Below are 288,358 nucleotides of genomic sequence, written 5' to 3'. Positions count from 1 at the left end.
GGATTCCAGAGTTCAGCTCAGTGTTCAGCTATGGGAGTCTGCCTCTGCTCCCATCTGCTACTGCATGAAGGCTCTAGGGTGGCATAAAAGGTGACAATCCCAGTTCCCTCTCCCTCCTGTCCTCCCTTACCACCCCCTCAACTAAAACCCTACCTATCACATATCCTTTTTGCTCCCCCTGGAAGGTGAGGCCTTCCATAGGATGTTATCAGAGTCTATTATATCCTTTGGGATAGGGCCTAAGCCCACCCCAGTGTGTCTTGGCTCAGGGAGTATTCCTCTATGTGGAATGGGCTCCCAAAGTCCACACCTATGCTAGGGATAAGTACTGAACTATTATAGGAGGTCCTGTAGATTTCTGAGGTTTCCTCACTGAAACCCATGTTCCTGGGGTCTGGATCAGTCCCATGCTATCAGTATTCCAGCTATCAGTCTGGGGAGCAAGAGTTCCCCGATGATCAGGTCAGCTGTTTCTGTGGGTTTCACCAGCCTTGTCTGTACCCCTTTGCTCTTCACTCGTCCTTCTCTGCAACTGGATTCCAGTTCAGTTGAGTGAGTAGTTGTGGGTGTCTGCTTCTACTTCCACCAGCTGGTGGATGAGGGCTATCGGTTGGCATATAAGTCAGTCATCAATCTCATTATTAGGGGAGGGCATTTAAGGTAGCCTTTCCTCTGTTGCTTAGATTGTTAGCTGGTGTCATCTTTGTAGATCTCCAGACATTTCCCTAGTGCCTGATTTCTCTGTAAACCTAAAATGTCTCCCTCTGTTATGGTATCTCCATTCTTGTTATCTTCTATTCTTCCCTTGACTGAACCTTTCTGCTCCCTCAAGTTCTCTGCATCCCTCCTGTTCTCCCCTTCTCATTCTCCTAGCTCCCTCCCCCTCTTCCCATGCGGTTGGGAGGCTTTTGATCATTGCTTCTATTTAGTTAGGGGTTAAAGGTCAATTTAATTTGCTCATCTGTTCTTGATTTAATTTTGGTAAGTGATATCTATCCAGAAAATTGTCCGTTTCCTTTAGATATTCGAATTTTGTGGAATACACATTTTCATAGTATGACCTGATGATTCTCTGGATTTCCTCAATGTCCCTTGTTATATCCCACTTTTCATTTCTGATTTTGTTAATTTGCATGTTCACTCTGTGCCTTTTGGTTTGTTTGGATAAAGGTTTGTCTGTCTTGTTGATTTTTTCTAAGAACCAACTCTTTGTTAGATTGATTCTTTGAATTGTTTTCCTAGTTTCTATTTTATTGATTTCAGTCCTCTGTTTTATTATTTCCTGGTGTCTACTCTTCTGGGGTGAGTTTGTTTCTTTTTGTTCTAGAGCTGTTAATTCTCTAGTGTGACTATTCTCCAGTTTCTTCATTTGAGGACTTAGTGCTATGAACTTTCCTCTTAGCACTGCTTTCAAAGTGTCCCATAAGTTTGGGTATGTTGTGTCTGCATTGTCATTGAATACTAGGAAGTCTTTCATTTCTTTTTTTTATGTCTTTGTTGACCCAGGAATGCTGCAATTGGGCATTGTTTAATTTCCATGAGTTTGTAGTTTTTTTAAAATTTGTGTTGTTGTTGAATTCTAACTTTAAAGCATGGTGGTCTGATAAAATACAGGTGGTTATTCCAAATTTTTGTACCGATTAAGGTTTGCTATTTGCTGAATATGTGGTTGATTTAAGAGAAGGTTCTATGTGGCTCTGAGAAGAAGTATATTCTTTTGTGTTTGGGTGGAATATTCTATAGATGTCTGTTAAACCTAGTTGGTCATAACTTTTGCTAGTTCCTTTGTTTCTTTGTTAAGTTTCTGTCTGGTGGTCCTGTCTACTGGTGAGAATGGGGTGTTGAAGTCTCCCACTATAAGTGCGTGAGGTTTTATATGTGAGTTGAATTTTAGTAATGTTTCTTTTACAAAGATAGGTACCTTTTTATTTGGCCCTAGATGTTCAGAATTGAGACTTCTTCCTGATGGATTTCTCCTGTGATGGGTAGGAAGTGACCTCCTTCATCTCTTTTGATTGATTTTAGTTCAAAATCTAATTTGTTTGATATTAGGATTGCTACCCCCACTTGTTTCTTGGCTTCATTTGATTGAAAAATCTTTCCCAACCCTTAACTCTGAGGTACAGTCTGTCTTTGAAGTTGAGGTATGTTTCTTGTATGAAGCAGAAGCATGATTTCTGTCTTTGTTTACATTCTGGTAGCCTGTGTCTTTTTTATAGGCTAGTTAAGACCACTAATATTGAGGGATATTACTGACAATTGATTGTTCATTCTTGTTTGTTTTAGATTTGTTGTTGTTGTAATTATGTGTGGATTTCTACCCATTTTTTCTTTTGGCTATTGGTAAATTGGTATTATCTATTGCCTCTGTTTTTTGTTGGTGTATTTAAATTCCTTGGGTTGGAGTTTTCCTTCCAGTAATTTCTGTAGGGCTGGATTAGTGGATGTGTATTGTTTAAAGCTGGTTTTGTAGTGGAATATCTTCTTTTCTCCATCTATATTGATTGAAAGCTTTGCTAAGTATAGTAGTTTGGGCTGGCACCCATGGTCTCTTAGTGTTGTTAGAATATCTATCCAGAACCTTCTGGATTTCAGCATTTCCATGGAGAATTTAGATGTAAAAATGATAGGTTTACCTTTATATGTTACTTGGCCTTTTTCCTTTGCTGCTCTTAATATTCTTTCTGTATTCTGTATGTTTGGTGGTGCACGCCTTTAATTCCAGCACTTGGGAGGCAGAGGCAGGTGGATCTCTATGAGTTTGAGACCAGCCTGGTCTACAAGAGCTAGTTCCAGGACAGCCTCCAAAGCCACAGAGAAACCTTGTCTCGAAAAACCAAAAAAAAAAAAGTGTTTTTATCTTGTCGTCTTCCAATCCTTTCTTCTAGTGGGTGTAGTTGGGCTCTCTTCCTTTCCTGATGGTACAGGTCCAAAGTTCTCTCCCGGTGGGTACAAGCAGGTCCAATATTCTGATGACTCTCCTCTTCCAGTGTGTGGAGGTGGGACTAGCACCTTGAAGTTGGCAGATTCTGGATGGGATGGTCCACCAGGATGGGTTCCCCAGTGTTCAGTCTCCTGGTCTCAGGAGGCTCTGACCATGGGACTGGAAGGCAGGCTATGGGTTTATTTTCTAATTATTCCCCTTCTCTTCAGCTAACCTAAGTTAATTTGTAGAACACAAAATGTGTTTGTCTCAAAAATAAAATATAGTTTGATGCTCTGAGATCAAGTTTAGCTTAATCTTAAGAAAAAAGGCAGGACAAATGAAAATGTCCAGACACTACAGTTGACCCTGGGGACAGGCAAGGAATTTCCTTCCTACTGTCCCATAAACTCCTTCAAAACCTAATCTACCTCTATGATGAAGGTTATGAGACAAAAGACCTATCTCATTGTCCTAAATCTGTGACTTGAATAAATCTGTTTCCTTCTCATTACCCCATTCCTGTTTTCAGTAGAGGGAAAAATCAATAGAAAACTTGCAGGTGCCAGTATCAATAGAGTAGGATTTACAAATATCCTAAGTTCCAGCCCTACTGGGGAACTTTTGTGGAACTTGTGTTCTTCAAATCGGTGCATGTCAGTCACAGTGAAACTTCTGTTTCTGAAAACAAGGAGTCAAGCAGTGGGGATCTGCATCAAAGTCTTTCCTGTCAAGTGATCTTTGATTAAGAATAATTCCTGAATACCTTTTTGATATTTAAAGAGTGAAGAAGTATGAGTGTAAGAAAAATATGATCATTATATATTGTATGAAATTAATTTAATTAAAAAACAGATAGAGCAAAAATAAAAACAGAGTTCTCAGTGGGGAGAATCCAGTTCCAAGTGAGTATTTTTCCTCTCTTGATAGTTATGACCGAGACTAAAGTCCTTTGCTATGTCAATCAACGAATTTTCCACAACTTTCTTACTTTCCTGGCTCCTGCATCTAAATCTCATGCCTGGGCATAGCATCCTATGAATTCTCTGCAGGGATTCCAGGGAGCTGCTGGGCAGTCTACTGTTCTGCTAACTTCTAACCAGCGGGTTGTATTTGCTTAATTCATTTCTAATTTGTTTTCCAGTTTTAATGTGGAGTAGTACAACATGGTTATTAAAAATGTTAGTTCTAAAAGAAATCATACTTTGCATTCCAAAGTCTTAAGTAACTTTAGAGATAACACAGTTTAAGAAATAAAAGAAGGTATTACTCAGTGTTGTAACAATGCCCATATATTCACAGAATGCTGATAGAGTGTCAGAGAAAGGAAATCATTAGAGACCATTTTCATACAACCTCTTCATTCCCATCTGTTGTTCTTTATAGAGAGTGTATCTGAGGCCTACCGAGAGATGATACGCTAGCACATTTCTAACTTGATGGACCTGTCTTCTGACTCCTTGCTCACAAAAGCATGTGTTTTGAGGAGAAATAAACAGCATATTTGAATAGGTGAGGTTCTTTTATTTTTTTGTAGTAGTAGATACACTGATTATAATAAAATGGTAATGGTCAGATCATAGGACAAAAGGGGCCACCTAATAGATACTCATCCATATCCAGTTAAATGGGACTGAGATGTCATAATATTAGAAAAAATGTAAATTTCAAAAGTTTAAATATATAAAACAGTCCATTACCATTTGTTAACTCACTCATTTATTCAAAGTATCTTCTGAGCACATTTTATATGTGAAATACTATGTTAGGCCACTGAACTATGGAACTAATTATCTATTTTCATTATGAAGAGTTCTTAAATTTTATAATATCCCAAAGAAAGAAACATTTCCATGTAGGATGAAGAAGGAGATGGTATGTTATGGCGGAGTAATGCAGATTACTTTTAGTATTTTTGCCTATTTAGGCAAAATCAGTGCTTAGTGCATGACAGATTATCAATAAATGTGTATTCAATTGATTAAATGCTTCTTTCTCTATTTCTATAATCTAAAAGTGAGAATATCAGAATATGGCATGCTGAGAAAATTAAATGAGAGGATGCATGTAAAAACACTTCTTTCAACCACTGAGAGATGGAATATCATTCAGGAACCAGCTGGGGATCCTGTTTCTAAAACTGTATTTGTTATTTGTTTGATGGATGTCTGTTTAGCTGTTTTCACATGCCAGCATTTTGCTAACAGATGAATATGAAAGTCAGCCTCAATTTATGAGAAATAATTGCCTTCATTAAAAAGAGATCCAGTAGTATGCTGGTCAGGAATAAGTAACAAGAAAGGAGGGGACTATCTTGATGGTCTTTAAGGTCTACCTATAAAAGATCAAGTTTGTGATAATTAGTGTTATTATTTATGGGTTTAATGCAAGCTAGTCCATAGTATGGTATAGATACAGGGCAAATGTGAAAGAATACAAAACAGAGCTTCTGTCAGGTAAGCTTCTAGAGGTAACTGGGTTTCCCCACAGAAGATGAGAAAGAGTCATGTGCTTGTAAGAAAAACCACTTTAGGATTAGGAGGACAGTTTTTACATTTATTATTTGTTGGGGGTGTTATGTGTACCTCAACATTTGTGGACATCAGAGTACAACTTGTGGGAGATGATTCTCTCTTTTCATCATGTGGATCCCTGGGTTGAACTCAGGTAGTCAGGCTTCCAACAGTCACCTTCACCCACTGATTCATCTTCACTGGCTCTGAGATTCAAGGTCATTGTTGCTTACATGACATTTATTTGTTGTGTATCTGTAACCAGAAAGAAATCTCTCACCTCCTTTGTGCCCATTCCCTCATAAGTAGTTATGTAATTCTTTATCAGCGAAGAATTAATTATGATTACTGAAGGTATTTTCAGGTTTTATTACTCCAAGTAGACATTTGGATTGTTACATAGTTTTTAAACTACTAAGGTTGTATCACTGTGGTTCTGAGAAAAAACAAAGAATATTTTCACGTGATAAATGCGTTGTTTTTACTTTAAAATATATGCACATTCTGGAAAATGATTCAGTGGGCACGTGAATTATTAACTATTAACTGTGAGTACTTTTATTCTATTAGTAAATATTTTTCTATCATAGAGACAAATGTCTTTGTCCATGCCTTCACATCTTTAAGTCATTATAAAAATGGAAAATATCAAATGACTGAGAATCTATTTTCCTGAAGTCATGAGGCTTGACACAAAGGATGACATATAGAGATGACTGATAATAAAGATGCTATATTTTTCCTGCTTTCCAGGATTTCACCTTCATAATAAGATTCTTACCATTGTACCTGAAAGCTGCCTCTTGATATTTGTAGGTCTCATTATGGGAGGAGTAACTTGCATTCTAAATGACAAATACAAATCAGAAATGGAAGGGATATATTTTCCTATACTTACTTCACCAGGAGTCCTTGAGCCAGGATAGTTTATGGCCAATTGGACCTTTTTTCAGAACACAGGCAGCATTCTGTGATATGTTATAGTTGGAATAATGTGGAATGCATTTGGAATAGGCCATTCTTTCTGTGGCTCATAGGCAAAATACTTCAAATTTCAAGGTATGTCATTGCTCTATAACCTTTGCTTGGCAGTTTGATTGCTGCTGTAAATTCTGTGGCTGTGATAGCTGTTTTTGAAGAAATACATATGAATGAAAAGTTTCCTCATTTCGTATTTGGAGACTCTCTTCTTAATACTTTCAGGCAATAAATTAAGTTCCTTTAAGTTCACCCTAGAAATTTAGATAAGAAGGGAATCCTGGTTTAGGCCATTATTGACAACATTTGTCTCAGAATTAAGTTGATAGAGTATGGTTTAACCCATCATTAAAAGTTATAGTGCATTTTTTGCTACTGTAATCATACATTAATTCGTTAGTTGAAAACTGAGATAAATCTTCTGGAGGTAGTTGTCTTTTCACTCATGGCAGATAAGTGTATCTCAGCCCACCAGTAACTTCTCACCTAAAGTCACAAATAGTTTGGCAATGCTTTGCAGAATTACCACTTGTTATGCAAGAAGTCGCTTAGGGTCTTACATTGGTGAGGAATGGGAAGATACAGATCTTGAGAGTTGAGGACTCCTGAAATTGGCTGGTAGATAGACCATAATTGGATATTTTTCAGATTGCTACAGTGGCTCTAGCTTTCTCAGGCAGGTGCTCTACAAGGAGTGCAAGTCTTTCAATGAACTGTCATGGATCAAACTGGCAGATATTTTGGAGTGATAGGAAATTTCTTTTAGTTAAAATAGAAAGACTTTTAACTGGTCTCTCATTTGTCATGTCTGCTGACTTTATCACTAGCTTCACCAAGACCATCAAGATCACTGAACCACTCTTCATAGTTTTATATAGTTATCCTTCCTGTCTGACCCCTGAAACATACCATTTCTCAGGGATTATAGCATAAGCATCTGAACAAGTCTCTTATACAAATAATTTCTTACAGTGATTCAGTCTCATTTCCCACTGTCACTCTTCTGGGTATGGGAGAATGATCCTGTCATTATGCCTTTGTTTTCCTCAGCAATCCTGTAATAGAATCTCACATTTCTACAAGTGTAATTTATAATCAAGATTATGGGCTCCACGTAGAGCTTGAATTGCTACATCCTGACTACCTTGCCTATACTGGGGAGAATAAATATGGATCCCCACACTGCATAAGGAAAACTGTGAATTTGGCATGGGGCTCCCAGGCCAACCTCTTCTTACAGATTAGTGCATTGGAGAACAATAGAGCTCCCATGGTAAGTAGTTTGATGACATCTCTGTAATTTTTACCATCAAATAGTCTTATATAGATGAAATTTCTGCCATAACACTAACAAGATTTTGTTACCTATTTTGTAAGCCACACAGGGGAGGCTGTTTTCCTAAAATTTCACTGATATTTAAGCAGTGGTGATGTTCACTCATTTTAACAGTAAGAAATTAAAGCTGAATGGCCATGGAGTAAGCTAAAGAGTATTAACATCCAAATATCATGTTAGGGTTTAGAAAGAACATCTTATTTTGTGTATTAGTAAATAAAATGTTTTTTTTTCAAATTTTGTATGCTTTCCAGAAATCTAGAAAGGCAAATAACAATTAATTTAAATTCCAAAGAGCTAATGCCTTTAGGTTAATGTAAATTTGAACAAAATTTTATGTGAATAGTATCAGCTTATATTGATAGGAATTAGTCTGCTTAAGATTGAAAAGTACTAGGCTGAAAGTCAGGAGTCTATTTGGTGTCTGGACAATTATATCTCAACTTGTTAATAAATATAGTTTGGTCTTTAAATGGACTGGTTAGTACTGTTTGCAGTACCATTTCTGAAGGATTTTAAAGGTCAGAATATGTATAGAATTGAATGCAACAATTTAAATTTAGTTCTTCTACTCCAAGGGATTGTCCAAAGAGTGTTAAAAGTGGTGTTATCTATTAAATGGTTTACACCTGACACTGTAGAGATTATTGGTAGATCTGTTTTAAGTTCTGAAAAAATTAACTAATGGAAAAAACTGCTGTCAAATCTATTTTCTTCCTGTGAAAAGGAAATCTCCTGAAGCTGATCTTTCTTCAAAGTGTAGCATCTTTTCTATTGCTTTAGTTTTACAAGTTCTTTTGAGGCTATGACCTGCTAATCTATACAAAAGCTAATGAAAAGGTTAACTTCCTTTGTTTTCTATGGAGAAATTTAGGTTTTATTTGAACTATTTTAGCTTGATGTTTCAGGTGCATTTTCATTTTTTCAAAAGTAGTTATTAGAAACCATTCTGAGCAAGGTAACCCAGTCACAAAAAGACAAACATGGTATGTACTCACACATATGTGGATTTTAGACATGGAGTAAAGGATTACCAGCCTACAATACACACTGCCAGAGAAGCTAGTAAACAAGGAGGACCCTAAGAGAGACATAAATGGTTCCCTGGAGAAGCAGAAAGGGGCAAGATCTCCTGAGCAAACTTGGGAGCACGGGGGTGGGGAGGGAACTAGGAGAATGGGAAGGGGAGAAGAAGAGGGGTGAGGAAGACATGATGGGGCAGGGAGGTTGAGTTGGGGGAAGAACAGAAGAGAGCAAGATAAGATATAATATAATAGAGGGAGACATTATAGGTTTAAAGAGAAATCAGGCACCAGGGAAATGTCTGGAGAGCTACAAAGATGACACCAACTAACAATCTAAGCAACAGAGGAGAGGCTACCTTAAATGCCATCTCCTGATAATGAGATGACTAATTTATATGCAATAGTACAGCCTTCATCCAACAGCTGGTGGAAGTAGAAGCAGACACCCATAGCTAAACCTTGAACTGAACTGGAATCCAGTTGCAGAGAAGGAGGATTGATGAGCAAAGGGGTCCACACCAGGCTGGTAAAACCCACAGAAACAGCTGATTTGAACAAGGGAGAGCTCTTGGTCCCCAGACTGATAGCTGGGAAACCAGCATGGGACTTATCCAGACCCCCTGAATGTGTGTGTCAGTGAGGAGACCTTGGAAATCTATGGGTCCTCTTGTAGTGGATCAGTACTTATTCCTAGCATAGGAATGGACTTTGGTAACCCATCCCGCATGGAGGGATACTCCCTGAGTCTAGACACAAGGGGATTGGCCTAGGCCGTATCCCAAAGAATATGACAGACTTTGAAGACCCCCTACGGGAGTCCTCACCCTCCCTTGGCAACAGAAATGGTATGGGATAGGTAGGGTGTTAGTTGGGGGGGGGGTGAGGCAGGGGAGGAGGGGAAGGAAAGGGACCTGGGACTGACATGTAAAATAATTTTCTTTCTAATTAAAATAAATTTAAAAAGTAATATTAATAGCTTTGTGAAAATGTGACAAATTATGTATTACCCACCATGAAATTATTTTGAAGGATGTACAAAAAGAGTACAAGCACTATTTAAAAATGTTTAGGGCCATTGCATTGATTAGAAAATTGATGTGACAGAAACTACTGGATTAACATTTTGAGCAACTGGATTAGCTAGATGACTTAGTAGATTAAAGTGTTTCCTGCACAAGTTTAGAAACCTGAGTCAGATGGCTAGAACCCACATAATGGTTGAAGGAGAGAACCAGTCCCATGAAATTGTTCTTTTACCTCCACACATGTGGTTGGCATGCACACCCACCCACACATGTGGCAATTATAAATGAAAAATTTAAAAATCAAATGCTGACATTTGGGCCACCTTAAAACCCAAATCTATATAGATTATGAAATTAGTTGAATACATAATTACTGAAGATGAAATAATTAAAAAACAATCTAATCTATATTGTTAAAATTAAATTAAATTTAGCTGGGCAGTGGTGGCACACACCTTTAATCCCAGCACTCAGGAGGCAGAGGCAGGTAAATCTCTGTGACTTCCAGGTCAGCCTTGTCTACAGAGTGAGTTCGAGGACAGCCAGGCTGTTACATACAGAAATACTGTCTCAACAAACCAAAAAAATTAAATTTGAAATAAAACTTTCATCATTTGTTCATTTCAGAGTAGTTTTTATTAAAAAATGTTTTCACACAAGTGTATATTTCATGTTGATCATCCATACCCCTACTTTCCTTTTTTTTTTGTTTTACCCTTTTTAGTCTCCGGTGTCCTTCTAGACAGACAAGTTTACTTCTGCTATTATGCCATATATACATGTATTGTATTTTCCCAGTGGAAACACAATGCCTGTCCCCAAACGGAGCTTCAGTTCCTTTACCTTTTAAAAGTCTATAAAAATAAATATTTTCAGTAAATGTGTAGATAATAAAAGAAAATATTGTAATACTGAATGGTATTATACGTGGAAACTAATTTTCAGTCATTGTGTAGCTATCTGTTCAATCATTGCTTTAATAGTTTTGGGCCTATTGTTTTTAGTTTGCTTGTTTTGATGTTTGTTTATTGTTTTGCTTTTGGCTCTTTTTAAAGATAGAGATAGAGATGGGTAAAGATAGAGATAATGAAGGTGGATTGTTAAGAAGGGGGATATTTGGGAAGAGTTGGAGGGAGGGTAAAACATGATCAAAATATCTTATATGAAAACTTAAGTAAATAAAATCCTAAAGAAGCATTAATACACCTGAAATATGTCGTTAAAATGTTTCTCTGTCTTTTATTTTATTTTATCATTCAATAATTTGAAGAAATGAGTCATGAAACACCTACACTTGTTTAAGCATTGATCACCTTTTCAGAAATGAGTTGTGCATGAATTAGTTTCTACCTGAAGAATTATTAGTTCTCAGACTGGTCAATACCATGATTGATTTGTATTTTCGGTGTGTGCTGGAGGATAGGGATGAAGCTGCATTGCTGCATGACAACTAATTAAAACTCTATTTAGGAGAGCTGTGAGATTGAACCCTATTTTCAGCCTAAGACTGCAAAGTGTCCAGACTTGATGAGAGCTATCTTTAGCAGTCTTATATTGCTTCCATTTTATAAATAATTTTGTTCATTTTCATTGATTGTTTCTGAAAACAGTAAGTTAAAATTTACTTATTTTTCAGTGCTAGACTATTAAATAACCTCCTACTTTGGACATTCTTTTATGATTTTTATGAATTTACCCACTAACACCATTAATTGCTATGCAACTTATCTTTGAAATATTGTTTGTTATACTGAAAATCACACTATATATATTCAAATAATTACCAACTGTAAGTATGCTTTTTAGTTAATAGCTAAGGTTAGATTTCTATTTAGAAACTTGAAAATAGCTTTCATCACCTTGAAATTTTGTTATTTGTTTTAAGATTTTGCAAAGCATGAAATTTTTTCCTTTGGGTTTCAAATTGTTCTGTATTTTAGACTGAGAACTTTGCCATTTTACTGTTGTTGCCAGCTAGAACAGGGTGGAGAACATTAGCTAATTACCTGAGGTTGGGTCAGACAGCTGTGACTGCCTAATGCTGTTCTTGGGATTCTCAGAAAGTCGAGTAGACTTTGTTATTAAATGGCAGCTTGACACTACTTCTTGGCAGAGGAGACAGAGGAGCAACTACACTTGTGTGATATTATTTCTGCATACAGTTAGCAAAGTACACTATTCACTGGCTTTCTAGGTAACATATGCAAATAACAGCACAGAAAGCCACATACCACATACCAAATTCTTTTATTTATATATTCTGTCTTTAAATCATAAAAAGATCCTTGCATCAAAGATCATGCTTTTTACAGAAAATTATCTTATAATAAGCTTGTTTCTGATTTCAATTCAGGATTTTGAAAAACATCACATGCACTTCAATGAAAAATGATTTTTCAATCATAGTTATACTCAAACAGTATTTTTATATGCAAATTTTCCACACCAAAGAAAAGAAAACAGCTAACATCATATCAAAGTAACTGTGCAGAAACTAGCGGGTCAATTCACTTTTCATGTTTCGCCCTCATATTGTAAATCTTTGTAGCAAATGATAGGCTTGTTTGTGATTCTTAATCATGATTTTAAATAAACATCTTTTTACACTTCAATGAAAATGTTTTAAATTTATAATTAAAATGCTCAAAATGCATTTTTGTATATCCATTCCTCATACCAAAATAGTGATTCCTACAAAACATTAGGATTCAGAAAGATGTCTTTTATGACAAACACTATTTTTGTAATATCAGAAATGCAGCATAAGGATATTTTGTGAATTTAGTGTGAACTATTAATGTAAAAGCAATGCAATGGAATTTTTAAAATACTTTATGGTAGATCTAGAGGTCCATGATGAGTTTGAATGGAACTGTTTGGTAAATTTCGTAATGAGCCTTACAGTATAAGGCTTTATCAAAGAGAGTGTTAGAACAAGCACTAAGATGCATTGTAACGTTGTTTCCATGCTGAATTATAACATTGTTTAGCTTTCAAAACTTGCAAAAAAAAACCTTGCAGCCTCTTGGACATTCCCCTTTTCAAAAAGGTAGAACACTATATGCCTGTGGAACTTTCCACTATTGTAAGGAGTTTTCCTTGTATGTCACAGACATGGCTAATGTTACTTGCCAACAGTGGTCTCTTATTATTTACAGCTGCCATGTAAATAAGTTGCATTTACTTTCTAGCCCAATTATAGACTTTAAAAACTAAAGGCAAAATTAAGCTGAAATCGCAATGCAAAATAAAGCCTGAAATTATAGATATAGCATATATTTCATTTTAATGATAGATATTCCTAGGTAAAGAGGATGCTTCAAGCTACCAAATATAATCAGTATATCACAAAATATATTCTCATGCTTTTGACATTAGTAAAACGTCGATCTTTGGAGTATCTGAAGGAATGTTTTTATGTTTATAGAAAAAGCTATTAAATAGGAATGCTGGCTAGCTTTATATCAACTTGACACGAGTTGGAGAAGGAAACCTAGGTTAAGAAAAGGCCTCCAAAGGGTACGTATTGCTAGTGATATACAAGTAACTAGATACATGTACTTCCCAGGGTTACTCATTGGCTATACCAGCAGACTGTGTTCTGCCAGTGGCTGGTAATTTTGGGATCTTGTTGCATTAGTATCTTCTCAACTATGCCAAACAATGCCAGCAATTGATGAAGCCATAGTCAGTATTATAATAGCTAATTCACTTTAAGTCATCCCTAAAATCCTCTACAAGCATAAGAAGGGAAAGGACAACTTTCCACACACATATGTGATATCTCCATGCACTGCAAACCATGGTAAGTTGTCAGTCAGGCTAGGGAGCCGGTAGCTGCTTAGTACCAGTTACTAACTTCAGTTCTTCAGGGTTTGACGAAAATAGTAACCATTGACTTAATAATCAATATTAACAGACAACCTCAGAAAATTGGTGATCAAGATTCAAAAGATGAATTTTAACCCTAAGTTTTTTTAGTTACTCAAATTTTGAATCAGGGCTCAGGGAGAAGGCAAAGACAAGGACCTGTGGTCAATGCCCAGAGCCCACTAGGTGGAAGGAGAGGATGGAGTCAGGGAAGATTGTTCTGTATCCTACATACACATTCACAGATGCAAACACTAAATGTTAGGGAAAAGATTTATTCAACTCAATTTAAAAATGACAACAGGCTTCTGGCTGACTTTACACCAATCCAGTCTTCACCTGAAGCACATTAAGTCCATCAGACCATTCAGACACAAATAACAAAACCTGATTAAATGTCTCTTTCCTAGGTTATACCTCTGTCACAGGTCTGTGTTAGTCTGTGTCTATGTGAGCAGGTCCCTGTATTTCCCTTTTCTGCAGTTCTTCCAACTTCATTTCCTTGAGCTTTCTGTATTTCATAGTCATGCAATCTCCTGGCTTGAAAGAGGTCTTCAGATGCCATCTTCTGTTGTTTATAAACATGAGCATAAAATTTTGTTTTATTTAAAATAATTTTTCTGTAGGCAAAACTTGTAAAGCATTAAATAAACATCATTTTTTTCTCTGTAAAAAAAAAAAGAAAAAGAAAATGTCCCCACTACGTTGGCCTATGAGCAAATAAACCTGTGGTGCGTTTTCATAACCGTGTTCGAAAACACAGTTCACTGTGATCAGTGCCACCTGGGTTCTCTAAGAAGGCAGACTGAATAGGCCGTGATGAACCAGCCAGTAAGCAGCACTCCTCCATGGCCTCTGCATCAACTCCTACTTTGTGGATCCTGCCCTGTTTAAATTCCTGTCCTGACTTCCCTGGATGATGAATCACAAGCTGCAAGATGAAATAAACCCTTCCCTCCCAAATATATTTTGGTCATGGTGTTTATCACAGCAATAGATATAACTAAGACAACAGGACAACAGGTAATCACAAAGCTGCTCTTGCTCACCAATCTCCCCTTCCAATCCAAACTTTTTTGGGGGGCAGGAGGCTTGCTACTAACTCTTTCAGTAGAGGTGGACTTACAATGCCAACATGTTCTTAGAAAGGAGACACTGCTTTTTCCTGAGCACAATGTAAAGAACAAGATTTGGAGCAAGACTTTCACAGAGTAGATAATTTTGAACTTCCTTTTTTTACATTTAGGTGTGTGTGTGTGTGTGTGTGTGTGTGTGTGTGTGTGTGTGTGTGTGTGTGTGTGTGTGTGTACAGAGATACCCAGGACAACTTGCAGAAGGAGGTTCTCTCTTTTCACCATGTAGGCCTCAGGGACTGAACTCAGGTCATCAGGCTTAGCAGAAAGTACCTTTAGCTGTTAAGCCTTCTCAGACCCATACAGCGGCTCTTAATTGTCACTTTTTAATGAATGTAAAAGTAAGTGCCTGGATGACTAGGGGAGTTCTAAATAGGATATCATGAGGGCACTTCTGTGAAAGAAATTACTAATATTACTCATGATTCTATGACTCATGTATCCTGCAATATAGAAAAATAAATCTAAGAACATACTAGATGGTATTATTATGTTCCTATACTTAAGGAGGAAGGGAAAGTGAATTTCCTAAGGATCTGCAATAAATCAATGGCAGATATAACCTTTTATTTCATAATTTAATTACTAACAAACCCCTTTACTCATATGGCAAGTCAATACTTATACCTTTAATTAAAATTCAGTGTAGCCTTAATGAGTCTGAGATCAGCAAAAAAAAACATGAAAAATTAAGACAGCACATAAAAATCAAGGTTAATTCTATTAGAGAAAGATGTTTAAAATTTTTATTTTAAAATCATATTTGGGATAGGAGGTTGTAAGGGGGTGAATGTGAGGAGTGGGGAGATAAGTGGGATCAGAAGGCATGATGTGAAATCCACAAAGGGTCAATAAAAGTTAAAGAAAATCATAATTTGGATGCTAGAATTTTCCCCCAGGAATGATCTACAAAAGTCATATATTGCTGTGACTCTGCAAAAAGTGACTGTAATAGCCTAATAAATTGTGTTTTGACAGTGTGAAATATTTTATTGCTATCTAAGTCAATGATGTTTAAAGAACTGGTTTGGTTCACAAACGGTTGGTTACTATAGAAACTGAAAATTTTTATAGTGTTCAATATTCTGCCTAGTATGAAAATAAATTGGAATTTGTATTTTATATGTCTCACTTAACCATGTTTTATCCAATAATTCATTCTAATAAAAAATGGTCTTTCAGCTAGTTTGAGCAAAGCCAAAATGCATTTTGGGAATAGTTACTCAACACCTTTATTAGGTATTACAATGTACAGTGAACTGGTCATGTAGAGATGAATGAGGCTGATTCCTCATTGAAGTGAAGGTGAGATGGGTGGTAGGTGGTTGATTGTATTTTTTTTTGTTGTTGTTATTTTGAGGTAAGACCTTCGTTGATAGCTCAGTAAGGTCTGAAAGTTACTAGTAGCCAAGGTTGGCCTTAACCTTCCAAGGATTGTGATTATAGTTGTGTGCTTCCACACATAGACTATAGGCACTTTTAAGACACTGAATCCTGTAGGTACAATAATATGATTGTGAAACTCTTCTTTGATTATTGTTAGGGGCAAGTTATTTAATTGCTATGATATGTAAAATGGGCATAATAAGCAGTTCCTTGCAGTTGCTCTGAAAATAAGCCAATGTTTGGAAAGTGATAAGAATAGTGCCTGCTATACAAGATGTATATGATCACTATTACTTAGCATTTAGGGATGATGATCACCTACCTGCATGAGTAACTATTATACAGGGCCTATGTGACAAGACTCTTATGTCTCATAGGGGATGTTGTATGAGTAAAGTATTTGGAGGGCTTGCAGGATATTATCATTTTATAGCTTAATATAGTAGCTGTAGCCCAGGTTACAGTACTAGGTGCTAAATATAAAAGTGGAACTATATAATAATATTTTATTAATAGGAAAACATATAAACACTTTATATGGTAATCAGAAAGTAAATAAAATTTCTAGATTTATGTCATAGTAAATAGTCTAAAGAGAAAATGAAATTAATTTCAGTCTTTTTAAAATTTCCATGACATTTAAACAATTATTTTTTTAGAATTTGACTATTTGTGGTTTTATTTTAAAAAATAACATTCAATCATTTCTCTTGTTTCTTAAGAAACTAACAGAAATAACATTTTTGGAATTTTGTAGTGCAAAGAGAAATAAATAGAAGGGAAAGGGGCAACTGAAGCCCAGAATATGATTGGAAACATCCTTCCATATATGGCAAAAGCCCCAGTTTTTCTAGGCCTGTGGATCAGAATGTAGCTGTCATCTAGTGCTGAGCACCTTGCATGCCACCATGCTCCCTGCCATGATGACAATGGAATAAAGCTCTGAAGCTGTAAGCCAGTCCCAATTAGATACTGCCTTTCAGAAGAACTGTCTTGGTCATAGTTTCTCTTCACAGCAATAGAATAGTGACTAAGAGAATGTGGGCTTTTGAAACACACCGCCTCCCCCAAGGCCAAGGTTTCCAGGCTTTACCAAACATTCCACCAACTGGGATCTAAGAATTCAAATATATAAGCCCATGGTGGTCATTCTCACTCAAACCACTACATGGTGATAACAAAATATTAAGTACAGTGTTTAATTACTTACCTCCTTTAAAATGATCAGGGCTTTATAAAAAAAGCTAGCCATGGAAGCCTGCCATATTGGCTCTATCTGAGAACCCACACATAAATCCAGATATAGTAGGCCAGCTCAAACAATGACAAGTTGACCCAAGAGACAGGTTATTGGTATCACCTTATGGTGGGCATCAAAGAACAGTTGTACAGGAACTATTGGAAAGAAGTAATTTTCCTGATTTTTTTCTCAGCATCTTATTGGTTTATAAGAAAGGTACTTAGTTTTTCATGTCTATTTTATATATTGCTACTTTGCTAAGAGTGTTTATTAGTTCTAAGGATTTTCTGGTGAAATCTTTGGGGTCTCTTATTATAGAATCTTATCTGTAAACACAGATTCTTTGACTTCTTTTCCTATTCCTTTTATTTCCTATCCCTTTTATTACCTTTTCTTGTCTTATTGCTTTGGCTGGCTAAGATTTCAAGTACTATGTAGAAAAAGAGTGGAGAGAGGTTGGAGGGATGGTTTAGCAGTTAATCATACTTGCTGCATTTCTGCAGGACCCAAATTTGGCTTACAGAACCCGTATTAGCCAGCTCACAACCACCTGTAACTCCAACTTGAGGGGATCCTGAAGGGACTCTGGCCAGCTCGAGCACAGAAAGCATGTCTCAGGCAGGCCACTTTTAACTTTTCTTCCCTGCTTAATAAAGGATATCTCTGTGAAAACAGGTGTTTGGGTGTGGTTTGTGCCTAATCTGGGCTCTGGGATGGAGCCTCCACTGTGTGGGGAATCTCTTTCAGATCCAACATCCACTTCTCACCTGTTTGGGTACCTTCATGCACATGAAATACATCCATATAGGCACTCACATATGTATAAATAAAAATATAAAAATAATGAAGAAAGTTCACACCATTGTCTTGTTCGTGTTTTTAATGGAAACACAATGAGTATTCTCTGTTTAGTTTTGATTTTCTTTCAGGTATTTTATCATGTAACTCAAAGGCATTTTCTGCATCTTTTGAGATGTCCATGATGCTTCTTTCCTTGAATCTGTTAATATGATGTACTAGATTTACTGTTTTGCATATGTTCAACTTTCCCTGGAATAAAAACACTTGGTCATGGTGAATAATCCATTTTATGTGTGGTTAAATATGATTTGCAAGCATGTTATTGAGTGTTTTTGCATCTGCCTTCATCAGACTGGCCTGTAATTTTATTTTTTATTGTTGTGTTCTTGTCTGGTTTTGGTACCAGAGGACTGTTAACTTCATAAAATCAATTAGTGCTATTCTTCTGTTTTCTAGAATAATATTGAAGAACATTGGTGGTCTTTCTTTTATGGTCTGGTAGAATTCAGAAGAATACATCTGGCTGGAGTTTTCTGGTAATTTTTATTACTATCATTGCTTGTATCTATTAAACTTGTCCAGTCTAATTCAAATTTATCCATTTCTTCCAGATTTTACAATTTACTGGAATGTTTTCAAAGTATGTCTCAATGACCCTGTGAATGTCATTGGTTTCTGTTGTAATGTTTCTCTTGTCCTTTTTGTTCTGATTAGTTTTCTTGTCAACTTGACACATCTGGGAAGAGGGACCTGCAACTGAATAATTATCTCAATTGGATTGGCCTGTGGATATGTCTGTGGGACATTTTGTTGCTTGTTAATTGACATATTAGGACACAGCATATTGTGGGCTGAACCATCCTTAGGCAGGTAATCCTGGGTTAGCTACAAGAAAGATATCTAAGTAGAATCCAGAAAGAAAGGCAACAAGCAACATTTCTCTATGGTGTCTGCTTCAGGTCTTGCCTCTAAATTCTTTCTGTGACTTCTGGTGATTGACTGTTGTCTAGAAGAGTAAGCTGAAATAAACCCTTTCCTCTTCAGGTTACTGTTGGTCATCATGTTTATCGAAGAAACAACAAAGCAAACCTGGAACACTTTCTAATTTTACAAGTTTGGGTCTTTTTCACCTGTGTTTCATTGGGCTAAGTGTTTATCACTCTTTATGTCTTTGAACAATGAACTCTGTGTTTCAAAGATTCTTTGTGCTATTCATTCCTCTTGTTTTTATTGTTCCTTTCGAAGTATTGTTTTTGGGTCTACATCTTTTTCTAAGACCTTAAATTTCATTTTTTAAGTTATTGATTTGAGATTTCTCTTAGTAGAGGGTTTATAGCTAGAAACTTCCCCAAGAGTCACTTTCATTGTCTCCTTCGGGTTAGGATTTGTTACATTTTCATTTTTTAATGCTTTTACAATTTATTAGTTATTTCTTTAGACATTCGCACCATTATTACAGACCAAGTCACTACCTAATATGTACTCCTTTCTACTGAGATTGTTATTGTTATGGTTAGCACACCAGAGATTGTTATGGTTAGTCCACTCAGACAGTTTACAGCCAATTGAAAGTCTTCATTCTAGCTGTCTGGGACTACATCCAGGCTTTCAGGGACCTAGGTGAGGCACTGAGTGTCTATAGCACAGGGTTTTTGAGGGGAAAAATCATGTCCTGTTGTCTAGTTTTCAGCAGCTGCAGGGGTATTCGAAGAAACAAGCAGTTTAACAGAAGCTAAAATAGGGTGTTAGCTGGAGTAACTTCCATACAAACAGGCAGTTTAACAGTCACTAAGATAAGCAGTTACCTGGAGGGGGTTCTGCACAGGCAGGCAGTTTAACAGAAGCTAGGTTAGGTAGGACATCCTTGACCTCAGGTTTCAGACTAGGACTGCGAAATTTTCAATGGGATACTCCATCAAGAATCAAGTTCTTGTTAAAGCTGAATGGGTAGTGGTGCAGCACTTGGCAGAGACAGGCAGATCTCTGTGAGTTCCAGGCTAGCCTGTTCTGCAAAGAAAGTTCCAGGACAGCCAAGGCTACACAAAGAAACCCTGTCTTGAAAAACAAAACCAAAAACCTAAAACCAACCAAACAAACAAAAGAATTCAAGATAAAATAACCTCCTCACTGTCTTGCCCTGTCACACTATTGAATCTCCAGTTCATTGCTAAGCAATTTATTCTCTTTTTTCCCCGTCACTAATGTTGGCCCTTGTAATCCCCTGACTACATTTATTCTGCATTTGTATTTTCATTGCTATTTTTCTGAGGTATTTTACTTTTCGTACAGGCCATGTCTTGCAAGTCTGTGTTTGGGCTATACTTTTTTTTTTATTGTTTTGTAATTCGAAGAATCTTAAGTCATACAGAAGCCAGTTGTTTCGCCACCACCAAAATGAGTTCTGAATCCACCCACAAAGATGGCATCTGGTGTAGCATTGTACATTCTAGTTAGTTTCTCCCAAATTTATGCCATGGTATTGTTGCCTTTTCCAGAGTGAAGGTTGCGAATGACTATTCTGAAGTAGCTGGTTAGTCATGAACTTCTTGGTCTGGATAGTCACTGTGTCATTCATGATGGTGGTGATTATTATTATTATTATTATTATTATTATTATTATTTTGGTTTTTTGAGACAGGGTTTCTCTGTGGCTTTGGAGGCTGTCCTGGAACTAGCTCTTGTAGACCAGGCCAGTCTCGAACTCACAGAGACCCACTTGCCTCTGCCTCTTGAGTGATGGGATTAAAGGCATGCGGATGGTGGCGATTCTTAAGCAGCCCAATATGTTGCATTTTCATTTCATTCTGGTAATTTTAAATTTCCCTCCTGATTTCTCCGATCACTCCTTTATCATTCAACAGTGTGTTGTTCAATTTACATGAGTTTATATTTGCCTTGCTTGATTGATTCCCTCTATATGAGATAGTGTATTCATGATTCCCTTAATCATTATGAAGTAACCTTATTTATCTCTCCCAATTAATTTTGTTTTGAAGTTTATGTTGTCAATATTAGAACAGCGATATTTATTTGCTTTCTGCCTCTATTTGAAGTATCTTTTTTTCTATCCTTACACCCTAATACGGAGTCTATAATTGACAGCGAGGTACATTTTGTGGAGGCAATAAATAGATTAGATCTCTTTTTCAATCCAATCTGATAGCCTGTGTGTTTTGTTTGGAAAATTAAGACCATTAACAATCACAGTTGTTACTGAAATATATGTCATAATTTTGTTCATTATCTGTCTAGTACCATTTATTCATTTCTATAGCCTTATAGGTATGTTTATTTTTCTTTCAGTGTGTAGCCTTCATTTACTGATTTTCTGTAGTGACAGCATAGTGGTCATGAACCCTATAAGTTTTTGTTTATCATGGAATTTCTTTTCTTTCTTTGTCAATTGTGGCTAGCTATGCTGAATACAGTCATCTTAGTTCACAGCTATTGTCTTTGAGAGCTTGAAATACATTGTTCCATGTCTTACTGATTTTAAAAGCTTTTGTTGAGAAATTTACTGTAACTCTGATGGATTTGCCTTTATGCATGACTTGGTGCTTCCTTTGTGCTGTTTTTCATATTCTTTGTTGTAATTAAAGTTTAACTATACTATGATACAGAGACTTTTTTTTCCTGATCTTGGTCATCATTCTGAGTTCCTTTCTTTTGATGGTCATCTTGTTCCCTAAATTTAGGAAATCTGCTGATTTTATTGAATGTATTTTCTAGTATTTAGCTTGAAATTCTTATCCCTTTTTATGCAAAACATTCACAGTTTTGATATATATATATATATATATATATATTATATATATATATTTACAAAGGATCAACAAAATATCTTGAGTCAGGTTGCTTCTAACTGAATTTCCTGAGTAAAGTATATGTCCTCATAGACTGAAGCAATCTAACCCTGAAGGCATGCAATATTGTTAAAGAAAACTGTCAGTAAAATCAATGTTGATTCTTTGGAAGCTGAGAGGATTCCCCAAAGTTTCCAAGCTTGGGGATTGATAGAAATACTTAAAATCTACAGAAAATCATTTTTATAGGGATGCTTTGTGAGCTTGGGTTTAAGTAAAGCTAAATTTAAACCTATGGGCTCAGCAGTTAAGAGGGATATCTGTTCTTCCAAAGGATTCAGGTTCAATTTATGGCACACACATGAGAGCTCACAGCTACCTGTAGCTCCAGTTCCAGGGGATCAAATGTCTTTTTCCAGCATTCGCTGGCACCAGACATATAGTACTCACATTTATGCAGGCAAAACACCCATACATATAAAACATAAAAGTCTTTTAAAATAATAAAGTAAGCAAATTTAAATCTAGTACTTTATTGATAAATGTTTCATCATATACTACAGTGAGTTTACATGTGGTTATCCTCTGGTTTGTTCCAGGGCAGAATAAACTAACCTAAGTGCTGGCAGCCTATCTCTTTATGCCATAGAACAGATTTGGAGTGGGTTATGTATCCTTGAAATGTCCTGAGCAAAATCCATGCCAACCTACACCTTTAATCGGTGCTTCAGTTTCTCAGTTATTTTCTGGGAATTTTGTATTTTAAAACTGTCATAATATGGTGGAATCCACCCTTTTAAACCATAGCTTATGAAGTGAATATAGCCATGTCAATGAATAGCACTCATTCCTCACATCTTCAGTAAACAATGGTCTAAAACTCAGTTAATATGGGCTGCTGACAGGTTGTTGTTCATTGCTCATACAATGTTCTTTCTGTGCCTGCCTGGTGTTATATAAATAGCTGACTCCTTAATGAATAAAGATAGGAAAACAAATCTTACAACCTAGCAGGTTAGTAGCCATTTTGTGCGATAGATATGCATGTTACAACCTCTCGAGGAAAACTTTAAAGAACTCACAGAGTGGACAAAAAGTGTGATTTTGAAAGCATAGTTGATAGAATAAGAGTTCAAAAATTTACCTGAACATTGAGAATTGTCCTTATTAATAATTCTATGGTGCTTTAGAGGCTATAGTCTCATGCTTATCGCCTACACTTAGCGATTTGTTGCCAACTAAGATTAGAATCTGTCAGTGCGATTCTATTCAGAAGGAAAGATTAGAGAGTGCAAAAGATGATAAAGCAGGCAGGCAGTTCTCAGTACACCAGAGGACAGAAAAGCTGTCATTTATTATGAAAACGAAGTGTTTGAGAGTTTGGAAATGTTATTGTATAAATTTCAAGAAAATGACATGTTGCACATTCTGGAACAGCCCAAGGTGTCTTAAGTGGTAGAAATCCTGATTTAGTCTTCAAAAATATTCGTATAATTATTTACCTTTAAAGATGTATGCAGATACTATCATCAGTATTCACAACTTATTTTGAACTATTTTCTATAATATAAGCATGAATGAAATGCTATGTTGAAACTAATAGTTTTCAGAAGTCCTATACTTCTATCACGTGCTTTATGAAAATGTGGAGTGTTAGTGACATTTCATATTCCTTGGTTGGTGTTCCATATTTCTACTGTTAGAAATAATTGAGGGTACAATTGGCTTTTTAATGTCATTTTTTGCCCTATCTAGAGAATATTATGTTGTTGCTGATATAAAATTGTAAAATATAACTCATGCTTGTATTAGAAGCAAGAAATTAACAATTATAGGAACCGATTTGCTACACAAGCATGAGGACCTAAATTCTAATCCCAATACACACTTAAAAAGAAACTTCAGTGTGTCCACATGTGCCTGCAGTCTCTATGCTGTGGTGGTCTGAGGCAGGATAACTGGAGTTTGATGACCACCAGTCTAGCTGTAGTTTCAGTGACAGATCCCACATTAAGGCATTAAGATGAGGAATTATCGAGAAGGACATGATAGAGAAGAGTGATAGAGACTGGCCTCCTCATGAATGCAGAGGGACATGCACTTACACACATACACACACACACACACACACACACACACACACACACACATAAACACACACACAGATGCATACACTATAAGCCATGAACACGTACACCAAGTTCTTATAACTATATACATCTATATGCACAAGAAATTTAAAATTTTATTGTTATTTTCTGTACTTCTCAAAGACCATCATATAGTATGTCTGTTTTATGTGAAATATTTAATAAGAGGATTAACAAATTGGTTCTGGTGGGTGGTGGTGGAGTACACCTTTAATCCCAGCACTTGGGAGGCAGGTGGATTTCTGTGAATTCAAGGCCAGACTGGTCTACAGAGCAATTGCCAGGACAGAAACCCTGTCTTGAAAAACTGAAAAACAAAACAAAACAAAACAAAAAACCACCCCCCAAAAAAACCCCAAAAGCCAAACCAAAACAAAAAAAACCCCAAAACCAAAACAAAAAAGAACCATCAAAAAACCAAACCAAACCAAACAAAAACAAAAAGCAGCAACAATAAGAAAACAAATTGGTTCTGAAAACTGGGTACTTGAATCCAAATTCTAGCTTCATTACTTAGTCTTGTAGCTTTGATATAGTTATGTGATCACGGTATATGTTTCCGAACTGTAAGTGGTAGGGGTGTTGACACTATCAAGTTCTCCCAACAATTGTTTAAATCACATTAGGTAATTTGCTGAAGACCTTAGAGCAGAGTTGAGTAAATGACTCAGCAGGTGAAAGTGCTGTGAGAGCTGAATTTCATTCCTGGATTCCATGGTGGAGGGAGAGCACTGACTTCCTAAAGTTGTTCTCTGATTTCCTTATGAGTGGTGTGGCATGCTTACACCTACACCTATACCTACACCTACACCTACACCCACACCCACCCACCCACACACACACACACACACACACACACACACACACACACACTTTTAAAAATAACTTATAAGGGAGCCTAATACATCACAAGAGTCAATAAATACTACTGCTAGTGTTATTGAGTTGTGTGCCACTGCTACTGCTGTTATTGCTATAGATACAATGGCAAATGATCTTTGTACTGCTACAAATTTGTACCCAAGATTATTGTTCTTAGGATGAGAATGCAGCAGATTTTCAAGTTCATTTTTTTCTGAGTATTCACCTTTCCTCATCCCAACTTATTGAGAAGGAATACAAGTCATTGCTGACTTTATAGTACTAATTTCTCAACCAACACAAACATCTGCACATCAGTAATTTCTGCATCAGTGCTTCTAAAGTGTTGACTATCTTATGAAATTTTGATTTCATCTGGAATATACATACCATTTTTTGTATTTTCTCATCTAAACATTTTTAAAATAAAGTGAACAGAAAAACCACTTAGTGCCCATATACTATGGACAAAAACTGACACCTAAGGAGTGAAATAGATAAAAATAATCGAGGATGTTTTTCTGTGAAATGTTACTAGTTAGCAAGAGCAAGCACTACATCTGGAGACCACGATTTCTATAGATTGATATATGATATATACATACATACATACCTATACACACATATATATATGGCTTACTATTACAATTCACAAGATAGAATGGATTCTATTTCTAATACTGTCCTATTTCTAGACTAGTATGAAGAGACAAAAGAAGAAACTCCTACTGTAATTCAGTCAAGGGAATGTATCTACTTCTTAGCCCTGGCAACACAACCTTGATTTTAATGTTGTGCCTCTAAGTGAAGGGAAGAATTGAGCCATTAGAGGTGATAGTACTTTTCTCCTTTGGATGTTAGCCATTTTAAATGTCATTTTTGTAGATCATCACATCAAGTTTTAATAGCTGCTATTTTACAATATATTCAGTCTACTTGGTTTGGATTAGTAAAAAGCAAAACTGAAAAGTCACAGTTATGTCAGTATTTAATTAACTGAAGCAAGCTGACTGGATTTTAAGCAAACTGGCTGAAATTATGCTGGATGACTTGTCCATTTTGGGAAAAAAATGTATTTGCACCTAAAATGAATGCAGTGTCATTAGCTTTGAGTTCTGGTAATTTCAATACAACATAAAGACGATTTTGAATATTGTTATATATATATTCATCTATTTGTTCTGCTTTGCAGAGTAGTTTGAAACAAAACAATATTATTAGATAATCACTGCACATAGTGATTTGAGTTTTTTAAGGTATTAAACAATTTTCTCTGGAGAGTGAGATTGTGGATATTATGTCCTTCTTTTTTCTATCAATATTTGTCTCTAAGGATTTCTGCTTTTCTAGCAACACAAAATAATTCAAAGTGCTAAGGAGAATGAAAACAGTCTTAAAAATACAAGATAAAACTTAAACTTTTGAAACAATTGAGGTTTTTTTTTTTTTTTTTTTTTTTTTTTTTTTTTTTTTTTTTTTTACTTTTCGAGAGAGGGTTTCTCTGTGTAGCTTTGTAGACCTGACTGGCCTCAAACTCACAGAGACCCACCTGCCTCTGCCTCCCAAGTGCTGGGATTAAAGGCATGTGCCACCACTGCCTGGATGGTTATAATAATTTAAGTTTTCATTTTTGCCACATAAAATGTATTTTATTTAAACTGTTTAAAAAAACAGGAAAAATAACATTGTCTGTCTACAACCTCACCCTTTCTGTCCTGTCAAGGTGCAGCTTCCCTAAAGTCATCCAGGATCACCTTGTAGAAATGAAAAGGGCTTTCAGACAAGCCACCCAGACTTTACCATAGTCTTTCTCCAGTCCCCTGTAAATTCTCAGAGGAGCCACCCACAAACTTCCCTCAGAGGAGAGCTGAGGGAGGCTCTAAACATGGCTGACGACCCTAACACCGCCCCCCCCCCCACACACAGGGAGACTTCCCTTGTTTGTTTTAGCCTTCCTCTGCTTTTCTTGGAAAAAGCCTTCAGCAACCTTCAGTATCAGCCCCGTGTTTGAGATTTCCTCAACTGTGCTTATAATTGGAGATTACCTTTGACCCTCTTAATTGCCTCCAATGATTCTCCTAGGAGACTGCCCTCCTGAGGGCCTAGTAGGAGACTAGTCAGAGCTTTTCTGCCTTGGTAAGAAACCACCCTCATCTTTTTTTGTTTTGTTTTTGTTTTTTGAGACAGGGTTTCTCTGTGTAGCATTGGCTGCCCTGGAACCCACTTTGTAGACCAGGCTGGTCTCAATCTCAGAAATCTACCTGCCTCTGCCTTCCAAGTGCTGGGATTAAATGTGTGTGCCACCACTGCCCAGCTCACCCTCAGCTGTTTAAATAGACCCCCATGACACAACTTGGAGGCTCCCATTGACCTCATCTCAGGCTTTTTTCAGCCCTGGTAAGAACCTCCTTCTATAATTGCTGACTGACTCACTCGGCATGGTTGAAGCCTCCCTCAACCCTTTTGGAGGGCTGGAGACTACCATTAGCATCTGTTAAAAGCTTCCCTAGACCTGCCCCAAAGACTACCCTCAGCCTTGTAGAGAACTCCTCCTGTCCTGGTATAAGTCTTCTTAAACTATTGTTGGAGACCCTTATTTGTCTCATCAAAGAAAATCCTCTTTGTTCTGGTCAGAACACTTTGGAAACACTTGAAGCCTCCACAAGCCCTATTCCAAGATCTGTAGGCCTTGTAGAGATTTCTTTTGGCCCAGGTGGAGCTAAAAGCCAAAGATGAAGCTCTCATCAGCAGTCGTCTGAGAATTCTTACATCCTTATGTATGCCTTTCCATGGCATCATCAGATATGCCCTCCTAAGTTCCAAGTGGACATATCCCTTGGCACTGGTCAGGTTCCTGGGCCTTGGTCACACACTTTCTGGGTCCTTGATAGCATATTTTGTCTGTTAAGATAAGGAAATTCCTTGGTTGCTATTCTCAGACATTCTCAGATATTTAATAACCTAAAACTGCTCTAGGTTCAACAACTAACAATTACTTGTTCACCCTTGGAGTTACCTTCAGTCCCGTGTCATCCTCTGATAGCCCCAACCATCCAGCCAAAAACTGCCCTGGGACCTATTGAAAGTCCCCATCCTCATCACTCTGGTATAAAACCCTCTCTAGGGTCTGGTTGGATTCTCCTCATAACCTTGTATGAGACTGCTTCCTACTTCCTTGCAGCCCTCCAGTGTCAATGCCTGAGATAAGCCCCCTACCCATCAGAAGCCATTCTTCTTCCTGAATGAATTATGCCTTTGATAGTCTTAATAGACTCCAAGGACTATGGATAGAAAACTGCCTTAGTCCTGGACAGAGATTTTTGCAGCCCTGATTGAGGCCTTACTTTGTTCAGACTACCTTGTCACTTTATCCCAGGTTCCCTCTGCCCTGGTGGGAGACTGCACTGCAACTATGTCAGAACCTACCTTAGACTTTTGTCATAAATTTCCATGGCCTTTGTCAGAGATTCCATTGGTCACTTCTCACACCCTCAGTTCTAGCCAAGTTAGAGACTAGCCTGTCTCAAATGATCCTCTCTGAGCCCCCTTGAAACCTCATATCAGTCCTTGTGGGAGACTGCACTAGTCCCACTTAAGAGCCTCTATTGACCCTATTCAGTGTTTGTCTGCCCTGCACCTGGCTTCTCTTGTTCCTGGTCAGAAACAGACTACCACCCTTGTGGTAGCTGCGCTAATCATCAGTCACAGATTGTTTTTCATGGACAACCATCTTAGCCCTATTCACAGCCTCCCCAAACAGAATTCAGAGACAGACCTTCCTTAAGCATGGAGACCTACAGCACATGGCCTAAAGCCTCCAAAACCCCTAGTAAGGCATTGTCCTGGTTCCTGGCTCCAATATCTTTCTGTCTTTATCTGTAAGGTCCATAGCACTGATCATAGTTTCCTATTGGATCAGAGAATGCCCTAGGCCCTGATCAGAGTGTCTCTTATAGAAGACTTCCTTGGCCCTGGTAGAATATCACTTTTTTTTTTTTAGAAAAAATATCAGCACACAGTCATCATACTCTCAGACCTTAATTATACCCCCAAAGATGCTTCAGATACTGTATTTGGACCCAACATAATTCAATTAGAGCCTCCATTTTTGCCCATGAAACCTCCCTCAAGCCATAGTCAAAGGTCTCTAGCTCCTCATAAGACCTTCCTCTGACTTTGTTTCATTTTGCTCATTCCTTGCTTGTAGATATCCCTAGACTGTAGTCATACCTCACCCTGTACTCATCAAGGCTTATTTCTTCAACTGTAGCAGACCTCCTGTAGCACCACTGGGAACCTTCTCTAGGCCATAGAAGAAGCTAAAGATGAAGCTTCCACAAACACGAGTGTGAGAGCACTTTCTACCTGCATCCATGCCCTCCTATGCCTTCATCAGAGAGGCCCTCCTAGGTTCCAAGTAGATACTTCCCTTGGCCTTGGTCAAAGCTTCCTAGACCATGGTCAACCCCATCCTGCGTCCCTGGGAGCAGCTACTGTCACACAGCCAGAGATTACTCTCAGTCATCTTGAGAGTGCTTCTCCCTCCGCCTTGAATAAAGATACTCTCTGTCCTCGTCTAAAAATCTCTAGGCCCAATTTGTTGTGTCCTTGATACCTTGTCTGAAGTGGATTTATTCTTCATTGTAGCCCTTCAGTGCTCAATCTAGAGACTGGCCTCTATGCAGTCAGAGATTTCCCTTGGCCCTGTTGATATCCTGTCTTCAACTGTCCTAATAAACTTAAAGGACTGTGTCAGAGAACCCTCTGGTCCCTGGGAGGAGCTTCCTCGACCCTGATTAAGACCTACCTCTGGCCTGTTCAGAGAGTGCCTTGTTCTCTTGTTCCAGGCTCCCACCTCCCTGGTAAAAACTGCCCCTTGCCCCTGTTTGAGACCACCCTATTCCTTACCAAAGATTTTATAGCCACAGTCAGAAAATGGGCTGGTCCCTTCTCACATGGTCTCTCTACCTTAGTCAGAGAGTGGGCCCTGTCCCACTGGAACCCTTCTTAGTCCCTTTGAAACCCCCTCTCTTAGTCCTGGTGAGAAATTGCCCTATACCCTCTTAAGATCCACTCTTGTCCCCCTTCAGTCTTCCCTGTGGCCTGCTTGTAACTTCTCTGCTCTGGTCAGAGACATTTTACTTTGGTGACAGTCATTGCTGACCAGTTGTCTCTGGTCCTAGACCTTTCTCTAGTCTGTTGTTGATTTCTTGGGTCCCTATGTAGTTCCTCCCTTTCCCTTGTTGCAAGCTGATTTCTGCCCTTTTCGGGGCCCTTGCCAGAGACACTTGAGTTCCTTGGACCTTGTTCCTCTGCTGTTATCTGAGACCCATGGGTCTTATAACAGCTTTTCAGGTTTTAGTCAGAGAATGTTTTCAGTCCCTATCAGAGTCCTCCCATTGTCCCAGCAGAAGCTTCCCTAAGCCCCATACAAACATTCCTTGGTGGTTCCTCACAGACTCATTCTTCCCTCCTCAGTTGCTACCTTTGGTCCTATCCCCAACCCCTTCTGAGCCTCCTTTTACGTCATCAGAGCCTCCCACAATCATGGTTAGAGGGCATTAGGTGAAAGAATCTACCTTTACCCTGGTCAGAATCTACCCTCTGGCCTGCTTGGAGTCTCCCTGTGGCCTGCAAAGAGATAGCCTTGTACCCTCATGGGATAATGTCTTTGGATCTTTTTTCCCTCCATTTTTATTTGAATTAGAAACAAGATTGTTTTACATGTCAATCCCAGTTCTATCTGCTTCCCCTCCTCCCCTGTTCCCCCACCAACTAGCACCCTACCTTTCCCATACTCCTTCTGCTCCCCAGGGAGGGTGAGACCTTCCATAGGGGAGTCATCTGAGTCTGTCATATCCTTTGGGATAGGGCCTAGGCCTCCCCCCTCCCAGTGTGCCTAGGCTCAGGGAGTATCTCTCTATGTGGGATGGGCTCCCAAAGTCCATTCCTAAGCTAGGAATAAGTACTGATCTACTACAAGAGGCCCCATAGATTTCTAAGGTCTCCTCACTGACACCCACATTCAGGGGGTCTGGATCAGTTCCATGCCGGTTTCCCAGCTATCAGTCTGGGAACCAAGAGCTCCCCCTTGTTCAGGTCAGCAGTTTCTGTGGGTTTCACCAGCCTGGTGTGGACCCCTTTGCTCATCACTCCTCCTTCTCTGCAACTAGATTTCAGTTCAGTTCAGTGTTTAGCTGTGGTGTCTGCTTCCACTTCCACCAGCTGCTGGATGAAGGCTATAGGATGGCATATAAGTTAGTCATCAATCTCATTATCTGGGAAGGTCATTTACGGTAGCCTCTCCTCTGTTGCATATATGGTTAGTTGGTGTCATCTTTGTAGATCTCTGACATTTCCCTAGTGCCTGATTTCTCTTTAAACCTATAATGGCTCCCTGTATTATGATATCTCTTATCTTGCTCTCCTCTATTCTTCCCCCAACTCAACCTTCCTACTCCCTCATGTCCTCCTCACCCCTCCTCTTCTTCCCTTTTCATTCTCCTAGCTCCCTCTCCCCCCTGTCTTTGGATCTTGTCGACACTTCTGGGGTCCTGGTGATTGCTTCCTGAGCCATGGTCACAGACCTCCTGTGTCCCTCACAGCAGCTTCTGCCTTTCTAGTTGGAGACCTCCCTTAAGTTGTCTCAATTATGCCATGGTTGAATAATTTCCCTAGGGCCACCATCATAGATTTCCCTCAACCTATTGTATCCTTTCTCAGCTCCACTCTCAGAGGGACCTCAACACTCTTAAGATAATTCCTTGACCTTTATGGAAGTTTTCCTTCTGCTCTTTTCGGAGCTTCTGTGGGCCCTGTTTATAGATCAACTGTTTCCATCATTTCAGTCTCCCCCTGCCCTTCTGGCAGACATCCCTTTACCCTAATTGCAGCTTTCCTCAGGCTTGTTTAGTGAGACTGTTCTCAGCCCACTTGTTGAAGCCTCCATCATATCTGTTCAGAGACTGCCTTGTTCCCTGATTTCAGATTTCTTCTGACTTCCTTTGAGACTGTCCTAGGACCCCATTTCTGAGGCTTTGGTGGAAGAGCACCCACAACTAGAACACAGTCTCTCTTTGTTCCGGGTAGAAGCCTGCCTTGCCTTTTGTCAGAGAACAACTTGGTTCTTCCTTATAGTGTTCTTTTGCCCTTGTTGGCGATCACCCAAGGACCTTTGGCAGTTAGAATCTCTCTCCCTCACCTCCTTGAATCCTTTCCTCAGGCCTTGCCAGAGAAAGCCTTGGGCCTTCTTAAAATCTGTCCTTAAACCTGTTCTGAGACCAACTTCTGTTGAGTAGGGAGTTTCCTTATGAAGGTACTGTTTTAAGCCTCCCTGGGTCCTGGTCAGAAATTGCCTTGAGTAGTACCAAAACTTCCCTATGCCCTCATCAGACATTGCCCTCCTAAGGCCCATGGGAGACCTCCTTTGGTCCTAGTTGAAGCGTCCCTCTGCCATGACCAGGACTGCCTTGGAACCTCATAGAAGCTTTCCTTTGCCCTGGTTGGAGACCTCTGTAGGTCAGATTCTGATGTAAGATTGCCCTTGATCCACAGTTAGAAGCCTCTAGTAGCTCCCTTGCATCCTTTATTCTGCACTATCCAGAGACTTTCCTCTGACTTCTCTGGGTAAGTTGGCCCTGTTCCTGGCTTCCCTCTCTCCTGCTGATGACAGTCCCTGGGCCCTGCTTGGAAGAAACTATCAACAGGCTCTGGTCAGAGAATCCAATGACCCTGGGTAGGGAAAGCATTTGGCCTTTGTCCAAGCCTCCCTCATGTCTGGTAGAAGATTGTGTTTGTGAAATGTCAGAAACCACCCAGGTCCCTGGTCAATGTTTTCCCCATCCTTAGTCATAAAATGTCTTATTCCCTTCACACACTCCCATTATGGGCAGATAGAAACTATCTTTGGCTCCACTGACACCTCTCTCAAACCCTTTGGAGACTCCTTCAGGACTGGTAGGAGACAGCGCTAGGCCTTCTTACGAGCCTCCTCTGACCCTCATCAGTCTGTCTTCTGCCCTGGTTGGAGCTTCTTCACTCATCCCTGGTTAGAGAATTGTCTTTGGCTCTCATTCTAGCCTTCCTTCTACACTTGTTTGATACTCTTTTGATTCCATTGGAGACCCACATTAACCCTAATTGTGGTCACTTTTGATCCTTTTTGGAAACTGGCCCTGGATCTTGCTTGGGAACCTCCTGTGTCCTATCAAAAAGCTTCAGGTTATGGTTGAGGCCTTCTCTGCCTCTTGTTAGTTACTGCCTTTATTCCTGGTCCCAGTCTCCGCCTTTCAACTCAGACACCCTCATCCTGATCATAGTTTTCTAGGGTTTGGATCAGAGAATTCCCTTGGCCTCATCAGAGTTCTTTTTTGCCTTGGTAAAAGCCACCCTTGGCCTTGGTTAGAGGATGCCTGAGTCACAACTCCTTGCCTCCATCTGCCATGGTCACAGACTGCATTTGGTATCAGCCCTGGCTCCATGAGAGACTCCCTAAACTCCATCAAAGCCTCTGAAGCCCTCATCAGGGAGCACATTAAGTACTTGTAAAAACTTCACTGGACCCTGGTCAGAATCTGCCTTCTGGACTGCTTAGTGCTTCACTGGGCCCTGGTTAAACACTGCCTTCAGGCACCATCAGAGCCTTCCTTTTCCCTCATTGAGCACACTCTCCTATGTGCCTTTGGGAACACCCCCTCAGCCCTGACAAGACACCTCTTTGGTGTTTCATAGCAGCCTCCCTCTGTTCTAGTTGGACATCAACATATGTCAGGTCCTGGTGGGAGACTGCCTTTAGCCCACATCAAAGGCCTCCTCAGGCTACTTGGAGCCTCCTTCTGTCCTATTGGAGCCTTCCTATGTGTCAGTCAGAAGCCTGTCCTTGTCCATTTTAGGAGCATCCCTTTACCATGGTTGGAGACACCATGTATGGTATGTACATATATTGGTCCTCATTGTAGTCTCTTAGTACAATGGTGGCAGAATGCTTTTGCATTATTTGCAGCCTTTATGTGACCTATGGAGACCACTCTAAGGTCCAGTTGTGCCCTTGGCCCACTTACGAGATTTCCTGAAAACTTGAGAGGAAAACACTTTGGCCTTGGAAGCAAATTCCATTAACCCTTGCTGAAACATCCCTCTGCCTTAGTGAGATCCCTTAGCTCCAGTAAGAAAAAGCATTGTCCTTTGTTCCAGCTTCCCTCAGGCCTGGTGGAAGACTGACTTTTGTTCCAGTTCCAGTTTTGTTCCTGTAAAGTTCCTGGTCAAAGCTTCCTGCAACACTAGTCTGAGAATACTTTTGTCCCTCCTCATACTCTCACACTGAGACAGACACCACCCTCAGCCCCACTAGCACCTTTCTCAGCCCCTTTGAATCCACCTGCAGGCCTGGTCTGATATAACTGTAGGCCTTTTTAAGAGCCTATCTGACTCTGGTCACACTCTGCCTTATGCATTGATTGGGGCTTTCCTTGGCCACCATTGGATCTTCCCTGGTCCCTGGTCAGAGACATTTCTCTGACTCCTTTAGAGACCCCCCCCCTTATCCATAATCATGGGCATACTCTGCACTCTTCAGAGAAAGGCCTTCAGACACCTCCAAGAGATGTATACTCTGTACCCAGGCTTTAGTAGTAGCCTTCCCTGGTTCTGGTCAGAGCCCAGCTTTGATCTTGGCCACAGTCTCCCTCTGCCTTCATCATAGACCACCCAAAGCCCTGATCACTGCTTCCTGGGGATTTGGCTGGAGAACACTCTTGGACTCATCAGAGTCCTCCTTTCCCCTGGTGGAAGCAATCCTTCATCCTGCTCAGAGGATACTTTGGTCACTTCTCACAGCTCCTCCCTTTTCTGGTCAGAGAACACTCTTGGACCTAGTCCTAACCCCATTAGAGCCTTCCACAGTCTCTTTGAAGCCTTCTCCAGCTCTGGTCAGTTAATTCGGAGATTTCCATAGGCTCTCTTAAAGACTTTCTGTGAACCTAGTCAGAGTCTGTCTTTGGGCCTGCTTAAAGCCTCCTGGACTCCGGTCAGAGATTGCCTTCAGCTGGTACCGTTCTGCCAGGGCTCTCTGCTTTAAGGCTACCTGGAACCTTATTTGAGAAATTACATGCACCTAATAGTGCCTTTCCTCATCTCTGCTTAGAGAAAGCATTAGTACCGAGTCCTAACTTCTGTTGGTTCTGGTAGGAGACTGCCCTTGGCCCCAGTCAGAAAGTACTCTAAGCCCTAGTCAAAGCCCTGTTCAGAAAATGGCATGGTCGTCTCACTCTGGCCTAGTCAAAGACTGCCCTCAACCCCAATGAAGCCTGTCTCTGTCTCTTTGAAGTATCCTTGGGTCTGATGAGAGACTCCCGTAGGCCCACTTGAGAATCTCCCTTGACCCTTGGTAGAGTGGACCCCCAATTGGAGCTGCCCATGGCTCTGGTCAAGAGACTGTCTTTGGCCTTCATCGTAGTCTCATTCTTAGTGGCCAGGGGCATTATATGGCTAGCCTTGCTCTGCCTTGTTTGAATCCAGAATGCACCCACTAGGCTCTGGTTAAAGACTCCTTGGTCCGTGGCCACAGCCTCCATCTGCATTCATTTAAAATCACCCTGAGCTTTATGGGTCTTTGATTGGAGAATATCCTCCACTCCCATCAGAGTCATCATTTGGCTCTGATGGAAGTCTCCCTTCTCCCTGCTCAGTGGACACCTTGGTCACTTATTGAAGCCTCCCTATGCCCTTCATCATAGACTGCTCTTGGCCCCAGCTCTGATCCTCTGAGTCTCTATCAGTCCCTTTGATATCTCCCTCAGCCCTGATCCGAGACTGACTGTTTTAGGCCTTCTTAAGAATATGCCCTGACACTGATCAGAGTCTGCCAGTTGTCCCACTCGGAGCCTCACAGGACCCTAGAAAAAGAATGCCTTTTGCCCTATGGAAGCTACCCTCTTCCCCTATTGGAAGCCTCCTTTGTTCCTGGTTGAAGATCACCTGTCTTCCTCCCAGAACTTTGTCTTTTATAGTCAGAGATCTCCCTCAATATGTTTTCAGGCTCCCTTGGTGGTGATGTACTCCCATAGAGGCATCATTAGAAACATTCACCTGATCCATTAGAGTCTCCTTCAGATTCATTGGATCCTCCCTCAGCTCTAGTTTCAATGAGGCCTCAGGCCTCTTAAAATGTCTTGTGAGAAATCACCCTTTTCCCTGTTAGTAACTTCCCTGTGTTTTGGTCACAGATTGCCTGTGGCGCTGGTCACAGTCTTGAAAAGACCTGATTGAAGCCTTCCTCAGCTTCTTCAGAGTGCATTACTTCCCTATTCCAATCTCTCCCTGTGTTCTTTGGAGCTCACTCTAGGCCATGGTCCAAGTTTCCCAGAGCTTTGGTTTGTGACTTTCCTAGCTTACAGTAGCATTCTATTTTGGACCTTGTTAGAGGACAATTTGGTTCTTCCTCACAGTGCCAGTTTGCCCTTGTCAAAGACAATCCACAGCCCCTTGCCTGTTGAATCCTTCCTCTCATTAGTGGGGACCCAGCTAAGCACTCTTAGAAGCCATCATTGACCCTGGACTGCTGCCATTCTCTGCCTGGGTAGGAGCTTCCATAGACACTGGTCTGACTCCCCCTGTACCCTGGTCACAGATGGCTTTTTGTCAGTATCAAAGCCTCCTACTTTACTCCTTGGAGACAGACCATATAGGCCCCAGTGGGAGACTTCCTTGACCTTCTTACAAACCTCTAGAGATCACAGAGATTTCCTTGGTCCCTCATAGTAGCCTCAGTTTGCCTTGGCTGGAGACATCTGTAGACCAGGTGCTGGTGAGAGACTTCCCTTGGGGCACAGAGACCTTGCTTGGCTCTCTTGGAGCTTGCCATTGCCCTTTAAGAGCCCACAATATTTGCAGTCATAGATTTCCCTAGGTCCTGTTAAGAGCTGTTGACTCTGGTGAGACAGTGAGTTTATAGCCTGTTCTGGTCTGAGAACCTCTCAGCCCTGCTTGAACAGAAACTGCTTGCCCCTATTTGCAGCTTCTATATGTCTTCATTGGATGTCACTTTTGTGCTCCTTTAGAGACATCCCTTGAGCCTGGTAAAAGTGTCTTCAGCTCTTCTAAGAGGCTCCCTGGACTCTAGTCAGAGATCTCCATTGGCCCTAGTCAGAAGTTCCCTCAACCTTCCTCTGTCTTTGTCAGAGAAATTCCTCAGTTCTAGTTAGACTGTTTTGATCCCTTGTCCCATATTCTTTCATGCCTGGTAGGCAACTGCTCTTGATTTCTGTCAGAGAACTTTCTAGACCCTGTCCAAGGCCTCCATTTGCCCTGGTCTGAGAAATCCGTGGTCTTTTCCCACACTCTGGTATAATGAGCGACTATTCCCAGTCATATTGGAACCCTACCTTGGCCCTCATTAGAAACTTCTTTAAACTTTGGTCAAAGCCTCCCTTGATTCTGGTTAGAAACTACCTTTGTGTCCTTGTCTAAACCTTCTCTCTTTCTTGCTGACTACCCTAGGCTATAATTAGAGCTTCTTGTGACTTTGTTCAGAGACTACCCTAGGCACCCATTAAAACCTTCCTTTGGACCTGATTGGAGTTCACATGCTGCCTCTGTCAAGCTTCATTTGGCTCTGGTAAAACCTCCCTGGGCCCTGCTTAGAGACTTCCTTCAGACTTCATTACAGCTTCCCTGGTATCTGTTTGGTGGCTTCTCTTGGCTATGGTACCGACCACCTCTTTCTGCCTTTGTTGAGAACCACTTTTGGCTTATGTAGGAGACCACTTGAAACCTCCCTTATACTGGGTGGAAGACACCCTGGGTCTACATTGGAGACCTACCTTGTCCTTGATGGGAAACTGCTCTTATCCCTATTAAAAGCTTCCCTTGTTGAAGGTCTTTATCCACCACCCCCCTTTGGAAATGACCCACTGTCCTTATCAGACCCTCTCTTTGCATCACTTATTTATATTTGGAGACTATTCTCATCCATTTTGAGATTAAGTACAAAGAGCCCCTGTGTCTCTCAAATTGACAACTTCTTAGGCCCAGCCCTTCTTGAAGCCTCTCTCTGTCCTCATTAAAGAATACCCTTGGCTTCTATCACAGACTTCTCTCAACTCTGGTTGGAGCTTCTCTCATTCTCAGTTAGGACACTACCCCCAGTCCCATTCAGAGATCTATCTTGACCCTGGTCTGAGACTACATTTGGCTCTCGATTGACACAATCGGTCTGTTCTTACCAGAAGCTACCTTAGGCCTAGATCCACATACCTGTGCCTCCATAATTATAGGACTACATATGTGACACTTTATATAGCTTGGGACTACTTGCCCAGGGGAGGCACTGCCCACAGTGGGCTGGGTCCTCCTACATCAATCATTCATCAAGAAATGTCCCAGAGACATTTCCCACAGGCAATCTGATGGATGTATCTTTTCAGTTATGTTCCCTTTCATCCAGATGCCTCTAGCTTGTTCTATGTTGACAAAACTACCTAGGAAGTCAGATTATTACATATTTACACCCATGTTTATTCATGCACTATTCATATACCCATTCATAATATTTATATTACTCATATTCCCTATTCAAGGTAGTCAAGATATGGAACCACACTAGATATTTTTCAATTGATAAATGAATAAAGAAAATTTCACATACATACGCATTTTCTATTTTGCCATAAAGACTGATGAAATTATTTCATTTACAGGAAAATGGGTAGACTCAAGTGTTCATGTCAAGCAAAATAGGTTAGAGTGAGAAAAACAAATATTACATTGAATGTACATATATCTTTATATATTTGTATATATGAAAGTAGAAGGGGAACAGTTGAGGGAAAAGGGCATGAAGACAGATGGGAAGAAGAGGAGGTCATGGGAAGGGGGACAAAGACAAAATGCTTATGTTTTCTTTTCATATGAAAATGTTTATTGATATGTTTCTAAGTAGTTGCAGTTCCTTTAATCTTCTCTATTATAACAAAATTTGATCACACAGTACTTTATGCTTTTGTGTAAGTTTGCATATAGGATTTTTATTATTACTTTTTGCTCCAATTTTCTTTTACAAATTGTGTTTCCATGACTGGTTTTGTATATGACTCCTTTTAAAGTCTATATTCATATGATATCCATCATTCTTATTGGTTTCCTCCTACTTAAAGTTACTATCACTTCTTTCCTACCTGACTTAACACTTTCATGTTCCTTTCTTCTTTCAATCTCTACAGGGTAAAAGCAGCAGTTTTTGTTTCTTCCTATCAAAAAATATTTCCATTATTTATGAAATAGCTTTTAATAAATTCCAATCATAGTATAGCAATGAATTGAAAGCAAATGGCTCGTGTCTGCTTTTGAAACCTCAGTTTTAGGGTTGTGCTTGTCCACTGTACTATCCCATCCTTCTATCACTGTCCCAAACATGATTAACATTGTCCTATTTTGAGATTTTCAAAAATTTCATTCCTCTCCTTAAAATATCTTCTCAGAGCTGAATAGGACTTTTGCTTGCTTCCCTCTTCATGGAAAATTGCAGAAGAGGGGGCAGAAAGATTTTAAGAGCTTGAAGATCAGGGTGTTTGCTGTGAGATTGTGCATCTTAGTAATGTCAGAAGCTACACCCATTAAATCTCACCAACATGACAGCCTCATCATGAGCTGAACAAGTACAACAACAATAGACATGTCAAAATGGACTGGGAAAACCCACAAACCTCATCCATATACAAAGAACTACAGCCAACTAAGGAATACTGAGAGTGGGAAAAATAGCCTTCCCCAGGGAAGAACACACTGATTGGTTATTTAATACCAAATGGTGAGTTCTGAAAACATACACACAAGGAACACTATTCAGGCTGAGCAGGTTTCATTTAGGAATATAAATGTATATATGTGTATACATATAGTAATGTCACAACAATTTTTAAAAAGCCACAAATTTGAAAGAGAGCATGAAAGGGTATATGGGATGGTTTGGAGGGAGTAAAGTGGAAAGAAGTGATATAATGTCAAAAATAAAGGAAAAATGAGAAAGAAAAAAATCATAATATCTCCCTTATGCTACTTCCTCTGAGCTTCAATTCTCTGTTACACAAAACCTCCTTATTCTTTAATTAAAAGCTAATGACCTCTATAGAGGAGCTTTTCTAATAATTCTATGTAAGAGAAGCCTTACTTCCTTATGTTTCTATATTATTTCAAGTCCCTTCTCCCTCTCCCTCCTCTCACCCCCAACCCTCCTCCCCCACCCCATCCACCCACCACTCCTCAGGCAGGGTAGGGCCCTCAACAGGGGCTCTGCAAAGTCCACCAAGTCTTCCTATGCTGGTCCTGGGCCCTTCCCCATGTGTCCAGGGCCAGAGTGTAACCCTTCACGTGGGATGGGCTCTCAAAGTCCCTTCTTGCACCAGGGAAAAATACTAATCCACCACCAGAGGCTCCCTGGAGTGCAGAGGCCTCCTTATTGACATCCATGTTCAGGGGTCTGGATCAGTCTTGTACTGGCCTCCCTGACAGCATCTGGGGTTGATGTGCTCTCCCTTGTTCAGGTCAACTGTTCCTGTGGGTTTCTCCAACCTGGTACAGACCACTTCGTTCTTCATTCCTCCCTCTCTTCAACTAAATTCCCGGTTTCGGCTCAGTGTATATCTGTGGATGTCTGTCTCTGCTTCCATCAGCCACTGGGTGAGGGCTCTAGGATGGCATAAAGAGAAGTCATCAATCTCATTTTAGGGGAAGGGCTTTTGGTTATCCTCTCCACCATTGCCTGGATTGTCAGATCATGTCATCCTTGTAGGTCTCTGGAGATCTCCCTGGTTCCAGATCTCTTCTCAGACCTATAGTGGCTCCCTCTGATATGGTATCGCTCATCCTGTTCTATTTCCTCTATTCTTCCCCCAACTCAATGTTTCTGCCCCTCCATTTCCTCTCCTCTTCTCCTTGGGTTGATTTTTTTTGGAACATGCATCACTTTTTCTATCTCCATATCATCTATTTCTCAATCATCTATTAGAGATTTTGTTTCCCACATATGTAATGCCTGTCTCCTATACTAGGCAGTACATTTCTTTAATACTTGGATCAAATAAAATATGCAATGAGCATCTGAGAAATAAGTCAGTGTTAAAAGTTTTATATTGAAAATATAGAGAGACACTGTGCTCAATGATGGATAGAATCTATCAGTACATTTCATATTGGAGCTATGGAATTTACATATTCATATAGTGGTTTTGATTTCATAAATGCCATTTTAATAGTTTATTACAGATATCAACCACAGGGACTAATTTTTGTTTCAGAGTTGCCTCTTACATCTTCAAGTAGAGAATTTAATATTAGTAAGTACATACTGTTAGTTATGTGAGTAAATGTCACCGAGTCTTATTGGTTTGACATCTTAATGTTTAGGAGGCAGTCACTGTGTTCTTTTCTAGGCAGACCAAGTGGAATGAATTAAGGCAAGTAAAGAGTATAGTGTGTATAGGTTTAAAAACACAAATAACAAGTTGGGCTTTTAAAAAGACCAGGTCATTATGCAGGTGTCCTTAAACTTCAAAGCTGTTTTTCCTGTGATGAACAAGATTAAAATGATGCATTTCCCATGAAAACATTGGATGATAATTTTTTCAAATGTCAGAATGCATTTAGTTCAACCTTACAACTTAAATGTCACCTAAAATGCAATAGCACAAATTGCTTCAAGAAACAATGTGAATAGAATAATCCCTTGACTTTGAGCAATTCAAATGCACTTTAAAAAATTACACATTTCCAAACTAGAAAGGATGCTTTTTGGGTGACTTGTAATTTTTCTATGTTAAAGAAACTTGAGGTACAAGAAAGCATTTCTTTCACATTGAAGGAACTTAAAAACTGTTAAACGCCTAAGATACCTCATCTTTCTTTTAAGTTTCTATTAACATAATACTATTAATAGAAATTTTTCCTTGTTCCTTTCCTCATTTTTAAAATGAGATAAAAATAGCACATCCTGCAGTGGTGGAGGCTCTGGAGGCTGCAGTGTGGTTCAGGTATCATCCATGCTGCAACATGGTGACACTCCCAGAGCTGCAGGTGCTTCCTGCTGGCCAGGCTTCTGGCCAAGGCCTGAGGCTACTTTGTCACAATCTAACTGCATGCTGAGGAGTGAGTGCTTCATTGAGTTGGTCTCCTCAGACACCGATATGGGCCTCATTTGCAAGTTAGTGGAGGGTAGCTTTCTGCACATTGACATGGAGATCACAGGATCAGATAAAAAAGGAATCTATAAAGGAGATGGAGAGGAAAGTGAGTGACCCTCTGCTCTTGCCCAACTCCTGTCCAAAGCCCCATTCACCCCGATATCTCCTGGCCTGCGCCTGCTCGGAGTAGACCCGCCCGGCCAGGGAGGAGCTCCCTGAGTCTGGAAACACCTAACTCTTCCTTCCCACTCCACAGACCTCCCATACCGAGGTCACAAGAGGAGATAGAGGGACCCCACCTGCACCCCACTGGAAGAAGATATGGGAAGAAGACAGAATAAGAACTCACTCAATAACAGAAGGACCAATACGACACCACCAGAATCTAGGGACTCCATACCAGCAAGAACTAAAAAGCTTGACACAAAAGATGAAGAAGAGATGGACCTCAAAATTTATCGCGGGAAGGTGATAGAGACCTTTAAAGAGGAAACAAGAAAATACCTTAAAGAAATAGAAGAAAAAGCAAGCAAAAATTACATGAAATGGAGGAAAAGACAAACCAAAAAATTCAAGAAATAAACAAATCTCTTAAAGAATCTAAAGAAAGACAAGAAAAAACAACCAAAGAAGTGAAGGAAGCACTCAAAACAGTTCAAGGCATGAAAGCTGAAATAGAAACAATAAAGAAAACACAGAATGAGGTGATGCTGGAAATGGAAAGGCTGGATAAATGATCAGGAACTAAAGATGTGAGTATAACTAATAGAATTCAAGAGGTGGAAGAGAGAATCTCAGTTATTGAAGAATTGCTAGAGGATATATATTCATCGACCAAAGAAAATCTAAAGTCCAACAAATCCCTAACACAAAATATCCAGGAAATAAGGGACACTGTGAAAAGACCAAACCTAACAATAATAGGAATAGAAGAAGGTAAAGAAACGCTGCTCAAAAGTACAGAAAGCATATTCAACAACATCATAGAAGAAAACTTCCCCAACCTACAGAAGAATATGCCTATGAAAGTACAAGAAGCTTACAGAACACCAAATAGACTGGACCACAAAAGGAGTCCCCCTGACACATAATAATCAAAACACCAAATCTACAGAATAAAGAGAAAATATTAAGAGCAGCAAAGGAAAAAGGCCAACTAACATATAAAGGCAAACTAATCAGAATCACACCAGACTTCTCTCTCAATGGAAACTCTGAAAGCCAGAAGATTTTGGAGAGACATCCTACAAACACTAAGGGAACATGGATGTCAACCCAGACTACTGTACCCATCAAAACTTTCAATCAATATAGATGGAGAAAACAAGATAGTCCATGATAAAAAACAGATTTAAACAAAACATATCCACAAATCCAGCACTACAGAAGGTTCTGGAAGGAAAACTCCAATCCAACGAAGATAACTACACTCACAAAAACACTGGCAATAGATAATCTAATTTTACCAAACACAAAAAGAAACAGGAGGGCGAAATCCACACATAATGACACCACAAACAATAAATCCAAAGCAAACAAGAACCAACAATCAATGGTCATTAATATCCCTAAATGTCAATGGTCTTAACTTACCCATAAAAAGATATAGGCTAACAGAATGGATATGAAGACAGAATCCATCCTTCTCTTGTTCACAAGAAACACACCTCAACTTCAAAGACAGGCATTACCTCAGAGTAAAAGGTTGGGAAAAGATTTTCCAATCAAATGGGCCCAAGAAACAAGCTGGTGTAGCAATCCTAATATCTAACAAATTAGACGTCAAACTAAAATCAATCAAAAGAGATGAAGAAGGGCATTTCATATTCATCACAGGAAAAGTCCATCAAGATAAAGTCGCAATCCTGAACATCTATGCCCCAAATACTAAGGCAGCCATGTTTGTAAAAGAAACATTGCTAAAACACAAACCACACATAAAACCACACACACTTATAGTAGGAGACTTCAACACCCCCTTCCACCACTAGACAGGACCATCAGACAGAAACTTAACAAAGAAACAAAAGATCTGACAGAAGTTATGATCCAACTGGGTTTAACAGATATCTATAGAACATTCCATCCAAACACAAAAGAATATACCGTCTTCTCAGCACCACATGGAACCTTCTCTAAAATTGACCACATAGTTGGCAACAAAGCAAACCTCCACAGATACTAAAGAATTAAAATAACACCCTGTATCTTATCAGATCACCATGCTTTAAAGCTAGAATTCAACAGCAGTACAAATTGCAGAAAACCTACAAACTTGTGGAAATTGAATAACACACAGTTGCACCATTTCTGGGTTGAGGAAGAAATAAAAAAAGAAATTAAAGACTTTTAGAATTTAATGAGAATGTAGACACAACATACCGAAACTTATGGGACACTCTGAAAGCAGTGCTAAGAGGAAAGTTCATAGCACTAAGTGCCCACATGAAGAAACTGGAGAAAAGTCACACTAGAGAATTGACAGAACAACTGAAATCTTTAGAGCAAAAAGAAGGAGGAGTAGATGCCAGGAAATAATCAAACTGAGGGCTGAAATCAATAAAGTAGAAACTAGGAAAACATTACAAAGAATCAATGAAACAAAGAGTTGGTTCTTTGAGAAGATCAATAAGATAGACAAACCTCTATCCAAACTAACCAAAAGGTAGACAGAGAGAGCATTCTGATTAACAAAATCAGAAACAGAAAGGGGGATATAACAATGGACACTGAAGAAATCCAGAGAATCTTTAGGTCATACTTTGAAAACATGTTCTCCACAAAATTGGAAAATCTAAAGGAAATGGACAGTTTTTTGATAGATATCACTTACCAAAATTAAATCAAGAACAGATAAGCAGTTTAAATTGACCTATAACCCCTAAGGAAATAGAAGCAGTCATCAAAGCCTCCCAACCAAAAAAAAGCCCAGGACCAGATGGCTTCACTGCAGAATTCTACCAGAAATTCAAACAGCAGCTAATACCAGTACTCCTGAAACTGTCCCGCACAATAGAAGCAGAAGGGACATTGCCAAAGTCTTTTTACAAGGCTACAATCACTTTGATACCAAAGCCACACAAAGATACAACTAAGAAAGAGAACTATAGACCAATATCCCTCATGAACATCAATGCAAAAATACTCAATAAAATATTGGCGAATCGATTCCAAGAACATATCAGAAAAATCATCCACCATGATCAAGTAGGCTTCATCCCAGGGATGCAAGGATGGTTCAACATATGACAATCCATCAATGTAATCCACCATATAAACAAACTGAAAAAGAAAAACCACATGATCATCTTACTAGATGCTGAAAAGGCCTTTGGCAAAATCCAACATCCCTACATGATAAAGATCTTCGAAAGAACAGGAATAAAAGGAACATATCTAAACATGATAAACACAATATACACCAAACCAAAAGCCAACATCAAACTAAATGGAGAGAAACTCAAAGAGTTTCCTCTAAAATCAGGAACAAGACACTCTGTCCATAGCTCTTCAATATTGTACTTGAAGTTCTAGCTAGAGCAATAAGACAAGAAAAGGGGATCAAAGGGATACAAATTGTAAAGGAAGAAGTCAAACTTTCACTATTTGCAGATGATATGATAGTCTACATTAGTGACCCGAAAAACTCTGCCATGGAACTTCTACAGCTGATAAACACCTTCAGCAAGGTAGCAGGATACAAAATTAACTAAAAAAAATCAGTAGCCCTACTATATACAGATGATAAATCCAATGAGAAAGAAATCAGGGAAAGATCACCCTTCACAATATCCATAAGCAACATAAAATATCTTGGGGTAATTCTAACCAGAAAAGTGAAAGACCTGTACAATAAGAACTTTGAGACTTTAAAGAAAGAATTTAAAGAAGATACCAGAAAATGGAAAGATCACCCATGCTCTTGGATAAGTGGAATCAACATAGTAAAAATGGAAATCTTGCCAAAAGTAATCTACAGAGGCAACGCAATCCCCGTCAAAATCCCAACACAGTTCTTCACAGACCTTGAAAGAACAATACCCAAGTTTATATGGAAAAATAAAAAAAACCAGGATAGCCAAAACAACTCTGTACAATAAAGGATCTTCTGGAGGCATCACCATCCCTGACTTCAAGCTCTATTATAGAGCCATAGTTCTGAAAACAGCTTGGTATTGGCACAAAAATAGACAAATAGACCAATGGATTTGAATTGAAAACCCTGATATTACCCCACATACCTATGAACACCTTATTTTTGACAAAGATGCTAAATCTATACAGTGAAAAAAAGATAGCATTTTCAACAAATGGTGCTGGTACAACTGGACTCGGACATGCAGAAGATTGCAGATAGATCCATATCTGTCACCATGCAGAAAACTTAAGAGCAAATGGATCAAAGATCTCAACATAAATCCAGCCACACCAAATCTTCTAGAAGAGAAAGTGGGAGATACCCTTGAATGAATTGGCACAGGAGACCGCTTCCTGAACATTACACCAATAGCACAGGCATTGAGATCTGCAATTAATAAATGGGACCTCCTGAAACTGAGAAGCGTCTGTAAGTTCAAGGATTCTGTCAGCAAGACAAAACGACAGCCCACAGAATGGAAAAAGATCTTCACCAACCCCACATCTGACAGAGGGCTGATATCCAAAATGTGCAATGTACTCAAGAAGCTAACCACCAAAACACCAAACAATTAAATTAAAAAGTGGGGTGCAGAACTAAATAGAAAATTCTCAACAGAGGAATCTGAAATGGCTGAAAGCCACTTAAGAAAGTGCTCAAAATCCTTGGCCATCAGAGAAATGCAACTCAAAACAACAATGAGATACCATCTTACACCAGACAGAATGGCTAAAATAATAAAAAAAAATACCAATGACAATCATTGCTGGATAGGATGTGGAGAAAAAGGAACACTCCTCCATTGCTGGTGGGAGTGCAAACTTGCACAACCACTTTGGAAATCAGTATGGCGGGTGCTCAGAAAAATGGGAATCAGTCTACCTCAAGATCCAGCAATTCCTCTCTTGAGCATATGCCCAAATAATGCACGTTCATACAACAAGGACATATGTTCAACCATGTTCATAGTAGCATTGCTTGTAATAGCCAGAACCTTGAAGCAACCTAGATGCCTCTCAACTGATGAATGGATAGAGAAAATATGGTACATTTACACAATGGAGTACTACTCAGCAGAGAAAAGCAATGGAATCTTGAAATTTGTAGGCAAATGGATGGAACTAGAAGAAACCACTCTTGAGTGAGATAACCCAGTCACATAGATAAGCATGGTATGTACTCACTCATATATGAATTTTAGACAATAGAGCAATGGATTACCAGCCTACAATCCTCTTCACCTAAGAAACTTGGAAACAAGGACACTAAGGAAAAAATGCATAGACCCCTGAGAATGGGAAAGGGTAGGATCTCCTGAGCTAATTGGGAGCATGAGTGTAGGAGAGAGGGAGCTGCCAGAATGAAAGGAGGAGAAGAGGGGAGAGGAGGAAATAGAGGACAAGAAATGTTGAGTTGGGGAAAGAATAGAGGTGAGCAGAATGAGAGATATATCAGAGGGAGCCATTATAGTTCTGAGGAGAGATCTGGCACTAGGGAGATTTCCAGAGATCTACAAGGATGACACCAAGTGACAATCTAGGCAATGGTGAAGAGGATAGCCTAAATACCCTTCCACTATGATGAGATAAATGACTCATTTATATGCCATCCTGGAGCTCTCATCCAGTCGCTGATGGAAGCAGAGGCAGACACCCACAGATATACTCTGAACTGAACTCTGGAACCTAGTTGCAGAGAGGGAGGAATGAAGATCAAAGGGGTGGGTACCAGGCTGGTGAAACTCACAGAAACAGCTGGCCTGAACAAGGGGGAGCACATGGACCCCAGACTGCTTTCTGGGAAGCCAGCACCGGACAGACCCCTGAACATGGATGTCAATGGGGAGACCTCTGCACTCTAAGGGGCCCCTGGTAGTGGATTAGTATTTTTCCCTGGTGTAAGAAGGGACTTTGAGAGCCCATCCCCTATTTCGGCCTGGACACATGGGAGAGGGCCTAGGCCCGGCTCAGGATGATGTGGTGGACTTTGGGGAGCCCCTGTCAAAGGCCCTACCCAGCCTGGGGAATGGAGGGTCGATGGGGTAAGGGGGCAGGCAGGAGGTTGGGGCATGTTTGGGGGGAGGGGAGGGATAGGGAGGAGGGATTGGCATGTGAAGCAAGCTTGTTCCTAATTTGAACTAATAAAAAATTGCAAAAAATTAAATATATCAGACCTTCACTCAAGTCTATTTGTCTCCTCTTACATATCTTTATGTTTTACAATTTTTGTCATGCCTTTAAAAATTAAATGTTTAACCTTAGAATTCAAACCCTTTGTTAATAACTTTCTTTAGTTATATGGAGTAACTTCATTTTTTTTATGTATATCTCTAGTTTCTCAGAGCCAGCATTTTCACATAACCTTTCACTAACTGTACATTTTCTATTTCTTTCTCAGATTGGTTTTGCTTATTGCATTCATGCACATATTCATGCAAAGTTTGAAATTCATCTCCATCTACTTCTTTATGTCAAGCTTCTCAATTCTCCAAGTGATTGAGACATGTTTGTCTCATCTGCAGTGTCAAGCCCAGATGATTAGAAGATGGCTGAATACTTCATAGGACAGTAATTAATAGATATGAACTTTTTGAACATCAAGTTGACCATTTAAAATGTTTTTATTAGACAAGCAATCCATCCAGATGAAATAAATAATTTCAATGATGCCTTCGAGGGATGATTTTAAAATTAATTTTTAAAATTTAGCATACAAAGTAATAGTTTTCCTTGTGGTACTTTTATGTCTGTGTTATACTTTATTCTAATTTATCTCCCAATTTATTTCCCCCATTATTCTTTTGTTTGACAGTAATTGAAGTTCTTTACATATGGCAAATATTTAGATACATATCTTGCCCTGTTTTATTTATGTTCTTCTTGGACATAGTGATTTTTTTCATTCACATGCCATAAAATCAGTGGCTAGTGAAAACAAAAGCAGAGATCAAAACTTTCTATTTTACATGCCATGCAAAGCACGACTGATACCAGATTCAAATTTGCACACTAAACAATGTGCCTTAAATTCTCAGGACAACCCTTTCTTTTGAGTAAACTACGTACAGGTTTAGTGAAAGAGACTTTACATTAGGTTATATTATTATCATAATCAAACCTTTTAATGCAAAGTTCTGTATCACTGAGGAACTGCTAAAATGTTCTTGTTGCTTTCAGAGCATCCTTTGCCCTTTCCTGTACTGCAGAGATATTATTCTTCTGTTAAGTCAGCCCATTAAATGCAGTATATTTTTTTACCTTTATATCCTCTATTCCTATTTTCCCTCTACCAGATAATTCTATGCCTAGTACTTTCTATTTATCTTAGCTTAAATGTCATATCTTCAGAGATCTCTTAGTGTTTAATAATTCTTTATTGTGTCAATGTACTGTAACTACAAATAACAATTAAGCAGTTTATTGTTTGATGTTGTTTATTGATTAATTAATGGAAGGATTGCAACACTAGGGATTGAAACCATAGCTTCATGAATGCTAGGCAATCATTTTAGTATAGTATGGGCTAATCAGATTACTATTTGAATAGATTTTATGTTGTTTCATGCAGTGAACCTTGTTTCTGAGGAGCTTATAATGGTTTTGAAAACTTCATGGAAGAGCAGAGTTTTATTATCTCCTTTCCATTTCACTACACTCCTGTGTTTTTATCCTTTATATAATATAGTCACTTCTTATAAGACAACATCTCCTGGGGAGCAGAAAGGGGATGGGATAGGGAGTTGGTGAGGGGTAGAGGAGGGGAGGGAGAGGGAACTGGGATTGACATGTAAAACAAGCTTGTTTCTAATTTTAAAAAAAGAAAAAAAAAGAAAACACCTCTTCAAATCCAGTAAATTTTTATGTTCATTTATTTTTAAATGCAAATTGCTACTGCAACAATTTAGACTGACTTTGTTTTTGAGCCCAATACTGCCACCTACTGTCTGTTCAAATTCATTTCAGGCTGAGAGCTTGAGTCTGCAAGATAATTTTGAGACCCTCAGGACATCAGCATATGCTGTTTAACCTGCAAAACATTTATAGATGTGGATCTCTATAAAATCTTTCAGAATATGTTACAATTTTTATAGTGTTGCTTAGTAACCACAATATATACTTAAGAAACATTTTCACCTAGGGACTGTGAAGCTGAAAATTACCATGACTTTTCTTTCATTTTGTATTTATTTTGTAAGCTTAAGTTCAGGTTCATGAAGCACACTGTTCACAAAAGTGCCGCATTTTACCTCCTTTCTTCGAACATAAATCGTATCTAGTTTACTTTTCTTTTATATGTTTCTCTATAATGTAGATCCTATTTGGCTAGTGTTTCTGTCGTTGATAAATAAGGTTTTTTTTTTTTTTTTTTCTTCATGGTCTGATTTGCTTTGTCCTGGTTGACTCTGTTGAGTTCAACATAAAGCAAGAATTTCTTCATTAACACTTACTGAAAATCAAGTTAGACTTTATGAGTTTTTAATCTAATTTATCACATACCAAATTTCCATTTAATTGAAATAAAGTTTAAATAAGCATCAGGTGAATCAGGCCTGGAACCTTAGACTGAAATGTAGGTCCCCCACCTACCAATAAAATTAAATTCTTATAATTTCTGTCTTTTGCCTCTTGCATAGATCAAAATATTTCTTTTTAAAAACATTTTTATTAGATTTTCATGGTAGCACACACATTTAATCCAACCACTCAGGAAGTAGAGAGGCACATGTCTCTAATTCCAGCACTTGGTGAGTTTGAGGTCTACATAGTGAGGTCCAGGACAGTCAGGGCTATGTAGAGAGAGCTGTTAAATATTTTTGTTTATTATTTTACATGTATAGATGTTTTGCCTGTATGCATGTATGTGTAACTTGTGTAAAAAAATAATTGGGTGTTTCCTGGATGTATATCTATCAGAAGAAAGAGACCTCTAAAGAGGAAAATATACTGAAGGAAAAGTATTAAATGAGGAAAAGTATTATATTCACGTTCACTATATATTATATTTTTGTAAGAATGGGATGTTTGAGTAGGAATGTGTTTTTCTGGATTATCACATAATCTTGGAGGAACTATCTTGATTAAATTTGTAGAATATTTAATACCTTAGTTTAACTGGTATGAATTCCTTGCAGTTGCATATTTAGCTCAAGATGAACTTATTGTCTAGTTCTGCATTGTATTCATTTTTCTAAACTGATCCATAGTTGATTTGACAATCCCATTTCTCTAATTACAGAAATTAATTTCTGAAAATCTAACAACTGCCAAACAGCAATTATCTATAATATTATAACAATCCATAAATGGTGCACATATATGGAATAAATATTGACATGGAAATTCATGTTGACCACACTGTTGAGTGAAATGAGATTTTTTTCAAAGTAGAAAGCTGTAACATGATCATTTTGTAGAAATCAAAATTTTATTTTTCTGAGATAGAGTCCCATAGAAAATGAATTTTTATATCTGTGTCTATTTGTGTGTATAAAATTCTTGAAGCACACTATGTTTTAATTACAGTTTCAATAGTTTTTTCTCATAGTGAAAAAATTATTTGATATTGTTGAACACACACAACTAATTTTGTCATGAGTAAAGCCATAAAAGCATTTAGAAAGGAAATTTTTATGAATTCAAATAAGTAAAACTTTAAGATTGAGAACCTTACTGGATTTCTAAACAATCATCTGAAGTTAAGGGTGGTCATTTCACTAAAAAGCAAAGTGAAATGCTACAACAGGATATTAAAATACTTCTCATTAAGATCAAATAGACTTTTTGATGGGTTATTATTCACCCTTTAAATGTGGACTTCACCAGATGAACAGTACAGGCCACTTCTGTTACAAATTGTCTCAGCAGGATCTTTGACACAGGGAGCTGCTAGGTGTAAGCGAAGAAAAGATAAGTGGGTATTGATCGCATGCTGTCTGCTGTAAAATAAGACTAGATTAGACTTTGGATGTATTTAGGATAAGCAATCATCATTAATAATTTTTTGTATTATGCCAGGCCTATGCAATTAAGACATATGCTGTAAAAAAAAAAAACAACTAGATTAGACGTTGGATGTGTTTAGGATGAGCAATCATCATTAATGATTTTTTGTATCATGCCAGGCCTATACAATTAAGACATAATAGAAGGCTTAAGATAGCTTTGATGTATTTGAGAAATATATGCAGCAAATTTACATTTAACAACCTAAATATGAATTGTATTTTATCTAAATTATACAGATTTTCTCTCCCCGTTGCCTCAAGTGACCATGGAATTTATTGTCTTTGATTTAATAATATAAATTTGGCATTAACATTAGGATAAGAAATAAGTTTTGTGATGGCTGTTTATTTATTTTTATTTAAATTAGAAGCAAGCCTGCTTCACATGTCAATCCCAGCTCCTTCTCCTGCCCCTCCCCCTGCCCCTCACCAACCCCGCCTCCACTAACCCAGGGAGGGTGAGGCCCTCCATGGGAGATAGCCAAAGTCTGTCATATCATCCAGGGCAGGGCCTAGGCCTTCCCCAATGTGTCCAGGCTGAGAGAATATTCCTCCACGTGGACTGGGCTCTAAAAGTCCATGGATACGCCAGGGATAAATATTGGTCTACTACCAGAGGTCCCATATATTGCCGAGGCCTCGTCACTGACACCCACGTTCAGGGGGTTCTGGATCAGTCCCATGCTGGCCTCCCAGCCATTTGTCGGGAGTCCATGAGTTTCCCCTTGTTCAGGTCAGTTATTTCTGTGGGTTTCACCAGCCCGGTCTTGACCCCTTTGCTCTTCACTCCTCTCTCTTTACAATTGGATTCCAGGAGTTCAGTTCTGTGTTTAGCTGTGGGTGTCTGCCTGTGCTTACTTACATCAGCCACTGGATGAAGGCTCTAGGGTGGCATGTAAAGCAGTCATCAATCTCATTATCAGGGAGGGGTGTTTAAGGAAGCCTCTCCACTATTGCTTAAATTGCCCAGCTGGTGTCATCCTTGTAGAACTCTGGAATTCTCCCTAGTGCCAGGTCTGTCCTCAAATCTATAAAGGCTCCCTCTATTATGATATCTCTCATCCTGCTCTCCTCTATTCTTCCCCCAGCTCAACCTTCCTGTTCCCCCATTTCCTCCTCCTCTCTCCTCCTCTTCCCCCTCTCATTCTCCCAGATCCCTCTCCCCTCCACCCATTTCCCCAATAGGCTCAGGAGATCCTGTCCCATTCCCCTTCTCTGGGGTACTATGCATGGCTCTCTTAGGTTACTCCCTGTTTCCCAGCCTCTCTGGTGGTGTGGCTTGTAGTCTGGCAATCTCCTGATCCATAACAAAATTCCCTATGAGTGAGTACATACCATGTTTGTCTTTTTGTGATTGGGTTACCTCACTCAGGATGGTTTCTTCTAGTGCCATCCATTTGCCTGCAAATTTCAAGATTCCATTGTTTTTTCTGCTGAGTAGTACTCCATTGTGTAAATGTACCACATTTTCTCTATCCATTCTTCAGTTGAGGGCATCTAGGTTGCTTCCAGTTTCTGGCTATTACAAATAATGTTGCTATGAACATAGTTGAACAAATGTCCTTGTGGTATGAATGTGCATCTTTTGTGTATATGCCTAAGAGTGGAATTGCTGGATCTTATAGCAGACTGATTCCCATTTTCCTGAGGAATCACCATACAGATTTCCAAAGTTGCTGTACAAGTTGGCACTCCCACCAGCAATGGAGGAGTGTTCCCCTTTCTCCACATCCTCTACAGCATAAACTGCCATTGTTGTTTTTGATTTTAGCCATTCTGACAGGAATAAGATGGTATCTCAGAGTTGTTTTGATTTGCATTTCCCTGATGGCTAAGGATGTTGAACACTTTCTTATGTGGCTTTCAGCCATTTTAAACTCCTCTATTGAGAATTGTCTATTAGTTCTGTACCCCACTTTTTAATTGGATTATTTGGATTTTTTGGAGACTAGCTTCTTGAGTTCTTTGTAAATTTTGGAGATCAGCCCTTTGTCTGATGTGGTGTTGAATATCTTCCCTTTCTGTGGGCTGCCTTTTTTTCTCATTAACTGTGTTCGTTGCCTTACAGAAGCTTCTCAGTTTCAGGAGGTTCTATTTATTAATTGTTGATCTCAGTGTATGTGCTATGTTCAGGAAGTGTTGTCCTGTTGGGGTAACACTAACCAAACAAGTGAAAGAACTGTATACCAAGAACTCTGAGTCTTTAAAGAAAGAAATTAAAGAAGATACCAGAAAATGGAAAGATTTCCCATGCTCTTGGATAGGTAGGATCAACATAGTAAAAATGGCAATCTTGCCAAAAGCAATCTACTGATTCAGTGCAATTCCCATGCAAATCCCAACACAATTCTTCACAGACCTTGAAAGAACAGTACTCAACTTCATATGGAAAACCAAAAACCCAGGATAGCCAAACAACCCTGCACAATAAAGGAATTTCCAGAGGCATCACTGTCCCTGACTTCAAGCTCTATTATAGAGATTTAGTCCTGAAAACAGCTTGGTACTGGCACAAAATCAGACAGGTAGACCAATGGAATTGAGTTGAAAACCCTGATATTAATCCACACACCTACGAGCACCTGATTTTTGACAAATAAGCTAAAATGAAACAATGGAAAAAAGAAAGCATCTTCAACAAATGGTGCTGGCATAACTGGATTCTGGCATGGAGAAGACTGCAGATAGATCCATTATCTATCACCCTGCAAAAAACTTAAGTCCAAATGGATCAAAGACCTCAACATAAATCCAGCCACACTGAACCTCCTAGAAGAGCAAGTGTGATGTACCCTTGAAGTAACTGGTGATTGCTGTTTCTGGTTGTCAACTTGACTACATCTTGAATCAGCTACAATCCAGAAATGGACGGCACACTTGTGAGAGACTTTTTTGTTTGGTTTGAAGTGGGTGACACTACTTCCAGTCTGGACATTTGAGGCAGGAAGGCACACCTTTTATCTGATAATTGAGGCAGGGAGACACACCTTTAATTTGGGCCATACATTCTGCTGGAAATCTATATAAGGACACAGAAGTAGGAAGCTTTTGACCTTTGCCTGCTTGCACACCTGTTTCTTTACTGTCATTTAGCCTACTTTTTCAGGATTCTAGCATATAGTAAAGACTAGCAGAGACATCCAGCTTTCTGGACTGAGCAACTACTGGATTCTTGGAATTTCTATTTATGGCCAGTTGGACTAACTGAACTGCAGCCTGTAAGTCATTCCAATAATTTCCCCTTCTATATCTGCATCTATTATCTATATCATCTATCCATCCATCCATCCATCCATCCATCTATCCAGAAAGATTCATTGTATAAGTTCCATTGCTTTAAAGAAGCTTGACTGATACAAGTTTATTTTTACAGTTTGATATTTTTTTATTAATAATACCATCTTAACATTTAAAAGGAATATAAAGTGTTGGTTACATTATTGTCATAACAATATTGTTACGAAGTAGAATAAGAGTAAACGTCAATTTGGTTATCATTGCATAGTGACAGACTTAAAAATAAATGACAGTTCCTTGAAATAGTTGTATAAAGCAGCATATTTTTTCCTGGTCTGAAGTGATGATACTTATCTTATTTCTCATGCTTCTTGCTATATGAGTAAGTGCTTGAAATTAAATATCAACAGGTGTTCCATCTGCATCTGCTATAGATACTGTCCTATGAGCCAAGTAACTGCTATCTTGGGGCATTCAGCTGTGCTTCCTTGCTAAAGTTCATCTCAGCTTGGCTTGTTGACAGTTTATACATCTTTTCAGTATCCAACTACTCCTTATCAACTGGCCATTCTGCATGTGGCCTGTGGGAAAGACTAGAGTACATATCTTTTTTTGGGGGAGTAGAGCGGGTGGCTCCATCTATGCCATTATGGAGAAATTTTCATCCCTTCTGGGTAAGGCTTTCAAGGTCAGGCCGGTTGGGAGGAGGAAGAATGCCCAAATCCTTGTAAGTAATCACTCATCCATGCTCTGTAAGGAAGCCTTCATAAATTGATCAGTTGCTGAGAGTGAACTTTATGGAATCATGTCTTGGTTTATTGTTGGGACCTTAAGAGAAGGTGTAAATGTTGCCTGTGGCACACCCTAGAAGGGAAGTTTTGCAACACTTGACATAGTCAGCAGGATATTACAAAACCAGGGATAAAGTTAGAAAGAGCAATGACATTCATGAAATGGGAAATGAGACAAGCACGAAGTGATATTACATGAGGGAGGGCAGTTGTTTGCAGAGAAAAATTTGACATGTTGGTTTGTCCCTATGGGCTTTGTGGGAATAGTGACTAGGATATGGATAGTGCAGAGAGCATGTAACTAAGGAGTGGCCACCAGGGCAAAAGCTGTCAATGGGGAAAATCCCAGGATGACCAACTATCTTCCACCAGGTGGTGTGGAATGGCATGCTTGATAGATGGGTGGAGTATGTCTGATTAATGGGTGGGATATGGGGATGTTTCAAAAACTGCTGAAGGTCTAGAGCAGACATTACAAGCTCGGGAAGTGATACATCAGAGGTAGAGGTGACAGTGAGCAGCAGCCTAAGTATTGCTGCTATGATTAATAAGAGATTTATCCTGGGCCCATGAGGCAGTTCAGAAGGTGAATGTGGATATTTGGTGGGAATTGCAGCATTAAATGGGTAAAAGGTTGGTGGCTTCAGCACTGGCCTCCAAATTAGTGAATAAATTGAATAAATGATGTGGACAAATGGAAGTTTGGCTTGGCATTTTTAATTGGTAGAGTGCCAAAAGGAGAAAAGGGCCCAACTCAGATTAGTAATACAGATCCATTCCCAGAACCCTCAAACCTGGAAACCTTAGGAGGGATTGTATTGGGATGAGGAAAGAGTGACTTATAATGTTGTGGAATATCAGTTTAAGATGTTACATGTGCTTATGCTGTGGAATATTTAATGATGCAAATATTGTTGCATTCTTTTACATTGCATTTGTTTAACTCTGTGAAGCTGTGCCACTTTGCCAGCCTAAAAAATACTGCTTCGTCTAACAAAAAGCTGAGAGACCAATAGAAAGGCAAGAGAGGGATAGGCAGAGCTGCCAGGCTGGGAGAATAAATAGGAGGAGAGATCTTGGAAGAAAAAATCAAGAAATGAGAAAAAGAAGAGAAGAGGATGCAAGGGGCCAGCTACCTAGCTGCACAGCAGCCATGAAGTAAGAAGGAAAGGAAGAGATAAAGAATAGAGAAAGACAAAATCCCAGAGGCAAAAGGTAGATGGGATTATTTAAGAAGAGCTGGCTAGAAACAAGCTAAGCTAAGTCTGGGAACTCATAAGTAAGATTAAGCCTCTGGGTATTTATTTGGGAGTTGGGAGGTGTCCCCCCAAAAGAGTAAAAAAAAAAAAAACTACACTATAAACAACAAAAGTCTGACATTTGATATAGAGAAAAGAAAAATTCATGATCCTGCATGTAGATGCATACAATGAGAGATCATCAAAGAATAGTCAATGCTAGAATTAGGGAAAAGTTTTAAATGACCAATGAAAGACTCTCATAGTCTAGGTTTCCAGGTTGTGGGATATGTGGGCAGATGGGATTAGTCTGAATGCTGCAGTAGCATAGAAATTGAGCAATGTGACTACACACTTGTTGTTGAGACACAAGCTTTGTAGCCTGAGGCAGCACAAGGGTATCAGTCCCTAATGAACTTGCTCATATGAGCCATTAGTCATTATCAGTGGAGGTCCTCATGGATGTCATGGGCTGGAGGACAATAGAGGAGGCCAAGGCACTACTAGGAAGGAGAAAAGCAGTATAGTATGCCCAGCTTATAGGGCCTGAAAGGGTAGTGGTCACCAGAGACCTAAAGAGGAACTGGATTCAGCAAGGGCTGTAAGATATGGAGCTTTAGCAGCCTTGCTGAGTCCTGTAGTGGGGCAAGAGCTTTATGAAGTAGGAAATAGGGAGGAAGATCTAAGTGACTTAGACGAGCATGTAAAGGGTGTCATAACACGAGAGAAGCCTAGAGATAAGAGAAAGGCAATCCAAGAAAGAGGTCTGTCTGCGTTACTCAAAGGCAAACACGGCAAAGTTTCTGTCACACCCAAATTTCCAAGGAAAAAAATGACAGTCAAATTGTCCACGACCAAACTTTTGAAAGATTTTCAAGTCTTAGGATCAATCCACAAAAGGCCTCTATGCCAAAGCAATACAGGTCCAGACCATCAAGCCTGTCCAAGGGGTGGGCAGTTATTCTTTCAGACTGAGTACAATATTTTTCTCTCCCGCAAAAAAAAAAAAAGAGTTTGTAAAGAGTAGAGATGGTTTGTCCAGCCAGGGCCTCCTCTGGAAGCCAACTGTGGTGGGTAGAGTGCCAGCAGCTGTAGTTACAGGCACAGTGCCAGTTCTGAGCCTCTGTGACCCGAGGAACCAGTCTAAGCAGCAGGTGGCAAGCAAGAATTCATCCTCCTTTAGTACTGAGCAGGGCTGTGTCCCCAAACTCATCGGGGTAGATAAATGCTGAGAGGCTTCAGAAAGAGCAGCAGGGTATGGAAATAAAATGGCTCCCTGAGAACGAAAAGCTAAGTTAGTTTCCTATTTATGCTACTGTATCCAACATGAACCTGTGGAGGAAACAGTTTTGTACTAATGGATACAATCTTATGCTGTGCTAGACCTTGGTTTTGTTTGACTTTACTATCTTGGCTATGATTTTCTGTGACCACGTGACAGTTGCTTGAAACAGGTGATGGTCAACTTTCAAGGTGCTTCACCAGTGTTATCTCTACCTGCTCCATATTCATTATGAGATGATGGTTTGGGATTTTGCATCATTGTTCTGTCCATCCTCTGTATAAAGGTTTTGCCACATAGAGCTTGCATAATGCTAACTCTTGAGTGTTTTGCAGGTTTGGAGAGTCATTTAAGACACATTTGAGTGCCCCGAAAGAGGCAAGTATGGGGGATTAGTTCACAAACAGTACAAAAGCCAGGTGTTGCTGTAGAATTCTTGGGAGCTTTCTGCTTGGGTAAGAAAAATGGTAACTGCTAAGATGATTTGGGATAGTTTACAAAGATTGGGGAATGTTAGCCTGGGCCTGTGAATGTTAGAGTATCCCCAACATAAAGCAAATGTTCCTGGAAGTCATAAGGTAGCTAATTGGGAATCCCAGTGCTAAGAGTGGATTACTTCCCTATGAGTTGTTGATCACTGAGGCCATAGCAGCCCCTAAAACAACAAAAACTGTGGCCACAATTGTTGGTTGAATTCTAGAACTGAGTAAGTCTTTACTGCTGAAAAGGCTGTATCCTTTGGCTGCAGGACTTGAATAAATAAAGCTAAGATCAGGCCTGAAGTGTTCCCTCTCTGTAAGCTAGCTCCTACAGTGTCAAAAGTCTCCACTAAGGACACTGGGGAGAATCAAGCCCAAAAGCCTTACTTAGCTCTGGATGCAGTACACATAATAAAAATGCCAGTTAAAATGTGCCAGCTACTGCAGTAATGGCTCTAGTGATTTTTGATAAACCAACTTTCTGATTGGACTTAAGGCCTACTTCACAAGGGGAATTCACATCTAAAACTGGGAACTTAAACAAAAAATCCGTGACCAGGGAAATCATGGGCTCCATTGTACTGAGTAGTTAAATGATACAGCCATCAACTAAAATGTTTCCCCACACTTGGGTTTACAATCACAATTGCTTTAGTCTGTGTCTTCGATATTTTTTCCATTTCCTGTTTTTTTGTCATTGTATCTTTTATTTTCCTTATTTATGTTTTGTGGTAGGAGAAATAGCCACTAGACTCAGCAGCTACCACTCACTGAAAATGGAGGAGACAGCCCCTCACAAAGCAGAAGAAATATAATCACACGTTGTGATGGTTATTCTTGCCTGTCAACCTGACTACACCTGGGATTAACTAAAACCCAAGTGTCTGGGTACACATGTGAGGGATTCTTCCTTAATTAAATCAGCTGAAGTGGGAAGACCGAGTTCTGTTGCTCTAAAGAACCCTTACTAATTATCAGTAGAGGGCATTTCAGGTAGCCTCTCCTCTGTTGCTTAGATTGTTAGTTGGTGTCATTTTGTAGCTCTATAGATTTCCCTAGTGCCTGATTTCTCTTTAAACCTATAACAACTCCCTCTATTATGTTATCTCTTATCTTGCTCTCTTCCGTTCTTCACCCAACTCAACCTCTCTGCCCCATCATGTCTTCTCACCCCTCTTTTTCTCCCCTTCTCATTCTCCTAGTTCCCTCTCCCCTCTCCCCACATGCTCCCAATTTGCTCAGGAGATTTTGTCCCTTTCCACTTCTCCAGGGCACCATGTATGTCTCTCTTAGGGTCCTCCTTGTTTGCCAGCCTCTCTGGCAGCGTGGACTACAGGCTGGTAATACTTTACTCTTCCTTAAATGCCCTCTCCTGATAATGAGATTGATGACTAATACATATGCCATAGTATAGCCTTTATCCAGCAGCTGGTGGAAATAGAAGTAGACACGCACAGCTGAACCTTGAACTGAACTGGAATCCAGTTGCAGAGAACGAGGAATGATGAGCAAAGGGGTCCATACCAGGCATGCGAAACCCACAGAAATAGCTGACCTGCACAAGGGAGAGCTCTTTTTCCCCAGACTGATAGCTGGGAAACCAGCATGGGACTGATCCAGACCCCCTGAATGTAGGTGTCAGTAAGGAGACCTTGGAAATCTATGGGGCCTTTTGTAGTGGATCAGTACTTATCCATAGCATAGGAATAAACTTTGGGAGCCCATCCCACATGGAGGGATACTCCCTGAGCCTAGACACAAGGGGGTTGGCCTAGACCCTATCCCAAAGAATATGATAGACTTTGAAGACCCCCTATGGAAGGCCTTACCCTTCCTGGGGAGCAGAAAGGATATGGGATAGGTAGGGCATTAGTTGAGGGGGGCAGGGGAGGAGGGGAGGGAGAGGGACCTGGGATTGACATGTAAAATAATTTTCTTTCTAGTAAAAAGAAATATAAATAAATAAATAAAAAGATAAAGAAAAGAAACAAAAACTAAAACAACCACAGCAAAAAAAAAAAAAAAAGAACCCTTGCTAATACATGCATCAATGTCTTTCCCTCTGCAGATAAGGAATCATTGTGGAACAGGGGGAAGAAAGAATGTAAGAGCTGGAGGAAGGGCTGGAGTGCATTGTGTGTGACTGTCCTGAGCCAAAGCAACTGCCACCATAGGGCATTCGGCTATGCCACCTTTGGAAAAGTTCATCCAAACTTTGGGCTTGTTGACAGTTTCGCATACTCCCACCCCTCCCCACCTCCAGTATCCAACTTCTCCCTACCAACCAGCAACTCTACACATGGCTTGGGGAGGAGCTAGAGTATATATAAATAGGCTTGTGAAGGCAAGAATGGAGGACTCCATTTGTTCCATGATAGAGAAGCCCTCTTTCTTCCTGGATAAGGCATTCTAGGCACAGCAAGTTGTGGGGAGTGTCGACACTCCTGTAAGGAAGTCTAAAAAACTGATATGTTACCCAGAGTGAACTTTGGCGGAATCATGTCTTAGTTTGTTGTTGGGAGGTTAGGAGAAGAGGTAGACATTGCTTACATCTCCCTCCTCAGAGGGAATTTTAGCAACAACATCTGATTAAAATTGCTTTGGGCAAGGCATTATCAGCATTGTGTATACTTCTTTCAATTATGTATCAGTTGAAATTACAAAATTTTTAGCATTCATAAAAAGAACTGCTCTCTGAAATACCTCTGTTTATATATATGTTTAATATTCTATCAGTATCTGAATCCATTATACTTAGTGTTTCTATGTTTTGTTGAGAAAGAATTTTGCTTTGTAGTTCAAGATGGCCTTGAATTCAACTCTCCTGTCAGATTTCAGACATGTATCACCCTGCTCTCCACATTTCTGCTTTTCAATGTGCTTTTTCTGTACTCTTCACTCTTAATTTAATGCCCAATTAGCCTTTTAAATCTCCCTTGGATGGTATCTATTTGTTGGTTATTTAGCTTTTTTGAATATGTTTATTGAATTTGTATGTTTGTGTGTTAGATGAATATACATAGCATAGATATTTTTTCCAGCCATAGTCATGAACAGTAGTCAATTCTATCCCCTATCCCTCAGAATCAAGAACTTATAACTAATAGCCAAGAAAATACTGACCATGTACTTTATAAAATCAAGAAAATAATAAGATATGTGGAGAGAAAAGGAAGGATATGGTGAGACAAATGGAGATAAATTATACAAATGAAATAAAATTTCTTATAAATTATAAATATAAGTTTTAATATATCCATACATTATATTATATGATATATAACCATATACACAATATAGATGATTATATGTGATAATATATACTATTATATAATATATAATGTACTATACAATTATATAATGTATAAATATAAGTTATAAACTTACAAATATAAGTTCTTATATTTGTTTTCTTTGTGTCTGCATCAATAGAAAATTCTGTCTGATGAGTTAGGTGTCAAAGTATTTAAAGATGCCAGATGATTTCTTCAGATCAGATTCTGACTTGGAATTTTATGATGCTCAAATAGTAATTTATACATTCTTCTCTTCTTTTAAGATGGTACCTTAAAATGAAGATTAACAAAGACAATTAACTTTTATTGGAACATTATTATGCACCAAGCACTGTCCTATCATTTTACAAAGATTATTTTCTATATTTCATTATACCTCCATTCAGATATTACCATCATTATTTCCTCTAAAGCACTGAGGAGTAGGTGTAGGAAAGTTATATAACTTTGTCAAGATTGTATAGTTACTAATTCAGAATTTATATAGTCTTAATCCAGAGGCATCATATCATACCTTAAAAATTATCAACCAAGCTGTTTTCCACAGTCAAGTACTTTGTTAGGTGTCTTAAGTTCTTGGCAAGGAGGCTTTCTATTCTCCAAAGGCATATGGACCCAATGGTTCGTTTAAATTTTATAGTTTTAATTTTTAATACATAAAAATATAAGATGCAATGAATCATTATCTATGTTTAACCCAGGTTTTCCAACTCTTTGCAACTTTGTTTTTTTTTTCCAAGACAGGGTTACTTTGTGGCTTTGGAGGCTGCCCTGGAACTAGTTCTTGTAGACCAGGCTGGTCTTGTACTCACAGAGATCCACCTGCCTCTGCCTCATGAGTGCTGGGATTAAAGGCATGTGCCACCACCACCTTGTTCTCTTTGCAGCTATTCTTCTCTATTTCCTATTCATGCTTTTACTTCTGGAATACCTTCAAAACAAACTTCAGACACATTGATTCACAAATGCGTTAGTAGGTTAACAGTATCATTATACCTATTGCATCTTAAAATTCACAATGTGGACTTATTTTCATCCACCAAGCTTTAATATTTTTTCCTTGCATTGTCTCAAAAACATCTCTTTACATTTGATTTGAAACAAATCTCATCAAGTTTACACAAGATTTAGAGTACAGTGACATTCATGGGTCACAAGATGAACACTGTTTTATGTATTTTAATAAAACTATAAAAAGTTTTACTCAATGGATCTAGGAAATTATAGTCATACACATGAAACAAACCCTAAAAACTTACATGTATTTTACAATTAGCAAAATATATTTCAGTAATGATATCTAAACCTTTGTTTTAAAATTTGAACAACTTTCAAGGTTGGAGAGATGGCTTCATGGATAAGACCACTGAGTGCTCTTCCAGAGAACCTAAGTTTGATTCCCAGAACCCACATGGTGGTTTACACGTGTTTATAAGGCCAGTTTTGGGGAATTCAACACCTCTTGCTAGCCTTTACAGGCACAGTTCACATCCATCCATCCAGGCAAAATACCTATACATATAAAATAAAAAGAAACAGTTTTATTTTAAATTAAAATGGATTTATAATTATACAACATATTTGATATTTTAAAGTTATAGATACTGTTTATTATTTGGCAGTGTTACACATGGAAATATTGTGCTTTGATCATATACAATCATTATCCTTTTGTGTTCCTCTCCTACTTCAGCTAAACCCCTTCTTCCCAACAAGTTGCTTCCCTCCTTTCATATCTTCATTTTGAGAAGACTGTGGCATAGTTGTAGATTCATCTGATGAGTAGGAAAGCTATAAAATGCCGTCTCATGGGCATGTCATTGCCATCATGAAATCACAGCAACCATGCTTACCTTCATGAGACCTGCATGATCATGAGCTTGTCAATAATCATGCAACCTGAATTGAACTCAGTGGGCTACAAAATAAAGATCATTATTTTAATTCTTATAGTACATGGCTAGACACTGTAGCAGTAAGTACGAAGTGTTTTTATATGATCCAGCAGCTTAGCACCTCTGGTCATTATAACTGGAGGAATCTAAGTCATCATATAACGTAATTACCTGCCTTTCTACATTTGTTGGAATGTAGCATGGCCACACAACAATAAAATGTATAATGTATGAAAACAGACATTATGCAAACTGAAAGGTACAGATATAAACTCAATTACTTGTGAATTAAGAAACATGTATTGATCAAAATTCTAGGTTTCCTTGTGACATTTCCACACATGGATAGCTTGCGCTTTGATCATATTACACTATCACTTTCTTTTATGCCCCACCACCCCATGATGTCTCATTCCTCTTCCTTGCAAATCCTTCCATTTTATGTTTTATTTTCTTTTTACATTTAGATTCCAAATGTGAGAGAAGACATTCTACCACTAAGCTATATTTGAAATCCCAGTGATTGATTTTAAATGATCTTATATTCCACTGTATATCTTGTGGACTACATCAGGATGTAGCCTCCTTCCCAAGGACAAAAATAAACATCTCCTCTTGCAGTGAATGCAGAGGCCTAAGGTGTAATGGAAAATGTAGCATGAATTCTAATTGGTCTTAATAATAAAAACCAGAGTCAGATATTTGCAGGAAGGGAGAATCTGAAAGATCAGAGAAGCAAAGCATTCAGCCACTAGTTCTTATCTCTACCTCAGACCAAAGGGTCGATCCTGTCTTCAGACTGCATCTTCAGACTGCTTCAGACTGACTGCTTCAGACTAACTGCTGCTCAGACTGTTTAGACTGCCCAGAGCTCCTGTCTCTTCCTGCCTTATATTCATCCCTCCTCCCAGACATACGCCTTCCTATCTCCACCTCCTTAGTGCTGGTATTAAAGGCGTGTCACTTCAAATGCTGTGATCACCTTTGTGTGGGCTCTGTTTCTCTCTTAGATTGGATCAATTTTGTGTAGCCCAAGGTGGCCTTGAACCAACAGAGATCCATCTGCCTCTGTCTCTCCAGTGCTGGGATTAAAGGTGTGTGCCACCACTGCCTGGCCTCTATGGCTAACTAGCGTGGCTTGCTTTGCATCCTGATCTTCAGACAAGCTTTATTTGTTATATCATAAACAAACTATCACCCCAGAAAATTAAGGAGATGTTTGTCCTATTTTTTATTTTTCAAAGGATGGCATCATACTAGACAAGTAGGAAGGGTGTTATCAAGATAGCATGCCCACAAGCAATGCAGTATGCATTGTAGATAGAAGTACCACAGTTGGTGGTCTGCCCACACTAAGAACCTCAGGATGAGGTGTAAATAATAAATGTCAAGGACATTATAATTTAGTTTCTAGATAAAGGGTTGACATGAGTCAACATGGTTTATGGAAATATGAAAATGATGGTAGAAGATATATATATATATATATATATATATATATATATATATATATCAGCTTTTTGAACCAGTTTATAAATCAATGAGTTCACCAGCTGTCTTGCTCCAAAGCCAAGCATAAACAATTGGATATAGTAAATAGGCAAATACATTCTTAGATGCCCAATATCCCAATGAAACCACTGTTACAAAACTACTAAAATGGAATTAGAGACTAGAAACTAAGAGTTATACTACATTGCAGGGCACAAAAAGAAAAAAAATAATGTAGGTGAGAGATGAGCAGCTAAAGGATAAGGGCAAACTTAATAGATAGCTGATACATCTATGAAATATCTTTTGTAAAGTTGAGTTCTCATATTAATCAATTTCAGGAACATGAATGCAAACTGGTAAATGTAAGTCATAAGTTAGTGACAATTCCCTCTTTTTTATATTTGATTTCATTAGAGATTTGTTAACAAAGCATCATAGTTAAGTGTATGTAGCTGATTAAATTCAAATTCCAATTTTCTCAAGTGCAAGTTTTATGATTTGAGGCAGAGTATCTAATTAGGTTGACTCTCATTTTACTTGTTGGAAAAACAAAACAATCATTTTATTTGGACTAATTATTTGATAATTCAATAAATATATGTAAGTATTTAAATCATCTTTCCATGTATGCTAGCACTTTTTTCTCAATGCATTACAAACAAATTTCTTAGTGCTGTCTTCCAAGTCTTCCTGTTTTCTCATTCTCTTTTCAATGGCCAACACACTTTACTCTGACTGTACCTTTAATTTTAAATTTTGGTTCTTAAAATTTTCCTTTGTGAAATTTATAATAGATAAATACACACATTGCTCTGGTTAGGTGTTTTTCTCAACTTGACACTGTTAGGGTCATCTAGGAAAAGGAGATATCATTGGAGAAAATGCCTCCATTAGATTATCCCATATGCAAATGTGTAGGGGCATTTTCATGACTAATGACTAATGTGAGAGGGCCCAGCCCACTGTGTGCAGTTCCATCCTCAGGCAGGTGTTCCTGAGTGGTATGAGAAAGATGGCTAGAAATCTATGGGGAGCAAGCCAGTAAGCAGCACTCCTCCATAGTCTCCGCTTCAGTTCCTACTTCCAGGTTCCTGTTTGATTTCTTGGCCTGAATTCCCTTCATAAAGCACTACAAACTGTAAACTGAAACACTCTCCTCCCCCTACCACCTCCACAAGCTTCTTTAGTGTTTTATGACAGCAATAGAAACCTAACTAGAAAACATATATTCCATACTTTGTTTCTATTTTCTTTTGTCTTTATTATGATAAGTTCTGTTCTTTAATTTATTCATATAAGTATGTCAAACTTATTTTAACAGTTTCATTATTTTCTATTTTTTGTCCTTTGAATTAAATGCTTTTCTTCACTCTTTCTTTTTCTATTTTTATAGCAGGATCAAAGGACCTAGGGTACTACGACCAAATTCTCCCAGTCATTGAGAGCTATTCTTGGGCACATTAATTCCTAGGCACTTCTGCTTTAGTACATGGATGTTAAATGGGGCCCCAACACAGAAAAATGTTACAGACAAAATACTGTTTGAAATATTTGGAAGGATTGTGGGCTGGTAATCCTTTGCTCTATGTCTAAAATCCATATATGAGTGAGTACATACCCTATTTGTCTTTTTGTGATTGGGTTACCTCTCTCAGAATGGTTTCTTCTAGTTCCTTCCATTTGCCTGTGAATTTCAAGATTCCATTTTTTTTTACCACTGAGTAGTACTCCATTGTGTAAATGTACCACATTTTTTCTGTTCATTTTTTCGGTTGAGGGTCATCTAGTTTGCTTCCAGGTTCTGGCTATTACAAATAATGCTGCTATGAACATAGTTGAACAGATGTCCTTGTTGTATGAATGTGCTTCTTTTGGGTAAATGCCTAAGAGGGGAATTGCTGGATCTTGTGGTAGACTGATTCCCATTTTCCTGAGGAATCACGATACTGATTTCCAAAGTGGCTGTAGTTGGCACCAGAGAAGCTAGGAAACTAGGAGGACTCAAAGAGAGACATAAATGGTCCCCTAGAGAAGGGGAAAGGGACAAGATCTCCTGAGCAGATTGGAAGTATGAGGGGAGGGAAGAGGGAGCTAGGAGAATGAGAAGGGGAGAAGAGGAGAGGTGAGGAGGACATGAGGGAGCAGGAAGTTTGAGTTGGGGGAAGAATAGAGGAGAGCAAGATAAGAGATACCATAATACAGGGAGCCATTATAGGTTTAAAGAGAAATCAGTCACCAGGGTAATGTCTGTAGATCTATAAGGATGACATCAACTAACCATCTAAGCAACAGAGAAGAGGGTACCTTAAATGTCCTCCCCTCGTAATGAGATTGATGACTAACTTATATGCCATCCTATAGCCTTCACCCAGCAGCTGGTGGAAGTGGAAGCAGACACCACAGCTAAACACTGAACTGAACTGGAATCCAGTTGCAGAGAAGGAGGAGTGATGAGCAAAGTGGTTCAGATGAGGCTGGCGAAACCCACAGAAACAGCTGACTTGAACAAGGGGTATCTCTTGGTTCCCAGACTGATAGCTGGGAAACCAGCATGGGACTTATCCAGACCCCATGACCTCAGAAATCTATGGGACCTTTTGTAGTAGATCAGTACTTATCCCTCACATAGGAATAGACTTTGGGGGCCTATTCAACATAGAGGGATACTCCCTGAGCCTAGACACAAGGGGGTGGGCCTAGGTCCTATCCCAAAGGATATGACAGACTCTGAAGACCCCCTACAGAAGGCAATACCCTCCTTGGGGAGCATAAATGGTATGGTATAGGTAGGGTGCTAGTTGCGGGGGAAGGAAGAGAGAGGGAACTGGGATTGAAATTTAAAATAACCTTGTTTCTAATTTAAATAAAAAATTCAGAGAAAGAAAAAAATAAATATTTGGAAGGCAGATCACTGTGGGTATAAACATTGATACATACATATTAGTGGTTCCATGTTTGTTGCTTAATGCTCATGTTGAAGTAGTACAAGAACAAGTAGAACAGCTGCCCAGCAGGTCCAAGAATATGGGCTCAATCCTAAGCACTAGGAAAAAGTTGGCATAGCCATATTGAACATATTTTGGCTTCAGTTACTTAGTCTTATAGAGAGTTGCTCAGTTTTTGCCCATGATTCTGTGGTATGTGTTCTTGAATCTCCCAAGGTGGTTACTTCAAAGATTCTGCCTCTGGCAAAGATTGCTAGCATCGTTTTTCTATCTTCCTTATTAGTTGAATGCAGGATAAATATGTCTGATCTTGGCTTTAGTGACTAAGCCTGGCCCTAATCTCTAAACATACCTAAGAATTTTAAGCTCAAGAACCTGTTGGTGACTAAAGCCTACATTTACCTGATTTGGAGCCCAGAGAGCAGCAGGTCCTAAATTTTTATCTACTGATTACTAATATCTTGACTTATAAGACATTTCCTCTCTTTGGCCTGAATTAATAAGTTAATGACTTACATTTTATCTAATAGTATTTTGTGTTTATTTCAAAGTAGTGCTTCCAAGGGTAAACTTAAAATATATAGATTCGAAGCAGGAGCTTTCTGTTCTTCCTCCCAACCCCCATTTCAGAAGCTTTTTATTGTTTTTAGAAAGTGTCCAAGCCTCTTCCATTTCTCCTGTCTCTACCTCTTGCTCCTCAGTGGAATATTCTTGGGTATATGTTCTCTGTTTACCTCTCAAGCTTGACTCCTCTCAAGCTTGCAGTTTCGAGGGCTTACCATTCCTTTTTTTTTTTAAATAACCATTTATAACATTCAGCTTCTCTTTTCATGTAACTGTAGTCTAGCTGGGAAGGATTATCTAGACCATCCTGGTCTAGATAATCCTTATGTGCCACTACTACCCCTTAATTAAACCTCCCTTTTCATATATGTTGTGCTATACTGAATTACTTGCTTATGTCCCTGCTAGTTTGGGATTTCTTGGAGTAAGGAACCTGCATTCAGGCATTTTTTTGTAAACAAAAGAACCTAACTTCTTTTTTTTCCACTGTGGATTTTATAAGCAAAAAGAGAATAAAAGAAATAAAACCACAAATTGAACAGAACCTATTCTGATTTTCACCACAAGATGGAACTATTAGAATTTGGATCATAAAGAGAAAAAAGAATTAAATTGAAACAGTGTATGAGAACTGCATGATTTTTACAATCTACTTAATTAAAGATATCTTGAATAAGAATTTACTGCTCATTGTGTGAGGCAGAAAAAAAAGAGATTTAGATTTTACACATTCAGAGTTCATGTTCCCGTCTTTTTTAAAAATAGGAGAATGACATTATTTTGTATAAGATAAGCATTCACTATTCTCCTAGAAAAGGAGGTGATCTCTATAAATGGTACCTTATGCTTTATTTTTATTACCTGGAAATCTAAAAGAATAAAGCTTACCACCTACTCTTTTATCATATGAAAACACAGGAAAGCCAAAAAGTACTGCTTCTTCTAAATGCCTTGTTAAAAGCTCTATTATAGTAAATGATCAAATAAGATTACATGAATTAATATATTTTCTTTTCACATGTAATATTAGACAAATATTCATTATCTGCTAATTGCAATGTATTTTCTAAAATGGCACAAGTAGGTTTTGGAGAAATGGCTTAAATGGTTTAGAGTGTATACTGATCTTTCAGAGGCCCAGGTTCAGTTCCCAGCACATACATGGTATCTCACAAATATCTGTAATTGTAATTCCAGGGGATATGACACCATCTCCTGTCCTCCATGGTTTCTTCAATGTATGTGGTAGAAAAATAATGCAAATAAACACATACAGTATGAATAAAATAAATAATAAACAATATATTTAAAAACTACAAATAAGTAACTTTCTACCATAGAATTTCATAGTCCATTGACTTTCAATTTTCATTTACAACATTCATTATTTGATATCATCTTCCATTTATGTTTTTATTAGCATTTTTGTGTTTTGAAATTTAAATAAAATTATTCTGCATTGCTATGTAAAAACACAAGAATTACATGTTATGTTGGCAAATTTGTATGTTGCATATTACTCAAATTAGAACAAACTAATTTTCTCGAATATTTACCTTTGCCATGATGAAAACATATAGAAAACATTTTTCATATTGTTAGAAATATTCAAAGCATTATAATCTGTAGTCAATCTACTATGTAATAGTGCACTAAAGTTTTATTACTCTCCAACAATAACTAAGAACTCATAATCAAGTTTTCTCCATTGTTACCTCCATTGTAGGGTAACCAGAATTATACTCTCAATTTTCATGAGATGAACATTTCTGGATCCCAAATGTTAACGAAATCATGTAGCATATTTGTTCCTTTCATTGATCATAATAATCCTTGGTTCAATCCATGTTATTACAATTGAGACAATCTCATCCTTCTTACAGGTGAATGCAATTTTACTGTGTATCAGTATTGATTTTTTCTTTTGGATGTGCATACATATATACATACACACACACACAAACAAACATATATAATAGTGAGGTTGGTAAGTCACATAGTAGTAAAATATTTGCCTTTAAATATTTTTTAGAATTCCCATACTATTTTCCAGGAATTCTGTACCAAATTGCATTCCTATTATTATTGTGGCACTGTTTTCTTTTTTCTCTAGCTAGTACTTGCTATCTTTAATTATTTTAGTAACAATCACTTTTCTTTACTGGGTTGAGATGATGACTCACTGACTTTTATTTGCTTCTACCTGATGATAGTGAATGTTGACTATTTTTGAAATACCTCTTGGCAACTTGTTTTCCCCCTTAAATAAACATGTATTTATGATTATTACCAGTAGTGATTTGAATGTGAAGTACCCCCTCATAGGCTCATGTATTTGAACACTTGGTAGCACTATTTTGGGAAGATTATAGAACCTTTAGAAGGTGGATCTTTGTTGGAAAAATATATTATTAGAGATGGGGGAGCATTGGGAATTTGTAACTTCACCCCATTGTCAGGTCACTCTCACTGCTTTGTGTTTGCAATTGAAGATGTTTCTTCTCAGCCTCCTCCACCTGCTGTCATGTCTGCTGAGTTTGGCCCAGTGCTTCACTGTGGATCTTTGCGTCTGCTTCCATCAGTTACTGGATGAAAGCTCTATGATGGTGATTAAGGCAGTCATCAATCTGATTACAGGGGAAGGGCAGTAAAGGTACCCTCTCCTCTATTGCTTAGAATCTTAGCTGGGATTATCTTTGTGGATTCCTGGAAATTTCTCTAGTGCCAGGTTTCTTGATAACCCCATAATGTCTCCCTGTATCAAGGAATACCTTTCCTTTCTCTCTCTCTCTCTCTCTGTCCTTTCCATGCCCTCCATGCCCTCCTGTTCTTCTCCCCCTCCCACTTACCTAACAGCCTCTCCCCTCTCCCCCACACTTTCAATTTACTTATCTATTTCTGCTTCCTGGGGGATCCATGTATGTCTCTCTTAGGGTCCTCCTTTTTTTTCCTGGCTTCTCTGGGGTTGTGGGCTACAGACTGGATATACTTTGCTTTATGTCTAATCCACTTATGAGTGAGTACTTACCATGTTTGTCTTTCTGTATTTGGATTACCTCACTCAGGATGGTTTCTTCTAGTTCCATCCATTTCCCTGCAATTTCAAGATGCCATTCTTTTTTTACTGCTGAGTAGTACTCCATTGTGTAAATGTACCACTTTTTTTTTTTAACCCATTCTTCCGTTGAGGGGCATCTAGGTCACTTCTAGGTTCTGGCTATTAAAAATAACGCTGCTATGAACATAGTTGAGCAAAAGTCCTTATGATATGAGTGTGGATCCTTTGGGTATATGCCCAAGAGTCTTGAGGTAGACTGATTCAAGATTTTCTGAGAAACCACCATACTGATTTCCAAAGTGGCTGTACCCACTAGCAATGAAGGAGTGTTCCTCTTTCTCCACATCCTCTTGAACATAAGCTTTCATTAGTGTTTTTGATCTTAGCCATTCTGACAGGTGTTAAGATGGTATCTCAGAGCTGTTTTGATTTGCATTTTCCTGATGGCTAAAGATGTTGAGCAATTCCTTAACTGCCTTTCAGCCATTTGAAATTCCTATGTTGAGAATTCTTTGTTTAGCCCTGTACCGCAGTTTTATTTGGATAATTTGGTATTTTGATGTTTTGAGTTCTTTGTATATTTTGGAGGTCAGCCTTCTGTCAGATGTGGGGTTGATGAAGATATTTTCCCATTCTCTAGGCTGCAGTTTTGTCTTGTTGACTGTGTCCTTTGCCTTACAGAAGCTTCTCAGGTTCAGGAGGTCCCATTTATTAATTGATTGTTGATCTCAGTGTCTGTGCTCAGTGTCAGTAAGTGATCTTCTGTGCCAATACACTGAAGGTTACTTCACATTTTCTCTTCTGTGAGGTTCATTGTGGCTGGATTTATGTTAAGGTCCTTCACCCAACTTGGACTTGAGTTTTGTTCATGAAGATAGATATGGATCTATTTGCATTTTTATATGTGGATATCCAGGTATGCCAGCACAATTTGCTGAAGATGCTTTCTTTTTTTCATTGTATTATTTTAGATTCTTTGTAAAAAAAAAAAACAGGTGTGAATTAATATCAGGGTCTTTGATTTGATTCCATTGGTTCATCTGTCTGTTTTTCAACCAATGTCAACTGTTTTTTTTATTACTATACCTCTCTAGTAGAGCTTGAAGTCAGAGATGGTGATGCTTCCAGAATTTCCTTTATTGTATAGGATTGTTTTGGTTATCCTGTTTATTTTCATATGAAGCTGAGTATTGTTCTTTCAAGGTCTGTGAAGATTTGTTTTGGGATTTTGATGGGGATTGCATTGAATCTGTAGATTGCTTTTGGTAAGATCGCCAATTTTTACTATGTTGATCCTACCTATGCAAGAGCATGAGAGATCTTTCCATTTTCTGGTATCTTCCTTCAATTTCTTTCTTTAAAGACATTATTATTTATTTATTTTTTAAAACTTATTCTTTGAGAATTTCATATATGTATTTGATAAAATATAACCCTATTAATTCCATTTAGTACTTCCAACTCTCCCAACATGTCTCCTTCCCAAATTCACTTCCCTCCTGCCCCCTCTCATTTTCTCCTCACCCTTGTCCTTCTGTTCTTCTTTAAAACTGACTAAGTACTGCCCATATGGGTATGTCTATGGGGTCATCTATCTCAGCACAAGGAATCTGTCAGTGTCTACACCCCCAAAGAAGAATGATTCTCTGTTCTCAGACAGGTAGCTATCAACTGCCAATAGCTCCTCAGTTAGGGGTAAGGCCTTGAAAACTCATTTGAGCTGGAATTTGAATGGCTTGGTCTTGTGCAGGAGATTACTTAATGTGATCTTGAATTCCATTCTCATGTATTTAATTTGGGAATTTTGCATCTGTTCATTAGGGACCTTGGTCTGTAGTTTGTAAAACTTAAAAAAAGTTTGTGTGTGAGTACTTGCTTGCATATATAGATGCGCACCACATACACTCCTGGTGCCCATGAAAGACAGAACAGGGTGTCAGACTCTAGAACTGGAGTTGAAGACGGCTGATAAGTATTAAAAATATTTTCTTATGATGGCTGGATTTCATTGGAATTTGTTGTCATAACACCTTTTCATCTCCAATTATATATATTTAATTTCCTCTCTGTTCCTTTGGGTAAGTTTTGCTAGAGGTTGGACTATCTTGTTAATCTTTTGAAAAAACAACTCTGGTTAATTGGTTGACTTTTTCTCCATTTATTATCTGCCAAAACTTTTTTTTATTTCCTGTAATCGCCTGAATTTGGGGCTGATTTCTTGCTTTTCTAGAGATTTCAAAAATATCTATTGTCAGTGTGTGTGTGTGTGTTTCTGATGTCTGTGTGTGTGAGAGGTTACTGGCACACACTCTTTACATTTGCATAAGGAAGTCAGAGCAGAACTTTTGCAAGATGTTTTTATTCTTTTACCATGAGCTTTAGGTTTCAAGCTCAGGTTTCCAAGCTCATGTGTCACACACCTCTACTCACAGATCCATCTTTCTGACCCCTTTCTAGTATTACTTATTTAGCTAGGATCTCTCAGATTTTTTTTTAAATTAAATGTGAGCATTTAGAAAGTATGCCAGAGATTCTTGAATGATGTACCCCCAGTTTCATTTGGTTCCGGAATTTTACAAACTTTCTGTAATTTCTTCATTTCTTTCAAAAGTGTAATATGTAGTATATAAATATTTGTGGCATTTTTTAGTTTGGTTTTGCTGTTGATTTCCTATGTCATTCTGCTGTGGTCCTATAGGATATGAAAAGTTGTGATTTTTCCACATTTGTTAAGGTTTGCTTTATCACATATAATATGACCAGTTTAAAAATGGTGTCCCATCAAGATCTCCTGAGAAAATTGGGAGCACAGGGGGGAGAGGGAGTTAGGAGAAAGAGAAGGGGAGGAGAGGAGGGCAGAGGAGGACATGAGGGAGCAGGAAGATTGAGTCGGGGGAAGAATAGAGGAGAGCAAGCAAAGAAATACCATAACAGAGATAGCCATTATAGGCTTAAAGAAAAATCTGGCACTAGGGAAATGTCCAGAGTTCTACAAGGATAATCCCAACTAAGAATCCAAGCAATAGTGGAGAACATCTTAAATGCCCTTCCCCAATAATGAGATTGATGACTACCTTATATGTCATCCTAGAGCCTTTATCCAGTAGCTGATGGAAGCAGAAGCAGACACTCACAGTTAAGCACTGAGGTGAACTCCTGGAATCCTGAGGGAAGAATTATGAGCAAAGGTGTCAAGACCAGGTTGGGGAAACCCACGGAAACAGCTGACCTGAACAAGGGGGAGCTCATGGTCTGCAGACTGACAACTGTGCAACCAGCATAAGTCCAAACTGAACCTGGGTGTCGGTTAAGAGGCCTGGGCAATCTATGGGACCACTGGTAGTAGATCAGTACTTACCCTTGGTACACAAATGGACTTTGGGAGACCATTCCACATACAGAGATACTCTCTCAGCCTAGGCCCTGCTCCAAATGATGTCACAGACATTGATGATCCCCATGGAAGGCCTCACCCTCCCTGGGGAGCAGAAAAGGGATAGGATAGGGGGTCAGTGTGGGGTATGGGAGAATAGAAGGGAGAGGGAACTGGGATTGATATGTAAAATAAAATTGTTTATAATCTAAATAAAAGAATGGTGTCCCATATTCTAAGAAGGGTGTGTATTTCCTATCTGTTTGAAGGACTGTTCATAGATACCTGATGGGATCAAGTGACCCATTGCATGATTTAGCTCGGAGGTTTCTTTGTTGATTTGTGATTCAGAGAACCTACCTGTATATGAAATTAAGGTACTGATGTATCCTATTATTATTATGTCCTGACATGTTTTGTCTTTATACATTTTAGTGATTGTTTTATGAAATTTAGGGAGATGTTCCCAAGATTTTGTGCATAAATAATTAAAATACTATATCCTCTTGATGAATTATGTTTATCAGACTGTATTGTCTTTCTATCTCTTCTCTTTAGTTTTGGCTTGATGACTAATATCTACTTTATAAGATATGAGAATCACTACACCAGCTTACTTTTGTGTAACTTTTGTGTATAAAGCAGTTCTGACCAGTCATGAATTGTTTACACTTCTACATCTTTTAAAATATTATATTTTCATATACTCATTACTTGAGTATATAACTTTGATAGGTATGGCAATCTTTCAATTATAGCACTTCGTTTTTACCAGTTTTTAAAATACAATTTGAACTTTATTGTAATGAATTTTATTTTAATGTAAACATCTTCAAATAAACTATATATTTCTAAGTAATTTTATTTATTCTTTATAAATTTCATACTTTTGTTTTGAGTATATTTCCCCTCCCACAGCTCCTCCCAAACCCTCTCTCTCCCTGCCTCCAAACTTCATGCTTTTTCCGTAAGTCAAAAGAAAACAAAACTAAACTAAAACAACAGCAACAAAAAGAAAACCCAAACACACACACACACACAAACACACACACACACACAAACACACACAAACACACACAAACCACCACCACCACCACCACCACCAACAACAAAACCCTCCAAGTCAGATTTGTGTTTATCAACTACTCCTGAGCATGAGGAGGTTTTCCATGGAGTGTGGTTAACATACCTGATGTCTCTCCATTGGAAAACAAAACATAAAACCCTGATTATCCCTGGATTAGCAGGTATCAATTGCAAATAGCTTCTTTGCTGGGGTGAGAATTTGTGCCCACTTTCCCTCCTTCATGTTGGGATTTTGTCTGGCTTAAATGGGTGCAGGTCTTCTACATGCTTTTGTTGACACATTGAGTTCATACATGCATCAGCCCTGCTGTGTCTATTTTCTTGAATTTATCCATTTCCCCCATCTTTTGTATAAATTTCTGAACATTGAGGGGAGGGGTGTGATGAAGTTCTCACATTTAGGGCAGAACATTTCAAATCTCTCACTTTCTTCATGTTGTTCAATTGTGGGTCTCTGTTTTCATTACCATCTATTGCAAGAAAAGGCTTCTCTGAAAAAGTGTTGATTGATACACTGATCTATAGCTATAACAGTCTGTCATTAGAAATCATTTTATTGTTATGTCCATTTTGCAGAATAGTAGCGGGTTTTCCATTGGGCCCATGGGACCTATCTAGTTTCAGGTTCATGGACCCATTAACAGTGTTGGATATCTCATGAATCCTTGGGTTTCATTTCTTGAGTGTATCTCAGATTTCTTGGAAATTTTGATTATGTTCATTTTTCCTTTATACGTGTCTGCATATTTTGCATTCTTTAAAACATTTTTCAATATTCTTTCTTTTCTTTGAATATTTACTCTTCTCCCATACATTACATTCTGACCACAGTTTTCCCTGCCTTCAATCCTCCCTGCACCGCCTCCCATATCCACTCCTCCTCACTCCCATCAGTAAAAGCCAGGAAACTCTGGGATAGCAAGCACACATGGCATATTAAATTATAATTTGATTAGGTACATCTCATTTTAAGCCTAGATGAGGCAACCTAGTAGGAGTAAAAGGGTCCCAAAAGTGGCCAAAGAAACAGAAACAGCCCCAACTCCCACTGTAAGTAGTCATACAAGAACACAAAGCTACACAGGCATAACATATATGCAGAGGACCTGGGTCAGACCAACACAGGTTCTCTGATTGTCATTTCAGACTCTGTAAACCCCATGAGTCTTGGTTAGTTGATTCTGTGGGTTTTCCTGTGGTGTCCTTGACTTCTTTTTTTATTTATTTTTTATTTAATTTTTACAAATTATAATTTCACATGTCAATCCCTTCTACCTCTCCCCCCTCCCCCACAACCACCCATCATCCCCTTCCCCCGTCCACTCCCCATAGAGGGTAGAGCCCTCCACAGGGGCTCCCCAAATTCCACAACATCATCCTGGGCCAGGCCTAGGCCCTCCCCCATGTGTCCCAGATGAGAGCATCCCTTCACGTGGGATGGGCTCTCAAAGTCCCTTCTTTATTTTTTCATTCATTCATTTAGCTCATAAATAAAGCCATGCACAATTATGATACACAATACAGTATGTTCACAAAGGCATGGCTAAATTAAACCAATTAACAAGTTATATCACACATATTCATCATTTTTGTTTTGAGAACACTTAAAGTATACTATCTCACAACTTTTAAAATATAGCATATTGTTATCAACCATATTTATCATGCTCTCAGTAGACCTCAAGACTTCTCAGAGTCCATGCCTTTTCTTTAACTGCAGTATTATATCCTTAAACCAATCGTTTCCCCATTGTTAAAAACCCACATTGAAGCCTAATAGCCACAATTCTGCTCTCTGTTCCCATAAGTTCATCATTTCTAGGCTACACATAAAATTGAAATTGTGTGACATTTGTCTTCCAGTGTGTCACTTATTATTTTTTGGCAACTATATAACTTTACTACTTACTAAAGATGAAATCAAATTTGCATGCACAGGTCTCTGAAACACCTTGGATTCATCACATATTGGAGTTTCAATTAGCATATATATATATATATATATATATATATATATATAGAGAGAGAGAGAGAGAGAGAGAGAGAGAGCAACAATGGCAATATGTTATGCATCAATAGCAGCAACAGCTTTTCCAGGTTCTGCAGTCATTTTAACAAAATTGTAGAGACATCCAGCACACTCCATTTAAAAAACAAAAAACAAAAAAAAAACAAAAGCAAAAAAACAAAGAAACATCAACAACAAAAAAAGTAAAAAAACAAAATCCCAGAAAACAGCACAGTTCTGTTACTCTTGTGGTACTTGGCACTATTTTTTTAATTAACTTTTCAGTCATCATCTGGGAGGAAACCATTCTGAGCAACATCATTAAAAACAGCTCTGATAAAGCATGGTCACTACTATGTATCATAAAGCAGGTCCACATATGAGTGAGTACATATCATGTTTGTCTTTTTGTGATTGGGTTACCTCGCTCAGAATGGTTTCTTCGAGTTCCATCCATTTTCCTGCAAATTTCAAGATTCCATTGTTTTTTCTGCTGAGTAGTACTCCATTGTGTAAATGTACCACATTTTCTCTATCCATTCATTGGTTGAGGGGCATGTAGGCTGCTTCCAGTTTCTGGCTATTACAAATAATGCTGCTATGAACATGGTTGAACATATATGTCCTTGTTACATGAATGTGCTTCTTTTGGGTATATGCCTAGGAGTGGAATTGCTGGATCTTGTGTTAGACTCATTCCCATTTTCTTGAGGAGTCACCATACTGATTTCCACAGTGGCTGTACAAGTTGGCACTCCCACCAGCAGGGGAGGAGTATTCCTCTTTCTCCGCATCCTCTCTCTCACTATTTGCAGACAATATGATAGTCTACATTAATGACCCTAAAAACTCTACCAGGGAACTCCTACAGCTGATAAACACCTTCAGCAAAGTGGCAGGATACAAGATTAACTCAAAAAATCTGTAGCCCTACTATACACCGATGACACATTGGCGGAGAAAGAAATCAGAGAAACATCACTCTTTACAATTGCCACAAACAATATAAAGTACCTTGGGGTAACACTAACCAAAAATGTGAAAGACCTGTACCATAAGAATTTTGAGTCTCTAAAGAAAGAAATTAAAGAAGATACCAGAAAATGCAAAGATCTCCCATGCTCTTGGATAGGTAGGATCAACATAGTAAAAATGGCAATCTTGCCAAAAGCAATCTACAGATTCAATGCAATCCCCATCAAAATCCCAACCCAATTCTTCAGAGACCTTGAAAGAACAATTCTCAACTTTATATGGAGAAACAAAAGACCCAGGATAGCCAAAACATCCCTATACAATAAAGGAACTTCTGGAGGCATCACCTGACTTCAAGCTCTATTACAGAGCTATAGTCCTGAAAACAGCTTGCTATTGGCACAAAAATAGACAGGTAGACCAATGGAATAGAATTGAAAACCCTGATATTACCCCACACACTGATGAACACCTGACTTTTGACAAACAATCCAAATTTATACGATGGAACAAAGAGAACATCTTCAACAAATGGTGCTGGTATAACTGGTTGCAGACATGCAGAAGACTGCAGTTAGACCCAAGCCTATCGCCTTGCACAAAAGTTAAGTCAAAATGGATCAAAGATCTCAACATAAACCCAGCTACACTGAACCTATTAGAAGACAAAGTGGGAAATACCCTTGAATTAATTGTTACAGGAGACCGATTCCTGAACATTACACCAGTAGCACAGACACAGAGGTCAACAATTGAAAAATGGGACCTCCTGAAACCGAGAAGCTTCTGTAAGGCAAAGGACACAGTCAGCAAGACAAAATGGCAGCCCACAGACTGGGAAAAGATATTCACCAACCCCACATCTGACAGAGGGCTGATCTCCAAAATATACAAAGAACTCAAGAAGCTAGTCCCCCAAACACCAAACAATCCAATTAAAAAGTGGGGTACAGAACTAAATAGACAATTCTCAATAGAGGAATCTAAAATGGCTGAAAGACACATGAGAAAGTGTTCAACATCCTTGGTCACCAGGGAAATGTAAATCAAAACAACTCTGAGATACCATCTTACTCCTGTCAGAATGGCTAAAGTCCTTGACTTCTCTGGCACCTACAATCCTTCCTTGGCTTCTTCTGCAGGATTCCCCAAGCTCTGCCTAATGTTTGGCTGTGGATCTCTGCATCTGCTCCCATCAGTTGCTGGATGAAGCCTTTCTGGTGATGATTATGCTAGACTCCAGTTTACAAGTATAGCTGAGTATGAATAAGAATCATTTCATGAATTTTTTGCCAGTAATATTTGGTTATATCTTAGGTCTCTGGGCTTTCTAAACTCGGATTCCTGGCCCTCCAGGCAATATCTAGCATGGGTTTCCAATGATTTTATTGTATTTTTTGACTTTCTCCTTTACTCACTCATTCTGAGACAACCTCTAGATGGCCACTGGACGCTTTTCCACATCATTTAAAAAGATAGCTTTCAAAAATATAGCATTCTTGCAGGGTTCATATTTGACTTCAGTGTTTGAAATGTATTATTCCTTGTTTTCTTGTATTTGTAAATTATGATGTGAGATATGATATTTTTCTGGTGTGATTTTCTTTTTAAGTGAATTACTATTGTTCTCTTGCAGCTTTTAATAGTTTTGGCCTTATATTTCAGCTTCATGGTGTAATTCTCTAGTCATGCTTTGTTGCAGTTCTAAATGTCTTTTATATTTGTGTATCAAGTTCTTCCTCTACATTTGGGGATTTTTCCTTGTGATTTCATTTAACAGATTCTACATGTCAGTTGTTCTCAACTTTCCTAATGCTTTGACCCTTTAATCATGTTGTTGCTGCCAATCATAAAATCATTTTCATTACTACTTTGACTGTAATTTTGCTACTGTTATGACTCATAATGTAAATATTTTTGGAAATAGAGGTTTGCCAAAGGGGTCACAACCCACAGGTTGATAACTGCTGATGTATGTCTTTACTTTTAATGAAAAAATTCTTCTTATACAACACATCCTCATCACAGCTTCCTCTCCATCCACTGATCCCAGTTTTCCCCAGGTCCAACCTTCTTTTCCCATCAGAAAAGAGCAGGTCTCCTAGGGATATCAACCAAACATGGTCCAACAAGATAAAAAAAAAGATGTGGCACAAATCTTCCAATCAAGGCTGGGTGAGATGACCCAGTAGGAGGAAAAGGGTCCTATAAGCAGGCAAAAGTGTCAGAGACACACCCACTGACAGTGTCAGGAGTCCCACAAAACACTAAGTCAACAACCATACCATATATGCAGAGGACCTAGCTTAGACCCATGTAGGCACCTTGATTGTCACTTCAATCTCTGTAAGCTTCCATGAGCTCTGTTTAGTTGATTCTGGGAGCTGTGCTATCCTGGTGTTCTCCACCTCTCTGGCTCCCACAATACCGCCTCCGCTCTGTTCATTCTTCTGTCCCATAGATTCTTGGGCATGATCACATACCAGATTTCCTTGATATTGGGATCATATTTTTCCATATTGATTTTGAGTAATATAAATACTCTACCTTGTCTTCCATCTCTGATGTTCTTTAGTCTCCTTGTTTGTAACCTGCTGGTAATATTTTCACTGTGTTTTTCTTTTCTTTATTGAGGCTTTATTTTTTTTCTTTTACTTTCAGCATATATATTCTGTTAGGATAAAGTGCAAGGGGACCTTGGCGGATTCCATGGCAGTTGAAGGTGACTGAGGTAGGGGACAAACATGCCAGGCAGACAGAACTTTGTAAGAAGTTTTATTAGAAAGGGCAAGGGAGCGGGAAGGAATGAGAAAAGAGGTAAAGAGACACAGAGACAGAGAGGGAATAGAAGAGAAGAGGGAGACAGGAAAAATCCTGTCTTATCCAGGGGAAGAGCAAGAAAGAGATAGGGAAAGAGGGTAAGTTGGCAGAGGTCTTTCTTTTAAAGGGATCCTTTGCACCTTGGCTGACCAGGGTACTGCCTGAATGCATTCTGCCAGGTGACAGGGGCAGGCCAGCATAATGCCTGAATCCTTACATATTCTATTTTCAAAATTCTCAGTTTCCTGGCTTAATTGTTTTTTCATGGTGTTGGTTTTTTCATGCATGTTGCTGATTCTACTGCCCATTTTGCTGCTGCCCTTGTTTTGTGTTGTTGAGTTTCTTGATACCCAAGCCACACAAAGACACAACTAAGAAAGAGAACTACAGACAAAACATCTAGCTTGTGAATTGAATTTATCTTCTTGTTTATATGTTATCCAAGGTCACTAGGAGCATGATTTTGGAATCTTCATCCAAAATTTTGTCTATTTTAGGACCTTTCGATTTTGTAAGAGTTATGATATTTGTAGGAATCATGTCACACTGTTTCTGTGTCTGTGTTTGTTCCTGTTTTATAGTTTGTGCATGTGTTTGGATATCTGGTATGGTTTGAACAGGAAATGACTCTACAAGCGCATGTGTTTGAACATTTAGGTCACAGCTGTTGGTAATACTTGAAGGTCAAGTTTCACCTGAGGAAGTGAATCACCAGGGGCAGGCTCTAAGGCTGTACTGCTTGACCCTACTTCTTGTTCATTATCTGTTTCCTGATTGTGGATGTAATGCAGCCAGCTGACTATGTGTTTTTGCCACCACCTTCTCTGCATGGTGGAATGTAACACCCCTACACCCACACACTGAACTATAATTCAAAATAAATGTTCGAATCTTAAATTCCTTCTTGTCAGATATTTGGTAGTAGCAATGAAAAAGGGACTAAAATATGTATTCTGATTTTACGTAAGGATTTTAAAAACCAATTTTATATTTTTATTTTGAGAAACCTATCTCTTTCTAGCTCCTAGCTTTGCTAGTATCATTCCCAGAATATATCCCTTATGATAGCACTTCATTTAACAAAATTTGAAAGAATAAAGTCACTATTGATCACTTTAATTCTTATTTTAATACAAACCACTTGCTATCCCATGTTGCATTTTAGTTGTTAGTCCTATAATTAGTTAGTTCATACCCAGTGATTTATAATTTTGGAACCTGAAAATCATGTTTTCTGTTGATTTTCTTTTAAAATTTAAAATTCTAAACTGTATGCAGGTTTTGTTTTTTGTATTTTCCCTTATGTCTTATTTGTTGACTGCATTTTTTATTTTTAGTATGCTGATGTACATTTACCTTCTTCTGAATTAAAATGATGTGGGTTCTTGTGAGCTGGCCTTTTGTCTCTGTTCAGGGTTTCTTACCTTTTATATCCTTCTATAAATGTTTCTTCATGACATATTTTGTACATTTTAATTATAATTCCATTACTTTCATCCATCCTTTTTCTTCATCCAGGCCCTTTCAAGTCCCCTTCCTCTAACTCATTTCATTTCTCCCTTAATCTCAAATTCATAAATTCTTCTCTCTTTGTTATTATAATACACACATATATATATATATATATATGTGTGTGTGTTTGTGTAGTGCACATATGTAGTGCATAACTAGTCTATCTTGATCATATATATGCGTGTATGTGTGTGCATAGTGCATATATATAGTGCACAACTAGTGATTATATGATCATATATATGTGTGTGTATAGTGCATATATATAGTGCACACATAGTCAATGATTATATATACGCATGTTGTATATATAGTCCATATGTAGTGCACAACCAATCTTTGATAATAAACATATGTATAGGTATGTGTACTGCATAATGCATATATATATTATATATATATATATATATATATATATATATATATATATTGCACAACTAGCCAGTCTAGGAATGTGTATGTGTGTGTGTCTTAGTTAAGGTTTTTGTTGCTGTGATAAAAGACCATAACCAAAAGCTATTTGGGAAGAAAAGGACTATTTAGTCTTATATCTACTAGTCAGTCTATTATCTAGGGTAGTCACACAGGAAGTCAAGGCAGAAACTAATGCACAGGCCATGGAGAAGTTTTCCTTTCTTGTTTGCTGCCTATGGCTTGCCCATCCTGTTTTCTTTTTTCATCCAGGACCACTTGATTAGGAATGGCACCATCCTCAGTCAGGTGAGCCCTCCTACACCAATCATGAATCAAAGCAATATCCCACAGACCTGCATAAAGGCCAATTTATGGAGGCATTTTCTCAATTGAGAGGGGGGTCTTCCAAAAATGACTCTGGTTAGTGTAAAGTTGACAAAGAGCTAGCCAGCATAGTATATCCATGCACAAATATGGAAATATAACCAGTCAAATCGATTTTTGTTGTTTGTGTGTCTTTGGTTTCAGGGATGATCACTTTATATTGAACAACCAATTATAGAATTCATATCTGAAAGAGTCTAATTCTCCTTCTCCCAGCAGTAATCAGATGGCAATAGTTCCTTGTCCAGGGGTGAAGGTGTGGGTGTAATGATTCACTAGACCGAAGATAAATGATAAACAGGTGTTTATTGGGGAACACTTACACACAAAAATATAAAGAATTGCAGTAGCACTGCTCTGCCCTTCTACCAGACTGGCTGACAAAAGAGAGAAGACCGTGCAAAAAGAAGCCATGCCTCAAGCTTCCCTCTTTCTACTTCTGTCTGCCTGAAGCCACACCCAAAGGGGTGCAGCCACTGTTATAGGTTCAGAGGCAAGATACTGCTACACAGGAGTATGACCCTGTGAAATCTACCCTCTTATGAATTAGTTGGCCTGCTGACATTGCCATTGCTCAGGTTTTGTTTATGTAGCCGTTCCTATGAGAGACAGTTTCACAGTAGAAGTCTGGTATTCTGACTCTTACTATCTTTTCATGCCCCTCCATGGTATTCCTTAACATGTAGGTGCTGGAGCTGTGATATAGATGTATCCACTGGGACTGGGTTCCTCACAATCCATTGATAACTTCATCATATACAGTTGTGATTTTTATGTCGATCTCCATTTGCTGTAAAGGGAAGCTTCTTTGAGGATGGATAGTAACTATGCTTACCTGCTGGCATAAGGATAATATTTAGAAAGTAGGTAAAAATTATGATGGTCTAATGAAGTGTTAGTTGTAGCTTCTTTTCTAAGACCTATGACCTCACTAGCCCTGGAACATTAGCTAGGTTCCTATGATCAGTTATTCCTTTCCTGTTGACTGGGCCTTAAATACAATTAGATAGCCACTGGTTATGGCGAACTCATGAGTTCCACTTTTTGCATATGGATATCTTCCCAGGCTGTTCATCGTAGTTAATAGGTATTGCAGCTGGGTAGGATTATTCATTACTTCCATTTCTGATACCATAGAAACTAGGCCAAAAGAAGGAGGCTTTCATGTTTGATGGAACTCAAATCATCCAAGTCCTATGTCACAGGAGTGGGGTGTCTTCAAAATTAGGAGCTTATCTCCAATCTCTAAGAGACAACAAAGGGCTACATAAATAGTCTATATTTTGAGGGGGGAGATGCTTGAACTACTTTGAACAACTATTATAAAGAAGATTTTTCCTGTCTGTTACTGGGGATTTTGTTAGTCTATGGTTCTTGAGGGGAGCATTGTTAGCCCTAACAGCATAACTTCATAAACACACACACACACACACACACACACACACACACACACACACACACACACACACTTATGCATGCACGTACACATACATGCATATATGCATACATACAATTATACGTATGTTTTAGGTAAATATAAATTTATAAGATTCCTCGAGGCTTAATACACTATCTTGGCATTATTTATCCCTCCTTTCTCTTTCTACTTCTATTTTACCACCTTTACCATTCCCTGGTGTAGTTTCCGTCTCTAATTTTCATTTCTTAGTTGATATCACGCATATCCTGCTAGGCCCCTGTCAAACATGCCCCAGTCGTCATTTTTACTTCCTTGGTTTCCATCATTATTCCATGTTGTAGATTTACATCTGAAGATTTGGAGTTAGGAACTGCACATAAGAGAACAAGTGGCACTTTTATTTCTGGGTCTGCATATTACCTCCCTAATATTATCATTTCTAGTTCTAACTACCTGCACATTTCATGATTTCATTTTTATCTACAGCTGAATAGCATTTCATTGTGTATATACGGTATACATTCATTATCCATTCTTCTGTTGAAGGGCATTTAAGTTGTTTCCATTAACAGTCTATTATGAATGGGGCAGTAAAGAACATTGCTGAACAAACATCTGTGGAGTAGGTTATCAGTTCTTTTGGGCATATGCCAAGGATTGGTAGAGCCGAGTCATATGGTAGATTTAATTTAATTTTTTGAGGATTTTACATACTAATTTCCATAGTGGCTCCAACAATTTGCATACCCACCAATAGTAATAGGGGGTTCCCCTTTTTGCATAACCATGGCAACATTTGTTGTCTATTGTTTTGTTAATCTTAGTCATTCTGACTAGAGTAGATAAAATCTCAAAATTATTTTAACTTTCATTTGCCTAATTGTTAAGGTTAATGAACCCCCTTTGAGGAATTTCTTAGCCATTTATATTTCTGCTATTGACAGCTCTGATTAGATGCATATCCCATTTTTAAATTGGGCCATTTGTTTCCTTGGCTCTTTTTGAGTTATTTGTGTATTATGTATGTTAATCCTCTTTCACATATATAATTGGCAAAGACTCTCTCCCACTCATTGGGTTTATTCTTCCCTTGATTGTTTCCTTAGCTGTAAAGAAATGTTTTCATTTTTATGAAAGAATGATTGTCAATTGCTGGCCTTAATTCTAGAGCAAATGGAGTCTTATTTAGAAAGTCCTTTCTTACACCCAAATCTGATGATAGTTTTATTTTTCCAGCAGTTTAAGCATTTCAGGTTTAGATTGAAGTCTTTGATCTGCTTGGAGCTACTTATTGTGCAGTGTACTATATAGGCCCTACTCTCATTCTGGACATTTCATTTTTCTTGTAAGATTTATTGGAGAACTCATATTGGGTCTTCTTTTTTGTCCTAATATTCTACATGTGTGTTTCTGTGCCTGTAAACAAAGGAGGCAGAGCTTTTGTTTCCTGGCTGCCCAGTCCCAAAATAATCACACAGAAGCTTAATATTAATTATTACTGTTTGGCTGATGGCTCAGGTTTATTATTGGCTAGCTCTTACATATAAATTAACCCATTTCTATTAATCTGTGTATCTCCATGTGGCCTGTGGCTTACAGGTGATACTCAGACATCTTTCTCCTCTGGGAACTGTTGGTGTCTTGCTGGACTCCACCTTCTTTTTTCCTATATTTAATTTCCTGCTTAGCTATATTCTGCCCTGTCACAGGCCAAATCAGCTTTATTCATCAACCAATAAAAGCAACACATATTCACAGCATGTAGAAGAACATCCCACATCAGTGCCTGTACCATATTGCTTTTATTATTGTAGGTCTATAGTATATCTTGAAATCTGGAATGGTAATCCTTCCAGTATTATTAATTTTACTCAGGATTGTTTGCCTATCTGGGGTATTTTCTGGCTCCACATGAAATTTAGGATTATTTTTATATTTAAATGAAGAATGTTTTTATTTGGACTGCATTCGGTGAATTAATTGCTTTTGTTAGGATGGTCATTTCAGAATATTAACACTAATACAATATTATAGCAATGCTAAAATTATTAAAACTGATCCATGAGCCCATGGCATCTTTGCAGTTTCTAGTATCTGTCTCAGTCTCTTTCTTGAGATTTGAAGTTTTCATTGTAGAGATCTTTCACATTCTTTATTAGACTCATTCCAAGACATTTTATTCTCTTTGATTCTATTGTAAATGGGAGTGTTCCATGATATTTTTCTCAGTGTGTTTGTGGTGGTGTGTAGAGAAGCTATTGATTTTCTAAAGTTGATTTTAGAAAGTTGATTTTTCTAAAGTTGATTTTTCCTACCACATTACTGAAATTGTGTATTGTTTCCAAATGTTTTGGTTAGAGTTTTCGTTATCTCTTATGTATAAAAATACATCATCTTCAAACAGGGATAATTGGACTTCTTTTTTCACTTGTATCTCTTTAATTTCTTGCTCTTTCCTTACTGCTCTTGTTCGTCCTTTCACTATTCCATTGAAAAGGACTATGGATAGCGGACAGACTTGATTCCTTCCTAATTTTCATAGGATTACTCAGTTTTCTCTATTTTGGTACTTACTGTTGGCTATAGATTGTTTTGTCATATATAGCAGAAAGTGTGTATCAGCTGTTGGAATTTCCCAGTGCAACTTTAGGGTCACTTATGTATACATTCATATCATCTGTACATAAAGATACTTGGACTTCTTTTTTTTCCTACATGTATCTCCTTTATCGCCTTCATTTTGTCTTATTGCTGTAGTTAAGACTTAAAGTAATACAAGGAATAGGTATGGATAGAGTGGAAAACCCTGACTTTAGTGGAGTTGTTTTAAGTTTCTTTCCATTAGGTTGCTGTTGACTGTGGACTTGATATAATCATCTCTACTATTTTGAAGTATGTCATTTTTATCCACACTCATTCCAGGACTATTTATTATGAAAATGTATTGGATTTTTCCAAAAGCCTTTTTTTCATCTAATGAGATCTCATGTGTTTTTAGTCTCATTTGTTTATGTGATGGATCACACTGATTTCTGTATGAGGAACCATCTCTGCATCTCTGAATGAATCCTACATGATTGTGGTGGATGCTCTTTTTGATGTGTTTTTGAATTTGGTTTGCAAGTATTTTATAGAGAATTTTTGCATCTCTGTTAATGAGGGAAATTGGTCTGTAATTCTCTTTTTTAGTTGGGTCTTTATGTGGTTTAGGTATCAGGGTAATTGTAGCCCGGTTAAAAAGAATTTGGCAGCGATCCTTCTGTTTCTATTTTGTGGAAAAATTTGAGGAGTATTCATGTTAACTCTTTTTTGAAAGTTTGGTAGAATTCTGTGTTTAAAACCATCTATCCTTGGGCATTTTTTTCTTAATTGTCAGTCTTTTAAAGACTGCTTCTTTTTCGCCAGGGGTTATAGATCTGTTTGAATTGCTTATCCGATCTTGATTTAACTTGGTACATGGTATGTATGGAGAAAATTATCCATTTTAAAATCAGTTTTAAAGTACATCCTCACGAATCTCTGGATTTCCTGGGTGTCTGCTATGTTCCACTTTTATGCTCTAGCTTTGTTAACTTGAATTTTCTCTGTCTGCCTTTTATGTAATGTGACCAAGGGAATGTCAATCTTATTTTCCCAAAGAACCAACTCTTTGTTTCATTTGTTCTTTTGCTGTTTATTGATTTCAGCTCAGAGTTTGATCACTTCTTTGTGTCTACTCTTTTTCAGCATGATTTCTTCTTTATATCCTAAAGCTTTCAGGTGTGCCATTAAGCTTGCCTTCTTTTGAGCAACCCGATCTTTCTTCTGGACCAAAGACATTTTGGGACGGTTCCACCTCTTCTTCTTCACCTTTCTCTTGGGCTTCTTCTCATAGACTGGATTCTCTGGGATAGCAGCGTGAGCTTTCTTATACATCTCCTCCATGTCTGGAGTAACGTTGTTCTTTATGTACTGGGAGAACTGTTTCTTGTCTTCTTCTTCTTCTTCTTCTTCTTCTTCTTCTTCTTCTTCTTCTTCTTCTTCTTCTTCTTCTTCTTCTTCCTCTTCCTCTTCCTCCTCCTCCTCCTCTTCCTCCTCCTCCATTAGGTAACCCATGTGGTCTGCAGCATTCTGTCCCATGATATGCTTCCGATGCACTTCTGCATTGATCTCCTTGCTTTCAGAATCATAACCAGGGAATCGTTTGGTACTATGAGGAATAGACAAGCCTCCATCCACAGCTCCCTTCAGGCCCCCAAAAACTTTATTGCCAGTTGTAGTTTGGGCAAGACCTGCATACAAATAGCAGGTGAAGGCACCAGGCTGGCTGTCGATGCTCTCCACATTGTATTCGTCTCCAGTCACCTCCACTTGGCCTTCATAGATCTTGCCCATACCAAACCTATTGAAAAGCCTTCGGGCCAGCAGCAGGCTGGTGCAATAGGCTGCAGTATAATTTGTCAGGCCAACTTTCACACCGTATTTTGGCAGTTCGTGTTCATATGATGTGCAGACTATCATATCCCCTTCTATAATGGGCACAGGCAATCTGGCAGATGATCTCTCTGTTACACGAACTATCTTCCTGTATTTGGGTGTGTTGTACTTATTTTTGTCCTGGATCACCAATCGTTTCCGAGCATAGGAGTCAGTTTTACCCTCTCGCTGCCTTCTAAATCTCACTTGGTACCTCTTGAAGTAGGCCTTATTCTTGACAATTTTCACGAACCCTATCCTGTGGAACAGACACCCGCAACTGCAGCTCCACACAGACCTGCATGCCCGGCGGCACTAGGGGAAAAAACCCATCTTTAAGATTCTTAAGCATACTCATAATAGCTCTGTTGAAGTCTTTGCCTTATGTTTTAGATACATTGCGTTTCTCAGGGACTATTGTGGTAGGTTTGCTGAGTTCTAGTGGTGGCATACTCTTCTGGATATTATTGATTGTGTTTTATAATGGTGTCTATGCATCTGGGCTTGTGATTATTGTAATTCTAGGTGCTGATGTCTGGTCTTATCTTTATTGCTTGGATGTATCATTCCTTGTTTCTGCTACCCTTTCTGGTTCTTAGGAGAGTATGATATCTGTGGGATGCCTGGTAGGAAATGCTTCTGAGACTCTGCCAGTTGTGGCAACTGGAGTTCCTGAGTGGAAGGATATTTCTAGGTATTGGAGCTGACACTGAGGAACTGGGATCTCCTAGATAGGGGAACTGAGATGGTCTGCAGGAAGGAGGAATGCTGTTGTGCTACTAGGATCTGAATAGACCCCCGAGAATGGGGGCAGAGAAAAAGGAGAGTTGACAGCTAGTATGAGGCAGTTTAAATGTAACTGGCACTCATGAGCTCATTGGGAGTGGCATTATTAGGATACATGGCTTTGTTGGGGTGGGTGTGGAAGTGTGTCACTATGGGGATGGGATTTAAGTTTTCCAATGCTCAGGATACCACTCAGTGTCTCAGTCCATTTCTTATTGCCTGTAAGATGTAGGATTCTCAGCTACTTCTCCAGAACCATGTATGCCTGAATGTTGCCATGTCCCTCCATGATGATAGTGGACTGAACCTCTGAAAATATAAGCCACCACCTCATTTAAATGTTTTCCTTTGTAAGCATAGCAATAGAAACCCCAACTAAGACAAGGTGGTCTGCTGCAAAATTGGGGATAAAATTAGGGGTTGGAAATAAGAGCGTATGAAGGAAAGCGAAGATTGCTTAACTGATTTCCTGGCCTGCCTATCTGGTTGGTTTCCAGGGAATGCCTGTGCCTGTGCCTGTGCCTGTGCCTGTGATATTTGGTGCCTGAGATGCATATATACACAGAATTGTAATATTTTCTTGATTACTTCATCTATTGGTTAATAGGAAGTGCTCTTCTTTGTTTCTTATGATTAGTGTATTTTGAAATCTATTTTGGTGGCTATTAGGATAACACCACCTTTTGGATTCCTGATCTGATGTGTGTTAAGTAATTTTCCTATGCTTTCACTTTAAGTTGATGCCTATCTTGAAAAATGAGTTTGTTGTAGACATTTGATAGATGGATTTTATTTCTTAATTCATTCATCTAGTCCATGTCTTTTGATTAAATAAATGAGACCATTGGTATTTAGAGTTATTATTGAAAGCTGTATGTAGAGTATAGCTATTTTTGCTGGTTTGTGTTTTTAGTTGGGTTGCTTTTATTTCATTAAGATGTACTTTGTTTTCATTTTAGTCTCTTGACTGTGCACATGCCTCCCTTTAGTTTGAAGTAATCTTTTGCTTATTATAACATTTTTAGACTGTTATGTCATAAAGGTTTTTCTATTGCCTTCAACTATGGTAGATAGTTTTTCTGGGTACAGTAGTATAGGTTGGCAGTCTTTTAGAACTAGGTTTCTCTGGCTTTCAGTTTCTATTGAAAAATAACATGTTATTATGATAGGTTTTCTTTATAAGTGACTTATTTTTGCCCTTACAGCTTTCAATGTTTTTGCTTTGTTCTGTTTATTTAGTGTCTTAACTATGATATCTGTGGGGTGTTTCTTTTCTGGTCTTTTTAGTTGTGGTCTTGTATGCTTCTTGTATCTATGTGACATATTTCTTTGTTTGGGAAGGTTTACTTCTATGATCTTGTTAAAGATCTGTTCTATGCCATTTCCCTATATATTTTTCTATTTGATCTATGCCACACTTCTGCACCTATGTTTGGCTTGGCTTCTTTTTGTGTGTGTTGCTTGTCTCTTTCATTGTGTTTTTGGGGAATATAATCACTATCATTGTGACTTTCTCAAGCTGTCTCTCTCTACTTGTCTTTACAATAGGGTTGTTTTCCCTCTCATTGTGACCATTCATTCTTTGGATCAAAATGAGGCAACAATATTTTGAAAAGAAGAAAAGATGTGGAAACAGAAACAGAAAATGTTAGGAACAAAGAGAAAACCAATATTATAATTATACACATAAATGAATAATATTGTTATTCATATTAAATGTTGGTAATATAAGCACCTCAAAGGGCACAGCTAAGAATAGCAAAAAATAGAACTCTATTATATGTGTAAGAGACACACTTATGTATACAGACAGAACTATGTAAGTAACAGAAAAATGTAATATCTCAGAAGTGTTATATATATATATATATATATATATATATTATATATATTATATGTGAGTGGTCGAGCAGTTGTTTACTATCATATAAAATGTGTTTCAAGATAAAGCACAGTATCAGAGACAAAGAGAAATGCTTTATAATGGCAAATGTGTTTCTATAACAGAAAGGTATATCATGACAAGTATATCTATTGCTAAAATAGGAAGGCTGGAAAAAATTGCACCCAATGTATTAAATACAAGACTGAAGAAGATATCTAAAAAATGGACAAAATACTGTATTTAAATTTTGAGTCGGAGGCTTTCTATGTAGCTCAGGCTGGCTTGAAAGTCTCAGTGTAACTCATGCTGGCTTCAAAATTCTTAATCTTCTGCCTCAGCCATCCAATGGATGGGATTACAGGTGTGTGTCACCATGTCCAACATGGAAAATATTTTAATGCACGATACACTAAACAAAATATACACATTTCTAATTAGTAAACCAATCATTAAATTAGACATCAGTGGAATGCAACTTAAAGTCTAATCACCATAACAAGACAACATTATAAGCCGAAGTACTAAAATTAAAAACAGATCACTCTAAATGTTGGCAATGATGTGTAGTAACTAGAAAACTCACACACTGCTACACTATTGTTAGGAATATAAAATGCTATATAAAAATTTGTAGGTCATTCAAATATTGAATGTATTTTAAATAGTTAAACTGTATAATTTAATGTGTTTTTGATGGCTTAAAGTAAATTTTTATATATGATACAAGAATTCCTCAGCCAGCTATTTTTTCTATGACTAAAGAAAACATGTTTTATACTTGAAGGTGAATGTTAATTACAATTTGATCTGTAGTATCCCAAAGTTGGAAATAACCTGAATGCCCATCAGTAGATGTATGCAAAGGCAAATTCTAGTATACATACTGAATGAAATATGCAGGGATTAAAAGAAATCAAATGTTAGTATTCACAATAATCCTAACAAATATATAAATATATACTCATCAGAATACTTCACACATCTAAGAGTGTCTTTGATTATATTTATAAACATTTCTAGATAATACAAATGGATATAGAGTGAGAGGAAACATGAATGGTATTTTTGGAAATTATATTTGTTAGGTGACTACTATTTGTTATACAGTCATTGATAAGCAGTATAATTAAGGTTAATATTATTTGGAGACTTACTATGATAGCATAATGGAGAGGGCAGAAATAAGCAAAAGAAAGAATATATAAATTGTTGATCTATGTTGGAAGGGAAAACAATGAAAACCAGATAATAGATGAGCATGATAGGGCGTATTTTAAGTTCAGTATTTTAAGAATGGCTTAAGAATGATTTCACAACAACATAGTAAGACATGAAGGATGAGCATAACACAGACATCCTAGTGTTAGAGACCAATCATCTGACTGTAGAGATGATCACAAGCAAATTCTGAGTTGGAAAAGAAGTTTTTATAAACTTTAAAGAACAATGGAATGCTCAAGAAATAAAGTGGTGTGTGTGTGTGTGTGTGTGTGTGTGTGTGTGTGTGTGTGTGTGTGTGTAAAATAAGTTAGAGTTAGCCCTATGCAACATCATACAAATTTCTAAGATTAAGACATATTCCTAGTAAAATTGTAAGTGATCGGGGTTTTAAGTAGAGTGGTGATATGATCATTTACTACTGTGCAAAACTATAGGAGGAAAATATGGGAACATGATTACTCTTAAAGTACATTTACAAAACAATTATCATGTAACTATCATCTATCTGTCATTTATTATTTGTTTATGCTTGTGTTCTTGTATGCTTGAACATTCATGTGGAGGTCAGAGAACAATTTGCCGGAGTGGATTTTTTTTACCACGTGGGCCTTGGGGGCTTGAACTCCGGTCTTCAGGCTTGATAGAAAGCATCCTTACCCACTGAGCCACTTCCATGGCCCTCAAAATATATTTCTTGATGTTGCTGGTTCCTCCTGGCTCCCTCAGTGGAGGAGGTGAGAAACCATGAAGTCAACAAACAGACCTAGGGAGCCAGGTGAAAGGAAAACATCATACTCTTTAGCAATGGATACAAACTTAGATAGCAATGGATATAAACTTATAGACTCTCCCAGGACCCAAGTGTTCTGATGCTTTGACATTGTGTAGTCAACCCCCTCATTGGCTGAGCAGGATCACTACCACTGACAGCAACGGTCAGACTCCAGGTTGCCTTCTCTTGGCCTGGTAGGCCTTAAATCTCACAGAAATACATGAAAATTTAAAGAAATTGTTTTGGGGTACTGCAATAGTAAAAAACATTAAAGGGAAATCTCCCCAATACCAGAGCCCCTAAAATAGGCCCATGAGTTCAGTAGTCCTACTCCTGTAATTCCGGAAAGCAGCTGGTATGTACCTCATACACTGGATCCTGGAGCATACTAAAACAGGCAATTTGACGTATGTGTTATGGGTGATTTGAAAAGGCAGTTTATTCAGAAAACCAGTTTCTGGGTTTGCAAGGCTGGGATTGGGCTGCATACCCTCCTCTTTTCCTACCCTCAATCACAAAACCCCTTTCAGACTCTGGGTAGGGATTTCTCCTGTACCCTTGAGTACTGCAATGCTGGGTCTTAGTGTGCCCTTCTCAGACCAATAAGTCTGTCCTTGTCATTGAGCTTATTCTTAGTTTTTAATCTTTCATTTCCCTCTGCCAGTTTAATCCTTACACAGATGAAATTATAGAAAAATTTTCAGTCCAATTAATATATTTATATTTTGAGTGGTAATTGCATAAACATGTGATGAAACATAAAAACAGCCCTAAAGAGGTTGTTGCCATAATCTAAGAGATTGTTTGGGCTAAATTGGTAGTGAAAAACATGGAAATAAGTAAATTTATTCTATTTTTATTTTGATAGTAGGCTAGCCAGCATTTGTAATTAATTGGTTATGGAAAATATAATTACAATGTAGTGTTCCATTCATGGGTGATGAATCATCAGAACAAGTTTCATATATAATTACTAACTGAATTCCCATTTATCCTTGTACCCACAGATAAGTTTACCATAGAGACACACAACTGGTCAACAGTGGAGAATAAGTGAATTTGGGCTGTCTGTCTTCAATTGGTTCATTTTTAATTCAACGTCTATAACTAAGGCTCAGGGAACATTGTGGAAGAGATGGCACAAAGATTGTAAATACCAGAAGACCAGAATTCCTGCTGCAAGAAACTGTCCCCTAGGGATCAAGGAGTGACACATGGATCTCTATGGGATAGGGGAAATAGAATAAGATTTTGTGAATGGACTGGGAGTGGGTAGGGCTGGGAATAGGAGGCATGGGGGTGGAGAGATTACTGGGAACGACAACTGGAATTGGGGTGCATTTTGGGGGTGAGGTAGAAACCTAGTACTTTGGAAACTCCCTGGAGTGGCTTTAGTGGAGTCTCATAATAATGGGAGATAGTGTCTGAACTAGCCATCTTCTATAACCAGAAAAGGCATCTGGCCATGGGTCTGGGACATCAACCCAGTCACAAAACCTTGACCTACACTCTGTTCTGCCTACATGATGTCTGTGACTCTGGGGGCCCAGAACTTGTGGGAGTGGCCAACTCATGACTGGTCCAATTTGAGGTCCATACCATGTGAGGAAGCCCACCCTGGACACTGTCTGGAGCATACTGTCCCCCAGAGATGAGACTTGTGTTTTTTCCGGTCTCCCTTTCCCTTCTCCTCTCTGGGGGGCTGGAAGGCCATCCTGGAGCACTGTATCCATTAAATGTGGGCTTTTTCTAATTTGGTTTGATTTGGATTGCTGCATCAGTAAAGAGACTTATCATGGTGTAAAATCTAAAAAGTTTAAATACTCTCTATGGGAGTGATCTTGAGTATCTCTGGGGGAGTGGGCAACCTTTGGAGGGCTTTCTGAGATGGCAGCAGGGTATTGAGGGAGATTGGGGAGGGAGCTTGGGTGGAATTGCCACCATAACATCCCAGACACTTTGGGTATATATGGATGCCAGCGAGTGGGGTGAAGCTTCCACCTTAACAAATATATCAATATAATAACTGTAACCAGGTAGGGGGAAAGTAAAAAAGGAAATTTGATATTTGGACTTAAATTGAATAAATTGATTCTCTCTCTCTCTCTCTCTCTCTCTCTCTCTCTCTCTCTCTCTCTCTCTCTCTCTCTCTCTCTCTCTCTCTCTCTCTCTCTCTCTCTCTCTCTCTCTCTCTCTGGTTTTTCAAGACAGGGTTTCTCTGTGTAGCTTTGGAGCCTATCCTGGCACTCTCTCTGGAGACCAGGCTGCCACGAACTCACAGAGATCTGCCTGCCTCTGCCTCCCGAGTGCTGGGATTAAAGGCGTGCGCCACAATTGATTCTCTTTTCAAAATTAACATTTTAGTTTTTAAAAGATTTATGCCTGCATATGCTGTGTTATGATCAGTTAGTTCTGTCCATGCACTCATGAGTATAGTGCCATCTACTGGAATGTGGTGGACCTACCAATGTGGTCAATTTAGCAGGACTCACATCTTTATTTTTTTCATATTTCAAAGTTTTTTATTTTAAATAAAGAGATTATTTTACATGTTAATCCCAGGTCCCTCTCCTTCCCCACCTCCCCTGCCCCCATGAGTAATACCCTACCTATCCCATACCCTTTCTGCTCCCCAGGGAGGGTGAGGCCTTCCGCAGGGAGTCTTCAAAGTCTGTCATATCCTTTGGGAGAGGGCCTAGGCCCACCCCCTTGTGTCTAGGCTCATGGAGTATCCCTCTATGTGGGATGGACTCCGAGTCCATTCCTATGCTAGGGATAAGTACTGATCCACTACAAGAGGCCCCATAGGTTTCTAAGGTCTCCTCACTGACACCCACATTCAGGGGGTCTGGATCAGTCCCATGCTGGTTTCCCAGCTATCAGTCTGGGGACCAAGAACTCTCCCTTGTTCAGGTCAGCTGTTTCTGTGGGTTTCATCACCCTGGTATAGACCCCTTTGCTCATCAGTCCTCCTTCTCTGCAACTGGATTTCAGTTCTGTTCAGGAAACTCATTTTCCCTACCCCTAGAAAACATAGTCTGTCAGTGAGGGGTCAAGGCTTATGAATTCTCCCCCACCTCCCGTTTCTGTCCTTGAATGTATTTATGTAATGTTTGTTGATTTTATGTGCTTAACCATCCCTGCATGTCTGGAATGAATTCAAGTTAATTATGGTGAATAATCTTTTTGGTGTATTCTTGAATTTAGTTTGCAAATATTTTGTTGAGAACCTTTTTCAACAGGTATTCATATAGGTTTATAGTTTCCTTTTTTGTTGTCTTACCTGGTTTTGGTAGTAGAGTAACATTTGTTTCATGAAACGTTTGCCTGTGTTTGTTTCCATTTTATGGACTATTGTGTTAATGCTTCTTTAAGGATCTGATGGATTTTAGGAGTTAAAACAATCAGAATCTGGACTATTATTATTTGGGAGGTTTTTCTAATTAGTTCTTCAATCCCATTGCTTGTTACACATGTGAACTGAGTGATTCTCACAAGTACCCTGTCAAATTAGTTGGTGGCAATGCTATTACATATATTTTCTTTACAAGTTAAAGTTTTAAAATATATTTTCCATAAAATATTTAAAGCAAGTTTTCAATAAAATCTCATTTCATATGTATGCTTATATTTGTACCTATAATTACTAAGGCTAAATTGGGAGCAGTATTTTCGTTTCAGTATTTCTAGTGATATTTAACAGTTTTGAAAAATGTATGACTAGTGTCCACATATTAAAAGTGGTAATCTCAAGGTGCTTTTCTCTGAAGTAGAATTCACTAAAATTCTATTTTAGTGATGCTTGGTGAATATTAGTCCTATCGTGATTTTACTCTATTTCTTTTTATGCTTATTTTTGTCCTCTGTATGGTGGCCCATCTGATTTCAGTTGAGAAATGCACACATGTTTAATGGATTTATTGGCTTATTAGTTTAGTTCTATTGGTTAACTAAATTAGAAGTTATAGGCTTGGTATAATGTGTGCATGTTACTTTCACTGCCACTTTTTGTTAAAATTTACATCGTAAATTATGGTCGGCTGTCTTACTTCACAGTGACTCCCCAAAAAAGGGTAAATTGTGCCCATATTTAACTGGTAGATTTCCATTCTTATAACTGTTACTATTGCTGTACACCATTTGTTATGTGGGAAATTAATTGGGCATGACATTTTGAATGTCAAGATGTTTTACTACAGTGCTTTTGTAAATAAAGGAGACAATGGAATGTATATTATATGAACATGGGCAAAAAGAAACAAACTACATTAACAAAAGCATTTGTGCCTCAATTGTAAATGCACAAAAATCATTGTTTTGTCTGGCTAAGGACATATTTTCAATATTTTTGTATTTATATTTATTCTTTGATGTGTGGTCAATAGCTAGTAAAATAGGACTCATCAAAAGTAAGAGCTGCGCTGCTATGTGATCCCATACTTATTCATTTGAAGAATTTGGGAATAAGCTTGAATTCTTGTTCTGTGCCCTGCAGTCACTAATTCAAGGGAGTATGGAGAATGTCATTCCCTTTTTGTTTGACAGAAATCTGAGATGCACTCTGATACTGTGATGTTTGGAAACAATTCTAGATAGTCTTTTATATCATTTTTGTTTGTAGTTATATTGCTTATTCACAAAGTGAAAAGAATAACAGAGACATTGCTGGTTGGTTCATCAGGATTGTCTCTTAAGATTATTTTATCTTTAGTATAGTCTTTCTGAAAATATCCTTTCTTGCTTTATGCTATCTGATCTTCTTTTCTCTTTCATGTTAGAAACTTCTGGCTTATGGAGGTAATTGAAGATAAATATATACTCACCATTGCAATTCTGTTTTAAATAACCAATAATTAAGAGATAACAAAAAGCAAATAGTGACACATCATTTTGTGGTCCTCACACTCCTTGTCAGGAGGCTCAGGACCTTCCATCTCCTTGTCAGCTGAGATTTTCCTTTTTCTACCACTTGGCACATTACCTGAACAGAATTCTATCCTGATAATTATTTTAAGATTTAAGAGGACACCTACAGTGCAAAAATGTGGAGTAAGGTATTTTAATGCTTTGCAGGTGCTCTCCATTTACAGTAATTCAAATAAAATTCTACAAGTTTTGTGCATATAATGACAAGATTTCCATCTGAACTTCTATGCTGTAAATAATTTATAGTCCCTGGAGAAATAAATGGAGATGTAATGTATGGCAGATTAAGGGTGTATTCTTTGTTTCCTTTATATCCTCAAGGGGAGGAGTCATAATCTCACTCCAGCAGCCAGGCCCTCCTTTCTACAATAGCTTATTATCTACATCACATTATGTTGTCAAAGAAAGAATCAATGAGCATCCACAGTATGGGAGATGATGGTTTTCTAACATGCAGCCTCCGTTGTTTGCCAGGGAGTATCAGCAAAGCAATTAGCAATTTCTGAAGAATAATGCAGTTCAGTTTTTACAAAAGGACTGGTGTTAAAAAGCTCGGCTACACCATTTTTCCCCCCCTGGATTGTTACTGACTGGCTATTTAAAGAGCTTCCTTAAGAGCTGTTTTGAATTTCATTTCATGATAAATGTGATAGTTTTCTTTGAACCTAAATTACATTCCAAACATTATTTCTACCAGTACCATTCTAGAAAAGAGGAAGAAGTGTAGATGAGCTTTTAGAAGTGTACCTTTGAGTGCAGGGGGACAATTTTATACTGACATAAAGAGTCAGTACAGGCTTTCCTTTGAGATGTAATTTCAAAGAAAATAATTTCTCCATTATTTATATCCCCGAACAAAATCACAAGTACATGAAGAAAATGAGTGGATCAAATATATCTCAAATCAAATAGAACCAAATCTTTGCATCCTTTATTTTCTTCTAATTACAATTAGCGTAACTGATTTCGATTGTCTTGATTTTTTCTTATCTTGTTTCTACTTTCCAGCATATATTTCCATTTCTTCTAGTATGAAATAGTGTTCCTTCAAGATGGGTATATTACTTCTAAGATTTAAAGCCATGGAGGATAGGTAAAAAAAAAGATGAAACAGAACAAAACCAAAAATGACTAGAGCAAATTTCATGATTTGTTGCTATATTTTGGGGCTTCCAGTACTTGCATTAATCATGATTAAATAAATATTTTAAATAGTCTTATACACTGTAATCTCTTCTAAATATCTGATATGTAACAATAAGGCAATTAATAATAGTGATGATAATGGTGTTTTCAAAGTGATCCAAATTTGAAAATCATGACTTTACGTTTACATATGGGTTTCCCATTAGTTTTAGAGATGTACTTATTTTTATTTTATATGTATGAGTATTTGCATGCATGCATGCATGCATAAGTGAAGCTTGTGCAAGCCTGGTGACTATAAATACCAGAAGAGGGTACTAGATCCCCATGGAACTAGTCACAGAGAAGTTATGAGCCACCATGTAGGTGCTGATTTCTAGTGCCAGATTTGTCTTTAAACCTATAATGGCTCTCTCTGTGAAGGTTTTTCTTTTCTTGTTCTCCTGTATTCTTCCCCTGACTCAATCTTCCTGCTCCCTCATGTCCTCCTCTCCCCTCCTCTTCTCTCCTTCTCTTTCTCCTAACTCCCTCCCACCCCATGCTCCTAATTTTCTCAGGAGATCTTGTCCCCTGGATGAAACTCAGGTCTTCTTCAAAAGTAGTAACTGCTCCTAAACACTGAATCATCTCCTAGCCCATCAGTTTTTTTTAAACATAAATTCAAAAAGTAGATAACAAATGTAAAGACATCTAAGAGTTCATAGACATTGTGAGAATTTTTATTCTGATCATTATTAAGTGATTCTTTTTTTCTTATTTTTAATTTGCAATAGAAGCAATCTTGTTTTACATGTCAATCCCAGTTCCCTCTCCCTCCCCTCCTATCTTGCCCCACACCGACCCCCTTTCCCATCCCCTTTCTGCTCCCCAGGGAGGGTGAGGCCTTCCATGGGGATTTTTTTTTAAAGTCTGTCATATTATTGGGGCAGGGCCTAGTCCATCCCCTGTGTGTCTAGACTGAGAGGGTATTCCCTCTATATGGAGAGGGCTCCCAAAGTCAATTTGTACACAAGGGATAAAATCTGATCCATTACTAGAGGTCCCATAGACTGCTCAGGACTACTAACTGACATCCCTGTTCAGGGGTCCTGGGTCAGTCCTATGCTGGTTCTCCAGCTATCCAACTAGGGTCCATGAGATCCCTCTTGTTCAGGTCAGTTGTTTCTGTGGGTGTCTCCAGCCTGGTCGTGTCACCTTTGCTAATCACTCCTCCCTCTCTATAACTGGATTCCAGGAGTTTGGCTCAGTTTTTAGCAGTGGGTGTCTGCTTCTGCTTCCATCAGCTACTGAATGAAGGCTCTAGGATGACATATAAGGTAGTCATTAATCTCATTATCAGGGAAGGGCATTTAAGGTAGCCTCTCCACTATTGCTTAGATTGTTAGTTGGGGGTCAAACTTGTAGACCTCTGGACATTTCCCTAGTGCCAGATTTCTCTTTAAACCTATAATGGCCCCCTCTGTGAAGGTTTTTCTTTTCTTGCTCTCCTCTATTCTTTCTCTGACTAAATCTTCCTGTTCCCTCATGTCCTCCTCTCTCCTCCTCTCCTCACCTTCTCTTTCTCCTAACTCCCTCCCCACCCCATGCTCCCAATTTTCTCAGGAGATCTTGTCCCTTTCCCATTCTGGGGGTCATTATGTCTCTCTTAGAGTCCTCCTTGTTTCCTAGCTTCTCTGGGAGTGTGGGTTGTAGGCTGGTAATCCTTTGCTCTATGTGTAAAATCCATATATGAGTGAGTACGTGCCATGTTTGTCTTTTTGTGACTGGATTATCTCACTCAGGATGATTTCTTCTAGTTCTATCCATTTGCCTGGGAATTTCAAGATTCCATTGACCCCCCGCCCCTGCACGAAGTACTCCATTGTGTAAATGTACTACATTTTCTTTATCCATTTTTCAGTTGAGGGGCATCTAAGTTGCTTCCAGATTCTAGCTATTACAAATAATGCTGCTATGAACATAGTTGAACAGATGTCCTTGTTGTATGAATGTGCACCTTTTGGGTATATACCTAAGAGTAGAATTTCTGGATCTTGAGGTAGACTGATTCCTATTTTCCTGAGGAATCACCATACTGATTTCCAAAGTGGTTTGCACTCCCACCAGAAGTAGAGGAGGGTTCACTTTTGCCACATCCTCTCTAGAATAAATTGGTGTTTTTGATTTTAGCCATTCTGACAGGAGCAAGATGGTATCTCTTTACTGGAACATGACAATATTTTCCACACTTTCCACTCCTCCTTAGCATCATGGCTAACTACATAGCTAGAGTAGTAAGACCGGTTAAGGCAGGAAAAAAAGAGTACGCAAAATTGGGTGGGTAGGGAAGTAGGTTTGATTTGGAAGGAATAGAGGGAGGGAATGAATATGATTCAACTAATTGAGTAAAATTCTCAAAGCACTAATACAAAATGAGAACCATGCATATAGACAAAATACCAGCAGAAATAATCAGTTTTAAAAATTTATGGAAAATAAATTCTTCTCTCATGCAATGCATCCAATCAGTTTCTCCTTCCAGCCATCTCCCTAAGCTCCTCCCCCACACCTCCCCTCTTCCCCAGATCCACTCTCAATCCATTTCCCTTCAAAAAAGAGCAGGCCTCCAAGAGACAAAAGATTTTTTGTGTATTATTGGTATGAGAAATAGATTTGCCAAAGTCTCAAAAAGATGAACAACTTCAAATTTCATGTCATGATTATGCAAACAAATGTGTGTGTGTGTGTGTGTGTGTGTGTGTGTGTGTGTGTGTGTGTGTGTGTGTATTTCATTACTCTTGTTTCTTCATTCTCCACTATTGGTTAAGTTACTTTGTGTCCCTGATGTATATTTTTTCCTGTTTCTTATCAATATCAGTGCATAAATGAAAACACACTACAAAATTTAAGTCTAATAAGAAACATATGAATTACATTAAAGAACATATGAGACTCTTTCCAGCATTTAAATTGTAAGCCATATCTCTATTAAATTAGTTCCAAGGTGATGTTGAAATCACTTGGAGCTTTCAGAATTTTATTACAATTTTATTGGGTATTAAGGAAAATTGATAGGTCATTAACTTAAAAATTATACTGCTTCTTTTTATTTTCTACTTTTTAGTATTGGAATACATTAATGGATCTGTAAAATTCTACATATTTTTACTTCAAAATGTGGTTTTGTTTTTCAGACAACTGCTACTTGACGCACACAAACATATCCACACCTACTCACAATATCCAAAAATTATTAATGCCAAACCTTCAAAGCAGATTATTTTATTTACACAATTTTCTAATGTTTTTTCATATATCTAACTTTTCAATTGTTATGGTTGATTGAAAAATAAAGTTTTTTGTTGTTGCAAATTACTACATCTTGGATAATATCACAAAACATTTTTAGTTGCTTTCTTGTTCTAATACAATTCAAGTAATATTTTTAACTGTACTTATTCATTTGTTTTTGTTAAAGCCCATAGTTGGTGGTCGAAAACTCTATGGCTGAGTGGAAAACTGTTAAATGCTTGGGCTTAAGCGTGGATAATGAATTCTTTGCAGAGTTCCAGTCCTTTAAAAATATTTGAAACACACTTTCATGCTGTCATTGTACATTGCATGGTTTTATGGAAATATATTTTAATAGTTTTATTCTGGTAAGCAGTTCAGAAGGTTTACCCTGCAAAGACTCCCCTGCTCTATTTAATGCATTGTTTTCCCCCTTTTCTCATTCTTTGTCTTTTCCTTGTCATTTTAACCTTTGCATATTTAGGTATCTTTTATAAGACAAATCCAATCTCTTAGGGGAGCTGGGATATCAGTAGTGAGTTGTGCATAACTAAAACTATGGCAAGATTCTGATACAAGTCTCACAATAAGGACTTTAAAGGTTGGTGCTTCTAATGGATCCAATAAAACTCCAGGCATACTTTGTTTAGTAGAACTCAATACTAGATCATCAGCTTAGATATATACAAGGTACATTGTTTTGCACATGGTGGTATTTTTTCTTTCAACATGCATGATTAATTGTTTAAATTTTTATTAATTTACTTTTTACATTCCAATTCCATTCCCCCTCCCTCCTCTCTTGCTTCTCACCCTACTCCTCCCACCTCCATCTGCTCCTCGAAGAGGGTAAGGACTCCCCTAGGAAATCTACTAAGTGTGTCCCATCATCTCGTTGAGGCAGGACCAAGGGACCTCTCCACCTGCACACCCCTGCGTCTAGGCCAAGCAAGGCATTTCTCCATATAGAATGGGCTCCACTAAGTCAGTTTGTGCATTAGAGTTAGATCTTGGACCCACTGCCAGTGGCATCATAGGTTTCCCCAGTCGAACCATTGTCATCTATATGTCTAGTTTGGTCTTATGCAAGTTCTCCATTTGTCAGACCTGAGTCAGTGATCTCTCACTAGCATGATGGTAATTTTTACAAGAAACAATTAAGTTTTTTTCCATGAAAAGAAACATAAAAAGAGAATTGTTAAAAAGGTCTAGAAAAGAGGCACTATATATAGTGAGAAACCCAATACCTTTGTGAACTGAAACTAGAGAAAGGTTAACAGATACTGAACCACTTAAAGTTTACATTTTCCAGTTTATGCTTTTGATACATCATGAAGGAACTCCTTGTGTCACATAACTCAGACCATATTGAATAAATCTTGCACAAGGCAATGGAAATTATTTCACTGGCAGAAAACAATTCTGGTTAAGTATGAATGGAAGATGGAAGAAATTCTTTTTCAAAAAACATTAAAAGCAGTAATTCCCAGAGAAATGAAGCTATTGCTTCATTACTATGGACAGCAAATCATCATACCACATTGCCAAATCTTCAAAGAAGATTATAAATAAATACTCACTGTGTAGTATTAACTTCGAGAACTACTAATCATTCATGCTTTCCAAACCTAGCAAAGATGTAATGCAGAGGAGCCATATGTAAGCAATTCTACCATGCGATTAAAAAAATATGGGATGAACAAGGCGCTGTAATATTTGTCCTTGTTGAAGTATGTGCACTGCATTCCCAGGAGAATTTGGCACATTGCTTCCAGACCCAAAATACTTGTAGGAAGCTTGAATTGTTTTACAGAGAATATTGAGGACAATGGGGTTGTTTTCTTATTGACCAAACCATTTTAGTGTAAATTTGAAAATTCAGTATTCACAATATGTTTGCTCCAGTGATGGCTTTCTAATGTTCATGAAGTAACTGCTACAGGAAGTTATATCAATTACAAACTATATGAAGGATGAATATGAACAAAAATATTATAGCTGAGTGTAGGAAAAATATGACAACTGGGAAAACTTTGGTTTGAGGAATTTGAAGTAAAATGCTGCTGTTGAAAATTCTAATTAAAATGTTTCCGTCAGTTTCAGAAAACACAAAATTTATGTTATTATCTGCCTGTTCAATGATTCTCCACTGCGTCGGTGATTTTCTTTAGGAAGCCCAAAATCCTTTGGATCTATGGCTATATGATTCCAAAAAGGAGGCTGCTATGGTTTCATGTAACTCTGGAAGAAAGCACAAATAATTAAGAAACTGAGCAATGTTTTGAACATCTGCTGTTCCAAATTCCACATTTAACTGGTATTAGGTTCCCCTGGGTATGTGCTACTCCATTTAAATATTTAGAGCTTCTGATACAATCACTTTTTCAGGGGACACAGTTTAGTGAACTACAGTACTCTGCATGGAATGTTTGAAAAATGAAATGAAATGGGATCATTTTCAATAGGAAATAAACTACTAACAACTTACTTCAGAAAATATCATAATTTAATTAAACAGTCTTTGTGCCTGCTCAATGAAAAATTATTTCAGTAATTCAGTTACTAATTTTCTTTAGAATTAGGTAGTCAGAAATGTTGAATTTTTCCTTTGTAACATAGACCTGGGTACACAATATTGTATTTATTAGCTTTATCTGCTGTATATTCACTTAACTTCTCTGTAAAGAATCAATCTTTTTTCCCTTTATCAAAATGAAATGTTTTAATGAGTTCATCTTTTAGTGGGTGAAACAGAAATATAAACTCAAATATAAAGTCACAGTAAATGCATTTTTAGAGACCCAAGAAGAGAATGTTCAACCTTTCCTGAGGAACAATATGAATAAATATACAGTAGCAGGAAAATAAACAGAAATGGTTTGGAATGCAAGACCTAGGTGGAAAAGAAGCATAAGAATTATAAGATATGGAAAATTATTAAAATTAACAGAGAAATGGTACTAAAGTAGTTGAAAATATTAAAATATTATGACGAGTTTTCATGATTCAAATTTAGTCTACCTCACTTTATGCATTTCATACCACTTGCATTAAAAATCTCTGATAAGGGGCTCAAATCACCAGTTCCAGTGAGTGCTCAAGTTTTATCAAGCTTATATATATGAATAACCTTTATCATTTGATGCACTTACCTTATCAAAAGGACATTAAGCCTGGATTTAGCCTTTAGCTTTACATAGCAGCCAGAATCCACTTACCTATTATTCATATTTATGAAATTGTCAGAGCAGTGTAGTTAAGGACAATTTCCAGGGAATGCATTTAAGTTATCTTAAGTCCTTTAAGTGAAAAAAATATTGCTACTATTTAGCTCTGAATGTAAAACTTAGATTTAGAGAAGAAAATGATAATGTTTAACTTCATTTGATTTCATTAAATTTCTATAGAATGGAGAAATAGAACATATGATATCAATTTTTATCTTGTCATGATGAAATATATTTATCATAATGTGGCTGATAGTAATTATTTCGATGATAACCAAAGTGCATTTCATTTCATCAGTTTTCTATTGCCAGTGGTGAAGACTAAGGTGCAAAATGACAATTACTTGTGTATTCATTGACTGTGCCTAGCTTAAAGATGCAGCAAAGAATTAAAATGCTATTGTGAGGGTAGGCACATCATTTCTTGATGGCTTTGAGAATATTGTTGTAAATATAACAGGTAGATCACTTATTATCAAAATCACATTTGCTTAGGTCTTTCATGTATTACTATAGCTTCCCACCAAACTTCATCTAGGATAAAACAAAATTTTTTATCACCAAAAATGAATACAAAGAAACAACTTAATAAAGGATTAAAGGTAAGGCAATATAGAACAATATATTACCTTATGATATATATCCTTTTAGGATTTGTGTCATAAAACCGTGCAAGCCTAATTAATATTAAAGGAGACAGTTTAATCTCCTAATATGTTGACTAAAATATTTAAACTTAGTGATAGACTTGTTTTGATAGTCTTGTAATTGCTTTGCACCTGAAGCTTTAGTTAACAGTATTAAATAAGGACCTATGTCGACAAAGTGTATCTCACAGAAGTGAATGAGTAGTAAAAATGCATTTAAATATTTATGAAATCCTGCAAGAAATGTAAAAGAAATTGCATAATGAAATTCTTACAAAATTCAATGAATAAAAATAAAATGAAAATTATATAACTAGAATATTCACAAAAATAAAACTTTGTAAGATAAAGTTTTATAGAACAATTAGGCTCATATAATACATTAATCTTAATAGTACATACTCTTTTTTTGCCTTTTGTTTTTAATGAGAGCTTTGTTATGTTGCCCAACTTAGTTTTGCTAACCTGTAATCTAGTAATCATCCTTCCTCAGCCTCTTCAGTGTGTGGACTACAGTGGCACAGCTACATTCCTACCTTAGTTTGTTTTCTATATACATAATATCTTAAAATAATGAAATGTTTACCTGGTCATGGTGCATGCTTATGATCCCAGCACCTAGGAGGTGGAGACATTCAGGTAACCACACATTTGGGGCCAACCTGGCCCAAACAGTGACTCTCTGCAGGACAGCAAAGGCTGTCTGATGAGATTCTGTCACAAAACAATCTTAACAACAGAATCCTAAACAAAAATGCAGTATTAACGTTTTATTTGAATTACATTTGCCTCTTTCTTATTCTGTTTAACTGAATGGGGTCTTTAATACAATCATGTAAAGAATTAATGATTTATTTCTCCTTCCTTTTCCCTTCCTCTTCTTTCCTTTTGTCTCTTTTCATGCTGGATATCAAACTCACATCCTAACAAATATTAGGTAAATACCCTACCACTTGGCTATAGGCATAGCTCATCCTTGTGCACATCTTAAAATCTTAGTAAGAGAGTTTACAATATTCCATTATGAACTATTGTGTTACCTATTACTAGAAAACAAAGTTTCCCTTTTTCAGTTAAGATTTTCCTTTGAAATATGATTCTTTTGGATTTGTATGAAATTACTTTTGTCTGTTATTGAAAGGAACATATTAATTAGGATTTATAGCCTTACTTTTATAGAAGAGATTTGTCTATATATACTAATGTTTACCTCAATTCCTTACAAATTTCCTTCTGGTTTCCCAAAATAAGGTTTGTAGCATTCCCATTTTTACTCTTCTCTGTATGGGCTTGTGTACTTTTTGTATTTCACTCTAAGCCTTAGGTAAGAGGTATTATATTGATTTCCCATTTGTGGGTGAGCACTTCCTGGTTACTTTTTTCTTCATCTTGGCTGCACTAGGCATCACTACACTTAGAAAGATACCTGATGAAATCTTAGAACTATACTAATTGGCAAATATAAATTTAGAAGGAAGTTTGAAACTGTGCCCACTTAGCAAAATATAATAGTAATAGATTTACCCCTGACAGTTGTGAGCTCCCAACGATGGATTCTTGGCAAGATTTGGAGAGCTAGGCATGAATTTCCTTCTGTTGAGTGGGCCTTAAATTGAATCAGCAAGCAACTGGTTACTCTCCTAACATTTGTGTCATTTATGAACAATGGAAATATATTTCCACACTAGTCATTTTGTAGCTCACAGAGTTCACATCTTTGTAAAACTGTTGATGACATTTCCCTCCAACCAGGCTGCATAGCAACTTCTCATATTCTGAAAGGATATAGTCTGTAGGAAAGTAATGAGGTTTACAAAGTGGCGTCAGAAATAGATTGACAACAGGTAGTTTATTAAGGAATCATACACACACAAGGGAGCCAGTGACCAGGTATGCACTGGAGTAGGAAGGACCCACAAGATGCTTCCTAGTGAGTTCAGTCAGGTGAAAGAGAGAAAAGGGGCTCCACCTCCTTCCTACTTACAACCTTGTTACTTCACACTGACCATGCCAAAGTGGGCATGGTCGGGGTACCTATGACCAGGCCTAAGCGTCCATGGTCAGCAGTATCTCTTAATCAGGGTTTCTCCCTACAGGAAAGAAGCTTTTTACTTTTCTTTTTATTTAAATTAGATACAAGTTTGTTTAACATGTCAATCCCAGTTCCCTCTCCCTCCTCTCCTTCTCTGTCCCCCATGTACCCCCAATCCCATCTGCTCCCCAGGGAGGGTGAGGCTTTCCATGGAGGATCTTCAAAGTCTGTCATATCATTTGGAGCAGGACCTAGACCCTCCCCATGTGTCTAGGCTGAAATAGTATCGCTCTTTGTGGAGTGGGTACCCAAAGTCCATTCCTGTGCTAGGCATAAATACTGATCAACTAATAGAGGCCCCATAGATTAACCAGAGCTCCAAAGTTACATCTACATTCGGGGGTCTGGGGCAATCCTATGCTGGTTTCCCAGCTATCAGTCTGGGGTACATGAGCTCCCCCTTGTTCAGGTCAGCTGTTTCTGTGGGTTTCTCCAGCCTGGTCTTGACCCCTTTGCTCATCACTCCTCCCTCTCTGCAACTGGATTCCAGGGGTTTGGTTCAGTGTTTAGCTGTGGGTGTCTGCTTCTGCATCCATCAGCTACAGGATGAAGGCTATAGGATGACATATAAGGTACTCATCAAACTCATTATAGGGGAAGGGCATTTAAGATAGACTCTCGACTATTGCTTAGATTGTTAGTTGGGGTCAACCTTGTAGATCTCTGAACATTAACCTAGTGCCACATTTCTCTTTAAACCTATAACGGCTCCCTCTATGAAGGTACTTCTTTTCTTGCTCTCCTCTATTCTGCCCCTGACTCGATCTTCCTGCTCTCTCATGTCCTCCTCTTCTGGCCTCTTTTTCCATTCTCTTTCTCCTAACTCCCTCTCCCTCCCCCATGCTCCCAATTAACTCAGGAGATCTTGTCCTTTTTCCCTTCTCCAGGGACCATGTATGTCTCTCTTAGGGTTCTCCTTGTTTCCTAGCTAATAATCCTTTGCTTTGTGTCTAAAATCCATATATGAGCAAGGACATACCATGTTTGTCTTTTTGTGACTGGGTTACCTCGCTCAGAATGATTTCTTCTAGTTCCACCCATTTGCCTTCGAATTTCAAGATTCCATTTTTTCCCACTGAATAGTACTCCATTGTGTAAATATACCACAATTTCTCTATCCATTCTTCAGTTGAGGGGCATTTAGGTTGATTCTAGGATCTGGCTATTACAAATAATGCTGCTGTGAACATGGTTGAACAGATGTCCTTGTTGTGTGAATGTGCATCTTTTGGGTACATGCCTAAGAGTGGAATTGCTGCATCTTGTGGTAGACTGATTCCCATTTACCTGAAGAATCTCCATACTGATTTCCAAATTGGCTGTTCAAGTTTGCACTTCCACCAGCAGTGGTGGAGTGTTCCCCTTTCTCCACATCCTCTCCAGCATAAACTGTCATTGGTGTTTTTGATTTTAGCTTTTTTGTCAGTACAGATTTGGTTTATCCATGTCCTGTTACCAATATGTATTTTTTTTTTGCAATAGGGTCTTACCATTAAATTCTGGTTGGCAATCACGAGAAATGTTAGTAGGCTATATTGCTTGGCGGATCTCCAGGACACCTCTGATCTACAAGTTGAGGGAAAGTATCCCATACTTGGCATGATGCTTTTTTATTTGCCAACTCACGGCTTCTGGAATGAGCATAATCTGCTATGTAGGGTAACATAGCTTCAAGTATATATGTGAACAAAACCTGTAGTAAGTTTGTATGGCTTTTTCAAATGTCCTTAGTATGAGTTAACAGTTCTCCAACCCACACATTTGCCCTACCATCCCATCCCTCTCATCTCTTAAACCTTCCTTCCCTATATATTTCTTCTTCCTAACACCAGTGTTCTACTATGCCCCCTACCTTAAGACCTTTCTCCCAATCCCATGAATGATCCCTTTCTACTTTCCTGGCTTTAGGGAATAGTTTAAATTGAACTGAAGACTCAACACTAAGAACCAAATATGAATGAGAACACATATTCTCTCTGGGTCTGGGTTGTCTCACTCAGTATACTATTTTATCAGATATTGTATATGAGCCCCATATAGTTCCCTGCATATTTAATAATTTTACTTTTCTTTACAGTTGAATAAAATCACAGTGGAATAAAATTCCATTGTATATAGGTGGCATGTTTTCCTTATTTTTATTTTATTTTATTTTAAATATTTTTTTATTTTAGAAGCACTCTTATATACATATCAATCCCATTCCCTCGCCCTCCCATCCTCCCATGTTACCCACCAACCCCCAACCCAACCCCATCCACTCCCCAGGGATAGTGAGGCCCTCCACAGGGGACCATCAAAGTCCTTCACATCATTTGGGGTGGCACAGGCCCTCCTTCCCATATCTGGGCTGCAATGGTATCCCTCCATATGGAATGGGCCCCCAAAGTCCATTTGTGCTCTAGGGATAAACACTGGCTCCACTGTTAGAGATCCCATCGACAGCCCTGGCTTCCTAGATGGCACCCACATTCAGAGGGCTTGGTTTGGTCCAATTCTGGTTTCCTAGCTTTATGACTACAGTATCTGTGCTCTCACTAGGTCAGGTCAACTGTTTCATCGGGTTTCTCCAGCACCTTCTTGGCTCCTTTGCTCATCCCTCCTCCCTCTCATGCAAGTGGATTCCAGGAGCATGGCTCAGTGTTTAGCTGTGGGTGTGTGTTTCTGCTTCGATCAGCTACTGGATGAAGGCTCTAGGAATGGCAACCAAGGTAGTTATCAATCTCATTATAGGGTAAGGGCATCAAAGGCAGCCTGTCCACCACTGCCTAGATTCTTAGTTGGGGTCATCCCTGTGGATCCCCTAACATTTCCCCAGTGCCAGACCTCTCTACAAATGTATACTGGCTCCATCTATCAAGGCATTCTTGTCTTCCTCTATTCCTTCCCTGTCTCAGTCCTCCTGTTCTCCTCCCCCTTCCCATTCTCCCCCTCTCCTCTTCCCACCTTCTTCCTCCCTATCCCTTGCTCCCAATTTGTTCAGGGGTTCTTGTCCTCCTCTCCTTCTTTGGGAGAACATGCATTCTTTTCTTGGGGTCCTCCTTGTTCCCAGTTTTTCTGGTGTTGTGGATTGTAGGCTGGTAGTCCTTTGCTCTATGTCTAATATCCATATATGTGTGAGTACATACCCTGCTTGTCTTTCTGTGATTAGGTTAACTCATTCAGGATGTTTTCTTCCAGTTCCATTCATTTGCCTGCGAATTTCAAGATTCCATTGCCTTTTTCCCGCTGAGTAGTACTCCATTGTGTAAATGTACCACATTTTCTCTGTCCGTTCTTCAGTTGGGGGGCATCTAGGTTGCTACCAGATTCTGGCTATTACAAATAATGCTGGTATGAACATGGTTGAACATATGTCCTTTGTTGTATGAATGTGCATTCTTTGAGTATAGGTCCAAGAGAGGAATTGCAGGATGTTAAGGTAGACTGATTCCCATTTTGGTGAGAAACCACCATACTGATTTCCAATGTGTTCATACAAGTTTGCACTCCGACCAGCAATAGAGGAGAGTTCCTCTTTCTCCACAACCTCTCCAGCACATACTGTCATTGGTGTTTTTGATTTTAGCCATTCTGGTGGGTGTAAGATGGTAGGTATCTCAGAGTTGTTTGATGTTACATTTCTCTGATGGCTAAGAACATTGAGCACTTTCTTAATTGTCTTTCAGCAATTTTAGATTCCTCCGTTGAGAATTCTCTATTTAGTTTTACACCCCACTTTTTAATTGGATTGTTTGGTGTTTTGGTGGCTAGCTTCTTGAGTTCATTGTATATTTTGGATATCAGCCCTCTGTAAGATGTGGGATTGCTGAAGATCTTTTCCCATTCTGTGGGCTGCCGATTTGTCTTGCTGACTGTATCTGTTGCCTTACAGAAGCTTCTCAGTTTCAGCAGGTCCCATTTATTAATTGTCCATCGAGATGTCTGTGCTACTGGTGTTATGTTCAGGAAGGGGTCTCCTGGGCCAATTTGTTCAAGGGAACCTCCCACTTTCTCTTCTTTTTTTCTTCCATTTTTATTTAAATTAGAAACAAGATTGTTTTATATGTCAATCCCAGTTCCCTCTCCCTCCCCCCTCCCCTGCCCCCTAATAACACACTATCTATCCCATACCATTTATGCTCCTGAGGAAGAGTAAGGCCTTCCATGGGGGTCTTCTTAGTCTGTCATAACGTTTGGGATAGGGCCTAGGCCATCTCCTGTGTGTCTAGCCCGAGGGAGTATCCCTGTAGGTGAAATGGGCTCCCAAAGTCCATTCCTATGCTAGGGATAATTACTGATCTACTACAAGAGACCCCATAAATTTCCAAGACCTACTCACTGACACGTACATTCATTGGGTCTGGATCAGTTCTATGATGGTTTCCCAGTGATCAGTCTGGGGGCCAAGAGCTCCCCGTTGTTCAGGTCAGCTGTTTCTGTGGGTTTCACCAGCCTGGGCTTGACCACTTTGCTCAACACTCCTCCTTCTCTGCAACTGGATTCCAGTTCAGTTCAGTGTTTAACTGTGGGTATCTGCTTCTACTTCCATCTCCTGAGGGATGAAGGCTCTAGGATGGCATATAAGTAAGTCATCAATCTTATTATCATGGTAGGGCATTTATGGTAGCCTCTCCACTGTTGCTTAGATGGTTAGTTGGTGTCATCCTTGTAGATCTCTGGACATTTCCTTAGTGCCTGATTTCTCTTTAAACCTATACAGGCTCCCTCTCTGTTGGTATCTCTTATTTTGCTCTCCTCTATTTTCTCCCTACATACTTCCTCTTCTTGTTGGGAGCCAAATCTCAGGGCTTGGCATGAGATCCTAGGCCATGCTTGGCAGACCACATAGTTAACCTTTACATAGCAGCTCCTTAGAACCTCAGCTCAAGAAAAGAAACAACCTGACCCTGTCCTCCACACACAGGCTCAGTCACCTAAGCAACCCTTCCTGGGCCTCTTACTCATAAACTCTTTACCCTGCCAAACATCCTCTTTGTGGCTTCCTAATATCCTGCCTATACTAACACATGGCTCCCAAACAACCCATTCTACCCTTCCCCATATCCTGACTATATAAGCTAGCCTGAGAAAAGTAGTTTGCCACTTGATCAGAATCCTGTCTTGTGGTCGTTCTTTCTGTGTCTCTTGTCCCCATTCCCTATCCCTGACTCTCTTGCCCCAGGTTGATGTCCTGCAGGTCGGGACATGTTCTAAATGGATCAGTGTGGCTGGATTTATGTTGAGGTCTTTGATCCATTTGGACTCAATTTTGTGCATGGTGATCGACATGGATGCAGTTTTCTACATGCCTGCATCCAGTTATGCCACGATCATTTGTTGAAGATGCTTTCTTTTTTCTTGTACTACTTTAGCTTCTTTGTCAAAAATCAGGTGTTCATAGGTGTGTGGGTTAATATCAGGGCTTTCAATTTGATTCCATTGGTCTACCTGTCTACTTTTGTTCAATACCAAGCCGTTTTCAGGACTATGGCTGTATAATAGCGCTTGAACCAGAAGTTACTTTTTTGTACCAGGTTGTTTTGGCTATCTTTTTTTTTTTTTTCATACAAAGTTGAGTATTGTTCTTTCAAGTTCTCTGAAGAATTGTGTTGGGATTTTGGTGAGGATTGCCTTGAATCTATAGCCTGCTTTTGGCAAGATTGCCATTTTTACTATGTTGATCCTACCTATCTAAGAGCATGGGAGATCTTTCCATTTTCTGGGATCTTATTTAATTTCTTTATTGAAAGACTCAAAGTTCTTACTATACAGGTCTTTCACTTGTTTGGCTAGTGTTACCCCAAGACACTTTATGTTCTTTTTGGCTATTGCTAAGGGTGACGTTTCTCTGATTTCTTTCTCAGTTTATTGTCTGTATATAGTAGGGCTACTGATGTTTCTGGAGTTAATTTTGTGATTTCCTTATACTAGCAAAAATAAAATATCTTTTCCAGAATATTTGGAGGTAAAGAGCCAAATTTATTTTTACTTTTTGACATTCATATATTAGTACTATATTTTACATAATTTTCCTTTTACATTTAGTTTTTTCTCTTCTTTACCATACTCCTGCAGCTCCATTCCCTGCCAAACTCTTCACATCCCTTTCTGCAATGCGTGTTTGTGTGCGCACGTGTGTGTGTTTGTGTGTGCACTCTCAAGCATGTGCATCTTAATCCATTTACTGTTCTGAAAGAAACAAACCCATAGCAGATATTCTTGTATCTCAGCTTTTATGAGCTCTTCCCTATTTTTCAAGGTGTTCCCTGAGCCTTAAGTGTAGGGATGGAGGGTGGGCATGGAAGGGATGGGAAACAAGTTGGGTTGGGGTGCACGATGTTAAATTATCAAAGAATCAAGATTTCTTCTAGCAAATTCAGATGTCACATTTAGGTCTTTGGTCCATTTGGAATTAGCTATGTACAATGTGATAATACAAGTCTAGTTGTATTCCTATACGTGTAGGCATCCACTTTTCTTAGAACCATTTGTTACAGATGATGTATTTTCTCCAGTGCATGCTTTTGGCTTTTTTGTTGAATATTAGATGGGTTTAGTCATGCATACTAATGTTTTGGTCTTTAATTTTGTTTCCCCAGCCTACAGTTCTGTTTTTATGTCAGTACCACATTGTTTTTATTAGTATGTTGACCCTTCTAGGATTGATGTTTTCCTCAGGATTGTTTAGGGCAACTTTGGTCTTTTATGATTCCATATTAATTTTAGTATTTTTATATCTGTGAAGAATGAGATGAGACATTTTTGAGATTAAATTGAATATGTAAATGTTAGAATATTTTCACAAAATTAATTTTATGAATCAAGAACATGGAACCTTTTCATTTCTAGTGTATTTCTCTTTAGATTCCTTCAGAAATTTAAATTTTCAATTAAGAGATTTCATTTATTTATTTAATTTCATTTTACATTCCAACCAAAGTTCTCCCTCCCACCCCATGGCACTCCCTTCCCCTTACCTCCATTCAGCCCACCCCCATTCACTCTTCCCAGCAGGTGAAGGCTCCTATGGGGAGTTGACAGTCTGGCAAATTAAGTTATCTCCTTGTTTCTCTCTATATATTTTATTTTCTCCAATGCTTTTGTGAATGGGAGTATATTTTTGATCTCTTCTGTATTGTTGTTGATCGTGCATAGAAAAGCTATAATCTTGTGCAAGTTGGTTCTATATCCTGTCATGTTACTGTCTTTGTTTGTTATTTCTAGAAGGGAAGTTTTCTGATAGAATTTTAGAATCTCACATATAATATCATATCATCTGCAAACAGAGATGATTTAATTTCTTTTTTCCTATTTGTATCTCTTTAATTTTCTCCTCTTGCCTTATACTTCAGCAAGTATTTCAAGAATAATATTGGAAAGAACTGACATCAGTGGGAATGGTTTAATTTTTAATTCATTTAGGAAGATGTTGGTTGTGGGTTTCTCAAATACAGCTTTTATTATGTTGAGGTATGCTCCCTCTAGTCCTACCCTCTCTGGGACTCTTATCATGAAGGCAAGTTGGATATAATCAAAGACTTTTTCTATATCTATTGATATTTTCATATGTTCTTTATTGACTTGCGTAGTTTGAACTATTCCTGTGTCACAGAGATAAAGCTAACTTGGTCATGGTGGGTAAACATTATGATTTATGTCTGTATTCATGTTTTAGTTGTGTGAAAGAAAATATACCCCATAGGTATGCAGGCCAGTTTCTGTATTATAGTGGTTATCACACTAGCCTAACTACTATTTTTCTTATTTATAAAGTAATACAAATAACAAATAACAACTTATATTTTATCAAAGTATAACTAAGTCAAAAATTATTTACCAAAACTGTATTAGAGGTACTGTTCTAGTTAATTTTTGTCAACTTGACAAAAGCTAGTCATCTTGGAAGAAAGAATTTCAATTGAGGAACTGACTTGATCTAATTTTCCTGTAGTAAGTTTGTAGGACATTTTCTCAATTAATGATTGACATGGGAGGGCCCATCCCACTGTGCCTGGTCTCATTTCCTGAGGAATTGGTCCTCTTGGTATAGGAAATCAATTCAAACTCAGGTCATCAAACCAGTGCCTATTTACTTGTATGCACTGAGTCACATTTCTGCCTCTGCTCTGTTTTTAAAGACTGATAACGTGTTTTTTCCTCACATGAGTCACTCCACTCATTATTAGCAGTTTTCAAAGATACAAGTATTTAAATTTATTTTTATGTGTGTATTTTGCCTGCATGTGTATCACATATGTGCCTGGCTTCACAGACTTCAGAAGAGACCATCAGAACTTCTGCAACAGCCATCAGTGATCTTAATTGCTGAACTCCATCCCAGGAAGATAAAATTATTGAGAGAAGCACTGATGTGAAAGATGAATTTTGATAAAAGGAAAACTATATTTTCAGCTCTCTATGGCAACCAGATCATTGAATCCACACTTTAGGCAGGTGGATCATTTTAGCTTTCAGCGCTCAAACTATTTCTTTTTTAGTTTTTGCACTAAGCCCAGTCCTTGTTTCTAAAACCTGAGAAACCTCAAATCTCAGCAGACAATATCTCCTATGCTGCCAGTTATTTATTGTCTTGTTTTTATTACCTGTACTTTGTTATTGATTTGTTTTACAAAAATAAAATCATTATTTATTCAACTTTTAACCATATTTGGAAAACAGATAGTTCACAGAAAAAAAAGTAAAACCTTGTACTTCTTTTTATAAAAAGTGCTAACTTCCATGTGACAGTGCACCCTCATCTACACATATTCTAGTCCATAGCTGCTTTATGAAGCTTCTGCTCTGCACATTAGCTTTGACCAGGGGCCTTTCAAGCTTGAGCATATCCTCAGAAATAATGATAATTACAGTCTTCATTAGAGGAAACTTTTTCATAAGAGTGCAATAAGTTTTTATTTTAATGACATTAAGGACCTCTCTTGGCCTGAAAATAGCAGCATCGTTCCTAATTGAAGATGATTTGGATTTTCTTCATTGCATACATGGATTTCCTAACTGTTTTTCACTTAAAGAAAATGCTTTCAGATGGCCAGCCAGAAATTTCTGGAAAGGTTTGCATTCTTTATATGACATGAGGAATGGAAGTTGGATAGTAAGGTCTCTGGAGCATTTGGAAAATGCCTATCTTCCCAAGACAGCTGCACAAGTCCTTCCACCACTATTCTGCCACCTGTTCATATCCTTCATATTCCTTGGTCCTCTGAACAGCTATAACATTCCTTAACCTCTGTATCACATTTCGGTCTTCTGCACCCACACTTTAAACATTAAGAAATACTTGTTCATATATAACATTTTGGTCCCTTTAAGTGATTGCATTGTACTCAGCAATTGTACTCAACTGCTGAGTCTTTAAAGCTAATATGTAAGTGCTGCATTTTATATTATATATTATGTAGTTATCGGTGAACATTTATTACTAAGTGGATGATCACTAGAATTTCCCAGGTAATCACTTCAATCTGTGACCTTCTCTTTGGGTAGCTACTTACCTTTTTTATAGATATCACTCATTTCACTTATACTGAAGACAGAAGTTGCTATCTTACTTTTCCTTTATCTATTAGTTAATTATTTTTGTGGAACTGATCTGCCTGTATGTGCTTGCATGTGTGTGTGTGTAGAAAGAGAGAGGGAGGGAGGGAAGGAGGGGGATAGACAGAGATAGAGAGACAGAGAGAGAGGGGGGAGAGAGGGAGGGAGGGATGGAGGGAGGAGGGAGAGAGAGGGGGAGATTTTGATTGATTTTGGAGCAGGTTTGTGTTAGATAGACCATTGGCTTAATTCAACCAGGTCATCTGCTTTTAATAGCTCTTCTCACACAGCCTGGTGAAACCTAGACCAGCTACAAAAAGATGTTAATCCTAGTCTTAAAATAGTGACTTCGGTTGAGACCCACAGACAGCTTTAGCAACTGGTCATTTCCGTGCTTCTTCTACATGCAATTTTAGCAAAGAATATAGTACTTTCTATCATGAAGATTGGAATTGCTGCTCTTGTGGCAGGAATTATTGGTGCTGTTGGCATTATCCTATTTTTGGTAGCATTCGGAACTGAATACTGGTTACTTGCAACAGAGACCTGTGGAAGTTTTGACTCCAACAATGAAACTTTGGATATTGACGAAGAGGTAACCAAAAATCTAACATTTTCTTGAAAAATTGTGGAGCTTTAAATAGTTGCCTATTAAAGGATAGTCATATTTCCAAAAATCTACATGATATTAGGATGATTCTTTGGGCCTTCATTTTGTTAAAGTGTAGTTTTAAATTTAATAACTTTTGTTTGGAGTTGTTTCAGAGATCGGAGCTATGGAAGCCAGGGTAAGCCAATGGAAGTGAGGAAGCCAGGTTGTATGGATATCACTCATTTCTTTTGTTCTTTTGTTCTCACTTTAAAACGTTATTTTGGATGATTAATTTGCAAAATGTCCTTCTCATGATTTTCAAATCGTTTCACTGTGTAAAAACAATGTGGAGATTTGAGGAAGAAAACAAGTCAAAAGTCTGGCTCTTTTAGTAAGTAGATTCAGAAGATGTTCCTCCAGAGGAGCTCTCAGAAGTAAAAATTGTTTTCCTTTCAGGACAGCTGAAAAGTCCTTCTCACTGCTGTGCTGTTGGAACTGTAGTGCAGTGTGAAAGGTTATTTTATGGAAAGGTTTACATAGGAACCACAAACTTTTCTCCAACTCAAATTTCATGAAATTCAAACACAATCATGTTATAAAACAATCCTTATCACCCACTGTTAAACAGTGCTTTTTGTCCCTGCAAAGTATTCATCCGGAAAATGTATTTACCATTTGAAGTGATTCTCTAGTAAAGAAGAAAAGCTATTGTTCTTAGGTAAAACAACATACCAAAAAAAAAAAAAAAAGAAACAAACAAAGCAAAAAAGAAGCCTGAGTCCTACTCAGTATGAGGAGAGCAAGATAAGAGATACCATAATAGAGGGAGCCATTATACATTTAAAGAGAAATCAGGCACTAGGGAAATGTCCAGAGATCTACAAGGGTGAAACTACTTCTAAGGGCATTTCCTTTCTAAAGAGTTCTTGGAATACATTTACTTTTATTTGCTTGCTTCTTGTTTCACAGTACACCCCAGGCGACTATCAAACTGGTGATTCTCTTGCCTCTACCTCCTGAGTACTGAGATTGCACGTGTATATTTCTATGACTCTAAGGGAATATGTTTATAAAGACAGATTCATAATTAAATAATGAATCATTTAACTGAAGAGACAGTTTTGGGGGGACAGCCTCCTTGTTTTTGTGATAGAATATCACTTAGGCTGCCCCTACTTCATTTAAACTGTGATTAGACAGTAACTGTACTCCCCAGGAAATAATAGTGGACAGCCACGAGAAATGTGCAGATACTCAAAAGAATGCTATACCTGGTTATCATATTTGAAATCACCTAGGCCAACTAGTTATCTCACTCTGTATTTTTTAATCACAGTAAGATGGTTGTACTGTTTACCAAATCTATTTGATATCTACAGTATCTAGTACATGGACTAAAATGTTGTTGGATATGAGTATTTTTTATTGAAAGGATTTTGCCATTTTCCAAAGGGCAAGGGACTATGTAAACTCATAGAACTTGACACTGAGAAACAACCAAAGCTTAGAATTTCTTCTAGTGTTCTAGCCATCATTTCTTGATTATTTTATTACTTTAGGACATATTTAGTAGTGTCCATGTGTATGGACAAAGCAAAACTTAGATCTAGACTGAATGGCCCTAAAACGAGAACTAATTATTAGTGAGTTTGTTGATTATTTAATGTTCCTCTTATCTTTATAATAGTGTATTTGTAAGTCATCAAAAATATATGTACTTAACATGAGGGAGGGCTTAGGTCCTGCCTGAAATGATGTGACAGACTTTGATGATCCTCCATGGGAGAACTCTCCCCCTGAAGAGTGGATGGGGGAATTGTGGGGGGAAATGGGAGGACAGGAGGGAGAGGAAACTAGGATTGGTATGTAAAATAGATTGTTTTTAATTTAAATAAAAATTAATTAAAATATGTACTTAATAATTAGAAGAAAATGAGTTTGCATTTTCTAGACATACACTTTGCAGTATGACTCTTTTAAATTCATGGAATAATTTCTAACAAATACTGATGTATAGTCACCATCAAGGGATTTAATTAGTATGTTAGTAAGTTTGTGTTTAAATAAGAAAGAAAAAACCTTTATGGATGATGATGTTAATTATTATTCTAGACCTTCTCTGTAATATTTTGTTGTTGAGCACAATATTTATAATAGCACTGCCTACAAATAAAAAATTGATGAAAGAAGGAATTAAAAATAGCAAATTATTAGAGCTTAGTGGATTTGCTTCTGTTTTCTAATATGGAATTACATAGCATGGGAAATTTGTGTTTCACTCATATGGAGCAAGCAAAATCCAATGAAAATATGATATTGTACATATTTTTATCTTGTCTCCACAATATAATATAATCTTGTTAAATAGCATAAATTAAGATACACAGAGAGAAAAATGTTGATTTATAGCTAATACTTTATCTCATATTGTTTAACTATTTTCACTTACATTCTTTTCTTATGCTACACAGCTAATCAAAGATGCCTGCTTGCATATGGAACCAGTGACATATTTTATCCGTAGCTACTTTTTTTTTTGGTTTTTCAAGACAGGGTTTCTTTGTGTAGCTTTGTAGACCAGGCTTGAACTCATAGAGATTCACCTGCCTCTGCCTCCCAAGTACTGTGATTAAAGGTGTGTGCTACCACTGCCCAGCTATGTAGCTAATTTTCTGTTTGGTTATTTTAATATTAAGGGTTCTTCAACTATACTGTGTAATAGATTTTGTGGCCTGTGGTTATTTAATACTCTACTTTCCTACTTGTCATTTCTCAGAGAGTTTAAAACAACACAAATAGGTCTAGCATCCATTTCATTCTAAAATTTTTATCTTTAAAGTTCCCCATGCTATATGATAAAATTATGCACATATAAAATAGGACTTAAGAATATATCTGCTATACAGGAATGGAATTTAGAGATCTATTGAACACAATCTATAAAGAACATAAATCCATAAATGATATAAAAGTTACATTATTTGTTTTCCACTAATATGGCTCATTTTGTGCTCAGCTGTAGTTTCCAGCTTTTAAAAAAAATAAAGTTTTCTTAATGGTATTACAAGTTGAAATATTACACACATCTTCACAAAACACCTTTTATGTATCAAAACAATATGGTTAACTATCCTGAGTATTTAAAATATATTTTAAAACTATAGTACTAATTGATTTAATATCCCTAAGGACTTACAGTAAACAATACATTTTGAAAGCATAGTTTATAGTTTTAAAGGTAATAAAGTAATGAACTAAAGCTCTTAAAATCCATCTTTAAGTCCAGGCCTTCATGTTCTTATTCTGACCTTAAGATTTATACTCTAAAATAAGTAAAGCTTTACTTTTCAGTATTCACCTCCCTAATACACTACCTTGAAAAAATTCAGAGTGCCAACACTTTAGCTTCATGGTTTTTCAGTGAGTTTCAGTTTTGGTCTCATTACTCTAATTGTGAAGCATGAATTATACCAATTCCTGATCACAATTCCCTGATGGTTAGCATGTCCTGTGTTATGATTTATAACCCAGAATTATGGTACAACAGATCCCTAAGGGGATACATACAAGAAATTTATAACACTTAAGGAAAAAATAATAGGTTGTATCTACTTATACCTTCAAGGAACAATTTGTTAACATTCATTTTAGAACACTGATATTACAATAATAGTGCATAAAGAAAATAGGCTATGCCTTGGGTTCAAGTGGGGATTAGTTGCACATGAAAATTTAGTTTTCCAACTTAAATTGCCATTGATCAGGTGTTCAGTAAATCTAGGATGTACATTGAGCATGCTGTAAGACAGATATTGTGCATTCATTTTAACTTAGTTTTAAAATATGTTTTTATTTATTCCTTGAGAATTTCATACATGCATACAATGTATTTCTGTCATATTTACTCATCCTTCTCTCTTCAACTCATTCTGTGTATGCCTCCCATGTTTCCTTCCCAAAAGTTTTGCTCTCTTTCACCCCATAAAGGAAACTAACTCTCTACTAACATTCATCAAATGTCAATAGCTCCTCATCTTGGGGTCACAGCTCATTTATTCATCTTTCATGCATGATATAATGTTGATTTACTTGATCTTATGTAGGTAACCACATGCATTTTTTGAGTGCACTGGCCTTGTCATGACCGGAATATGCTGCTTCACTTCAACCTTCCTCTGTGTCTTGTCTTCCTTTTACAACCTTTTTACCCCCTCTTATGCAATGTTCCTTGAGTCTTACGGAGTGACTTTGGAATGCTCATCTACTTTAACAGGTGTGCATTCCAAAGACACTTAGTCTCTCACTTTGACCATCTGTGAGTTTCTGTGTTAGTCACCATCCAGTATACAAAGACACTTTTCTGACAAGGACTGAGAATTGCACTAATCTTTTAATATGTAGATAGAGTATTATTTAGAGGGAAGTTTGAGTCTGTGTCCATTTAGCTAAATAATAGTAGTGGGATCATCCTGAAGTGTATGAGATCCTTAGCCATATGTACTTGACCAGATTTATAGTATCAGGCATGAGTTTCTTTCTGCAGAGTAAGCCTTAATCCAATCAGAGAGCAGTTGGTTATCTGCATAATTTTCATGCCAATACTGTACCCATAGGGATATCTTTCCAGAACAATTGTTATGATCATTTACAGTGTTTAGATCATTATTTGTACACATTGGTACAAAGAAAATGCTGGAAAGCATGTTATACAAATATATTTCCTAACCTGTCATAAGTGGTATTCCAGTATGTTGTAGAATTCATGAAAAAAGTCATTCATACTGCTGTAATTTAATTTATTAAATATTTTATTTCACAGTCTGATGAAGATATGCATGACTATGAAGTGATTTATCACCATGAAGGATTTTTCTGGAGGTGCTGGTTTTTTGGAGATGATCCACAAACTTCAGTTTGGAGATACTGGCTTAGTGAGTATGAGATATTGTATGATGAGTGTGTTAAAAGTATGGCCTCATTTTAGCTTCAGAAATAACTTCTTACAAAGGAATTGGAGGAGATGCTTTACAGTGATAATATATAGTGTATATTAACAACTCAGGTTTGGAAGGATGCACTTTATCATGTATATTATTTGCTCTAAAAGAAAGTTGGATTTCATTATGTCCCTGGATTTTAACCATCACTTTGTGCATACTAAGCAAATGTTCAAGAAGCAATTTGTAACTTATAAAACCAATTAGTAAAATTGTACTTCACTTATAAGTGGACTGAAAACTCATCCATGTAGAATGTTACTTGTGGCTTTGCAATCAATTCTAACTTGCTAAGTAAGAACCTAAACAATTAAATTTTGGAGGCTTCAGTTTAATATAGAATTAATTATTTTAAATAATGTTATTTAAAATACTGACCAGGATTATAATTGCCTGCCTAAATAGCATTATTCCTTAGAAACAGAGACTGTCATTGTGGATTTATAATTCTGTATTACCATAGAAAAGTTACTTAGCCATTCTTATCTTATCATCATGATTGTTATCAAAATTTTACCAACATTAATTTGATATGAAACTCCATGGTGATGAATAAATATTAGATCCTTGGCTTTTCTATCTGTCTAGGTATACTTTTATTCCATCAAGCTACACAACAAATTAATAATAGTTGATGAGTTAGACTTGAGTTAAATCACACAGTTGAAATGTTGCCAAACATCATAATTATTTAATATATTATTTCAGCATAGCATAGATTTTAACTCATTATATGATGATAATAATAATGATATTATCAACATATCTGGTACCATTCTTTTCATCATGTCTGGTTGTTTTTGTAATGCTAGAATATGTATGTATTCTAAAGATTGATACAGAAGTATATTTATAGGTCCTACTTTTCTGAAGGGAAACATAGGAGTGGATGGGAGAATGTGGGGGGGGATTGGAACTGCAGTCAGGAAGTAGTATATGAGAGATGAATAAATAAAAATAATTTTAAAAAGAGGCTCTTCTAGAAATGGTCAAGCTAATTTTAGTCTCAGTAAAATGAAATGCTGTTTCAGGACTCATCACAGATCAGACTGATCACTAGATACATATTAATAGATTAATACATATTCAGAATAGTGATACAAATGTATATTAGAAGTAAAAAAGAAAGTACTATTGGGAAGGAAATATACAAGAACTATTGCCATAACTGAAGGCAAATCAAAGGCATTAAGTCTTTTGTATATCTGAGTAAAGAAGGAGATAAATGGCAAGTGAGTAGAACAGAGCCTGTAAATATGGCTCAATATGTAAGATAACTTGCGTTGCAAACATGACGACCTGGATTCAAATCCTCGTACCATGTTAAAAAGCTGGGTGTGGTGTAGGGTAATATGTAGCCACGCCTACTTAGGGGCTGGCTGCCAGGCGATGGTAGCACACGCCTTTAATCCAAGCACTCGGGAGGCAGAGGCAGGAGGATCTCTGTGAGTTCGAGACCAGCCTCGTCTACAAGAACTAGTTGCAGGACAGCCTCCAAAGGTGTGGTCATATATAAACATAACTTCAGTGTTGTGAGATGTGAAGATAAGAGGATTCCTGGGCCAATTCTTAGGGTGTAGGATTTTTTTCCCAAGAAATATTTTTTTATTAGTTCAAATTAGAAACAAGCTTGCTTCACATGTCAATCCTTCCTCCCTCTCCCTCCCCTCCTCCCCAAACCCCACCAACCTCCCACCCCATCATCCCTCTACTCCCCTGGGAGGGTAAGGCCCTCCATGGGGGATCCTCAAAGTCTATCATATCATCCTGGGCAGGGCCTAGGCCCTCCCTGATATGTCCAGGATGAGAGAGCATCCCTCCATGTGGAATGGGCTCCCAAAGTCCTTTTTTTATGCTAGAGATAAATACTGATCTACTACCAGAGGCCCCATAGAGTGCCAAGGCCTCCTCATGGACATCCACATTCAGGGGTCTGGATCAGTCCCATGCTGGCCTCCCAGACATCAGTCTGGAGTCCATTATCTCCCCCTTGTTCATGGCAGGTGTTTCTGTGGGTTTTACCAGCCCAGTATTGACCTCTTTGCTCATCACTCCTCCCTCCCTGTAACAGGGTTCCAGAGTTCAGTTCAGTGTTTAGCTGTGAGTGTCTGCATCTGCTTCCATCAACCACTGGATGAAGGCTCTAGGATGGCATATAAGCTAGTCATCAGTCTCATTGTAGGGGAAGGACATTTAGGGTAGCCTTTACACTATTTCGTAGATTGCCAGTTGGTGTCATCCTTGTAGATCTCTGGAAATCTCCCTAGTGCCAGATCGCTCCTTGAACCTATAATGGCTCCCTCTATTATGGTATCTCTCATCCTGCTCTCCTCTATTCTTCCCCTGACTCAACCTTCCTGTTCCCCCATGTCCTCCCCTCCTCTTCTCCCTCTCCTTTTCTCCCAGCTCCTTCTTTCCTACCCCCATGCTCCCAATTAGCTCAGGAAATCCTGTCCCCTTCCCCCTTCTTGGGGGGGGTGGTAGCACACATTTTTCTCTTGGGGACCTCCTTGCTTCCTAGTTCCTTTGGAGATGTGGACCATAGATGTACATCAATCGTTTGCTCTATGTCTAAAATTCATATATGAGTGAGAATATACCATGTTTGTCTTTTTGTGACTGGGTTACCTCACTCAGGAACATTTCTTCTAGTTCCATCCATTTGCCTGAAAATTTCAAGATTCCATTGCCTTTTTTTCTGCTGAGTAGCACTCCATTGCATAAATGTATTATATTTTCTCTATCCATTCTTCAGTTGAGGGTCATCTAGGTTGCTTCCAGGTACTGGCTATTACAAACAACGCTGCTATAAACATAGTTGAACATATGTCCTTGTTGTATGAATGTGCATTCTTTGGTTATATGACCAAGAGAGGAAATGCTGGATCTTGAGGTAGACGGATTCCCATTTTCCCCGAGAAACTGCCAAACTGATTTCCAAAGTGGTTGTACAAGTTTGCACTCCCACCAGCAATGCAGGAGTGTTCCTCTTTCTCCACATCCTTGCCAGCACAAACTGTCATTGGTGTTTTTTATTTTTGCCATTCTGGCCAGTGTTAGATGGTATCTCAGTGGTGTTTTGAGTTGCATTTCTCTATGGCTAAGGACGTTGAGCACTTTCTTAAGCGTCTTTCAACCATTTTAGATTCCTCTGTTGAGAATTCTCTATTTAGTTCTGTACCCCACTTTTTAATTTCATTGTTTGGTGTTTTGGTGGCTAGCTTCTTGAGTTCATTGTATATTTTGGATATCAGCCCTCTGTCAGATGTGTGGTTGGTGAATATCTTTTCCCATTCTGTGGGCTGTCCTTTTGTCTTGCTGACTGTGTCCTTTGCCTTACATAAACTTCTAAGTTTCAGGAGGTCCCATTTATTAATTGTCGATTTCAATATCTGTGCTATTGGTGTTATGTTCAGGAAGCACTCTCCTGTACCAATTTGATCAAGGGTACCTCCCACTCTCTCTTCTAAAATGTTCCATGTGGACGGGTTTATATTGAGGTCCATTTGGACTTAAGTTTTGTTCATGGTGATAGATGTGGATCTATTTGCAATTTTCTACATGCCATCATCCACTTATGCCAGCACCATTTGTTGAAGATGCTTTATTTTTTCCATTGTATAAATTTAGCTTCTTTGTCAAAAATCAGGTGTTTGTAGGTGTGTGTGTTAATACCAGGGTTTTCAATTCGATTTCATTGTTCTATCTGTCTGTTTTTGTGCCAATACCAAGAAGGCAGTGAGATTTTTAATAAAACCAGAATGTGATAACTTGACTCTAGTGCTTGTACCCCTGAGTGATCGGGTATGGAGCTTCGATGATTGGGAATACTCTATAATACCTGGGGTAATACCTGTCCCTTAAAGCCCATTAGTAGAATGAGGATGACATTCAGGTGCTCTGGCCTATGTTCTTGTGCAACAGGCCAGGTTTCTGTTCAAGAAACACTGTAAGTTCAAAGAGCAGTGCAGTAAGGCAAAACTTGAAATAGATACTTGAGAATTTCATAGAAAAGAGTTCTCTAAACCATTGAGATATTTTTCAAAATTAATTTGAAAGAGGTTGATAATATCCCTGGATAAGCAAAATAATGAATGAAGAAGTTTTAAGAAACAAAGCTAGGGAAGGTATATTCTTTTGTGTTTGGATGGACTGTTCTATAAATGGGCCATAACTTCTGTTAGTTCCTTTGTCTCTTTGTTAAGTTTCTGTCTTGTGGTCCTGTCTAGTGGTAAGAGTGTGGTGTTGAAGTCTCCCACTATACCTGTGGTAGGTCTTATTTGTGATTTGAGTTTTAATAATGTTTAATATAATGTTTAATAATGTTTTAATAATGTTTCTATTATGAATGTTGATGCCTTTGTATTTGGGGCATAGAGGAGAGCAAAATAAGAGATACCATAAGAGAGGGAGCCATTATAAGTTTAAAGAGAAATCAGGCACTAGGGAAACACCCAGAGATCTACAAGGATGACACCAAATAACCATCTAAGCAGCAGTGGAGAGGCTACCTTAAATGCCCTCCCCTGATAATGAGATTGATGACTAACTTACATGCTGTCCTAGAGAATTCATCCAGCAGCTGATGGAAGTAGAAGCAATACCCACAGCTAAACACTGAACTAAACTGGAATCCAATTGCAGACAAGGAGGAGTGATAAGCAAAGTGGTCAAGACCAGTCTGGTGAAACCCACAGAAACAGCTGACCTGAACAAGTGGGTGCTCTCATTCACCAGACTGATAGCTGGGAAACCAGCATGGAACTGATCCAAACTCCATGAATATTGGTGTCAGTGAAGAGGCCTGGGAAATCTATGGGGTCTTTTGTAGTAGATCAGTACTTATCCACAGCATAGGAATGGACTTTGGGAGCCCATTTAACATAGAGGGTTACTCCCTCAGCCTAGACACATGGGGGAGGGCCTAGGCCCTATTCCAAAGGATATGGTGGATTCTGCAGATACCCTATGGAAGGCCTCACACTCACTGGGGAGCATAAATGGTATGGAATAGGTATGGTGTTAGTGGGGGGCAGGGGGATGGGGGAAGGGGTGGGAGCGGGAAATGAGATTGACATGTAAAATAATCTTGTTTCTAATTTAAATAAAAAATGGAGGGAAAAAAGCTAAGTAAGGAAGAGTTCTCCTGTGAGCACAGTTAATTTTGAAGATCAAAAGAATTTTGTAGACATGTTACCCTCTACAAACTCAGAAGCAATTGGAGCAAGAAGAAGCACAGACTTGAAATTATGTCTCATTACGTGCAGACTCATCAACACAGAGATGAGTATCACTGGAAAGTGGGGCTTAAATACATTATATAACCACATAATGACAATAATCTTATCTGACCTAAGGTTAAATCCTAGGAATTGCAGCTTGAAAATAAATGCAATAATACCAGAGTTCCTGGAATACTATGAACATTCCTCTGACTTCTACATTAGGAGTGATCCAAGAAGGATTCACCAAGCTACTTGTGTCTCTGTGAGTGTGAAGTTGAAATACGTTAATTTCCGAAACTGTGACAACAATCTCTAAGCAACATATTCATATAAAATTAGATACCAAAATCAAATTGGTCAAGTGATTTAATCTCAACTTCCGAACTAATGTATTTTATGCTAATACAAGGGAGAATCTTAAGTAGTCAGGTTGAGTGAAAGAAAAAAAGAAGTAGATAGAAACAAAGCATGTTCTTTTTTTTTTTTTTTCTAGACAGGGTTTCTCTGTGACAAAGCATATTCTTAAGCCATCATATGGACTATGCTGGGGGAATATACTCATTGAATTGGTTCAGCCAAACAAATAAATAAGCAATCCCTATGATGAACTGATACAGTAATTGAATAAACTCAAAAACATTCAACACCAAGAAAATAACAATTCAGTGAATAAATGGGCAAATAAAATGAGCTAAGAATGAACACCAATGACCAGTAGATATATTAACAAATGTTCAACATCCTTATCTATCAGGGAAGTGCAAATCTAAATGGCATTGAAATTCTATATCATCCAGGCAACAGATGCACAGTTAGTGCCAAGACTTAAAACTCATCAGTATGTAGAGAATAAGTGACTGTGGAATGTTCAGCTCTAAAAAGAACATCTATATCACCCTCTATTTCCATGGGTTAAGGATCATTGCATAAGAGGGATCAGAAAGAGTGTAAGAGCTAGAGGTCAGGGAGTAATGATTTCTGGATGTGGAATTGATATTGCTCTAATGAACTCATAGCAGCTGTGGCTTTTTGCACAAGATTTGCACAAGATCAAACCAATCAACATTCCAGCATGGCAAAAGGAAGACAATGATAGAAAAATGTATGTGAAAAATGATAAGGAACAAGAATATGTTTCCAAGAAGTCTGGGATATATTCAAGAGGTAAAATCTGTGAATTTATCCTGTAGATGGAGCAAAGATCAAATCAAAATAAATAGGGACAATTTACCAAAATATAGCACAAAATTTCCCAAACCTAAAGAGTGATGTATACATTCAAATACAAGAGGAATTTAACATCCCAAATAGACATGGCTGGACAAGACTCGATATGATGAATAATCAATATGTCAAAAATACAAATTAAAGAAACAGTATTGAAAGAAGTATGAAAAATAAAAACATATGAAGGTAGAAGGTAGAAATATCAGATTGACAAAAGATAGGAAAGACCCAAATTAACAAAATTAGGTGCGAAAAGGATGGCATTCTAAGACACCCCAAGAAAATCTAGAGCATCATTTGAAAACAATGGAAAACCTCTAAGAAATTCATTCTTTTTTTGTTTTTTTTTGAGACAGGGTTTCTCTGTGTAGCTTTGGAGCCTATCCTGGCACTCGCTCTGGAGACCAGTTTGGCCTCGAACTCACAGAGATCTGCCTGTCTCTGCCTCCCAAGTGCTGGGATTAAAGGCGTGTGCCACCAATGCCCGGCAAGAAATTGATTTTATAATTGCACACGATTGCAATTAAAACCAGAAGACACACGTAAGTTAAACATATCTATAAAAGCCAGGCAACCAATACTGTAATAAAAAATATCCACAGAAAGAAAATTCCAGTACCAGATGGATTCATTGTTTAATTTTGTAAAACCTCCAGCGAAGACCTAAATCCAATACTTCTCAGTTTGTTACACAAAATAGAAAGAGAAGGCATGGTGATACATTTTCATAAAATATATCTTACATTCAAAGATACCAGGGATTTTACTGAACCTTACAGTAGACTTAATAATATGTCTTGAAGTCACTTGAGGCTTAAGACTGATGTTGTGCTGTGTACTCAGACTTTTTGTTTAATGGCTCCTTTAGGAGAAACAACCTCAATTGCCTTGGATTTCCCATGTAATTAGCTTTTGCAACATAAGCTAATCCATAGCTTTAATTTTAAGAAATGTATGATTCCATGCCCCTGATTCAGAGAGTAATGTGTGTGTGTGTGTGTGTGTGTGTGTGTGTGTGCGCGCGCGCGCGCGCGCGTGCGTGTTATGATAATCATTTGCAAAAAAATAGCAAACAGGTTAAAAGTGATCTTATACTACAAATACAGTTGTTGAAACCAGCATAAAGATATTACTTGATAAAGGTATTCTTGCAGTACTAGTTCCTTGGAGATACTGGTGTCTGTTGGAGTAAATAATTTGATTCTTTTCAAAATTTAGTTAAAAATTTGAGTAAAGAATGTCTCATTCCTTCCCCATGCGATGTTTTCTGTGCTGATTGAAAAAGAGCAGAGTCTTTGTTAGGGACACCCAGATTCACAGCTATAGACCAGGCTGGCATAGGCAACACACAAACACACAACAAGATGTACAGTCATCAGGCTTACATATATGACAAGGCATAGAAAACAGGTCAGATTTCAACACTGGACAGACTACAGACAAGCCAGAAACCATAAGTTAAAGGAGATAGAATATACAAGGAAAGAATTAGATAATTCAAACTTGGGCTCATCCTTGATCAAATTAATTCAAGGTGAAGTGCTCTGATTTCTTTCATTACTGTGACACTAATGCATATTGGTGCTTCTGCATCTATTTTTAATATGTTTAACTGTTGCAGGACATGACACTTCAAAATTCATTGTACAATGCCAGTATTATCCTGATATCAAAACTGAGTAAAAACACCCAAGAACAACAACAAAAGGAAAAAATAAAACTACAGACCAATTGCCTTTGTAAAAATAGAAGCAAAAAACCTCAATAAAATATTTGTAAACCAAATTCTGGAACACATCATACAACACACGTGCTTCAAGTCAGAGATACAAGGTTGGATGAACATATGAAAATCAATAAATACCCTATAAATAAACTTATGGACAGAAACCACACGATCATATCAATAGATGCAGAAAACCATTTGACAAATTCAACATACCTTTATTATTAAAGTCCTGGAGACATTAGAAATAAATACAGTGTATTTTAGAATAAGCTATATACAATAACTAATAATCCAACATTATGCTAACTAGAGACCGTGGATTTTCTTTAAAATCAGGAATGAAGAAAGGGTGGCTACTTTCACCTCTCTTATTCAGTATAGTGCTCAAAGTTTTAGCTACAGTAATAAAATAAGAGAAATATATGAAAAGGATAAAAATAGAAAATGAGTAAGTCAAATTATTTGACCATATACTTAAATACCCTATTGAATCTAGCAGAAAAGTCCTAGACTTAATAAGCACTTTCAGTAAAGTTGCAGGAGACAAACAACGTACAATAACAATAGCTTTTTTATATATACTAACAATGAAGCCACAACAAAGAAATTAAGAAGATTGCTTAATTCATAATAGTTCAAAAATACCTAGAAATAAACCTAAGTGAGAAGTGAAAGATCTCTAGAATGGAAACTTCTAGATGTTGAAAATGGAAGTCAGATAAGACATTAGATTCTGGAAATACCTTTTATGTTTCCAGATTAGCAGAATTAGCACCATAAAAATGAGTATATTAAAAAAACTTCATATTTAATGCAATTTCTAGCAACTTCTGATGCCGTACATCACAAAACTAAAGAAAGCATCATAATAATTCATATGGGGCCACAAAAGCATGCAAATACCCAAAGAAATCCTTGAAAGAGGCTTTCACATTATATCCAGCTTAGATGATCTGAGTCCTGTGTTCCGGTTTGTGGCATCTTTAATAGGGGCTTACCTTCAGCCTCTGAGAGACAACCAACAAAACTACATATCCACATGCAAAAGAATGAAATTAGACCTGTATTCAGCCCCCTGCACAAAAATTGGATCCATGTGAACCAAAGACCTCAATTTAAAGCCTGAAACACCAAAACTGCTAGAAGTAAACATAGACAGTACCCTTCAAAGCAGGTGGAGGAACTAGGCCTCTATTTGCCCAGGAACTAAGGCTAGCAATTGACCACTGACTATAAAAAGCTTCTGAGAAGCTAAGCAAACAACCAGCTGAAGAAAAAACACTTGGGGGGATAACATTTGTGAGCTATACTTTTGACAAAGGATTAAGATCTGGAATACGCAAATTATTCAATAACAGAGATTCTAGGAAACAAATGACCCAATTATGAACTGGGCTAGGAATATAAACAGAGTTCTCAATGGAAGAAATAAAACTGGCTCAGAAATACCTAAAAACCTGTTCATCATCCTTAGCAGTTAGTGTAATGCAAATTAGAACAAACTCTTAATACCACATCAATGTAAATATATCCTGAGAACATTATGTTAAATGAAAGCTATCCACAACAGTTTTATATATATTATATGTATATATAGTAAATGAAATATCTAATAAATACATGGAGTGACAGAAGCTAATTGTTTAACAGTGAAAGGCAAGTTTATAATTATTTCTAATGAGTACAAAGTTTCATTTAGGGATGATAAAAATTGGTAAAAAATTAGAATTTTGTGATGAACATGTTAATCTGCCTTTATTAATGATGCTAAATCAATGCCTTTCAATGAGAGAATTTATTGCATATACATTAAAATTTATTGAAATAAATGCTATCTGTAATGCCCATGCTTTAAAAATACATTATTTAAAACATTTATTCTATTGAAATATATATTTATATAATAAAATCTATTCTTATAGCATATGAATTATTGAATTTTGGTGTAATGTAGATTTTATTATTTTTTAAATTTGAGAATATAATTACTTCATTTCTCTCTTCCTTTTTCTGTGTACCCACCTCATTAGTTTCTTTCAAATTCATGACTTCACTTTATTTTATGCAGTGTGTGTGTGTGTGTGTTTGTGTGTGTGTGTGTGTGTATTCTTAATATGCAAGTACAACCTGTTCTGTCCATATAAGGCTATTTGTATGTGTATGTTTTCAGAACTGGCCGTTTGGTATTGGATATGAAATTGGTGTGCTCTTCCCTGGGGAAGACTATTTCTCCTGCTTTCACCATTCTTTAGTTGCCTATAGTTCCTTATGTAGGCTGAGGCTTTTTCGAACTTTCTCTATTCCTTATGTCTATTGATGTTTCTTTGTTATGGTCATGTTTAAGTAGCCATGTTGTTGAGACTTCATAGGTGTATCCGCTGACATTTCTTGGAGACACAATCTTACATTGAACTTCCTGTTCCTCTAGTTCTTACAATCTTTCTGCCTCCTCTTCCAGAACTATCCCTGAGCTTTAAGTGTGGGAGGTGTTTTATAATGTATCAGTTGAGACTGAGATTCACAACTTTGCATTTTGATTGCTTGTAATTTGCTGCAATTGTCTCCCTATATTGCAAATAGAAGTTTTCATGATAAGGGGTGAGAACTTATCTTTGGGTATAAGGGTAGATGTAGTTAAAGATTATGCTGGTTTAATAAAGTGGTAGTTATAGGTTCTCCTCCATGATTCATGATCTCATTATCTATAGATGCTGGCTGCGTTTCCAGAACAAAACATGTTTTCTCTCTTGGAGAGCATGTCTTAACTCCAAATGGAGAACTGTTGGCTATCACCAATGTATGCACACCGTCACTCCATCTGAAGAGACATAGGCCATGTTGGTCATTGTTGTGGTTCATAGTTGTCCTGTGGCTCATGGGTAGGACTGTTGGTTTCTTCCCTCCTTTGGAAGCTTGCATGGTACTTCTGGTGCCATAAAAGGTACCTTCTGGTGGTTAGTCCTTAGGGAGTAGGAGGCTTTCATGTTAGATGCAGCTTGGGGCCTCTGTGCCTTGTGTCCAAAAGCATGTTGTCTTTAGCAATATGGATGTAACTTCCACCTCGGGGGGAGGGCAACCAAAGGCAATAATAATGGCCTGTAGTGTTTTAGTAGTCTATTAGACAACCCTGACAGCAACATGAAAGAGGGTTTTTCAGCATACATAGATTTTTTAATACAGCTTACTCTTTGAAGTATAATGTTTCTATTTATCATCATTTCATATTCATTAATCAGCTTGTTATAGTCCATAAATTCCCCATTTTAAACTAACAACCAACATTGTTTAATTTTGGGGAGTTTGGTTTCTATTTCTTATCAGATATTTTATTTTTATTTTATATATTTATTCATATAAATGTACATGAAGTTATTTGACAGTCACTACTTAGTCCTTTTTTATGTTTATTCCTCATAGTGGAACTATATTTCATCAGTGGTTATAAGCTTTATAACTTTTGATACATAAGCTAGATTGATATAGTTGACATATAATTCCTATAAATTAAACCTAATGAGGAAAAAGTTTGCTAAATGGGGTTGGAATGGACATGTCAAAGGACAGACACTGAAATTTCTTGCTGTTAACATACATTTTAAAACCATAGCTAAATCTCAATTCTTCTCTTGATGCAAATTTGAAAGCATTTGATGTAGCAAATTAATTTCATATTCACGAAGCACTAATAATCAATTCAATTGAAATTCTTTGGTAATTTAAGTGGAGACAAATGTCTACTTATTATAAAGTGTTACTGCTAACTAGAAAACACTTTAAGATAAGTGGTCACTCCATTAACATATCTAAATTCTCAATATATCATTAATCATAACAAGACACTGGAATTAACACTGATATAATGACACTTCTATTATAATACCATGATTTTTCATGGACTTCTAGAATCAGAGAGCATTACTATTTGAGAAGCCCATAGATATTATCTAGTGCAACTTCCTACTTGATTGATGTATAACTCTCCTCAATAATACGTTGACAAGTGGCTATCAACTCTATTCTTCAATACTTCCATTGAAGGTATCTTAGATTCTTTAACCACACATCTCATTACGATTTCTGACAGTTAATATTTCAGACTTAGCTTTGCTGAACAGAAATCAATCTTACTGACACTTCTGACCATAAGCTCTTATTCTGTGTTTCAGAGCCACACATGTTAGTTACTTGTCAATGACTAATCAGTATTATCATTCACCTCTTCTCATTCTGACACTTACCATGTATTTGTATTCTTAAATATCTTAATTTTATTCTGCTAATGATTGAGACATTTTTGGTGAACTGTAATTTATGTCTATCTTTCAAACATATCAGATAACAATGTATACCACATATGAATTCTGATTTTTTGGCTGTATTGTTTTTCTATCTGAACAACATTAAATGATGTTAATTCTTTGGTTAGCCTGACAAAAATAATTGTATTGTCTATGTTAAATTCCATAAATTATCTTACTATTGAATTATTATGTTTATCCATGTGTTTTTTTCTGATTCTGTGTGGTACAACTGACATTTCTGGTACTTGGGTGCTTGTTTTATTGAAATGATTTTTTTCCTGTGAAATTCCAATAAAGATTGGTATATTGTAGATCACACTTGTTTGGGGGGGAGGCCAACAGAGCATGGACAGAGCCTGCACATTAAGGTAAGATCAGAGGCTATGAGGTTTCCCAATATCAAATTATTGGTGAGGGCTATTATGCTGATATAAATGGTCAGGCTACATACAATGAACATATCTTGCTCCTGTGCTGTGGAGCAGCCTCGAATGCTTGAGACAGGATTCAAAAACTATGAAAAAGAATTGAGTCATATACTAAAGTTACACAAGGCCCAAGAGAACCATTTATTTGCTTTTTGCAAAGATTGACTAAAGCTGTACAAATAGGGGTATCAGTTCCAGAAGCTAGATGAGTACTCATTGAATCTATGGCTTTTGAAAATGCTAATTTAGAATGCAAAAAGATACTTGGGCCTTAAAGACCAGATCAACATAGACAAATGAATCTTACAAATAGCCAATGTTGAGTCTCTTAACTATAATGATGAGACCTGGATAGGAGTGATGATTTCTAAAGGCCTAAAGAGACAACAAAATACCAAATATTTTAATTGGGCTAGAACAGACCATCCAAAAAGAAATTTAAGACAGAGTATTCCTAGACTAATGTTTCTTTTAGGAATGACCCAAATAGAAGACCTCAACCATCTGCATTATACAGAAGATGTGGCAAAGAACAAAATTGGAACAATGAATGTAGATCAACAAAAGACAAGGAAACAGTGTATCACTGGGAAACAACTTGTGAAACATCTCACAGGTCCCCATTTTAAATGTGGTCCAGTCATTCCCAGTCACTGTGGAGGACACTCCTCCTCAGAACAATTAGAGAATCCAGTGTTCTTTTATAAAAAAAATACTACTCTGAATGCTAGAACAGCTGTGGAAGATAAATCAAAATTTAAAGGAGGAACCATGAAACTGATATTTTTGACCAAAGACCAAAGCTAAGAGTACAAATAAATATCATTGCAATTGAGGGATTATTAGACACAGGTGCAAGTGTGATTTATTACTCCAGAATCATGGCATCCAAATTGACGTCTTCAGGAGGTTGATGTTCAATTCCAACGGATTGGAACCCTATCTGAGGTAAAACAAAGCATGAGATGGGTTGAATGCATAGAGCCAGAAGGACAGAGAGGAAGGCTGAGGACATATGTGGCCAATGTAGCAGTCTATCTAAGGGTCATGATATGTTGTAACAATGGAATACCTAGATTAACATTCCTCCAGTCTCAGAAATGGAATGTAAACCAACTCATGTTTCTGGGAAGAATATTACAAAATTATATAAAAAGTAGGCACTATAAAAAATAATCACCCATCATCCAGGCTGTACAAAAACAGGATGCAATTGCTGTTACATTCTCAGAGGTACCAATGGCCCTACCCTTAATGTGGTTTACTGATAAACCTGTCTGGGTTGGGCAATGGCTTATGACATCAGAAAAACTACTGGATTTAGAACAGCTGGTTCAGAATCAGCTGAATGGTGGAAAAATTTTAGCCCTTGGAATTCTTCTGTATTTGTTAATGAAAAGAAATCTGGAAAATGGAGAATGCTGACAAACCATAGAGCCATACATAAAGTAATTCAGATGTTGGGCTCTCTACAGCCCAGAATGCCTCTGCTTTCTGTATTATCTAAAGAATGGTCTATGAATAGTTATTGATTTAAAAGACTGTTTCTTCACTATACCCTTACAAGAAAAAGATAGAGAAAAATTTGTCTTCATGGTGCATACTTATAACAACTCTCAGCCAGATGAGCTATCGATGGAAGGTCCTCCCACAGGGAATGTTAAATAGCCCAACTCTTTGCCAATATATTGTGCAAAAACCATTGGAAATAATTTGTGTACAGGTTCCACAATCTATAATTTATCATTATATGGATGTTATCTTTTTAGCTGATTCAAAGGTAGATACTTCAATAAAAGTGTTCAAAGAAGTAAAAAAGTTTTGGCTCACTGGGGATTAAAAACTGCTCCTGAAAAAAAACACAGAGAGAAGATTCTATTAATTACTTAGGATATAAAATAGGCCTACAAATATGAGTCCATAAAGGGCACAGATAAGGAGAGACCAATTGCCGACAAAATGACTTTCAAAGATTGCTAGGGGACATTGCCAATTTACATCCAACTATTTGTATAGAACCTGAAGAACTGAATAATTTTGGCCAAGACCCTAAAACGGTACAAGGACTTAAGTAGTCCAAGAGAATTATCAGCTGAAGCTGAAAGAGAATTGACATTGATGAAAAAGAAATTTCAAGATGCACATGTGGATTGTGTGGATCCAAAGCTTAACTGCATTCTGATTATATTACCATCTAGGCAATCCCCTTCAGGGATTTTGATGCTGAGGGAAGACATTATATTGGAATGGATATTTCTACCACATAAACAGATTAGGAAATTAACACATGCTCAAGAGATTTCTGATTTGATTTTAAAAGAAAAATTAAGACTTTGTCAACTAACAGGAATTGACCCAGCTGAAATTATAGTACTTTTAACTAAGGAGGAAATTTCTGGTTTTTAAGGGATTCTCACACTCCTTTTTGTTTGGTTAATGTCTTAGATAGTAAAATGAGTATTATCTGTTACCTGTAATTTACTTTTAAAATATAACATTTAATTATTCTTTAAAAATTTAAACACCATATTATGATCATTTTCATCCCCTATCTTCCCCTAACTCCTTCCAGATATACTCCCCACCTTTCCATCTCCTCTCAAGTTTGTGTCTTCTTTGTTTCTTTAAAAACTCACTAGGTCAAGTTTATGCTGGATATGTACTCATGTCTGTGGAGCCATCCACTAGAATTTTGTCAACCTAGGGAGGTCCAGTATGTTCATGAACTCAGCATCTACAGTTTCCTGGACAAGTACATTGCCTGAACAATGTACTTCTTTGAGAATAGAAATCATTTTATTCTCTATTGTTAAAATTTATGTTCTTTACTAAAATTTTCTTACTATGTTTCTATCACTTGCCATGATTTTACCCTAGCTCCTATCTAGTATGTCCTTCCTGCTATATTTAGAAGATGAATCTACTCTTTTCTTTTGAGGTCAAAATAAAATTTTATAGCCTTCATAATTCCTCATTTGAAATTCAAATTTCATCTTAGTTAGGATGAGTAATATCCACAGTACATTTTACATCTCTTGCCAAAGATTCTAGTTAATTGTAGCTATTTGGTTGTGTGTTTCTATATGCAATTAAATTATAGTTTCTTAAAGCTTAAGTCTTAATAAGCACTGTAACATTTATCTTATACTTTAAAAATATATGGTAGATGCCAAGTAACCATTTTGATTTGAATTTAAAGTTTATAAAATAGTCACTGGAGACAGTGCTCTAAGGGACACTGAGTAATAATTAAAATACTTGGACTCCAATTTCTACTTTTTGTGTGACACTGGGTATGCATGTTATAGTAATTTTTGTATCCTATGTGAGTTATCTACAAATAAGAATATTTCATATCAATTATTTTAGTTCCATCAAACATTTTTATGAATTTCTAGGTATATATATGATAAGCCTTTAATTTCTAAGATCTTATATTTATAAATAAGATGTCCTGCTTTTTTATAATCAGTGAACCAGCCTCATCCTAAGCGCTGTATTCCTGGATATCTCTTTCCGATGCAAATTGCTGTTGGGCCTTTTCCACATCCATCTTTTGATGCAACTGCTGGTAAGTTTTGAGACACATTGCTTTGTATTGATGTGTGCACTGAATGAGACCTTTCTCAGTACTAACTGAATCAATGTTATATGCCAGATTGTGGGTTAAGTTGGTTATCTCTTTTTATGCATTTCAGATGCAAATTAGTTATTTGACCATTTCTATCCATATGTGTTAGTGGTTTTAAGTGAAAATGAAAAAGGTACACACATTTAATGTCTTCTAGATTTTCAATGTAAACCTCAGTGAAAATGTTTGATTTTTTTACTCAAGTGAATCAATATATTAGAGGTTACCAGTCCAATTTTATAGATTATTAAACTGATGCTCAGAGATTTTGGAAATAGTAGAGCCCATAGTATTCTGGATTTAAAAACTTTAAAATATAAAATATTATTTATTTTCTATAATAATTGAAAAAATAATGAACAAGAAATCTGGATGTTTCTGTGATAAATTGTGTCTACAATACTTAAAACAAAATTATGCAAGTTTGGGCCTGAAGAAAAGAGAGCACATTTCTTCTCTATGCTGGAATTTTGGTTGTCTAGGACTTGTACAAGTTTTGTAAAGATAAACACAGTGTGAGTTCATGATTATGATAACCATGTCATGTGCAGAAGACACTCCTCTGTGTCTTTTCTCTCTGCCTCCTCTTTCTTGATGTTCTTAGATCCTTGGTGGTGAAGGAGTTAATAGAGATGTCCCAGCAGGGCTGAAAAGTAGGTCCATTATTCTCAAAACTTGCAACAGTTATACAACTCTCCACTGGTTGTAGCTCGACGGAAAAAAAGGAACCTTCTTTGACCAAGGTAGAGAATAGCCTAGGTCTATGAATACAAACATAGATATCTAAAGGGTTATTTGACAGCATGACCATTTGGTAAAATTACAACAGCAGGTTCTATGCTAAGGCCTGTGATCTCCCTTACCGTAGGCTTTTGATCAGTATTATAACACCATTCACAAAATTGCATCCTTTTGAACAAGACTTCAAGCCAAATAAAAGTAGTTGGTTCATGGCATAACTGTCATATGACAATTGTACAAGTGAGTGCATCCTGCCTGGAAGGTCAGTGTTATAGCATGCAAGTTCTAGAAATGGCTGAGACTATTGATTTATTTTCCCTCAAGAACCCTGCATGTTCCTTTCCATTACTATGAATGTTAGCCAATAGGGAAGAGGTTTACCAATCAGTTTGACATTGATATTTTTATGTACTACAGCCAAAGTTTATGGTATATTTGGAAACAGGACTAAAACATTTAATCGTGGTGTTTAAACAAGGACAATGCAATAGCTTGTGCTATTTTGGAAATTTGTGTGACCTCCTTGACCAATAGCATATTGGGAAGTTTCCCATGACTTGCACTGTTATTTTTATATAATAATTTATGTCTTTTGGGAGTAAGATTGTCTACCCAAGCAAGGTCTTTTTGTTTAAATTAATATTTTGAAATCAGCTTCTTAACTTGTAGATTTCCATGAGAATTTTTATATATACATAGTTTAGCCTAGCTTACCACAACCCTCTCCTCTACCTCATCCTTTGGCACCCAACCCCACTTAATCCTTTAATTGCTAGTATTGACCCATCTTTCATATTGCCTGTATTCTACTATAATTCCAAAAATATTTAATTGGACTGAGATAAATAATAGGCTTCCACATGGGTTTTTCTTTTTCTTTTCTTTCTTTTTTATTTAAATTAGAAACAAGCTTCTTTTACATGTCAATCTCAGTTCCCTCTTCACACTTGCCCCCCACCAACCCCTTATCCCATCCCCTTTCTGCTCCCCTGGGAGGGTGAGGCCTTCCATTGGGCATCTTCAAAGTTTTTCACATCATTTGGAACAGGGCCTAGACCCTCCCCAGTGTGTCTAAGCTGAGAGAGTATCCCTCTAAGTGGAGAGGGCTCCCAAAGTTAATTTGTGTACTAGGTATAAATACTGATCCACTACCAGTGGCCCCATAGATTGTTCAGACCTCCAAACTGACTTCCTCCTTCAGGGAGTCTGGGAACAATCCTATGCTGGTTTCCCAGCTATCCAAGCCTTGTTCATGTCAGCTGTTTCTATGGGTTTCTCTAGCCTGGTCTTGACCCCTTTGCTCATCACTCCTCCCTCTCTGCAACTGGATTCCAGATTTCAGCTTAGTGTTTAGCTGTGTGTGTCTGCGTCTGCTTCTATCAGCTGCTGGATGAAGGCATATAAGGTAGTTATCAATCTCATTATCAGAGAAGGGTATTTAAGGTAGCCTCTCTACTATTGCTTAGATTGTTAGTTGGGGTCAACCTTGTAGATCTCTGGATATTTCCCTAGTGCCAGAATTCTCTTTAACCCTGTAATTCCTCCCTCTATGATGGTATCTCTTTTCTTGCTCTCCTCTGTTTTTCCCCCTCCTCAATCTTCCTGCTCCCTCATGTCCTCCTTTCCCCTCCTTTTCTCCTCTTCTCTTTCTCCTAAATCCTTCTCCCTTCACCCATGCTCCCAATTTTCTCAGGAGACCTTATCCTTTTCTCCCTTCTCTGGGGGATCATGTATGTCTCTCTTAAGATCCTCCTTGTTTCTTAGCTTCTCTGGCAGTGTGGATTGCAGGCTGGTAATCTTTTGTGTTTACATGTTTTTATTGATAAGGATAGCCCATTTCATGTAATGTTCATACTGGATGGTTTTGTGTGTTAACTTGACACAAGCTAGAGTCATGAGAAGAAGGAACATCAACTGAGGAAATGCCTCCATGAGATCCAACTACAAGGCATTTTCTCAATTAATGACCAATGAAGGAGGGCCCAGCTCATGGTGGGTGTTGCCATCCCTGGGCAAGTGGTCCTGACTTCTAAAAGAAGATGAGCTGAGCAAGCCATGGGGAGCAAACCAGTAAGCAGCTCCTCTGCATGGATTCTGCATCAGCTCCTATGTCCAGGACCCTGCACTGTCAGAGTTCCTCTTCTGACTTCCTTCAATGATGAACAATGCTGAACTGTAACCCTTTCCTCCCCAACTTGCTTTTTGGTTATGGTGTTTCCTCACAGCAAAAGAAACCTAAGGCAAGGTTCTTACTAAAAGAACATTTATTAATTACTATAATTTTGTTAGTTTTTATGGTTTGGTTAGAATATTTGGTACTTTATTTTATTCCCTATTAACAATATTTTTCTTTTTTCCTATGCTTAACCTCATGGATTCCTTCCTATCTGCCCTGTTCATCTATAGCCTCATGAAGTTTATTGTTTCTTGCACACTTGAGACTTTCTTGTCTTTGTATAGATTCCTTTAAAGTGACCTTTAAATATTTCTTATTATTCCTTAGTATTGGCTTTGTGGTTTGTGCATGTCCTGAAATATCCTTATTGCTCCAACAAAATTTAAAGTTGGTTCTTCTAGAAATAGTCACCTTGATTGGCAATTATTTACTTTTAGGTTTTGCTATATTTTCCTTGCTTTAGTCTTTTAAGATTGCTGATGAACATCTATTTCTACTGTGATTTGTAGTTGAGTTGACAATTCTTCCTCATGGTTTCTTATATTGTTTCTTCCTGTGTATGTTTTATATATTGATTATAATATGACATTAGAATTTAATTTTCATTCTTTTTTGATTCAAGGACAATTTTATTGGATTTAAAACAAACAAGCAAAACAACCCCAGAAAATGCAAGCTATAAATCTCAACAGCTTCTTGGAGGAGAATTGAGGAAAGAAAGAAAATAAAAGCCAAGCCAGTTAATGGCATGAAAGTCTGTCATACTGCAGGAATGTGACCTTTAAGGAAAGATCAAAGAAGCCCAAAATACTAGAAAAATAACTTAGGTTCTAGCAAGCATCCTAAATAAAGATACAGGGAAAAGCTATGTCCTTTTGAATTAAAGTAGGGAGATTCAGCAGAAACTCATGACTACTTAGGCGATAGGGACTGCACTAGCAGTGGGTATTCTGGGAATGTAAAGTAGAGTATTTATCTATAACTGTGGTATGGTTTTAGATGAATTTACTTTCCTGAGGGTGATTCCTTAGCTTGGTGATTGAGCCTCTCTAAATAGAAGGTTAGGTCTCTACTCAGGCCAAAGAATTTATTTTTATGACAAGAAGGGATTTCCTCCTAATGCTCCTTTGCTGCTACTATAATATACCACATTCTGAATAAGTACCTTTAAGTTATTTATGAACATTTGGCAAGAATGAGGTTACCAACATTCCCAGGACTTTTTTTTTTTTACTTTTAGCAATGAAATAAACTGAGTAATTTGTACAAAGAGACTTTATTATGTCACCTTGTCAATTAAGATCCTGAGTGCCTTTTGTGTGTAAATATTTATTTCTTTAGATTAGAGAACTTTCCACTATAATTTTACTGGCTAGTTTCTTAGCACCTTTGCTACTGGTGTTTATACCTTGTAGATTCTTTGATTACTCTCTTCTTTATACCCCCAGAGTCCTTGGATGTTATGATCCAGCATATTTTTATTCTTTCTTGATATCTGAATATACTATTTCCTTGACTTGCTCTCCATTCCTTATATTCTGTTTCTGCTTAATCATGTCCTTTGATTATGTTTTCTATATTTAATCAATTATTTTTTCATTATTTATAATTTTTTAAAAAATGTTTAAGGGATTTCTTTCCCATATTATTATCTTTTTTCTCTTCATGACTGACAATTTTTGCACTCATTTTGATGAACATTTTTTAAGTTTTGACATTCTATATCCTAGTTTGAATTTATTTGCTTGTTTATACCCTTGATGGCATCACTGTTTTTCTTACTAACAATGATTAATTATCTTCATCTAGCAATTAACCAATTTCATATCTTTGTATTTACTATTTTAGGAGTATGGTAGTTTTTCCATTACTATGACAGAATACCTGAGAGAGGAAACTTAATGGGGTATGATTGTTTTGCTTACTTTTTAAAGAAATTGCTTCCACTCTGGTAGGGATGGCATAGTGTTGTCAGTGAGTTTGTCTGAGGATCCTACCTGGAAGTAGACCTATCCATTTTTCAATTTGTATTTCCTCTCAGATCCCATTCCATGTAATCATGCTTTATAATTTGATCAAGTGTTTGTGTTCTTTTAGAAGAGTCACATTTTCTTGTGACTCTTTCGTGTGTATATATTTTTGTGTTGTTAATATCATCTCTTAGTTTAAATATCTCTCCAGGTTTTATTTGGAGATCTCTTTCTAGAAACACTGACCATTAAGGGCTGAACTTCCAATATCATGCATAGAGAAGAAAACAAAATATTGTTACAGCAACCAATAACAATCTGGGCTGGGCTTTAGTGTCGAACGCCTTCAATCCCAGCACTCTGGAGGCAGAGGCAGGCAGATATCTGTGAGTTCAAGGCAAGCCTTGTCTCCAGAGGGAGTGCCAGGATAGGCACCAAAGCTACACAGAAAAACCCTGTCTCAAAAAAACAAAAAATGAATAAATAAATAAGAAAAACAGGACGTGCGCACTGGACAGAGTTTGGTGGTGGGATCTGACACACTGAGGCCCAGTGACACTTCTGCCACCAACTGCTGGCCAAGTGGGACCCAGCACACCCAAACACTGTTGACACCCGGGTAACAGTAACACCTCCATCCACGAGAAGAGGACCGACATCAGAGTATTGGATCTGTTTGCATTTACCAGAAGAGAACCTTGGTCCCATACCCACCAGGAGAGCAAGAAACTCCTGCTACACCAGAAGAAAGGATGAGAAGAGGACAAGGTAAAAGCACATTCAACAACAGAAAACCCAATATGACATCACTGGAGACTAGGAACCATACACCAGCAAGACCTGAACATCACGATGCAGATGAACCAGAAGAGAATGACCTTAAAAACATATTCATGAAAATGATAGAGGACCTCAAAGAGGACATGAGAAAATTCCTTAAAGAAATGGAAGAAAAAACCAAACCAAAAAATATAAGATATCAACAAATCTCTCAAGGAAACAGTTCAAGACCTAAAAACTGAAATAGAGACAATAAAGAAAGCCCAATCTGAGGAAATGTTGGAAATAGAAAAGCCAGGTAAATGATCAGGAACTACAGATGTAAGCATACCCAACAGAATACAAGAGATGGAAGAGAGAATCTCAGGAATAGAAGACACACTAGCGGAAATATATTCAACAACCAAAGAAAATCTTAAGTACAACAAATCCCTATCACAAAACATTCAGGAAATATGGGATACCGTGAAAAGACCAAACCTAAGAATAATAGGTATAGAAGAAGGTGAAGAAATCCAACTCAAAAGCACAGAAAACATATTAAAAAAATGATAGAAGAAAACTTTCCCAACCTAAAGAAAGACATGCCAATGAAAATACAAGAAGCCTACAGAACAACAAATAGATTGAACTTAAAAAAGGTCTCCTTGCCACATAATAATCAAAACACCAAACATACAGAACAAAGAGAAAATATTAAGAGCAGCAAAGGAAAAAGGTCAAGTAACCTAAAAGGCAAACCTATCAGAATCATACCTGAGTTTTCCATGGAAACTCTGAAGGCCAGAAGGTCCTGGATAGATATTCTACCTACACTAAGAGACCATGGATGCCAGCCGAGAGTACTATACCCAGCAAAGCTTTCAATCATTATAGATGGAGAAAACAAAATATTCCATGGCCAAACCATATTCAAACAATACAAATCCACCAATCCAGCCCTACAGAAAGTTCTGGAAGGAAAACTTCAATCCAAGAAAGTAAACTACAACCAAAAAAATATAGGCAATAGATAAACCCACTTTACCAACAGCCAAAAGGAAAAAGGGACAGAATCCCACAAATAATCTCGCCACCATCACCAAAACAAAAACAAACAAGAATGAACAATAATCAATGGTCATTGATATCCATCAACATTAATGGTCTTATCTCCCCTATAAAAAGACACAGATTAGCAAAATGGATAAGAAGACAGAATCTTTCCTTCTGTTGCATACAAGAAACACACCTCAACTTCAAAGAAAGACAGTACCTAAGAATTAAATGTTGGGGAAAGATCTTCCAATCAAATGGACCCAAGAAACAAGCAGGAGTAGCAATCCTAATATCCAATAAATTGGACTTTAAACTAAAATCAGTCAAAAGAGATGAAGAAGGTCATTTCCTACTCAGCACAGAAGAAATCCATCAGGATGTAGTCTCAATCCTGAACATTTATGCCCCAAATACAAAGGCATCAACACACCACTCTCACCACTGGACAGGAATGCCAGACAGAAACTTAACAAAGAAACAAAAGAAATAATAGAAGTTATGGCACAATTGGACTTAACAGATATCTATAGAACATTCCATCCAAATACAAAACAATTTACCTTCTTCTCAGTGCCACATGGAACCTTCTCTAAAATCGACCACATACTTGGCAACATAGCAAACCTCAACAGGTACAAAAAAATTGAAATAACCCCCTGTGTCTTATCAGACCACCATGCTTTAATATTAGAATTCAACAACAACACAAATTGCAGAAAACCTACGAACTCATGGAAATTATGTAACACCAAATTGCACAATTCATGTGTCCAGGAAGAAATAAAAAAAGAAATTAAAGATTTTCTAGAATTCAATGAGAATGTGGACACAACATATCCAAACCTATGGGATACTTTGAAAGCAGTGCCAAACGGAAAGTTCATAGCGCTAAATGCCCACATGAAGAAACAAGAGGATAATCACACTAGAGAATTAACAGCACAAATGAAAGCTTTAGAAAACAAAGAAGCCAATACACCCCAGGGGAGCAGACACCAGGAAATAATCAAATTGAGGGCTGAATCAATACAATGGAAACTAGGAGAACAATACAAAGAATCAATATAACAAAAAGTTGGTTCTTCGAGAAAATCAACAAGATAGACAAACCTTTATCCAAACTTACCAAACAACAAAGAATGAACATGCATTTAATAAAATCAGGAATGAAAAGGGGGGCATAACAACAGACACAGAGGAAATGCAGCGAATCATCAGGTCATACTTTCAAAACCTATATTCCTCGAAATTTGATAATCTAAAGGAAAAGGACAATTTTCTGGACAGATTTCACTTTCCAAAATTAAATCAAGAACAGATAAGCAACATAAACAGACCTAAAACTCCTAATAAAATAGAAGCATTCATTAGAAGTCTCCCAACCAAAATAAGCCCAGGGCCAGATGGCTTCAGTGTAGAATTCTACCAGAATTTCAAAGTACAGCTAATACCAATTCTCATCAAAGTATTCCACATAATAGAAGCAGAAGGGTCATTACCAAATTCTTTTCATGAGGCTTCAATATCCTTGATACCCAAGCCACACAAAGACACAACTAAGAAAGAGAAATACAGACCAATATCCCTCATGAACTTTGATGCAAAAATTCTCAATGAAATATTGGTAAATCAAATCCAAGAACACATCAGAGAAATCATCCATCCCGATCAAGTAGGCTTCATCCCAGGGATGCAAAGATGGTTCAACATAAGAAAATCCATCAATGTAATCCATCATATAAACATACTGAGGAAAAAAATTCACATGATCATCTCACTAGATGCCAGAAAAAGCCTTTGACAAAATCCAACACCCCTTCATGATAAAGGTCCTGGAGAAATCAGGGATAACAGGAACAAACCTCAACATATTAAAAGGCAATATACAGCAAGCCGAGAGGCAACATCAAATTAAATGGAGAGAAATTCAATGCAATTCCTCTAAAATCAGGAACAAGACAAGGCTGTCCACTCTCTCCATACATCTTCAATATTGTCCTTGAAGTTCTAGATAGAGCAATAAGATAACAAAAGGAGATCAAGGGAATACAAATCAGAAAGGAAGAAGTCAAACACTCACTATTTGCAGATGATATGATAGTCTACATAAGTGACCCGAAAAACTCTACCAGGGAACTCCTACAGCTGATAAACACCTTCAGCAAAGTGGCAGGATACAAGATTAACTCAAAAAAAAAAAAAAAAAAAAAACTGTAGCCATACTATATACCAGTGTCACATTGGTGGAGAAAGAAATCAGAGAAACATCACCCTTTACAATTGCCACAAATAACATAAAATACCTTGGAATAACACTAACCAAAAAAATTGAAGTACCTGTACTGTAAGAATTTTGAGTCTCTAAAGAAAGAAATTAAAGACGATACCAGAAAATGGAAAGATCTCTCATGCTCTTGGATAGGCAGGATCAACATAGTAAAAATGGCAATCTTGCCAAAAGCAATCTAAAGATTCAATGCAATCCCCATCAAAATCCCAACACAATTCTTCATTGACCTTGAAAGAACAATTCTCAACTTTATATGGAGAAACAAAAGACCCAAGATAGCCAAAACAGCCCTGTACAATAGAGGAACTTCTGGATGCATCACCATCCCTGACTTCAAGCTCTATTACGAGCTATAGTCCTGAAAATGGCTTGGTATTGGCACAAAAATAGACAACTAGACCAATGGAATAGAGTCCAACACCTGATTTTTGACAAAAAATCCAAATACATACGCTGGAACAAAGAGAACATCTTCAACAAATGGTGCTGGCATAACTGGATGCAAACATGTAGAAGACTACAGATAGACCCAAGGCTTTCACCCTGCATGAAACAAGTCAAAATCGATCAAAGATCTCAACATAAACACAGCCACACTGAACTTATTAGAAGATAAAGTGGGAAATACCCTTGAATTCATTGTTACGGGAGACTGCTTCCTGAACATAACACCAGTAGCACAGACACTGAGATCAACAATTTATAAATGGGACCTCCTGAAACCGAGAAGCTTATGTAAGGCAAAGGACACAGTCAGCAAGACAAAATGGCAGCCCACAGACTGGGAAAATATATTCATCAACCCCAATCTGATAGAGGGATGATCTCCAAAATATACAAAGAACTCAAGAAGCTATTCCCGAAAACACCAAACAATCCAATTAAAAAATAGGCTACAGAACTAAATAGACAATTCTCAATAGAGGAATCTAAAATGGCTGAAAGACACATGAGAGAGTGTTCAACATCCTTAGCCATCAGGGAAATGCAAATCAAAACAACTCTGAGATACCATCTTACTCCTGTCAGAATGGCTAAAATCAAAGACACCAATGACAGTTTATGCTGGAGAGGATTTAGATAAAGAGGAACACTCCTCCACTGCTGGTGGGAGTACCAACTTGTACAGCCACTTTCGAAATCAGTATGATGACTCCTCAAGAAAATGGGAATGAGTCTACCAGAAGATCCAGCAATTCCATTCCTAGGCATATACCTAAAAGAAGCACATTCATACAACAAAGACATCTGTTCAATGATGTTCATAGCAGCACTATCTGTAATAGCCAGAAACTTGATGCAGCCTAGATGCCCCTCAACTGAAGAATGGATAGATAAAATGTGGTACATTTACACAATGGAGTACTACTCAGCAGAAAAAAAATAATGGAATCTAGAAATTTTCAGGAAAATGAATGGAACTAGAACACACCATTCTTAGTGAGGTAACCCAATCACAAAAGACAAACATGATATGTACTCACTCATATGTGGATTTTAGACACAGAATAAGGGATTACCATCCTACAATACATACTGCCAGAGAAACTAGTAAACAAGGAAGACCCTAAAAGAGACAAACTTTGTCCCCTGGACAATGGGAAAGGGACACCATCCCCTGAGCAAATTGAGACCATGGGAAGAGGGGGGAGGAAGTTATGAGAGTGAGAAGGGAAGAAAAGGAAGGATGCAGATGTCATGAGGAAGCAGAAAGTTTGAGTCAGGTGTAGATTAGAAAAAGGGACATATGATAAGTGGGATTTCAGTTGGGGGGTGTTAGGGGAGGAAGGGAGGGAGAAAGGAACTGGGATAGCAATGTAATTCAATCTTGTTTGTAATTAAAATATATAAAAAAATAAAAAACTAAAAAAACCCAACCTGGACAGGACTTAGAAATATAATAAAAATTGAGAAAAACTATTACAATATTGCCAATGACCATTAAACTGGAAACAACAGATGTGATAGAAATTTAGAAGGTAGTGTCTGTGAGAAATTAATAAATTCTTAAGAAAAAGAGAAGCAAGAGAGGGGGGAAATGTGGACATATTATTAAATAAATGAAAGGAACAAAAAAGAAGTGAAGCAGAGTTTATAGAGGTGAATTAAAAAGAGAAAGATTAGGAAAATTAAAAAAAGAAAAAGACAAAAATCCCAGTATTAGAATTTTGGTGTATAAATTAGCTAACTATTAGGAGTATGAAATTAAAAAAAGAATCATTGAAACAAAGATTTGATCTTTGAGATAATCAACAACTCGACAAAACTTTATCCAACCTAACCAAAAGGCAAAGAGAACATGCAAATTATCAAAATGAGAAATGAAAAGGGGGACATATCAACAGACAGTGAGGGAATCCAGAGAAGCATCAGGACATACTTTGAAAACCTATACTCCACAAAATTTGAAAATTTAAAGGAAATGAACAATTTTCTGGTAGATATCCCTTACCAAAATTAAATCAAGAACAGATAAGCAATTTAAATGGACCTATAACCCCTAAAGAATTAGAAGCAGTCATCAAAAGTCTCCCAACAAAAAAGTCCAGTGCCAGATTATTTCAGTGCAGAATTCTACCAGAAATTCAAACAACAACTAATACAAATTCTCCTCAAATTGTTCCACACAATAGCAGCAGAAGGATCACTGCCAACCTCTTTTTATGAGGCTACAATTACCTTGGTACCCAAACCACATGAAGACACAACTAAGATACAGAGCTACAGACCAATATCCCTCATGAACATTGATGCACAAATACTCAATAAAATACTGGCAAATCAAATCCAAGAACACATCAGAGAAATCATCCATCCCGATCAAGTAGGCTTCATCCCAGGGATGCAGGGATGGTTCAATATAAGAAAATCCATCAATTTAACCCACCACATAAACAATCGGAAAAAGAAAAAAAAAAAACACATGATCATCTCACTAGATGTTGAAAAATCCTTTGACAAATTTTAACCCCCCTTTATGATAAAATCCTGGAGAGATCAAGGATAATAGGAACATACCTAAACATAACCATAATAAAGGCAATATACATCAAACAAACAGCAAACATTAAACTAAATGGAGAGAAAATCAATGTGATTCCTCTAAAATCAGGAACAAGACAAGGCTGTCCACTTTCTTCATATCTCTTCAATACTGCACTTGAAGTCCTAGCTAGAGCAACAAGACAACAAAAGGAGATCAAGGGGATAAAAATCGTAAAGGAAGAAGTCAAACACTCACTATTTGCAGATGATATGATAGTCTACATAAGTGACCCGAAAAACTCTACCAGGAAACTCCTACAGCTGATAAACACCTTCAGCAACATGACAGGATAGAAGATTAACTACGAAAAATCAGTAACCCTACTATATATAGACAATAAAGGGGTTGAGAAAGAAATCAGAGAAACATCACCCATTACAATAGCCACAAATAACATAAAATATCTTGGGGTAACTCTAACCAAATAGGTGAAAGACCTGTATGACATGAACTTTGAGTCTTTAAAGAAAGAAATTAAAGAAGATACAAAAAATAGAAAGACCTCCCATGCTCTTGGATAGGTAGGATCAACATAGTAAAAATGGCAATCTTACCAAAAGCAATCTACAGATTCAATGCTATCCCCATCAAAATCCCAGTATAATTCTTCACAGACCTTGAAAGGACAACAGTCAACTTTATATGGACAAACAAAAGACCCAGGATAGCCAAAATAACCCTGTACAATAAAGAAACTCAGGAGGCATCACCATCCTTGACTTCAAGCTCTGTTATGAGATATAATAATGAAAACAGGTTGGTATTGGCACAAAAACAGACAGGTGGATCAATGGAATTGAAATGAAAACCCCGATATTAACCCACACACCTACAAACATCTGGTTTTTGACAAAGAATCTAAAACTATACAATGAAAAAAAGAAAGCATCTTCAACAAATGGTGCTAGCATAACTGGATGCTGGCATGGAGAAGACTGCAGGTAGATCCATATCTATCACTATGCACAAAAAACTTAAGTCCAAATGGATGAAAGACCTCAACATAAATCCAGCCACACTGAACCTCTTAGAAGAGAAAGTGGGAGATACCCTTGAATGAAATGGTACAGGAGACTGCCTCTTGAACATAACACCAGTAGCACAGACAATGAAATTAACAATTAATAAATGGTACATCCTGAAACTGAGAAGCTTCTGTAAGGCAAAAGACATAGTCAACAAGACAAAACAACAGCCCACAGAATGGGAGATATTCACCAACCCCACATCTGACAGAGGGCTGATGTCCAAAATACACAAAAAACTCAAGAAGACAGTCACCAAAACATCAAATAATACAATAAAAAAGTGGGGTGCAGAACTAAATAGACAATTCTCAATAGAGGAATGTAAAATGGCTGAAAGACACTTATTATGGTTTTTTGAGACTGGCTTTCTCTGTGTAGCTTTGGAACCTGTCCTGGAACTAGCTCTTGTAGAATGGGCTGGCCTCAAAGTCACAGTGATCCGACTGCCTCCCAAGTGCTGGGACTAAAGGTGTGGGCCACCATCACATGGCAGGTTATTTAACTTTTTTAAGTAGACAAGTGTCATGGAAGCATTCTAACAACAGTGATACATTGCTGCTGTCACAGCAGTGAATTGATATTTAGGAGAAAAGGCCTGAACATTGCATGGGCAAAGGCACACAGCTGAGTCTCATCAACAGCCTGGTTTAAGGAATTGCCCCCAAAACAGAGTTCAAAATGTAGTCCAGAGAGTATACAGGCTGACATGAAAGTTGCCATGTTAAGGTTTATTAATTACTTCTCTCCAACTTTTCTGCAATTATAAATACTAGGAATAGATTCTCACTGTGCCTGTCCTGTGACCATACTTTCTTACTGCTGTGCTTTCAATCAATTGTTTTCTTGTTCCCTGAGAATATAGGGATGTTTGTAAAAAAACAACAAACAAACAAACAAACAAACAACAACAACAAAACACTTACTGATAGTCTATACTTCATTAGACGTGGCCTGGTCCGTCTCAGCTCCAAGCCACGGTAGCCATGAGGTTCGGCCTGAGTGGGGGAGCATGGACGTGGAAACTCCTAGCAACCCAACAGCAATAAAGACCAAACACAGGCATCTTGTCATCTTTGGAGAGCTCTCAGTTCCATGCTGCAAAACTAGAGTCTCTTGTTTATTCAGCATTTTCTTGGCTGTTTTCTAACCATGCTTCCTTCTTCTTCTGACCCCTCTCCCTGCTAGACAGCTCCTAACCTCTGTCCTCACTTACTACTCACACACCTAACCTTCCGCCCAGGTGCAGGCCTATTCAAATGATTAGTTCTGTAGAGACACAAACTAGGAGGCATTCTACACTGAGGCTATGCTATACAATGGCAGACTTGCTCCCATTAGCAATACAATTGTAGGTCTGAGCTCCTGGGTGCTCCTGTTCTCTAAAACCGGAGGTTAGATCTTAAGATATTCCATAATGGAACTATTTTGGTCCCCAACAATGTATTTCTATTTCTTAGTTTGAGGGTAATCTTCACTTCTTTAAAAATGAAAATAAAATGTGATAGAGTATATTCTAATTTTGATTTTCCCTCCTCATAGATCCTTAGCAACTTCCCCATTGGCTTGAATTCATACACTTTCTTTCTCTCACTCATTAGGATACAAACAGGCATCTAAATATATAATGTTAACAAAATAAAATTATATAAAATAAAACAAAATAACAGAATAGGACGAAAGAAATGAAGAAACAGAGAAAGAAGAGACAAGGAAAAAGCTCAAGAAACACATAGAGGAACACACATACATTCATAAAAACACAAAAATTGAAACTATAATATTTTCACAAATGATATGGAAGGTTAAATAGTAAATAAAGCCCTGACAAAGCATTTGGGATAAAATTGATTTGAAAAGAAGAGTGATATGGGGAAACCTTCTGTATGTGTTATTTTTACTGGTTGATAAACAAGGCTGATTTGGCCAATGGTCAAATAGAAATCCAGGAGGAAATCAAAATGTAAGATATGGGTAGTAAAAAATGCAGAGTTGGAGAGACACCATGTAGCCACTGGAGAAGCAAGATGTGAGGTAACAAACCATGAGCCTCATGGTAAAATATAAACTAATAGAAATGGGCTAATTTAAATGTGAGTGCTAGTCAGTGAAATGCCTGAGCCACTGGCCAAACAATTATAAGTAATATTAAACCTCTGAGTGGTTATATGGGAACTGACGGGAGAGACAAGAAACCTCCAACTACAGAAAGATTATTTAAAATGTAGAAGACGGGTGTATGTTCATGATCTCTTTCTCAGTGTGTTTGTTGGTGGTGTGCAGAAAAGCTACTGATTTCTACAAGTTGTATTTGTATCCAGCACTTTGCTAAAATGGTTGTTTCTGGAAGTTTTATGGTGGAAGTTATGGGACTTCTTATGGATAATATCATGTCATCTGCAAATATGAATAATTTGATTTCTGTTGTAATGATCACACTCCAGAGCAAGATGCACACCTAAGAGGCTTATCCAACACAAACCAAAATTAGAATGGATGATGGAAGGAATGAAGGAAATAAGGGATTGAGAAAGGGGAGGAGGGAGGGGAGGAAGGAAGGAAGGTAAGATAAGATTAAGTTGGGAAGATAGAGAGGTAGGGGAATCTGGAGGAAATGGGGGATAAATATGTTCATAATATATGACATGAAATTCTCAAAGAATTAAAGACATTGAACTTTATAAAATGAATATCACATCATTCCTGTGGCTACTTCTTTAGTCTCCAAACTGACTTGATCAAGATCCCAAGAAATCTGTTCTGCCATCAGACACATAGACTTCCTTTATCATGAGACTGGACTTCATGCTGCAAGTGTAACCAAAGCAACCACTACCACAGCTTCAGACAGTAGGCTACTCCTACCAGAAAACCTGTCATAGCTGTTCCAGAAGGAATTCGATAGAAGAGCTTCCTAGAGACTCCTACATCCAGGGCCACCTTCGGTACCCCAGTGGAGAAAGGCAAGAATGCATAAGCTAAGCAGGAGCTCTAGACTGTTCTGGGCACCAAACAACCATAAATTTAAAATACTTTCCAATTTAAAGTGACTACTTGTTCCTCGAAGTTTCTTTTTTACTGAAAGTATATTTTATGCCAGTAACTTTTAATTTCTTTTTCATATTTTATGGACAATTTTGCTTAATAAAATATATCTGTATTTTTTAGGGTGAAAAAAAGAAACTTAAAATATGAGATTAAAAAACTGAAAGTATGACCAAAAGTAGAGTAGAGAGAAAAACAACATGGATATATAGGAAGAAAATGAAAAGTGAAGAAAAAAGAATTCTACAATGAAGGAAAACATGTATAAATTAAGTTATATGAATGTATAAATGATAATACAATTAAAATACCAAATATAATAAAGCCAAAATGCTGCTAAAATGCATAAAAACAAAAGTCTGGGCAGCATAGGAGACAAAAATAAGGAAAAAAGAAGATGAAGTAGTAGAACAACTTTTTTCTTGTTGCTTAAAACATGGAGGCTTTGCATAAAGAAAAGTATTCAGTTGAAGTTGTGGACTCGTGGTTTTCTTATGGTTTGTTCTGTATGGTTTGTTGCTGCCTGTGTAGGAAAAGTGTCTGATGTTCACCACAGCTGACTTCACTTTAACCGCTTCCCTTCTTTGTGTGACAGAGTCCTCTGCTGGCCACAACTAGCTTCACAGCTCAGGCTCTCTTACTCTCCCATAGTTTGTAGATGTTACCCCATGGGGTGGCTAATGATCTAGCTGTGAAGGTTTTCTCATTGGGAATGTGGAAGGCAGTCACAGTGCTGAGATCTGTTGAGGTGGAGGGCATGCCTAATTATTTTTAAGGTATCTGAAATATTATTCAATCTAGAGTTCTTAGTTTCTATTGCAGTGAATGGCAAGCATACAGGTGAGTAACTTCAGGGGTTGATCTACTAAGGAACCTCAAATTCAGAGATTATGCACTTCAGGGTTTTCTCTGCTGAGGAGATCTACTACTGGATGCTGAGGTTGTTCTGTGAACTTTCTTTGTGAATCTCATGACCTGAGTGTCTGGTCAGTGTCTGGCTATCCTACCCATCATGGCTGCTTCCTAGGGACATCTGTAATCCTGTAGCTTTAACACGTTAAACTCAGGCTCCATGGTAGTGTTTCTTTCTTTCTTTTTCTTTCTTTCTTTCTTTCCTTCCTTCGTTCCTTCCTTCTTTCTTTCTTTCTTTCTTTCTTTCTTTCTTTCTTTCTTTCTTTCTTTCTTTCTTTCTTTCTTTCTTTCTGCCTCTATGCTTCTATATCACTCTATGTCTGTCTCTTTCTTTCTTTCTTTCTTTCTTTCTTTCTTTCTTTCTTTCTTTCTGTCTATATGTCAGTTACTAGTACTTGTAAGAAGAAATGATAGTATCTGAAAACTGTTTAGGTTTCAGAGAAAGGGGCCAAGGGGATGGATTTGGTTAAAAGTACATACTGCTCTTGCAGAGTACCCGAGTTTGGTTCCAAGTACCCACATTGGGCAACCCACAACATGCTGTAACTTCAGTTACAGGGTGAATAGATTTCTATGTACTAATGTGTACATACCACCTGTCCCAAACAGATAATTAAGACACATAGTTAAGAGTTGGGAGAAGAATGGAGGATGAATATGATCTAACCACATTAAATGACATTCTCAAAGAATTAATGAGGATATATCATATTTTTAGAAATTTATAAAATCAAAATATACCTTTTAAATCATAGAAAAAAATTATCTAAGTCACTGAATGAAGCTAAGTCACTTAATTTCTGGAGAAATTAAGCTTCATGTTTTGTTATTTCCTGAAAGATATGGACCCATCGAAACAAACTATTCTATTCAATTTGCAATTTAGATACTCATCTTCAAGGTCTACTTTACTTGCATAATGGTGTCTTTTTCTATTTGAGTGTACATAGAAGTGCACAGAAAGGTTAAGTAGATGAAATTCTGGGTTCCATAGTCCTTTGCTTTGTGATATCAGAAAATTAAAAGACAGATCTTTCACATTTTATTTTATTTTCTATTTGTTTCTTCTAGATGCAAGATGCAGTATATTTAATCTTTCATGAAATTGAAGAATGTGGTAAATTTGTACACATCTCTATAAATTTTAGAAATGACCAAAGAATTTCTTACCCCATGGTACATATAGGCTTATATTTAGCAGCAGAGGATGTACAAATATAAAACATGATCCTAAATAAAGATGCATCATATACATTTATTTTTAATTTTAGAATCCACTTACATGAAATATTTGTGGGATAATTCCACGTGTTTACACATCCCTCTTGCATAGAAACTCGACTTATCAGAAAGTCTAGAAGAGGAGACAGAACAGTAAAATTTCAGCACAAGAGTGAGTTGTTAGAAAGGACATCACAGAGTTCTAGGAAAGGAGGTACAAGGCATGTCTATATAATGAATCAAAAATGATGGATCTTAGTCATTAAGATTGAAGTCTTGCTTTATATTATTTGTCTTGTATGGTTGTGCCCAGAGTTTAGATCTAGGAATATGCTACATCTAGGAAAATCCCGTGCTTATCCTTCTAGAACTAAAACTTCGTGCATGCATATAACTTAATGTAGCACACGTCTTTTGAGATGTACCGTGGGCCAGGAAACTATATTGACAGTAGAAAATACTAAAATACAATCATTGATTGCTGATGGATACAGAAAGGCAAATGCGGTAGGATTTTTGTAAGATAGGTGAAATGATGATTTGTCACAGGGGCCTCTAACATAAACTACACTAGTAATGAAAGTTGTCTAGTGAGAAAGATTATCTGAGATGTGTTTGGAAAGATAAATAGGAAATGCGAGATGAAAACAATGCTCTGATGGGTATTTCCCCCCCTCTCTCTAGTGTACAGAGGCTTTTGGACAATCTTCATTATATTAGGTGCTGCTTCTAGTCTGTCCGGGGGATTTCTGCTGGTGTATGGGGTGCCCTTTGCCAGTGCTGTATGTTATAAAGTTGGAGGTGGCTTCCTGATGATCTCAGGTAAGTTGTTGCATCACCTTATGGACACAAAGCATAACTACAAATTCATGTGTAAGTCTACATTTTCTATAAAATCTTGCCTTGAAGAGAAAGTGAAATGATAAGAAATTGGAAGGAAATTATTTTTTATTCTGTATATTGAAAATTTGCTCCTAGTTGTGTTATAGAAAGATAATATTTAACAATTATGTGCATTTTCAAAAGTGTTAATTGTTGATTTTTCCCCTTTAAATATATGATAGATAGGAGAAAAAGTAGAGGTTTGAACAGAGTTCAATGTGATAAGAACTTAAAATTTGAGTAACCAAAAGGCATCCAGAATGGCAACTGTGTAGGTGGATGTAGGGAAAACAGTATGAAATAAGGTTAATGGTTTTAGCCAAAGGCTGAGAAAAGCTTGTTTGTTTCATGGGTTATGATCAAGTGTTTGTGTTTTTTTCCACTTTACTAAAAACCATAACATTTCAGTAAGGCATGCCATTATAGTGGGGTAAAGGAAATGCCATAGTTCTTGGGCTACATAGAAAGTTTACAACATGAAGGCATTTCCATTGCATAAATGAAAAAATAAGCCTACGGAAAGAAGACATAACTTAGATCAGGCAGTGAACAGTAGTGCAGGTAAGTTAGAAAAAGGCTAAAGTAATGCGTGTGGGTGTATAATCTGTATGTATATACTCATATACATGTACATGTGTGTATTTATTATAGAACACTTAAATCTAGCCAGATAACATATTCATTACTTTTATCAATGTTTATCATTTTGTCTTTGAGTCACTTAATATATACCTTCTGTTCATTTTTCCAGAGTCTTACACAATAATTTTATACATGATCCATATATGTAATTTCATGTCACTTTAGAAAAACAGAGGTAATCTTGGAAAATTCCTTATAAATAGTTTTTTTTTTAGTCTAAAGAACCAGAAAACAACAAAGAAATGAGTACTTCTGATTGCAGCACCTTTTTGGGAAATGGTCCACAATAGTTCTGATGTGAACACAAGAATAGAGGCTTATGAGTTAATAATGAAGGTCAAGAGCAGATTTAGAAGCTGTAAAGATATGTGACTACTTTTACTAGATCAAGCCAGTTTAAAAAATCCAGCAGAGTGGGGAAGGCTTCCTGAGACCCCACCACGGAGATCCCACCATGACTAGCTTAGGAACTATTGGCCATTGATTGATGCTGGACAGAAATCCAGTACCCTCCTAGATAACCCCACAGCCATGCACATATGAACAGCACTGATTGAATTCAATTGCCTGTACAACAAACCAACTCCACAAATGAAGGTCTTGAAGCTGGAAGGGAGATATATTAGGGATGGGATCCAGGGAGAGTTGGAGGGAAGGGGGACAATATGATTAAGATGCATTGTACGCATCTATCATATTTCAAGAAAAATGAAAAAAATCCAAAATAAAAAGAAAAGCAGGAGTGTGAACATAAAGAATGTTATTACATACAGTCTAGTTTGTAATATAGTTATATGTATTTGTGTTCAGTGTGGAGTGAATTATGATCACTTTAAAAATAATAAATAAAATAAATTCAAGTATTATCTGTTGAATATTTTAGCACTTTAGTAAGCATTAGTGAATTTGAGAGAGAAATTTGATAGTTTACAATCTAGGATATAGAGAGCTGTGGTGCCTAAAGTCCAACTAGTAAGTGGGTAAGTAGAGATAGGTCAGATTCAGAGTCCTTGGCAGTGACTAGCTTTAAGGTAAGAATGACTACAGGAAACATGGAGAAACTGGAGTTTCTTTTCTCCTACAAATAAATTGAGCTGCACCCACTGTGTGTAAAAATGTAATCTAATTTGATCTTGTTGAAATGCCTATTTTAGAACTCAGACAACCAAGATTTTTCTTGCTAAAGAAACCTGATTTTTAGATGCTTGATAGGATATTTTTTAAAAAGCCAATTAGGAATATATTCCAGATATTAACAAAATTAAAAACAAAAACTTTGCAAAATACACAGAAACCAAGAGTAAGTGACAATGTTTTATTGTTTTCCCAGGCTCTCTTACTCTCTTACTTTCTTACTCTCTTACTCTTTCAGAGTAAGATACCTATTATACAATACAAAAATAACAGCTTCCTATGTAAAATGAACTGCTCTAATTATAAACAAATTTAATGTCATATTTAAATGTGCTTTGTATTAACTTCCACTCTTTATCCTTTCCCACTGTGTTGACTATCCCACTGTCACTGTCTGTGAAGATGCACTGGAAATACCTTACATGGCCAACTCTTCAGAGTAAAGTAGGATCTGTGTGGGCATGTTCTCATTTTCATAGGAATTTCCTATTATCACATTTTTTCTGGGTTTCTATACCTACCTTTCTTAGAAATTATGGGCAGGAGGCAGAAAAGGAAACTCTGGAGATTGTTTTGAAGCATCTTAATAAAACAGATTAACCCCACTTCCTCTTTGGTCATCTGAGATTAGGAAGAATAAGATTATCAGTGTGGTTGTCAGTCTTATCTGACACCACTAATAGCTGAATGTAGAATTTAAATGAAAGATTCAGACTGAAAAAGGCATCTAGCACTCTGGTATATTTACCTGTGACTTGAAAATAATACTTAAAAATATATATAAAACAATGAAAATCTCCAATATCAAACATAATTTTCAATTTAGCCGAAAATTTCAACTTCCAGGACTTTAATTTTTATAATTTAAATTTTAAAAGAATTACTTTATATTTCCCTTTGAAGAAAAAGGTTTATTACACTTAAATAACTCTACTGTTTTTGGTTGAAATGAAACTAATCCAACTTAAGTGAATGGAAATAGCATTTTAATTAAGAGCAAATCTAAAGGCAGTTTCTCTACAAACACTGAAATGTTGTAAAAGGTTTTATGAAAAGTTTATTGTGCCACTTTGAAATATGGCAGAAGGAATATTTAGCTGTAGTGTATATGCTAAAGCATCAAGAATACAGATAACCCTGAGAGTCCTTATGGACAAGTGTAGGAAACAGAACATCTGGTAAGATTTTTCCATTGGGTAGTTCCAGTGCTGTTTCATTTTAGAAATGAGTTTGCTGTTCATCTGCAGAATTGTTTGACAAAGGGAATATTACTTAAAAAGAAAAACAAAAAACAATCAGAGGTAACTGCAAAAATACTTATCAAATGAAGAAAATTAGAAAACTTTAAATTCCCTGCTAAAGTTGTTTTTGTTAGCCTTAGCAGGTAGGTTTATGCTTTCTAACTTGTTTTTGTTGATGCCTGGATGTATGGGACATGTTGTCTACACAAGGTGTAAATCTTGCATTACAGTTGTAAGGTACATTATATTGTTTAGGGATCAAGAAAGCAGTTTAATGCTGAAGTAACTATTTCTAGTATGTAGTTCCTATTGTGAATAATTCTTTGCTTTTGTAATATATGAATAAAAACATAACACTTTTTATGAAAAAAAGAAACCTGATTTTTAAATAAAGGTCACTTTCTCTTTTGGCATGCCCAATTTTCTCTACCCTATAAGCAGAATCTTAGCTTTGAGCAGAGTTAAAGTTTCAAAGGATAGGGAAAGTACAATTGTAGTTATAATGGCAGCCATATGACCTATGTATCTCAAATGTTAACTCTCATGTTAATATGTAATTGTTTCCTCTTCTGATGTATTGTGGTTTAAGTAACTTGCTGTTGAGAGTAAGCGGGACACCCTTTAAGATCTAGCTACAGCAACAATTGATTCTATGAAAGCACTATTTTTGCTCTATAGAATATATTCTCAAACTGTTATGGCTTATGTAGAAATGACAGCAATCCATCAACAATCTGTCATTTCTTTGTGGTAGGACTTTTTACACATTTGGAATAAACGTGTGGAGATGTTCTCAAGACCTAGGTCTATACTTACTTTATAGTGTTGATAAAATTTAGGTTTCTATTTCTGTACCCCTAACTTTGCCACATATATTTGTGCATTTTAAGTCAACAGATAAGATATTTGCTGGAGTTAGCAGTATTTGTTATTTTCATTCCTGTCACACCACCACCAAAAGGATGATAGCTATACATGTTGAAGTAGTCCCTGTTTATCTTGACTCAAATTCCAATGTGATATTTTATGGGGTTAATGGCATTGAGTTAATAAGACATTATTTGTCTAAGTTGGAGGCATGTGAGTAACCTATCTAAAAATTTAGCTGATTTGGTTCAGAATTGTTGCTCAGATAAGTGCCTGGAATTTTCTAGCATTTTAAATTTAGGTCTTTTATTTTAAAGAAACATGCTGTCTTGAATAACTAGGCCCCGTTCTTCCTTTTTAAATTCTCTGTAACTCTAGAGTACCAGCTCATTCGGAGTTCCCTTTGAAGTGAAATTTCTAAGAGATAAATCAGGTAATTGATAAATCAGATAAGTTAGACATAACCATGCCTTCAGTTTGACTAATATGTTGAACATGTTAGTAAGGTCACAAAGATTTACAGATAGATAAAGATTTATAGATAGATATAGTGGTAGTTCTATGACTCTGCAATTCTTCAGATAGAAATGAATCCCAGGCTTATCTAACCAACTCCAATGCTGCTTTATTAACAGTGCTATAAGAAAAACAACTGATGTGTAGTTATACCTCTCTTAAATTGTAAAGAAGAGTAAAGGGCCATGAATCTAAGTATGGTAATCACACTTACTGACTTTGAACTTTCCATACACAATGTGAAGTTATCAATGTTTAATTATAGTTTCTTTAGAAAAAACTTCTTTCTTTGCGGAAAATTGACCATAGGAGTCATATATAAGAGGATGCTTTCCCTTAGTGTTATCTATAATAGGAAACATGTTTCAAAGGATAATGGGAATCTAATAGCCAATGATCTTTATTCATTTCATTAGCAAATTCTGTGAAATGAATTTAGTTTCCAAGGAGGGATTCAATTCTATTTTACAATTATGTTCTTTTTTTGTGCTCAGAAGGTAAGGAACTACATTATTTGAGAAGAGACTAAGTAGAATTTATACTAAAATATCATTAGTTTAAAGTAATTTTGGAAAGATGGGTGGCTGAATGATAGTGTGTTCTAAAAAGAAATAATTTTACACAATAGTTCATTGGAACATTATAGAATTGGCAAGGAGGAAAGCTGACTTAACAAATAGATAAACAAGCAGTTAGAAAGCTAATTATTTGTCAGAATATATGGACTTAGGTAATTTTGTTCTGGGATGGAATGTAGAGCTGCTTTAATATAGCATTAAGTTTGCTTAGTGAAACCCATTTTTAACTATAAGAAGGCAAGCCTTATATCAGCTTTTCTCAGTTGACCAGTGTTGATCCTCTGATCCGCTGACCCCCCCTCTCTCTCTCTTCCTTTCTCACTTTTTTCTTTCTCCCCCCTCTCTTTATTTCTGATCCTTTCTTTTGGATTCAGTTTTTGATCTGCATCTACCTTGTTGAATTTAATTTTTGGTTAGCAACTTGTTTTTTGACAATGCCTTTATTAAGATCATTGTTGGAACCATTTTTATACTGTAAGTTTGGTTCAGCTTAGACTTTCTTGAAGGCTGCTTTTTTCATTTCTGTGGCCAAGTCCAGTAAAAGCCTCTATAAATCAATTACTTACATGTTATTTTATTTTCTGGAGATCTAATGCAAGGTTTTGAATATGGCAGGAGAGTGCTCTGCAATGAGCTACACACTAGCCCATTGTTTGTGTTATTCTGATGTATGGATTTCATCACAAATTAATGGACTATAAGTCAATATTTTACTCTACTTTCAAATAATATGTCATCACAGAGACTGAGCTTTATAAATACATGGCAATCACTAACCACTGAAGGAGGCTTCATGGACTGATCCTTACCTTAAGGAATTTAATTTCTTTAGCTGTTGCATTACACTAAAAATAATATCCCAAAAAGAACATCATATTTTAAATAAAAGATAAACTAGAAACTAAGACTTGATAAGGCCTAGGGAATGTGACACATTCAGTATCACAAATTACATATGGGTAATACTTTGATTATTTATTGGAAGAACTGAATAAGCATGTTTTGTCATCTGATTTCCCTGTACATTTATACTTAAAATGTAACAGAGGATGTATTAATACAGATAATTAATTCTTCCATTTAATAGTTCCTCCTTGTCTTCTAAACTTCCTCTATTGGCATACTTAAACAGTCATCCTTAGATCTCTTTTCAAGTTTTACTCCCCCTCTTCATTTCACTCTTTGTATGTATTTGCAAATAATTCATATACTAAATATTCTCAATATTATATAGCTAGGTAAAATCATACAACATACCCTTAGATATTTAACTACCACCATATAACTCTACACAGTCATTGACTGAAGAGTATGCATACCCTATCATGCTTTTCAAATTTACAGAGAGGAAACTCCAATAAACTACAATGTCCTGTATTAACGGCTGCCCATTATTCTACTAGTCTTAGAATTTTAACCTTGTTTCCTATAAGTATTTCTTGTTCTAATTCACTTACAGTGGTATAGCTGTTTAGAAAATATTAGATACTTTGCATTGACTGAAGTCTCTGCATGAATATTTACCTCATAGTTTTTGTCAACAATTATTTCACCATTTTTTTCAGTTTTTAAAGCATCTTCTATGATCACCAACATTATTTAACAATCTGTGTATCCTATCACCACCAGAATTCATAATACTTTGTTGTATTTTTTCTTTTACATTTTACACAGATACTAGAAACTTCTAAAATACTTTATTAATGACCCAGGTCTTATTTATTATCTGCTTCATCTTGCAAAGAAAAGGATACTTACTATGTTACTGATACCATTTAAGGACCCAGACAAGTATGTGGCATACAGTAAATGTTCAATAAATAATTCCTGAGTAAATAAATATATTGCCTAAACTATCAAATCTATGGGAATTCCCAAATAACATTTTCCCACCATCATACCAGCGAATGGAAGAAGAGAGAGGAAATAATCTCTTGACTACAAAACAGTTCACTTATAATAAAACATCCAAAAGCAATTATGAATTTTCTTTTAAAATGAAGGTAGATAATCTGTTGTTTAGGTTATAGATCTATATGTCCTTATATCTACATATCTCTCTCTATATATACATATATATATATATATATATATACATATATATATACATATATCAATTAAGTATTAGTAAAGGCATCTCAAAAATATGACTTAATTCCATAATAAAGGGTGATAGAAGATCTGGGTAAAACATATGATTAAGTAACATAGTTAACCTTACCTTAAAATTATTTCATGGACAGAAAAGTTGACTTGTTTATTCTGGAATATAAATGAAAAATATAAATATAAATATGTCATAAATATGATAAGTGGTAATTGTAAATATGAAAATGGTAATTGTAAAATAGATTCCCAAAGTGTGTTCTAAACAACTTAAGTTCCAAAATTTTAACATGAATTTGTGCAACAATAAAAAAATCCACTTGAGAAATGCTTAGTTAAATAAAATTGAATTGATATGTTTAATCATGGGTTCTAAGGGTTTAATACACTAAGTGTTAGAGTCAACGAGGCACATATTCAAATGTGTTTTTTTTGTTTGTTTGTTTTTGTTTTTCGAGACAGAGTTTCTCTGTGTAGCTTTGGAGCCTATCCTGGCACTCACTCTGGAGACCAGGCAGGCCTCAAACTCACAGAGATCCACCTGCCTCTACCTCCCGAGTACTGGGATTAAAGGCAGGCACCACCAATGCCCGGCTTCGAAATGTTTTTAATTGGATGAATTCCTTCTACATTTTCCCAAAAGCATGTCATGAGTCTTGTCTCATGAACTTTATTGTAGAAGACAGGCATTAGATCCACATATAGAAAGTATAAGTAGGCTGGTTTTACACAAATTAAGAAAGAGTACTCTATCAATAATGTACAACAACTGTTACTTTTTGAGGTAGTAAATCCCAAGACAATGAGTGCACTAGAGAATACAAAATGGACCTGTTTTAGGGATATTAGGATGGAGTCTCCTTCAGTAAATAAGGTATTCAGTTATTCACAAGCTCCTTCTAGTTTCTTTCCTTCCTTCTTTCTGTGTTTCTTTCCTTCCATCAATCTTCTCTTTCATCTTTCCCTCCTTCCCTTCTCTCCCTTCTTCCCCTACATTCTTCCTTTGCTTTCTTCCAGAATTAACATGTGATAATGACAATATCTCAGTATGCAAAAATAAATCAATGGTTAGAATTAATAAGTCAAATGATAACTTATTTCCCATTAACTAGGTAGTCAGAGAAAAGTCACTCTACTCACTAAAACAGATTGTATTAATTTAATTTCTTAAAAATGGTGAAAGAATAAATATGTCTTGGAAAGAAAAGTCAGACAATATTTTTCCATTTTTAATTTAAATTAGAAACAAGATCATTATACATGTCAATCCCAGTTCCCTCTCCCTCCCCCTTCCCCTGTACCCCACTAACACCCTACCTATCCCATTCCCTTTCTGCTCCCCAGGGAGGGTGATGTCTTCCATGGAGGAACTTCAGAGTCTGTCATATCCTTTGGTAAAGCGCCTAGGTCCTCCCCCATGTGTCTAGGCTTTGGGAGGGTCCCTCTACATGGAATGGGCTCCCAAAATCCATTCCTATGCTAGTGATAAATACTGATCTACTACAAGAGGCCCCATAGATTTCCGAGGTTTCCTCACTTACACCTATGTTCATGAGGTCTGGATCAGTCCTATGCTGGTTTCCCAGCTATCAATCTGGGGGCCAGGCTGGGCATTGGTGGCCCATGCCTTTAATCCCAGCACTCAGAAGGCAGAGGCAGGCAGATCTCTGTGAGTTTGAAGCCCCCCCCAAAAAAAACAATCTGGAGGCCATGAGCTCCCCCTTGTGCAGGTCAGCTGTTTCTGTGGGTTTCACCAGCCTGGTCCTGACCACTTTGCTCATTACTTCTCCCTCTCTGCAACTGCCAGACACCATTTTTATAAACAGAGTTTTGTACTGTTCTCTATTTTTAACATGAGAAGACATTTATGTACATTTCAACTACATAAATTCCTTAAAAATGACTGGTGGCATGGCAGGAAATGCAAGGAGAGAAATACATTTCAAAACTGATCAGTGTAGATTAGTTTTTCAAAATTATTGTGATACTGTTTATCTTAGCATTTATTATAGCATTCTTTCTATTTTATTTAACTTCTTTAATTATCACTCATATTTAGATATCTATCCCCCCCCATTCCCTCACTCTCCCATCCTCCCATGTTCCCCCTGAATCCCCCCCAACACATTCCCCACCTCCTCCCCAGGGACATTGAGGCCCTCCACCAGGGACCTTCAAAGCCTGTAATATCATTTGAGGGAGGGCCCAGGCCCTCCTTGCTGTATCTGGGCTGCAACAGTATCCCTCCATAGGGATTGGGATCCCAAAATCCATTTGTGCTCTAGGGTTGAAGACTGGCTTCACTGTTAAAGGTCCCATAGACTACCCTGACCTCCTAGCTAGCACCCACATTCAGAGGGCTTGGTTTGGTCCAATGCTGTTTCCCCAGCTTTCTGACTAGGGTCTCCATACTCTGACTAGGTCAGGTCCACTGTTTCTGCAGGTCTCTCCAGCCCTGTCTTGGCTCCTTTGCTCATCCCTCCTCGCTCTCCACAACTGCATTCCAGCAGTATGGTTCACTGCTTAGCTGTGGGTGCCTATTTCTGCTTTGAACAGCTACTGGGTGAAGGCTCTTGGAATGGTAACCAAGGTAGACACCAATCTCATATAGGGGAAGGACATCAATGGCATTTTCTCCACCACTGCTTGGATTCTTCTTTGGGGTTATCCTGGTGGATCACCTAACATTTTCCCTAAGCCATACCTCTCTCCATACCTGTGCTGCCTCCCTCTATCAAGGCATCTCCTTTCTTGCCCACCTCTATTCCTCCTCTGTCTCAGTCCTCTTGTTCTCCTGCCCCTTCTTCCCTTCCTAGCTCTTTCCTCTCCACCCATACCCAATGCTCCCAATTTGTTCAGGGGTTCTTGTCCCCCTCCCTTCTTCGAGGGACTATGAAATCTTCTCTTGGTGTCCTACTTGTTTCCTAGCCCCTCTGAAAGTGTGGATTTTAGACTGGTTATCCTTTGCTCTATGTCTCAAAGTCATATATGAGTGAGTACATACCATGTTTATCTTTTTGTGACTAGGTTACCTCACTCAGGATGGTTTCTTCTAGTTCCATCCATTTGCCTGCAAATTTCAAGATTCCATTTTTTTTCTTTTTTTTTCTGCTGAGTAGTACTTCATTGTGTAAAGGTACCACATTTTCTCTATCCATTCTTCAGTTGAGGGGCATCTAGGTTGCTTCCATGTTCTGGCTATTACAAATAATGCTGCTATGAACATAGTAGAACCTAGGTCCTTGTTACATGAATGTGCACTCTCTGGGTATATGCCCAAGAGAGGAATTGCTGGATCTTGAGGAAGGCTGATTCCTAATTTCCTGAGAAACTGCCATACTGATTTCCAAAGTGGTTGTACAAATTTGCAATGGAAGAGTGTTCCTCTTTCTCCACATCCTCTCCAGCATAGACTGTCATTGGTGTTATTGATTTTAGCCACTTTGACAGGAGTAAGATGGTATCTCAGAGTTGTTTTGATTTGCATTTCCCTGATGGCTAAGGATGTTGAGCACTTTCTCAAGTGTTTTTCAGCCATTTTGGATTCCTCTGTTGAGAATTCTCTATGTAGTTCTGTACTCCACTTTTTATTTGCATTGTTTGGTGTTTTGTTGGCTAGCTTCTTGAGTTCATTGTATATTTTGGTGATCAGCCCTCTGTCAGACGTGGAATTGGTGAATATCTTTTCCCATTCTGCGGGCTGGCATTTTGTCTTGCTGACTGTGTCCTTTGCCTTACAGAAGCTTCTAAGTTTCAGGAGGTCCCATTTATTAATTTCGATCTTAATGTTTGTGCTACTGGTGTTATGTTCAGAAAGTGGTCTCCTGTACCAATTAGTTCGAGGGTACCACCTACCTTCTCTTCTCGGAAGTTCAGTGTGGATGAATTTATATTGAGTTCTTTGATCAATTGGGATTTAAATTTTGTGCAAGGCAAAAGATATGGATCTAACTGCAATCTTCTACATGTCTGAATCTGGTTATGCCAACACCACTTGTTGAAGATGCTTTCTTTTTTCCATTGTATAACTTTACCTTCTTTGTCAAAAATTCAGGTGTTCAAAGGTGTGTGGGTTAATATCAGGGTTTTCATTTTGATTCCATTTGTCAACCAATCTATTTTTGTGCCAATACCAAGCTGTTTTCGGGATTATTGCTCTATTATAGAGCTTGAAGTCAAGGATTGTGATGCCTCTGGAAGTTCCTTTATTATACAGGATTTTTTTTTTTTTTTGCTATCCTGGGTTTTTTCTTTTTCCACATGAAGTTGAGTACTGTTCTTTCAAGGTCTTTGAAGAATTGTGTTGGGATTTTGATGAGAATCATATAATCTGTAGATTGCTTTTGGCAAGATTGCCATTTTTACTATGTTGATCTTACCTATGCAAGAGCATGGGAGATCTTTCCATTTTCTGGTATATTCTTTAATTTCTTTCTTTAAAAACTCAAAGTTCTTGTCATAGAGGTCTTTCACTTATTTAGTTAGAGATACCCCAAGATATTTTATGTTGTTTGTTGCTATTGTAATGGGTGATGTTTCTCTGATTTCTTTCTCAGCCCCTTTATTGTCTATATATAGTAGGGTTGCTGATGTTTTTAGTTAATCTTCTATCCTGCCACTTTGTTGAAGGTGTTTGTCAGCTTTGGGAGTTCCCTGGAAGAGTTTTTTGGGTCACTTATGTAAACTAGTATATCATCTGCAAATAGTGAACGTTTGACTTCTTCCTTTCCAACTTGCGTCCCCTTGATTTCCTTTTGCTGTCTTACTGCTCTAGCTAGAACTTCAAGTACAATATTGAAGAGATATGGAGAGGGTGGTCAGCCTTGTCTTGTTCCTGATTTTAGAAGAATCACCTTGAGTTTCTCTCCATTTAGATTGATGTTGGCTGTTTGTTTGTTGTATATTGCTTTTATCATGTTTAGGTATGTTCCTGTTATTCCTGATCTCCCCAAGACCTTTATCATGAAGGAATGTTGCATTTTGTCTGAGGCCTTTCAGTATCTAGCAAAATGATCATGTGGTTTTACTTCTTCAGTTTGCTTATATAATTGATGGATTACATTGATGGATTTTCATATGTTGGACCATCCCTGCATTCCTGGAATAAAGCCAACTTGATCATGGTGGATGATTTTCTCTATTGTGTTTTTGAATTTGATTTGCCAGTGTTTTGTTGAGTATTTTTGCATCAATGTTCATGATGGATATTGTTCTGTAATTCTCTTTTTCCCTTGTGTCTTTGTGTGGCTTGGGTAACAAGGTAATTGTAGCCTCATACAAAGAGCTTGGCAATGCCCCTTCTGCTGCTATTGTGTGGAACAATTTGAGGAGTACTGATATTATCTCTCCTTTGAATTTCTGGTAGAATTCTGAACTGAAACCATCTGGCCCTGGGCCTTTTTTGGTTGGTAGACTTTTGATGACTGCTTCTATTTCATTAGGGGTTATAGGTCTGTTTAAATTGCTTATCTGTTCTTGATTTAGTTTTGGTAAGTGGTATAGATCTAAATTTCCTTTAGATTTTTGAATTTTGTGGAGTACAGGTTTTCAAAGTATGACCTGAAGATTCTCTGGATTTCCTCAGTGTCTGTTGTTATGTCCCTCTTTTCATTTCTGATTTTGTTAATCAGCATGGTCTTTCTTTCCCTTTTGGTTAGTTTGGATAAAGGTTTGTCTATCTTGTTGATTTTCTCGAAGAACCAACTCTTCGTTATATTGATTCTTTGTCTTGTTCTCCTAATTTCCATTTTATTGATTTCAGCCCTCAGTTTGACTATTTCCTGGCATCTGCGCCTCTGGGTTGTATTGGCTTCTTTGTGTTCTAAAGCTTTCAGTTGTGCTGTTAATTCTCTAGTGTGTGATTATTCTCCTGTTTCTTCATGTGGACACTTAGGGCTATGAACTTTCCACTTAGCACTGCTTTCAAAGTGTCCCATAGGTTTGGGTATGTTGTGTCTACATTCTCATTCAATTCTGGGAAATCTTTAATTTCTTTTTTGTATGTCTTCCTAAACCCAGGAATTGTGCAATTGTGTGTTACTTAATTTCCATGAGTTTGTTGGTTTTCTGTAACTTGTGTTGTTGTTGAATTCTAACTTTAAAGCATGGTGGTCTGATAAGATACAGGGTGTTATTCCAATTTTTTGTATCCGTGTATGTTTGCTTTGTTCCTGAGTATGTGATCAATTTTAAAGAAGGTTCCATGTGGTGCTGAGAAGAAGGTATATTCTTTTGTGTTTGGATGGAATGTTCTATAGATGTCGGTAAAACTCAGTTGGGTTATAACATGTTAGTTGTGTTGTTTCTTTGTTAAGTTTCTGTCTGGTGGTCCTATCTACTGGTGAGAGCAGGGTGTTGAAGTCTCCTACCATAAGTGTGTGAGATTTTATGTGTGACTTAAGCTTTAGTAATGTTTCTTTTATGAACGTGGGTGTCTTTGTATCTGGGGGGGGTAGACGTTTAAGATTGAGATTTCATCTTGATGGACTTTTCCTGTGATGAGTATGAAATGCCCTTCTTCAACTCTTTTGATTGATTTTAGTTTGAAGTCTAATTTGTTAGATATTAGGATTGCTACACCAGCTTGTTTCTTGGGTCCATTTGATTGGAAAATCTTTTCCTAACCCTTTACTCAGAGGGAAAATCTGTCTTTGAAGTTGAGATGTGTTTCTCGTATGCAGCAGAAGGATGGATTCTGTCTTTGTATACATTCTGTTAGCCTGTATCTTTTTATAGGCAAGTTAAGACCATTGACATTGAGGGATATTAATGACCATTGATTGTTGATTCTTGTTTGTTTTGGATTTGTTGTTGGTGGTTTCATTGTGTGTGGATTTCCCCACTTTTTAGGGGTGTTTGGTAAAGTGGGATTATCTATTGCCTATGGTTTTTGAGTGCAATTATCTTTATTACATTGGAGTTTTCATTCCAGTAATTTCTGTTGGGCTGGATTTGTGGATATGTATTGCTTAAATCTGGTTTGTCATGAAATATCTTGTTTTCTCCATCTACAGTGATTGAAAACTTTGTTGGATACAGTCATCTGGGCTGGCATCCATGTTTCCTTAGCCTTTGTAGAAAATCTATCTAGGATTTTCTGGCTTTCAAGTTTCCATTGAAAAGTCGGGTGTAATTCGGATAGGCTTTATATGTTACCTAACCTTTTTCTTTTGCTGCTCTTAATATTTTTCTTTATTCTGTAAATTTGGTGTTTTGATTATTATGTGGTAAGGGGACTTCTTGTGGTCCAACCTATTTGGTGTTCTGTAAGCTTGTACTTTCATAGGCATATCCTTCTTTAGTTTGGGGAAGTTTTCTTCTATGATTTTGTTGAATATGTTTTCTGTTCCTTTGAGCTGAATTTCTTCACCTTCTTCTATACTTAGGTTGGTCTTCCATTCCTACGTTTGGTCTTTTCACGGTGTCCCATATTTCCTGGATATTTTGTGTTAGGGACATGTTGGACTTGAGATTTTCTTTGTTCGACGACTGTATATCCTCTAATGAATCTTCAACACCTGAGATTCTGTCTTCCATCTCTTGTATTCTATTGGTTATGCTTACATTAGAGGTTCCTGAAAATTTACCCTTTCTTTTTTACCTTTTCTTTTTCCAGCATCCCCTCATTCTGTGTTTCCTTATTGGTTCTAATTCTGCTTTCAAACCGTGAACTGTTTGAATTGTTTCCTTCACTTGTTTGGTTTTTTTTTTTTTTTCTTGACTTTCTTTAGATTCTTTAAGAGATTTGTTTATTACTTGAATTTGTTGGTTTATCTTTTCCTCCATTTCATGTAATTTTTTGATTGTTTTTTCTTCTATTTCTTTAAGGGATTTTCTTGTTTCCTCTTTAATGGTCTCTATCATCTTCATAATATAATTTTTAAGGTCTGTCTCTTCTTCATCCTCTGCATTGGGCTTTTCAGATATTGCTGGTGTGGAGTCCCTGGATTCTGGTGGTGTCATTTTGGTCTTTCTGTTGTTGAGTATCTTCTTATTCTGTTGTCTTCCCATCCCTTCTTCCAGTGGGTGCAGGTGGGGTCTCTTCCTCTCTCAGGCAGCAGGTGGAGGGCAGAGGGAGGACAAGGGTGAGGTTCATCCAGACCCAGGGTGGGCCTTCAGGTCTGGCTATGTCCACTCTTGTCCAGAGGGTGGCTCAGGAAGTATTGAGCAGGGGGTGATGGGCGAGTTTTGGGGAAGAGCAGCACCCAGACACACCTGTACTTTTCTTATTAAATAACACCAATCATTTTTTCCACTAAAGAATATTTAAGAACATAGAAGTTGTCATGCATCTGGCACTGGGATTTTTGTTTAAAAACCCATGGCTTTAAGAAATAGCATTATCAAGAAAATGAGTATATATCCATTGTCTTATTTTGAAATACATTTTTTTAATTGGTTTACTCAATAGTGGGTTTACATGTGGATTTTTCATACACATTTCATCTTAGTTAACCCTTCTCTCCTGCTACCCTTCTTCCTCATCCTCCACCCTCCTTCCTGGTATGCTATTATACATCCAGATTTTCTCCATTCAACTTTTACATTACCTATGATCTATGAACCACCATTTCTTAAAACAACCTTCTACAATAACATGTTCCAGTTTGCTGGATACTACAAGTACTCTAAATCTGTAGCTTAAACACACAGACCTAAAGATTATAAACTATGATCCTCACATGACAGAGAATATGTGGTGTTTACCTTTCTGGGTCTTGGTCATATCACTCAGTATAGTTTATTTCTAGTTACATTCATTTACCTACTAATTTCATTTTTCTTTAAAACTGAATGAAATACCATGTACCACATTTTTATTATTCATTTATCCATTGATGGTTACCTATACTGATTGCATTTAGCAGCTATTGTAAATAGATCATCAGTAAACATAGACGAGCTAGTATATCTGTTGTAGGATACAGAGTCCTTTGATTATATGCCTAAAAGTGATGTAGTTGGTTCCTATGATAGTTCTATTTCTAGACTTTGAGGAAAATATAGCACTTATTCCCATAACAGCTATACCAGTTTACATTCTGGTTAACTATGAACAAAATTTCTTATTTTCCTATTCATGACAGCATTTGTTTTCATTTTATTATTTGATGATAGCCATTCTGGATAGGGCAAGAATGAATTTCAAAGTATGTTTAATCTTACTTTCACTGATAGATAAATGATGTCAAACATATTTTAAAATATTTATTAGAAATTTGTGTTTATTCTTTTAAAGTCTCTCTATTTAGATCTGTAGCCCAAGTTTGGTTGGGTTCATTGTTTGTTTGATGTTTTGTTTTGTGAGTTTTTGTGTATTCTAGGTATTCGTCATTGTTATAGATATGGGTATTAAAGATTTTATCCCATTCTATGGGGTGCTTCCTTAGTCAACAGACCATTTCCTTTGCTCTATAAAAAATATTTATTTTTTTAGTTTCATCAGTCCCATTTGCCCATAGTAGGCCTTTACTTATTTCCCTAGTGAAGGAAGTTGTATTTGGAATGTCCTTGTCTATATGTACATCATGTTGTCCGTGCTTTACCTTTGTTTTCTAGAAGTTTGGGGGTAATAGTTTTAATTTATACTTTAAATGTTTCATACATTTGTACAACATATTTTGATCAGAGTTTAAGATTTTATGGTAAGGTCTCTGATCTGTTTGGAGCTGAATTTATGCATGGTAAAATATAACAGTATGTCAATGTCACACTATTTTAGAGTGTAATTTAAAATCAGGAAATAATGATAACTCCACATGTTCTGTTTTTGCCCGTGTTTTGTTTGACTACTTGAAGTGCTTTAAGGCCATTGAAATTTAGAGATAATTGTTTCTTCTGTTTCTGTGAATAATGTTGCTGTTGAATGTCTTTCAGTTTACAAAGATTAATGAGATAGACTAATGGAAGACAATCTAAAAATCCAAAATCAATTCATATGTATACGTACAGCGAACTATCCCAATTTTAAAACATTATTAAATGTGTTCATATAGCACAGTGAAGCAAAGATAACACTTTTTAATGGCTCTGGAAACATAGGATATATATGCATACTGTCTAATGCATAAAATTTGAGACATAATAAGGTAGTGTCTGTATAAGATCATGCTGTAATCAAGATTCCCTAGACATAACAAGTTATACAACTGCTCATATGCTAGACTACCATCACAAGAGCAGAGGAAATCAAATAAGATAATAGTGACTGCTTGTAGAATAACAAGACAGAAGGACATCCTGAAGAAAGTAGGAAAGAAAGAGATGTACACATCACTCACTATATCCTCCAATTAACAATCTGCAATCTGAACCATTTGAAGAAAATGCTACATGACAAAAATGATGATATTGGAGAAGAAACTTCTTCAGTTAGTAAAATGTATTCATCCTTCCTTCTCATATTTGATAAGTAATTGTGATCTCATCAATAATGGAAAAATTCATTTGATTTCTTCCCTCACCTTTGGGATTCACCCAAGAGCTGTCAATTTCCATAAAATATAAATGAATATATAATGCAATAATTGAATTTCTTCTTAAAATACTGTCTAAACACTGGAGAAATACAGAGTTTCTTTCTAAGTTCCCAAACCCTTTTAACACCTTATATTTGTCATGTGCCCCAAAGGACTAGTCTTTCATTTAAGTATATTCAGGTTAGTATTGCATGTTAATAAAACATGAATTAATTGTGAGAAGGATGTTTAATGAGGTTCACTTGCCATCCAATTAATTTAATTTAAAGTTACAAGAGCAATAAAGGTTTAATTACATTCTTATGGATGTATTGTATTTTCTGAAGAATATGTGGCTATAAATTTATGGCTACAGCAATTTGTTTATGGCTGACTAATTGGTACTTTAAACACAAAACTGTATATAAATGTAAATTGCTTATTTGTTATATTTAATTTAAACTAACAGCCAATTCTATAATTAACATATATGTTTTAGGAAAAATAGTATTTAACACTTTAATTTCTGGAATTTCATATGGAGAAAATTTCTTCTCACTATAAACTAAAAAAATAAAACAGTAGTATTTTTATTAGAGAATTTTGGGTAAATGAAAAGTTCTTAATTCTTATGATGGGCTGTCATAAAACTTCTGGATATTTAATTCTTTAAAAAATAACTCATAAGATTTCCATTTATTGCATAACCAAGATAATAATTTCTTCCTTATCTATTCTTAGTGTTATGTCCATAGGATGTGCTGTAAAATTTAATATGATAGAATTATGTAGAATTGTTACCCTACACTACAATTTTCCTAGTGTATACTACTTATACAGAATGATAGGCTTACTTATCATATTTTCATACATGCATGCAACATATTTTCACCATACCTATTTTGGCAACACTATTATCTAGCCTTCCCTATCCCATCTCCTTATACCCTTTCTTGTTTCCTAAAAGTCTCCAGAGCTTCATATCCTCTGGAGCTGGAGTTAGTATGCAGGTGTGTGCTGTCCAATGTGGGTGCTGGGAACTAAACTTGACTCCTCTACAGAAGCAGGATATGCTTTTAACCACTGAGTTATCTCTTCCACCCCTAATATCTTCACTGACTAAATGAGAAAAATGACCCTTGCTTCTAATGTATTTAGATTTCAGATAAATTGGAAAGTATTAACTTCATACTAAATTGGACACACTAAAAAGAAATTTATTCTTTTCTTTAATAACTTTACTGTGAGATCTTCCAAAATATTATCAAGGAACTGTGATGTAGCAAAACAATCATATATTAAGTATCCAATGCTTGGAAAGGCAAGAGATTTGGTCAGATTTTAGAATTGTAGTTAATTTTTCAAGTGTTTATTAGGTATGTATCAAAACTATTTCTGAAGTACAGGATTTCATATTATATTGTACTCTTGATTTCATTAAATGTGTACTTACATTTTGTGGCACAATATATACACTTAATTTTGATAGCAAAGACAAGTGCTATTGATGAAATTACTTGTTTAAACAGTATTCCAGGCAATTAAACATTCAGTATCTCTTTACATTTTATTTAATTTTGAAAATGCTTTTCAAAGTCTCATGAGTTTATATAGTATTTTTTATTGTAATATTAATAGCACTAACATGCCTCATGCTTTGTACAGTATTTAGTATTTTATATATATCCCTTATTAAAATTGTGTGGGTGTAATATAGAATTATTTAATAAAGCTAACAAATTCAATGGTTTGTAATAAACATGATTTTGGGCATGAACACCAACATATTATCCTCAAGAGTTTTGAAGTCGATTATAACAAGTAATGATGACAGCCTGATGAATGTAATCAGGTAAACTCAAGAAATACAAAAGGAAAAAATGAAAGGGAGGCTGAATTTTCTATTTTGTGTATACAATGTCCGTGTTTATGTTTGTGTACGTTTATGTGTGTGAGTGCAGGTGCACACTTACCACAGTGCATGCACAGAGGTCAGAGAGCAGTCTCAGGGCTGGTCCTCACCTTCCACCTTGTTGGTGACAGTGCTCTTGTTTGTTTGGCTATGTATTCAGGGATAGTTGCTCCACACTTTTTATGTAAGTCATTCTCTGCTCTTCAGCTCCCATCTTGTTATAGGATCGATGGCATTACAGGTACATGCTGCTGTACCCAGTTTTATGTGCGTTTTGGGCATTCAAACTCAGGTCCTCACACTGCACCACAAACATGTGCTTTATCCACTAAATAATCCACTCAGTCATGGAAGACTGTTTTGAGTGCTGTGCATCTAGTAATGTGACATGTGCAAAGGGAGTTATGCATGTTTCGGCCCTTAAAAAAATCCTACTCATCTGTCGAACAAGGCTGATAATGTTTATGTGGCATTACAGATGTTGCAGATAACAGTGAATGTGGTTCTTTAATAGGCAGCCTGGAGCTGATTTATGAATTCAACTTGTGAAGAATTTCTATCTCCAGTTATCTTCTGTACTTCATAATAAAAGAATTCTCCACAAATTCCTGCAATTCTGTTGCTCAGGTTTCAAGCTTTGAGGTTAAAATGCCATTGTTATAGTATCATCTCAGCTTCAGTTTAAGCAATATGGAGTGATATGTATCTATTGATAACAATGGATATGATGGTTAGTGATTTATTTAAATTCTTGCAATATTTAAAAGAATAAACTTTTCATTTTTAATAAAACAGCAAAATTAATAGTAATTCATTTTCCATCACTTTTTTGAGTAAATGCAATGTAAAGGATAGTTAGGCCATGCAAAGTACAGATATATACACTCATTTGGAATTTGTGGTATCTCAACTGAAAATCGTAACAAGCAAAATAGTACAGTATCTATATCTACATATTACATAAGTTTATAGTGGTATTATTTATGATTTATTAAAGCTTGCCTGAAGATTCAGAAAGCAAAGTCAGCCACAAGCCATAGAAGCCAGGCATACACCTTTAATCCTAGTAGCCAGAAGCTAGGAGGTGATAATGCACACCTTTAATCCTAGGACTCAGAATTAAGAGGTAAATGGATCTCTCTGAGTTCAAGGCCACCCAGGGATACATGAGATTGAATCAATCTAAAAGAGTATCAGATCACATGCCTTTAAACACAGCACTAGATGGGTATAAAAGATAGAAGCAGGGTCTTCAGTATTCAGTAGGAGGCATTCATTCTCCAGCTGAGGAGAGGGTATAGTCTCAGGCTTGGTGAGAGCTCATGGAGACAGGATCAGCCCATTCAACCTGAGGTACAGGTAAGAAGTTAGTGGCTGGCTGCTTTGGATTTCTGAACTTCAGCTTGAAGCTTGGGTCTTTTATTTTTCGTGTTACATAAGTTCATGGTATATATGATTGGTTTGGGGACTTAGGGAAAGTATTAGTTTAATGTGTGAGCTCTTTTTAGATGTATTAAAATGTGCATAGAACATTATAGATCAATAGTTTGTTAAAAGTAAATCATAAACATAGCTGCATTAACACGATCTGAAAAAGGAAAAAATAACAGACATGCTTAAGAAGATGGGAGAAAGACCATGGGACCTCTACCCTATACAAAGAACTACAGTTAACTAAGGAATGCTGAGAGCGGGAGAAATAGTCTTCCCCAGGGAAGATCACAACAACTGGTTATCCAATACCAAATTGTCAGCCCTGAAAACATACATACAAGTAACATTATATAGGCTGATCAGGTTCTATTTATGTATTTAGAAATATATGTGTATGCACATACACCAAACATATATGTATGTATTAGCAAGTAATGAAAAAGGGGGCCATGAATTTCAATGACATGAACAACGGATATATGAGATAACTTGTAGGGAGGAAAAGTAATAAAAAGAACTTTAGGTGATTAAAGAATGCTCAGAGTAGGATAAAAGTCTTTTCCAGTAATGAGCCCCTTAATTGGTTATCCAATACTAGGTGATCAACTCTGAAATCATATACATACAAGTAACACTAAATGGAACGAGCAGGTTGCATTTATATATTTGTGCAAATATGTGTATGTATATGTAGCAATGGTAATTAAAGGAAAAGATGCCATGATTTTGAAATGGAATGAGAGCAGGAAATGGGAGGGGTTGGAGGGGGATGAAAGAAATGTTATAATTATATTTTAATTTCAAAAAATATATAAAAATAAAATTGAAAAACGTAAACACTGAATATATTACATACATTTGGGCAGCTTGGAGGAACAATCAGAGTACATAAGGAATACATTATCTTTTTAGTGGTTTAGAAAGTAGTTCAATTTGAAGTATTCATGGAATACTAAAATTCTGTGTACAGAGTTAAAAAAAAACCCTCCTTAGTCTGAGATTTTCTGTGACTTTTAAATTTCAAAGCATAGATAACATAATGCAATATGTCTTTCTTGAATGTAAAATAAAAAATTTATGGGTTAATATTTGTGAAATTTCTTTATTGTATAGAAAATGAATATAAGATTCTGCCATTTGTACTGCCCAAATTATTTATTTGCTTTTCTTTCACAGGGGCCCTGTTCAGCCTGATCCTCAGCCTGTTTGTAGTATGGAAGGAATTTGCTGTTGATTTTCCAAAATATATATCTATAGAAAGGAGCAATAGGTGTGTCCCAGAAAATGTCCTCATTGATATAAAATATGGATGGTCTTTCATGTTTGCTGCTTTTGGAACTCCCTTCATATGTATGTCAGGAATTATGTTTCATTTCATTGGCCGACAGCTTGAGGAGTTTTGGAAATGAACAAGATCAAATGAAGAGACCATAGAGAAATCTGATCAGATTCCTGCAGGATGCTTCTACAAAACAAATTCAAGAGTTGGAGCTTAGCACTAGGAGGATTATTTTCTATCAGCACACATGTGTAACGTGACATTGCTAAATGAATGCAATTTGCACAAAGAGTGGTACAAAGGAAACATTAAGAGAAGCAATTTCTAAGAGACCTTGTGTAAGCTGGAATTTGCTGTTTAGACGCAGAGATAAAATGGTCTGCTCTGTTTTCTGAAATTCACAACTATTTCCAAGAGTGAGAGTGATCTCAAACTCTCTGGTGCTATTATTTAATTTTCAGTCTATACAAAGTGAACCCAATTTACAGTAGAGCTTTTCTTTTTATGAGGAGTTAAGTTTGAATCATGTGGCTTATTTGAAATAACCAATTAACCATAGCTAATACACAAGGGCAGCTATGACTCATTCTCCCCTAAAAAGGTTGAGAATTTGAAGGGACAAATGCAGAATTTTCCCTTCTTGTCTCTGAATAGGTAAACTTCAACATCAGTTAATGCAGGCACATTTCAATGGGATGAATAAACATAGTTACATCTGAAAAATCAACTATTTTATAGTCTTATGTCCTGCATCACATATCTTTCCATCGTAAATCTGTGCGTGAGCAAGAGATTTATGAAAATATTACAAACTGTAGACTGTTCCACTTGAATAAATACAACTAATGGTCATATTTTCAATCTGAACAAAAGGGCCTCTTGTGGCTAAGGGATAATTATATCCAGAGAAGGTGAATTCTGGCCTGCAGGATGATTGAAAGGGTTACATCCATTTCATTATTTAAATCGCATTTATTTATTATGTAACCATTTATATTTTTCCTTTAAAGTCTCAGAAGAATTAGTAAGTCTTAGTCCAAGTTAATGGAAACATGATGGGAAAGGCCTGTTAATTTTTAATTTATAGCAGAATTTAAAATAAAATAAAGACTAATATTAAATTACCAATAAGATAAAAGCTAACCTATGATTTTTGGAGATCTTATATGTTGTAGTTAGTCGGTGAATTTTATAAAGAGAACTGGTAGAGTAGTCTTCATTGATAAATAAAAATGTATCATTTGTATGGATTCATTTTCTATGGTATATGTTTTTGGTGACTAAATTGTTGAATAAGTGTCTTCAAGTAATAGTAAAACTAATGTTACATTAAAAGGTTCTAATAATTGCTAATTATTTCTCTTTGTTGTAGCTATTAGTAACCATTCAGGATTATGACATAATTTTTATGCACATGTTTTAGTTTGATACAAATTACTACAAATTTTATTGTTCTGAATGTTACCTTTCTGTATATTTCATTGGACTTGTAGATTTAAAATTGTACTAATAAAATACATGTTGAACCATGAACCAGTGTACTGTATATATAGTCTCTTTCACATTGAGAAACATTTACAAATAAATCTGGGAGGGTACTCTACAAATCATATGTTTGGTGAGAAAAGATCTTGGAAATTACCACTCGGTCATGGTCTGATTGTGTCCAGGAACAGAGTTCAGTACTGAGAGATTGAAGCATTTCACAGAGACAGATTCATCTACCAGAACTGAAATTCTAATTCTACCATTAATGTTTAGAAGGCTACTTGGCTTCTGTATTAGAAGTGCCTGGGATGGCAGGTCTAATTGACAGGTCATATATTGCTTGGTAGAAACTTGAAGTGAATTTATTTTCATTTTTCAGGAAGTTGGCAGTCTTCTGTCAAAATGGACATTGCTAGGACAGAAAATGAGGACTGTGCAGTCTTAAGCTGAGCCACTACCCATAGGTAGAATATGCATTATTTTGGAGGAACTGAGGGAGAAAAGGAAGTGATTCCTTCTAAGTTTTTCATATTTTAGGGGATATACACCTCATAATAATGCCAAATTATCAGTACTTTCTCTCTTCATAGCTTAATTTATAAGACAGAATCAGTAAATATGAAAAACAAGTCAAATTATCTCTTCTACCTAACCATTCCATAGCATCAGGATTATTTCAAGTCTCAAAAGAGCAAGATAATTTTATTTGTACTGAGGAAGGTATTGGGACAGAATGAAATTTGGGAAGAAGGGTGGGAAGTATCTTTTTTCTTAATGTTAGTTAATGAGACTGTATTGCTGTCTCTTAGGGTTATGAAATAAAGTAATGAATGAAAGAAATACAGTATATGTTGATTGTATGAGAAAGCACATACACCGGGATGTAATTCAAAATAATATTCAGTTGGCTTGTTCGCTTACCTTCACATGAAATAGCACAAACTTTATTTGTGCATGGGGCAATGGAGAGTGACATTATCTATGAATATACATCATCACTTCTCAAATTTTACAATGTCTCATGTGACCATTTCCTCATTCTCAGTAGCTTTATGCTATGATAATTTGTTTTTACAGAGCTGTGTTTGTTTATTTATGTATAGTCATAGTCATGCATATACATATTTATAAGCACAGGGATATGCAACAAGAGTGATTTGTATCAGTAACTACTGTGGTGAATAGTAATTTTTTTCTTTTTTTAAAATTTATAAAGTAAGGAAATGATAATTTTATCAAAAGATGTTGTTTTGCTTGTCTACTAGTCCTTTGTATGTACATATTAAAATATATGTTCTGCAGTTCTCATGTTCACACACATGTGGGGAATGGATGAAAACCCATCTCTCCTGTAATGACGGTGCCTATCCACTGATCTATAGTGCCTTGGATTTAGCTGTGATATCACTGTGATAGCTGGGGCCAGGTGGCTTTTCTGAAGAACTGGACCAGAAAAGAGTTTAAAACCTAATAAAATGGATGGAGAGAAGATCTGTCAAAATTGGAAAGCTTTTTAGCAAGTTTCTAAGAGTATGTAAAGAGTATGAACAATGTTTACCAATAAACATATATATGTATATATTCATACATTCTTGTACCCAAAGAACATGTTTCAGGAATAGGCATTTCTAGACTGGAAACATTTTATTTGATGTATCTGCTTTATTACATGAGTCAGTACTATATTAGATTATGGAAAGGTTTCAAGAGTTAAGTGACTAAGTTCATAATGGCACAACTGTAACTGTTTCCTAGTTATGAAATATGTGAATTAAGCATATTAGCAATTAACTCCAAGTCTCCAATGTCTTAGCATTGGTGTAACATCAGGGAAAACAATAAAAACATTTCCTCTTTGAGTTATTTAACTATTAAGAGGAGTGAGTCCAATTTGAAAATGCTACTTCATACTCCCATACTTTCTGTCTTCTGTCTGCCTGTTGAATGAGTCGGAATCTGTGTCAGCCTGAAGAATGTCTTGTAGATCCATCCCTGTACCTGTGTCTGGCCCCGTATATGATTGTGTGTTTCTATCCCTAATAAAGCTCTTTGTTCGGTCTTTATAGCAAGAACAGAAAGCATCACATGTGGAAAGGAATGGGATACTTCATAGAAATGTTTGACAGAGTTTTACAAGAGATTAAGTCATTGGTTCTAACTGATGCCAACTGATGAAGATAAACAATACTTCAAACATCATTATTTATTAACAAATATCCATAAAAGTTGCACTATGAGCTCTGCTTAGTTGATTCCACAGGCAATGTTTCCCTGGTGTCCTTAGTTCCTCTGGCTTCCACAATTTCACCTCCTCCTCTTCCCCAGGGTTCCTGGAACTCCGAGGAAAGGGATCCAGTGGAGACCTCCAGCCTGGGCTCTCTCTCCAGCTAATGATTGTCTGTGAGGTCTGTCTCAAATTAGACCAGTCATTGATTGGCCACTCCCACAAGTTCTGCAACTCCATTACTCCAGCACATCTTGCAGACAGGACCGATTATAGGTCGAAGGTTTTATGGATAGCCTGCTGCCCCTGTCCCACCAATGGAAGCCTTGCCTGATTACGGAAGATGAATGGTTCAGGCTTCATATGCTCCATTACTAGGGGTCCTCACTAGGGTCGCTGTCATAGATTCCAGGGAATTTCCACTTGGGTTTCTCACTGCCCCCAAATGCCCTCCAACTTCAGTCATCTCTCTCCTTACTCTCTCCCTGCATTTAAGACCTCCTATTCACATCCCCACCCACTCCCAATCCCACTACAAAATCTATTCTCTTTCCCCTTCCCAAGGAGATCCATGCATCCACCCTAGAGTCTTCCTTATTGCTTAGCCATTCTGGGTCTGTGGGTTATAGCACAGTTATAATTTACTTAACAGCTAATATACACTTATTAGTGAGTACATACCATGTTTGTCATTATGAGTTCAGGTTATCTCCCTCAGGATGATTCTTGGAAGTGCATTTACTATCTAGTGATTTAATTCCTGTGGCTATAATATCTGACAGAACAAGATTTGAAGATTCTAGTTTTGGACTTTTCCTCCCAGAATTAACATCCAGATTTTCTGCATTATATACAGGAATTTCCAATGCATTTTACAGTTTTTACTTTGAATTATCTTTTTTTTTAAATGGACTGATATCATGAGGTAAAAAAAATGAAGAATAAACACAAAGAGAGAAGTTGCATGGATAATTACAGTAGATCCCTCTGTTCACAGAATGGGATTTGGGGACACATGGATAGGCTACTTTTCTTTAATGAAGAATATCTTCCTCTTGAGAATTTGGGAGGATGGCAGTTCAGCAATTATTTGACCAAAATACATATTTTATTTTTCTATTCTATTTTTGGTGTTGTACTTAAAAATGATAACCAGTGTTGCATGTCTATTATCGTATAGAAAGAGTAGGTGAACTTCAGCAGCACCCAGTGGACAGCTCCTGAGATCTCTTTTGTGATACATTACTGCCTCCAAAGCACAGAAAACCTGATTCTGTGACACAAATCATAACTTGTATTCAAGGATTTTAAGTATTTTTAAATGGTATCTCAGAGTTATACTTATGCTGTATTGGCATTTCAAGTGGTAATTCTTTTTTATTTTTTCTTTTCACCATTTTTTTTTTATTTTACTAGTTCAAATTAGGAACAAGCTTGCTTCAGATGTCAATCCCTTCTCCCTCTCCTTCCCCTCCCCCCAACATCCCACCTGCCCCTAACAATCCCCCTTCCACTCCCCAGGCAGGGTAAGGCCCTCAAAAGGGCTCCCCAAAGTCTACCACATCGACCTGGGCCAGGCCTAGGCCCTTCCCCATGTGTCCAGGTCAAGAGAGGATCCCTTCATATGGAATGGGCTCTCAAAATCCCTTCTTTTTTTAAAGACCTTACGTATTTAATACAGTGCGTTACCCCTGTACAAATGGAAAAAAATTAAGTTCAACATTTCTAGACCAATATGGCTGTTAATTTTTGTACAATGCCAACTGAACGTGGTAAACTGGGATATTTTTTTCCAAAGTTGACAGCACAGCTAAAGTTTCCAAAAATTCAAATTATATATGTATATATATATATATATATATATATATATATGGCTAAAATCAAAAATACCAATGACAGTTTATGCTGGAGAGGATGCGGAGAAAGAGGAACACTCCTCCACTGCTGGTGGGAGTGCCATCTTGTACAGCCACTTTGGAAATCAGTATGGCGACTTCTCAAGAAAATGGGAATGAGTCTAACACAAGATCCAGCAATTCCACTCCTAGGCATTTACCCAAAAGAAGCACATTCATATAACAAGGACATCTGTTCAACCATGTTCATAGCAGCATTATTTGTGGTAATTCTTTTTTATGGATTCTCTTTAGATAATAGTTTTCTCTCTTTTAATTAACTATTCAGTGTAGAGACGAGCATTTATGGCCAAATATAGTAATAGTTTATTATATAGTAACACAGAAAGTTAAGATGATGCACAATTACTCATCTCTCAATCATACCTTAAAATAAATGGAGCACACACAATGTTAGTTCCAATGTGAAGCAAGTCCCAGAACACAGAGCTAGTCTAAAATTTAACAGGGTTTTGATAAGTGGTATGTTGCTACTAGAGTATGTAGTTTTGACTATAAAAGTTAATTTTCCCTTGATTAGTGATAGTTTATTTCCTTCAACTTTTACTTTTTAAATTTATTCTGGTACTATCAAAGTGCTAGGAAAATGCTCAGCTTCTTTGTGCATTCCTAGTTATTTTCAATCTTCACCTGATTTAAGACTAATAATAATTCCAACCTCTTGTTTTTTTAGAAAAATCAGTATTAGAAATAAAATTCTATAACAGTGAAATGTAATATTTTCTAACTGAAACCAATTTGGAGCCAATATGTCTCCACCCATTTAAGCCCATTCTCTGATTCTCAGAGTCTCATTTGTTCAGCTGGTAGATGAGAACAGAAACAAGAGCATAATTCTGTGAGTGTGTTTTATGAATCACATTGGAAATTAGCACAATTTCTTGTTATTCATGGCTGTATATTTGCCACAAACCAAGTCATGTAGTTAAAACTGACTTCAAAGAAAGCTGAGAAATATATTTCAGCTGTGTGTCTAGGCATAGTAGGGAAATCTGGTAAATGACTCATCAAGCCTCACTTCCCTTATTTCCTCATGAAAATGCAAATGTCCCCTGGGGATTCTTTTAACATTTGAGTACTGTTTTGTTATACAGAGCTTTTTTTGCCAAATGTCTTCTGCATAAGTAAGGTGGCTATATAACTTACTGCCCAAACTAGAACACTTTTACTTATGGTGTGTTCTGTTAAGATGGGACAAATAGCATAAACAAACACTGTCTTGGAGGAACTTGGACATGTTTCTATCTAATATATTGGTAGAGAATTAATGTTTGAGATGAAACAATGGATATTTGTACGTACCACATATCATTTTGTGCAGTGTTCAGCATTCAGTGAGTCAATAAACACCTGTAGGTTTGAGTGAAGTATGAAACATTATGCAAGTATAATTGTTCCATTTAAAGATAATCTATCATTCTTTTTAATGTTATGCATATGGTAATGTGCAGATAAAAAAGATTAGCTTCATGAGTTGTTTCCTTTACATACTTAATACTGGCTCAGCCAGTTTTCAAGAATGTCCTGAACACAGTTAATGATTAATGAAAGGCAGTAAAGCATTTATATCACTATGATTTCCACCACCAGTAAATGGAATCATAGTGATAGTCCATGTGTTTCCCTAAAGCTATCATCTTCTGTTTCTGGGTTGCAAAAGAAATACATGGAGTAAAATTCAAAGCACACTTTCACTTTTCAAGATTAAGAAGGATAAATTGGAATATAATTAGAGAATGATAGATAAAGAAATTTAAATTTTTGTTATGAAAATTGAGGTGGAAAATTTAGGAATATTTAGATTAGAAAAAATAATCAAAGAATAATCAGATAACTATAATCAAATGTTCAAAGAGAGAAAGTAGTATGCTTCTTCAGGGGCTAAGCCAGCATAGTGTGTAAACATGAAAAGAAGGCATATTTGTGACTTGTGTCTTAAAAAAGGAAAAGATAACATTGACAGAACATTCTTTTCTCTTTGGAAAAGACTAAGTTTATATATGGATTAGACAATTAATTGTTGAATAGATTATACCAGGATTGAGGATGTTTTGTATTTCTCCCAAATTGGAAAGAGATTGTGGCATTTGTTCTATAATTCTAAAGGTACAGAACATATGCTGCATATAATTTCTTATTCTTCCAGTAAGAATGTGTTAGCTATGAGATTCTGTTTAGTCATGTCACTGACATTTAATTCTACATGTTTAAATGACCCCAAAGCATATTTCATGCAATTGGTATCTCTATTTTCATATTAGCAATAATTTGAAATAATATTTAGGTAAGTTAGTATAAGTTCTAGAGAAATATACAGTAAGATATATGTATACATTTTTATGATATGTATCACTAGAAAAACTTCTTTCTTCTTTCACTCCACAAGCATAAACCTGTCATGCCTAACATATACTCTTTGGCTGACACAGAAATGAAACCATTTCCTGGGACCTGACACTTGTAGAAAACCTATCAAATTATACAAGAGAAGCTTTGCTTTCTGAAGTGGGTTTTATCATGTAATGGCTCTGATAAGGTAGATGATATTTTATTAAATTATAGATTCCTCCTGGCACATTAAAAAGTATGTCTGTCAGAGTTAAGATTACCATTTGGTGAAGCAAAGAATGATTTGTCCAGTCTTATCAATAATGAGTTTTTCTCTACAGCTCAGTGCACAGTCTTCCTATTCCAGGACTTGATTGAAAGACATGTGCAATAAACCCAACTTGATGTACAGTTTTAGCAATTAAAATGAATGTGTGTTTGTACATTACATATCCCTATTTCAAGGCTCATTTCTCAAAGGCCTGGGATATCAATAAGTATGAGGATAGGTCTATGATACTATCAGTAGGCAATAACCTGTTCAGTTAACATTTGGGTCTCTGAGAAGTACTTTTTATAGAGTTTTACTCGATGGTCTTAATATAATCCTGTTTCAGAGAAAACATTGATTTTCAGTGAAACTTTTGCACAAAACAATTTATCTTTAATGTTTATTTCATGCTTTTTAGTGTTGTTTTATTTTCACTCTGGTTAGTAAATATAACTCAATGCTCCATTCTTAGGACATATAATTTCCACATTTCCACTTGAAGTGTTTCTTTTAAATGCTCTATTTCTAGAATTCCTTCATCTCTACTAGGAGACATGAGTAACTTTGATATTGTCTTGTTCATAAGTGCATTCTGTGTTATTCTTTTAAAATTTAATTCATTAACATTTTAATAGATAAATACAATGCAAATTAATGATGTTATCTGCCCCACTTTCCATCTTCCCCTTGCCCCTCTCTACAATATATCTCCCTTTTTGCTTCAAGTATGATTTTTGGAAAAAAATAAGCTACTGAATTCAGTATGTGCTGCTAACATATGTGTCACTGTGAGGTTATTCGTTAGGATATAGGCTACCTGCCAATGACTACCTGTCAGAGAAAGATTAATCTCTGTATGTAGGGTACCATCAAATGCCAATAACTCTTCAGCTAGGGGTACAGTGTAAAAAGCCCCAAATTTCACCATGATGGAATTTTTAGGTAGCTTAATCAGATGACCATAGTTACTATTAATGTGAGATTATATGTGCAATGGACATGGATATGTCAGAATATATAGATATAGGAGCACATCCTTGGGAAAGACTTATTTTCCTCTCAGGCAGTCATTGTTTACTTGGATTCTTTGCCTACGGAACACTGTAAAACTTTTGGCCTTTCATGCTAACATTATCTGGTCACTTTATACAGCTGTTTCCCAGAAAGACAGTTGCATAGGAGGCTTCCTGATGTTGGGTCTTATAACCTTTCCTGCAGTGCCCAGTTAGCCATAGATGCAGAAGCTGTGATGATCCATTAGGGCTGGGCTTCTCATGATCCATAATTTCTACATTGGATCTTGTTTTGATTAGCTGTGTGGGTCTTCATTTGATATAACAGAGGCTTTTATGAGGAGGTATGGTGTCTATACTTCCATGTGGATATAAGGATACAATTTAGAATATAGTAATAAATTATGCTGGTCTAGCAAAGTGCCATTAGTGGATTCTCTTCTAATGTCCATGATTTTACTAGGCCCAAGAAGCTAGTTTCCATTTCCAGTATCAGACATGATTTCATTTCTGTTCTGTGGTATTAAGGCAATGAAACAGCTATTGGTTACCACCAATATGTGAGTGCCACTTATTACACCTTTACACATATTGTGCTGGACATGTTATGGTTCATATATGTTGTATCGGGTAGTACTGTTTAATTGCTTCTCTCCCTTGGCAGAATTCATAATAATTTCTGGAACCATAAAAACTAGACATCAGCAAAGAGGTTTCCATGTCAGATCAAGCTTGAATTATCTGAGTCCTATGCCCTAAGTGTGTTCTGTCTCCAACAATAGGGACACAGCCTCAACCCTTGAGAAGCAACCAAATGCTACATAGTCTATATTGTTTTGAGAATGTGGGTGTCAGTTAGGACACCTGGGCAGTCTCGAGGGTCTCTGGTAGTGGAACAGTATTTATCCCTAGTAAACGAATGGACTTTGGGGGCCCATTTTCCCTAGAGGGATACTCTCTCAGCCTAGACACATGGGGGAGGGTCTAGACCCTGCTCCAAATGAAGTGACAGACTTTAATAATCCCTTATTGGAGGCCTCACTCTTTCTATAGAGCAGAAGAGGGATGGGATGGGGCTTGGAGGGGAGCATGGGAAGATGGGAGGGAGAGAGAACTGGGATTGATATATAAAATAAGACTGTTTCTAATTTAAATAAATAAAAATTATGTAAAAAGAATTAAGTTCATTAAGGATTTTTACAATACCTTGTATATGGTATCTACTGAATAAATGATGATACATGTAGTTTCTATTGCTATTATAATAAAACATTACAATGCTTTCAAAAAAAGATCTCTGAGATTATGGATTCCTGCTACCACACCCAACTTTATGTAGATTCTACAAATTCAGGTACTTACAATTGTACTTTATCCACTGAGCTACTGAGCCCTAGCCTCCTCCTTTTATGTTTTCAATATGTATTTTAAGATATTTTCTTAATGTTTTATTTAAATATTAAATTGAACATATTATATCAGGTTAATATGATCTCAATTTCAATAATATACACCAATGGTAATCATATAAATTACTTACTGACTTAAAATAACCCATTGACATTTTACTGTTGTTACATTAATGCTATTATTTTGTTAAATAGTGGGGAAAAACAAAGAGGTAAAATTCTGTTTATTAGTCTTTTATTTTGATGTATATTGAATTATGAATTGCTAATTATTCTTTTCTAGCACTTGCCAATTTTTGTCTCATTTTATTCAGCCTTCTGTGATTTCAGATGAGAAATCCATTGTCATTTTTTTATAGCAGTCCTCTAGAGGTTATATGAGTATGCTTTCCAGATAATTTTATGATTTTCAGTTTCAAAGTTTAATTATTATGTGCCTTAAGATGGATCCCTTGGCATGTCCACTATGGGGATTTGTTCAGCTTTGTGGATCAGCACTCTTGTCCTTTGGTCGGCTGGGGGAATTTTCAATCAGATTTTTTCAAATGTCCTTTTAGCCAGTTCCTTCTCAGCTTTAAATACTAAATGACATAAATTTTACATAGCTGTTGAGTATTATACAACTTTCTTAGAGTTTTTCCCAGTGTATTTTGTTTTAACAAAATATAACAAAATAACATATTATAAGATAAAATAAAACTCATCACATCAAAGTTGTACAAGGCAAACCAATAGTAGGAAAAGAGCCACAGGGGAAGGCACAAGAATCAGAGATCCACTCTTTCATGCAATAAAGGCTCCCATATAAGTGCTAAACTGAAAGCTATAATATATTCACAGAGGAACTGGTGCAGATTCCTCTTCCCTCTAGTTTTTTAAAATAAAATTTCTAATGTTGCTCGGAGTGGATCAATTCTATCCTTATTTTTTCTTTTTTATTAGAAAGAAAATTATTTTATAGGTCAATCCCGGATCCCTCCCCATCCACACCTCCCTGCCCCGCCCCCCAAATAACACCCTACCTATCACATACCATTTCTGCTCCCCAGGAGGGGTGAGGCCCTAAATATTAGGTCTTCAAAGTATCATATTCTTTGGGATAGGGCCTAGGCCAACCCCCTTGTGTCTAGGCTCAGGGAGTATCCCTCCATGTGGGATGGGCTCCCAAAGTCCACACCTATGCCAGGGATAAGTACTGATCCACCACAAGAGGCCCCATAGATTTCCAAGGTCTCCTCACTGACCCCACATTCATGGGGTCTGGATCAGCCCCATACCGGTTTCCCAGCTATGAGTCTGGGGACAAAGTGCTTTCACTTGTTCAGGTCAGCTGTTTCTGTAGGTTTCACCAGCCTGGGATGAACCCCTTTGCTCATCAGTCCTCCTTCTCTGCAACAGGATTTCATTTCAGTTCAAGGTTTAGCTGTGGATGTCTGCTTATATTTCCACCAGCTGCTGGATGAAGGCTATACTATGGCATATGAATTAGTCATCAATCTCATTATCAGGAGAGGACATTTAAGGTAGCCTCTCCTCAGTTGCTTAGATTGTTAATTGGTGTCATCTTTGTAGCTCTCCAGACTTTTCCCTAGTGCCTGATTTATCTTTAAACCTATAATGTCTCCATATATTATAGTATCTCTTGCTCTCTATTGTTCTTCCCCCAACTCAACCTCTTTGCCCCATCATGTCTTCTTCACCCCTCCTCTTCTCCCCTTCTCATTCTCCTAGTTCCCTCTCCCCTTCCCTCATGCTCCCAATTTGCTCAGGAGATCTGTCCCTTTCCCCTTCTTCAGGGGACCATGTATGACTCTCTTAGGGTCCTATTGTTTACCAGCCTCTCTGGCAGCATGGACTACAGGCTGACAATCTTTTACTCTATGTCTAAAATCCACATATGAGTGAGTACATACCATACCTGTCTTTTTGGGACTGGGTTACTGTCACAATAAATCTTTCTGCCACCTGCTTGAGTTCTGCCCACCACGTGAATGGACAAAATTATATACAGAGACTTATATTAGGTACAAATGTTGCTTGGCCAATGACTAGGATTTCGAATCTGCTAGCTCAGTCTTAATTATCATAAATCTATATAATTCATAAATTTTGTCTTATCAGACGCCTTCCACTGGCATACTCATCCCCAGGATCACATGGTGGCTCAGAGCAGAGAGCAGGAAGAAGAGCAAAGGGGAAACAGGCTATTTCTTTCTTGTCCTTGCTTAAATATGAGTCTTCCTGCTATGTCACTTCCTGCCTGGATCACCACTTCTTTATTACATTTCCCCGAATCCTCCTTGACTCCTAGTCTCATCTATCTTGCTGCCTCATTGGCCACACAGTACTTTATTCAACAATCAATAAGATGAACATACACAGAAGTACCTTCCCCATCAGGTTACCTTGCTCAGAATGGTTTCTTCTAGTTCCATCCACTTGCCTGTGAATTTCAAGATTCCATTGCTTGTTTTATTCCGCTGAGTAGTACTCCACTGTGTAAATGTATCACATTTTCTCTATCCATTCTTCAGTCAAGGGGCATCTAGGTTGTTTACAGGTTCTGGCTATTACACATAAAGCTGTGATGAACATCGTTGAATAGATGTCTTTGTTGTATGAATGTGCTTCTTTTGTGGATATGCCTAAGAGTGGAATTGCTGGGTCTTGTGGTAGACTGATTCCCATTTTCCTGAGGAACCGCCATACAGATTGCCAAAGTGGCTGTACAAGTTGGCACTCCTACACAGCAGTGGAGGAGTGTTCCCCTTTCTCCAAATCCTCTCCAGCATAAACTGTCATTGGTGTTTTTGATTTTAGCCATTCTGACAGATGTAAGATGGTAACTCAGAGTTGTTTTAATTTGCATTTCCCTGATGGCTAAGAATGTTGAACACTTTCTTGTGTGTCTTTCAGCATTTTTATATTCCTCTATTCAGAATTGTTTCTTTAGTTCTGTACCCAACTTTTTAATTGGATTAGTAGGTGTTTTGGAGACTAGTTCTTGATTTCTTTGTAAATTTTGGAGATCAGCCCTCTGTAGGATGTGGGGGTGGTGAATATCTTTTCCCAATCCGTGGTTTGTCGTTTTGCCTTGCTGACTGTATCCTTTGCCTTACAGAAGCTTCTCAGTTTCAGGCAGTCCCGTTTATTAATTGTTGATCTCATTGTCTATGGTACTGGTGTTATGTTCAGGAAGCAGTCTCCTGTACCAATTCTTTCAAGCATATTTCCTACTATCTCTTCTAATAAGTTAAGTGTGGCTGGATTTATGTTGAGGTCTTTGATCCATTTGGACTTAAGTTTTGTGCATGGTGATCGACATGGATCTATCTGCAATCTTCTACATGCCAGCATCCAGTTATGCAAGCACCATTTGTTGAAGATGCTGTCTTTATTCCATTGTATAGCTTTAGCTTCTTTGTCAAAATTCAGGTGTTCCTAGGTGTGTGGGTTAATATCAGGGCTTTCAACTCAATTCCATTGGTCTACCTGTCTATTTTGGGGGCAATACCAAGCTGTTTTCAGGACTATAGCTCTGTAATAGAGTTTGAAGTCAGAGATGGTGATGCCTCCGGAATTTGTTTTATTGTACAGGGTTGTTTTGGCTATCCTGGGTCTTATGTTTTTCCATATAAAGTTGAGAATTGTTTTTTCAAGGTCTGTGAAGAATTGTTCTGGGATTTTGATGGGGATTGCACTGAATCTTTAGATTGCTTTTGGCAAGATTGCTACTTTTACTATGTTGATCCTACCTATCCAAGAACATGGGAGATCCTTCCATTTTCTGGTATATTATTTAATTTTGTTAAAGACTCAAAATTCTTACAATACAGGTCTTTCACTTTATTAGTTAGCATGGGAGACAATCACTCCACTCTCACCACTAGACAAGACCACCAGACAGAAACTTAACAAAGAAACAAAGGAACTAACAGAAGTTATGAGCTAATTGGGATTAACAGACATCTATAGAACTTTCCATTCAAACACAAAAGAACATACCTTCTTTTCAGCATCACATGGAACCTTCTCTAAAACCACATACTTGGCAACATAGCAAACCTCAACAGGTACAAAAAATTTTAATAACCCCCTGTGTTTTATCAGACTGCCATGCCTTAAAGTTAGAATTCAAAAACAACAAAAATTGCAGAAAACCTACCAACTCATGGAAATTGAACAACATGCAATTGCACCATTCCTAGGTCAAGAATTAAATAAAGAAAGAAATTAAAGACTTCGTAGAATTCAATGAAAATGAAGACACAATATACCCAAATTCATGGGACACTTTGAAAGCAGTACTAAGAGGAAAGTTCATAGCTCTAAGTGCTCACATGAAGAAACTAGATAATAGTCACACCAGAGAGTTGATGTCATAGCTGAAAGCTCTAGAACAAATGGAAGCAAATTCACCCCGGAGGAGTAGACACCAGGAAATAATAAAACAGAGGGCAGAAATCAATAAAGTCGAAACAAAGAAAACAATTCAAAGAATCAACGTAACAAAGAGTTGGTTCTTTGAGAGAATCAACAAGATAGACAAACCCTTATCCAAACTAACCAAAAGGCAGAAAGAGAACATGCAATTTAACAAAATCAGAAATGAAAAGGGGGACATAACAATGGATATTAAGGAAATCCAGAGAATCTTCGGGTCACACTTTGAAAACTTGTATTTCACAAAATTGAAAAATTTGAAGGAAATAGACAATTTTCTGGACAGATATCATCAAAATTGAATCAAGAATAGATAGGCAACTAAAACAGACCTATAACCTCTAAGGAAATAGAAGCAGTTATCAGAAGTCTCCCAACCAAAAAAAACAAAAAACAAACAAACAAACAAACAAACAAACAAAAACCCGGGGCCAGATGGCTTCAGTGCAGAATTCTACCAGACATGCAAAAATACTCAATAAAATATGGGCAAACTGAATCCAAGAACATATCAGAACAATCATCCACCATGATCAAGTAGGCTTCATCCCTGGGATGCAGGGTTGGTTCAACAATTGAAATCTATCAATGTAATCCACCATATCAAGCAACTGAAGAAGAAAAAAACCACATGATCATCTCACTAGATGCTGAAAAAGCCTTTGACAATATCCAACATTTCTTCATGATAAAGGTCTACTATGTATGGATGACAAATGTGCTGAGAAAGAAATCAGACAAATATCACCCTTTACAATTGTTACAAACAACATAAAATACATTGGGTAATGCTAACCAAAAATGTGAAAGACCTGTATCATAAGAATTTTGAGTGTTTAAAGAAAGAAAATACCAGAAAATGGAAGTATCTCCCGTGTGTGTGTGTGTGTGTGTGTGTGTGTGTGTGTGTGTGTGTGTATATATATATATATATATATATATATATGTATGTATGTATATGTATATATATATTTCATTTTTTCTTAAAGCCATTTCATTGCCCATATTTACACTGTTGTCTTTATTGGGTTTAGGCAAATTGAAATCTTTTTTTATAAATTTTATTTAAATTAAAAACAATCTTATTTTACATATCAATCCCAGTTCCCTCTCCCTCCCATCCTCCCATGTCCTCCACCAACCCCCCCATTCCATCCCTCATCCACTCCCCACAGAGGGTGAGGTCTTCCATGAGGGATCATCAAAGTCTATCAAGTCATTTGGGACAGGGTCTAGTCTGTTTTTAAAAGAAAAAAACTTGTATTTTATTTTTGAGATTATAATTTCATTACATTTCTCCCTTTCCTTTCCCAAACCCTCCCCATATATCCCTTCCTTCTTTCCTTCAAATTCATGGACTTAAAAAAACTATTATTACTTGTATATTAAGTATTCATATGTATATATTTATGAATACACCTTAATATAACCTGTTCAGTCCATATAATGCTACCTAATATGTATGTTTTCAGGGCTGTCTGTTTTTTTATTGGACAACCAATCAGTGTTCTCTTACCTAGATTGGACTACTTTTCTTATTCCCAGATTCCTTGGGTGCTTGTAATTGTTTATGTAGCCTCATGGGTTTTTCTCCATTCAGTTTGGTATATGCATTGTCTGTCATCTTTGTTCAGCTCACATTGGGCAATTGTCTTAGTGAGACTTTGTGGGTGTACCTTCTGGTATTACTAGGATACATAATCTCACAGCAAACTCCCTAATCCTTGGGCTCTTAAAATTTTTCTGTCCCCTCTTCCGCAATGTTTTCTGAGACTTAGGTGAGGGAGTGCTTTTAGATACACCTAATGGGACTGGGTTGCACAATATATGTAAAGCTTCATACCTATGGAAAACATTTCTGTTTGTTTTGATTTTTCCTTCTATATGAAGGGAACTCAATTCCAGGCTTTCTCTACTCTTTTGCCCCTTCTGTCTTAGGATAGAAAATATTATCCCTGTGGTACATTTGGAGGAATAAATAAGCATATTTGGCTGTATTCAAACCTACCATCATCTGTTGTTGTTCAGCCCCTCTTCGTTTGTTCTGCAGTAGCACACATCATCTCAAAGCAGTCTTCAGATATTTGAGTGTTTAAGGTTGTCTAATTCCGTAAAAAGCTTTCTTTTTCCATTGAGTTAGTATACAACCTTTCTCCATAATTGATGTTTTCTGTGTTGCTGAGATTCTAGGTGGTAAAGAGGCTTCACCAGAAATCGGTTACCCATTATTATTTAGCGAATCATGTATTACTTTATTAAAGTATATTTATTTTAAATTTTTAATTCATTTTACAGATTAACCATAGTTCCTCTTCCTTCCACTACTCCTGCTCCCCCCACACCACCCCATCCACTCCTCAGAGAAGGTAAAACTTCTCATGGGGAGTCAACTCTGCCTGGCATATCAAGTTGAGACAGGACCAAGTCTCCCCTGCCCTACATCAAGGTTGAGCAAGATATCCTACCATAGGGAATGTGCTCCAAAACCAGTTTTTGCACCAGGAGTAAGTCCTGGTGCACTACCAGGGGTCCCACAAATAAACCAAGCTACACAACTGGTACCCACATTCAGTGGGCATAGTTTGGTCCAAGGCAGGCTCCCACACTGTCAGTCCAGAGTTCATGAGCTCCCACAAGCTTGGGTCAGCTGTCTCTGTGGGTTTCCCCATGATGATCTTGATCCTTTTTGCTCATGTAATCCCTTCTCCCTCTCTTTGACTGACCTCAGGAGCTCAGCCCAGTGCTTGGTTGTGGATCTCTGCATCTGCTTCCATCAGTTACTGGATGAAAGTTCTATGACGACAGTTACAGTAGTCACCAATCTTATTATAGGAGAAGGTTGGCTCCAGCACCCTCTCCACTGTAGGTAGGAGGTTTAGCTGGGGTCATCCTTGTGGATTCCAGAGAGAATTTTGATAGCAGCAGTTTTCTCCCTAACCCTATAATGACTCCATCAAATATCTCTATTATTGCTCTCTCTCTCTCCATCCCTGCCCCAACAGGACCACCATGTTTCCTCATGTTCTCATCCCCCATTCCCTCCCTAATCTCTGCCTCCATGCCCATTTTACCCAGGAGATCTCATCTATTTCCCATTCTTAGGGTGATCCAAGCCTGTTCCTCTTAGGGTCCTCCTTGTTGCCTAACTTCTCTTGGGCTGAGTTCTATAGCCTGGTTATTCTTTTATTTACATCTAATGTCCACTTGTGAGGGAGGACATGCCATGTTTGTCTTTCTGGGTCTGGGTTACCTCACTCAGGATGATTTTTTTGTAGTTACATCCACTTGCCTGAAAATTTCATGATGTCATTATTTTTTAGAGCTGAGTAATGATCCATTGTATAAATTTACCACATTTTCTTAACTGAAAAATGGATAAAGAAAACAAAACACATCCTTCTGCTGCATACAAGAAATACACCTCAAATTCAAAGACAGGCATTACCTCAGATTAAGGGTTGGGAAAAGATTTTCCAAACAAATGGACCCAAGAAACAAGCTGGTGTAGCTATACTAATATCTAACAAATTAGGCTTCAAACTAAAATTAATCAAAATAGATGAAGAAGGTCATTTCATATTCATCACAGTAAAAATCCATGAAGATGAAGTCTTAATTCTGAACATTTATGCCCCAAATACAAAGGCACCCTCATTTGCAAAAGAAACATTAGTAAAACTTAAATCACACATAAGACCCCACACACTTAGAGACTTCAACACCCCACTCTCACCACTGAACAGGATTACCAGGCAGAAACTTAACAGAGAAATAAAGGACCTAACTGAAGTTATGACCCAATTTGTTTTAATAGACATCTATAGAACAGTCCATCAAAACATAAAAGAATATACCTTCTTCTCAGCACCCCATAGAACCTTCTCTAAAATCAGCCACATACTTGGCAACAAAGCAAAAGTCAACAGATATAAAACATTGAAATAATCTCCTGTATCTTATCATATCATCATGGTTTAATGTTAGAATTCAACAACAACACAAACTGCAGAAAGCCTACAAACTCATGGAAATTGAACAATGCTCAATTACATATCATCCTGGGTCAAGGAAGAAATAAAGAAATTAAAACATTCCTATAATTCAATGAAAATGAATGCACAACATACCCAAACTTATGGGACACTTTGAAAACAGTGGTAAGAGGAAAGTTCACAGCACTAAGTGCCTATGTAAAGAAACTGGAGAATAATCACACTAGAGAATTAACAACACACCTGAAAGCTCTAAAACAAAAAGAAGCAAACTCACAGAGAAGGAATAGGTGCCAATAAATAATCAAACAGAGGGCTGAAATAGATAAAGTAGAAACAAAGAAAACAATACAAAGATTTAATGAAACAGAGTTGGTTCTTCAAAAAAAATCAACAAGATAGACAAAACTTTATCCAAACTAACCAAGAGTCAGAGAGAGAATATCCAAATTAACAAAATTAGAAATGAGGAAATCCAAAGAATCTTCAGGTCACATTTTGAAAACCTGTACTCCACAAAATTGGAAAATTTGAAGGAAATGGACAATTTTCTTGGTAGGTATCACATACCAAAATTAAACCAAGAACATATAAGCAATTTAAATAGACCTATAACCCCTAATTAAATAGAAGTAGTCATCAAAAGTGTCCTAACAACAACAACAATAACAACAACAACAACAACAACAACAACAACAACAACAAAAGCCCAGGGCCAAATGGCTTCAGTGCAGAATTCTACCAGAAATTCAAAGAAATAATGTTGCAAACAATAGAAGCAGAAACCACACAAAGACACAACTAAGAAAGAGAATTACAGACCAATATCCCTTGTGAACACTGAAGCAAAATTATTCAATAAAATATTTGCAAACCGAATCCAAGAACACATCAGAAAAGTCATCCACCAAGATCAAGCAGGCTTCATCCCAGAGATGTAGGGATGGTTCAACATATGAAAACCTGTTAATATAATCTACAATATAAACAGACTGACGAAAGTCACATGATCTCATTAGATGCTGAAAAAAGCCTTTGAGAAAATCCAACAACACTTCATAATAAAGGTCTTGGAGTGATCAAGGATAAAAGGAACATACCTAAACATAATAACGGCACTATATAACAAGCCAATATCACACTAAATGGAGACAAACTGAAAGTGATTCCTCTAAAATCAGGAACAAGACAAGGCTGTCCAGTATCCCCATATCTATTCAGTATTGTCCTTGAAGTTCTAGCTAGAGTAATAAGACAACAAAGGAGATAAAGTGATACAAATGGGAAAGGAAGAATTCAAACTTTCATTATTTTCAGATGATGGGATAATTTACATAAATGGCCTGAAAAATTCTGCTGGGGAACTCCAACAGCTGATAAATACCTTTATTAAAGTGGAATGAAACAAGATTAACTCAAAAAAATCAGTAGTCCTCCTATATATAGACAATAAAATCCTGGGAAAAAAAACAGAGAAACATCACCATTCACAATAGCCATAAACAACAAGAAATACATTGGGATAACTCTAACCAAACAAGTGAAAGACCTGTATGACAAGAACTTTAAGTCTTTAAAGAAAGAAATTAAAGAAGATAGCAGAAAATTGAAAGATCTTCCATAATCTTGGATAGGTAGGATCAGCATAGTAAAAATGGCAATCTTGTAAAAAGCAATCTACAAATTCAGTGCAATCCTCATCAAAATCACAGCACAATTCTTCACAGAACTTGAAAGAACAATACCTAATTTTATATGAAAAAAACAGGATAGCCAAAACAATCTTTTACAACAAAGGAACTTCCAGAGGCATCACCATCCCTGATTTCAAGCTCTACTATAGAGTTATAGTAATGAAAACAGCTTGGTATTGGCAAAAACAGACAGGTGAATCAACAGCATCAAATTGAAGACTTCAACATGAATCCACATACCTATGAATACATAACTTTTGACATGGAAGCCAAGAGTGCACAATGAAAGAAAGAAAGCATCTTCAAAAATGGTGCTGCCATAACTGCATATCAACATGTAGAAGATTGAAGGTAGATCCATAAATATTGCCATACATAAAACTTAAGTCCAAATGGATTAAAACCCCAACACAAATCCAGGCACATTGAACCTCTTAGAAGAGAAAGCGGGAAGTAGCCTTGAATGAATTGGTACAGGAGACCACATCCCGAATACAACACCAGTAGCAAAGACACTGAGATTGACAATTAATAAATGGGATTTCCTGAAATTGAGGAGCTTCTGTAAAGCAAAGGATACAGTCGACAAGACAAAATGGCAGCCCACAGAATGGGAAAATATCTTCATCTACCCTACATCTGACAGAGGGATTATCTCCAAAATAAACAAAGAACTGAAGAAGCCAGTCACCAAAATGTCAAATCATCAAATTAAAAAAATGGGGTACAGTTCTAAATAGAGAATTCTCAATAGAGGAATCTCAAATGGCCAAAGGGCGCTTAAGGAATTACTCAACATCCTTAGCCATCAGGGAAATGCAAATCAAAACAACTCTGAGATACCATCTTACACCTGTCAGAATGGCTAAAATCAAAAACACTATTGACAGCTTATGCTGTAGAGGATGTGGAGAAAGGGGAACGCTCCATCATTGCTAGTCCGAGTGCCAACTTGTACAGCCACTTTTCAAATCAGTATGGAGTTTTCTCAGGAAAATGGGAATTGATCTACCTCAAGACCTAGCAATTCAACTCTTAGGCATATCCACAAAGGTTGCACACTCATAGCACAAGGACATATGTTCAACTATGTTAATAGCAGCATTATTTGCAATAGCCAGAACTTGGAAGCATCCTATATTCCCCTCAACTGAAGAAAGGATAAAGAAAATGTGGTGCATATACACAAGAGAGTGCTGCCCAGTTGTTAAAAATAATGACATCTTGAAATTTGCAGGCAAATGGATGGAACTGGAGGAAACCATCCTGACTGAGGTAACTGAGACACAGAAAGACAAACATGGTATGTATTGACTCATAAGTGGATATTGGACATATAGCAAAGGACAAACAGCCTACAATCCACAACCCCAGAGAGCTAGGAAACAAGGAGGACCCTAAGAGAGACAAACATGGACCCCTCTCCAAGAATTGGAAATGGACAAGATCTCCTGAGTAAATTGGGAGCATTGGGGTAGGAGGGAAAGAGGTAGAAGAGAGAGGAGGGGAGAAGCGTAGGGAGGAGGAGAACATGAGGGATCAGGAAGATTGAGTTGGGGGAATGACTGACAGGGGAGCAAGGAAAGAGATACCTTGATAGAGGGAGTCATTATGGGGTTAATGAGAAACCTGGCCCTTGAGAAATATCCAGGAATCCACAGGGATGACCCCAACTAAGAATCTAAGCAATAGTGGAGAGGTTACCTTAACTGCCCTTCCCCTTTAATGAGATTGATGACTACCTTAAATGCCACCATAGTCTTCATGCAGTAGCTGATGGAGGTAGATGGAGAGATTCACAGCTAAGCACCAAGCTGAACTCTGGGAATCCAGTTTTAGAGAGGGAGGAGTGATGACCAAAGAGATCAAGACCATGATGGGTAAACCCACAGAAACAGGTGACCTGAGCAAGTGGGAGCTCATGGACTCCAGACTGACAGCTGGGGAACCTTCATAAAACTGACCCAGGCTTCCTAAACGTGTCTGTCATTTGGAGGTTGTTTGGGCAGTCTATGGGGCCATTGGCAGTGGAACCAGTCTATATCCCTAATGCATGAACTAGGTTTTGGAGCCCATTCCCTATGGACAGATACTCCCTCAGTCTAGGTACACAGGGTGCAGACCTTGGTCCTGCCCCAAATGATGTGACAGACTTTCATGATCTGCAATGGGAGGCTTCACCCTCTCTGAGGAGTGGATGAGGCGTGGGATGGGGCGATGAAGGGGGGGAACAGGAGGATGGAAGGGAGAGGGAACTGGGATTGGTATATAAAATAAGATTGCTTTTAATTTAAATAAAATTACTTTAAACTTAAGGTCCAAAGAAACTAATGCACATCACTACAGAGATAATGAGATACTGAAAATAGGGATTTATTTTGTTTATATTGAGACATGGTGGTAAAAAGCCCTTGGAGTAACTATCTAATTGAAATATTTAAATAGGAGCTAGGGTACATATCAATGGTGGATGTTGAGAATGTATCCACAAAGCCTTGAATTCTATAGGGTTATGACTTTAATATGAGCTGTCTCCTCAATATTTCCATGTTTTGAAGGCTAGACCTGATCTCCAGCTGATGGTACTTTTGAGAAGCAATACAATCATGAGAGCACTGACTTCTTTTGGTAAACGAGTAGCTGAATCTGCTGGTAGTAGTTGGGGCTTTGCAGGTAGTTTTTGTAGTATCACTGAGAGTGTTTTTAGATACTTTCTCCATCATTTGCCTTCTGGGAAATAATGGTGAACGACTTTGTACCAAGTCATTCTCCCAGTTATGATGTTCTGCCACATCACAGGCTCAGCAATGAGAAGGAAGGAAGGAAGGAAGGAAGGAAGGAAGGAAGGAAGGAAGGAAGGAAGGAAGGAAGGAAGGAAGGAAGGCAGAAGGAACGAGCCATGCAGCTATCCTTTAAACATGTTCTCAGTTTTTTTGCTATAGTGAATCAAATTGACTAGCATGTATCTTCAACATGAATTGTAATGTTCTTCTCTTTTCAAAGTCTAAGGAGAATATAGATGACACCAGCATGGCTTTATTGACACCATCAACTTGGAACTTAAGAAAAGGAAGTTTGTCTTTCTATGGTAAAATGTCTTTTCAACTCTACTGCCATTAAGTAGCTAATATTCCATAAATTTATGAGCTTTGAAATTCTTTATCCTAGGCTTTGGGAAGAATTGTGGAGAATTAGGAAAATAACTGCCAGCTGATATTAATCCCACCATCTGGATATGATAATTTCAAAACTGTTTTCTCTTGTATGTTTCCTATGTTACTGTAATTATTTAGAGAGTTAATATGTAAAGTTTGGCTTAGTGTACTGCAAACTTCACATTATGTAAAATAAGTAGAAAGAGTAATTGAAAACAAAAGTGGCCACACAATACATGTATAATTAAAGTCTGCACACATCCATATGTATCTTCAACTACAGAGCACGTTTCAGCTTTTATATTTATAAAATCATGTGCTGTTGGTTTACACATGTCATTCCTAAACTACTTGGAGTCACAGAATATCACTAAGATTAACTTTAAGAAGGAAAATATATGTATGTAGTTTGCATGAATTAGAGTTAGAAATAGAAAACGTTTCTTTTCAAAACCAACAAGTGTACTGTTGACTGGTTGACTCTCTCTCTCTCTCTCTCTCTCTCTCTCTCTCTCTCTCTCTCTCTCTCTCTCTCTTTCTCTCTCTCTGTATCTCTTTCTTTGGCTTTCTGTCCTATTTCTATTTCAATCTTCCCTATCTCATCATCTTTCTCTTTTACTTTCATCCCTTCCTATCTACCCTTTTCACTCTATTTTTATCTCCCTTGTCTGAATCCTTCCTTTGATTTTTCTCTCATGGCATATCTACCTTAGTCTAGGAATACTTATTTGTCTCTGCATCAGCCTCTCTCCTATTTCCAATTTAACAACCCTCCATTCAGAATTCAGCAATAGTTGAACTCCTGGAATCCAGTTGTAGAGAGGGAGGAGGGACAAGCAAAGGGGTCAAGATCATGCTGAAGAAACGCACAGAAACAGCTGACCCAACCAAGTGGGAGCACATGGATCTCAGTTGTAAAACTGAGGAACCAGCATTGAACCAAACCAAGCCTTCTGAATGTGGGTTTCCGTTAGGAGGCCTGGGTAGTCTATGGGACCTCTGACAGTGGAGCCATTATTTATCCTTAGTGCACAAATGGATTTTGGAAGCACATACCCCATGGATGGCTACTCTTTCAGCCTAGATACACGGGGGGAGGGCTTAGTCCCTCCCCCAAATGATATGGCAGACTTCAATGATCCCCCATGGAAGGCCTCACCCTCCCTGGGGAGTGGTTGGGGGTGGGATTGAGGGGTCAGTGAGGGGCATGGGAGGATGGGAGGGAGAAGGAATTGGGATTGATATGTAAAATAAGATTGTTTCTAAATAAAAAATCAGGAATATATAGTATGAATGGTGTTTGTTAGTTAATTAGTGTTATAATTCCAGAAGGATCCTTTTGTCATTCTACATCAACAGTCACTGACAAGTTTTTATTCCCTAGGGTCAATTGATCAGTCCTGTTTCTATTTTGATAATCTTTGTATAATAGAGCACCAAAGACAAACACAACCTAACATTATATAGTGAATTTGGATTTTTTGTGGGGGATTTATTCAAGCATGTTCAATCTTTTCACATTGTGGTGCAAACACAAGAAAAGTTACTCCCCCAAATTCTCATAATGTTTTAAGTATGTATATTCTTTGACTGGGGCTGCATTTACAGGTGTCCTTGTTTCCACTGCCCTTTAGTTGATAATGTGAAGGAAGTAAAATGCTCTGTCATACACTGGAGCTCATCACTCTCCCGACTCTGGTGAGCTGTACTGCTTTATGTCTATTGACTTCAGTTATGCCACATTTAGGACTCTAAGTGAACTGGAATCAATGATATTATTCCATCATATTCAAACATTCTCAAAAATCAAAATGTGTAACTTAGGCAGTGTGAATGATGAAAAGGAAAACTCTGAGGGGAAAGAGATCCTCATATACTACACTACTATGCAGGTACCTAAGAGACTAACTGATATTAAAAATTATTCTGAGGCTTAATTCTTTAGTTTCTCCTTCTAAGAAATATTTCAGATACTCTAAGAGCTAAACATTTGAGAAAACAAAGGACAATAAATACAATTAAATTCATTTTATGTTAATATCCTGTCTTGGCAATGTATATTCAAACATCAGCACATAATTGTTTCTTTACCCAATGACTGATGGTTGTGTATATTGGTTATCTCATAGGAGGGACATTGCAAGTGTTCAGTTTCATGAATACTGTACTTGTGGAAAATACAACTGAATAAATTTAAAATTTATTGGTAATTAAATATATTTTCATCTATGTGTATGTATTGATTGTACATGGCTGAGGAAGATTATAACAATGTGTTACAATACAATTATAACAGAAAGACTCAAAGGTCATGCCAGTTCAGGAGTCTCTTTGGAAAGCTAGTCATGAATGAAGTTGTTGAGACAAGGAAATGTACAAAGCCATAGGTAGAATTTATACTGGAATTAGAGGGAAAATGAAAGAACTATTCAAAGGAAGAAATAAAATGATGATCCAAAGCAGAGAATCATGGGGAAAATTAAGATATAACTGTCATTTTTGTATTTCTTTCACAAATATTAATGTTTAAATTGTTGTTTAGTTCATGGATGAGTAGACTCATATATAGGTATACCCTATATCTAGTCTCTACTTTAGTACTTCAAATTTAGGTTTAATCATTTAAGAATCTTTTCTGATACTCTTTCCTCATCTGGAGGTAGAGACCCTAACAAACATCTCATAGGCTCACTGTTCAGATGCAGTGAGTTCACCTTTCTGTAAAGACTTTTAGTTCATTTTCAGTAATGTCTCCAACTATGATAGGCACAATTAAACATCACTGCAGCTATTTCTTCTAATATTAAGATTCTTCATTTTGGGGTACCTGTATATTTATATATGTGATATACTTTAATACTTTGACAACTAATAATATATGTTATGCAATTAACACTGACCAAAGCCCAAAGCAAGTATGAAGAGAAGGAAACCAGGACTTTGGACATGCCATCGATTTGATACGGTATTTCTTTTTGTCAGCCCTAGATAAACTTTATTAGACAGCAAATGGTCTGTAAACAAACGTTCATTAAGGAATTCCTGGAAAATAATTTGAAGTTATCCTTGGGTTGCATCATTTGGTTATCTACTAGGTCCTCATATAATTCATATCCACACTGTTCATATAATTTGTGTGTGTAGTTGTGCAAGTGTGTGTCTGGTGTATGTGCATATAGGTATATATAGTACACACACAAATGTGTGTACAACCTCTCCACACTTACCACATCTATTTATATATGAAAAATTAAAGAATATTTTTATTGTTTAATGTGACAGCCTCATCATCAAAATACAATTTCTCAGAAAACCATCTCTAAATAAGGGACAAGCACCAGCCTTTTAAGCAACCTTTTTGCCACATTTTCTTAGTGACTCGTGAAAGCTAATGTGCAGAGCTGGTGATAAGGAGCTGCTCTGGAGCGGGCAGTAACTGCTACCTAAAAGCAAACTGAACTGGCATAAATAATTGTGCTGTAGAAAGCCTTTCTGTTGCACCTTGCCGATCACTGACAATTTACATATCTTAGGAAAACCTTTGTTGGCTTCTGTCATTTCCTCACTATTATGTGCCTTTCTGGATAATTACCAGTTAATGTGAAAAAGCAGATGGAAAAAACCTTGAAATTTCTGATAGAGAATCCTCAAACCTCTCCTCTTATCTGTGCATAGCAGCTTCCTGATTTCAAAAGAAGTTTCAAAACCTTTGTTAAAAATGTCCCTGATTCCCAGTTTGAATGAACCAAATGACATTCAGCTAAAATTATTCTCTTTTTTCCACAATTAAATTCCATTATCATGAACTGTCAAAGTAAAATGGAAGGCCTCTTAACTAATGTGTCAGTTGTTTGCTTGCTATATTTTGTGGCATATAAAGCTGTGTAAAGTGTTTGTGGGGTGGAGGGAAACAACCATGATTTTGCAACAATGTGGTGGGAATAATATGGTCTCTTTCTCCCTATTACCTTCCCCCTTCCAAAACAGTGTTCTTTTGCAGAGGAATTAATTGACCATTTCACAAAATTTAGAGGTGGCATACATATTTTATCTCCTCATCCTCAAAATAACTTGTCTGTCCTGACTGCATGATCATTTGTGTTAGACATTAAGAAAATTCAAGTGTCACTCCTCTTATTAATTAAGATGTGGCTGTAGCTAAATTAACAGATGTTATTACAAGATTGTATTCAAATTTCTATCATAAAGTGCACCATGTCAGACTTGTTTATATCTAATGGTAATGAATAGGTTACCACAGTAACAGTCTTGAAATGCCCTTCTGGCATTGCCTTATTCTCTAAGCTTGTCTCACCTCACCTATTACAACATCTTCAGCATGTACAGTTTTTACAAGTTTTAAAGGGCCAAGCCCTCCATTATTGAATTCCTAAAAAGGACATTTGTTGTCAGTTCTAGAGTGAACCTGGGAATTCTCCATCAATGAATTATTGACTTCGTGGAGCACTCAGAGGCAATTACAGTCTCACTCCAGCTTTTCTCATAGCTACTTTTGAATTTACCCTTATGGGTATACTGAATTAAACAGGAAATCTCATAGATATGTTTCATTCAAGTGTTTTATGTGTCAGATTTTGTGCCTTTTGTATAAATTGATTCCACAAATGGGAGATGCCATTGCAAGACTGACAACTGATAAAGTGTAAATTTATTTCTTGTAATTTTGAAGACTGGAGAGTACCATCTTATGGTACTAACATTGTTCAATATCCGATGGAGTCTCAGTGCAATTCTTATATGGTGTTTCTTGGTGTATTCTCTCATGGGAGAAGAGACAATTAGGGTAAGCAAGGTTCCTCAAATCTTGATATGAGGACACTAATACCATATATGAATGTAGAGTATCCATTATTTACTCATGTCACAGAGTACCCATGCCTTAATATCAGTAACCTTTAGAGGCTAAGTTTCAGAACACATTTTGCAAAAGTATTTTATTACAACAATTAATTAATTTAGTGTGCTCATGAGGCATTATTGTTGAAGTCAGAGAACATCTTGTAGAACTTGATTTTTCCCTTCCACTATGTGTGTTCTGGGGATCAAACTTAGGATATCAGGCTTAGTAACAACAGACATTTTTATATAATGAACTAGCTCATTTTACCTCATCACAGTTTTTTTTTTGGAACATAAACATCAAACACTTACTGTGTAGCAGTTCCTGGATATATCTCTTTAACAAGATCTAGATATACAACTTTTGGACAAATGCCCAAAGGATGCTATATCCAACTATAGATATAATTGCTCATCTGTGTTTATTGCTGCTGTATTCACAAAAGCAAAGAAATGGAAACACTCTAGATGCTTAACAACTGATGAATGGACAATGAAAATGTGGTGTATTCACAAAATGGAGTATTATTCAGCTATTAAGTAAAAAATGAACTTTGCAGGTAAGTGGACAATACTAGATACAATCATTCTAGGTAAATAACATAGACCAGAAAGATAAACATCACCTGCCTTGTCTCATTTGTGGATGTTAGCTTAAGAAACTTAAGATATGTGTGTGTTCTATTTGGAATATTCATAAAGTTCAGGAAATTATCGAGGTTCTTTGGGAGAGGGTCAAGGGAAGGGAGAAAGAACTCAGTGGCATATGAGGTTAAAGGGGAGAGACATCTGGAACTGGAGGGTATTTGGGGGTGGAAACACAGTCTAACAAAATCTTCCTAGAATATATTAAGTTGAACCTAGTGAGAACTCCTAATGATGGAGAATATAGAGTCTGAACTGGCCATCTTTTGTGGCAAGGCAAGGCAAGGTAAGCCTTCCAGTGGTGGGAATGTGTTGCACTTGGTTGGGTTGTTGGCCAAGAGATCCCATGGAGATCCCTGAACAACCCAGGCTTATGCCAAGATATAGGGCTGTTCTCTGAAAACTGATAGTGCACCCCCCCCATTGCTGAGGACAGTATCCACACAGCTCATAGAACATAGAGAGGTTGAGCTGATACCTGCACAGAGCCTTCACCCTACATTCTAGTCTCTTTGGCACAGGAAAGTATTCCCCAAGCTACAGAGAGACTTGGGCACCACCACAGTCACAAAACCCTCCACCTACAGTCTTTCTTGCCTGCAAGATATGTTAGGGCAATGATGGTGCAGAACTTGTAGGAGTAGCAAAACAACTTGATGCCCCTACCACTAGAGGGAACCCATGTCCTCCACTGCCTGGAGGACTGAGAACTGGAACCTGAAAAATAGCCCAGGGACCTAGGGCAAAACCAAACACAACTATAAAAAAAACAAAAACAAAAACAAAAAAACAATGAAGTGATTCCTAATATTTTTCTATACTCATAGATCTGTATTTTATCCAGTCATCATCAGAAAGGGATCCTCTTGTAGCAAATGGCAACAGATGCAGCCACAGCCAGACATGCCTGGAGAATCTAAATTGCAGTTCTCCATCAGATTCCTCAACTCAGAGCTTGGTGAACCCTGATGAAAAGAGGGAGAAAAGACTGTAGGAGTCAGACAGTATGTAAGACACCAGAAAAATATAACCTACTAAATTAATTAAGCAGGGATCACAAGGGCTTACACAGACTGAAGTTGCAATCATGTAGCCTACAGGGGTTTGTACTAGATCTTCTGAATAGATGTTGTGGTTGCTTAGCTCTGGGAGTTTTATGGGACTCCTTTAACAGTGGGAGCAGGTGTGTGTCTGATTCTTTTGACTGCCTTGTCACTCTTTTCCTCCTATTGGTTTGTTATGTCTAGCCTTAATATGAGGGATCTTTCCTTGTCTTACTGTATCTTGTCTTGTCATGTTTGAATGTTGTCTCTTAGAGACCTGCTCTTTTCTAAGGGAAATGAAGGAACAGTGGATCAGAGGGAGAGAGGAGTGGTTGGGGAAGCTGGGAGGAGTGGAAGGAGGGGAAACTGTTGTGGGGATGTATTATATGAGAGAAGAACCTATTTTCAATAAAAATAAAATAAAGGAATAAAAGATAGTGACAGAACAAAAATGAACGAGGTGAAGGATGGTAAATATAAGAGGGAATGATGGACAGGATAACTAACACTAAAGACATTTCAAAAATTCATATAGAAACCCACTACTGTAGAAGCTTCCTAAAATATTTACATACACGTATATAAGATGAGCTTAAATGGAGTTACCATATAGTTAGAGGATAATGCCCCTACCAGACACCACAGGCCAACAAACAAAAACTCACTGTCTGAAATAGATTAATCTTTTGGAGTTGTTGGTCACTGCTGAGGTCCTACAGATGCACAGATATTACAGGATATGGTCACTGCTCTTGTTTCCCCACCAAAAGAAGACCCTTTCTCTGCATACAACACATATTTAAGTTGTAGATCAGAGAAATTGAGGAGGTACTCACCTACATGCTTCTTACATATTGTTATGTCTCAAACTCAGGACAAATGGCTTATTGAGATATCTAACATTTCAAAGCAGACCTGGCCACCTGGTTCCCCTCAGTCCCTTCCTATTACTGGGTATGCCGGGTATACTCTGCTCCTACCCCAAATTTTCCCAGCCCCAGGACTGGACTGTTCTTCCTCAGCTGCCCTTCCCTATAAAATCCAATCATTTTGATTATTTAGCCCTTTGCTTTACCCTTTGTCCTCCTAGTCTCTTGTTTTCCCCTCCACACTTTCCTCATATGGCCAGGCTCAGGGTCATGGTCACTCTTGGCGGTCCCAGATGTCTCTGACTCTGGATATGATCTCTCTTTTATCTACAATAAACTTTATCCTCCACCATAACTCCTGCAAGCAGTCATGTCCTCCTTTTTAGTTTCTTTTTCCATTCACCTGGTGCCAAAACCTCTGGATTGGCATATGAGTTCCCTTCCAAGAAACTTGGCCTTTCTGAACCCAGCAGCTGACCTGACTCTCCTAACATGTCTCGGGAATGTTTGTTTCTGCTGGCTAGATTGACTCCAGCTGCTGCCCCTCCCCACATCTTCTAACCATTCAACTTTTCAAGACTACTCTGTAAATGTCTCTCTGGCTCCTGGAGTCTGTTATCTGGGCATCTCTATATTAAGACAGTTTCCCTCTATTGAAACCCCCCTTGCCCCCAATCTCTCTTCAAATCTACCTCTCCATGTGTTTTGTCCTCTACCTGCTCCAACCACTTGTTTCTCCTCATCTATTGGGTAAATGTTGGCACTCCAAAGTGCTTTGCTGTTACTACAGAAGCCACACTTGTGTACCAGGAAGCTCCTCTCACCTTGTTGTTCTTCCAGTCACATGAGAAGGGACACCTCTCCATGACTGGGAAATTTTCTTGGACAAATCTTTCATTCTGTTTGGGGATGACTTGAATTAAAATTCTTGTCACCAGGACACTTTATCCACCTCAGCTCAGCTCAGCACTTCATAGGCTTTCTTTCACCTCGCCCTAGGAGAGACACTCCCTACAGATGTCCTACATAAGACTACCATGACCCTTTTCTTTGTTTCCTCCCCTGGGGAGATACCTGCCCCATCTCTCCTTACACCTTCCTGGGATTATACATTGGGACATTCCTCTTTTCTCCCTTGAAGCAGCTTCTTCTGTCTCTCCCTTATGCCTCCTGTATCTACAACACTCTTCAATTCTGTTCTCCGGCTCTCAGCTCCCTCCTAAAAAGACCCACAGCTTTTCTAACTCTGTCTGGGCCAGAATCCTCTTCTCAGTTTTAAAAAGAAAGTTTACTTTTAAGGCTCCATTCATGTTGTTTCTTATATAATGTACTATTTTATTCTGGTACTTTTCCACCAAAAAGCTAATCATGGCTCCAGTGATCTTGAGATCTTTTCTCCTAATACAGTTATTTTCCAAAGGGTATATTTATGTTAGGTCAATTCCTGAACCAACCTACCTATTTTTCCCTCTTTTTAAAATAAAATCTTATAATGCACTTGGTATTGGGCTAAGTATATTTATTAAAGGGTTTTACTTACTACTTAATACTCATATTACTCCTACTTTTAGGTATAAGAAAATGAATGTGAAGGAACTTGCTAGTTATCATTAAAAATGGTCTAGGATTGGCCTGCAAGACCTTTCAAACATCATGGAACAATGAGGTCTTTGAGTGATAAAGTAATCAAGTAGGTTGAGGTGACCAATTGGACAAATATTGAATGACTACTATGGAAAAAGATACTCTACTCCCACAAATATCTTGAGATTTGAATCAAAGGACAAGTTGTCATAGAAAGTTTTGGAATTTTGAATTCATCCATATGTGGATTAAAGAGGCTTTTGTAAACTGGATTAGGAATCCAATTGCCATAAAACAGTGTGTATGTTAATAGTCATCATTGATAATAGAACTACAAACCCATAAATAAAGAGTTGAAATAAAGCATTGCTAACTATGTTGAAGTAAGCATGGTTGCATTCCCCAAAGTAAAGAAACTAGATGGGGTGGAGAGGCAAAGAGTTTTATGTCAACTTGACAAAGATAAAGTCATCTAAGAGGAAAGAACCTCAAGTAAGAAAATGCATCTGTAAGATCAGACTGTAGACAAGCCTATATAGCATTTTCCTAATTATTATTTATGACGCACGGCCCAGCCCATTGTGGGTGCTGCCATCCCTGGACTGGTGGTCCTGGGTTCTATAAGAAAGCAGACTGAGTATGCCCTGGGGAACAATCCAGTAAGCAGATTTCCTCCATGACCTCTGTATCAGCTTCTGCCTTCAGGTTCCTGCCTTGTTAAATTTCCTGTCTGATTTCTTTCAATGATGGAATGATGTGGAAGTATTAGGCAAATAAGTTATTTCCTCCCTGCCATGAATTTTGGTCATGGTGTTTCATCAAAGGAATAGTAATCCTATCTAAGACAACCACCTACTCCTCTTTGTTAAGCTAGTATTTCACATTATTCAAATTTTGAAAATGACCACGAGTTTGATTTGCCTATTAACATACTTAACATTAATGACATTAGAGTTGGGAATCTTTCTAATTCTAAGATCATTAATTTGCAACTGTTAATGTTATGGATCTTCTGATGATCAGCTTTGCTTTTGTTGTAGTTACTGTGGTTCAAAAAGAAAGCTTTCCTTAATAAGCACTAACTACTCATTGAGAGACTATCCATTTACTCATTTTCTGAAAAATGTCACATAAATGTAGATGTAAACACAAATCTTCAAATAGAAATCCCAGATTGTTTTGCAGCTGGATTTCTAAAGATAACATTTAGACTGTTGAAAAGTTGTTGCCTGCATCAGGAGGAGCAAGAAGATTCTACTAGGCAGTTAGGCACTACCAAGATGCCAGTGAGATACTGTGTCCATATATGTTCATCCATTTAAGGGATAAAATAAAATGATCTAAATACTCCATCGAAAATGAAAACCAGCAGGCATTGGTGGTGCACGCCTTTAATCCCAGCACTCGGGAGGCAGAGGCAGGTGGATCTCTGTGAGTTCGAGGCCAGCCTGGTCTCCAGAAAGAGTGCCAGGATAGGCTCCAAAGCTACACAAAGAAACCCTGTCCCGAATAACCAAAAAAAAAAAAAAAAGAAAACCAACAGTCTGGTGTGATGGTGTACACCATCAATACCAGCACTTGGCAGGCAAAGGCAGGCATATCTCTGAATTCTAGGCTATACTGGTCTATATAAAGTTCCAGACCATCCAGAGATGAGTAGTGAGTGCCTGTCTCCTCAAAGAAAAGCCGAAAATCAATCAGAGTTCTAATTCCCTAGAGTATGTATTTATCAGCTAACAGTTTTCTAAAACATAGGAATTTTACACAAAGGAAAAAGCATAAAAGTTTTGTTTGGTTAAGGGCATTCTTTGTTCCTTCATTTAAATGTCTGAATTTCATCTGTTCTTTAAGTAATTCTACCTTGTAACAATATGTCTAGCTTGCCTCCTTTTTTTTAGCAAGGATTTCTGATATGGGGATAAACTCAAAAGTGATTTTTTCAAAGGGTAGACCTCTGGAGTGTATATGAAGCACAGATTTTCCTTCATGACTATTTCCAAAGCTGTATAAAATGAATCATTTTACAATGTAAGATTGAATTTTAGAATGGTAATAAATTATATAGAAAATGTTCAATTTCTAAATCTTCCAGAGAAATATAATGTGACTCAAAAACAGGAAATGACTTGCTCATGGTAGCTGGCTTAGAAGATCCAATTCTGTAATTTTCTTTGCTTAGCATTTCATAACTTAATTTGCTTAAGTCCTTTATCTGTACAACTCAGCCAACAATGATAATGCCTACGGAATTAGAGCATTGTAGTAACATATAAGCTAATAAAAGGGCTCAGTCCAGTGCCTGGCACAAAAAATTACTCACTAATTAGTACTATTATGGTAATGATAGCTCTAACAAGGAGGGTGTCAATGTAAGTAAAATCACAATTCTAGATTTTAGATTTTCTGAGCTGGTTTGTACATCTTATGCTTATTTCAAGTATTGGTCTATTTGGGAAGCTTTGACCAAAACAGAACTCTGAGATACATTCAAAATAGGTTATATAAGTTTTAATGAATACAAACAAATTGAAGTGATTATTTGTATCTTGTTGAAGCCTATTGGAGATCAACAATAAGAGAAACAATAGATACTGCAAACATACTTGGAGATTGTGATGCTAGTTTTTTTTTTATGTGAATTTGCCACAGATTAGTCAATAGTGTGGGTAACTACAACTTAAGAATTGTCCTGATTGCTTTAATTGATGTGGGAAGATCCACTCTGAATGTGGGCTTCAACATCTTATAGAAGCCCAGATAAAAGGGAGCAAAGTAGGAAAGAGATTTGTTTACTTTTTATTTTCTTGGCCTTCCTAGTTCCACATAGCAAATTTACCCAGTTGATACTGCTGCTGATTTCTTTCCTGATACAGAACCAGCATTTTCAGATTCAGTATTCAATGGAGGATCTTTGGCTCTACAGGAACCCTCTAGATTTTTCATGGCATATTGGGACTGCTGAGGAATTTAGCTCTGTGAACTAGGTAACTACCAGTTTCTTGGTGTCTCTGGTATGAGACAGCCATCATGGGCTGCTCTGATAGCTGAGTTCCTCAAGGATGGAGCAACTGCTGGGTTCTCAGTCAGTTAGGTAGGAGGCAGCTTATGTTACTTATTAGTCTCCACCCTGCTCACAGAAAGGCAGTGCCACTGACTATGTCCTAAAATGACAGTTTGGGCTCAGCTCAGGCTGAATTCTTACAAGGAAAACAGAAGGATTGCTGATGGAGAGATAAAAGCCTACACTCAGCATTCCTCAGACAAATGGGACATCTGGTTCCCTACTAACATTTATTTGTAATGTATATCAAAGCCACTAGGCTCTTTTAGGCAACATGCTACCTCTTCCTCACCTACTCTAGCTCCCAGGCTGCTTCATAAATGCCACCCCCACTCCTGGTTTCCTTTATGCTTCTCTCTGCTCCAAAGAGATTGGCCTGGCAGTTGCCAGTTTGCTATCTTCTCTGCCTCCTAAGAGGCAGCCATGGAAGCGTTGGACTTCCCCAAATGTCTCTATTATTTTTCACTGGAGAAAGAACCACATAGCAGTTTCATATTTACAATAAACCTTTCTTAGCACCCATGGAAGGTCTAGTACAGTCATTTCGCTCTGCCCTTGTTTACATTACTATTTCAATGTAAGCAGATTTGATATTTGTTCACACACACACACATACACACACATGCTGTGACAGGGCAAGATAATTCTAAGGTGCCTCCATCTAGTATTTTTGCTGAAGCATTTCAGGTTTAACTAGAATCTGATTTCTTTGATGGACACTGGAAATCTATCTAACTCTAATTCTATGAATAGGTCAGGATGTCTTAGGTAACCTAGCCTTTGATAAACTATCTGTTTGTGCAGGAACCCTTCTAGCTCATTGCTTATCTTAGCTTCAGTTAAACTGTTTGCTTCAAACTCCTTCTGTGACACCCCCTGAAGCTGCAGAGCAAGGTACCATGCCATGGTTTCTGAACACTGTGACCACACATCAATCCTCAAATACCTGGGTGTGATCCCATATTTTCAATTGGCTGCAAATATGTGTGAGTGATCATGTCTGATTGGCTACCCATAACATGCACTATTGAGTGAACACTAAATAACTGAAGAAATGTAAGCATTCATAAACTCAATACAAACAGAGCATAGCTTCTGAGAACCTCCTTTAAGATAGAACAAAAGTACTTTTTTGCAGGAAAGATTTTTTGAAGAAGAAAGTTTATAGCAATGAATACTTACACTGACAATCTTTTTTTAATTTGAATTAGAAACAATATTGTTTTACATGTCAATCCCAGTTCCCTCTCCCTCCCCTCCTCCCCTACCACCACCCCAACTAAATCCCTACCTATCACATACCCTTTCTGATCCCCAGGGAGGATGAAGCATTCCATAGGGGGTCTTCAGAGTCTGTCATATCATTTGGGATAGGGCCTAGGCCCACCCCTATGTGTCTTGGCTCAGGGAGTATTCCTCTATGTGGAATGGGCTTCCAAAGTCCACACCTATGCTAGGGATAAGTACTGTTCTACTCAGGATCTTAATAAGAATAAAACAGAAAGGGAAATCTATATACAAATTTTTCCGATGAACACAAAAATTCTCAATAAAATACTTAAAATTAAATGCTTACAAATAAAATTAAATATTTACAAATTGAATTTAACAGTTCATTATTCAGTCCATACACCCTGACCAAGTCGATTTCATTCCAGGGACACAGGATTCAGTCAATGTATGCAAATATAAGCAAAGTACACAAATAGACTCACGGAGAGAAATTCCTGTTGTATTCTTGATAAGTGTAAAGAGTGTCTCCGATAAAATTCATCATTCCTTCGTGATAAAAGTTCTGAAGAAATTAGGAATAGATGGAACACACATCTAATAATAGAGGTGAAAGAGGCCTGGCTATGAAAAATAATTACCTTGTACTTCTTATAAAATGCCGAATCTATCTATCCACCCATCCACCTCTCTCTCTCTCTCTCTCTCTCTCTCTCTCTCTCTCTCTCTCTCTCTCTCTCTCTCTCTGTGTGTGTGTGTGTGTGTGTGTGTGTGTGTGTGTGTGTATGTATGTGTACCTTTCTTTATGTGTAGAACATGAAAGTAGGAAGGAGACTGTGAGGCAGAAACTACTTAAGGGGAGGAAGGAAGAGAACAAAAGAGGAGAGCAAGAGGATGCAAGGGAGTCAAACATATGTATCACATATTTCATATGTATAAAAATGCCATTATTGACTTAGTTAGGGGCTATACTTTTAACATGACACTGTTTTGTAATTATGTTTGTGACTTCACAGTGTTAATGGGATGATGAGAGACAAAAGCCGTGTTCACTTTCATACTAATTTTCATGGAGATTTAATTTCAGATTGTTAAAATTCTGACAACACAGAAAAGTATCAGGTATACCCATGATATTCATTTGGTAGATTTATTAATGTTATTAGGAAATACCCTTTAGTAAAACTATAAATTTTGGCAATAGTATATTTATCATTTTTCTAGACTTTCACTTTACAGTTCACTACTTGAAGCAAAGCTATATTTACTTAAGCAATGAAAACCATCCATCACATTTAAACTTTAAAATGTCCATTTGTCAAGCTAGGATTGCATAGTGCCTTGATAATTGAAAAGGAGGGACAGTCATTCAGAGGTTTGCCTTGGGGGCAGTGGAATTGATTTTGCATACTAGAGGTCACCTTATACATTGTCTTAGAGTCAGATATGTGACCATCAAGAATTGAGCTGATGGTCTAAAAGAGAGTTTAGCTATAATTCATTTTCAGCGAGACCCTTAGGATGGGAATAACTGCTAGCAAATGACAACTGACAGCTCTGAAGATTTGATCAAGGAAAATCTGAACAGGGTTTACAAAAGCAAAGGGGACTACAATTCAATCTGCACTGGTTCTAGCTATCCTGATTTCTGCCAGTAATTGTTTGTATTGACTTTGATACTTACCTTCTTTTCATCCTGCACAGCTTATTTATTTGTGAAAGGTGAATCTTGAAATAAATTACTTCAATCTCTGTAAATAGAACATATTTTAAAAATATTCTGTCAATTTCTCAGATTCAATATTAATAGTAATACTGTATGATACACAATATAACTTCCTGAATGTATCAGAGATGAACTTGGAGAATAGAAATTTTCTTGATTGACTTCCTCAAGGGTTGAGAAGGATTGGGAAAGAGCCAACTGTCAGGGAACCATTTACCACTATGTGATGTTGGCTTATGAATTTTTATATTGTAAATTCAGAAAATAGTAAACAATACATTTATCTTCTTTATATTTTTAATTGAAATAGATTTGCACCACTTTCCATGATTCCCTTTTCTTCCTGAACCCTTCTATGTCTGCACCTCCTGAAGTTGACAGCCTCTTTTTCTTTGTGTGTGTGTGTGTGTGTGTGTGTGTGTGTGTGTGTGTGTGTGTGTGTGTGTGTGTGTGTGTAAAGCATGCTGAGCCCATTTTTGTTGTTGGAATGTATATGATTTCAAAGCTGACCACCCTGCAATGGACAACTGATAAGGGATCTCATACTTAGGAGAGATGAATTCTCCCTCTTCTGTCAGTCATGATTTGCCTGTAATTCTTTGTCTAGCATTGGGGCTCTATGAAAAACTTTCCCTTTCAATTTAGAATGTCTCTTAGTATTGTCATTTTCCTTGCCATGTTTATGAAGCCACTTTTAGGTAAGACTTTTACAGCAGATTTCCTAGTATTCAGACTCCTACAATCTTTCCATATTCTTTTCTGTGATGCTCCCTGAGTTATAAGTGTGAGAGTTGTGATGTAGATGTATCCACATGGACCGGGAACCCTGAGATCCATTAATTTCTGCTTTGTATCTAGTTGTGATTTTCTGTGATGATTTCCATTTGTTGTAAGAAGATGCTTCTTTGATGAGTAGACACAGCTGCACTTACCTGTTCGTATAAGGACTAGATTAAGAATGTAGTAATAAATTATGCTTCTAAATATTCAATGGGGCCTTACTTTCAATAGCCAGGATAGGAAACAACCTAAATATATCCAGATGAGTGGGTGATGAAAATACGTTGTAAATACACAATGGAATAGTATCTGTCGGTAAAGAAAAAGGAAATCATGTAATTTGTTTGTAAATTGTTAGACCTAGAAAATATTATATTGTGATGTAAACCAGACCCAGAAAGACAAATGCTTGTTGTCTCTCATCTTGGTTCTTAGTTTCATATCCTGAGATATGAGTACATAATGTGAGAACCAAAGTTACATTTTATGCTTTAATTACTATGCCTTAGAGATCCACATAACAAAAAATGCCTCTGATCTGAAAGCCTTTGCCCAAGGATAGATAGTTCCTGAAATGCTGGAGGCTATTGTTTATGGGAGATAATAGGCCACATGTTTGCTCTCCCTTAAACAAGTTTGTTTGACCAATCTGTACTGGATGTCCTTGATCACTTGTAGGCAGGAGGAGGTTCACATACAGGAAATATGTCAAGATGCATGAGTACCTCTGATTGGATGTAGGCCAGTGGTATGTCGGGATGCATGTTTGCCCCTGATTGGACCTGATGGGAAATACTTAAGCCACAGGAAACCTTGATTCAGGTCCATCTTCTGTAAACCCCATGACGGACTTTTCCAGAGCCAATCCACCTGATCAGTATTTAATTAAAGCTTGTTTCAAATTTGGATTTAAATTGTGGCAAAGGTCGTATTCTTAAATAACAATAACATGGAGTAAACACTAAAACCAGAAAAGTATAAAAGAATGATATATATCAATTGGCCTATAGTTCAAAGAAAGTCCATTTGGCATCAGTGTATGTGGGTTTTGTTTTGTTGACTTGGGTGTGGTAGATCAATGGTGTAAAGTCAGTTACCTTCAGAGCTGTATCAGTGGAGAGAATCACCCTTGCAGGATTATTTGCAGATTAGTTTCAGCGTCCCTTTAGATATTTGCTTGAACCAGATAGTATCACTGAACTTGAACAAGAGGAAGTGGGTGATGAGCTCAGAAGTCAGCGGGGTCTCTCAGATAGTTCAATGAATAGCCTGTATGGAGAACTGGAAGGCCTGAAATAACTTGAGGAAGGAATGCTTAGTGAGTTATGCCAACTGCTGCTCTCCAAGCCTGGGAAGCAGTTGAAAAGGTCTTCCAAACATAATTTCATGAGGGGGATGTAAATCCTTCACTTTATAGGGTTCAGTGGGCTGAAGCCAAACAAAGAAAGGAGGTCTATCCACAATTTGCTGGACTCCACTGAGAGTTTTGTTAGTTTCCTTTAATGCCCAATTTATTCTTTTTACCTGGCCAGAACTCTAAAGTTTATATGTACAATGAAGTTTTGATCTATGTCTAAAGCTTTAACTATTGTGAGGTTTTTGGCTATGAAAGTTGGGCCACTATTTGACACCATTACTAGGGGGAGGCCAAATCAGGGGATCATGGAGGAACTTTTTGCTACTATTTGAACAGTTTCAGCCTTGGTGGTAAACATGCCTATTCCCCTGAAAAGGCTGTCTATAAAAACTAGCAAGTATATTTGTCCTCCCTTAGCAGGTCAGATCTCTGAGAAGTCAGTTTTCCAAGAGCTCACTTGGGTGTTAGTCTCTCATTTGTGCCCCTTCCTGGGTAAGAGTTCTCTGTTTTGGATTCACTTGAGCACAGACTGGGCATCTGGCTGAGACATCCCTTGCTAGGCTGTCTAGTATAGGTATAGCATTCATTACCTTGGTCCGAGCAACTCCAAAAATTGTGTGGAGCACAGATGAGTAGCCTGATGAAGGCCAGTTACCAGAGTCATGCTGGTTGTTTCTGGGAGAATGATCTTTCCCTCTGGTATCCTGCATCAGTCTGTGGGCTTGAGCTGTCCATTCCTTCTTTACCAAGGAATCTCACCAGGTCATGGTAAGTCATTAGAATGTTCATAGGCCCCCTCTCCTCTCCCCCATGCTCCCAATTAGCTCAGGAGATCTCCCTTTCCCCTTTGACAGGGGACCATGTATGTCTCTCTTAGGGTCCTCCTGGTTTCCTAGCTTCTCTGGCAGTGTGGATTGTAGGTTGGTACTCCTTTGCTCTATGTCTAAAATCAATATATGAGTGAGTACATACCATTTTTGTCTTTTTGAGTCTGGGTTACCTCACTCAGAATGGTTTCTTCTAGTTCCACCCATTTTCCTGTGAATTTCAAGATTCCATTTTCCCCACTGAGTAGTACTCCATTATGTAAATATACCACATTCTCTCCATCCATTCTTCAGTTGACTACCTTATATGCCATCCTAGAACTTTCATCCAGTAGTGATGGAAGCAGAAGCAGACACCCACAGCTAAACACTGAGCTGAACTCTGGAATCCAGTTGCACAGAGGAAGGAGCGATGAGCAAAGGGGTCAAGACCAGGTTGGAGAAACCCACAGAAACAGCTGACCTGAACAAGGGGTTGCTCATGGACCCCAGACTGATACCTGGGAAACCAGCATAGGACCGATCCAGACCAGGTGAACGAGGGTGTCAGTTAGGAGGACTGGACAATCTATGGGGCCTCTGGTAGTGGATCAGTATTTATTCCTAGTATACGAATGGACTTTGGGAGCCCAATCCACATAGAGGGATACTCTCTCAGCCTAGACACATGGGGGAGGGTCTAGGCCTTTGTACAAATGATATGACAGACTCTCAAGATCCCCCCATGGAAGGCCTAACCCTCCCTGGGGAGCAGAAAGGGGTTGAGATAGGGGGTGGTGGCAGGGGAGTAGGGGAGAGAGAGGGAACTGGGATTGACATGTAAAAGAAGCTTGTTTCTAATTTAAAATTGGTCTAATTACAATTATAAAAATAAAAAAAATGTCAATAGGATCCACTGGTCTTAGGAACCTTTGTCAGGTAGCCAGTTCAGAAGCCTAACAGTAAGAGACAGCAATTTGTAGGGAAAGCAAAATACTTCTATGAGGGAATATTTCTCTCTCTCTCTCTCTCTCTCTCTCTCTCTCTCTCTCTCTCTCTCTCTCTCTCCCTTCCTTTCTTTTTTCTTTCTTTCTTTTTGTTTTTTGAGACAGGGTTTCTCTGTTTAACAGCTGCATGTGTCTTAGAACTCATTTTATAGACCAGGTCAGCCTCTAGCTCACAGAGATCTGCCTGCCTCTGCCTCACAAATGCTGGTATTAAAGGTGTGTGCAACCATGCTTGCCTAGAGCGCCACATTTTTAGTGCTCCCTTTTCCCAGAAGTGAGAAGCTCTCTTTGTCTACAGATGATACTGTGTACATGCCTATTTGTAAAAGTATATCAAATGATGGTCTGTGTACATTTTGGGCAAGTAAGTTTCCTTTTCCCCATCTGATTGTCTGGGTCAGATCATTATGTTCTGGTCTCTGGGCTGGGGTGTCTGGCTTGGGCCCAAATCATTTTGATTAATGTAACTACTGTAACTCCAATAAATAACCTGCTTACATCACCTGGCACTCATGGATGTACATCTGTGTCATCAGGCAAGGTAGTAGTCAAGTTGATGGTGGTTGGTTTCTTAAACCAGACTCAAATTTGGACCAGAAGTAGGACCTGGTACTGGGTCAAACAGTCATTTAGATAGCCAGCATTCTGGTGCTTCTCAGAACAAGGCCTCAACCATGTCATGGGATGCTGTGAATATAATATCTTTGAAGAGTTAACTTGTTTGCTTTCCTTCTTTAAACTAGCAATGGGGCCATCCTGTGGTTACAAGGTACAATCATTTGGACAGTTATGTCACAGAGTATATCCCTGGCCCAAAAATTTGGGTTGAAACCCCTTTTGTCTTTGGTTTCATGGACAAATGAAAAGGTTTTTAAAACATCTGAAACTTCTAAGGCTTAAGTCAACACCAGCTGTTTTTAAAGTCTCAAGGGTCTTTTGTTTACTCTCAGTTCATATTATAGGACTAACGCCTTTGTGCTGGTGTATGGATGCCTTGTTATTTCCACAAACTCTGAGGCAGCAACAGCCAGTTGCACCTAGGAACTTTTGAACTGTCTCTCAGTCTTTGGAATTGGAATCCAAAGGATGATAGCAACCCTACTCTGAGACAGGCTTTTTACCTTCCTTCAGCTGGTAGCCAAGCTAGGTAGTCATTTACAAAGTTGGACTTTCTTCACCAACATTCTATAGCCCAAAGTCTGTAACTTGCAGCAGTCACTCAGCTACCCTTTTATAATCTATTTCCCAGGAAAGCTCTGACAAAAGGGCAGAAAGTCTGCATTTAATTTCCTTAAATGGGGCAACCTAGTTCAGGTATGTTGCATGCTGCAACACACACACACACACACACACACACACACACACACACACACACACACACACACACACACTGGGTCAGTCCATTTAAAAACACAGATGTGTTGACTCACCTCTGCCAATGGGAGGCTGATGAATGCATATTTCAGGTCCAAGACAGCGGACACCTGTTTCTCTGGAAGAATCAGACACATGAGACCCAGATGCCCCAGTTTTCTTCACAGGCAGGAGAGGTATATTCCAGGGTGACTGCACGGGCACCGTGATATCTGTTTCTTTAATCCAGAAGAGAAGGATTGCAATTCCCTTTTTTGTTTTCAGGGTCATTGTGTATTGTTTAGTCTAGATGAGGGTGGCTGAACTGGTAAGCCTAACAATTAAAGGAACTTGGTGTCAGGGCAGTCCTGGGGATTGGTTTCTACCCATACCCTCAGGAATCTCTATTATCAATCTGAGAGATAGTCTAACTGCATCTTTGATTTTGGGCAGGACTTTCACCTAAGAGATATTCTTTAGACAGAGGGTAAGATGTAGGGCACATGAGCCAGTAAAAGATGATGCCGAGAGGAAGTCAAATGTGTGAGTCTTGAGTTGTTTACATAAAGATATTTGGTTGCCTAGATTGAACTAGATGAGGTCACTACATGAACAGCTTATGTTCACTAGGTAAAGCATACGATGCCTAGGCTCGTGATAGGCTAACCTTTAAAATCATTGGCTGGCTGTTTTCCTGCTCTGTGGTTTTTTGCTTTAAAAGATGCTTGCTGTGGGACAATAAATGAGTTCCTGCTTGACTAGACTCCTTGCTGCATCTGATTGTCTTCGGGATCCTGGGAGGCTTGTGAATGGGCAAGCTTTTCACTTACCCTTCCTTGGACCCAGCTCAGCCTTCTGTGGTTGGGCTTAGACACTGCAGTAAGACACAAAATTTTCCTTGGTGTCTGTAAGTCTAACTGCCTCTTATCAACAGAGAAGGTAACAGTGGCTTTCAATTTATGCAAAAGTTCTTGTTCCAGTCAGATTTATGTTGTTAAACATTTTAAAACCTGTCTCCAACTATTGGGACCTACTCACACCTTAAAAATTTTAAAACTTTTATAACTTTATTTTAATATCGGTGCCCAACTGGGTGACAAAAGAAATCTTTTTAGCAACTGTCTTTAATCTTTTAAAAAGGATGTAGCAAAAGTTTGTAAAGTTTCCTGGATCAGTGATGGCTGTGTTGTCTGGCCATGATCCCTCTGCCCAGCCCAGGGTTGTTTTTTTTTTGTTTGCTTGTTTGTTTTGCAGAGAATTGTGAGTTTAACATGTTATTGGTTGAAAAGAAGACATAAATAATGAAATAGGAATGGAGCTTTCTATTTTCCTTCAGACTCATCTCAGCAAAACATTTCCCCTTACCTTGGGCTACTTAGAGCAGGCACCAAGTAGAGCAGAGGTAATATTCACCTGGGGGAACTGTTTCTCCCTTTCTATGTGCATTCCACTTAGATGGCAGGGGACCCTGGATGAGAGGCCTGACTCCTCCTCTCCTCCACATAGTGACCAAAGCTGACTATGAACAGGAGCCATGCAATGAAACAAGTAAGAGCTTCTGTTCCTGGAGCGGGACAGGTGGAATTTGGGTTTCTCTGGGTGACATGGCAGAGTCAACAAGATTTGGCCCCAACATGAGTGACTAAAGTGGGTGTAAAGCTAGGTTCAGGGAAAGTCTTGCACCAGGGAAAGCCTTCAGTCAATACAGGCAAACAAAGCTGACAGAAACACATAGAAATACATACACACACATATACACACATATGCACAGAGAAACACAGTAAAAACAACCAGGGGTGCTCACCACATATTCATATACCACATCCAAAATTCTCTGAATGGAAAGCAGGAACAGCTGAAAACTACTTAAGAAGTGATTTAGACAACCTGCTCTTCCTCACTGTCTATAAATGGGACCGAGGACACCAATGAGGATGTGTAGAATTTTTAAGAACAGTTCAATGGAAAAGCATGGACAATTGCTGTAGGCAAGATAAAAGAATCATTTGTATGTTTTTAGACTCTTGATGTTTGATGATTCCCTTTCTCTGTGGTCTCAGCCATGTGTTGATTAGCCAGGTTTCTCCCTTGTGTTTTTTATACAAAAACTGATAGAACCTTTTTTTTTTTTTACAAGACTTCTTCTCATTACAGAGGAGATTTCTTCTGATGAGTTTCACCATAAAACAACTACAGTTGTCCCTCATGGATACACAACAGGACCTCTGATTGGTACCCTGATTAATTAAAACATTTGATGAACTTCCAGATACCAGTGACATTCTCTGGCTACAGGGTACTTTCCTTCCCTTCACTCTTGACCAAATAAAGTTTGTCACATTAACTCCTCATTTTCTCCAATTCACCCCCATTCACATCTCACTTTTCCTCCCCTCATGGCCATTGAACTCTAATGGGATCACAAATAATTAAACTTCTGTAGGTAATATTTGGATATGTGGATCACAATGTCCTTCTCTCACATGGGCTTCCATAATAGTATTTGATTATTGTTCTCTATAATGCTAGTTAAGTGGTTCCCAGATAATGGACTCTAACTGCAAAGCATCACTCCTGCTATCCTCTATGTAGTAGAGAACTTACATCTGCTCACAAGTATGTGCTTCCTAGACAATCTATTCCCTTTGTGATATATTTTCTTAACTTACTTCAAAATCTCTTAAATACCCAACTTCAACAAAAAAAAACAAAAAAAACACAGCTCTTCCTTATCTAATCTGTTTGCTAGGTGTGTCTTCACCTGTCTTAAATTACAGATCACACATCCCATGATTCAATTGCTGGCTTACGTTGCAGTTGGGTTTACATTTTACCTGACAGGATATCCATGAATTTTCAATTTAAAGAGAATTATCTGTATTAATTACAGACAATTTCTTACAAAAGTTCTCCCCAACAATGCTGATTCAAGATACCATACCAAAAACAAATGACCCTGGACTCCCAGGCCCTGATATGTGTCTCTAGAGTCCAATTTCTGACTTCATCTCCTATGGCTTCACTCCAACTTTACCTACATAATCTTACTCTTAGTCTATGGCCCTACAAGGCTACATAAACTGCATCAGAGGTGGACACTAAAATTCCCAAAGGAGACAAAACATGGAATTTTAGTCACCTGCCCCACTGGATTTTCAACTTTCAACTTGTCTGGACCTGTTCTTGACTCAAATATTCCTAGAGTCGAGGAAAGGGACCCGACTTCCCCATTAGAGGAGAAATATTTATAGGAAATACCATGATTCATTCTCTTTGAACCTGACACAGCCAATACTTGGCACCTCTTAAATTTCCACCTGCCCTACTATTATTTTCTCAACACCAGTACTTGTTACCTGGCTGAAGAAAATCTCCCAAATAAACCAATCTTTTATGGCCAATCTACAACCTTTCACCACTATGTTGCTGGGACACAGTTTTACCCTGTAGTACACTTGAAAGAAATAAGAACTTCTAGAAAAAGAAATCCATTAAACAATCCATTTTAACCTCCTTCTCTCTCTTTCCTATAAATTAGGACTCTTAGATTTATGGAAAAAATGACTGTGTATGTTTGCCCACTAACTGAACAGGTACTTGTACTGTTCCCTTAACATTTCCATCATTTCCCATGGAACACCAAACCCCATCATTATGCTTATCTCAGCAAAATAAACCACCCAGCTCATCTCTCTTGCCAGTCTGGGCATTCATTCAGGCCTTGGAATGAGAACAATGGGCCAGGGGGCTTCATTGTATCAACTAAATTCTCTGTCTCAGAAAACCTTAAAGAAACTTCAGATCAGTTTAGCACCTTTCAAGATCAACTAAATTTTCTGAACACTGTGGTCCTTCCTAAACAATAAAGATTAAGACTTAATATTACACCCAACTGGACAATTTGTAGCCTCTTCCAGGAACAATGCCACTTCTACAACAACGGATTCAATCCTGATTTAACTTTGGTAAGTGGCACATATTGAGAGAGTTACTCTTTTCTTTTAGATTTTCCACTTTGCTTGAGTACAGATTTTTAAAGTATGTCCTTGTGGTTCTCTGGATTTACTTTGTATCTGCTGTTATACCCTTCTTTTCATTTCTGATTTTGTTGATTTGGATAGGGGTTTCTCTATCTTGTTGATTTTCTTGAAGAACCAACTGTCTGTTTCATTGATTCTTTGTATTTTTCTCTTCATTTTTATTTTATTGATTTCAGCCCTCATTTGGATTATTTCTTAACATCTACTCATTTTAGGTGTGCTTTTATCTTTTTGTTCTAGAGATTTCAGGTGTGCTGTTAAGCTGCTAGTATTAAACTGGAGATGGTTTGTTTGGATTTTTTCCCAGACAGGGTTTCTCTGTGTGGCTTTGGAGCCTATCCTGGCACTTGCTCTGTAGAACAGGCTGGCCTCAAACTCACAGTGGATTTCTTTTTAATGTAGTCATTTAGTGCTATGAACTTTCCTCTTAGCACCACTTTCATTGTGTTCCATAAATTTGGGTGGCTGTGTATTCTTTATCAGTGAATTCTAGAAGTCTTTAATTTCTTATTTCTGTCTTTACCTATTTTTATTCAGTAGAGATTTGATGAGTTTCTAGCCATATATATGCTTTCTGTTGTTTATGTTGTTGATATGCAGTTTTAATCAATGGTGGTATGGTAGGATAAAGGGAGTTGTTTCAGTTTTCTTGTATTTTATCAGATTTGCTTTTTGTCTGTTCAGTGTTGGACAAAATTCTATGAGGTACAGAGAAAAAGACATATTAGTTTGTGTTAGGGTGAAATGTTCTCTAAATATCTGTTACGTCCAGTGTTTCTCTGTTTAGTTTTGTTTGGATGACCAGTCTATTGGTGAGTATGAGGTATTAAAGTCTCCCGATAACAGTGTATGAGGTTCCATATATGATTTAAGCTGTAGTGGTTATTTCTTTTACAAACCTGGGTGCCATTGTGTTTGGGGAATAGATGTTAAGTATTGAAATGTGTTCTTGGTGGACTTTTCCTTTGATGAATATATATTTTACTTTCCTATCTCTTTTATTAGATATATTTCTTTCCTTTGATTAGTTGTTAGTTTCTTCTTACATCCATTCATCTGTATATAGAGGAGAGGACTAGGGAGGACATGTATATCTCCCTGGGAAGGGGTATTAGAATAATTTAATGGGTGGTCTGGGGGCAGGTGGGGATGCAAATTAGAAGGTCAGGTGGGAAAAGAGAGGTGACATGGGTTTGAGCGAGGAAGTGTGAGAAGAGACAGCTAGAAATGAGGGCTTGCATGAGAATATAGTGCTGTGAAAATTCCCTGGAATATATGGAGGTTATCCTAATGAGGTCTCCTAATATTGGAGATGATGGAGTCTCAGCTAGCCATCTCTTATCTCCAAATGAGTCTTCCATTACCAAGACAGGGTTGAATTTCGTTGAGTTGTTGGCCAATGGGGTCACATGGAAATCCCCCAAACAACCCAGGATGTTGCTAGAGCAATGGACTGCTCTCTGTAAGTTGAGAGCAGGGCCCTATTTCTGAGGACAACTTCCATACAGGTGATTGAACATGGAAAAGTTGAGATTGAGTCTATATGCCCTTGAGTCTTCCCTGTCCCATGTTCTGGTGTCTTTGGTATTGAAAGGTATAGACTCATGGATTGGTGCCTTGTTCTGCTATCCTCAGAGAGGCTCCCTCCTATGGCAGATGGTATCAGATGAAGGGACCCACTGGTAGACATTGAACAGATGGGGAGACCTTGGAACACAGGGCTCTAGATGGGATGCCCAACAAGTCCCTCCTCTCAGTGCTCAGGTAACTCCATGGAAGAGTAGGCATAGGAAGTGTGGAAGCCAGAGGGGATAAACCCCGGAAGCCAGGGCCTTTTTAATTGAATGTCTTGGGCTCAAGTGGACTCATAGAACCTGAAGCACCCATACCAGGGCTTGTAAAGATCTGCATTAAGCTTAGTGCTTTTGTGGGACTCCTGAGTGTGTGAAGGAATGGGTCTGTGACTCTTGTGCCTTCTTTTGGGGCTCTTTTTCTTCCATTGGTTTGCCTAGTCCAACCACAATGTGATGCTTTTGGTTCTGTTTTATTACATTTTATTTTGTCATGCTTGGTTGTTGTTTTCTGGAAGCCTGTTCTTTTTTGTGAGAGAAAGAGGAAGAATGGATCTGGAAGAGAGGAGGAGGATAGGGAGAGACTGAGGAGTGGAGGGAAGGGAATTAATAAAGATGATATATGAGTGAGAAGTCTATTTTCAATAAACAAGCAGAAAAATATATACATCATTATAATTTCTTGAAATACATGATAAGTATATTTTTATTATGGGGTTAAAATTCAGAGAAGTGTTTTCTACTTAAGTATTTGAATAGTGTTCAGTGTCCTAAGAATGATTGACACTACTTTCTTGTTTCTTCTAGAGCTAGAGCTAATGTGATATCATAGTTGGAACTGGGAGAATGAAATCAGGCATTTTTACTAATAGTTTCTGAATTTCAAATAAAAAAACTAATATTTGGCAGGAATTATAAAAATAATAATTTGATAGTACTTATGATGCATATATATACATATATATATATATATATTAAAAAGAACTGGAAAAATTGAATACCTAAATCATAAAATTGCCAATCAGCTAATGAAATGAACAGATTCTCAATAAAAGAAACACAAAAGTCTAGTAAATTTAAAAAAAATCCTCAACCTCCTTAGTCTTTAGAAAAATGCAAACTAAAACCACTTTGATGTCCTATCTCACTCCAGTAAGAATGACTGTGGTCAATAAAATGTGGTTGTCTAAACATAACATGAACAAGGAAGACATCCCTAGAAATTTTCATGTAGGAGGGGCAAAGTTCATGAGGCTTCACCCTAGACAAGAGCTACAGGCAACCAAGAAATGCTCAGAATGGGAGAAGTAATATTCTCAAGGGAAGATGACATTAGTTTGTTATCCAATACCAAATAGTAGTCATCTCTGAAAACATACATACAAATAACAGTATATGGAGTGTGCAGGTTGTATTTGTATATTTAGGAGTGTGTGTGTGTGTGTGTGTGTGAGAGAGAGAGAGAGAGAGAGAGAGAGAGAGAGAGAGAGAGAGAGAGAGAGAAGAGAGAGAGAGACAGAGAGAGACAGAGAGAGACAGAGACAGAGACAGAGACAGAGACAGAGACAGAGACAGAGACAGATAAAGACAGAGAGAAAGACAGAGAGACAGAGAGAGAAAGTTTGAGTGAATGTGGTGTGTTTGCAATAGCAGTTAAAGATGAAGAGGCCATGAATTTCAAAGAGTTCAATGAATTTCAAATAATTCAAGCAGGTAGAGGTACATAGAAGGGGTTGGAGGGAGGGAAAGGAAGAAGAAAATGATATATATTTTCAAATAAAGTCAAAATTGAAAACATATAACAAATGCTTGAGAAGAGGAACCCTTATGTACTGCTGGTAAGAGTATAAACTAGCATAATCCCTATGGAAACCAGTGTGCAAGGTCCTGAAAAAAACTGAAAATAGAACTAGTATGTGACTCAGCTATGCCACTCATGGGCATATACCCACAGGATTCTGTATCCTATCCCAGAGATACTTGCACATGTCTAGTCATTATTGCACTTTTCACAAATGGAAGTTAATAAAAATTTCTAGATGTCCATCAACAGAATGAAAAATGAAAGTGTGGGATATGTACAGCAGAATTTTACTCAACCCTTAGGGAAAAATGAAATCATGAAATTGCCAGGTAAATGGACAGAATTGGCAATTGTTATATTGACCAAGGTGACCTAGTGTCAGCAAGACAGATGTCAGATACTGGCTGTCATATGTGGATCCTAACTTATGTTTATATGTATGTAAATAAGGAATTGTCCGAGTCAGTGAAGACCATGACACTAGATAGGAGACTATAAGATGGGAACTAGAAGTATTGAGAAGTTGGGGGTGGGGTGAAATGTTACATGTAACATAAAAGTGAAGAAGGCTACTGAGAACAGAAGGCACAAGGGATGCAGAGGCAATGAGGAAAGGGAGGCAACTAAGGCAAATTTTCATTCTTTGTGAGCTAATTAAAAATACTCAAGACACAAAATCCCAGGAAGATATGGGTCAATAGCAAATAACTCATGCAAAATATGGTTATTATTTTAAAATCCTTTCATAGTTATATCATTTTTGCAATAATTCAGTAACTTTGTTCTTGTGATTACCTTTACACATGGGAAGTTAATGGGCACTGTCTAAAAAAATTGCCCAAGATTACCCAGTTTAGCTATATTTCAATTAATTTGTTTTGTGATGTCAATTTTAGTTTATAATATATCCCGTTCTTAGGAATGAGATTCTGAGGAATAAAGGAAGTCCTTCTGAGGCCAGGCATGTTTGACACAAGATATTTCGAACATCTTGTCACTTGGATATTGTGTGTGCAAGGAAAGAAAACAATTTCCATGAAGAAATTTGTTGCCTTTGGGGAACTGCAGCTGGTGAATCAATCATGTAATGTTTCTGAGCAATGAGCAAAATCATGAAGAGTGTCCATTTGAAAGCTCCATTATTTAATGCAAAGGAGACTAGAATGAAGGCTTTGAGGCCTTAACTGAGCCCAATTTTTCCCTCTTTTATGCCCTCAACTCATTTTGTAAGCAGCTAATTGCACCTTCCAAACAAGGTACAAGTGGGCAATTTTTCCCTCAAATATCCTAGCAGATGTTGTTAAGCACTTCTGGTGCAATTAGTCCTATACACCAATAATTACAGGCATACACATGACAAGCTTAAAAAATATGCCAAAACTTTAAACTGCAATGTGATTCCTTCCAAGTATTTGGAATAAACTGCACATTGACAGAGATAGTAGGCAAATTTAACATCGACCTTATCATTTCACAGAGTTCTCTTAAATAGATTTATATGGTTATAAAAGTATTGTATGATGCACTATACTATCATCACCAGTTGTAGAGATAGAAATTGAATGTAGGGCCTTTTTTGTACTACTGTTGAATTAACTCTGCCTTCACTGATTTTTCAATGGGATTGTAGATTATGGATTTGATACAATTTTCTCAATTACCAGAGATACAATTATGCTCCAAATTCTGACTTCATTTCACTACAAAATGGTGCTCTTAGATTTCCTCTAAAATTCTCGGTTAAGCATTTGAAAATTATATTAATAATTAATGTTACTCAAGAAATTTTATTAAATTCAAAATCTAGGTGAAATTTCTGGATTGAAAATAGAATTTTGCAACTCTAGCATATATATGATATTTGGAATTATCATATGGAATTACATTATATGATAGATGGTATAAGGTAGCAGATGGAATGTTGAAAGATAGTTTCTAAAATATGAAATAACAATGATGCATTTTTTTAATATTTTTCTTTTATTGGAAGTAGATTTTTGACAATACATTCTGATCATGGTTTCCCATCCTCTAACACCTCTCAGATCCTCCCTATCTCCATTCCTCTTGAAATATGCACCCTTTCTTTCTCTCTCTCACTAGAAACAAGCAGGCATCTAAAATAATAATAAATTAAAAGAAGATAAAACAAACAAACAAAACAGAATACGACAAAACAGACAGAAGAGAAAAAGGAAAGCACTAGAATCACATATAGACTGAGACACACTATCACAGAGAAATCCCATAAAATCTCAAAACTGTTATCCACAGTATATATGAAAAGAAAACAAGTAAGGTAAAAAATTAAGGCCCTGAAAAATCATTATGGAGAAAGGGACTTTCAAATATACCATCAAGTTAATTTATGTTGACAGTATACTGCTGGACATGGGCCTCCTCTTAAGAGAGGTATGTATATCCAAAGAAACTATTGAGAAAAACCTATTTTTCCTTTGTGAGTGGTCATCAATTGGAGATAGCTTCTGTGTTAGTTTTGGGGCTTGTGCCCATGTCCCCCACAGCACTGGTATCCCATCTGGCCCAGACCCCTGCAGGCCCTGTACATGCTGCCACCATCTCTGTCAGTAATATGTGTATCAGTCCTGCTGTGTTTAGGTTATTTCTCACTGTCCTCCATCTTCTATGGCTTTTATAATGCTTTTGCCTCCTCTTCCCAGGGGTTCCATGATCCTTGAGGGAAGGGATTTTATGCAGATATTTCATTTAGGATATAATCTCATTGTGGACTGAGTGTTCCAAGGTCTCTCTCTCTCTGCTCACTATCCAGTTGTATGTCTCACTATTCCCATATACTGCAGGAGGAAGCTTTTCTGATGATGGCTGAGCAAAACACTGATCTATGAGTATACTGGAATGTTGTTAGTAATCATTTAATTTCTGTGTTCTATAATAGAACACTATTACTATTTAGTGTTCCCCTAGGTCCTTGGCTTATCTAATCTCAAGTTCCTGTTCATCTGAGAAGTGTGGAGAATTGATTCCATCACATGGAGTAAGCCTTAAATCTAATCAGATATTGGGTGGATACTCCCACAATCTTTGTGCCACTGATGTACCAATGCATATTACAGACATATCACCATTATACACTGATGGGCTTTTAGCTAGGTTGGTGCTTTTCTTTCTCCTTTGGTAATAAGCAAAGTACCTTTCAGTGCCATAAACAATAGTTAGTTGGGATGAAGGCTTTAGATAGGCACTATCTTCACTTCTTAGGTTCAATGAACTGTGTAGGTATTGCCTGCAGCAAAAGGACCTTACCATTCATTTGCAGAGAGCAATTAATGGCCTTGGCAAAAGCCTGGGATGTTTGGGGATTCCTGTGGAACCTCTTTGGCTAACAACTTAGATGTATCCCAATCCCAGAACTATAGGCTTCACTTGGTGACAAGAGATGCCCAGTTGAGGCTCTTTCTCTCTCATTATGTGGCAATTCCATTTAGATCTCCTTCATGCATGTATATATTTTAGGAAGCATCTACTGTATTAGGTTTCTATGTGACTCCTCAAATGGCCTGTAGTTTCAGCTATCTCTCTCCATAGTCCCTCCCTCACTACCCTCTTTCCTCCCTATTCATATTTCATATTTCAATTCCAGTCCTCCCCACCTGTGCCCATCCATAAACAATGATTTTCCCCTTCCTAGGGAGATCCATACCTCTCCTGCTAGCCCTTTATAGGGAATCTCTATGGTTTTATGGATTATAGCCTCCATATCAAAGATTTAACAGCTAACATCCACATGTCCTTAGCCCACTTGGCCTACACTTTGGTGACTGTAAATTATGAGGCTAATATACTCCACATTTCTGTGAACCAATTCATCATTATACATAAAAATGTAATATCTATTTACCTTTATTTTGCATTTGTAGATTGAGTGTTTATATAGATGTTAACTTTTTTAAATAAGTAAGGTAATATGATGGGTATTCCAGGGTAACGGTAAGTCGGTGGTTCATGGGAAAGCAGTAGCATGATTGGAGGTTTTGTCAAAATGAGAGTTGTTATCTACATAAAAAGACAGTTATTTGCCTCAAAATTTTAAGGATCTGCTGTGTAATTAACATAAATGTTTGTGTTGAACTTCAAACATTCATATCCACAATTGGCATGGCCTAGTACCAATAAATCTGCTTAATTATATGTCTTAAGTGGTAGAGCAGAATACCTTGTGCCACAACATGGATTTATTCTGAAGTTTGTCTTGTTTTAAGCCTCAGTAGAATCTACCATAATTTTACAATTTCAGTAGATTGACCAAAGTTCAGTGAGTTTCATCACAGTCAATAATTTAACAGCTCTATCATAAGTTGGTAACAAATTTCATAAGCATGGACTAATAATGGCCTTTGACTAAGGAGTGTACATCAGAATAGCCTTGTTATACTGAGAAAACTTATGTTTTCTTTTGCACAACTATTTCTTAGAGAGGCTATATTTTGGCAGAGTTTCTGAAATAGGCAATCAAATTTTATTTTAAATTACTTTTATTGTCTTCTTTTTTGACAGATAGAAAATGTAACAAGTATAACCTGGCAAAGACTAATGGGGAGGAGAGGATCAGCACTTACACACATTATGGAAGTTTTATGGGGCCTCATTACTATTTTAGCCATTTATTTTATGGTATAAAAATAAATAACTTTTATTAGAGGCATTTCAATCACAAAAGAGGCTACCTTAAATGCCCTCCCCTGATTATGAGATTGAGGACTGACTTATATGCCTTCATCCAGCAGCTGGTGGAAGTAGAAGCAGACACCCATAACTAATCACTGATCTGAACTGGACCCAGATGCAGAGAAGGACCAGTGAGGAGCACAGAGGTCCAGACCACTCTGGTGAAACCCACAGAAACAGCTGACCTGAACATCTGGGAACTCTTGCTCCCCAGTCTGATAGCTGGAATACCAGCATGGGACTGATCCCTCCAGACCCAAGGAACATGGGTTTCTGTGAGGAAACCTCAGAAATCTGTGGGACCTCCTGTAGAAGCCCACACCTATGCTATGGATATTACTGAACTATTATAGGATGTCTCATAAATTTCTGAGGTTTCCTCACGGAAATCCATGTTCCTGGGGTCTGGATCAGTCCCATGCTGGTATCCCAGCTATCAGTCTGGGGACAAAGAGCTCCCCGTTTCTCAGGTAAGCTGTTTCTCTGGGATTCACTATCCTGGTCTGGACACATTTGCTCTTCACTCATCCTTCTCTGCAACTGGATTCCAGCTCAGTTCAGTGATTAGCTGTGGATGTCTGGTTCTACTTCTACCAGCAGTTGTAGGAGGGCTATCGGGTGGCATATAAGTCAGTAATCAATCTCTTTACCAGGGGAGGCCATTTAAGGCAGCCTCTCCTCTGTTGCTTAAATTGTTAGATGGTGTCATCTTTGTAGATCTCCAGACATTTCCCTAGCACCTGATTTTTCTGTAAAACTAAAATGTTTCCCTGTATTATGGTATCTCCATTCTTGTTATCCTCTCTTCTTCCCCTGACTCAACCTTTGTGTTCCCTCATGTCCTCCACACCCCTACTCTTCTACCCTTTTCATTCTCCTAGCTCCCCCCTCTTCCCATGATCCAAATTTGCTTAGGAGATCTTGACCCTTTACCCTTTTCCAGGGGACCATGTATGTCTCTCTTAGGTCCTCCTTGTTTTCTAGTTTCTATGGCAGTGTGGATTGTAGGGTAGTAATCCTTTATTCTATGTCTAAAATCCACATATGAGTGAGTACATACCATGTTTGTCTTTTTGTGATTGGATTACCTCACTCAGAATGGTTTTTTCTAGTTCTATCCATTTTCCTGCAAATTTCAAGATTCCATTGTTTTTTTTTTTTTTTGTTTTTGTTTTTGTTTTTGTTTTTCTGCTGAATAGTACTCCTTTGTGTAATGTACCACATTTTCTCTATCCATTCTTCGGTTGAGGGGCATCTAGGCTGCTTCCAGTTTCTGGCTATTACAAATAGTGCTGCTATGAACATTGTTGAACAGATGACCTTGTTGTATGAATGTGATACTTTTGGATATATGCCTAAGAGTAGAATTGCTGGATCTTGTGTTAGACTGATTCCCGTTTTCTTGAGGAGTCGCCATACTGATTTCCAAAGTGGCTGTACAAGTTGGCACTCCTACCAGCAGTGGAGGAGTGTTCCCCTATCTCCATATCTTCTCCAGCAAAACTGTCATTGGTGTTTTTGATTTTAGCCATTCTGACAGGAGTAAGATGTTATCTCAGAGTTGTTTTGATTTGCATTTCCCTGATGGCTAAGGATGTTGAATACTTTCTTATGTGTCTTTCAGCCATTTTAGATTCCTACATAGAGAATTATCTATTTAGTTCTGTACCCCACTTTTTTATTGGATTGTTTGGTGTTTTGGAGACTAGCTTGAGTTATTTGTATATTTTGGAGATCAGCTCTCTGTCAGATGTGGGATTGGTGAATATATTTTCCCAGTCTGTGGGCTGATGTTTTGTCTTGCTGACTGTGTTCTTTGCCTTACAGAAGCTTCTCAGTTTCAGGAGGTCCCATTTATCAATTGTGGGTTTCAATGTCTGTGCTAATAGTGTAATGTTCAGTAAGTGTTCTTCTGTACCAATTAATTCAAGGGTATTTTCCATTTTGTCTTCTAATAGTTTCAGTGTATCTGGATTTATGTTGAGGTCTTTGATGCATTTGGACTTAAGTTTGTGCATGGTGATAGACTTGGATCTAGCTGCAGTCTTCTACATGCCAGCATCCAGTTATGCCAGCACCATTTGTTGTAGATGTTCTCTTTATTCCATCGTATAAATTTAGATTGTTTTTCGAAAATCAGTTGTTCTTAGGTGTGTGTTTTAATATCAGGGTTTTCAACTCTATTCAATTGGTCTACCAGTCTATTTTTGTGCCAATACCAAGTTGTTGTTAGGACTATATAGCTCTATAATAGAGTTTGTAGTCAGGGATGGTGTTCCTCCAAAAGTTCCTTTATTGTAAAGGGGTGTTTTGGCTACCCTGGTCTTTTGTTTCTCCATATAAAGTTGAGAAATGTTTTTTCAAGATCGTTGAAGAATAATGCTGGGATTTTGATAGGGATTGCACTGAATCTGTAGATTGCTTTTGGCAAGATTTCCATTTTTATTGTTAATTCTTCCTATCCAAGAGCATGGGAGATCTTTCCAATTTCTGGTATCTACTTTAATTCCTGTCTTTAGAGACTCAAAATTCATATGGTACAGGTCTTTCACTTTTTTGGTTAGTGTTACCCCAAGGTATTTTATGTGGTTTGTGGCAATTGTAAAGAGTGATATTACTCTGATTTCTTTCTCCACCAGTGTGTCAGAGATGTATAATAGGGCTACAGATTTTTTTGAGTTAATTTTGTATCCTGCCACTTTGCTGAATGTGTTTGTCAGCTGTAGGAGTTCCCTGGTAGAGTTTTTCAGGTCACTTGTATAGACTATCATATCATCTGCAAATAGTGAAAGTTTGACTTCTTTTTTTCCAATTTGTATCCCCTTGATCCCCTTTTCTTGTTTTATTGCTCTAGCTAGAACTTCAAGTACAATATTGAAGAGGTATGGAGAGAGTGGACAACCTTGTCTTTCCCTGATTTTAGAGGAATTGTATTGAGTTTCTCTCCATTTATTTTGATGTTGGCTGTCGGCTTGCTGTATATTACTTTTATTATGTTCAGGTATGTTCCTGTTATCCCCGATTTCTCCAAGAACTTAATCATAAAGGGGTGTTGGATTTTGTCAAGGGCATTTTTTTCTTTTTTTCTTTTATTTTTTTATTTAATTTTTACAAATTATAATTTCACATGTCAATCCCTTCTCTCTCTCCCCCCTCCCCAATCCCCCACCATCCCCTTCCCCCCACTCTCCATAGAGGGTAGAGCCCTCCACGTGGGCTCCCCAAATTCCACAACATTATCCTGGGCCAGGCCTAGGCCCTCCCCCATGTGTCCCAGATGAGAGCATCCCTTCACGTGGGATGGGGTCTCAAAGTCCCATTCTTTTTTTCATTCATTTATTTAGCTCATAAATAAAGTCATGCACAATTATGATGCACAATACAGTATGCTCACAGTGGCATGGCTAAATTAAACCAATTAACATGTTATATCACACATATTCATCATTTTTATTTCGAGAACACTTAAAGTATCCTATCTCACAACTTTTAAAATATAGCATATTGTTATCAACCATATTTATCATGCTCTCAGTAGACCTCAAGACTTCACAGAGTCCATGCCTCTTGTCCAACAGCAGTTTTATATCCTTAAACCAATCGTTTCCCCATTGTTAAAAGACACACAGTGAAGCCTAATAGCCACAATTCTGCTCTCTGTTCCTATAAGTTCATCATTTCTAGGTTACACATAAAATTGAAATTGTGTGACATTGGTCTTCCAGTGTGTCACTTATTTTTTTTTTTTGGCAAGCATATAACTTTACTACTTACTAAAGATGAAATCAAATTTGCATGCACAGGTGAGCACTCTCTGAAACACCTTGGATTCATCACATATTTAAGTTTCAATTAGCATATATATATATATTTATATAAAAAGAGCAATAATGACAATATGTTATGCATCAATAGCAGCAATAGCTTTTCCAGGTTCTGCAGTCATTGTAACAAAATTGTAGAGACATCCAGCAACCTCCATTTAAAAAGGAAAAAACAAAACCAAAAAAAACAAAAACAAACAAACAAACAAACAACAAAAAAGTAAAAAACAAAAACAGCGCAGAAAACAGCGCAGTTCTGTTACTCTTGTGGTACTTGGCACCATTTATTTTAAAATTAGCTTCTCAGTCATCATCTGGGAGGAAACCATTCTGAGGAACATCATTAAAAACAGCTCTGATAAAGTATGGTCACTACTATGTATCATAAAGCAGGTTCACATATGAGTGAGTACATATCATGTTTGTCTTTTTGTGATTGGGTTACCTTGCTCAGAATGGTTTTTTCAAGTTCCATCCATTTTCCTGCCAAAAATTTCAAGATTCCATTGTTTTTTTCTGCTGAGTAGTACTCCATTGTGTAAATGTACCACATTTTCTCTATCCATTCTTCGGTTGAGGGGCATCTAGGCTACTTCCAGTTTCTGGCTATTACAAATAATGCTGCTATGAACATGGTTGAACATATGTCCTTGTTATATGCATGTGCTTCTTTTGGGTAAATGACTAGGAGTGGAATTGCTGTATCTTGTGGTAGACTCATTCTCTGAGATACCATCTTACTCCTGTCAGAATGACTAAAATAAAAAATGACAACTGTTAACCAATGACAGTTTATGCTGGAGAGGATTCGGAGAAAGAGGAACACTCTTCCACTGCTGGTGTGAGTGCCAACTTGTACAGCCACTTTGGAAATCAGTATGGCGACTCCTCAAGAAAATGGTAATGAGTCTACCATAAGATCCAGCAATTCCACTCCTTGTATCCCTGGGTTGAAGCCTACTTGATCATGGTGGATGATTTCTCTGATGTGTTCTTGGATTCGATTTGCCAGTATTTATTAAGTATTTTTGCATCAATGCTCATGAGGGATATTAGTCTTAGTTCTTATTCTTAGATGTGTCTTCGTGTGGCTTGGGTATCAAGGTTACTGAAGCCTCAAAAAAAAAAAAAACAGTTTGGCAATGTCCCTTCTGCTTCTATTGTGTGGAATACTTTGAGGAGAATTGGTTTAAGCTGTTCCTTGAATTTTTGGAAGAATTCTGCACTGAAGCCATCTGGCCCAGGGTTTTTTTTGGTTGGAGACTTCTGATGACTGCTTCTATTTCATTAGGGGTTATAGGTCTATTTAAGTTCCTTGTCTGTTCTTGATTTAATTTTGGTAAGTGAAATCTGTCCAGAAAATTGTCCATTTCCTTTAGATTTTCGAATTTTGAGGAATATAGGTTTTCAAAGTATGACCTGATGATTCTCTGTATTTCTTCTGTGTCTGTTGTTATGTCCCCCTTTTCATTCATGATTTATTGATTTGCAAGTTCACTCTCTGCTGTTTGGTAAATTTGGATAAAGGTTTGTCTATCTTGTTGATTTTCTTAAAGAACCAACTCTTTGTTATATTGATTCTTTGTACTGTTCTCCTAGTTTCCATTTTATTGATTCCATCCCTTAATTTGATTGTTTCCTGGCATCTGCTCCTCCAGTGTGTATTGGCTTCTTTTTCTTCTAAAGCTTTCAGTTGTGCTGTTAATTCTCTAGTATGATTATTCTCCTGTTTCTTCATGTGGTCACTTAGTGCTATGAACTTTCCTCTTAAGCACTGCTTTCAAAGTGTCCCATAAGTTTGAGTATGTGGTGTCCGCATTCTCATTGAATTCTAGGAAATCTTTAATTTCTTTTTTTATTTCTTCCTCCACGCAGGAATTATGCAATTGGGTGTTACTTAATTTCCATGAGTTTGTAGGTTTTCTGTAGTTCTTGTTGTTGTTGAATTCTAACTTTAAAGCATGGTGGTCTGATAAGATACAGGGGGTTATTTCAATTTTTTTGTACCTGTTGAGGTTTGCTATGTTGCCAAGTATGTGGTCGATTTTAGAGAAGTTTCCATGTGGCGCTGAGAGGAAGGTGTTTTGTTTTGTTTTGTTTTATATTTGGATGGAATGTTCTATAGATATCTGTTAAGCCCAATTGCGTCATAACTCTTTTTTATTTGAATTAGAAACAAGGTTGTTTTACATGACAATCCCAGTTCCCTTGTCCCTCCTGTCCTCCCCTACCCCACCTTGACTAAAACCCTTTTACCTATCACATATCCTTTCTGCTTCCCCTGGGTGGTAAGGACTTCCATAGGGTGTCATCAGAGACTATTGCATCCTTTGGGATAGGGCCTAGCCCCCCCCATGTGTCTTGGCTCAGGGAGTATTCCTCTATGTGCACCCATTCCACATAGGATATGTGTGCTAGGGATAAGTACTGAACAACTACAGGAGGTCCTGTAGATTTCTGAGTTTTCCTCACTGAAACCCATATTCCTGGGGTCTGGATCAGCCCCATGCTGTTATCCCAGCTATCAGTCTGGGGAGCAAGAGTTCCCCGATGTTCAGGTCAGCTGTTTCTGTGGGTTTCACCAGCCTGGACTCCTTTGCTCTTCACTCGTCCTTCTCTGCATCTAGATTTCCATTCAGTTCAGTGATTAGTTGTGGGTGTCTGCTTCTACTTCTCCCAGCAGCTGTAGGAGGGCTATCAGGTGGCATATAATTCAGTAATCAATCTCATTATCAGGGGATGGCATTTATGGTAGCCTCTCCTCTGTTTCTTAGATTGTTAGATGGTGTCATCTTTGTAGATCTCCAGACATTTCCCTAGTGCCTGATTTCTCTGTAAACCACAAATGTCTCCCTCTATTTTGATATCTCGATTCTTGTTATGATCTATACTGCCCCGACTCAAACTTTCTTCTACCTCATGTCCTCTGGATCTCTCCTCCTCTCCTCTTCTTATTCTCCTAGCTCCCTCCCCCTCTTCCCATGCTCCCAATTTGCTCAGGAGATCTTGACCCTTTCCCCTTTTCTAGGGTCCACCTTATTTACTAGCTTCTCTGGCAGTGTGGATTCTAGGCTGGTAATCCTATCCTCTATGTCTAAAATCTACATATGCATCATAACTTCTATTAATTCCTTTGTTTCTTTGTTAAGTTTCTGTCTGGTGTTCCTGTCTAGTGTTGAGGGTGGGGTGTTTAAGTCTCCTAGTATATGTGTGTTCGGTTTTATCTGTGATGTTTTTTGTGTAATGTTTCTTTTACAAACGTGGATGCCTTTGTGTTTGGGGAATAAATATTCAGAATTGAGACTTCATCCTGATGGCTTTCCCCGTGTTGACATGCAGGAAGTGACCTCCTTCATCTCTTTTGATTGATTTTAGTTTAAAGTCCAATTTGTTAGACATTAGGATTGCTACCTCTGCTTGTTTCTTGGATCTATTTGTTTGGATAATCTTTTCCCAACCTTTACTTCCTAGGTATAGTCTGTTTTTGAAGTTGAGGTGTGTTTCTTATATGCAGTAGAAGGATGGATTCTGTCTTCTTTTCCATTCTGCTAACCTGTGCCTTTTTATGGGCAAGTTAAGACCATTATTATTATTAAGGGATATTAATGACCATTGATTGTTCATTCTTGTTTTTGTTTTTTTTTTTGATTTGGTGTTGGTGGTGAAATTATGTGTGGGATTCTGTCCATTTTTCCTTTTGGCTGTTGGTAAAGTGGGATTATCTATTGCCTATATTTTTCTGGTTGTAGTTAACTTCCTTGGGTTGCAGTTTTTCTTCCAGAACTTTCTGTAGGGTTGGATTAGTGTATATGTATTGTTTGAATCTGGTTTTGTCATGAGATATCTTGTTTTCTCCATCTATAGTGATTGAAAGCTTTGCTGGGTGTAGTAGTCTGGGCTGGCATCCATGGTCTCTCAGTATATGTAGAATATTTATCCAGGAACTTCTGGCTTTCAGAGTTTCCATGGAAAATCAGGTGTAATTCTGATAGGTTTGCTTTTATATGTTACTTGAACTTTTTTCTTTACTGCTCTTAATATTTTCTCTTTATGCTGTATATTTGGTGTTTTGATTATGTGTCCAGATCTTTTTTTGGTTCAGTCTATTTGGTGTTCTGTAGGCTTCTTGTACTTTCATTGGCATGTCTTTCTTTAGGTTGGGAAAGTTTTCTTCTATGATTTTGTTGAATATGTTTTCTGTGCCTTTGAGTTGGATTTTTTCACTTTCTTCTATACTTTTTTCACTTTCTTAGGTTTGGTCTTTTCACGGTATCCCATATTTCCTGGATATTTTGTGTTAGGGATTTGTTGGACTTCTTTTTTCTTTGGTTGATGAGTCTATTTCTCCTAGTGTATCTTCATTCCTGAGATTCTCTCTTCCATCTCTTGTATTCTGTTGGTTATGCTTGCATCTGTAGTTCCTGATCGTTTATCCAGCATTTCTATTTCCAGCATTCCCTCAGATTGTGCTTTCTTTATCTCTATTTCAGTTTTTAGGTCTTGAACTGTTTCCTTGAGAGATTTGTTGACATCTTGTATTTTTTGGTTGTTTTTTTCCCTTTTCTTTAAGGGATTTTCTCATGTCCTCTTTGAGGTCCTCTATCATTTTCATGAATATGTTTTTAATGTCATTCTCTTCTGCTTCATCTGCATTGTGATGTTCAGGTCTTTCTGTTGTGATGTATTAGTCTTCCTGTTGTGTGTTTCCTAGTCTCCGGTGGTGTCATATTGGGTTTTCTGTTGTTTAATGTGCTTTTACATTGTCCTTTTCTCATCCTTTCTTCTGGTGGGTGAATCAGGAGTTTCTTCCTCTCCTGTTGGATATGGGACAAAGGTTCCCTTCTGGTAGATGCAAACAGTTCCAATACTCTGATGTCTGTTCTCTTCTCATGGATTGAGGTGGTACTGTTACCTGGGCCTTGGCAGTGTCTGGGTGTGTTGGATCCTGCCGCCAAGTTTGGATCCTGTGAGCAGACCCCTGGTGTCCAAACTCAGTTTTTTGAGACAAGTTCTTTCTACATAGCCCTGGCTGTCTTAGGGCTCACTATGCAGATCAGACTGTCTTCAAACTCACAGAGATCTCTCTGCCTGCCTCTGCCTTCCAAGTGCTAGAATTAAAGGCATGTGCTACCATGCCTGGCCTATTTTTGTTTTACTGTAAAAGGTCTGACTATAGATAAATCTAAAAGAATTTTATCTTCATACTGAAGCTTTTGGTTCAGATTTTACTATAGTTAATACTTATGTTGGTGGAATTTGATGGCAGAATTAGGGAAATGTAATTAGTTAATGAAGGAAGGCATTGTATCAAATAATCAGCCTGGTGCATGCAATTCAACCAGCACTGCCTCAGTTAAGGATTATAGTTATAAACATTGCTATACATCCCCCCCCAGATTCCATCAAGCATGTGCACTGACACACACTGTTTCTTTTCAAATCATTTAATTAAAAGGAAGACATGCCTTTTACACGTGTGACTTTTCTAAAGGAATATCTGAAAACAACAATGAAAGTTTCAACTGCCTTGCTTTTAGTAACTGCCTAGCCTCAGGTATCCAGGGGAAACTTATTTGATTTAAACTTTTCCAAATTGTCTAAAATTCTGGAGGAACAAGACTGAATATGGCAAGGTAGTAAACAAGGCAGCACGTGAGAAGAATGAGAGACGGTTTTCAAACAATTTAAGTATTGGATTGGAAGCGTCGGATAGTTCCCAAAACAATTCCTTCACCCTTTCATAGTCTAAGATTTGAAGCAAGTGACACTTCCTTGCCTTTCTTCAGAATCTGTGACTCCATTTGTTTCTAATATACTATGAATGTATGTCATCAATGGGGGTGGTTTGTAAAAGCAAAAAAAAAATAATGAGAAACATTGGGTCTTAAGATCTAAGACTCAGCAATATATGTCATACTTGACACCAAAAGCATGATCCATAAAAAGAAAGATTTATAAATTAGACTTCATAAAAATAGAGCTTTTATTGTGTGACAATTCTAATATGAAGTGAATGAAAACACAAGCTGCACACAAGAAGAAAATGTTGGCAACCTAAATATCTGAGAGCTAGCATTATCTGGAATATATTTTGAACAACCTTCAAAATCTAATAATAAACAGAAAGAAAAACTATAAATTGAGCCAGTACATACAGACATATATTTTGTGGAACAGAATATATGAATTGTGTATAACTGCATAAAAATATTTAACACACTACATATCTTTCAGAGCAGTGAAAATAAGAAGTTTTAAGAAAACTAAGTGGAAGATGGAAGGAAATGGTGTAAATTAGAGTGCTGTAAGAATGGGGTGTTACAAATCCTTTGGAAAGTAATTTAACAACATTATAGTATCTTCCAAAATTAAATGTGTTTTCCATAAAGCCAAGAAATTCTAACTTGTAAAAATTTAGCCTAGGGAATAAAAATTGCATTCATACAATGAGCTATATATGAATATTTTTATAAATAGGATATTCAATAATGACAGAATGAGTGACAGACTTAATAACCTTTAATAGATGTAAGAAATTGTGATATGTCCATGTCATGGAATATTATTCAGTAACAAAAAGAAACAAGCAATGGATACAGTCAACAACTGTGATAGATATAAAATGATCTCAAATAAAAAGAAAATCAGTATCAAAATGTTATATAATTTAAGCTTCCATTTTTAAAAGTTCATCTTTTAAAATATGTGGAGCCAAGGAAAAAACATGGTGTTTACCATTCCTTTGAGGGAATGGATAAAAAGAAGTTGTGTGATACTGTGTAGGTATTTCATATGACACATTTGTGATAAAAAGTGTTAAATCTCTTTAATTTTAGGTGTTCTATATACCATACATTTATAATGCTAGAATACACAGCTCAATGACTTTAGTACATTATCAAGAAAACAGTACAGGATGAAAAGATTTTGTCATGTGCATCAGTCTTTCCTTTAACAAGTGCCAAGTTAGAGGCTACAGCAATATTCTAGTGATCAAGTACACTGGCTGTTTTTGAATAGACCCTGGGTTTGGTTTACAGCACTCACATGATGGTTCACATCTATCTGCTACTTAAACTTCACAGAGTCTGATGCCCTCTTCCAGCGTCTCATAGCCCCTGAATACACACGGTGCATAAAACTCACAAGGCACATATACATTCACATAAATAAAAACAATCCTTTTAAAAAGTGGGAAAGTTTTTTTTTAAAAAAAAAACAGCAAGGTGTGGCGGTGCTGCAGTAAAGAAAAGAATGTGACTCTTAAGGTAGTTTAAATTAAACAAGCCCAATATGACTTGTCTATTTCTCTCTGTGCCTTTTGTCATTCCCTGGCAAAACGGACTTTGCTCCTTTCTCAATAGCACATAAATCATGAGATTGGGGAAAGGAATAAGGAGTCTTTCATCTTGATTTTTGTTTTGAAAATGATTTTAAATGGAAAAGTTATTTTACTGACCTCTATGTACCCAGGCAGCATAGTGCTCAAACCCATAAACAGATGTTATCAATCTACATCCACATGTTGCTCCCAACATTCATGATGGTGTAATTTATAATTTACAATGCTGCTTTCAATACATTGCTTCCAGTGAATGATAACCACAACACACACACACACACACACACACACACACACACACACACACACACACACACACACACCCTAAAACTGCTCCCCATACCATGGAAAGATGCATAGTTTTAGATTATAGCTATGTGTTGAGCTTAGATCTTAAGAGTTAATCACAAAGCAAATTCAAGGCATAGAGCTACTGGTGACATTGTTTTCTTAAAAGTAGGTTAAATTTAAACAAGCTGAGTGCACAGTAAGAAAGAAAATTTAGTACATAGTTTTGTACAGTCTCAAGGCATATGATTATCTTGCTGCATGGCTGGGCAAATGTTCAGGTTCGGAAGACAAGAGGCATTTCCAGAAGAAATTATTCACATGTGTTAGGTACAGTTGTGTTAATGGGAGACTTAGATTTTAGCTCTCTGTCATAGTCAATATTGTATTGCTGTGAAGGGACACTATGATCAAGGAAACACTTATAAAGGAAAGCATTTAATTTGGGCTAGCTTATGGTTCAGAGGTTTAGTCCCTTATCAGCATGGTGCAAAGCATGGTGGAACCCAAGACAGATGGAGTGTTGTAGAGGTTTCTGAGATTCTATGTCTGAATCCAAAGGAAGCAGGTAGAGAGAGATATTGGGCCAGGCTTGAGTATTTGAAACACCAATGCCTATCCCTGGTAACATAATTCCTCCAACAAGGCCACACCTCTTAAGCAGGATCAAGTAATGTCACTCTTGAATGACCAAAAATTCAAATATATGAAGTTATGTTTACTGTTCCTCTTCAAAACCATCACATTCCACTCCTTGGCCCCCATAGGCAAGTAGACTTATCATAATGCAATAATGCATTCAGTCCAACTTCAAAAGTTTCCAAAGTTTGTCAATCTCAACAATGTTTAAAGGCCCCAAATCCAAAGCCTTTTCTGAGACTCATGGAAATCTCTTAACTGCAATCCTCTGTAAAGTCAGAAAGAAAAGCAGATCACATACTTTGAACTTACAAGGCACAGTATATACATTATGATTATAGAAGGGAGTACAGTGAGGAAATACTGAACAAAAGCCAGCAAGACTAACTCCAAACTCTGCATCTTCATGTCTTTTTTCAAATAACTCTCCAGATATCTAACTCCTTTCAGCTTTGTTGATTGCAACATACTTCTCTATCTTGGACTGGTTCTATGTTGGGTCTGTAGCTTTCCTTGGTGGATATATCATGGCTCTAAAATCTCCAATATCTTAGTGTTTCCAGGGCAATCTAGGCTTCACTTTCATTGTGTCACATGGAGGGACACCCCTGACACATGCCTGGCTTAAGTGGCTTTCCATGAGCACAGAGGGAGAATCCATCACCCCTTTGTTCTATGCTTGACTCTAAAGCCAGAACCACATGACAGAAGCTGCCAAGTTCTTCTTGCTGTGGCTGGATTATCACTCACTTGTTCAAATACATTTTCACCAGCTTTCTGTTTTCGATGATTTTCTTCACTGCCTAAGTTTGGCTATCCTATAATTTGCTTTGTAGAACAGATTTGCTTCAGAATTCAGACACCCAACTGCCTGTCTCCCTCTGGAGTCCTGGGTTAAAGGGATATACCTCCATGCCTTCTCTCAAGTTGGAAGCTAGCTGGGTGGGGTAGTTGCTTACAATGTGGTCATTTAAAGATGTAAATACAAGCTAAATCTTGAATAAACTTTGACTAGGTTGAGATAATTTCCCAAGTAGCCAAAAGTCTAAAATGCAAACAATAGAAAATGTAAAACATTTTTGTACAGCCACTTTGGAAATCAGTATGGCTATTCCTCAGGAAAATGGGTATCAGTCTACCACAAGATCCAGCAATCCTACTCTTAGGCATATCCACAAAAGAAGCACATTCATACAACAAAGACATCTTTTCAACTATATTCATAGCAGCATTATTTGTAATAGCCAGAACCTAGAAGCAACCTAGATGCCCCTCAACTGAAGAATGGATAAAGAAAATGTGGTACATTTACACAATGGAGTAGTATTCAGTGGGAAAAAAAAACAGTGGAATCTTGACATTCAAAGGCAATTGGATGAACTAGAAGAAACCATTCTGAGCCAGGTAAACCAGTCACAAAAAGACAAACATGGTATGCACTCATTCATGTATGGATTTTACACATAGAGCAAAGGATTACCAGCCTACGATCCACACCAATAGAGAAGTTAGGCAACAAGGAGGATTCCAAGAGAGACATACATGGTCCCCCAAAGAAGGGGAAAGGGGCAAGATCTCCTGAGCAAATTGGGAGCATGGGGGAGGGGAGAGGACTCTAGGAGAATGAGAAGGGGAGAAGAGGAGGGGTGATGAGGACATAAAGGAGCAGTAAGGTTGTGTAGGGGGAAGAATAGAGGAGAGCAATATAAGAGATACCATCAGAGAGGGAGCCAGTATAGGTTTAAAGAGAAATCAGGCACTAGAGAAATGTACAGAGATCTACAAGAATGATACCAACTAACCATCTAAGCAACAGTGGAAAGGCTACCTTAAATGCCCTCCCCTGATAATGAGATTGATGACTAACTTATATACAATCCTAGAGCCTTCAATACGCAGCTGATGGAAGTAAAAGCAGATACCCACACCTAAACACTGAACTGAACAGAAATCCAGTTGCAGAGAAGGAGGAGTGATGAGCAAAAGGGTCAAGACCAGGCTGGTGAAACCCACAGAAACAGCTGACCTGAACAAGGAGGAGCTCTTGGCCCCCAGACTGATCACTGGGAAACCAGCATGGAACTGATCCAGACCCCATGAATGTGAGTGCCAGTGAAGAGCCTATGGGAATCTATGGGGCTTCTTATAATAGATCAGTACTTATCCCTAACATAGGAATGGACTTTAGGAGCGAATTTCACATAGAGGGATACTCCCTCAGCCTAGACACATGGAGGAGGGCTTAGGCCCTATCTCAATGGATATGACAGACTCTGAAGATCCCCATGGAAGACCTCACTCTCCCTGGGGAGCAGAAATGGTATGGGATAGGGAGGGTGCTAGTGGGGGGCAGTGGAAGAGAGGGAACTGGGATTGACAAGTAAAACAATCTTGTTTCTAATTTAAATAAAAATGGAGGGAAATAACATAGAAAACAAAGCATAAAATCTATTCTTGAGTTTGGTTTGCTTGAGACAAACTTATCTTAAATCTCTCTAAAAAATATCATGTTATTTTAGATATAGGGAATGTTCTTGTTTTTAATTGCTTTCTTTGTACTAGAACATTAATACTTTGAAAGTAGATTAATCTCTCTAGTTATCAAACGGGATTTTTATTAATGAAATAAATAATTTTTTCTCTCATATTTTCCTTAGCCTTGGTTTAAATATATGTTAAAGACACACTAGATTTTAAAGCATAAAATAAAGAAAAATACATCACAAATTAGATAGTGTAAGTTTTAAATTCCCAGAAGATGACAGACAGCCATTTATTGACTGTCCATATATATTTATGCTCATCTCTTACAGATATATACTATGCAAAGTACACAGATTAATTTTAAACAACTGCCCAGATGTGCATACTATATATTTTAAAAGCTAAGCAACTAAAGTTAAAAAGAACTAATTTTTAGATAACAATAACCATATGACTGTCTTAATTGAATGAGAATCTTTATGCAGTTTGGTACAGTGAAGTCTTACGAAATTTGGTTTATCAGTTCCTTTGTATCTACTAAATCATACAGACATTGAGAATAAAATTCAGAACAAACAAGCACAGTCACATTTTTAAATCAATTAAAAGTGAAAGCACTGAAATGTTAGTCTTAGATAACAGTTATCAGAAGTAGATAGTATGAATTACAGAGAAAGCATTTATGAAATTGGGATGTGGCTATTGATAAAAAATTCCCATGCCTGTTCTGACCTGGGCATTTTTATTTTTGTTGGAACATAAAAGACTAAAATTCTGGAAGACAAAAACTAAACTTACATGGAATGAGGTAATGTTTTCTTAGGAAACATACAACATTCCTTGGCTAAATATTGATATACACAGTAAACAAAGACATGCCATGCACACCTATTGACTTACCTAGCACTACTACTCTTTACCTATTGGTATGTTAAAAAAAAAGGATGTAAAATTTTGTTAGGACTGGAAAAACTCTAGAGGACTCAGGGCAAATCTCCACTCTTCAAATACTTCCACTGAAGATCAGAGAATTCGTCTGATCACTGAAATTATTTTCATCTATTGCCTGCCCCAAACCTCTGAGACCAGGCTCCTTTAAAAATTGAGACTGCCTTTCAATGAGGCATAGGGTCCCTACCCCATTTCTCCATCTTGGATGTGAATAAAACTATCTCTACCAATTACTGTCTCCTGGTTTGTTTGGGTAGAGGTGGCTGGTACCAGTATCTCCTGCCTCTTATTCAAATTAAATGGTCCTCAAGTTTACTTCTGAGGGCAGTTTCCAAGGAGACTGAAAACCAGGGAAAGGGATCCCCACTAAACATATTAACATACTAAAACACTATTTACAGCACAGTGTATCATTTCTTAGCAACTAGTCTAAAGCAAAAGTTGGGAAATTTCAACTTTGTCAATGTACCGTACATGTTAAATGGACCAATGCAAATATTTCTCTGTATAAAGGGTCAATCTTGAAATCAATCTGTTTACTATGTTCTAATTAAGTTTTTTAGAATTTCATATAATATATTTTGATCATCTTATTTCCTCCTCCTCAATGCCTTCCAGATCCTCCCTATTTCCTACATATTCAACTTAGTATCTTTGTCTTAAAAGCCCAAAACAAAACAAGACAAAAAATAAAAAGCACACAATTTGTTTTAGCCAACTATGCTTCAACATGAGGCTTGCTCCTGAGTGTGGTTGATAAAGCTAGTTCCAACTCTTTTGAAGAAAACTGGTTTTCCCTCTCTGTAGCTATCAACTGCAAGTAGTTTCTCTGTTAGGGTTGTAACTTTGTGCCCACTCCTCTTTTCCTTGTTGAATATTGTCTGGCCTGACCTTGTATGTGTATCTTGTGCATACTGTCACAGTCTCTATGCATGTATATGGGCATCAGCTCTTTTGTGTCTGGAAAACACTTTTTTTTCTTGACATCGTCTACTAGCTCTGGCTATTACAACTTTATGCTTCCCCCTTTACATAAGTCCCTGAGCCTTGATGCTGTATGTGGCTGAGAGGTTGTTTCACTTAAGCTTCTTTAAAGAAACAGAACAGATGATGTGTGTGTGTGGTGTGTGTGTGTGTGTGTGTGTGTGTGTGTGTGTGTGTGTGTGTGTGTGTGTGTGTGTGTGTGTGTGTGTGTGTGTGTGTGTATGCGCGCGTGCGCATGTGCGCGCGCGCGCGCGAATTTGTGAACTATTTTAGAATGGTTCTTAGGCTGCAGTTAGATTATTCCAACAATGAGTGTCTCATGATGACAAGACCAAGATTCAGGGTGGTGTCTAGCCCATGATGCTGGATGCTTCTGTCCCATTCTGGTACTGTAGTCTTTGAGGATTAGTAGAGAGCTGATGATCACCAGTTTGCATTATAATACTAGTGAAGGGATAAGCATATTTGCCAGTGAGAGTGAGGGCAAGCACGCAAAAAGCTTTCATCCATGTCTTTTTATGTTGGCTGCCACCAGAAGGTATGGCCCAGAGTGTGTCTTCCTTCCTTAATTAATATGACCAATAAAATCTCTCATAGGCATTCCCAGAAGCTTTGGTTTTGATTGATTCCAGATGTAGAGAAGTTGACAATTAAGATTAGGCTTGAATGGCAATATCTCCCATAGGCAAATGTATTTGCATACTTAGCCCTCAGCTGATGAACTGTTTGGAAAGGATTAAGACATGTGGCCTTGTTGGAGGAAGGGTATCACTGTGAGTAAGCTTTAAGATTTCAGAAGCTCACACCAGGCTCAGTCTCTCTGTGCCTGATGCCTGCAAGTCAGAAATATCAGTCACAGCTACTGCTCCAGTGCCATGCTTGTCTGCTTCCCATTATTTTGATAATGGCCTAACCATCTGAGCATAACCAAGTTTCCAATTAAACATTTTCTTTTCATAAGACTCTACTTAGTCATAGTGTCTCTTCTCAGCAATAGAACAATCACTAAGACAAGATATCACAGTAGGTCAAGGTCTCTGACTCTGCCTATTGTCCAGTTGTGGTTTTCTGTGTTGATTACCATCTACTGTAAGAAATAGCTTCTCTGGTGAGGGTTGATCAATGGGTATAGCAATATGTCATTATGAGTCATTTTCTTCAAGTATTCATTTAGAAGAATAATGGTAGTAGGTTTTCCCTTAGCTTCCATGATGCATCTTTTCTTAACATTTTAGCCTTATCACCAATGTCAAAAATAGGTTTCATCTCATGGAGTGGGTCTTAAATCCAACAAAAACGGTTCATTACTTCTGCAACATGTGTGACACTATTGTTCCAATTGGCATATCTTTCAGTTAAGTAGCTATTATAACTTACAAGCATGAGACTGATAATTACTTTTCTCTTCTTGTAGAATGTATAGTACTTTTCAGTAACGTGACCACTAATTTGTAAAGGTGAAGAGTCTAGTTGAACCTGAGCTCAAATTCTCCATGTTTATTGACATATGTAAGTGATCTTTTCAATGATAGGGCCTTACCATAACATTTTGGAAGGTAACAGTCTCAGTTGTTTAAAATGCTGTGGTAAGATACCATTATCTAGACAACTTAGAGAAAAAAGTTTACTGGGGGTTTATGGTGCCAGAGGGCTAGAATTCATGACCATCATGGCATAGGGGTAGGCACCATAGCAACAGACTGGCAGGAATGGTGCTGAAGCAGCCACTGAAAGCTTAAGCCTTGAGACACAACCATGAGGCAAAGATGGCTAACTGGGAATAGCATGGCTTTTGAAACCCTAAATCGAGCCTCCAGTGACACACCTCCTTCAAGAAGACCACATTTCCTAATCCGTCCCAAATAGTTTCACCAAATTGGGTACCTAACATTCAAATATAGGAGCCTATGGGCTCATTCCTTTTCAAACCATTACAGTAACTAATAGCATTTTCAATTGCCTGCAGTGTTTCGTGGTGGTTTTGGTGGTGTGTGGGGTTCCCATTTGACCAATAATTCAAAAAATATATAACTAATTCCTGGTACTGGGAATTTTACTTGGTGGCACAAGATGGCTAGTTGGTGTGTTCTCTCCTCCATTTTGTCACAACTCCATTTAAATTGCTTTTATATTTGTATATTTTAGGAAACTTCTAGAGTAGTGGGTTGAAAGCTTTTACTTTCTGTGTTAGTTGTCACTCCTTATATTTTTCCCTTTAATATACACTCTAATCAATCCTATTCCTCTTTTAATCCTTCTGTTCTCATTTCCCATTCACTTCTTTATAGTGCTATATTTCCCTTCATTGGAAGATTTCCTCATCCATTCTGCCACCTTCCACTCCCTGGTCTCTTACTAGCTACTTAACCTCTGTGATTATTGAATTAAAACACAAATATCTAAGACTTAAAAGCTAACATCTACATATAAAAGACAGCATGAAATATTTGTCTTTTGGAGTCTGAATTACCTCACTCGGGATGATTGTTTCTACCTCCTTCTACTTACCTGCAAGTTTCAAAATTTAATATTTTTCTTAACAGCTGAATAATATTCCATGATGAAAATGCACCACATTTTAATGACCCATTCATCAGTTTATGGACATCTAAGCCATTTCCAATTTCTGGTTATTAGGAATTCAACAGCAATGAACAGGGGTTAACAAGTATCTCTGGTAAGACATAGGATCCTTTGGATATATGCCCAAGAATAGTATAGCTAGATTTTGAGGTAGATTGATTTTAAGCTTTGTGATGAACCACCACACTGATTTTAATAGTGACTGAGATGTTTCCACTGCTACTAGAAATGGATTAATATTTCCTTTTCCTTATATCCTCGCTAGCATCCATGGTCTTTTGTGTTACTGGTCTTGTCCATTATGGCTAACGTAAGATGAAATTTCAAGGTAGTTTTGATTTGCATTCAATAATGACTAAGGATGTTGAACATTTCTCTCAGTATTTCTCAGTCATTTGTTTCATCTTTAGCACTCTGCTTAATTCTGTATCCCAGTTTTAATTGACATTTTTTACTAGAAATTCAGTTTTATATGTATTTTCAATACCAACCATCTGTCACATATTTAATTGGCAGTGATATTTTTCCCATTCTGTAAACTCCATCCTTGCTCATCTGATAGTGTTCTTTGATCTAGAAGAGCTTTTAAGCTTCACGAAGTCTCATTTATTTGTTGAACTTAATTCCTGTGCTTTTGGTGTCTTGTACAAAAAGCATTTTCCCATGTCAATGAATTGGAGCCTCCACAAAGTTCAACTCCAAAGAAATTAAGGACTTCAACATAAAACAAGATACATTGAACCTGACAGAAGAGAAACTGGAGAATAGCCTTGAAATCAATAGCACAGGAAAATAATGTCTGAACAGAATAGTGTTAACACAGGTGCTAGGATCAACAATTAATAAATGGGACCTCATGACACCCGAAAAGGACACCATGGAAAAAGAATTTTGCTGATTACATTATCCAATAGAGGGCTAATATGAAAAATTCAAGGAACTAGATATCAAGAAAATAATAGTCCAATTACATTGGCTACAACTTCAAACAAATCATTCTCAAAAGATGAAACTCAAATAACAGAGAAACAAAGAAATGTTCAATATTCCTAGTCATCAGGAAAATGAAAATCAAAATGACTTTGAGATTTTATTTGACAGCACTCAGAATTGCTAAGATTAAAAATGACAGCTCATTCTGGCAAACATGCACAATCTTTAGAAACCTCATACACTGCTGGTGAGAGGAATAGCTTCTACAAGCATTATGGAAACTTTTATGGTGATGTCTCAGGAAGATGGGATGAAAGCTACCTCAAGATTCAATTATTCCACTTGTCATAGTTAGGGTTTATATTGCTGTTAAGAGACATGATGACAATGGCAACTCTTATAAAGGAAAACATTTAATTGGAGCTTACTTAAATTTCAGAGGTTTAGTCCATAAATGTCATGGCTGGTAACATGGAAGTATGCAGGCAGACATGGTACTGGAGAAGTATCTGATAGTTCTAGATCTTGATCCTCAGTAAGCAAAAGGGGAGTGCCTCACCTAGCATTGCTTGAGCATATATGAGATCTTAACGTCTGCCTCAATTGTGACATACTTTATCCAACAAAGCCACACCTACTCCAATACATCCAAACTTCTTAACAGTACTACTCCCTAAGGGCTGAGCATTCAAACACAAGAGTCTCTGAAGGCCATACCTACTCAAACTATCACATTCTACTCATTGGCCTCCAAAGGCTTGAAGCTGTAATATAATACAGAAATGTATTCTGTCCAACTTCAAAAATACCCATAGTCTGTATCACTCTAAAATTTATTTAAAAGTCTAAAGTTCAAAATCTCTTCTAAGATTTGTGCAATTTCCTAACTGTAATCCTATACAAATTAAAATAAAAAGATTACACACTGCCAACCATGTAGGAGTAACCAGATAATATCTGAGTGGGTATGGCTAGCTCTATGATATGGAGCCCATTCTCAATGCTGCTTGGATGCCGAGGAACAGGGACTCAGGGAAAACAAAGAAAGCCTACAAACTTTATTGTTGCATTACAGATGTACCCAGTGTTTAAGCAGAACTGTAAATGTTATCTAAAGAATTTCCCCCCAGAATGTCAAGGCTGGTCTACAATCAGACTTGATAGATTTTGGACCCTTCTCTTTAAGACACTCCTAGCTCTAGAAGGTCAAACCTCATTGCTTGAAGAAATCAGGCTTTTTTCTTATCTAGACCTGAAAATCCCTTCTGGGTGGAATAAAATGCACTAGTCTCCCTAGGGAAAAAGGAAATCCAAGACAATGAAGACCAAACTATATATTCCTGAAGCCTCTGACTACAGAAATGCCAGAGCAATTTCTTCCTATCTCTTCAGTCCCTGACTTTAGGTTGTGTTCAGGTTCCTAATGCTCTCTCTTTTCCTTTCATTGCCACAAGTCACTATGTTTCCCTGTTTAACAGTAATAGCCCAATGTTGTTAAATAGAATTCCAAAAGACAAAGCCAACTGCAAGTGGAAACCATCCCAGATGATTCAAAGGAACCCAAAGTAGCTCAAGAGAGAACAAAGACAAAATGAAAAGAAAACCTCGAGGCCAACCAAACAGAGAAAGACTAACAAAACATCATTTTTTTTCAAGAATCCAAACCAAAATCCAAATTGTTTGTTTTGCTTCATCAAGTAGAGGCAAAAAATAGCTGATGCTGATTGAAGTGGAAAGATAAGAAAATTATCTGGAATAAAATGACTCAAGCAATTTTTGGCCATCTTCATCTTTTCTCTCCATCCAAAGATCATTCACTGTTGAGTGATAGATGCTCTCAAAATGTGTGCCTGTATCCCTTTATCACTGACATTTTGTTACAGTGATCACAAAATATGTCCCTAGTCAAGTAAGTCCAGTCATCATCAATAAGCCAATTAAAATTCCAAATAAAACATGGAAAGGAGAAAAGGCTAAAAATGTAGCTACATTGTGAAGAGCAACAAAGAGATCCAGCAAACAATGTTAAGTCTGTCCTCCTAAATACATGCATTCATATATATGTACATATATACATTACAGAGATGATGTATTTGTAGAGAAATATGCTTTATGTGTGCCATAGGGTAAATGAACCACTTCTGCAGTAAGTCACCTGTGAAATATGAAATACAATACTTTAGTGAGTACTAAAAATCGTAAAAAATTTAAGACACATCTGTAACACTTATAGACGGTAAACTGTAACACCCTGTATATGTCCCCACAGCTAAAGATGCTGTAAGAAAAGAAATTTGAAAGTCTGGAAGATTGAGTATGTCATTGTAATTGGATCAACAAGCTCCAAAAGCTTCAGTCTACATTTCCTTTATTTCTTCACTTCCAGATTTCCTCTGAAATTTCTCAAACCCTACATACAGTTTGATTACAAAATGTGAAACATTTGACCATCAGATCTTTGACAGGCTGTGTGCTTCAGGGGAAACTTGTAAACTTGTCAAATTTCTAGAAGCTATCTTAATAAAACACCAGCACAAAAAGTATAGAAGTGCTTGAATAGGCCTATAGATCTTACAAAGAAAAAAGAAACACTGGCAAAATAGTGTGTGATATAAAATTAGCATATTCAAAATAATAAGGATTCAGTTAGATCCTATGGAATTGGAGTTACAGGCAGTTGTGAGCATCTTGACATTAGAGCTAGAAACAAAATTCAGATCCTCTGGAAGAGTAACAAACAGTCTTAACTGCTAAGCCATCTCTCTAGCCCCTACTATTGCCATTTAATATTTATTGATATGCCACTGACTTCAGATGGCTGCAGGTGGGGGTGAGTAGTGTTGTTGGATTAACATCTCAAAATGAGGATGATAACTCCAATTTTTGTTTGCTTTTAGAGTTACTTATGAAATAAACATTTATATAAGAATATTTAAAAACTAAATTATTACTTGAAACACAAGAACAAAAGGTAATAGTATGTGATTACTTATGTATTTATGTAAACATGAAGACAAGGCTGGGCATTGGTGGTACACGCCTTTAATCCCAGTGCTCCAGAGGCAGAGGCAGAGGCAGGCAGATCTCTGTGAATTTGAGGCCACCCTGGTCTACCGAGTGAGTTCCAGGACAGGCTCCAAAACAATACAGAGAAACCCTGTCTCAAAAACACCAAAACAAAAAAAGAAAAAAGAAAAGAAAAAGAATATGCACTAAATGACTATTACTTTGATTATGAGAAGGACTGGAAAAGAAGAGTTTTCATCAGTACTTTATTATTTCCATGAATCTCTCACCTCTACTTTTCTTCCCTATACTCTACGTTTTTTGTTTGTTTGTTTTTGAGACAGGATTTCTCTGTATTGTTTTGGAGCCTGTCCTGGAACTAGCTCTTACTCACAGAGATCCTCCTGCCTCTGCCTCCCAAGTGCTGGGATTAAAGTCGTGTGCCACCAATGCCTAGCTCTTCCCTATACTCTTAACTGGAACCTCTTACTCCCATCTTCAAGTTCCAAACTTAGATTTCCCTCAAACATAGCTTTCACTACTGTACTGGCCACTGACATTTCCCATCATACTGGAGTCTTATTCTTAGACAATGGGAACTCATACAAAAGAGCTGGCACTAAAGGAATCTTCTTTCTTTACTTAGTCTGTAAGTTGAAGTTGCCAAAAAGAACTAGGTGGAAAATAGTGTCTTGTGAATCTCTGAGGCTGAAAATCTAGTTGCATTTTCCCATAAGTGAAAGTGCATTCATATGAAAATATTTTAATTCAAGAAACAGTCTATCAAATGTTTTCTAATCACATATTTCTTAATTATATGAGTGAGTTCCTTTGCTGTTATGAGCATTGTTAGATTTATAAAAGTTCATTTGTATATTTTTCCTTTTGTTTACTAGACTTTGGGAGTTTTGTCCCAACCTCCAAATCCATTCTTATGCCCTGAAGTGTTTTCTTTTTGTTGCGTTATATATTTCAAAATGTGACACAATTTGAATTGTAACAGGGAAAGATAGGAATAGAATTTATTTCTTCTGTACATGGATATCTAATATTCCCCAAACATTAACTGAAGAACCTATCCCTTTTCTCCAATGTGTGTCCTTGTCTCTTTTGAATCAATTGGATATACGCATGTGTGTTTATGTCTAGGCCCTCTATTGTGATGCCTGGGTCTAAATGGCTATTTCTAATGCTATGAACTATGATAATTTTGTTATCATTGTTTTGCAGTGTATTTAGTGGACAGTGCAGTGGCTGCAACATTACTATTTATTTTTGTTTTTTATTTATTTATTTATTTTTTTGGTTTTTTGAGACAGGGCTTCTCTGTGTAGCTTTGGAGCCTGTCCTGGCACTCACTCTGTATACAAGGCTGGCCTTGAACTCACATAGATATACCTGCCCCTGCCTCCCAAGTGGGGAATTAAAGGCATCCACCACCATCACCACCCAGCCTATTTTTATTATTTTCAAGATCAGACTTGTGTGGTGTTTTGAAAGAAAATGGCCCTCAGAGGCATGGCACTATTAGGGGGTGTGGAGTAGGTGTGACCTTATTGGAGGAAATATGTCACTGTAGAGGTGGGCTTTGAGGTTTTATAGGTCTTATATACTTAAGCTGTGCCCAGTGTGACACACAGTCTCCTGCTGCTGCTTGCAGATCCTCTCAGCTACCTCTCTAGCACCATGTCTGCCTGTATGCCATCATGCTTCCTACTATGATGATAATGGACTAAACCTCTGAATCTGTTGGCTAGCACCAATGAAATGTTTTCCTTTATAATAGTTATCATGGTCATGGGGTCTCTTTACAGCAATAAAACCCTACCTAATACACTCATCATCATCTTGAAAAGAGTTAAGGATTATATTATTGTATTATAAATTATTTGTTAGATTATTAATGCTATGTCTTAATATGTTTTTATTGCTTTGATAAAACACCACAACTAAAAACAACTTGGGGAACAATGAGTTTATTTCATCTTATAGCATACAGTCCACAATCTAGGGAAGTCAGGACATGAACCTGGAAGCAGGAACTGATGCAGAGGCCATGAAGTAGTATTTATGAATGGCTGGCACTTCATGGCTTGATCAGCCTGGCTTCTTATAGCACTAGGAACATCATCCCAGGAGTGGCCGCTCTCATAGTGAGCTGGGCCTTCTCACCTGAATCATTAATCAAGAAAATCCACCACAGGCTTGACCACAGTCCCATCTTGTGGGGACACTTCCTCAAGTCTGGTTCCCTCTTCCAAAATGACTCTAGCTTGCATCAAATTGACATAAATATAACCAGTTTGTTATTATTTTACTAATTTTATTGATAAAACTTGTTTGTGTAAGGTAAAAATTGATCAACTCGAATCCCCACAATATCTCAGAATGTCTACATCTTTGAATCTTACAGTAAGCAAAGCAATAACTTTGGAGAAGACTCTTAATAGGAAAGACACAAATATTTTCAACCATTATAGACAACAATTCTAGACCTTGAGCACATTAACATTCATTTGAATTTCTTTTAATTTATTCATGAGTTAGTCCTCAGTTAGATACATGCTCTATTTGAACTATTCCCACTTGGATAAGCACTTCTAGTTCCTTTTACAACTGTCTTCCTGACTGACAGAGACAGCTGTCATAGTTTCTATTGTACTGTTTTAATCTCTTCATGTATTTTTAGCTCTTGCATAACCCTCTGGATAAAAACCAGACTTGCTTATGATTCTTCCCTTTCAGAAATCTGTAAATGACAAAATGATAGGCAGGTGGGAGTTTACATACTAGTACAAACTGAAACTGAAACACACAGCAACTCTGTTAGACATTTTATAGACTTTATGATTTATTGTGACACTAATTCCAAAATGGTAACAAATAGTTGGAGTCCATAAATAAACAAACAAACAAAAAACAGAAGCAAGTGATTTTTCCCAACTTGACAAATTGTAAAAGATGCAGATCTAATCTTATGCTGGCTTTGAGCCTCAACATTTGCCCCTCAAACATACCTTCATGTTGAACTCCAGTAATTATATAGTCACATGTTTTTGTTAAGGTTTCACATACTACACTGTCATAGAGAAAATATGTATTATTAATTAATTCACACAAGAGTATTGAGTAAAAGGTCTTCTCCATATAATCTTTAATATCTTTTTTCCGTTTTAAATGAAGATGTGTTTCTCTGGTGCATAATTTAATAATGGTAGGACATTGGTTAGCAAACCACATCATATTGCAAACATTCAAATTAAACTTTACACTGAAAAACATCTAAATATATCATTCCAAGAATGCTTTAGTAGATCATTTAATTTTATTTAAAAGACTATGTTTTCCACTGGAATAGGCCTACATATCTTGTCATTGTATTTCTGTTCAGACTGGATATGTTTCCAAAATTACTGTTATTTTGATCTTTTAGAATAAGAAAAATAGTTTCAGTCAAAACATTTTCTAGAAAATATTAGCCATAGTAAAAGCATAACTTTATTATTTCGTTTTGATTTGTTTCTTCTTGTTGATGAGAGCAGGCTTTATCAGAGGCTTTACTTTAATCATTTTTGTTTTATTTAGATTTTTGTTTGACATGGGAGATAGTATACTACTTCTGGTACATGCTTTTTCTCTTACACTATTGGAAGGAGTAATGGTACTTTGCTTCATAGATAGATGATACAATTATTTCCCCTAGAAGACAAATGATGGACATTAATTAAGTGGCCCTTTATTTTGTGGGACAGCATTTAGTAGTCATTTCATGGCCAGAGCCAAGTGGAGAACTGAGGCAATTATCATCATCCTCTAGCCTCAAAACTCAATTACTGCTATCTGAATTATCCACATAATGACTTTAATTCTACCTAGTGCTTTAGGCTATCACTTTGAGACAGTTTTCACTGCTGAGATGAGTCCATTCCTTTATTAAACACTTATTAATCTGACTGTCAAGGTAATCATTACATTTTGGCCACTCATTCTGCAGTTTGCTTGTAATGAGATGTTTAAAATGATGGAGTAGGTACTGTTTTCAGAGAGTAAATTGTAAAGTTGGTTGTACATTTTTAACAGAATAATGCCATATTTCAAAATGTTATTTAGCTTCTTGGGTCAAAGATTTTTCACAACATGTCAACGGAGGTATAGAACTTCAATTTAATTAAGAAGCAGATCTATTGACTATTAAATACTCCATCTGACTCCTACAAAATCCAAAGAAAAACATTTAATATCTCAATAGGATTTGGGGGTTTTCAAAATCTCATAGCTATTGTGAAATATCTACTTTAGAATAAAATATAGCTGAACCATTTCTCTATTTGTTTGGTGTAGCCAGATACAGCAATAAGTGTGGAAGAGCTATTGATTGTGGACCACAGACTAGCATTTCTGAGTGTTCTATAAAATCTGAAGCCTCTAGCTCTGATAGGATATTCAAAGCTATTACTGGCATTAGAACAGTGTGGAAGTTCTGCTGGATGGAGATAGGAGACCATAGGAGTTCTCAAATACTACAGGGAAAAATAAACATACATCTTCAGAATGTGTTTTTTTCAAAACACCACATGAAACATTCCCCAACATAGAAACTAGGGTAGATCAAACAGCTAGCTTCCACAGATAAAAAATGGAATGAAGCCTCTCTGATGACAATTATACTAGGCTCCAGCCCGCAAGTATAGCAGAGTATCTTTAGGAAGCATTGCATTGGTTACTGCTCCCCTCAAGGATTGGTTGGCCACTCCCATAAGTTCTGCACTAACATTACCACAGGACTTCTTGCAGGTAGGACAGATTATAGGTCAAAAATTTTGTGGCTGGGTTAGTGTCCCAATCTCTCCATTGTAATCCTTGCCTGGTTACAGGTAATGACTGGTTCAGGCTCTGGTTCTTCCATTATTAGAGGTTTTTGCTATGGTCACCCTCATAAATTCCTGGGAGTTTACATTACACAGGGTTTCTACCCCACCCCTAAATGTACCTCCAGTTGCAGTTATCTCTCTTTCTTTCCTTCCTCCCTATCATGTTCCCTCCTATTCTCATCCCCAACTGGCCCCAGTATCACCATGAAATATATTCTATTTCTTCTTTCCAGAGACATCCATGTGTCAATCCTTGAACCCTCCTTGTTACTTAGCCTCTCTGGAACTGTGGATGGTAGCTTTATTGTCCTTTACTTTAAAACTAATATCCACTTGTAAGTTAGCAATACAATGCTTGTCTTTCTGGGTCTAGGTTTACCCATCCAGGATATTTTTCTCTAGTTCTATACATGTGTCTATAAATTTCATTATCTAATTTTCTTTAATAGCTGAGTAATACTTCATTGTGTAACTGTACACATTTTCTTTGTCCATTCTTGAGTTGGCAGATGTCTAGTTTCTGGGCATTAAGAATAAAGCTGCTATGAACATAGTTGAGCAAGTGTCCTTCTGGTAGGATTGACTGTCCTTTGAATATGTGCCCAAAAGTGTTATAGCTGGTTTTTGAGTTAGATTAATTCCGAAATTTCTAAGAAACTGTAATACTGGTTTCCAAAGAGCCTGTAAAAGTTTGCACTCCCACCAGCAATGGAAGAATGTTCTACTTGCTCTATATCCTCACCAGCATGAGCTATCACTTGTGTTTTTGATCTTAGCCATTCTGACAGGTTTAATGTAAAATCTCAGGGTCATTTTGATTTACATTTCCATGATGTCTAAGGATATTGAACATATGTTAGTGTTTCTCAGCAACTTGAGATTCTGTGTTAAGAATCCTCTGTTTAGATATGTACCCCATTTTTCAATTGACTTATTTTGTTTGCTGGTATCTAATTTCTTGAATTATTGACATATTTTGGATATTAGGCTTCTGTCAGATGTGAAGTTGGTAAAAATCTTTTCCCATTCTCTAGGCAGTCATATTGACCTATTTATGGATTCCTTTGTCTTATAGAAGCTTTTCACTTTCATGAGGCCCATTTATTAAATGTCAACCTTAGTGCCTTTGCTGTTGGTGGTTTGTTCAAGAAGTTGTCTCCTCTGCCAGTGTATTCAAGGATATTCTACATTTTCTCTTCTATCAGGATCAATGTACCTGGTTTTATGTTGAGGTCTTAGATCCACTTGGGCTTAGGTTTTATGCAATGTGATAGTTATGGATCTATTTGCATTTTTCCACATGCCAACATCCAGGTAGAAATTGTTGAAAATGCTTTCTTTTTTCCATTGTGTATTTCTTGCCTTATGAAGATAGAACCTTAAATATACAGAAAACATTAATAAACAAATCCTGAAAAACAAGTTTAAATCAGCATTAAAAATCTACCATTAAAGGAAAACAAGGACACATCTGGGGCAGGGGTGCACACCTTTAATCCCAGAGCTCAGGAGGCAGGGACAGGAGGATCTCTATATGCTCAAGGCCAGCCTGGTCAAAACAGTGAGTTCTAGGACAGCCAGGATTACATTGACACTCTGTCTCATTAAAAAGAAAAACATGGTATGTACTCATTCATATGTGGATTTTAGTCATAGAAGAAAGTATTACCAGCCTACAATCCACACTGCTAGAGAAGCTAGTAAACAAAGAGGACCCTAAGAGATACATGCATGGTCCCTTGGAGAAGGGGAAAGGGACAAGATCTCCTGAGCAAATTGGGAGCATGGGGGTGGGGGAGCTAGGAGAATGAGAAGGGGGAAGAGGAGAGGCCAGTCTACCTTAAATGCCCTCTCCTGATAATGAGATTGATGACGAACTTATATGCCATCCTATAGCCTTAACCCAGAAACTGGTGGAAGTGGAAGCAGACATCCACAGCTAAACACCAAACTCAACTGGAATCCAGTTTCAGAGGAGTGGTGAGCAAAGGGGTAAAGACCATGCTGGTGAAACCCACAGAAACAGCTGACCTGAACAAGGGGGAACTCTTGGTTCCCAGATTGATAGCTGGGAAATCATCATGGGACTGTTCCAGACTCCCTGAACATGGGAGTCAGTGAGGAGACCTCCAAAATCTATGGGGGCCTTTTATAGTAGATCAGTACTTATCCCTAGCATAGGAATAGACTTTGGGAGCCCATCCACATATAGGGATACTCCCTGAGCCTAGACACAAGGGGGTGAGCCTAGGTCCTATCCCAAAGATATGACAGACTCTGAAGACCCCATATGAAAGGCCTCACCCTCCCTGGAGAGCAGAAAGGGTATGGGATAATCAGAGTGTTATTTAGGGGGGCAGGGGAGGAGGGGAGGCAGAGGGAACTGGGATTGACATGTAAAATAATCTTGTTTCTAATTTAAATAAAAAATGGAGAGAAAGAAAAAAGAAAAAAGAATACTGAATACAAGTTGACTTTATCACTGAACTTTTTCAAAGATATAAAGAATAATTAATGATAATTTCTTCAAATTCTTATAAACATTGAAGATTAAATTCCAACAACTCAACAACTCATCCCATCTTACAAAGACAACATTATGCTAATAAAAATAAGATACAATAAAATTAAAATAAAGGTACAAGAAAATACCATCCAAGGAATATAAATTCAAATTCTTCAACCAAATAATACCTAACCAAATTCCAGCTCTATATTATAAAATTTAATTAGTCCTAGAGCTTGTCCTGAACTCCAAGTATAACATACTTGCAGAAGACCAGTTTATTGTAGTTTTACTACATTATAATACTTAAATTCTGAGGGAGTGTTAGAATATTTAGAGGCCACTATTGGAAATCCTGAAAAATCCAATTAATTTTGCTTTGCTTATAAATATACAGACAGTTTGACATTAACAGATGACTTTCTGGTCTTATTTATTCCAGCTATGTAGTCAGCATTTACCTAATTCTCCAAATTTTGTACATGCTCTTGATATAATCCTGTTTCTGGTTTTAATAATGATACAATTTAGACATCTTCACCAGGTTCATTAAAGAATTTAAAAAAAAAAAAACAGAAAATATGTGGAGCACAATAAGTAGCAGCACAGAAATCTCAAGCACAGTAGACAAAATCATCAATTGAAGAAGGGCATTTATTGGGGGTGAGGAAACACACATGCAGCAGTCACACACAGAAAAAGACCCTTTGCAAAGAAGGGGGTAAGTCAGGAAGATGAAATACCCAGCCTTTCCCCCTGGTTCTTGGGTTTTAAAACCCTTTAAGAGTTTTCCACTTCTAAATTATGGTTGGTCAGTTTGAAGACAGATAGAATGGAGGCTTGGCCCATGACTGTTGTGTAACATTATCCTGAGGAAGCCTTGAACTTGTTGAGCCAGTCCATCAGCAGGAGGTCTACTGGTGGGAAATAGAAGCCAACAAAGCCTTTGTTTTAAGCTATCAGGTTCTTGTCTCAAGTCAGGAGGGTGAGGAAGAAGCTGGCCATCTTGGAAATTTGTCATCTTTATTACCTAGCCATGGTTCTTCTCCCTATCTGTCTGTCAACCAGGGTCTAAGTCTTAGTCAAACTAACGAATGAAGTCTGTTTTGTATCCATTGTTTTTTAGTTTGTGCTTGTCCTTATTTTTATTACTTGATAAATAAAATTTGTGGAAGTTGACAGTTTTCACTAAGCTAATTAAAATATGTAAAATATATGTATTATGTTTTAATTTCTTGTTTTGATTCTTCAGAATTGATTGGTATGTTTGGAAGGAAAAATTTGCAAAAGGAAACATATTCCCTAGATTTTAATATTTCTACATGAATTTAATTAATTAACTTAATAAATGTTGATAACAATGTGAAAAATAAATTGATAAAGAGGTAGAATTGGCATACTGAATTAACCACTATTTCTGTGAAGTTAAAGACATGGATATAATATTTATTCTTATTATGATGTACAAAAATCCTGACCAAAATTAGGTGGTTACAACTATATACTTGTTAGTTGCTTCCATCTTTACAAATTGGGTGTAATTAGGAATTGGTTAATCAATTTATTAACCCTGTTTCAAAATAGCAAGGAAAACAACTTAAGGGAAGAGTTATTTGGCCTAACAGTTTCCTCCCTGATTGTCTTGAATCATGACTATGAGCTTGTGTTGAGGCACAACATCATAATGGAACATAATGGAAGGAGGGCGTTACAGAACAAGGGAAATGAGAGAAATGAGAGGGTCAGACCACCATGTTCTTCAAAGGTATGTCCACAGGAGCTGCTACTTCTCCTCAGGCTCCAGTATCTCATAAAATATCCCTACCTGCTGGTGTGCAGTCCTTCAAACATGATCCTATGTGGAAAATTTTATATTTAACTCATGCAAGGATCACTCTGAAAATTTCACTATGACGTTTGTCTTTGATTGTTCAAGCTAGCACAAAAGGCTTTAGTTTCTAAAATACTCTGCTCCAAGAATCCAGTCTCTTTCCCTGAATATTTCTCCTCTTAATTCCATACAACATTCTTCAATAGTTGGAAATCCTGTCACTATTCATTTTTATAATCATGATTATTCAATGGAACTCTATGCCCGCAGCATATTAAATAATAACACTTTCACCTTCTTTTTCTAATATCTATGTTTGTTCTTAAGACACTATTCCCAACAAACATTTTAATAAATATCCATGTAAGTTCAGAAATCATTATATATAAATAACACTAAATGGACTAAGCAGATTTTATTTATGTATTAATAACAAAGAAACGAGGTCAAGAATTTGAGAGTAAGAAAGGGAGAAGAGATGGAAGATGTTGGAGGAAGGAAAGTGTCTGTAGGTAATACTCAGTTTAAACATGTTAGTAATAAGCTCATAGTTGCATTAGGAAAAAAGTACTTCCCATTGGAGGAATTTTACCAAGAGTGAGCCTAGACTTGAGTTCTTTTTTTCCCTCTTTGTGTCTTCCATTATCTTCTTTCTGCATCCTGTATATTGTATGAATCTGAATCTGTGCCTAGTTGAATGCTGTCTTATGAATCTATCCATGTCTGTATCTGTATCTGTGTCCAAAACAAGGGGCTTTTGCTCCATATTTAAAGACCAGCACAGAAAACATTATATAGGAAGGAATGAGGTATACATTGTAGAAATCTCTAATAATGTTTTATAAAAGAGAAAAGTTTATTAACTCCAATTGACTCTAACTTATGCAGATAATAAACAAACAAATTTTACCAACTAATACCAGTGTTCTGCTTCCAAAATTTCTGGTGGACATTTATTTTACAAGGTTAATTTTCTTTTCCTTTTTTTTTTCTTTTTCGAGACAGGGTTTCTCTGTGTAGCTTTGGAGCCTATCCTGGCACTCGCTCTGGAGACCAGGCTGGCCTCGAACTCACAGAGATCCACCTGCCGCTGCCTCCTGAGTGCTGGGATTAAAGGCATGTGCCACCAATGCCCGACCACAAGGTTACTTTTCAACCCATTTGTTGCTTTCAATAAATGACTAAAATATCACAGTATCAAGAGCATGGAAGAGTATATAACTTAAGATAAATCTATGCATTAGTTTAGATTTTAAAAGCTGAATATACAGGAAATTAAAGGCAAGGTTGTTACATTGTGATATGTTTATCTAATTATTCTTTATCAATAAAAATCAGGAGTCAGATATTAGTGTAAGAACCTGAATGATAGGAGAAGCTGCTGAGAAATGACTAGTCACCCCCTGTTCCTCCATCCAAAAGGCCTGAGATCCTCTCTCAGGCCTGGCTTACTACTTCTTGTCTCCCATCTGTCCCCAGTCCTCCAAAATGTCTATGGTTAATTGTGGTCAGCTAGTAGTTAGCTCTGCCCTCTGACTCAAAGCAATCTTTATTGTGAGAATGCAATCAAAACATCACACAAAATTGTTCTCTCAAAATCAGGTTAACAAAGAGTTTGAATACACAGTAGGATAGCAGTCTTAAGAATTAAGAGACATCAAGTTGTAATATTAACTTTGGCTATGAAGTGCAGCAAAAGTTCCAGTCTCTGAATGCAAGTGGTATTTTCATAATAAAACAACCCACATGGAAATAATATAATTATATTCAAAATTTAAGAATTAAAAAAGCCTTTTTGTACCTCTTAGAATACAAAGCCAGAAAGTATAGTAGGTCACATATCTTTTCTCATTGTTTTCTCTACAGGCAATTCTCCCCCATTTCTCCATTAGGAAATCCCTGTTTCAATATCAAGTCATGAAACTGTACCATCTATTGACCAAGCTGTTTCCATTATCAACCAACCTTTACATTTCTTCTTCCTGTCCCTGGGAAATTTTTATCATTTGACTTGAGCATACTAAGCCTAATATTTCTTCTATCATAATTCCTGGGAGATTAAATATGCAGGTAAATCAGTAAATATACTGAACATGTTGGTCTATTATCTCCTTTCCTTCCAATGTTTGTTCCTTCAGCCTTTATCTTTTCATATATACACTGAATTGATTAAAATACAGATCTATGGTGACCTTCCTGACAGTCAATACTACTACACAAAGCTTCAGAATTATAGCTAGTTGAAATAAAAATTGGATATCTGTGTTAAATTCAAATTGAATACTAAATAATATTTAAATTATTTATCAGTATTTTGTAGTTATTTCATGTTGAAATGAAAATGTAAATATATTTGATTAATGTATAAAAGTTCTTTATTATTTTTTAAGTTTGTAACATAGAAAATTGAGTTTAATTTATGGTTCACATTGCATTTCTCTCGGAGAACTCTAAGCAGGACACTGCAATTTCCACAAACTGTATAGTGCTCACAATTCCAATTCCAAATATCTAACTTTGGGGGGAGGGAGCAAACTAGTAACATTTAAATGTGCACTCTATAGCATTCAGTCAGTCAGCTTTTTTTACAACTAGTGTCTATAATCATTCCACTAAGCAATTATTGTTCAAAATTCCCCTCATAAACTACTTTAGTCCTTAGAAAATTAAACTTACTGTGCACTACTCTAAACTCTTCCTTCCTTTTCTCTTGCTTTGTAATACTTAAAACCACTTTTACCTAAACATATTGGTATAGCTGAAATAAATATATGCTTAGTATGTTAATTGCAACTTATGCTTACAAACTTCAACAAATTCTTATAATTCTGCTCCCAATTTGTTTTGGGGCTCTTGTCTTTTCTGATTCACTGGGGGACCATGTTTGTCTCTCTAACAGTCCTCCAAGTTTTTTTGCTTCTCTGGAGGTGTGGATTGTAGGCTGGTAATCCTTTGCTCTATGTCTAATATACATATATGTGTGAGTATATACCATTATTGTTTTTATGTGACTGGGTTACCTCACTCAGGATGGTTTCTTCTAGTTCCATCCCTTTGCCTGCACATTTCAAGATTCCATTGTTTTTTTTTCCCTTCTGAGTAGTACTTCATTGTGTAAATGTACCACATTTTCTGTATCCATTTTTCTTTGAGGGGCATCTAGGTTGCTTCCATGTTCTAGCTACTACAAATAATGCTGCTATGAACATAGGTGAACAGGTGTCCTTATTGTATGAATGTGCATCCTTTGGGTATATGCCTAAGTGTGGAATTGCTGGATTTTGAGGTAGACTGGTTCCCATTTTCCTGAGAAACTGCCATATTGATTTCCAAAGTGGCTGTACAAGTTTGAACTCCCACCAGCAATGGAGAAGCATTCCCCATTCTCCATATCCTCTCCAGCATAAACTGTTGTTGATGTTTTTGATTTTAGCCATTCTAATGGGTGTAAGATGGTATCTCAGAGTTGCTTCCATTTGCATTTCCCAGTGTCTTTCAGCAATTTTAGATTCTTCTATTGAGAATTCTGTTTAGTTCTGTAACCCACTTTTTAATTGAATTATTTGGTGTTTTGGTGACTAGCATCTTGAGTTCTTTGTATATTTTGGAGATAAGCCTTCTGATGGATGTGGGGTTGGTGAAGATATTTTCCCATTCCCAAAATGGGCTGCCATTTTGTTTTGTTGACTGTGTCCTTTGTCTTACAGAAGCTTCTCAGTTTCAGGAGACCCCATTTATTAATTGTCAATCTCAGTGTCCGTTCTACTGGTGTTGCATTCAGGAAGCAATCTCCTGTACAAATTCTTCAAAGGTACCTCCCACTTTCTCTTCTAAGTGGTTCATTGTGGCTGGACTTATGTTGAAGTCTTTGATCCATTTGGACTTAAGTTTCGGGCATGGCGATAGATACGGCTCTGTCTGCAGTCTTCTACATGCCAGCATCCAGTCATGCCAGCACCATTTGTTGAAGATGCTTTCTTTTTTTTTCATTGAATAATTTTAGCTTCTTTTTCAAAAATCGGTTGTTCATAGGTGTGTGGTTCCATATCAGGGTCTTCAATTCGTTTCCATTGGTCTATCAGTGTGTTTTAGTGCCAATAGAAAGCTGGTTTTACTACTGTGACTCTATAATACAGTCTGAAGTCGGGGATGGTGATGCCTCCTGAAGTTCTTTTATTGTAGATGGTTGTTTTAGCTTATCGAAGTCTTTTGTTTTTCCACATATATTTGAGTATTGTCCTTTCAAGGTCTGTGAAGAATTGTGCTAGGATTTTGACAGGGATTGCATTGAATCTGGAGATTGCTTTTGGAAGCAGAAGCAGAGAAACACTTCTGAACCCTGAGCCCAACTTCTGGCATCCAGTTTCAGAGAGGGAGTAGTGACCAACAAATGGGTCAAGACCATGCTGGGAAAACCTGAAGAAACAGCTGACCTGAGAAAATTGGGAACTCATGGACCCAAGTCTGACATCTGGGGAACCAACATAGGATCAAACCAGGCCTACTGAACAGCCTTCATCCAGTAGCTGATGGAAGCAGAAGCAGGCACCTACAGCTAAACACTGAGCCATACTCCTGAAATCCAGTTGTAGAGAGGGAGGAGTGATGGGCAAAGTAGTCGAGACCTTACTGGAGAAACATACAGAACCAACTGACCTGACCTAGTGAGATCACATGGACCCCAGTCATAAAGCTGAGGAATCACCATTAAACTGAATCAAACCCTCTGAATGTGGGTGCCTGTTAGGAGGCCTAGACAGGTTATGGGACCTCTAACCGTGGAACCAGTTTTTATCTAGAGTGCACAAATGGACTTTGGGAGCCCATTCCCTATGAAGGGATATTATTTCATCCCAGATACATGGAGAAGGGCCTAGGCCCTCCCCCCAAATAATGTGACAGACTTTGATGATCCCTCATGGAAGGCCTCACCATCTTTGGGAAGCTGGTGGGCAGTGGGTTGGGGGAGTTGTTAGGGGGCATGGGAGGATGGTAGGGAGAGGGAACAGGGCAGGGTTTATATAAAATGATTGTTTCTAAATAAAAAAAGGAAAAAAAAAAAGAATTGCCACAGTCATAGAGTCTCTTCAAGCAATAGAATATAAAGCTATAAAACAGCAAGAGAAACTATAGAAAAGCACTTAAACATGAATATTGGATAATACTTTTTGAGTTTTTAATGTGTCACTGAGAAGAAATTTGAGAATATTCTAAAATTAATAAAAATAAAAATATAACATAACAGGAAGGAAAGATCCTAAGGAGAAAGTTTCTACATATCAGGGCCCACATTAAAGCATCATCAAGATCTCAAATAAAAAATTTTTGATGCACATCAAGGTCCTAGGAAAATAGTAAGACCAACCCTAAATTATGAGATGGAAATAAATAATAATAAAGAAAAAGTCAAAATGTAATGGAATGAAGATTAAATGAACAATAGAAAGAATAAGCATAGCAAAGTTGATTTTTGAAAAGACAAAGAAGTTGAGAACACCTTAGTAACACTAACTAATGGAAAAGAAGACAATAACTAATGAAATATTAGGCACATACAGAGTTGAATGTTCTCAGGTTTTATTAGAGAAGATTCTTTGTGTAGTGGGTATTAGTCAATGCAGAGATCCACAATTAATCAAAGTTCAGAAAATAAGTAACTTCAGTAATCTGCCATAAATAGGACCACTATAATATCAATATTCTGACCAAGCTGCAAACCAAGATTAGGCATCACAATTACATTTACATTGTGAGAGCCTGTTTCAAAACAAAATAAAACAATAAAACAAAGAAAAAATAATATCACAAATAAAAACATGTGTAATGAAAGCTACTTTGTAAAGAAAATTAATTTTAATGAACAAATATTAACTGTTAGACTTATTTCATCTAGGTAGATTGTCATTGAGGATTATATATATCCAAACCATATTTTAGGAACTATGGAGTCCTTTATAATAATAGTAGATTTTCCAGCTACTGTCTCTCTTTTATGATTCCAGAAACAGTTGCAACACAATTTGTTCATGTTTTGATATGAATTACCTTATTCTCACAAAGAGATTTCTCTTGAGCGCATAGTCCTCAGTGTGGCAGTCTTAATGTAGGAGCCTTGAGATATGATTAAATCATAGAGACTTTATCAATTGGTTAATGCTTCAATGTGATGTTAATATTTGGCAAGCTGATAGGATCCAGAGTCAATTAGAATACAAGATTCTGAGCATTTTTATGAGGGATTCCCTTGATTAGGTTACTTCAAGGACATGTCTGCAAAAGGCTTTCCTGATTAGATTAATTGAGGTGGTAAGACACAACTTATCTGTCAGTAGCACTATCCCATGGGCTGGGATCCTGAACTGAATCTAAAGGAGAAAGCAAGGTGAACATGTACATTTACTACTCTCTGCTTCCTGACTGGATAGGGTTTGACCTCAAGCTCCTGTCTTCATGATCCCCCTACACCCATGATGGACTATACCCATAAACTGTAAAGTAAAATAAACCATTTATCTATGAGTCACTTTTCTTGTTTTTTTTAAAGCATAGCAACAGGGAAGTAAACATTACAAATATTATGGTATTTATGGATGGGAAGCCATTGGTGGCATCCCCCTGAAGGGTTCTTTTTGTCTCCAGTCCCTCATGTTCAAACCCACACTCTGATTTTTTTTATTAGTTCAAATTAGGAACAAGCTTGCTTTACATGTCAATCCCTTCTCCCTCTGCCTCTCACTCCTCTTCCCCCAACCCCCCACCATCCCCCCACCCCATGCCCCGTCTGCTCCCCAGAGAGGGTAGAGCTCTCCATGGGGGATCCCCAAAGTCTGTTATATCATCCTGGGCAGAGCCTAGGCCCTCCCATGTGTCCAGGCCCATAGAGCATCCCTTCACGTGGGATGGGCTCTCAAAGTCCATTCTTACACAAGGGAAAATACTAATCCACTACCAGGGACCCCATAGAGTAGAGTTTGTGGCTTTTCCTGGTTATTGTAATGGTGATTCCAAGTCCCAGTATTGTTAGCCGGCAGCCTGTCATAAATGTGTTGATGTTAAGTTAGGCCTTTTCATTCTCTCCTCTCTAAGTAACTAGAGAGGATACAATCATGGATTCTTTGTGTCCAGGTATTCTCAGGGAAGAGTTGGACCACCACACAGTACCTCTTTCTTGCATTTATGACTGTATCATGAATGCATGGGTTTAATCCAGTGTTGCAGGCCCATCATCCAGACGGGGCAGAGTAATGAATATTATTCTGCATGGTCAAGGTTTTACTTTGGCTGGACTATCCCAGAATGATTGACATGTAAGCAACAGGTTTTTCCCAACGTAAATTTGCCTTTAACTTAGCATTTTGAGCCTGTTAAGGGGACAAGGACGATGTACTATTTTCTGTAAGTGCTTCCAGATGAAATTGGGGCATCGGTTGTCATGGCCCAGGAAGGCTGAAAGGCTAGTGAAAATCTGGGCAATTGGGCATTTATCAGGAGCATTTGATTAGCTGTTCCAGGTGAAGGGACAGGGAAAAATCACATCAGCTTTCAGCAAGTCCAGAACTCATCAGATTGCAAGTCCCAGGTGCTCACAGGAAGGTGTCTTTTAAATCTGCTAAGACAAATGTAGAGTAAGGAAAAAAGTTAAAATTTAGGAGCTTTTACTTCTCTTGAATCCATTTGACCTGTGACAGGTGGATTTAGGCCTTATGACCTTTTTGACTCCTTGAAGCTTACACATTTTTTTTTAGTTTACGAAACGAGATTTAAGTTTCAGATAATTAGCATTTTATTGTACTGAATTCTATATTTGTATAGCATTAATGTCCAAAATAAATTGTTCTATCAATCCTTTAGGGTTTTTGTTTTGTTTTGTTTTTTTACTGTTAAGGGAACATATAGAGAAACAAAACCAGAAAAACCTCTGATACATGTCTCTCAATGTAGCTAGACCAAGCCAACTTTGTGGTTCTCTGTACTTTGTTAAATTTTTTCTGCATTATATTTACTAGTATTTGACATTTTATATATGAACCAATTTGATTATTATTGTCTTTCTTAACATCATTAGAAAGCATGTTTTATGAGAGATAGGAATAGTTATTATTGAGAATAGCCATGACAAAGTATGTTCCTTTAATAAAAAGTTACATTTTTTAGTATGAAGCTTGTGAGCAAGGCAAAACCTGTTTGTCTTTTTCAACAAGAGACCTACTGGCTTTAACTAAGGAATGAAATGATTAATGAACACACAAGATAGATGTAGCATTGAGGGAAGGAGCTGGTTACCTGCTGTTGTCTAGCTGACAAAGCTACAGTTAGCTTAGCCATCAATGTCAGAGATCTGGATAGGATTAACCAAAATGACAGAGACTTGTTCAGTCTTTACCTAGACAGATATCCCAGGTTTCTATGGACTCTAAGGAAATGAAGGTAGAGTTATCTGGACAGCAATCTTGGCTGTCAAAGGATGAGGGGCTTTCCTTTTGAGGAGGAATATGGGGATATTGGCCTCATCTTGTTTAAGCAAAGTGGGGCATCAACTATGCAGTGTCCTGCTTGTTCACAGTTGGGGCTGAGCCTTGGCAGAAGGCAAGGCATTGAGACAGTCTTGCCCAGTGGTCAGCTGGTTAGCATTACCATCGTCCAGATGCAGTTGTCTGTTGCTGTATCCATTGTCATCTTGGAGACCTTGGGAGTCACTCCTAGGATCTGAGAGTCTGTCACGTAAGTTTCTTAAATGCCATATTCAGCAAATCTCTGACAGTTTGAGGGCTTGAGCCAAACAGCTCTTGTTTTAGTTATTTGTTTTAGGCTATACCTTGAAAACCTACAAGAGGCCAGACAAATTTTTCCTGTACTCAATTACAATAATCCTTAGCATGACTTATATAGTTCTGAACATCTTAAAGCTTAATCAGCTTTAACAGTTTATAATAAAAACAATAATTTTCAATTGAAGCTACTTTTAACTCATAAACAAAGTCTATTTTCTTGATCCTTGCATAGTATGTAAATGTTTAACATGCAGGTGACTTAGGCTACTCCTGTAAAAAGGTCTTTTGACCCCCAGAGTCTTGAGGTTGAAAAACTGCTGCAGACTGCTTCAGGGTGACAGACTGTTTAAGGTCACTGTCATATTACATCACAATATGGAAATACCCCAGTTTTTGATGCTTAGCATTTGTGGCCTTAACTTTAGTGGTCAGTGACTATATTGGGTGTTTGGGATTCCAGTGTAGTATTGAGCCTTTCTCAGGGTGAGCCTTTAAACATAAAAGCATGTTTTGGGGTTGACATATTTCAGTTGACAAAAACAGTTAGTCAGAAGCAGAACTAAGGGGGTTAAAAGGCAAGGTTAACACATTTGAATACTTGCCCAGAATTGTAGACATTGATGGATTAGGTCTTTGTTTTAAAGTTACCTATGTAGCCTTCTGATTATTAACCCTGTGTTGAAGTTTTGAGTTAGTCTTTTTGTTACAAATGTTACAGATTTTAACCATGTTTAATAAATTTACAAACCAGTAATTTTTGATTTTTCTGTGTCTGTCAATTTTTGACCCCAGATATAGAAAGTTGTAAACAAGTCTGGATCTGAAAAATGATGGGCCATAATCCTATTTCAGAGTCAGCTTTTCAGTAAAACAGAACAGTACCAAGCAACTTTGATACTATCCATACTCAATTGACATTTGAATCTCTAGTGCATTAGTTCTAATAGCTAGAACACCCAAGATAAATTTTGAGTCCAGGTGGCTGGCTGCAACAGTAACAGCTGAGCTGTAACCATGACATACAGAACACATTAAACCCATACATTCAAGACCAGTCAGACATAAACATACAGTAGCCATATTCATGCATTCAAATATTAGACAGACAACATACATTTTTACTTTTTTAGCTATAATTTTAAGGAGGGGTGTCTTGTTACCTGTTGGTTCCAATTCTCATGGGCACCAGGGAAAGGTGCCTACAAGTCTTAGTACTGTATTCTGTAACCACCCATTGTCATTGAACTATTTTAGGTTTCAGCCCTGGGCAGCAGTGATCCTCGTTTAAAGGGCTGTAGGTGTAGTGCTCTCATAGCAGAGCCAGATTGTCAGTTTTTGGAAAGAGCCACCTTTGTTTTTTTTTTCTTTTTGAATACTAACCACAGGGCAACAATTGAATTAAAGAAACTACAGACAAATTGACAAAAATGGAAAGACTGTTCTTCCAAGGACAACCAATAGAACTACTTGGCTTCTGTCTCATAATGTCAGTCCCTAGTGTCAGACACAAAATAATCAGTCCAAAAGCAACAAAAGAATGCAGTTTCCTCCTGGGCGCTAGAGGAAAACCGAAACTGAGACAAACACTTATCTCCCATCAGCAGGACGTGACCCCACCTTGTCTATTCAGGGATCCAACCCCATAGAGAAGCGTCCTGGAATGTCTCCCAGTACCCCACCCTGTGGTCCTCCTGCAAGTCTGCTTAGACCTTTTGCAGGCAACTAAGAAATGGGCCCGGTCAGAGTACAAAGTACAATGCAAGACAGAGACAAAGTGAAACATGAAACCAAATGAGTCAGACAGACAGACACTGCCTGGTTGAAGGCTCCACAGATTGGAGTCCCGGTGGGTCTTGGGGAATCCTGGATGAGCCCACAAATGTTATGTCCACATCATGAGCCCCTAAGAGACCACCAGAAGTCCTAGTTCATATGCAAAAGCAAAGAGCCTTTACTGAAAGCTCCAGCTTGGCTTCTCTGTCCATTCTAACACAGTGCTTGGATCAGGAAAAGCATTGAGCTCAGCTATGGCAGGGTTTTTAAGTAGTAAAGGATGGGAGGGTCGAGGAATTCTGGATTTAGATGGGGGTTGAACTCCTGGTTGGTCAGGAGTGAGGTAACAGAAGTTTTGTCAAACAGTGACTGGTACTGACATTGCTGCAAGGAAATTGGCAACCTATATACAAGTTAGGTAAGCTATTCTTAATGCTCTGGATATCTAGTACTTGTTTGTCTCAATTCTAATTGGTCCCCCACAGGGTACAGTTTGTGGGTTTCCCTGGTTATTGTAAAGGTGTGGCCTAGTCCCAGTATTGTTAGCCAGGCAGCCTGTCATGGCTGTGCTGATGTTTCCTTAGGCGGCTTCACACACAATCAATTTTGTTGAGAAGTTCTAAAAGATAACACTATTTCCACTTAATTAATAAACCCAAGAAAAAGGTAAGAATGATATTTTGTATTGTCTCTATCAGTGTTTTTTTTTTGGCCATTCAACTTTTTGTTAGACCATTCAGGTGCCTTAGGCAGGCAAGGTAAAATGACAGCACATATTCACATAATCAAACAAATCCAGCATAAACAAATATAACACATCTTTACATAGTTAAAGTAATATTCCACAATATAAACAAATGCAACACATCCTTATTAAAGCAATATTCCACAACAATAAAAGTTGCAAAAGACTGAAAGACAATCTTTACACATTGTAGTTGAGAATACTAAGTTGATAGAGATATTTTAGGAAACAGTAATAAAGTTCTTAATACTTAAAAGCAGAGCCACCACATGATCCAGAAACACAACTACCATTTACATATCCAAAGGAAATGAAATGAATATGTTGAAGAGCTACTTGCATGCCATTGTTCATTGTAGCACTATTCAAAATGACCAAGAAATTGAAACAATTCACATCCATTAACTGATGAGTTGATAAAGACAATGTGGTCTGTATACACAATATAGGCTGTACTGTGATAGATAAATAAGTAAATCTTGTCATGTATGACAACACAGACAGAACTGAAAAGCACTGTTACATGAAATAAATCATGTGTGGACCAACAAACATTGGATCTCTGACTCAAATGTGGAAGCAGGTAGACTGGTAGAAATTAGAGACTAGGAGTAAAGTGAAGTAAGTGTTACAGGGAGGTCAGGCCACATCAAAGTAGGTGCATGTGAGAAAGAAAATTTAATGTTCTGTAGCACAGGGCAGTGACTATGGCTCACAATAATTTGTGTTTATTTTATAAAGAACTACAAGGGAAACAGAACTTCCCCAAACAAAAAGATTAGCAAATAATTAAGAAAGAAATGCTAATTACCCAGATTTCATCATTACATATTATATACATGTGCAGTTATTACATTGTATTCCATATATATGTATAGCTACAATGTTTGTTTTTTTAGTGGCTAAAACATCTATTACAAAACTATGTATAACAATCCATAATGAATTAACTAGAACATTTTGCTTTCGTGTGTTTGCATATATGTTTAAAACTGTACCACACTGTGCACATTCTATTTTCTACATTCACTAAATAGTAGTCTATGGATACTTGATATTTTTTAGTTCATGTGGGTAATCTATAATGTTAGTTGGCTCTGGAAAAGGCGGTGTGCTAAAAGCTTACTCTTCAGGGTGATGTTCTTGGGAGGGTGAAGTCATGTTAAAAACAAAGCTTAATGGCAGTTCTCTGGTCTTTGGCATCATGGGCATTCCCTGGTCTTTCAGATCCTGGAGTTCTCTGGTCTTTGTGATCATGTTCTTTGATGAGCATAGTCCTTTCCTGGCTGTCTCTTTTGTTTCCCATACACCTTAAGGATAATGGCTTCACTCCATAACATGTTCACAACATGATATTCTGCTTCATCCCAGCATCAGAAGTAATGCTGTAAATTAGTACTGGACTAGACCCTGTAAACTGTGATTTAAAATAATTTTTTTTCTTTAGAATTTCCTGTCTAGAAAATTCTTTGTATTGTTGTTAAGCAGAGTAAGCCAGGAAATTGGCACTGAACGGAGGCAGTCCTTCCTGTCACTATCCATTTAATAAGATGGAAAAGCCTTCAGAGTTGATTTGAGGAAGTGTTCTAAAAAAAGAATTAGAGGAGCAAGTTAGAGAAATCATGGCATATTATAAGCACATTTAAGTGGGTCAACCTTGTTACACTATAACAAGTATTTGGATGCATTTTCCCCATATTTTGGAACTTGGTCATAGGTTAAAGGTAAAGGACTAGATTATTTTATAGACCACAGTTTTGCAGCTGTGTAGCACGCAGGCAGTGCTATGCTTCTTTCTGGTTGGTTTTAGCTACATTTACATTGAGATGGGGGAGCAAACAGAAGGGAGTGGAAATTTTCTCTTTGTAAAGAAAAGAACACATGCTAAAGAATAACCTAGGAAGATTGCAGCTGCTAAAATGATTAGCCTGGCCACAAAGAACCGAATTGTTTTCCACTTGAAGAGTGGAAAATTTGCCTAGAGAGAATTTCAGAAATACATAAGACCATTATCAAGATGAGGTCTGAGCTGAAGATAGTTGTGTAGTAGCTTGGTCTGTATGTAAGACTCTTAGCAGTGGGTTCAGGACCTGTCCCTGGCATTTAGCAGGCTTTTGGGAACTGGTTCCCCATGCTGGATTGCCTCACCCAGGCTTGCCTCAACTGGATATGCCATGCTTTGTTCAAGCCCATGGGAGGCCTGTCCCTTTCTGAATGGAGACTGAAAAGGAGTGAATGATGGGAGTTGGGAAGTAACAGGAGGAGGGAAGGGAGCAGAAACTGGCCAGTATGTAAAATAAATGAAAACATGTTAATTAAATAAAATTTTAAAAATGAAAATAAAGTGAAACTTGTAAGTCAAAACGAAAAAGAAAAAAAGAAATGGCAATTTCTTTTAAGGACTATCCAGAGAAGATACTGTTAACAAGGGAGTCCCAGCAAGGTATCTTGCTCACTCAGACTTATCTAGGAAATCATTTGTCTATTTATAGCCAGCAAGGCATTCAGAGACTTGTTACACATATAGCCCCTTGCAGTAGCCCTTGAAGTGCAATCCACATAAAAGATTGCTAAAAATGTTCTGTGATTAGACAGAATAGTTTATGAAGGAATCCATGGTTGCCTCTACCAAAGTTCAAATAAAGCCTAGATAGCCAGAAATTATTTGGCTGCATCCAATGATTCCCACAGTCTTGAGTGGGAATTATGTGGGGCTATGACAGTAAATCTTCATTGGGTGCACCTGGAAGCAGAGGTGTTGGTGATGAGAACAAGAGGTAAAAATTGATCAGGACATTCAGGTTAAAAAAAATTTAAGGAAAAGTGATTAGTTTCTTTCTTGGCTAAAAACCAGGAGTGCCCTTGGAAATGTCCATATCATTGCTCTTGTCAGAAGCTAGAGATGCCAGAGTATCATTTGTCTTGCTCAAGGCCTTTGATTTCTGCTACACTATTGATGTTGGGCCTCCACTGGGGCTCCTCTTGGTTGTCCTGTCATAACCCTGTGTCATGGAGATGATGCAGCTTTGGGTCTGTAGGACCAGAAGTGATACACCATCCCTTGCTTCAGCAGTTCATAGATGATGTGGATGTTGGGCTTGATCAACTCATAACTCTGGTTCTGGGCCTGGGTAGTTGTAGGGCTGGTCAGCCTGGCAGCTCTTCCCTATCCTTGCCACCAGGGCGAACTCTCCTGCAATGCCCCAAGTTCACCCCTTGCAGCAACAAGCAAGGGGCAGGGCCAATTCTCCTGCTTTCAACATTCTGGGCCAGCTCTCTCACACCTAAACTATCAGGGTCTGCTCTACTGTGTCGCCCACTCAGTCAAGGTGCAGGAGCCACTCTCTTGAGTACTGCAGCAAGTGGGAGGGGGCATCTTCAGGACCATCTCTCCTGCCTGCTACCTTAGGCAAGGGGCAATGAGGGGAAATTCTCCCCTTTACCAGATACTGCATTCAGAGCACTCAGAAGAGATGGCCACACACCTGGCCAAGGCAGACCCTGTTGATGGGGTGCAGGTGAACCAGCCCCAAGAACTTGAGTGTTGTAGATCTGGCTGCACTCTTCATCTGCCGTACAATGCCAAACTAGGGAGATATGCTCCCTGGCCTGCTCCTAGTCTCTGGTGGCAGGTGAGAGAGCTGGCACTGAGGTTATCTCTTTTTTAAAGTGATACCTCTTTCCTGGAAAACATACTAAAGATATGAACAAAACCACAAACCATGACATGCAGAAAGAAAAATTGTCTCAACAGTTCATTCATTCCCTTCTTTCTCCATCCACTAATGCCTTTCCTCCCATATACCCCCTTTCTCTCTTTTAAATTCATGACCACTCTTTTACGAATTGTTGTTACATACATACAGTCATAAATAAAATATGCTCAGTCTGTTAAATATTACTTGTGTTCATGTTTTCCAGGCTGAAAATTTGGCAATGGAGAACCAATTATATGCTTTCTCTTGGGAAACACTATTTCTTTTACTCTCAGAATTCCTTAGTTGCTAGTAGCTATTTGTGTAGGGTTGAGGCCTTGTGGCCTTTCTCCCATCCACTTTGACATGTCTATCATTGTTGTTGTTGTTCAGCTCATGTTTAGGCTGTCAAGCTGGTGAAACTTTCTGAGTATAACTTCTAACATTACTAGGAGATATAATCTCACAGCAAATTCCCTGATCCTCTGGCCCTTGAATTCTTACCTCCCCTCTTCCTCAATGTTCCGACTTGAGCCTCAGGATCAGGAGGGGTTCTGTAGATATATCCATTGGAAGTACACTCCAAATATCTGCATTTTGATTGGTTGTTTTTCTATATGGATTTCCATCTGTTCCAAAGAAGTTTCTTTGGTAAAGGGTGAAAATTACATTTATCATTGACCTTTTGTCAAATACTAACTTGTTGAAATTATGTATGATCTGGTTCCTAGAAGTTTGCTGG

The 288,358-nt window shown here is 37.5% G+C and overlaps 1 protein-coding gene across 1 annotated transcript; it reads right to left on the bottom strand.

Moving 5' to 3' along the window:
• Positions 1–90,315: 90,315 nt before the first annotated feature.
• Positions 90,316–228,559, bottom strand: LOC100757709 (60S ribosomal protein L5-like). Its single transcript, XM_035449726.1, has 4 exons — positions 228,346–228,559; positions 225,693–225,856; positions 90,710–91,398; positions 90,316–90,619 (listed from the first exon to the last, which is right to left on the bottom strand). The coding sequence occupies exons 1-4, from the start codon at positions 228,557–228,559 to the stop codon at positions 90,316–90,318; spliced, it is 1,371 nt and encodes a 456-aa protein (XP_035305617.1).
• Between the last annotated feature and the right edge of the window lie 59,799 nt (positions 228,560–288,358).

The sequence above is a fragment of the Cricetulus griseus genome, chromosome X, assembly GCF_003668045.3.
Source record: "Cricetulus griseus strain 17A/GY chromosome X, alternate assembly CriGri-PICRH-1.0, whole genome shotgun sequence".
NCBI classification, from domain to species: Eukaryota; Metazoa; Chordata; class Mammalia; order Rodentia; family Cricetidae; genus Cricetulus; species Cricetulus griseus.
This window is presented reverse-complemented; position numbering and strand designations above follow the sequence as displayed.

What these genes read in the sequence shown, in the direction of transcription:
- LOC100757709 (XM_035449726.1), bottom strand. Translation starts at nt 228,559, where the DNA reads ATGACCCTGAAAACAAAAAAGGGAATTGCAATCCTTCTCTTCTGGATT. An exon ending in TTGGAGTTGCTCGGACCAAG is followed by an intron (nt 91,399 to 225,692) that starts GTAATGAATGCT and finishes TTTTTCCCCTAG; the next exon opens with TGCCGCCGGGCATGCAGGTC. An exon ending in GACCACATGGGTTACCTAAT is followed by an intron (nt 90,620 to 90,709) that starts GGAGGAGGAGGA and finishes AGAAGAAGAAGA; the next exon opens with AGAAGAAGAAGAAGAAGAAG.